Here is a 214,018-nt window from a genome sequence, read left to right on the forward strand (position 1 = left end):
TCCTTGCTCTCTTCCCGGCCCCCCCTCCCCTCCCGGTTTTGGAAACACCTGGTAAGCTGTAAAATGATTTACGAAGTGAAAGTGTTAAATGAGGCCACCAGCTGTAAGACTGACAGAGCTTTATGAGTTTTATTAGGTGCCCTATTATGGAAAATAAACTTTAATCCGTCCATAAAAACAGAATCTGAAAAACATATTTGCCCTTGTAGTCTGGAACACTGAAGGTATTCTTGTGAGAGGCCGGGCTTTAAAGAGATTAATTTTATTGAGACAGACACAAAACACCGGTAGGGCTTTGATACGGAGCCCAGGACCGGCTGCCTGTGCCCTGCGAGGCGATTTCTCACGTCTGGACACACACCTCCGCGCATCCTGGCCCGACGGCGCATGCCGGCCACTTTAATTAGCGGGATTTAATTGGAAATTAATGGCTGAGGCGAGATATTTCTTGGAGGGGTGACCTCAGCTCGCTCTTGGTTATGACGATGATGATTTTTGGGGGGATAACGACGGGGATTGCCTTGTTTCGGCTCTTTTCAGGGGCAGAGAGCGGTGACACCGGGACGCGCCGTCGGCTTTAGGGGCGGGGGAGCCGCAGCCGCCCCCCCCCAAGGCAGATGCAGCCGCAGCCAGCAGCGTGGAAATTCACGAAGCGACCCATACCTCTTCCAATCCTTTTTTTTTTTTTTTTTTGCCCTCCTTTTTCCCCCTTGTCTCTTCAAATTCTCCAAACCCCGCGGCCTGTGAACGAAAGGACACCGCGTTACGGATTTCAACCCGAGCCCGCAACACGATTGTTTCCCTCCAAGAGGGGCAAGCATCGATCAAGCCTAAATCGGGTTTACCCTGATCAGGTTCCCGACACACGGGATCCGGCCAGATTTACGGTTCCCCTGTGCGCGGCTGTGATTTACGGCGTAGTCCCGCGGCGCACTGGGTGTGCCGGGCCGGTAAACCCATAAATAACCGGGTCGTGCCTTAAAGCCCAGCTCCGAGCGGCAGCACCTGAAGCTCTCCGGGATGGGGAGGTGTTTTCCTCCGTGCTATCTCCGGGTCGAAGCCCCCTGCGTGCTCCAGGCTGGGTTTCAAAGCGGGATTTTTAGAGAAGCTGGGGCCGCGCAGCTCTCCTTGGAAAGGTTGGCGCGGGTTTGCAAAACGCTGCCTTAAAAAAATAAAAAATAATCATTAAATAATAATAATTAGATAATAAAAAATAAATAATGATGATTTTTAAAAGTGGGGGAGCGGGAGCAGGCCGCGTTTCGGAGCTCTTTATACCCCGGTACAAGCGGCTGCGCCCTGGCTGCGCGCATCTTGCGCTTCCGTTCAGTTAGCGGGGATAAATTGCGGGATGTGGCCCCGAGCCGGCGGGGCTGAGCCGGTGATGTTATTTAAATTCCCCGTAATTGAGTTGGGGGAGAGCCGCCGTGACAAGGACGGATGGATCCGCCGATTTATTGGCGAGCTAAATGCCGGGGCGGCGGCTGCGGCCGTCTGGGGGGGGCCCTTCCTCGGCGTTGGGGAGAGCCCTGGGGGGGGCCTTCGCCCCCTGCAGCTCGTTTGCAAAACCTTAATTAAGGCCGATCCTGCAAAGGGGAGCTGCTCCCCGCTGGGGGGTGCCCTGCTTTGGGGTCCCCGGGTGCTGCGGGAGGGGGCGAGAGGAGCCCCGACGGCGGGGAGGGGTGGGCAAAGGGGTGCAAAAAGGGGGGGGCGCAGCCGCTTCGCACCCCTCTCATCCGGACGGGAGCGACGGGGAGGTCACAGTGGTCGAAAGAAGAAGCTGGAGCCCCTTCCCCGACGGCGCTGAGCCCTTTGCCCCCCCACACGACCCCGGGGGGAAACGGCAGGGGCACACTGCGCCGGGCCCCCCCCGTCCATGCCACTCGGGGGAAGCTCGGGTTGGAAACCGCGGCCCCGCTCCTTCCCTACCTCCCCCCCCGACCCCCCCAAGACCCCTGACACGTCTCAAGTACAAAACGCCGTTTATTTTCCACCCCACCGCGCGGGTGGGGGGGGTGGGGAGGTAATAATTTAGCATGCATAAGTAGAGGCAATTATTATTATTCTTATTTTTTATAAATACGATATACAAAAATAAAGACGGTATCGAGATTTCCAGCAGTTTTAACGTTCAGGACATAACCAGTTTTCCCGCTATATAGTCAGAACAAAACCATTTCCAAGACTCAGCGAACGGAGGGTTGGGACTTGGGGGGGCGGGGGGGTCAAGTTTTGTCTGCTTTTCAGTCAATAATAACACTGTGGTCACCGCAAATCTTCCTTCCCCCTCCCGGCACACGGGGGATCCTCTTCTCCATCCCCCTCCAAGCGGGGAGAAAACGGAATAAAAGGGGGGGGTCTTGGGGAGGGGGCGGCCCCGACGGGGCGGGCGGGGAGCTGGGGCCGGGGGCTCACTGGGGCTGGGTGGGGGCCAGCGGGGGGGCTCCGTGCCGGCCCCGGGGCTGCGAGTCCTCCTCGTCCGCCTCGGAGCAGTCGGAGGAGTGGTAAGGGCAGCACCTGCCGGCTTCTTCCTCCTCCTCTTCCTCGTCGTCGTCGTCGGGCTCGCTGTCGGGCAGCTCCCGCAGCCGCCGCCCGCCGCTCTTGTCGGGGGCGGGCAGCAGCAGCTCCTCGTCCGCCTTGTCCTCGCCTCCCCCCTTCTGCTTCTCGGCTTCCTGCGCCGCCTGCTCCTTCGCCTTCTTGCTCCGCTTCCACTTCATGCGCCGGTTCTGGAACCAAATCTTCACCTGGGAAGGGAGGGGGGCGAGAAATTTGGGGCAGGGCTTCAGCCCCGGCCCCTCGACGGCGCCCCGACGGCTCCCCTATTTCCCACTGTTCCCCCACCACCACCCCCGGGGTCTCACCTGCGTCTCGGTGAGCATCAGCGACGTGGCCACCTCGAAGCGCTTGGGCCGGGAGAGGTATTTGTTCAGCTTGAACTGGTGCTCCAGCTCCAGCAGCTGCTGGCTGGTGAAAGCCGTGCGGGGCCGGCGGCACTTCCCCAGCAGGTTGGACTGAGCCTGGGCTGCGGGGGGAACCGCGGGGGTGAGAGCAGAGCCGGGGTAGGGAGGGGGAAAAAATGGGGGAGCCGTCGGGGGGATGCTGGGGGACACCGGGGGGGAGCGCATGGAAAGGGGAGAGGGGACCCGACGCGCCACGCGGGGTAGCGAGGTGTCAGGGGATGCCTGCGATGAAATGAATGGAATGAAAAATAAAAAGCCAGAAAGAAAAATAAATAAATAAATAAAAATCTGCCCTTTGATTTCCCCAGAGCCCAAGGGCGAGGTGATAAAAGGCAGCCGGGGGTCGCGGCTCGCTCCGTGGGATGCGCGGCTCCGCTTAAACCCACCGCGCTCGCAGCCCCCTCCCGGCCCCCCCGGCTGTAATTAACGGGATTGCAGCGGGGAAGGGAGCGGCGAGGGGTGGGAAACTGCCTTTGAACGAAAAATGCGTTTTATATATAAATATAAATGGCAAAAAATTGTATATGAATTAATATATGATATATAAATTAATATACAATATATAAATTAAAATATACGGATACGTTGTATATACATACTATATATATGCATATATATGTGCATATATATATATATACATATATATATATCGGTGTGTTTTCCGCGTGAAAAAAATCAAATATGGGATTTTATCCAAAAAAAAAAAATGGGGGGGGGGGGGGTGGATGGATGGACACAGGGCTCCGACACCCGGGGGCGCGCCCCGGCCGTGCCCGCGCTTCCCAGCGCGTTTTGGGGTTTCGTTTGATTTGATTTGGGACCGAAGAAAATGCTCTGGTTGCCCGGCCGCTTTTGGGGCCAGGCTCCCGAAGAGGGCACGGAGAGAAAAGGGCAGTGTCCGGCTCGCAGACGGGAGCGTGGATGGGATTTTGTCACCGCCGTGCGATTTTCCCCGCTTATTTCTTCCCCCTTGCGCCTTGTTTGAGAAGCAGGGCTCTGACAGCTCCCCTAATTATTTTTTTTCTTCCTGAATGTTCCAGCCCAAACAACCTCAATCCGAAAGAAAACAATGGACTTTTTTGTCTGCGAACGTGTGCAGAGTAAGAAAAAAAAACCACATCCCAATTCTTTTTTTTTTTTTTTTTTTTTTTCCTGGCACGATTTTCGTAAAACTACACCTCCGGTATTGTTAAACCGGCCGTCCCCGCTGAGAGCTCACACCTAAGGAAATGATCTGTGCCTAAAACAGATGCACGAAAGGTCCCCGTCGCCGTGAGGCCTAGCTGCTCTGCTGCTGGGGCTGCGATTTGGGGCTGGGGGGATTTCGTGCAGCATTTCCAGAGCCCCCAGCCCCCCGTCCCGAACCGCTCCGACCCCGTTATTCCCCGTCCCTTCGTCTCCCCGGGGACCCTAAGCCCCTGCTGACCCCTAACCCTACACCCGCTCGTAGGGGTGAGCGCCGCGGTTATTTTCAGCCCGTTGCCGGGAAAAGAAAAATAAAATAAAGAGCGGCTGGGGGGTCAGGACCCGCGTTTTGGGGACAGTCAGGGATGGGCTGCTCAGTGGGGATGGGCTGAGAGCCGTCACGTTTGAGCCGCCCTAAAAAAACGGGCTGGAGGGCGACAGGGGATAAGGAGGCGACATGGGCATCCCTTGCGGATGGCTGTTTCCTCCTTTTAATAAAAATTAACAATAATATAACGCAGGTTGAAACTCGCGGTTGAAACCCTAAGAGCCGGGAGCTGGGGGCCGGGGGGATGGATATTAGGGTTGCGGAGGGGTTAGGGCTGCGGAAGGCGATACTCACAGTTAAAATCGGGCATTTTGGGCAGGATCATGCCGGCCGTGGATGCCCGCAGCCACTGGTCCAGCTGGAAGGTGCCCGCGCTCAGCTTGATGGGGTCGGCGGCGGGGTGGGACGGATGCGCCCCTTGCACTTGCGAGTAGGAATAGGACAGAGCCGGGTGCTGCCCGCCCAGCGCCGAGTACCCGTACATGGGGTGCCCGTATAGGGCCGCCTGCGGGGGCATGCCGGGCCCCCCGGGGGCCGCGGGGTGCAGTCCCAGCGCCATCCCGGCGTGGTGCGGGGGGTGGCCGCTGGTGGAAGCCAAAAACCCCCCCTTGGGCACCAGGGCGCAGTGGGCGGCCAGGATGCGGGGCGGCGGCGGCGGCGAGGGGCTGTCGGCGCGGAGGCGGTCGGCGGGGCCGGCGGCGGGCTGCTGCTGCTGCTGCTGCTCGGAGGAAGAAGAGGAGGAGGAGGAGGAGGAGGAGGAAGAGGAGGAAGAAGAGGAAGAGGAGGAAGCCGGGGGGCTGCCGCTGGAGCTGCTGGAGCTGCTGGAGCCGCGCGCCGCGCTGCCACCCAGCGAGGAGGCGACGAGGGCGAGCGGAGCGCTCTGCGCCCCCACCGCCGCCGCCTTGGGGGGGTCGACAGCCAGCAGCGCGTCGATGCGGAAATTTTTGGATTTTTCCATGGGAGCACCGGCAGCGGGCGGCGACGATGCCGGGAGGAGGGGGAGGATTTTTAAAAGGAGGAAAAACGGGGGGGGTGGGGGGGGAAAGGGGGAATTGGGACGGCAGCGGGCGGGCGGCCCCCGGCCGGGCCCGCGTCTCCCGGCGGCGGCGGGCAGCGGGGCGGCTGTGGGGCCGCGCTGGGCGGTGCGACCCTACAAGGGCCTTCAGGAGGCTCCCATTGGGCCGGAGGCTCTGCAGCCTCCATTGGCGGCGCCGGGAGGCCGAGCCCGCTATTGGCCCCGCCGAGCACCTGTCACGGAGCCCCCCCTACCCCCCTTTCCCTCGCCCCCCCGACGGCGCGGCCCCGCAGCCCCCCCACAGGGCCCCCAGAAAGCGCCGTCGGAGGGGACGGGGGAGGCTCTTGGGGGGTTCGCCCCGTGTTTTTTTTTGCCCTCACCGGGGGTCCCGGCGAGGTGTTGAGGAGTTTATTTCCCCCCCCCCCCTCTCCCCTCCCCTTCTGGCACACGGTAAATATTTGCCCTAAACGCGCCGCCAAGCGCTTTTGGAGGAGTTTGGAAAGAATAAACACCTGTGGGTCAGGGAGTCATGCCTGCCACCAGAATGCGCCTCGCTGGAGAGTGTGTGTGTGTGGGGGGGAGCCGATAATCCAGCACAAACAGCCACGGGAAAAGGGAAAGAGAGGGGCCAGGGGGTCTCCCCACACCCCGCATGGGTCCCGTTTCCCCGGGGGGGCGGCCGCGGGGAGCCCCCGGTGCGCCCCGGTTTACTCTCGCCCCCAAAACCTTACAGTGCCCGTGCGACATCCCCGACCCCATGCGACACCCCCAACCCTGTCACCCCACTCCCTCGGGACCGTCCAGGGTCGGCGGGGCTGCCCCCGACAGCAGGGAGCGACCCCCGGTCCCCGCTTCCCTTTGCGAGGGGGAGCAAAAACGGGGAAGGGAAAAAGGGGGAAAAAAAAGGGAAATGAGAAAAAAAAAAAACAAAAAACGAAGGCGACAACGAAATGTCCCACGGCTTTTTTTTTTCCTGCTCCCCTTCTCAAGGCCGATCCGTCGGCAGAGGGCCCGGGGGGGTCCTGAGCCAGGGGGTGCTGGGTCGGGACCCCCCCTAGGACACGGCTGTCACCTCCCGGGACCCCAAGGCGGGTGGCAGCGGGGGGACCGCGCATGGGGGAGCGAGGGGGCTTTGGGGTAATAATAATAATAATAATAATAATAATAATAATAATAATAATAATAATAATAATAATAATAATAATAATAATAATAATAATAATAATAATAATAATAGGGGTGCAGTTCGCGGGGGGGAAGAGGGAAGGGAGCCACAGGACAAGGGCCGGCAGCGTTGCGGTACCCGGGGGGGGGCAGCCCCGGCCCCCGCAGCCCCTGGCCCAGCCCCGGTCCCCGCTGCCCCTCGGCCGCTCCCACCCCGCCGGGGCCGGCCGGCCGCTGCCCCCTGCCCTCCCGCCCGGGGGGGAGCACATCTCGTGCTCAGAGAGGAATTTCGATTTCCATTTTTTTTTTTTTCCTAATTGAACACTTTTCGTTTTTCTTTTTTTTTTTTTTTTTTTTTTTATGTTTTCCCCCCTTTTTCCTTTTTTCTTTTTCATTTTTTTCTTTCCCTCTTTTTCTTTTTTTCCTTTTCGCCTTTTTTCCTGTTCTCCTTTTTTTCCTTTTCTCCCGTTTTCCATTTTCCTTTTTTCTTTTTATTCTTTTTCATTTTTTCCCTTTACATTTTTCCTTTTCCCCCTTTTTCCTTTTTCATTTTTTCTTTTCACCGTTTCCCTTTTTTCCTTCTTTCCTTCTTTCCTTCTTTCCTTCTTTTCTTTTTCCCTTCTTTCCTTTTTCTCTTTTTCCCCTTTTCCTTTCCTTTTTTCTTTTTTCTCTTTTTTTTCTCTTTTTTTCTCTCTTTTCCTTTTTTTTTCATTTTCTCTTTTTTCGTCTTTCATTTTCCCCCTTTTTCCTTTTCATTTTTTCTTTTTTTTCCCTTTTCCCTTTTTTCTTTTTAATTTCTTCTTTTTTTTCCCTTTGTGTTTTTTTTTCTTTTTTCTTTTCCCCTTTTTATTTTTTTTTAAATTTTCTCCCTTTTTCGTTTTCCTTTCTTTTCCTTTTCTGTTTCTTTTCCCTTTTCCTTTTTTCCCTTTTTCGTTTTCCCTTTTTTCCTCCTTTCTTCCTTATTTTTCCCCTTTTCCCCCATTTTTCCCCTCTCTCCCCTTTTCCCCTCGGTGTGCTCTCCCACGCCGCTCCCGCAGCCCGTGGAGGGAGGGCCGCTGTCCCGCACCTGTGTTGATCCAGCCCCAACAATGCGCGGTTATCTCGGCGCAGATAGCGCGCTGCCCGGACACCTCCGGGTGGTCTCCTTTCAGCAGCCCCCCCGGCAAACAGATCCCTATCTCGCCTTTTGAAACAGCCTGACCGGTGCAAGGGGGGGGTCAGCATGCGGCTGTGTCCCCCCTGTGCCCCCCCCGGTCCCTACAAAGCCGATGCGACCCGCGGGCGCGGGGCCAGCCTTATTGCCAAAAGCCCATCTTACGCCGCGACATTGTGTAAATGAGCTAATGATACATAAACCTCCCTGCGAGATGTGACATCCTCGGGATGTCTTCCTCTAAATTAGCTGCTCGCCTTGACTGCTAATAATGGTGAGTTTATGAAAGCAATTTCGGTGCAAAAAGCACGGGGGCTCCTCGCTCTAATCAGCCTGCCTCCCTTAATGGATGAGGGGGTCAGGCGGAGAATTATTGACACTCCGCTGCCCTTAACCCGTTTCCCAATAAAGCTGATTAGTTTTTGTCAATTCATCAGCTAACCGCTCTCGCTGGGACTGCATCAAAGCCGGATTTGCTCGGGGGAAATCAACAAGTCGCGCGGCGGATCCATTAGGATCCCCTTCCCGGCATAGGGCCCCCGCTGGGATGCCCGCAAACTTCGGCATCAGCCCCAAAAGGGAGAAAAGGAGCCCGGGACAGCCCCGTGGTGCTCGTAGGGCCGGAGGGGTCCCCCATGCTCGGGCTCGGCCGTGTCACCCCCCGGCAGCAGGGCCCCGAGCAGCAGCAGGGCACCGAGCATCCTCCGGGGTGGTGACCCTAAAAAGAAAGGATGCTCAGCCAGCACCCTGCCAGATTTCCCATCCTCTTTGCACCTCACCCGTTCATTTTTGGGGGAGAAAGCCGTCCCTGCACTGAGCAGCCAGGCTGTTTTCTTTATGCCGCTTTTTAATTTATATATATTTAATTTCTGCAAGCCGACTTCCAAAGCTTTGGCCGGCTCTCGTTGGACCTTCTCTTCAGATAACTTCGAGCGACAATTTTACGTTTATTTGGGCTGCTCGCATCAGGTTTGCCTGGAGCAGCGTGCGCCTCATCCGCCAAAAGCCAACAAAAAGCCCACCGCATCTGCGCTGCCCCTTTAAGCCCCGACCGCCAGCCTCACAGTCCACCCCCCTCCAATTTAATTTCATTAAAACAGAGCATGAATATTTCTATTAAACCTAAAATGAAATATGAAGCCATTTAGACTCTGCCTGCACCAATCACCCAGATTTATGGCTTTTATTCATCACATCAAGAGCTGGGAAAAATGAATTTTCTTCACCCAGGAAGGAAATAAAACCCCAGCCTTGGTCATTTCCAGAAAGCTGTTAATTTGCCCGTGTGGTAATTACTTTCACAATTAACTAAAATACAAATCAACCTGACAAATCGGCTTAGTTTATATATTAATTAGCCGCCTTAAATTTATTCATTATGAAAAGACAATTTAAGGGGACCCCGGGTGTCTGTTTTATCGCCATAAATTACCCCGGGGAAATGGGGGCTAATAAAATCGCGCAGTGTTTGCGGCCGGGGGGCACCCGCAGCTCCGCGGCTCTGCGCGGGGGCGCACGGCCCCCCCCGACCCCCTCCGGGCTGCGCTGATTTAGCGCCGCGCCGCTGGGATCGCTCGGTGCCTTTTCAGCTCGCGCTCTTTATAAATGCCCCGCTATTAAATTAGAAAATGATTCTCTCCTCGTTTAATTGTATCCCCGCGTTCCTTATTCCCAATTAATTAGTCCTATCGACGTTGCAATATTTTAAACGACTGGAGTCCGTTTACGGGTTTAAAATATATGGGTCAGCGCACGCGATTTTCGACGCGGCGGAGCTGTATAATGCGGGTTTTAACTACTCCTCTCTCCATACGTCTTAAGCATCAGCCCCGAGCACCGCGGGGAGTTTGCGCGCCCCACGCAAGACCGGGAGCCCGTCTGAAAATGGCTCGCAGTGGGGCGCCGTCTGAAAATGGCTCGCACCGCCCCGTGCGCCGGCGCTGCGCCGAATTTCCGCACGGCCCCCGCCAGAAAAAGAAATGAAATAAAACTCCAAAGCCGGGTGGTTTTGAGGAGGAACAGCGCTGTTTGGGGAAAAGCTCGCTCCTACTCTGTGCCAGCGCCCCTGGGTGCTCTTTGCACCCCTCAGGTGGATGGGATTGGGGACGTGTCCCCTCCCCTGAGGGCTGTCCTAAAGGACATGGGGTCTCTTTGCTGCTTCACATACACCTGGGCCATCCAGCCCCTGGTGCAGAGCAGCCGCATGCTCTGCCAGTCCCAATTTTGGGGTCCTGTGGGCAGGGCTGGCCCTGTCCCCGGGGCCTGAGTGGTTGTGGCAGATACCTGGGACATCTCTCATCCCACTGGGCTGTCCTGGTGGCCCATCACAGCTTGCGCTTAAACACCTGGGGTGGAGAAGTCACCTCCCAGCCAGGTCTGGGGTGATGCTGAACCTTCCCCTGGGGCTGCAGGAAAGCTGGGTACAGTTGTGCCTCGCCATCCCCAACCCACCCCATGTCACTCGGCCCATCCAGACAGGAGCATCCTGGTGGGATGCTGGGGCTGCAGCTCTTGGAGGTTCAGGTGGCCCCAGACTCCAGCCCTGCAGAGGCTCCACGTAGACCTGCAACCTCCTCTCCCCTCAGCAATGCTTCTTGCTCTTGATTTTCGAGGGAAATTTTGGTGACGTGACAACTCCATGTGGCTGGAGGGTGCGATACCTGCCACCTCTTTGGGAGGCAGATGAAGACTCCCCTTGCCTTCACGTCACTCAGTTCTGGGAGCATTTGGGCCTCCAACGTGCATGTCAGAGGAACGACATAAATGTCAGGAAGGATAAAAGATGAATCATAAGGGCAGATTAATAATGTGACAAATACTACTGCTTCCTGGCCCGGGCTCCAAAGGTCCCTCCCATCCAAGGCTGGCTCAGAGAAAGCACCTAACATGGTAAAATCTAAATGTGGACCGCTCCCACTATTAATCCTATCAAATGTCGTCGGAGGGACATCAATCACGGCAAGCTGCTCGCGATTTAGGAGATTGCACGATGTGATTCCATAAGACTCTCATTGTGATTTAGCATTGATTAATGTCCGTCCATAAAATGATATAAAACTTACTTCTATTCCATTGCAGAGCCCCAAACCGCATTCCAGCCCATATTTCAAAACCTTGTTAATGTAACTGCTAATTTCAGAGGGCGATGGTGATGATTATGGCGAACACGGGTTTGTGCGGAGGGGTCTGCGGCGGGGGCAGGAAGAGGTTACAGAAATTATTTCCAAAGCAGAAAATTGCTGTCCAGTTTAAATTATTTCAGGTGTTACGGGGTTAGTCCGTGCCTCCCTCCTTCCTTTCTTTGTCGGTGAGGAGAGGCGTGCTGGGATGAGCTCTGCTGTCAGAGGTGCAGAAAACCCCAAAAGCATCATCAAAAGCATCAGAGCAGGGGGCTGCGAGCCCCATGGGGTCCTGCAGCAATCCTGGAGTAATTCTGTTCCTCTTGCACTTCCAGCACAGGGACTCTGCTCCTCACTGAGGGCTTAATCTGACCCAGGGACTTTGAAACACCAGGCTCTGAAGGCTTAAAAAATCCTATTATTTTGGCCGTAAAGCCCACGGGATTGGTACCTGGGGCTCTTCATCCCCACACAGCATTTGGCCACCTTCCACGCCCAGCAAGCTGGCTGCTCGGGAGGCATTCGTGGACATGGTTTGCTTTCACTGTATTTTTCTGGAGGCAAGGAGGCTCTTCTTGGCGCAGGGCCCAGTGCAAAATAGCTCATGCTTTTTATTTCCTTTTTCTTCTTTTTTTTTTTTTTTTTAAGACACATACCAGGGATTGTGATGTGCATGCATAATGCTATGTGGCCCAGGAGCCACGCTCTTGCAGAAAAAGATCCAAGCAGGGAGGAGGCTGCACGACTGGTGAAGTGTTTAGGAAATTAAAATAAAAACAGGCTGAAAGTTGTCATCTGGATACGAAACAATATATAATGGAAAGTTCAACGTTTGGTGCTTTAGTATATATAATTTAGCTATAGATAATAGATAATAAAGAGTTCATGGGATCACTTGATGGGAAATATATTGATAATACAATTTTTCTTCGCAAAATGCATGCAACGATTGCAGTTTTGGTTTAATAATAAATTTAACTTCGAAGAATCATTTGTTTCAAACCTCTGCTTTTTCTAATGGCATTCAGAATTATTAATATCTGTCTAGCCAGCTAAAGAGGTTTTTAAAAGAGTATGCTGGGTGTTCTGCAATTAGAGTAGCCATCTGCCCTTTATTAAAACTCCATTAACCTTTACATTAAAATACATTTAAAATGCAGACACACGGAAAATATAAAATACAAATAAAATAGATAAGTCTGAGTGGATTCTTTGCTTTACTGGCTTATTTGTGCAGAATATGGCAACTTGTTGTGGCACCTCTGATTTTCTGGGGAGAGAAAACATTGTAGCATCAATTTTCCTATGTTAAGGGTAGGAGATAATCACAAGAAGGTAATGGAATTTAGTAACATCTCTGAGGAAAATTCTGTAGAAAGTGGTCTTAATAAATAGAAGGCTATAAAATCATTTAAAGTTCATATTATTCACTCCAGAACTGGTTGCTTCGTTTTAGGCTCAGAACTGATTTGCTTTGGTCATGCAGATCTGCTGATTGCTAGAATGATTCGAGCAAATAAAACGACTGCAAGTTTTGTGACATTCCTCTGATACATGAGGACAAAAATCAAAATATTTCCAGCAGATCCTGCTGCTTCGTTCCCTTCAGCCTTGTGCCACGGCGTCCCTCTGAGGAGGGAGCAGAGGCTGTATTCGCCCTGCCTGAATAACCGCTGCTGCTGGCAGGGCTGCCACTGCTGTTTGCAAACAAATGTGCCTAAAATATCCCTTCTGGCTTTCCTTGCTTCTGATTCCACCAAAAGTGAATGGGGGCTGAAATTCCTGAGCTAAAATATCTTCCTGATTTATTTTATTTTTTATTTTTTTTCCCCAAAGGGCTGAGCCATTTCCAAGCAAGAGGTTAAGAGCTAACCAGCGGCACCGTCTCGCCTGCCGTGAAGCCTTCCCAGGGAGGGTGTTCTCACACCCACTGAGCTGATTTACAGCCGCAGCTGGGGCTGGATCAGGTCCCCCTGGCACGGGGGCACACCTCCTGTCATCGATCCCACAAACCCAGCCTTTGGCCAAATCATAAAACTTTCCAAAGCGGCTCCCCCGTGAGCTCCGCAGCATCCCCAGCTCAATTTCCCCGCGTCCGCCTTTGCTCAGGATCCAAGGATGCTCCTTCCCTCCCTGCGGCTGCTTTTGTGCCTCCCCTGCGGAGAGCAAAGGGATGCTAAAGCCTCAGGGGCTGGGGCTAGGGATGGGGAGGATGAGGATGAGGAAGGGCAGGGGGCAGGTTGGGAAGGGGACATGGGGGCGAGGGGCTTTTTCGGCAGGGAGCGGGCAGCGGCAGAGCCCTGCGAGAATTAACAGCGCTCACTGGGGCTCGCAGGGGAATTTTTGACAGTCCTGGGCTGCAATGCTCTCTTTTCACTGCAAGTGACTTTAGAAAAAAATCACCTTGGTCAAAGATTTCAATCCAAACCGAGAGAAAATGCTTTTGTTTGACTTGGTGAGATATTTCCAAATCCAGAGTTTCTCAGAAAGTTTTATGACATTTTGCTTTTTATTTTTATTCTTTTATTCAGAGCAAACACAAATGCCCAAATCATAGGATTTTCCAAGAACCACAAATTCTTCTTTCTCCTAGGCTCTGCTCTCAGTGATTCTAATGTATCAGAAGCTACAGTTCAAGTCCAGGTCCCAGCAAAGCCCTGCTGATAAGGAAAAGGGTTGGGGACCTAAACAAAATGCTTGCAAAAACCAACCCCTCTTGGTTCCAGGGACCACCGTGCTATTTTCTTAATTGCATTTTTGATAGCAGCATCCACATCTCCTTTAGATTGAAGGGTCATCTTGGGAAAAAAAGAAAAAAAAAAAAAAAAAGAAAGAAAAAAAAAAGAAAGCTTAGCTTTCAAACAGGTTTGTTGTTTTTTAGCTGGGTTTATATATGGTCCTTATATTGACAGTGCTTTTTGATTAATATTGTGTACAACATTCCTTAATGCACCAGGAGAATTAATTATGCAGAAACATTCGGGCCACCTGGATATTCTATCGATGAAATGATGTTTTATTGACAAAATGACAATTTAATACTGAGTTTTCCTAAAGCTCTCTGGTGAATACTTTGTTTGCCTCTGCAAGCAGAACAGCAGCCAGGGACAACTCAGTAAATCCTTTAGTTTTCCCCCAGATTTTTGTGTCAGCTACAAATATGTAAGGTTTGCTACTGGAAGTACTGGGATACATTGGGTCTGCTGTTAATGGGAAATATAGTGGAGCTGTTTCATCCTTAGCTGCTGCTGGCAGAGCCTGAAGGAGCCTTCTCAAGGCAGAGCTTGCTAAGAGACACCTGAGGCACCAGGTGCTGGCCCCAGCTGTGGCTTCGGGCAGTTCATATAGGTTTGGCAAATAAGATGCTCCATGGCTGGGGAAAAAGAGCTGTCTCCACCAGCATGGCTTGCAGAAGGGCCTGGATTTACTTCTTGACCCACACCTTAGCTAGAAGGGCTCAAAACTTTCTCTTCTTATTACTGTTTGGACAGTATGTTCTTGTTGTGTGGTCCTCAACCAGGTTTCATTTAGCTTTTACTGTGTTTTTAACCTCAGGCTTTAAAAATCAGGTTTCAGAATGATGGATTTGGGGTGACGTTTTTGAAAGCTTACACGTGACTTTGGATCACTGGTCCTGTGAAATTCCTGGGGTCTTTAATCACTCAGGAAATACTGAGGAAAAAAAAAAAAAAAAAGTGTACCCTTTATTGGGATCTTAGTTTCTCTTTCTTAAAAAAGTGTAGAGGCGGTCCTAATGATGGAGAATAATATTGACTTTCTGTAGCTGATAGCAGAGATCTGAGTGGGCTGGGAGTTTTCCAACTAGATGCTTTTTTTTTTTTTTTTTCTTGGAAAATGCTGATTTATTGAAACTGAAACTTTTCATGGGAACATATCAGTACTGATTAAATTCTGTTGAGAGAGATTGCTAGGGTCTGAGCCAGAATTTCTGGCTGTAACAAAAATGAGGTCCTTTCATGGGGAATGACCAGCAGGTCAGGGCAGCCATCTGGAGCCTGTCTGGGTCAGGTAGAAGAGAGGACGAACTTGGGGTCTCTCATATAGCTGACATAGCCCTTGGGCTATTGCTTACTCCAAGGATCCTCTGCTAGTTTTTCGTAAAGCGGTCTTGAGAAACCCTCCAGGCTTATTGTGGTATGGAATGGGAAGTTTATTTTTTGTGTAGGTTATTGGGAGACCGAAACATTTGCTTGTAAACATCTTTGAAGATCTAATCTATCAATTTATTGATATTTATTAGTATTGCAGTTTTTGCTACTCATTCAGATAGAGCACTGCATTGCAGGGGGTGCTCAACAAAAAATGCTTCAGAGAGGATGTCTGGATGTCAAGTCCAAAGACTGAATCCTACGGAAACAAATTACTGGTAACTGCATTATGGTGATGTTATTATCAGTAAATGTTATTAGCGCGAGGATTTGTTCCCATGTCAGAATGATGTTAATACAATATTAGTGATGCAGGTCTTCGGTGTCAACACGAGAATATCAAATGCAAGTGGAGGAAAATTGTATTGGATTGTGGAGGTGATGGCAAATCAATGACACGGAAAATCTATGGAGAGCAGTTCATAGTGACACAAGAAAGCAGTGTCCGCATAAATCAGGGGAGACCAATGGACACTGAAAGGGAATTTCCATGCAAGATTAAGTGGACATTGTTATCGTGTCAGGACTGTGTGAAATAAGTGCGAAATGAGGACGATACTGGGATACCAACACTTAGACCAAGCAATGTCAACAGAAATTACTCTCTCATTAAAGGAAAACAAAAGGCTAATGGCCTAGCTCAGTTACAACCTCTGTCAGCAGCAGTAGCAGCTGCTGGGGTAGCTGATGGGTCAGGGCAATGGATCAGGGCCCTGCTGCGTTTGGTACTAAGCAAATACGTGCCTACACCATAGTCCTGGCCTGAAAGCTGACAAGGATGGGCAAGAGATGTCCATAAAGGCGACATGGCAGCATATGAAGAGGTAGAAGGACAGAACGTGGCTTCTGCTTTTCTGAGCCTTCTGTGTGCAGCCGGGAGAGGTGAAGGAAGAGGAGGGTGGCACTCTGGGGACAGTGTGGGGACATGGGGCTGAAGGGGGTGGCTGTTGCTTGTGGTGAGTGGGAGTGGGCAAGGTGATGCTGGTGGGAAGGAGAAGCTGATGGTGAAGTCACCATTGGGTCCAGGCTTGAGGCTGGAAGGGCATCATGGTATGTAAAAAAAGGAAATAAGGATGAGTCCTACCTAATTTTAAGTATCTATGAGGCAGCTTGCATGTACCCTGAGCTCCTGCCCAACAAGTAGGGGTGGAATAAGCCCTGCTGCAAGTGCTGCTGTTCTGGAAACACCTCCCCAGCAAGGCAGGCCTTCAGCCCACCCAGCAGAGCTGGGCCTCAGGGAAGGCTGCGGGAATTTTACCACCAGTTTGGTGGTGAATGGGATCAGGCCTCATGTCCACAAAGCAGTGTGAGTACCCTAATGTGTTTCAAGTGTTTGTAAGATTACTGGAGTCAGACACATTTTTCAGTTGAGCCCATTAGCCTTTCACACGTGTTTGTGAGGAGCACAGTGCCTGGGCAGGCTGGCGGCTTGTAAATGTTAAATCAGCACAAATACCACAGCCTCTGCCACGAGCGGGCATGTGGCGACATACAGCTTGATTAACGTAGTGCGGGGAAAGAAAATATTGGCATTTTCTACATCCATGTCTCGATAATGCTGCATGAAAAGTGATATTGGTAATGCTAATGGATGTGTAATTGATGTTACTACAGTCCTTACCACTCACTGAGAAGCTGGTGAGAGAGCCTGTAAGAGAGATAAGATTAAAGGAGATAACAGCTGCAGTAATTCCAACCACATTTCTGGCAGCAAAGCCGGGTGCTGGAATTGCTTTACCTCCTGGTACAGTCACCACAGGCATTTATCCTTTCGCAGCTCCTGGGGCTGCTCTGGTGAGTGCAGGGGATGCTGAGCACCCTGTGGTACAAGGCAGCAGAGGGAGCTGAGCAGGAACAGACAGATCCAGGCATCAACCAGAGGTGTTGTTGCTCTTTTTCAGGCAGTTTTGGTGGCTGTTGTTCAGAGACATCCTGACAAAACAGGAGGAGATATGGAGAGGAACTACAACATGGAGAGGAACTACATGACAGCGTGTCTGCGACAGGGATGCAGGGAAGAAAAGGCAGAGCTCCTTAATGGAGAAATCCATGGTGGTTGTGAGGTTCACAAGTTTTTGTGGGCTTTGCCCTGGGCTGTTTTCCAGTTGCTTCATACCTGGCTTCCCCAGCCTTGCCACTAACATGGTAAATCTGCTTTAATCACAGTTATGACAAATTTGCTTCGATCAGGGAGAGGAATCCCTGAATAACATGTTAAGAAGCATCCCCATGACTTGGAAACTGGCACCCACCTCTTGAAAACTGGCACCCAGACGTTCCTGAGGTGCTGGGCACAGAGCTGGCACAACTGTCAGACAGATGTGCCATGACAGACAGTCAGCAGGGAGTCCTTCCACCTGCACATACCAAAGGGAGTGCCGCTGTTGGAAGGGACCCTGCCAATATTGCACAAGAACGAAAATAATGCGCAGAACTGCTAGAATTGCACTGTGAACTTAGAAGTATATGCTCAGGCAAAGTTACCAGGAACACACCAGGAGTTCCTGAATGAAGATTTCAGGGTTGATGTGTGATTTGCAGAACACTGACACGCACATGTACATCATGGTCCCTTGCTGCTTGTCTGTCTCCAGCTCCAGTGGTGTTGGTTTTGCTTCCAACATATTTTGCATTTGGGTTCAGTGGACAGAACGTCATTGTTATGCTGAATAACCTAAGCTCTTTAATCCATGATTGTTTGCCCCCAGAGGGTTTTTGATAACCTCCCTAAAAGATGGCAAGCGTCCAGTATTTTGTCTTGAATCGCAGTCTAGTTCCAGAACAATCAACTCTAAGTTGTTTAAGAAGACTGTGTACATTAAAACGGCTGTAAATCAGCGTAATGAAAACAACAGCACATGCAGAAATTCATTACATATCTGATACACTGGGGTGTTATTTTATTATTTGATGCATTTATGCTTTATGCTTGTTTTGCAGCATAAAATTTAGCCGATGAATGTGAAATTACAAACCGCTGCCATTTCTCTCACAGTAAACAGAATGCATTAAAAAAATAAAATAAACACCTAAATGTTTTATTATAATAAAGTTACTTGGGGCCAAGAGTTCAACAAGGAGAATTTATAAACATATCATCTCAGATCTTGGAAGGATTTCAACATAATTTGCTTGTGGTATGGTAAGTGAGGTGAAATCCATCTACAAGTCTCTCCGGAGCAATAAATATATGGAAGTGTCTATTTATATTTGCTATGAATTTACTGTAGCACAAAAATGCTCCTGACTTTCCCAATCAAATGTGTATGACTTTTGGGCAAAGAAGGAATTATTTGCACACGTTATTCTTAAATAACATCGCTTTTGTTTCTTCACCAAACAAAAGTTGTTATCTGTCATTATTTGCTTGACTGAAATGTTGCCCCATGGGAGCAAGAGCTACTGTCACAGTTAAGGCTTTGAAGGATCAGGCCCCAGGGCCCCAGCTTTCAGCAATATTTTTGAATATGCTTTCATCTAAGTTGACAGTGTAAATAAATTATAATAATTGAGACTTCATTTTATGTCCATTTGTAAATGAACATAGATTTTTCAATTTATCTAAGTAATTAACCTTTATCAGAACTCCTGGCTGTAAGACAATGACAATTTTGTATACAAACAGGCACCGGTGGATATCTGGAGATATTTTGGGCTTGCTAACTAAGTCAACTCCCAAGCAAATTCTCTGTTGTGTAGGTGGGTAAGGTGGAACAGTCACCTACCGCTAAATGCCCCATCACATCAGCAGCAGCCACCTCTGTAGGACGGAGAGAGATGGGGCTGCTGATGGGGACAGCTTTGCTGGGGCTGGACAGTTTCCCTTAGTGGCACTGCTGAGATTTTCACCTTTGCTGCCATTCAGCAGTGGAATTGGGTCAACTAAACACAGGACTTTGAAACCTGGCACAAAGAGCAGTAAAAAAAGACTGGCCATCCAAGGCCTCTGATGCAGCATTGTTTAGGGGAGCCAAAGTAAATACAAATTTAAATTTAATTTAAATTATAAAAATAAACACCTTTATAAATAGGTGTTTTTACTAGGTGTTCTTACTCCTTTATAAGTAGGTGTTTTTCACTTTCTAGGGCTGAATCATTCACTCTGAAGCAATTCACTCATTTAGCTGGGACTGACAGCCCTCCTAGGTAAGGCATCTTCACTCTCCGGTATGTTATCTATTTCCTTCCCACTCACAAGAAAAAGGGGTCAAGAAATTGCTAAGGTCAGCCCTTTTCTTAAACCCCTGGTCAGCTTTTGTAGCTGCCCCCTATGAAGGGGATCTGCTTGCAGGTATCCTGTGCAGGAGCAAAGCAAAGCCTGTGTTCAACCTGCAGTTTTACGGTGATGGAGAGGCTTACTGAGCTTTTCAGAAAGCACGTCTTTCAAACTTTCTAACTTCCTGGCCTGTGCAGTCTTTCAGATTCTGCAAAATTGTCTGCTCCAGTTGAAAAAAAAAAAAAAATTTAAAAAAATAGTTAAGAGTAGCCCTATCCGTTCAGAACCCTCTGGTACTGAAACAAAACCATAGGGGAACATGACTATGTAACATTAAATATATATATATATATATATATATATATATACAAGTCTCTTGTTAACACTTTGGTTTCCTTTTGTGAAAATAAAATATACAAATATATATATATATATATATAAATATATATATTTATATATTTATATTATATTTTTATATTATATATATTATATATAATATATATATATATATAAAATATATATATATATTTTATATATTTATATTATATTTTTATATATATTTATATTATATATTTATATATATTTATATATAAATATATAAATATATATATATATATATATATATATATATATTTGTATATTTTATTTTCACAAAAGGAAACCAAAGTGTTAACAAGAGACTTCCTACACCAGGTTTATAGTGAAGTCAGAATTTTGGAAAGTGGTGAACAGAATGGAAATCAGATCAGAGTGTGTTGTGCTGGGGCAGGTCACTGCTCCTGCCTGGGCAGCCTGCAAAGCACGAAGGGATGCCTACAGAAGCAGGAGGGGCTTGAAGTCTAACACAGCAAAATCATTTTTAGTAGATTAGGCTAGTGAAAGATCAATCAGAGATTAAACAGGTATTTTTGATTGCACTTGGGCTGGACCCAAGGGCTTCTCAAGGTCTCTGACTATGCTGCTGCCTACGATCTGACAGCAGTTCCAGGCTGAACTGCTGAAAACCTGCTAAATAATATAATTGATTTTAAAAAGTGCTGTGGGTTATTCTGGCCAATCCAAGAGAGAGAAAACGTCCCTTCTGTCCTCCTGGCATGCAAATATGAGATGGATAATAAAACACAGGTCATGACAGAATTGCTTTTCCCTCCGTTTTGGAGATGAATGACTTTAAAGCTTTGGCAACCTCCTATTGCCTGGGTTTTGAACTCCCAAACCCACTCTTTAACATGCTAGGTTCTTTCCACTGTGAGAGGCAAGGCGAGCATTTAAATGGTTTTGATTTTGGCAAGAAGGGCAAAAAATCATCAAACCCCAAAACTATTAAACTCCTCAGAAAGAAAGCAATAAAGTCAGCAAAAAGTTGGAGTGGGAAGGAGCCTCTCTTACTGGGGAAAAGTCATGGCAGGAGGATCGCTGAACTGACTCTGGGACCACAGGGATCATTGGAAAAAAGCAGAAGCTGAAAGTGGGAACTTTGAACTGGGAATGGCTGAGAAAAGGAGAAAATAGTTGGCAATGAGTGAAAGTATGCACGTAAGAAGTATTTGCAAGAGCTTTGAAATCAAATCCCTATAGAGAAGGATGTTTGCACACTCCTACTCATCAAGTTGAAAGGACGAAGTGGAAAATCTCCAGTTCTGTCTGATTAATAGTGGAAGGTGCTGCTATGGATGAGGAAGGGGAATCAGAGTGTGTCACTGACCTCAATAACCTAAGGAATCTTTTTTTTACTGTATGGAAAAAAAATATTCTTTATGTGTTCAGAAAATTCCTCCTTTTCACAGCCACATCCCTAACTCATCCCCCAGCAAATAAACGACATGTAAGCAACCAAAAAGCTCCTGTTGTTCTTAATGGAAAGTAGTTCTGTATCATGGATGTAGGTTAAATTAAAACTATGGAAGTCTGAAAACAGTCAGGGTTAGAAACACAGCATCCAGAGATAACTTAGGTGTGTTCAGCTTGTCCCGGGCTCCGATCAGAGCTTCTCAACCACCCTGTTTTCTGTGATCTGCAGTCAACCCAGAGGCAGTTTATCAAGAGCTGGCTGATAGTTTTCTAGGCCACTAATGTTGCACTAGCAACCTGCCAGCAACTTTGTGCAAGTGGTAGTGAGGAGCTGATTGGGAGTGCATCTGTGATGAAAAAAAATAAATAAAATAAAATTGATCACAAGTATGTGGCTAGGTTATGGATTAAGCAAGTAATACATAACAAAGTGCCTGATGAGCACCTAACAGAAGGCAGATAATAAAAGGAGAATGTGTGATCCAGTACCCAATATTTGGTAATACCTCAATATATGGGAACCATCATGAAGATCCCCAGAAGCTGCTTGATCCAGGTGTGTCCCTGTCTCCTTTTTATTTTGTCTCAGTTTGTCTCAAACTTTCATTTGAGGGCCATGTCAGTGTATGGTTTGTGTCTGTGGAGTGTGTTCTCTGCCCTTGTTCTGAGTCGCCACATGATAGTGAATCTTTGCTGATGGGAGACCTCATTTTTGTTACTGGGAAAGACCTTCTCTGGGAATCATCATGTTCCTTATGCTCAGCTTTCTGCCTGCCAGTCAATCGGCAGGAAGATCACCATGGCAAGAAGAGCAAATACTCCCTGAAAAATAATTTGAGTATGTGCTGGATCTTGCTCACCCAACTACTTAGTGACTGCTAACAGCTCCCGGGTAATTTGTGAATGATCTTGCGAAAGAATAAAAAAATAAAAGAGCTAAATTTGTTTAGAAAGAAACTGCTTTCAAACTCTTGTTTCCTACCTGCAGGTAAGCAAGGTGAAAGCTATCTGTGACTGGTTCAATAACAGGCAAATCTCATGGCTGCTCCGTATCTTGTTTTTCCTATCTGTGGATTAATGGTAACTTCATGCTTTGAAGCATTTCAGTTAAATATTCTTATGTTTCTATGGGTTTGGGTTGGATCTGATGAAATTAACTCACCTAATGGTCCTAATTCTACCTCAGGTGAAACTGCAATTGCCTTTGCAGCTATTTATGAGTAGCATTTACCTCTGACATAAGATATCAGAAAGCCCAAGTGTGTTTTGGAGCAGGACAAGTGAGAAAATGATGTTTGAGGGCACATGCAATGATGTTTTCCTACGTTCACAGGTTTGGGTCCTTGGGACCTAGGTTCACGTCAAAAGAGCCTTCCCAAAACAAGACAGGGAATGGATGTACCAGGGCTGGGCAGGGTTTAATGAACTGTCAGAAGGTACTCATGCGAGCATAACCAGAAGAGAGCAGGGGAAAGCACTACGTCTTCCCCACAGACCCGTTAAATATCAAAGCTGGCAGCTGTTAACATTTGCCAACACTAACAGTTCTGTTCATCTTTACTTGACACTTCTCAAGCAGCATGAAGAAGAGATCCAAGCAAACAAACAATCCCATAGAGGAACCCATATGCACAAAGTTCCTTACTCAAACATGTCCAGACACCAAGCCAAAGTGCTGCACGATTTAGACATTAGTGTGAGGCATGAGATGCCCAGTCCCTTTCCTCGTGAGGCAGATGAGTCCTGAAATTATTATTAATTTTTTTGTCCCTCTGGCCAAAAATTCCAGCTAGAACTGGAATTCTGGTTCCAGCTAGAACTAGAATCTGTTTCTGGCAAATACTTTGTTAATTGAAAAATGATTTTGTTGAAAAGCTTCTGCTCAGTTCTGGTGAATCCTGAGCTCTCACCAAACTCACCAAGCATGAAGGGATGCAAACAGACCCAAACCAGAAGGTTACAAACTGGTGTAGACCCAACCAGTATAATCAAGACTTCCATATGTTTGTTTTAAACGTTGTATCAGTTTAACTAGGTATAGTTAAATCCTGTTAACTAAGTGTAGTTTAATTAGTGATTAACTAAATGCAGCAATATACACTGTGTTAGAGGCAAGGATTGCCCTTTCCTTCGGTACACGCTGCCTGGAGTGAAGCAGCCCTTTAGGCTCACTCACAGTGTTAGAAATTAATATAAAGTGAAGACATATGCGTTCATTCTTCCCCCAACTATAGTTAAGCAACCTGGGAGCAATTTCATTAAAATCAGTCATTGTGGTCTAAAGGTCAAAAGCGCAGGATTTTTGGAAAATTTGTTCTTGAAAAAAAAAATAATAAAAAAATCCGCTTTTGTTTCTGGCTTCTTCACATTCGCTCAGTTGTCTCTTTGGTGCCTACTTCAGTATCAACAAATGGGTTTCTCTCTAGACATTTTCTCCATAAATTTAAGAATATCCTTTCTGTTTTATATTTTTAAGGTGAGCTGAATGTTTGGTAGCTGGAAAAGAGACAAGTGCAAGTTTTTGCTTCAGAAGAATGGCAAAGGATTGCAGTGGGAACATAAAATTGATACCTCACGATTAAGGAAGTAGCTGTGTTGAATTCTGGGAAATATCATATCCGACTCTGAGTTTTAATAAAAATGAGTCAATCAAAAGTGATGACATCTGCATGTGATTGTTGACTTCCATATCCCTGACACGGTCAGGTTCATTACTTTTCTCTAGCAAAGCAGATGGGGTGACTATTGGGCTTGGGAGAGTAATTGTGGATTGAAGGTTATGGGAGAAGAGACAAATATTCTCAAGTGGATGGTAGGGTGATATGTAACTATGGTCACTGCAGCTTCAGAAGGGAAAAGTGTAGGTTACCCTACTCTTCTAGAACATATAACGTAAATTAGGAAGCATTCAGGAGGTCCTGACTGGAGAGCATAACCAGTTTTCCTGACCCTCCTGCATGAAGAATTTTATTCAACACCCTTTGAGATAGAGTAGGCACATTTCTGTAGACTTCACTGGACTTGGACCAGAGCTCAGAGCAGGGGGACATGTCCCCTTCCTTGAATTACATTTCTGAAGTGCCCCTATTTTGGAACTTCACGGCACTAGGCCTTCACTAGGCCTTTCCAAATGCTATCCATCCCCCCCAGACCTTGGAGTCGGCTCCAAATGGGCATTCCTGTACAGAAGACTTCTGCTGGCTTAGGTGATCAAGCAGGAGATGAAGAGAAGTGACCTGAATGAACATCTGCTGTTGTAACTGTTGTAGGTCCCACTCTTTGTTGCCTATTGCTTCATTTGGGGACCCTTTTGGCATGTTACAACAACCTCTACTCTAAGACATTGCCTCTGTAGTGCTTCTCCTGTCCTGCTAAAGCGCTCACTGGGTGTCTGCAAGAACCATCTGACATTCATTAGCCAACGCTGAGGAGAAATATTTGCACTGGCTGGGCCTTATTCTTGCCTGTTCAAAATGGAGCCCAGGACTCCCTGGAGGTGTGAGTCCAAGCCTGCTTGGTGCCTAAGTGTTGGCCGGGCTGTTTGGCTAGCAAGAGTGAAAAATGTTGCAGTCTGCTTGGCCAGCAGGCTCTTTTTTTTTTTTTCTGAATTAAGTAAAGATGGTCAAAGCCCAAGTCCAGCTGAACTAACAGTCAGCAAGCTGAACAGGAATAATGTTTAACACTCTCAGGCCTGGTCCACAATACAGACACACCTATTCTCTGGGGGCATCGTTCAGCGGAGTCTGGTTCAATCCTAACATTAGGATGCCCCAAAATAAAACCACTGTAGTATTTTGCTCTCCCTCTTCCAGCGTGATTTAGAGAAGCCAGGTGAACCTTGTTTCAACCTTGTTCTTGGGTTCTAAGTGGTTGTTTCATTTAGGACATTTGACTAAAAGCCCTTCTCATGGAACCAACTCCTGTAGGAAAGTTGCCAGCAATTAATGAAAGATGATAAAATAATAAAAGAAGTAATACATTAACTATATTATCCGTGCACATTTGGACAGTCCTTTTCATTATATCCTCTTTATGGACATCCTCCAGCAACATTTGAAAAGCTACTTTATTGCTGTTCTGTGACTGTTTTGGTTTCCAGACATTAACAAGTTATTTAAATGCAAAAGCCCTCTTCTGCTCTTCCATCTCCTACTCGTAGATTTGATTCAAATAACAAAAAATGGGTACATTGCATTTATACAATTCCAGTGGGTGTGTGAATACTGATATCAAAGGGGCCTTTGACTTTCTTTTTCTTTTTTCTCCCTGCAAACATGCACAGATACAAATATACCTTATGTACACTCTTGTAGTTGAGTAGCACAGTGCTAAGTAGCCATAGTAACCACATCACTTTGATTTAGATGATTTATCTCCTGAAACATCATCTCCTGAGTACAGAAGCCAGAATGAGTCCACCAGCACACAACACAAAGGTTTCTCAGCACCCTGGCAACAATAATCTCTCTCCCCCCAGGGTTAGGTGGGAATCACACCAGAAGCTCAAGACAGATTCACATCTCACACAGGTTTCATGGCTGTGAAACTCCTTTGGTGCTACTTGTTTCAGAAGTTGTGCAAACACTGGTCTGGGCGCACTGTTCAAAGCTTGACTCTGCTTTCGTATAAGCCAGAAACAGTTCTCCAGATGATTTTGACCTCCAGCATCCAAACAGGGCATCAGGTGGGAATGGTTATTTTTGGAACCTAGACTTAACATGCAGGTTGGTTGTATTTGAGACGAGAAATGTAGTATGGCCAAGCCCAAGGGAAAAGTTAAAGGCAAATTGCCCTGTTATTTTACTCATTCATTCCGCTTTCCCCAAACGCCTACAGACAACTCATTAACAAATGTAGCAGCGGAAGCAGGGCTGAAATGATGTGATTCCTAGGCTGCCTTTATACAGCAGACCAGGATGTTTGCTTCAGAGTATATTTTATGCAATAATCAAATGCCCTATCTATTTTTTCATTTTGAAATAACTCTGTCGCTACAGAGGTTGATGAAAACTGCCAGGGTTCTCAATGTAATTTTTGTTTTCCCTATACCCTCCCGGCTGCTTTTCTTCTGAAACAGTTGTTGCTCTAGCTTCAGATATACATATACAAGTACATGTACATATACACACACATATACAGATACAATTAAATCCTCAACTACTAAATAGTAGTTTGCCAGCCTGGAAGAAGAATGTCAATGAATTGTCAATTCTTTATACTGAGTAATTGATTAATTGGCACAATGTTAATCTCTAAATTAGCAGCAATAAATTCTTTCATTTTTAAGCTTGACCTGAAAGTACTAAAACACTTCTAATTGCCACTGTTGCTGTTGTAAAATGACTGATTAAACTGCATTCATATCATAATCTTTGTTGCTCCTAGAATCTCTATTTGATAGTCACATCACCGATTCATTGCCAAGAAAGGAAAGGGATCTTGATTTTGGTTTCTCTCAGGAATGCCTTGAATGGAAAAACCTGCTGTTTTTCCCTGGCAGTACTGGACACTGGCCTCTAATTTTAGTTGTTGCAATACTATTTATTGCCTGTGTTGGGTCCCAATGTGCTAAGAGTTATACAAACCCAAGACAAAGCAGTTCTAAGTCTGAGAGGTGAAGGAGAATAGGGACGGGTCAGAAAGGACAGAAAAAAAAGAGCCCCAAGGAAACAGCACAATAGTCATCAGTTTCAGGAATGCAGTTGGAATTATTGACAATTTTTCATCAGGCATCAAAACAAATGGGAGTTTTAAGGAGAGGGGACATTTAAATTTATACTTTATGTAATTATTTTCTAGTAATTCAGCATTGCAAGGATCCTGGAATTGAGCTTTTCCCTGACCCTTGTACCCATTCCTAAGGAAAGGGATATAGCCAAAATCCCACCCTTATGGTGAGCCATAAATCCTGGGGGCCACAGGCAGATGGGACTAATGAAGAACAGCCTCATGGTCCCAGGATTAGGATGGCAGTGTCCTCATGTCTTCTCTAGGCTGAACACCACTCAGCCTGACTAGAGATCCCAACCCTCTTATACTATCATCATGTGCAAACAGAATTTGTAAAGCAGTATTTTAAGCTTGTGAAAAACAGAGTTTTCTGACAGAGAAGCAAAACAGACCATCGGGAGCCAGCCCTGCCTTCTTTGAAGTCAGGGGAATTGGGGATGTTTTCTGGCAGACAAAATGCAGCTCACCCTTCCTGTGTGAGTTATCCAAACTGCTGAGAAACTTGAGTGGCAGCTTCATGTTGTAAAATCCTAAAAAAATGAAGTAAAAATAATAAAAGACCTAAATCCTGCTGGATTAAGCTGAGGCCCAACTTCTAAACTTTTGGGAACTAAGTCAGTATAAAAACTCAGCTAACAAAGTCACAATGCTTTCCATCCCGGATCCTTGGATTCTGTTCTGTTTTATTCATTATCAACCCAAGTTTTGTAGCTGCAACTTTATTATCATTCTCATTCCACATGTAGTTTGCAGATGAAAAAATGTTGAAACTGTACCAGATGTGATCTGGGGGAAACTGAGAAAAAAATAAATCCAGACCACCAGGTCACTGAAGCCACGATTTTAGATATTGTAAAGCTTAACCTGTAAGCATTATTGCATTTGACAGTATTACATTGTAAGTGGTTCTATTGCCTGAAAGTAAGAGTTTGCAAAGCCAAAAACTTGTGTTTTAGCACAAAATTGAGTAAAGGTATCCAAGACATCTAGGAAGACATTGGGAGTATCGGAAACAGCACGAGCAACATCACTCCTTTTGCCTCCTTTTGCCACCTTGCATATTCCCATGGCCCCAGGGACAACACAGCGCAGTTGAGTTCTTCAGGATTTTGGAGGGAAGCACTGGTGAGGCAGGAGATCAGTGGAAGGGCACAGCTCTTAGCACAGGCTTTTCTCAGTAAATAATAGGTAAAATGCCTGTGGGTGTGGATTTAGCCATATGCATTTTTCAGTATATGTGTTGCCATCCTGGGGAGTGAGAATGCAAGTGTTGGGGACACAAACCCTTGAAGGACAGAAGGTTTCTCATTCTATGGATACCCAAGGGGCTGGAGGGCCAGAATGCCTCCTTCCCATGCTAGGAAAAGCCCCACATTGTTCCTTTGTGGTGTACAAGTGCAGGCATTGACTGGAAAGCAAGTGCATTGGAGAGGTGTAAACCTGCTCCTGCAGGTCAGCACCACGGTGGCAGAAGGCAATGGATGAGTATCGGTACTACACTATTGTTCTTCTATGTCTTTGAATTGGTGATGAATGCATTCAATACTTTTAAAAAGTATTTTTATTAAGGGTTTGTTTGTTTATTTGTTTGATTTGGAGGAAAGAGCTTCGTGAGACTTCTCACGTCATTCTTGTTTGCTTTTGTGGGGAATTTCCTAGCTCTAATACTGGCAAATGGAGGCAGTGACTGAGTGATCGGAGCAATGAGCTTAAGAGGAAATAAGGCTGTGAAGCTAGCCAATTTAATCTTCTCCATGTAAAACCTATAGGCGAGGAGGAGGAAACTCCATCTGATGGCCATCTTTCATCAGACATTTGTGTCACATGAAGTTTCCTCTATGAGGATTAGAAAGTCTAACAGTATGGAGTATTAATCACAACTGACTTGGTTGTTAAATTGACCTCTATAATTTCTTCGGGGTTTCTTCTGCTTCCAGACACTCAGGTGCTCCATCTTGTGCTCTAAAGGCAATATGAAATGCCTCTTGTGTCTTTTACTACAGGTCTTTATAAAGAACACCTGAAGACTTTATCTTGTTTCTTAAACGAAGGGCTTCTTCTACTTAATTATTGCCTTAAAATAAGCAGATATTTTGTGCCTTGGCCATTTCTATTTTTCCTAGGTGGGGCTGGATTACTTGGAAGGTGTGTGCTGTGATTTCTCTGATTGCGGCTGTAGGGGTGGGAGTACTGTGCCCCCAAAAGAGAGAGCTGACATCCACCATCCCAAATGTCACTGACTGAAATGAAATGGTTGTCAGAACTAAAACCACCCTGAAGTCCCGTGGAAACCATCTGACTGATAATCCCAATTCACAGCTGTCAGTCTCTTGTCTCTTGTGTTGTCTTCATTCACTAGCTGCAAGGCACCATGGATTTCCAGTCCAGGCAGGAGCTAGCTAAGTCAAAAACAAACAAACAAACAAACAAACAAACAAAAACAAAAACAAAAAAAAACAAAAGTAGCCATGGTAGGTCTTTTGTGAACTTTTGGCACTGGGCTCCCAGTACCATAGAGTCTGTGATCATTCACAGGAAGGTGTGGAATTGCTGTGGGATTGCTGATGGATTTCCTTGGCTTTCGTTATGTGGGGTCAAATTCATTTCTCCTGGTATTCTGGATTTCAAACCTGTGGCTGAGCATCTTTATCACAGCCCCAGCGCTGCTCTACCAGGTCAGTGCACTGAATCTGAAAAGATGGGATTTAAACACTGTGGGAAAATACCCCACACATGGGAATGAAGGAAGACATTGAAATCATAGAATCAGAGAATGGTTTGGGTTGGAAGGGACCTTAAAAATCATCTAATTCCAACCCCCCTGCCATGGGCAGGGACACCTACCCTAATGATGGATGACCCTGCAAAATTGCAAGACCGCGTATGACTTAAAAATGATAACAAAATCCATAAGTAATTGAGTGCTTCTGATTGCTAGCTCACAAATGTTCTTGTTGATATACATTTCAGGCTTTTGTCTAGAGCTGCTTGAGCTGCAACTGAAGGCTGAGATTCCCACAGAAACATTTGCTCTAGGAGCCAGCAGAAAGGCACAGGGAGAGGACAAAAGGCAAGGTGGGGGCTCAGGCTGCGGTGACGGAGCCTTAGCAAGAGGCTTCTTCAGCCAAGAGGCTCTCACCCTGCAGGAGATAAGTTTATAACTCAGTCTGAGAAATGCTGAATCACTCAACTGGCAGAGCTGAAGTTACTCCCCTGATAAAATGTTATCTCTGCTGTTCTCTGGGTGACTTGTCCTGGAGAAATACAGTGCATAGCTTATGCGTCATCAGAAGTAATTAATACAAAATCAATTCTGTGATGCAATATTTGCTGCGAAAAACACTTTATGACAAACTAATTTGAAAAGTAATTTACATTAGATATATTTTGGGAAGAGTGTTATATAGTAAGCTCCGCAATATAAAATTGTAGTAACTCTTCTAAAGCCAACATTTACACATTAGTAAACCTTAAAATAGACCATGTCTTAGATTTTAGAATAATCTACAAATGGCTCATTTTTCAACCTATACATGTAGACTTTAGAAACTCTGCTGTTATACAGATCCAAATAAGAACTTTATTTGCCAATATATTTTTCCAAAGGAACTGCTTTAAAAATGGTTAGAACATAATGTAATGACTTTATCTAACATTTTCAGCTAATGGATTTGGTTTCCTATGAGTAAGAGTTTGGGACAGAGACATCTTATTATTCAAATATTAGAAAATAATTTCATTCCTATTTTAAATGCAAATGTCAGTGAAACCCGAAGTGCTGGGCTGCCTTATAAGTATTTGTCATCAGATCCATTAGTCATCCAAATTTTAAGTCCATTTGTGATTGGATCCATTTGTCACATTAGACAATGTTTCTTTTAAAATAATCATCAGTGGAACATTAAGTGAAAGCATTCACAATGACTTGAAGAATGCAGAGGCAAAGCAAAAAAAAATCAACCTTCAATTTTTTCCCAAATTTAAAAGATTTTTATACTGCCAAGATTTAAAAATAGTATACAGCTATTGCTACAAACCTAATTTAAAAGCAAAAATGAACAAATCCAAGGAATAAGAGATGTTACATTAGCAGATTCATACAATTGGAATGTACTTTCTGTCTTTGTTTTGCTACAGTCTCCTACAGTCTCCTAGTCATATTTCACATCAGTAAGCTTCCAAAATTTTGTATTTTTAACATTTTTCAACACTGCTTTTTATATGGAGGCTTCAGTATGGGACAAATGTGACAAAAAAAAAAAAATTACTAACAATAAAAACAATGAACCTCCAAAAAAAGATTCATACTGATTTTCTTATATTGTATAAGCTACTCAAAAAATGCCTTGTAAATTTTCAGAAAACCTACTGTAGTCAACATTTTTGTAGTACAAAAATACCTAAATTCCTTCTTCAGAGGTATATTCCAATGAAATATTCAATGGAGACATTTGGATGGTTTCATGTTAAACTTTGCCTCCAAAATTGTTTGTCTTCTTGTCATAGAAACTAAATCCATATGATGAATAACATGACGAGTCTTGGATTTTCTTTTTCTGGTGCAAGATGGCTACTAACTGTCCAGCAATGATGCAAAATTTAAATAGCCAAACAATCTCATGCAGTTTTAATGCTCAAATATTAAATATGAACTTTCTAGATGCTGGAAAATACCACATTTGCCAATTATGGTCTGATATTAGGAAAGGTCGATGTCCATTAACTCCTATGAATTAATCTAGCTTTAGCAGTGTCATCACTACAGAGGTAACACAATTTATCTTCCTTTAGATTTCTTCTGTAGAGCTAGCTTCACTTGAATTGAATTACTCTATGAAATAACATTCCAATTGTGTCCATATTGTTCCACATTTATTAATTTGTCTGACAAAGCTTTTCAAGGCCAAGGTTTATAATTCACGGCACTGGTAAAAGTTGACCTGCTCAGCAACTTCATTCCTTGTGAGCATGGGAGAACATTTCTTTTTGGGCTCACAAAGAAAGTGTGAGAAGGCTCTGGTTGAATAGAGCTAGTCCTGGTTCATATTACCTAGATGCTGTGTTAAGAAATGAGCATGGACCAGGCTTAATCAGCATCTCTGGGTAAATTATTCAACTCGAGTTCAATGCATTATCAGGTCAAAATTTTCTGTGTGGACTGGACCGTGACTAGAAATTATATTTCAGTGATAACATCATCTGTCTCTTTCCTTCTAATTGCAGAATTATTTGTCACTTGGTCACTTGAACATCAGTAATCTGAGCAATTTGGGGGGATCGTGGGTTAACAATGAAAAGGAAAATGTTGACAAATAGAATCAGTGTGGGATTCATGAAGACATGCTACTGAATATTGCAATGAGAACAAAAGATAAATCTGCCACAAATGTAACAACAGCATTTTCTGTCATACAGGTCAAATGTCCATGCTAAAGGAAACCTTTGCAGCCCAACTGATTCATAGGAAAGAGGACAGAAGTCATAGAATCATAGAGTCATTTTGGTTGGAAAAGACCTTCAACGTCGTCAGGTACAACCATTAAAAATAATTCACACTGAAGTCTGCCATCTCTGCTACTGCTTTCCCATGTGATCTTGGGTATGCAGTCTCCCTGCCTTATCTCTTCAAGGTAAGAATTACTTTCAGTTGTCATCCTCTCTTTTATCTATTAGACCCAAACTATGAAAAGCATGGTTAAGTTGGCATTAGTGCTTTAAAAATAATGTAGGTACAATCTTGAGAAGACTCTGGATAAACTACCATGATAAAAATAACTTCAGTTCTTGACATTTTCCTGTCTCTTTGGCTTTGTTTTTCCTTCCCTGTTACACTGTATGTTTTTGCAGCCATCTTTCTTGCTTTCATGTTATGGCACCTGATGACGAGTGCTATATGAGCACTAGGTAGTAAAGATTCCCTGATTGTCTCACACGCTTTGTACGGAGATTTGCTCATCATATTTCATTAACAAATGCAAGGTTAAATACATTACATAGACATTTTAAGCATAAGACTTGCAAGGTTAATGCAAGTACAGCAATAATTGCTCTTTGAATATAATTATATTTTCACTATATTCACTCAGCTATATATACATTTTTTTTTCTAGATACCAAGGTTATGCTATGGAAAATCAGGCCTTGTTATTGGACTTCTTGAGGTTAAAATTCTTAAAACTAAAGTATAATCTACAAAAGATGTCATGTCTTGGGAAATTGTTACCAGAGATACTTTATTTAGTAAATTAATGATCAGCAGTGACATATTGCAAGCATATTAAGTACAGCAAGAGATTGCCCTGTAAAACTGTCATTCTAGCAGCAACAGACTGAAACTAAGAAAACAGTTTTTCTTGAGTTCAAAAGTTAAACATATCTGTAAAATTTAGTTCTCCTTTCAGTCTCATGTCCTAGATAGTGGACAGTGTGAGGCCAACAAACACATTTCATATTTTTTTGCATCAGATGGTGTTTTGTTTGCTTGTGTGGCTCCTGAGGATAGGAGCTTTATCTAAGAAATAAGTCAGCTCAGTGAGTCAAGATGAAAAACTGAACTTTATCACTACAGTTTCTAAAAAAACTCTTCACTGCAACTAACAAGAAGCAAATATTCAAGATCTTGTTGTTCTGTCTCTAAAGTCAGATAAATAAATATTCAAAGATAATCTGTGATATACTATCTGGTGACTCCCAGCCATGCTAAACATGTCACAACTTCATAATTTAAAAGTAATTAAAGTGGAGGGAAGGGATAATAAGAAACTTCCTAAAATCCTCTGGTATAGTCACCAGAAAAATGTTATCACCAGCTGCAAACACTAAAGGCATTGGATGCATGAGTCAATCTCTGAAACACTTAAAGTTAGCTTTAAAATATACAGTGTTCAGGAAGACTTCCAAATATAATCCACATTAGAAACAAATCCCATTTAAAAGCTTAATACGAGCAAACAAAAATAACAAGAGGATCATTGAAATCAACAATATTTAGCTTGTATATCTTTTACTTTTTCCTCTTTCAATTTTCTTCTCTTTTAGGTTTAAGTTACTTTGGATGGTGAGGAAAAAAATCCAAGTCAAACTGTCTGGCATAAGCTGGCTGCTTTGCATCATAATTTCCATGAAGTGACTGTAATCCTTCTTTAGTTGATAAAGTGATACTTCTGTCAAGCAGAAACCATTTAAGCTGAAGGGTCACCAGAGATGTTCTCTAGGGCTTGTCCAGCCTTGGACCTGTCCTGTATAATATTACTGTTAATGACTTGGACACACATGGGAATTTGCTGATAGTAAGAAGCTGAAAGGCACTGTCAATATGGAAATTAACCTGAATATCCTTCAGAAAATATCCGATATCTGAAAGTACTGGGGTCCAAGACTAAGAGAAACTTCTTCTGTGAATGGAACTCATCAACTGAATACGTCTGAGGAAAAGGAAGACCAGGATTATTATGAGATCACAACATTATGGAGATATGAGAAAAGTAAATGCAAATTTTGCATTCAAAGAAGAGGAGACAAGACTGCACAGGAAACAAACACATGGGCAGGAGAGGGAGGAGGAGACAGAAATCAGGGCTCACCCCTTGTCCCTTTCGATGGCAGGAGGCAGCTGAATTGACTCAGCCTGTTTCTGGAAATGCCACCTAACCCAGCAGAGCTTGCTCAGCCTAGTGAAACTGGACTGGGCAGAAAGAAGATTTTGTTTGTATATAAACACTCCACCGGATAAGAAAGAGGCCAATGCTGGTGCAAGAGCAAATGGGTATCAACTGGCCAGGAGTTAGGCTAGAAATTAAAAAAAGGGGTTTTAGTCTCTGTATCAGTCAGATTCTGCAACATCTTCTAAAGGGAATAATCAGGAAAAGGGGAAGGTTCTGGATGCTGGGGAACCACCAATAAATACTGAAGTAAAAAATTTAAAGCAAACAGAAGGCAGCATTTTTTTACAGGCATGCAGCACCAGGATTCTGCTCTTGGACAACGTTACAGAGGCCAAAGGGATAAACAGACTCAAAGAGGGATCGGCCAAATTCCTGAAGGATAAACCCATCAGTTTCTATTTCATAAAGCCCAAATTTGTTAGGCTGGGGCTCTATAAATTTGTGCAAAGGATTATACATATGGAGCCTGTGCTAGCAGGGAACTTGTGTGCATGATGCAGGGTGCCTCTTCAAGTCATACATTGAGAGTGTATGGATTACTGCAGAACTGGATCAAATTCCATGTCCTGCATTACACAAGAGGCCAAACCAGTGTTCTTATCTCTCAAAACATTTATTTGTTTAAGACAATTGTACCAGATAATGCAAAGCAAGTGAAACTTGTAGGCAAGTTTCCATGTCTCAGTTAAAAAGTAGTCGATTCTTCACCATTAATCGTTGATACTGGCTTCAGTAGCTGTAACTCATAAGCACAGAAAATGGAACTGATGATAGGTATAATTAATACAAAACATAGTTCATACACTATTTCAGTTCTTCAGTTTTCATTGTCTAATTTTTAAAAGAAAAGCTTGTGTTCCAGTGATGCCCAATACACAAAAATTACCAAATAGTAATACCAGTGAATTACATAGTTCCATAAAATACTGCATTGCCAACCCTAAATATTTTAAAATGATGAATCAGGCCCCAATAATCATGATGCATCCTTAAGAAATACACTTTTGTAAAAGGAATCAAGAAAATTCTGACTGCATTAAAGTCAATGACAAACCTTTCATAAAGTAAATGACAAAATCCATATGAGATTCTTTTTAATTGCCTTTTGTTTTTTATGAGCCTTCAGGACTCACCTATGTCCCATTCCTAGTCTCTGTAACTAGAAAATTAATTTCCCTCTTTAACTGATTGCTGGAGTTTTCCTCCAGTTTAATAACGGCAGAAGTTAAGGCATTAAGAGAATCACTAGTTATCATTAGGTTGGTGCTGTAATTATGAGAGTCATCTAGAGTGCAAATACTTCTTTTAATCTCGTCCTGCAGGGAGATCTGATGCCCTCGGGATGAGGGCAGCATGGTCCAACCAGCTTGGAGAAGAAGGTCACAGATCCCAGCAGACCTGACCTCACTACGTTCCTCTTGGGACACACAGGTTGGGGAAATGCCGCCTTCTTTTGGCATTGTCCACATCCTTCTTTGTTGCTGCCACTTTTTATGCCCCGTGCCCTCCTGCAGAGGCAGGAGCTGCTGCCCTTGTTCTCCAGATGGCACAGGCAAGTGGGCAGTGAGAGCAGAGCTGGTGTCCTGCCAGATCTTGACTGCCTGTCCCTGCTGTCAGCCCCACTTGCCGGGCTGCCTCTGGGATGGTGGGACAAAGAAAATATTTAATTCTCAGGCCACTTATGTCCAGATTAAGCTTGACACCCCAAACGATGCCAGTGGACTCGATGCCATTTAACAGAAGATGGCTTTATCTTTTGCTGATGTTAGCTGGCTTGATTTTTTAAGGCTTGACTCTTCATTGCTGGTCGAACCTCTTGGGAGCTGCTTCTCACAAGAACAGTGATAGTGGAGCAGTGAAGACCTTTCTTGATGTTGGATAAAACATGGAAAATAGCTGGAAATAGCTGTTTGAAAGATAAGACTTCAGCCTGAGGAGGAAAAATAAAAAGGAGAGAGAAATCTGCAAGAAACAGGAATGGCAGAAGGGGGCCAAGAGGGACGGAAATATTTTAAACTAAAAATAAACCTCACTTCTCAAACTTAAATATATAAAGCTGTCCATTAAAAAAATAGTACCAGATTACATCTCTACAGTGCCAAATAATTAATGACTTTTAATAACCCTAATAAATTTGGATTTCATCAAAACCTTGTTGCATATCATTGACTGTTTCAAGCAAGGACTATGAGCTCTTAAGGGAGACTATCACCTGTATTAAAATGTACACTGCTGACATCTTTCCCAGGTACATCAATTATAATTAAAGAGCAATAAGAATGCCAGGATGGACTTCTCAGGCACTTTCATGCAGGAGCCCCGGCGTTTAAAATTAAATCCATTAATTGTAACTACTGCACGCTTGTGATCTCTCAGATAGCGCACAAATTCATTGCTTTTGCAGTCATGCCAGTCTTTGTTAATTAAGGTTTGTGATTTATTTAATTTGAGCAGGGATGTATCAGAGTGCCCCAAACTGGACTGATAAAAGGTCGCTAGTTCATGCTGTTCAAGACAGTTTGGAATCTGATCGTGAAAAATGTTTCGAGGAGCCTGACAAAAATTGATTAGCAAAATGGGCTCTAATTGTTTAAAGGAAAGCTCCATATTTTCTTCAACCCAGCCATCTGAAAGTTCATATGTTAAGAAGCTCTTCTCACTGTGGACTGGCTCTGAAATACATTTGAAGATAAAAAGCTTTTTTTTAATTATTGTTGGCATTGCTTAGGGGAAGAGGCAGCCACAGCGCTGTCATCATCTGGAAACTTTATTTCTTTTTTCTATTTCCATATATAGCAGCCAACATCATGGTCTCCGAGTGATACTCAGATATTCACAAATGTGTTACTACAGAAAAAAATACTGAGGTGGGAGTATCTCTGCTTTACAAATGGGAAAGTGAGGCAAAGAGTGAAGGACTGATATGACTAAGTCCTTGTGGCTTAGAAGACTTCTTTTGTCATCAAAAAGATCTCAGCACTTGAGCAATAATAACTGAGCATGGACTGGTGCAGCTCATCTTAAAGTCAATATTGGATGAGTCACAACACTGATGGCAAAGGGAACCCAGGACAACCAGCTCAGATGTCAATGGCCACGCTGTCACTATCTAGCGAGGTGAACTGAACCACAGACCCAGAAAAAAACTGAGGTCGGAAAGTACCTGTGGGGTTAGTCCAACTTCCCTGCTCAAAGCAGGGGCAATGGATTGCTCAACACCTTGGGCGGTGAAGGTCTGGATGTCAGCAAGGATGGAGGGGTCACAAGGTGTCTATGTCCCGTTCCAGTGATTGACCACCCCTACCAGAAAAATTGCTTCCTAATAGCTAGTGAGGATTTCCCTCCTTGCAAGCCTTGTCCTCAAGCTGTGCAAAACTCCCTGAGAAGTCTGGCTCCACCTTCCCTACCCCCTGCCATTATTTAGAGTTAATATATTTACTTACAAAGAGCAGTAAGGTCTTTCCTTCAGCTCAAGGCTAAACAATCCCAACTCTTTCCGCCTCTCGTTGTATCATATGGTCCAGCCCCTCATCATCCTGTTGCTCCTCTGACATGTTTGCTCCTGTATTTCAATGTCTTCCTTGCACTGAGGAGTCCTGAATAAAGCAGGAATTACTCAGCAGCCTCTGGCTCTTTTCTCAAAACACTTGTGTGACACTAAGAATAATCCCAAACAATTTTATTGCTCATTTGTCAGTTAGGTCTCAAAGTCTGCTTAGAAGTGCCCAATCGTCACAGCTCCTCCTTCTTGGATGAGTATTGTCTTAGTCATGAGGAGGGTGAGTTCATCCTGGCTAACATCAACCCCGCACATGTTTAGCACCTACTCCCATCTCAGCCGGGCAGTCAATGAACACTCCTACCCAGCGAGGGATCAGCTGAACCCAGCCTAAGGAAGGAGTTTGGAAGAGGACAGGAGTGCCTCTGTTGAGAGGCTGAGATGAAGAGGTTAGACTAGAAGCCTGATATTCAGACAGAAAAAAAAATCGATCACACTGATCTCACTCAATGAAATATTTGTGTAGATAAAGGTAAAAGCCAGGAATTTTATTCTAAGGCAGTGTAAACTCAACCTCTGGTAAGCTAAATTTATGGATCACAATGGTGCAAAATCTAAGTTTATAAAGGAGCCTATACACCTCGTTTAGGACTGAGCTAATACACCCTTGCAGAAAATTAATCTGAATAACTTGAATGATGCACAAAGCTAAGTCAGAAGAATATTCTAGAACTGCAGAGGGCAGCTGTACTAAATTTTTCAGAATCGTTTAAAATATCAGAACACTATTGTTTCCTCTTAGTTATCTTAATTGGTTTCTCTTTTCTTTTCTCCCTTGTTTTCTCCCAATTATTTTCCAAAAGATTGTAATTTATGCCCTTTGAATAATTTTTGGATGAGTCTTCACAGTATGACCTTATCAGCTACCTTCAATTTCTATGTTTCGAGTAGGTTCTGAAGTTCACTTCCACCTCATAATTATCTCATCATCTTCTGACTTAGCATGATGTTGGCTCATGTTTTCTTACTTGTTTTCACTCTTACAAGAGCCTGTACCCTGAGCAACCCATCTGAGTGTTTGTTCATACTTAACGAACATAGGTTAGGTTGTACTGAGATCTTCTTTTTTAGACATATATAAAACCATAAAAAAACATTGGTGCTTTATTTGTCATGAAGGACCTCTTGAAATTCTTCTGGAAATCTTTGCGAGAAAATGCTTCCATATATACATACACATACAAATATCCATATATATATGCACATATAAATGTGTATCACAAAGAAGTTCAGGTAAGCTAAACCAAAGAAATAATCTGGTCTGGTTTTCCTCAAACCACAAGAAAGATTTGACTTTGATAAGGCTCTTGTTTACACGGGCACCAAGGGAGGGTGAAAGTACTCCAACCAATTTAAATAGGAAATGAAGTGGAACATGTTTTAACAACAGTTAGAGATGTACTGGCCCATAGCACACATGTTTCTGTCAGCATAAAATCAGCGTGTTGGAATTTGCTTAGAACGGCAATTTTTATAATGCTTATATATAGGGAAAGCTTCCAGGTACATTAAAGGTGAGCCAAAGATAACAAAGGTAAGTATGAAGTTATATTTCTGCTCACTTGATGGTAATTATTCTTGGTAATTGGGCTTTCAAAGACATTTAAGGATCACGGACACTCCATTCCTATTAAAATAAATTGATACTTAAGTTTTTAGGCAGACTTGGGAAAGACCATCCTAATCTTTACTTTATTATTTAGCCGAATATCTTTGCAGTGCTAGTATTGGAATTAAGTATGTTTACAATTTTTAAATCCAGAGAACAAACTAGGATTTATGGTTAACTAACACTTGCCAAGTAACATAATAACAGCTCTCAATTATAGCAATAAAACTATAATAAGCCCTTATCCCTACACTCTTTAGAAGACTGGATACCTAAAATAAATTATCTTGTTCAATCAAAGGCTGTGAATCAAATGTAGGAAGCTCTGGGGGGAAATTTTGTTATGTATATCTTGTAACAGAGCTGAGACCGTAGGGTAATAACTTTTTATTTATTTATTTATTTATTTTTTCATTTTAGAAACTACGGATGTAAGGTTCCTTATTATCTTCAGCTAGACATTCCTGTAGAGGAATAAGGTGTCAGCGTTATGAAAGATACCAATGCTTTGATTGTTTTAGAGCCTTGGGAGCATGAACTGCAGACAACCTAGAGATATTCAGGGATTTCTAATGGAAACCCCCAAATCTTGAATCAAGCCAACGAGACATGAAATGCTCACCCCGGACTGGAATCCAAATGGATCATTGTAGTTCACCGGTCTGATTAGTTTTGTAGTACAGGATGGATCCGGTCCATTTTTCAAAACTGGGCTAAAGCCTTGAACAATTGTTTTGGTAATGTAGATGAGGTTTTAGGTCTTAATAGTTCCTACAATTACTGCTGAATCTGGCCTTGGCTCAGGAATAAACTCCTTGTATCGAAAAGATTTACTACCCTAACTATATCTGTATCTCAATTTAATGAAAATGTTAAGGATAATTTGATGGTCTCTTGCCAGTGTAATTTTAAATAAAATGTCTTCATTCCTTGGCAGTGTCTGTTGGCACTCAGGTTTAACTAAAGGAAGTGCTTAAGTGAAGTGCTTTTTACCTTACAGTCCTGCCAGTATCTTCTCTGATAGAACAGATTTAATTTTCAGTGTTTTACTCAGAGTAAATAAATTAAAAAATAAAATAAAATTACATCCCACCATCAGTCCTTATGAGTATCAAACCTTATTAAAGTATTTCTAGAAATCAGATATTGGCCTATCAAAACATTTGGACTAATCTCAAGACTCATCTCTTGTAAATTAAAGAATTTTTAACTTATTTACTCCTCATTTATTATGCACTCTTGTAAAAAATATTTCTGCATTTTGGAATGTTTCTGCATCTTGGAAAGAAATATAGCACATAACGAGGTGCTGTCAGTGCATCTTAGATTTTCATCTGAGTTCACCAAGTCAGCATAAAAGTTTAGGACACTTTATTATAATTGCACAGGGAATGGAAAGTAATGGTAAGATGGTGACAATTTGGCCATCATATCCCACAATGCTGAGCAACTGCCAAATATACTCTTGATTGCTTACCCTGTCTAAATAAGGATTATACCAACAGGAATAAATACACAGAATGGAGCCAGAAGGACAATGCATCAGAAGTTAAATTGTTTGGGGATTAGTCTGACTGCAAAAAAATATTGTAGATGAAAAATGGTGCTCATTCAAAAGGTACAAACAGCATGTATAACATTTGGTTTTTAATGCTACTTTTTTTTTTTTTTTTTTTTAATAAGTGAAGAGTTTATAAAACCTATAAAATTTCTCCCTGACAGAGATAGAGTGTGCCTCTACTTACAGTAAGTTACCAGTAGCTCTGTAATTTTAAAAGTTCATGCCACTTCAGTAATGCTATCCTTAGCACCCAGCACACCATAAACTGAAGATCTTCATAGCTGTTGGGAAGGAGTTCTCTTTTCTTTTCATTATTGCTGCCCATTAAATCTTAGTTCCTGGTTTTCTTCTGCTCAGTATCAAGGTGTCAACAAACTACTTTTAGAAGATGGCTTTGCTCCAAGTCATGCACAGTGAAAAAGGAAAAAGAAGACCAGGGAGCACAGGAGGCTATGATCTTAGAATAGTTAGATATGTAGCACGAATTTTTTCCTGTCCTATTTGCAGGCCCATGATTCTCTCCAGCCCATGGGAGAATCTATAAACAAATTTCACTCTGATGTGGACTCGATTACACTTTGCCCTTATTGTCTACAAATGTGACTATCTTGTGTGTGTTGCTGTTTTCGTTCCTATGCCGTGCACTTAAAAGAAAAATAAATTATTTTCATAGCCTCTGAAAACTTACCCTCACTCCATGCCAATGACAGAACTAATTTTACTTCTGCTCAGGCACAGAGTTCTTCAATGTCTCTCTCTCTGTCCTCCATTTGCAAACAAAAAGCAATACAGACTACCAAACCTACATGACATCCCAGAGGAGATGTGAAACATGTTGAGATTGGGTCACCGTGTGTATGTTATGATCTGGATTTTAATTGCAAAGCTACAGAAGATTTCTGCCTAGAGAATATCCACCCTCCAGGGACATAAAGGATATGGGAGCTATGGAAATGCTCCTGTTCAGTCAGCTGTTACTGAGCAGTGGTTAACTTCAGCCACAGCAAGGATGGTAGCACACGGCGCAATCCTATTTTTATCATTGCAATAAACTCAGTGGCGCAAGTTTAGAAAACTGCCATGGCGCAAGTTTAGAAAACTGCCATGCAGTTCAGACATCACAGAAGCATGTTGGGTAACCTTAATTAAAAGCCTCATCAGCTGGATTGTGTGCAATAAGCAGTGTCCTTATCTGTGCTGCTATATGCCTCTGTGGAAATAAAGGTAATGAATGTTTTTGCTATTATTAACTTACACTTTGCTTCAAGCTGATAGCAAAAGTAAACAAAAATATTTCACTTTTGGCATGGTCCTTTGGCATCCCAGCTCCAACAAAGTAGTGCTTAGATGTCCAAGCGTGAGATTCACAATTCATACGGTTTCTTGTCAAAACTATGTTTCTGTCATATGTGTTGCAAATTTACTAATAGTTTAGGTAAAATTCTTTGGAAAAAAAATAGGGAAAAGAGGGGCCCTGTTTTGGTCACTACTCCTGAAGAAACATATCAGCCTGGATGGAGTCATAGCAACAGTATCAAAACTAGTCGGTATATTGGGTATATGGACAAATGGTAAAAAATGCAAAGTGATTTTTTAGTCAAGAAAAAAAAAGACCGTGGGAGAATAACTAATAATCTTCATATATATATGAATATATATACTATACATACGTATATGCATGTATATGTATATGTATATGTATATGTATATGTATATGTATATGTATATGTATATGTATATGTATATGTAGCTGCCATAAAAATGAAGTGTGTCAGATGTTACATGTGTTCAATGCAGACAGGGTAGAAAAAATCATTTAGCAGGCAGCAACACATATATAAATTGGATGCTAAAAGAAAGTATATTACTGTTGTAAGAAGCTAGGCATGTTGTTGAACTTGCATTGGTTTACCCAAATGATACTCAATACATATGTGTCAAAGGTGTTCTAGAGCAATATATAGAGATATATGTATTTAGAGAAATTTTGTATGTACATATGTACTTAGAGATATTGATTCTTTTCTTAGAACATGGTGAGGGAGGTAAGTCCTACAACAATGAAAAAAAAAAAAAAGAATTTTCTTGGGAATTGAATACTTGTTATCTGTGATTCTCACATATCCAGATAGAATGGCCTTACATACCTGATATCAAAAAAGGGTAGAAAAGATTGATATTGGCTTAGGGTAGTGAAGAAAATTTTGAGTGCTGAATTGAAAGGTAAAAAGTGGAAGTTCAAAATTGATTCTTTTTAACAGTTTGCAGTCTGGTGAACAACTGTTTTTCTGCATTCCAATTGTAGCTGGCAGCAATGTGAGTATATGCTGGCAAAGGGCAAAAGGAACAATCAAAGGGCAGAGAACTGTGATTAGGAGAAAACAAAAAGCCTCCTGGAATGTGCAATGTGAAAGGAGATGGGAAAGATGGGAAACTGCATATGGAGCTAACTTCATTGCAGCAGGGGAGGCAGGTGGGAGTTAACACAGGCATCCATACAAGAGCAGTATTCCCTGATCCTTAGGCATATGTTTATCAGGGCTCTGAATGCACTAATAGGACTTAATTGTCCTGACCAGCTTCAGGGTAACCCCCACTCACTCATCAGTCCAGGAACAGCTCAGGAGAGCTGTTTCCATTCCTGTCTCTTGGATGAACCTTGGACATACCTTCCATCTCCTGCTGCTTGTGGCTGGACACTCTGGGCTCATCCCTCACCATATCTGGAGCTCTGTAACCATTGCTGGGTTCTGCCCACCATGTTTGAATCTTGTGGGGTTGTGTCCTGGTTGGGGAGTGCACAGCCCTACCTTGGATCACCCTCTGTGCCCACTTGTCTTCTATCATGGAGAAACTCCACTCTTGTTGCTTCCTGAGAATATCAAACCAGCCACCACTCTGACTTCTTGACTACATGACAGTGAGTTTTTTGAATCTTGTATGTCTTCTCCCCTGTGATACAAATGTATATTTTGTACTAAAAATAAAGAGAAAACACATTTACAGTTTCTTCCATGCTTCCATGAATTCACTGTAGTCAAAATACAAACATTCAGTTTATTCTGTTATGTAAGTTATCTTCATTTAATAAAATTATACCTACAGTGGCCTCTAGGGGCACATGCAAATCACTAAGATGTCTCAAAGATGCATCAGTCAGGCCCATGTCATTCACCTATCATCTCTTCAGCAGGGAACAGCCTAGGTCAGCGGGGGATCTTGTGTCTTTCTGACACCGTGACAGACTCCTGCCTAACGTGTATTGGTCCTGTATGAAGACCTGCTTTGTAGAAACCCTGCTCCATGTGTGCAGTTTCACATTTGTTTGGCTACTGACAGGAGGTAATCCCTAAATTGGCTTTGCTACAGATAATACTTTGGCATGAACTTACGACTTTCCAGTTTGCTTCTGCACTAATGAAAATCAGTGAATTAACTGCTACAGACACCTAGATTATTTCTCTGATTTTCTGTATGAGACTTACCAAGTTTACTGGGGCTGAAGTCCACTTGAAAAGAATGCTGTCAGCCATGGAAAAAAATCTTGCTATCCCTCCAATGTAGAGTACTCCGTTTTCTTGGAGCCAAACTGTACACCAATGGTGTGATATTACATCAAAAATGCAACGTGTTGAAATTGTGAACCAACACTGGACGTGGTATTTCACAATGCCCTAAACCTCACCTTCATCCGTAAACAGTACTTATAGGAGTGAGGCTTGCTCATACTGAAACTATGTTATCTCAGGAGATGCAGGGCTAATAGTCAGCCTTGCCAAGCACTTTTCCCTTATAAAAAAATGTAATAATGAAATATTAAAATCTAGATGCTTCTGAATCATATAACTTCAGAGAAATTTCAACAAACATTCCACTTGTCACTCAGCTTGGGAATAGACACGACACTATTTTTGGCACCAACCAGCTCCCACATGCACCGTCTTCTGCCACCTGCTTCTTGTGATACGGTGGTGTGAGAATTCATGAGTACGGGCCCAACCACATCTCCACCAAAGGAAACGAAAGCTGGATTTGAGCACACATCTTTATTTGAGCACATATATTTATTTAGCACCTCATAGCCGCGGAGTGAATAAATGCTTTTGGTTACCGCTTTCAGCCGTGTCACCTCTGTGGCTGAAACGATGCAGTCAGAGTGTTGAAAAACAGTGATCAGGCTAAGAAATGTAAGATTACAGAGCCTCAGGTGCAGTTTCACCCTTCAGCTCTGCTGATGCCACTTTTCAGCCGTTTTCTCTTCCCATTCCTTGCAGTGTGACCCCACAGGGGTGCTCCTCAGGTGGGTTTGAGCGCCGGTACATCGTTCACAACCCCACCTCACGGGCTAACGACTACCATACCCCACAGAAACAAATATACATTCACACTACAAACAAAACATCGATCTTTTAGCCCCCATCCCATGCCCAGGGCAGCCTTTAACCGCGGCGCAGGCCCCGGGCAGCCGGCTGAGGCGCGGCTGAGGCGCGGCCGCGGCGGGGCTGAGGGGCGGCGCGCGCGGCCCCGCGGCGGGAGCGCGCCTGTGAGGCTGCGGGCGGCCGCCATCTTGTCTCCACAGCCGGCTGCTCCCCCAGTGCAAGTGAAGCAGCCCCGCCAGCCCCCTCCTCCTCCTCCGCTCCCTCCTCCTCCTCCTTCTCCTCCTCATCCCTCCCACTCCACTCAGCCGTAGCCGCCGGTCAGAAAGGGGGGCGAGCGGGGAAACGAAGGCCGCGGGGCGGGGAAGGGAAGGAAGGGAGGGAGGGAGGTGGGGGGGGGAGCCGGGGAGCCGTGAGGGGGGCGGGCGGGCGGGCGGGCTGTGGGGTGCCCGGCCGTCCCCGGGGGCTCGGCCCTTTTTGGGGGGCCTGTCCCTGCCTGGGGGGTTTGTGCCAGCCCGGGGGTTGTCCCTTTTTGGGGACTTGTCCCTCCCCGGGGCCGGCAGCCCCTCGGCTCGCCCCCGGTGCCCCCTTGGCGGTGTCAGCTCGGGGGGGGGGCCGGGCTGCGCTCTCGATGGGATAAGCTGTAAACATGTTCAGCTTTGAAGGGGATTTCAAAACAAGGCCCAAGGTGTCCCTCGGAGGAGCGAGTAGGAAGGTAAGAGACGCCGCCTGTCTGTCTCCGTGTTTATGTCTGTGCCTCGGTTTTTCTCGCCCCCCTTTCGGCGTTACCGGGATTTATTTATTTTATTTATTTATTTATTTTTCCTACCGCTGGGCCTTCAAAAAATGGGAGCAGCTATGACTAAGGCTTCCCAGGGAGGAGAAAGCCTCCTCTCCCCACGATGCGTTGATCTTCTATCTCCTCGCCTCTATTTATCTGTCACCATTCTTGCCGAAATCAGGCCCCACGCAGGCTGGGACCTGGGGGACAAGGAAATGTCTCCTGAGGTCGCCCCCTTTCCAAGCCAGCTTCTTTGGCTGGGGGACACCTCCGAGCAGCTTCCCTCGCCAGAGGGCTCCTGGGGTGAGCAGGGGAAGGACCCAGAGACCACTGGAGCGTCCCTACAAGGGGAATTTCCTGGGCCTGACCCCCAGGTTGCTGGTGGGGAATGGCCTCACCCGGCCCTACAGCAACGCGTATCGTTGGGGGGCTTCAAACCCACCGAGGGCAGGTTGGCAGGTCACACACAGCTCTAGTTTTTCTCCTCCAAGTTTACATTCAGGCAGCTTGTGAGCAGCGGTTAATTGCCCGCTCTAGCAGGCAGTTGAATCTACTGGCGTTTACTGATGGAAGCGGTTCTTTTAGGTCTTGCTGGAGTGAAATGGTTTATTTAGGTCTTGCTGATTGGACGGGGTAGTCAGACGCTTAGCCAAGCACAGGAGAGCATGAGGAGCAAGAGAAGGGGCAGAGTGTTTTCAGAAGTGGCCTGATTCATAAGGGACACTTCAATGCACTGCTAAAACACTGCTTCCTTATGTTATTGAACATTATTGCATGTAAAGCCAATTGCTATTTTCATTCTTACCTTTGAATCTTAACAGGAGTAAAAGTACATCTCAGGTTTTTGTTATTGTACACTGTAAGCAAGTTCAGTTCTCTGAAACTTTCAAGGTTTGTCAGTAAGTTTGGAAGGTAACCAAAATACTTCAGTGTTTGATGTTAAAATGACAGTAAACTTTCCTTTTCGGCGTCTTTTATGTATTTTATTAAATAAAGGGTGTAACAGGACTGCATTTAAACCACCTAACTTTTCATCTGAATCATATGCTTATACTAAGATGCTTGTGTTCATAAGACTGCATACAGTGGGATTACGTGGGTCGAAAATATAAATATTGTGCAGTTGAAGGAGGAATTGGCAGAACACCTCCTGGTCCTTGACAATATGCTTTAGGTATTGTAACTTTTGGCATCAACTTGCTAACAGTGGTACTTAGAGAACACGTTTCCTTCTCTAGAAATAAACAACAGACTCAAATCTTCTGTTACACTTACTAAGATCTTAATGAAAATTCAGCAGAATTTTCTGTGGTTATACATTTTTAATGATACGGGACCAATTTATTAACCTTATGCAGGTATAAATTTAGCAGCACAAATATTGTGAGATAAAGGAAGTTGAGACTGATGCACAGGGCTTCACTCTAGCCAATTCAAAGATAGTATTTCACGATCAGATTTGTACTGACTGGCCCACAGGTTTCAGGATTTCCCATTGCTCCACTGAAGTGCTTGTGCTGTATCAATGCAAATAAGTTAGTCACAGTTCTGGCCATTCTGATTATGGACATCGTAAAAAGCCCTTGGAATAGTTGCTAATTCTCAGAAAATCTGCGATACTTGGGATTTAAAAACACAGTTTACCTCAACGTTTATGTAAACGCAGTACCACAGAGTTTGGTGTGGTAGGTGTTTGTGTGGGTTTCGAGACTTCTCACCATCTCCTGTCACGGGCTTCTTGTGATTGCGTTTCGTACTCATTAGGCTTCAGTTTTACTGGAGGCTGAATTGTGAAATGTTTCTTTTCAGCTTTTTGTATGCATGGATTAAGAAACTTCTTTTTTAAACTTTCTCCTTCTCCTCTCACCTCCCCAGGTGGTATCTTTTTACAAAGCTACAGTACTTGGTTGATGCTCCACTCTTCTGCGATGCTCCATTAGTTAGCTGGATGCTGAGTACTGCATGTTTTGATTCCTTTGGTGGAATAAAACAACTCGGAAATAACATTGGAATCTGTTTGCAGGCTGCTTAATGCTAGGAATTGTTTTCTGCCTGATGTGGGGAAGTTTCCCAAATTTTGTTGTACCTGTACAGCTACGTAAGTGACACCTTCTTGGTATAAAAGCGGAGACTCCAGTTTGAGCAGCCAGTCAGCGCTCACCGTGCTAGCGAGGTCATCCTGAAGTGGCTACGACCACATCAGAAACCTTCTGCAAATGTGACCAGTGCAAGAGTGGTTTTGCCAGTGTGACCACAGCCACAAACAAGAACCTCGTCGGTCATGGGTCACACATACTGCTACCCCAAATGATATTGCTGCTTATGTTTGTAGTGGAGATGTGCCTAGATTTCCTTGGGCCTTCTGACTGTTAACTTTATTTAGTAAGTCCTATCAGGGTGGATACAACTACAGAAATACAGGCCTGTCTAAAACGGGACTTGTCATGGCATTAATTGTGGCAGTTAGAAAACTTACAATCCAAACTGACATGTTCATAAATTTATAAAGACTTAAGGCAGATTAGAGTTGATAGATGTATGAGTTTGAAAAGAGGAATTTGTTTAGGTTCTCAGACTTGAAAGAGAACCCACTTCACTATACCCGATGTGTAAAAAAGCAGGCCTTTTAAAAAATGGATGATGAGATGTAATTAAAACAAACATTTCATGTTACCAGTAGCTTTCCTAACTGAAGGTACTGAATCTGACGTACTTTCTCACCACTAAGTTTTAAGGTATTTTTGAATGGTAAGAGCAGACAGCTTCTTCAGGTTGTGTTTACACTGTGGGCATCTTATGTTCATTGTGGTGGTCTGGATTGTGGATGGTGTAGCACTTAAATCCAGCTGAACTTTTTTTGAAAACAAAACAAACAAACAAAAAAAAGTCTTTGTCTAACTTACTAAGTCCTGGATTTCAGAATTAATTTTATCAAAATAACTGTTCCATGGACTATTCTGTTCAAAATACCGTAGCATTTCAATACGAGATTTTAAGTAAGTATAAACGATAGATGGTAATGTCAGCATTTGGACTGCTCCCTGTGTACTTTCACAAATCTGCTGATTCATGTGGATTATTTGCATTAGTTGTGTGTTTGTGTGAGGGTATAGGTACTATTTCTGTGTTTTACTTATTTACCAAGTAGTAAGCTGTTGTTGAAACTACTATTTTTAACTTTGGAGAGTGATTATTGTCACCTTCAAAACATGATTCCCTGCTTTTTGAGGCTCTTGGTAAGTTATTTTCAGGTTTAGTTTTTATTATAACTAGTAAAACCTTTTAAAAATACTTAAGGTGGCCTCCTAAACACTTGCCTCGTATTGGGGTTCTGTATGCAAACATCTTGATTATTGGTGGATGTTTTGTACAGAACATGTATTGTTGGCCAAGAGGCTGTGGTTGCAGAATTCCTGTGGTGTGGCGGGCAAGAAAATAGATGAATTGAGGAGCTGGTTTGGGTGCAGTTCAGACTGAGCTAGCCCAATTCCCTCACTGTACAGCAGACCAAAACTGATGCTTCTGCACCTGGGTGGTGGTTCCCAGCTCGTAGTTCGTTGCCTGTATTGCAAACAGTGACTGATGTTAGCTCACTGATCTAATCCAATCTAGGCTTTTTTAGGGTGCTATAGGGTGAGCTTTCTGCTGGAGCAGAGAGCTGATGCGATTCGGCCTTCAGGCTGAGGCAGGAGAGGGGTGAGTGTGGCACAGCCCTGGCATCATTGTCACCGTCCCTTCTGGTGGCTGCTCATGGGCCTCGCTCATTCTGTCATGACGGTGGGCTCCTGGTGGCATAGTGCAGAAATATCATTAGCCCTTCAGCCTGATTTGGTCAGGTCAGACCTGTTGATCCTTTACTAATTTTGCCAATTATAAGAAAAATACGAGGCACCAGTCCTTGAGGACATAATGTGTAGGGGTACCCCCATGGCTGTGCTGGGGTGTACGAGGGGCTCTGTAGTGCTGCAGCATTCATTTAGGTTGTTAAATGAATTAATGACTTCTTGTAAGCCTTTAACAGGAAAAATGGCTAAAATAATATTAAGTCAAATTTACTGTGCCATCTGAAATCTGTAAAAATATGCTTTTATAAATCCCAGGACAGTTTAAAATACAGTATTTTTAATTACAGTGCAAAATGAGATGGCTTTAGAAATTCCTGGAGAGGAAGACTTTTTAACACAGATGAGTTAACACTGATTAAAGAGAAAGTGAAACCAGTACCAGTGAGTGTCTCCTTGTTTCTTTTGTTTTATCTTGTGGAAACACGTGGAAAATTACTAATGAGCCAGTAATGATGACTCTGTAGATTAAGTCCCCTTAATTTTCCTTAATATGGTTGTCTTTGTAAATTGAAGTTCTTTGATTATTAAAGTGTGTTTGTATTTGATTTCAGTAGTTACTGATGCACTTTCTTAAATTAGTAGCATAACATTAAGCATTACATTCCTCAGTGTTCCTTCCCCCACTTCCAGCTGAAGTGTCAATAGGAAACTATATAATGTGTGCATACTAGATGATCTTTTTTCCTCTCAGTAATACTAAGCATCCTCATTTGAAAGGAAGCTACACATGATAGAGCTGTAGCTAGCTGACAGCAGTGATTACACAGTTGTTTTCAGTTTTGTAGTGTTATCTTGTTATCTCAAAAGCAGAAATATGTTTTGAATTTATAGGTCTATTTTTTCTGCTTCTTTCTGAGACGATTAAAAGTGACTCAAAACTGCAATGTCATATGAAATACACGTCTTAACAACCATCCTACAGACAAAGTGGGTGTAAACTTAAAAAGCAACCTGTTTGCATTTTATTTGCTTTCTTGAGCCTCCACTCAATCCGGGTTCCACTGCATGTGGCTTTGTGGCTGCCGTGGTGGAGGTGGTTCCAGATGCTCCCTGAGTCCTAAGGTAAAATTTGAGCCAAAATGCTGAGATGTTTTCTTGTAAGCACTCTCTCATTGATTTCAGTGAGCTCAGACTTTCCTTGGACAAATGCCACTTCTGTGGGGCATATTTTAAGTATTTTCAAGCATCTCCTTCTGGAAGATGGCTTTCTGTACCATCTTCCTTAATCACGACTTAAATATTCAGAGATGTAAAGAGTCACAAACTGTTTTATAGCAGATTTTTTCAAGCTCCTGGTCGTGTTTTACTCAGGCTAGTAGAGCTGTATGTTTGATGGAATTCAAATTGTCCAGGGTCAGTTAAAGACACCGCGTGTCTTTAAAATGCTAACTTCTTTTAATGCTCAGAAAAGCCAATTGCTGTGGAGTTTATCTTGTCTAAAATAGTACTGGGAATTAGAAAAGCTGCTGAGAACCACTTCAGAGAGGGATGTCTGCCCAGTGTCCACATTTATTTGCTATAAATAGATGCTACAAAATCTTCCTTTTATTAGCTGGACTTATCAATTTACCAAGCACTTGTGTTGAAAGGAATTTTCTTCTCTAAATTGCTTAGGTCACCTTATTTACTTTGGTTATGTGGTTCAAACTAAATTTGACTGAAATGTCACAACCCTTATTTTAAGGAAAGAAGTGCCTGTCTTTTGTAGATTAAAAGATGAAGTGCTTTTTTTTTGCCCATTAAAACTTCTTAGAAGTCTTGCCTTGTATGGTCTATTTTAATGCTAGATAGAATAGCCTTTTTAACTTGCTAAATAATCACCTACATTTTACAAAGCAATCTCAACTGTTTATTAACAGTATTTCAATTGCTAACATTTTTCTTTCTGCTTTCGTAGTGTGTTGTTGTTGTTTTTAAATAATGGGCTCACTGTTTAAACAGTACCTGAAAACAACTGCTTACTTTCATGTTTGCACCTCACAAATTTTCAAATTTACTAGCATGGAGTTAAGATGCCTTGATTAACATGGCTGTCCAGGAGTGTTCAATTTCAGTTTTTAAGACTCAACAAATCCTAGGAATATTTTTTGGGGAAAAAGAGGTTTTTTGTTTTTCTTTTTTCTGACCTGATTTTTGAGCAAAGAGTGCTGAAAGTTTAGAAACAATTGCAATACGATATGTAAAAATGCAGGACAAAAAGGAGCATAATTCATATATTTTCTGTTATTCAGTCTTTTTCTATGTGTTTTAACACTGGAAGTTGTGTAAGCATACTTTTGCAGGAAAACAGTATATTTCGACAAAATTAGGTCAAGAAAGCAGTCCTAATTTCCAATGTGATTTTTCTTATGTATTTAATGTGAATGGAAGTACTGACATTTACATCGTTAGGCTGTCGGATGCTGCTCTTCTCCTCAGCTCATCGTCAGCAGTGGTACAGCTTTGAACTTTGCACTACATACCAGCTTTATCCTGATGTATAATTTAACATTTTAAATATTCCTTTATATTTTTTTGATGACTGTTACAGACTTTGTTTGCTGTCCTCCATCTGCTTCCTTCTTTTCACCTCTTTCCCCTTCTATCTTACTTGTTGAGTCATTATCCATAATGTCATGGTGTATTTTGCTGTTTCTTTGCTTTCTTGTGTCATGCCTCACATACCTGGTGAAGAAAACTTCTCAAAGTGCAGGTTATATCCTTGGGCTTGAGGTTGGTTGTCTTTACTGCAGAAAGACCAGTGGAGGAAGGAGCAGGCAGAAAAGGGTCTGTGAATACAGAAAACATTACATGAAACAAGCAGACGGTGTGTTCTGCACTTTGGAGGCCAAGCTTCTGGAGGAAGGAAGACCAAAAAATAGGAGGTGTTGGGAGTTACGGGTGAATGGCTTTCTCCTTCTTTTGAGCTAGGGTTGGAGGTAGGAAGACAAGCTGATGCTTCTTTCCCTGGCTGCCTACCTTAATGAGTAGGATTGATACCTGCCTTCTGTACACAAAAGGAGATCATCAGCCCCTCTAGCTGGAAAGTGGATAGCTCGATCAGCACAGAGGTGAGGCAAAGAGGGGGGGAGTAGGAGTGAGCTGGGTGTAATCTATGGAAGCTACTGTAACACGGTCTCATGCTGTCCGTAGCTGCGGCAGGGGCTAGGACAAGAGGTGGTGTAAAGCTGTCCCACGGCTGGCAGCAGTTGTCCCCCGTGTAGGTGGGAGCTGTCAGATGTGCAGCACTTCCAGTAGCGGGGCTGCAGATCTGTGGTGTTGACAACCAGCCAGAGACTGGGCATCTTCTGGGTTATGCAGAGCTACTGAGTTCATTTTTTTTTCACCAGTCTGTTTATTGAGAGTCTAGACAGGGAAGATTTCGGAGATGACTCTGCAGTAAGCTGTCTTTAAGAAGTTTGTTAGAATCCCATTTGTAGGTGAAGAAAATAATTTCATAGTTCCTGTCATCTCTTTCCCCCAGCAGGTTTTTTCTTGATTGCATATTTATACTGTTTTTTCTTAGTTTCTGAAATGAGGTACTGAAATTGTGTTGTATACACAAGTAGCTCTCAAGGAGATATCATTGTTTAAAATGTATTCAAATTCAATGCAAGAAATGCAGTCTTTGGCCATACTTACGATTGCATTCCTTTGTTTCTGTTCTGTACGTATGCCACCTTCACAAGAACAGAATTATTTGACCTGTAATCATTTCTTTTACGTTAGGTGATACTTACCTGAATATTTTGTTTGTTGTCTTAAGGGAGTTCCTCTCTTATACCTAATTTAACGAGATGGTGTTTATCTTTCAAATACTCAAAGCAAGTTTGCGACATCGACTAGAATTTGTAGTGTGTTTTTTTTTGAAGTGGATTAATTTAAGAAGTGGTCGCTTCAGTAAGATCCCAGTACACAGCTGGTGATACACTAAGTGAGGAGTGGCTGCCCTCTTATATCTCTCTGTACCCAAATACATTAAGTTATTTGATTCTGGTAAGCTCCCATGCCATTTATCTACCTTTTTTCTATCAATCACTTGCATTTATTGTGTTTGTCTCTTTTTCGTATCATTCCCTTCTCCACTCATGTTGTAAATTGTCTTTTATTTTCTTTGTGTTTTGTTGCTTTTTGTTGTTGTTAATGGGCTTTGAATTGGAAGGAGAAACTTAGCACCATTGCTTCTAATCAGAAATGCTCTCAACTGCCTCTGCCTGCAGGATGAAGGGCTCCAGGACTGATGAAGAAGTGTCACTGAGATAATTACTAAACATTTCTAGCACCGTTTTACTAACTTGTACAATGTATTGGGCATCAGCTGTTGGAAAAGAAGTAATCTATATAAAAAAAAGCCTTGACATTTTAGGTTGTCTCTTGGGCATTTCTTAGTTTAGAACATTATTTAGTCTTCTTTTTGAGTGATGGAAGAATCTTTTTTGTTTCCAGGCAGATCCAACCCCTTTCCTGTTGCTTGAAACGTGTTGTCTTATATATGGATTTTGGTACAATTTGTTTTCACTGTGTTTAACGCCTGGAAAAAAACTTGTATTTAGAGGGCAATAGCTGTATTTAGTGGTCTCTTTGGCTGTAAAGTACTGTTTTTAGAGGAAAAGATGGTTAACCTTCTTGTGGGATTTTTTCCTTTGTGCTTGCTCCAGTAAATGATGTGAAATACAAATCTAGTTTGAAATTGTTTTGTTGCATCTGTGTTCTTTCTTTTCCTTGGTGCTCTGTGCTAAAGTATTTTCTATCCTAAGAAATTTGGAGAATCGTGACCTCCTTACTTCCTTTGTGTCTTGAGAAAAGCAGTGCAGAGCTTTGCCTTCAGTTCTTCTATCTGCCTATAGGCACAGGAAATATTGCAGTGCAGTTGTTTTAGAAGTGGTTAAATATTTTTAAAACGCTTGTTTGCCAAATTTAGCTTTATTTTTATGTATTTAGATGCAATACATCTTCAGCTTGAGGGTATATTATTTCTTAACTTCTCTAGACTAAGAATGCCATAAGAAAATGAGAGTTATTATTTTTGTAGTAGAAGGAAAAAAAGAAGTAGTTTCCTAAAATATATGGTCTTAGACTGGACTTAGGAAGGTGCCAGGGTACTTTCAAATGTTACTGTGTACAGTGGGAGCTGAAAACCCTGCATCGAAAAAGAATTATTTTGTGTATTTCACAGGAAACAGCACAGATCCACCCCATAAGAGATTATTGCAAATAGAAACAATGTTTTATTTTGTAACTTATGTGCACAAATCTAAAGTTGTGGCTTAAAAGCTAATGCACAGGTTTGCTCTTGTACTGGTGGTGTCCTTCAGAGGCTTCGTGAATACTTCACTTGTGTTTTCTTTTCCTTTGTTGGAGAGAGCGTTCTCCTGAAAGTTTCAGCTTGTAGCTTTAACTTCATTTAGAGTTCAACATTGTTAAAGAAAAAAAACACACCACATTTATTATACGAGTCTATTTTGACAAACTTTCTGGACAAGTTGTGAGAAAAGGAGAAGTAAATACGTGTTTAACGCTTTTTGCAGGTTAGACAAAGCGTGGAGCTTTGGAACAGTGTGGGATTACCTCGAGCGTGCCACAACTTGCTGTGCATACCTGGGCCAATAGTTTACACTCTGAGCAGGGAAAATGCTACACATTTAGAAGTACCTGGTGGGATTGGGACCCTAGGATGCTTCAGCTTTCCCATTTGTAAATTAATTTTGTTTGCCTAGGTTATTGGGATGCTGAGAACACAAACCTGGACAGGGAGCAGTCTGTTTGGCTATTGCCTGCCTGTCCCTTTCCTTTTTATGTAACCTCTGTCACCAGGCTTCTGGGAGGCTGTGTGCAGAAAATGGTTAACAGTCAACTTTTGTTCCCCAAATGTGTAGATTAAATATCATGAACAATTTTAAATTGTGTTTGGATGAAGGTGTAATAGTATCTTTCTTTTTGCTTTCTAGGAGGAAAAGGCTTCTCTCCTGCATCGCACTCAGGAAGAAAGGCGAAAACGAGAGGTAAAGTAGACTGTAAGCATTTGCATGCGCACTGGATTTTTCTTTGATGTGATAACATTTGCAGCCCAAAGTACTTTATTCCACTGCAGTTGTACTTAGTTCAGGAATGCTTTGTTTCAGTTTGTGAGTACTATGTAGTCTTCCAATATACTAGAAGTGACAAAACTGGCTGCTTTTACGCTTCTTCCCAGAAGCGATTTTCATCTCAAAAGAAGGTAATTAAGTATGCACTGGGTGCAAAGGGAATTTTTCCTTTTATTATGATGCTCATTTATCTAATCTTTGTTGAGAAAAGCTAGGTGTTTGGTTAGTAAACTGTGTTTCTTTGCCATGCCCATAATCTGTTAGTATGAATTGGTCTTGGCAGACCGCCTTCTACACCTGTTTTGGCTGTGGTTTCCAGGATGACCTTCCGTAAGCCACATCCCCAGTTTGTGTCTCACAGAATCACAGAAAACATAACATCTTAGTGAATTTGAATCTTGAAGCATAACATCTTAGTGAATTTGCCCCTTCCAACCTGGGCTGTTTTGTGATTCAGTGATAAGTGGCAATCTAAAAACAATTTAGTGCTATTGCATGGAAGTGAATACATTCATTTTATCTTTCTTTCCTTTTCTGGTATGAGGAGAAATCATTTCTGGTCTTAAGAAATGATTTTAAAAACATAACTGTCTAGTTTTCATGCTAATCAGGAAAACAGAATGTTTACCCCTTTCAAGGTGTTTGACCCTTGCTAGATTAAAGACAGGTTCTGTGGGGGCTCATCCTTTTCTGCAGACAATTACTGCTTTTTTCTCTCCAACCTAGATGTACAAATATGGATCAAGTTTAAGTATGAAATTGCTAGGATTTTTCCAGTTATTTAAAAATACTGTTACAAATCACACTTATGATCACTGAGACCTTAACAAGTGCAAAAAGATTGTTGTGCTTCAAAACCATTTTGCCAACTATCAGAATAACCCATTCAGTTGTTCAGTTCTGTCTGGTGCAAAGGCAATGCAGTGCCATGTATCTGTATGTGTTACACACGTATGCGTACACATACAGTCATCTTTGGCACGTACCAGTCACTCATAAAATGAATGAAGAGTTTGTGCAGAGAAGAGATTATTATTACTATTACTATTTTTAAAGGATGAATCTTCTGATAATAAAGGCAGTTGTGGCTTTAAAAAAAACGTCTGTAGCAGAACCTTAGTAGTGACCTTAAACACTGGGTCACTAAATCACAGTTCTGTGTGCTAGGATAAAGCCTATGACTAGAGAAAAAGAGAAGGTATCTGCCTTTTAGTCAAGCATTACATTATGGTTATGAAGAGACAGTGCTTGTCTGTAATTGAAACTCTCTCTTGCTTTCCCCCATACTTTGTACTGTCTCTGTTAGAAACTTCAGAGAGGAAGAATATCCTCTGGCGTATCAAATTTTAATCTTTGGTTCAGGCTCTGGAGGTAATGGACTCTTTCAAGCTCTTTCAAGCTTGTTCAGATTAGTTGACTGAGGAACTGAGGTTTCCAGGAAAAGTAAAATAGGCATTGGATGGTAATTCAGAAATGGATCTTGGTGTTTCTCTGGTCAGTTCTATTCAAGTTTTTGTCCATAAAATTTGGATTTTTTTTCCCCAATAAAATGAGGAGTCAAGAGTTTTGAGTTTATAAGTTTAATTAAAGTGTTTTGGAAAGTTCACCAACTGCTTTGTAGTGTTAAGTTTGATGAGCAAGTATTTTATTCGCTTCCCTTTTCATCTTCTAAGAAACTATATGGACATTGTTAGAAACCTAATTACAGTAGCCACTTCCCTTAGATTTTTATTGTGATCGGATACGCTGGGGGTGTTGTCAGGAGATACGTGGTGTGCTCTTTCAACAGTACGTGAAGCAAACTGGCTTTCAGTTCCTCAAAGTGAGTCATCTTAAAGGGATGATTTTAACTACTCTTTCTAGCTAATGAGACTTCATAAAGTTACGTACTTCATATGACTTGTTTGAAGGAGCGAGCAGGAATTCTTATTCATACCATAAAGTGCAGTTAGGCTTGAAGCATTAAGCTTAATTTTCCTTCTGACAGCAATATTTTCTCCAAATAACTTTTTTTCTGTTATTTATTCTGTTATTTTTTTCTTGTTATTTTTTTCCCTACATCTGTACCCTACAAACTGTACCAGGCTCTTAATACAGGTATATTACTTGAATGGAAATGAGTAAGTGGGACTTCAAGGTCAGCTGCTCTGTGCAGAAAGATGAGTAGTAGTATTGAATTTGGTCATTGCTTCAACATTGTAGTATTAAGACTTTGTCTAATAAAAATTAAATGTGTTTTTTGAATAGTATTATGTACTTACTGAGTATTAAAAATTATTTTGTATGACCTAGTGGCAAACTTAAAGCCAGACAAAGCTTTCTCTCCAGTTTGTGTGTTGGCTGCTGAACTTCAGTGCTTAATTTTCATTAAATTTCGTTTTGAATACAAATAAATCTGATAACAGTGTAGAAAACAGAGTTGGTTCTAGTGTTGATTTTTGATTTATTTATTCTTTTTTTTTTTCTTTTCCTTTTTTCAGGAAGAAAGGCGGAGGCTGAAAAATGCAATAATAATCCAGTCATTTGTAAGGGGGTACAGAGACAGAAAACATCAAGTAAGTATTCATTTATTTATTGAGAAAGATGCAAAACAGTTTTGCTGGAAGACAGGCTTTCTAGACAAAAAAAAAATCCATTGAGAGATCTTTGGTTTTTGAGTATTTTGTGACCTAACAGAACACAAGTTTTTTCTCTTCATATCTTCCAATGAACCTCATCTTCTTAGTAGATGAATGCAGAGCACTTCTATGACAGCTGACTTCAGTGGGATTGCATATTTTTGTTTTGTGTTTACAGTGTGTATGAAAACACACACTTGCAGCCTTCACATGCCAGTGAAGCTTTGTGTGTATGCGTGTGTGTGTGAGGCTAAGGTGGTAGCCTGAGTCAAAAGATTCTTTTTGCTGGGTTGATTATTCTGTTTAAATTTGCTAATATTTATTGAGTAAACTAGTTGAAAATATTTGATGTAATATTCTTTACTTGAAAAGCAAAAAATTTGTTGCCAGGTGTACCTTTGAATTACAGAAGGCAAACATGGCTTTGACTGTGCTTCTGTGTGTATGCTTTGATCTGTTAATGAATATGTGCTGCATGCACTTAATTACTTTGTTACCTCTCAGAATGGGAAACTGAAATCAGTTTTTTCAAGTTTTGCATCCCTATATAACTTCATAACCATTATTGATATATTAATGTTATTTTATCTCAAAGTACTCTATCCAAAGAAGTGAATTTGATCGCTGTGCTAACTTGGCCCAGTCTGGAGGAACATTTTCCACTGCTAATGGAGCTGATTTGACCCTTCTAGTTCGTCAGCTACTCTTTTTCTATAGACAGAATGAGGATTCTAAGCGTCTGGTGAGTACTGTTAAAGATTTTGACTGGTAGTAGATTTTTTTCATGTACTTTTAAAATATCCTTTCACTTGGGAGGTTTAGAAGGGATGCAGAAACAGCTTTGACCACTTCAATAAATTCATTTAGAAGTTCTGTACTCCTTTGTTCTTTGTTTAGACAGAATAACTTAAAATTAGATTTTGTATTTGTGTACACATGCACACATACACAGTCTGAGTCATGAAGAATCCTCCTGTGTAATCCACAATTCAATAAATTAGTTACATTTTTTAACAACTTTTTTCTCCTACCTGTCTGGTAATTTCTAAGGTGTTTTTCTTAACAGAGAAACTTGTTGCAAGAGTTAGTTGTAAATGTATTTCAGTGTTGCTCTTGGGAGTTTAATAATAACTTATGTGTTTTATGTTATTTAACAAATCGCTATTTTTTTCTGTAACTGAAAACGTGTGTCTTTTGTAAGTTCTCCAAAAGCATTATTGCATACATTTATGAACAATTTAATATGTTTTGTAATTATAAGGAATGTAGATGTGTGTGTGTGTATATATATATATATATATATATATATACGTATATATGTATATGCTACATACAACTACTGTTTCTTTCTCCTCTAGCTGAGGCAGGGGAAATTTAGGCTTGACATCAGGAGGGTGTTCTTCACAGAGAGGGTGGTTGCACACTGGAACAGGCTCCCCAGGGAAGTGGTCACTGCACCGAGCCTGTCTGAATTTAAGAAGAGATTGGACTGTGCACTTAGTCACATGGTCTGAACTTTTGGGTAGACCTGTGCGGTGTCAAGAGTTGGACTTGATGATCCTTAAGGGTTCCTTCCAACTCAGGATATTCTATGATTCTATGATTCTATGATTCTATGCTTGATACAACAGGACTGAAATACACGTATATGTTGGAATAAAAAACACAGTTAGTTGTAACAGTAAACTTGTGTGTATCTTTTCCCAGATATGGATGTGTCAGAATTTAATTAAACAGAGTTCTCAGTTTGTTAAGCAATTGGATAGTCCAGACAGACTTACGTGCTTATTCCAAATAAAAAGACTGTTGGGGCTGTGTTGCAGGTAACTTTTTTTTTTCTATATGCTACTGTCTAAAAAGTTTTCAGGAATTACACTGGACACTTGTTTCTTCCTTTTTTGCAGCAAGTGAAGTATTACAAGTAAATTTACTTAAGGAGAGGTTTATGTAAACCATATATGAAGACCATTAAAGTGATACTTTTTCCTGTTTAAAAACAATGTTCTTGAAGTCCATCGACTCTCAGGTTCATGTGCAGCATGTGTTTAAGGGCTGCTCTGCCTATTGATGGACTTAAGTGTATTCTCAAGTGTTGTGCGTATTGGTATCATTATAAGTTTTTGTTGGAACCAGAAGGTTTTCTTGTGGACTGACAGTGATTGGAAGTTGCCATCAGAGTTAAATTATTATTCAGGGATATGCTTTGGATGTTCTATTTTAAGACTAATATTATTTAGAGTGCCCTTTCTTTATTTTTAAAAATATTTCATATTTTTAACATTAATGAGAAGTTCTAACTTCTGATGATATGTTAATGAAAAAAGTGAAAATATATAACACCTTAACAAAAAAAAAAAGGTAGCTTGATGGCAGTTATATCTGCCAAAAAGGTCTTCTGGTCAGAGTATCTTTATTCCATTTAGTGAAATGTCTTGGCTGTGGTATCAGAATTATTTTTACTGTTACATCCTGTATTTGTAGATGGCTGGGAAAGAAAGGGCATTGTTAGGGTAAGAATGCCTGTATGTACCTCACTGTAACAAATCATTGTAACTCTAAACAGGCTCTGAATTGTCATCATTTCTGTGGTTACTGGTAGTTGTTCCATAAGCAATTTGCTAAAAGGTTGGGGATGGTTGTATTTTTAATACTTAAGTCTGTAATCAAAGGCATGCTGCTTCAGTTAAACATACGATGTTCCCCTGTGTTGTTTCCCAGCTCATACTGCTCTGGGGCTTTCCTGACTTCATTTTTAATATGGGTAGTAACACATGTTTTTCCAACATGTTTTGTTGGACATGTTCCAACATCTTTGCTTCCAGTCAGTGCAGCAGACTTCCAAACTTTAAAGTCACTGAAATAAAGAATTTTATAGGATTTAAAGAGAGTGCAAGATGCATAGAAACTGTAAAATCAGGAATTATTATTGTAACAATGCAAGGAAAAGATGCAATTATTGAAAAGACTTGGAAACCAAGTAGAAATAAGTTACTTTAAGATGAATTTAAAAAGTTTCTGTAGGTTTATTTGTCAATCAATGTGCAAGTCTCTGGTGAAATAAGAGAAATCTCCTGGTAAATAATTTCAATTTCATTTCATTCATAGGCTGTTGCAAAATTGCAATGATGACAGTCTGAATGTTGCACTTCCTATGAGAATGCTTGAGGTATTTTCATCTGAGAATACGTATTTGCCTGCTTTACAAGATGTCAGCTATGTGACATCACTAATTGAACAAATTTTGCACTACATGATTCAAAAAGGTGAGTAGTTAGGAACTAGAAGTTCTCAGAAATGACCCGAAATTGAACAGAATATGTTGTGGTAAAGGCAAAATGTAATTAAACAATAAATTAAATGCTGCGTATGCTAACACATACATTAAGTGGATATATTGCTTGTAATGTGATCGCTGCTTGAGAAGTTACTGGTTGATTTCTTTGGACTTTCTATTTATAAATTCAATATTCCATTGTTTGAGTTGGAGGATGAATATTACCTAACAAAACTTTATTCTGGTAGCTGCTTGCATGCGTGTATGTTTGGGATTCACACATGCAGACGCTTCCTACCAGCTCTGAGTTTTAGTTATGTAAACCTTGTGTCTTCTTTTTACAGTAGTGTTCTCTGTAACTGCTAATGATAATTATTATAGTACATTGGCATTGATTTTTCATCCTGCTAACACTAGATAGAGACACTTTAGCGAAGAGGTGATGACCCAGCTTTTATTTCCTTTGTGGCATCATCTGCAAAACTGTTTGCTGAGTGGCAATCAGTTACACCTGTGCAAACATAGTCGAAGTTAATGAATTGTGTCGTTATCACCTAAATTATTTTTTGTCTTGAAAAAACTTTATTACTCTGGGGATGTGTGAAAATAGTTACTTGCTTTTCTGATGTTGTTTGCATTTGCAAGACTGGTAGAAATTATGAAACCAGTATAAAATAAGCATATTCACTGGTGTTAAATATAAAAAGTGCACTTTCCAATATGTTAATTAATTTCTGTAATAATTCTGTATTTGTAGGCTTTAAAATATATTCAGTAGGACAAGGCTATCTTATCCTGTTACTAAGGGTGTGTACAACTATTACACATTGAAGTTACTATGGACAAAAAGTGACTTTGACTGTAGCACTTTTATTTTACTTGTGTAGGCATAATTAATACTACAGAAGTACTTGTGTTTATCTTATTGTTTACTGTATTAACAGTATCTTTCCAAATACTTTTATATTTGTTCTTTTAGTATAATATTCCATTCTTACAACTGATATGAGGGTTTACCAATATATTAAATGATAAATTTTAGTAAAAAAAAAATCAGCTTTTTAATCGTTTATGACTAAGAAAGAATCATTTGTGTGCAAATGCCAATGTACAGTCTTTTTTATCATTATCATAAGTCGTTATTTAGGATGGTTAAGTTGCAAAGAATCAGGTAGATAGCTTTTATTAATATATGATTTTGCATATAATTTGTCTTCCATGTGCACTTTACCAGCATTGCTAAGTCATTCCTTACGGGACTTCCATTTGTTGCATTATATGTCAAGGTAGACAGTCCCAGACAAAGGGAACTCAGTCTCTGAATTAGAAAGAGAAATACTACTTATGTATGGTGTTTCCTGTAGTAGTGGAACTTGTCTTAATTTAGGAGTTCATTGAACAAGAGGAAGTTGGATTAAGAAGAATGAAGTCACGTGATTCCATTTGTACTGTAGTGAGACAAAAACAGATTTCTGACAGCAAGACAGATTACCCTCTGTATAAATCTTTATAGCTTGGGTGGTAATACATTTTATTACTGTCTGAGAGACTCCTGTTTTGGAATGGTAATTGTTTCCTTCAGTCTCCTAAAGCAAGATGTTTGCAGAATTGAGATATTCTGGCAACAAGATTCTTAGCAGTAAGATGCCATGCTTTGGTCATTGTTTTAAAATAAAAAATAAATCAATCACTTTAAACTTTATCAGCAGAATTGGTTGGTTTTTGAAAGTCAAACTGACTCTGAATGTGGTTATCTATGATTTTATTCAGAGATGTTTTCAAAGATACTGCTGATACCTCCTTTTAGTTATGTGAATGTGACTTTTGGACTCTTGAAAAATGTCTTATAACACTCTTAATAGCAATGAATTCCTTAAAGTTATAAATGCTAAGTATATGTTGTTTCATAAAGAAAAGAAGTAATACCATATTTTAAAAACATTACTTTTTTTTTTTTTTTTTTTTTGCAGGCTACTACAGGTCGCTTTATTTGTTAATTAACAATAAGCTTCCATCGAGTATTGAGTATTCGGATGTTTCTCGAGTCCCTATTGCAAAAATACTTCTGGAGAATGTTCTGAAACCATTGCACTTTACATATAGCTCCTGTCCAGAAGGTGCAAGGTAAGTAAGAATAATACCAGCTATTCGCATACTTCTTACTGTCAAAGTTTCACAGTTTATAAGTGTCTAGCTTTTCTTGCAACGTGATTTGATTTATTTGCACTAGTAATGATTTATGTAGGAAGGCAAATGTGCAAAATGTATTTGAGAATAAAGATACAGCCAAAGACAAGTGAAAAAAATGAGTCAGGTATATGGAAAGACAGAACTAAAACGAAACTGTCTGTATTGCGTGTGATGTTTTTTGTTAGAGTATTTTTTATTTTATATTTTTAGGGAAAAAAAACAGGAATTTTTTGTTAATTTTTTATTTCAAGGTAAGTGACAAATTTAATTCTAGAGTAGTTTTCCATGAGTTCATCGAAAGTTTAAAGGCTAAAATTACATATAAGATCATCAGGAAAGGATGTAATCGAAGTGCCTTTTTGAGAAACCTGAGAAATTCAGTTTACTGTACAGAATTTATGGAATGTCTCTTTGCAGTCTTCTTGATGAATGTGTTCAAACTTGCAAAATTGATCAGTCATTCCATGGACGTACTTGTAAGACATACTGCAATGTACTTGTAAGACATACTGCCTATGCTTTCTATGAAGACATCTTTTCTTCATTTTAGGCAACAGATTTTTGCAGCCTTCACAGAGGAGTTTGTGGCAGCACCTTTTACAGATCAGATATTCCACTTCATCATTCCAGCGCTTGCTGATGTGCAGACCGTTTTCCCTTACGAACTGTTTCTGAATGCACTATTATTAGCAGAAAATGGATGCTTGAGAAAAAGTGATCGAGCCCCGTGGCTTTTTTACTTTGTATTAACAGTCGGAGAAACTTATTTGGGTGAGAAAGCTAAATGTTCGTTGTTTTTTCATATTTGAGTTAGTGTGTTATGTATTTCCATAACATAGTTTGTTGCTTAGCAAAAAAAAGACAGTGTTTGGATACAAGCGTTTGAGACATCTGCTTTATTTATTAGCCATTTTTACCTTTTTCAGCAAAATATGCCATTAATTGTTAGGCTTTAGCATAATGTGGTTTTGGTCAGGTATTCGAGTAAATTATAATATAGCATGGTCTGGCTAACTATATTTTATTTCAATATATTTGGTATAGGATCCCTTTCAGAGGAAGGACTACTTGTATATTTGAGGGTACTCCAGACTTTTCTCTCTCAACTGCCTGTGTCTAGTGCTGGTACAAATTGCCAGGATGCAACCAGTGATTCTGAAGATGAGGATGAAGAGATCAGTAAAATGACAACTACACCAGTAAGCAGTACCGAATTTCCTTGAATGAGATTGTTTTATAGTAGTAGTAACTACAGGCAAAAACATGATCACTGTAAGTCCAGTATTCTTCTAGTTACCTGTAGCAGGAAGCATGTTTATTTCTTAAAATTAGATGGTTGCTCACAGTAATCAAACAAAATTAATAATAATTAATAAGGATTTTTGCATTTTTTTTTAATATAATAAGAAAATAATAAGAAATCTAGTACAGGCAGTGTGGCTTCTGAAGGATAGAGCTTGTTGTTGTTTTTTTTTTTTTTTAAAGTTTCAGATAACCTGTCTTAATTTTGTGTTTTGTGGAGACTGTATTCCTCTCCTCATTCTTTATCCTAGTGGTGACACTAAGATATCATGAAACGTGCCAATCTGACCTTTGAACTTTTGCATTCTCATTTTTTTCTTATGGAAATGAGAAAATTATGTTCAGCCATGGTATTTACCCTGTAGAATTAGCTCTGCTTTGAAATATATGCATTTGTTTCAAAGCCCGAATACCTACTTTTCTATAATAATGATAGAGAGTAGCATAAATATGACTCTTCACTGTAGTTTAAAAATATTGTAAAATGTTCATTAGTAAAACAAATCCATGCTAACTCTAATTTCCTAATGGTCAGATCAAGGCTTTGAACAACCGGAGTTGGAGAGATCTAAATTCACCAATTGATGGCCTTTATATAATTTCCCAATATATACTGCCATTCAGAGGAATAATGCAGTGTGAAGTCTTTTCTTGTGGAGTGTGTGAAATACACCATGTTTAGGGTTCATCAAAACAAAATAAGGAAAAACAAACAGCTGTGTGGATGACGTTGTTTGCTCTGAGGAGACTTCAATATGTAATACTATTTGTTGTAGTGAATTTTTTCTCTTTTCTGTGTTTTTTTTTGTGGGTCTTTAATTTTTTGCCATATTTTCATGAATATGGCAAAAAATTACTTACTTGAAACAAAGAGAGAACCAAACAAAAAACAGAAACAACAAAAGAACTTGGATAACTTTTATACTTCATTGAGCCAGAGTATGGTTTGCTGCATTGGACTGGATAGAGAAAGGAAGTTAAAAAACAAAACAAACACACAAAGAAGAAAAAAAAAAAAAGAGACAGGATTTCTCTTTGCATACTTCTTTTTACTGGCTTAGTGTGTGTATTAGTCAGCCAGAAGTTTGTTAACCCATGGTTTTTGTGAAAATACTGTTTGTAAAGGAACTTACTGTAGCCATCCTTTTCTGTATTTCATGTCCAATGCTGGCTGATATCAGTGGGGAAGAGATGACTATTTGAATATTTTATGCCAGTAAAGTATGCTTTATTGTATCTGAGTGTTGAAGAGCATGCTTACATTAAAGGGAATCTTTTCCACTGGTTTGAGTGAAAAGATTGATACTCCAATCCAACACTTGCCTCCTAGGGATTTAAATTGGCTCGTAGGTATGATACTTTCAAGAACACTACTAGGATATACAGATATGCTCGTGTTGTGTTATCATACAATAAATCTTCATATTCTAGTAAAATTCTGAAGTGTATATACATATTTTAAAGGGGGGTACTTAATCTTTAAAAATACTTCACATTTTTCTCTGATATGTTTGTAGGGTGATGGGAGAATATCAATTCAGTACATAACTGAGGAATGTCTAAAGAAATTGGACACAAAGCAGCAGACAAACACCCTGTTGAATATGGTTTGGAGAGATTCAGCTAGTGAAGAGGTCTTTACCTTGATGGCATCAATCTGCCACACGCTAATGGTGCAACACCGAATGATGGTGCCAAAAGTCAGGCAAGTATAAATAAGTGATGTTGAACTGTAGTACAGATGTAAAATTGTTTTTACTTGATAAACTTGACTCATTTAGATACACTATTTTTTTTCCCCTGAGTTCTTTAATGATCAGCTGAAATAAAGAAGAATTTCAGAATTTAAGTAAGAATTCCAGATAAACCAAAGAGTGAATTCATTCTTGGATTCATTCTCTGATTTATTTTTCTTTCTGTTCATTGTACTCCTTATGGACTGATCACTGAATTTGAAAGTGTAAACCCCTGGTTTGCTTGGTGAGTTGCCAATAAGTTAGTCCCCAACACGATGATAAAATATTACTGAATGGATAGTGATTGTGATCAGAAAATCACATGCAAATAGGATTGGAAAGATTCTCGAGCAGTAGTTTTTCCATCTTCTTGCTCAGAGGCAGTGTTAATGTCACTCTAGCAGAAGTTTGTCTAGCTTGTTTTTAAAACTTCGAGCAATGCAGATTAGACAGTCCAATCTAGCTAGCTGAGCACAAAAAAATGCTTTATTCTCTACACCATCCAGTATATAACCAGCATTTCCCTTGCTATTCCTACCTATTGAAAATTGTTGTTGGGAAGGGCTCTGGAACCTAAAGTGGAAGTAAACAGCTTGTTCTTTTATAAAGGCTGTTACTAACAGTGGAAGATTTTTGACCCTTTTATCATCAAAGACCCATAAGTATTAAAACTATTGTGGTACGAGTAGTTCTGTGTAAGTACGTAGTTGCTGGTAGTAAACTAAGTATTTAGGGAATGTTGTAAACATAATCAACTCAAACTGCATTGTAAACAGTGATACAGAAAACTAATTTGGTGCTATCTTCACCCAGTGGTGTTTATAGCTGTTAGAGGAAGTAAGATGTCAGTGAAACTGTGATTGCTCGATTAGGGTAATTAGTTCTTTGTAGACTAATTGCGTTAGAGCAGGATGTGAGACCTGAAGATCATAGCAGCAGTTGAATTAGTATGGCCGCTTTATTGTTGCAAGACGTACATTGCCTTGGATAGTAATTACTGCATTTAAATGCATTGCTGCTTTGACTAGAGGTTTGCTGCTGAACTGTGTGGATAGGATCCTCAATGAGTAAAGAAGTCACCCAGAAGTTTACTTATATGAGTATGGCATCTGTTTCCTCTGAAAAGCTGTATTAGATCTTTGCAATTATTTGTGATAACGAGCTAGTTACATGCTGGATAAATTCAGAAATTATGAAGACTCTATTTAACATCTTAAAATAATGTAAACTACTTTCCATTATAGCTTTTGAGTAGCTCCAAAATAGTTGAATTTACCAATTTCAAAATAACTAAGAAATACCAAAATTTTTATCAGTAATACCAATGGGATTATTTTCACAGTCAAAGTTAAATTAATTCATACTAATATGTGGTAAATTAAAGTAGACGTTTATTTAATAGTTCTTACTTCCAAGCCTATCATAAATATTGGTTTTGTCAGGCATAACCATGTCAGTAGACGTCAATCTTTTATCCTGTTTGGTGCATTTTTAGACTTGGATGAATTTTCCAAGTTGCTATTCTAAATGTTTTTTCAGTGTTTTTCAAAGGATATTTGATGATACTGTAGTGTATCTAGCTAATAAACCCCATGCAGAAATAGTTTAGTTAAGCAAAAATAATTTATTTAAAGTTACTGTATTCTGAGTATTCTAAGAGCTCAAAAATTCCAAGTCTAATATTCTGTTTTTAAACATACTGGGTCAAATGATTTAAAAGATAGAAAAGGTTGTTACAGAGACTTTGTTTCCTTAGCAGTTTACATCTTCATATTTTTCAATTATCAGCTTTTTATTAAGGACTACAAATTTGTGAAGTGAAATACTAAATAAAAAGTGTAATCACTGAAAGTAACTTCTCAATAACTGAGAATTGTGCTAGAGTTGACAAACTTTGGAAGGGAAGAAACAACAAGCAAATCTTTTCTTTTTTTTTTTTTTAGTAGTTTTTGAGAATTTTTACCTGCTTCAAAAAAGATGAGAAACTCAGAGTTTCTTCATGAAGGCTGAATGCTTTTTCTTCTTGCGGCTCCTCAGTATATCTGAGTGATTTTTAGGGATGATGCTGATGTTAATTGCTGTCAGGAACATTGGTGTCACTGCATTAGTTCAGGTGGTTTCTTGGGTTTTAGAACAGACACCAAGAAAGACCAGAACAAGACACCCAAGAGTACAGTATAGTTTGAATTGAAAAAGCAAGTCTCTGAAGTTCCTTACTCTGGAGACCGTGTGTGTGTTCAAGTCAGACTGTCAGTCCTTTTTTTCTCCCCACTCTAAAATTACTCTGTGTATTTGAGTTTATCAGAGGATTTCTCTGCTCTTTTGATATTTACTTAAATGATAACAGCTTCTATTAATTATGTTGCTTTAGGTAAGGCAAAATAGTTCCTTGATCTTGGGTCTTTCAGTAACTCTGAATGTTCTTTTTGGTTCATCTTGCAGAAATGGTAAATGAAGCTTTTCTGTTTGTTTTTCTTTTTTTTTTTTTTGGTGGTGCTTTGTGCTGTGCTCTGTGCCATCTACTTTAAGACTTCTTTAAACACTGCTTTTTTGTCTTTTTCAGTATATTCTCTATGCAGGTGTCTTGTGTCATCTATGAATTTTTGTCTGTGGTGTCCTCCTTTTTTTTGTGTGTGAAAAAATGTCCCCAAACTGAACTGAAACTTATACTACAGCCACCTCAAAAATAAATAGTATTTACTGCTCATGTTTTCCTTCTGAATGATATGTAGATGCAAGAGAGTGCTCAAATTTACGAGAGTTAGCAAGTTGTTTGTGTTTAACCTGGTACCTTTATACCTGCTCCAGTGGGACTGATGATAAGTAGAATATTTATTTCAGACTGAAATTATTATTATTTTTTCCATAAGCTAGTGCTGTATTAAAATAGTGTTACTAAAAACTTTTAATTTAGCATTCTTAAGTTGCTGTGCATCAACGAAGTTGGATTATGAAAAAAACATTGCTTGGAGTCCTTGTTAGGAGATTATCAGTAAATTCTGAATGTGTTCTGGAAAGAAGCAAGCAAGCTCAATTTAAAAAAAAAAAAAAAAAAAAAAAAGGCCACAAAGCTAGAGAAACCGAGCAGAAGCTGCTGTTCAGGAATCCAGATGGGAGGTGTAATTGTATTCCTCTTCAGAGGGGCAGGGCTTTCATCTCTATAAAGTTTAAAGCTGATACATGTTACTGAATAAAATGTTTTCTTAAATCTTGAATTTTACAGTATAGCTCTCATCACCATTTTGAAGAGATTTCCAAGACTTCTATTCATTAAAGCTGCACTTGAAATAACTAGTAAATTCTGATTCTGCAAAATATTTGGGGAAGATAATTTAATTCCATAGACTTTTGGTTATCATTAGGGCTTAATAGTAACCAGCAACATGAACTGTGCTCGCTTTGGCACTTGGTAGCTATCGGCCATCTGCTTGGTGGCTCACGGTGATCGTTAATCTTAGTTTAGCTGTTTAATAGTGACCGTACATTAGCACGGTTTAATTTACGTAACACAGCTAATCTTAACCTGTGGTTTAACCTGTGGTTGGCAATTATTTAGCAAACTGCTGTTCTAGTGTAACACGAGCAGCCTGTCTTCACGTGTGTGCTGAAGAAGGCTGTTTATAAGGCCATTGCAATAATTCTTTAGGGAAATTTCTTAGGCTTGCATTTTTCTTAAACCATGATCATAGCATATGAAGCTTTTACATTTTCTAAGCTTTCCTCAGTGTTCTTGGTCTGACACGCAGAGAGGCAGAAGCATAAAGCAGCTTGCAGAGCGGTGAAGGTGCAGCTCACCGAAGGGTGGCTGTGCATGCCATGCCTCACCTGCGACGCCTTGCAGCCCTGAGGTGTCAAAAGCCCCTGCCCCTGCCACAGTGACCTTTATCAGCCCGCCAAGCTCCTCTCGATCTGTTGTATCCTCTTCATTAACTTAAATGGTCTCAGTGGGAAACTGGGCCCAATTTATGGCCTCCACTGAAAATCTTGCCGTTAACTAATTAACTTGTAGTGGTGCCTCAGCTAAATTAAGCTTAATGGGTCATTTAATCTGTCCCATTGCACAGGAGGAATTTGACACTTTTTTAAAAAAACAGAGGTGCCCAAAATACCTTTCTGGCAAGTACACATAAATCATGTGGCCTTTGTGAACAATGAGATACCTATGGAGAGAAACAAGGTTCTAAGTAAATGGCTGTTCATACTTTTGGGAGCATATAATTTAATTTAGTATGTTTAAAACAGATACTTAACAGAAATCTCTACAGTGAATTTAACAGTCTTGTAGCCTGAGCTGACAGTGTTCATTTTTCCACTTCCATAAGAAGAATTTATCCTTTTTGTTAGTTGAAAAATTATTCTTCTTCCAAACTCCAGTGACAAGTAAGATTTTCAAGGAAACGCAGAACAAGAAGATGGGAGGAGTAAAAACTCAGGATTTAAACTTTATCTGCTTGCTTTGTTTTTAGGATAGTACAAATTAATGAAAATGAACCCCTGAGTTAAAGAGTATAAAAATGTAAACAAAAAGATAAATATTATTTTCCCTTCTGTTGATAGTACTTTTTGTTCCTTTAAAGAAAAAAGTGATCAAGACTGTATGGACACTCAAGCTTTACATTAAGTTCAGATGATCTCTAAAAGTTGTGGATTATTTTTTTTCACTTGAAGTCAAAAGTATTGTAACTTTTTTTTTTTGGCACAGCTGCAATTTCTCCAGCCTTTGCAAAGATACGACTTCTCAGAGCCATCCTTGCATTGTTTATTCATTTAGTTTCATTCAGTTGTTACCTTTGATTTTGAAAGCCAATTTCTATGCTTGGGGCAGGAAGATAAGAGGTTGTTCCTTTGTTCCTGCTGTCACTCCTTTGACAGTGGATAATATTTCAGGTGATTGTTATTATTTTTTAATGATTTTTTAAAATATTTAATTTACAGTTTCGTGTTTATTTTCTGGTAACAGTATGGAAACTTTAGATTTGATGAATTCATCTGCCTCATACTTCATAGGTATTTTGTATTGACTAAATAGAAGATGTTATAATACAGCCTCCCATCTTTGCATGGTGTATTTAACCTGATATTCAGGGAGGGGAAACATGGAAGTTGAATGCAGTCAGTATTTCTGGAATTACGCCACAAAATGTAGCAGCTACTACAGTTGGCTGCCTGAATCACCAGTATGGAATAAAAATGGGTAAAACTTAGTCAAAGGTTATTATTATAAGCTCTTAAGGTTTATCCTTTTTTCCCTTCATTATTGCTGAATATTGCTAGAATGAAAAAATGAATTACATTATTATGGGTTCAGTGTCCATAATGTTTGTTCATTTCTGCTGAAACTATTACATAATTTCCAGGGATGATTGTAAAATTAACAAGTTTTTACTTGGAAGCCCTCTGAGACTTAATGGCAATGTGCCAAATTACTTTTTATTTCAAATATGAAGCTGAAAACTGAAGGTCAGTGAAGAAATTTTTCATCGCAGAAACCAAGATATCTAAGCTATTATTCAGATATTTAAATGTTAGGATATAAATCTGTTCTTTTCTAAATTATCTTGATATAACCAGCCCTTCCTTACGTGATAATGTACAATTTCTACCCAAATGTCAAAATAATGTGAATCTAGAAGGAAGTTAAATTCTCACTGGTCAAATTCAGTTGACTTTTTTCAAAAAAAAAAAAACTTCTGCATACTTAGAGTAGGACTTAATTAAAGGTAATGTTTTATTGTAAAATTAATGTTAGCTGCAGTTGTGTAAAATTAGACTCGGGTTTAGTAATGTTCATTGGCATGCAACTTCTGTAGCGTGAGGCTCCCAGTCCCTTTTTAAAGGTACTGTTCTATATATTACATGCAAGGAATTAAAATCTGAAGGTTTTGAAACAAGAGGAGTGGTATGTCAGCAAAAATGCACTACAAAGCTTGTTCCTTGTCTTCCATTTTTCCTTCTGCATGCTCCTGTCCTATGTGGGACTCCCTGTACTTTTCTGTTGGGTGGAGAGTTCTGCCTTTTACCAGTGCTCCTTTATTCTAGCACAGCTGGCTTGGTGGATGCGTATGGAATGAGAGCCTGAAGAAGGGACTAGCTGTGAGGATGCATGAGGGAGGCTGTACTTTAGAGAAGGCAGCAAAAAGAGCCTACAGGGCTTAAATGAGTCCACGAAGTGGGGACCTAGAGGCATATGACACTACGCAATATTTGTGTGTGGGTGTGTAGGTTTTTTGTTTTAATGTCTTTAAATGAATTGTTGCTTAAACTTTTTTTCAAATGTTTACATGTTTGCTGAGTATTTTACTTTTTCCATAATGAAACGTGAATTTTAATGAAAATTCCTTTCCTTTTGCCATCTGGTGATAGTTAATTTATCCATGTGGTCTGTAATAAATCATGTTTTCTCAGACAACCCTTCTTGTCCATCCTCCCTGCTCCCGTTTCCTAGCCTCCTACCTCCTGTGTGCCTGATCATGAGAAATTTTGATATTATGGAGCTGTTGACCTCTGAGAGACAGCATGGATCTGAATATCTATTTAGTCTAATAGTGATTAGGAGACCTTGGAAAGTAGCACTTAGGATAGATAACTGAATATGGTTCTTCAATATCAGGAAAATGATAGTTTAGTAGGTCACGTCCTGTTTGGTTCTCTAGAAGACAGTAAATGTTTGAAATGATGTTTGTTATCAATCTTGCTTCCAACAGGGGATAAAACAGACATATTTTGATTCTAAGAAGCTCTTTATTGTCTATTTCTATAAAAAGTTTGTCATCCCAAATCATGTCTGAAACAGGATGGTTAAAGTCAATCCTGTATGAACTGATTTGTGCATATGCACATTTATTTTTATGTAGTTACTTCTATAATTACTTCTAGTATCAATTTTAAGGTGTTTTAATCTACTTTTAGCAATTTTTCTGTGTATCTTAATATCAGATAAACCACAGAAGTGACCTCTTTATTAGGTAATGTAGTTCTCCATAGTAGCATTTCAAAAATTCCCAGAAAAATAACTGTGTTGTATTTATTTAATGTGTGTTTAATTCTGTGGTACACTGCGAATTTGGGTCTGTATCATACGGTTTGTTGCTGAGTTAATGAAAACTGTGTGTTAGGTACAAGGATTATATGCTTGTTTATCAGCTTTGGGGCTTTCATCAGATTTGATTAGAATAAGAACTCCCTCTTAAAAATGCGAATTGTTAATGTTTGAGAAATGCTTGACAGAAAAGTCCTTATAGAAGCATTGTGTTTTGTGAATATGCTATTTTGGCAGACACGATTTATTTGAACTTCCTCTTTCAGGCTTCTTTATAGTTTAGCCTTTAATGCCAGATTCCTGAGGCATCTTTGGTATTTGATATCTTCAATGACTACACGAATGATTACAGGGTATGTATTATCCCACTTCTGAAACTGAGTGTTTGTTAAAACAGAATATCTAGTAGAGAGAGAATGAAATGATTCGTGGTATGATGGCACTCTGCAAAATGATTGAAAACAAAGCTGTAATGTTTACTTAGCTCCTACTTCATTGACCTCAGAGGTTCTATGATTTTGTAAAACTAAGCAAAATCTTAGGAATTGGACACTTGTAAAAAAAATTAAAGGTAAATAAATCTTGATTTAAAGTAAGACAGATATTTTGTAGATCTTGGAGTGCTTACTAGCATCAGTATAATATATGCTTAGCTCCTAAGTATGTCAGTTTTATCACATATACTTAACTAGTCCAGAAAGTGATGGTGGCAGAATCATGTTCCCATGAACTGAGGCATTAAACCTACAGATTTCTTCCATGTGAAGATGTAGGTTACTTAACCTGGTTTTGCTTTGTTTCTGTTCTAAACCAGAAAGTATCTGCAGTCTATGTTAACACCAAAATTGATGAATTTCAAGACACTGAAATACTATAGTGACATGAGCCTTATTTTGCAGGAAAGGTCTATAGTAATTATTAAACTGAGACAGCAGCCCTTACTTTGTTTTAGGAACTGCTACTGAATATTTTTACTAGAATGCTGAAGCTAATGTGTATTTTTAAAGTATTTAATTAACAGTCTCTTAATTTTGCATTTTATGTTTTAAGGTCTATGGTGCCACTACTTCAAGTGATTTCAAGAGGCTCTCCAATGTCTTTAGAAGACTCTAGTCGAATTATCCCTCTCTTCTACCTTTTTAGTTCTTTATTTAGTCATTCACTAATTTCTATTCATGATAATGAATTTTTTGGTGATCCGATAGAAGGTAAGAGTTTCAAGCATACTAGATAGCAGTGCTTTGTGAAATGTTTTTTACTGTGTGTGTGTAAGGTTATTTAAAACGAGGAACCATCAGACTTTGAGAACTAAATCCATGCAATCCAGTTTGTTCTTGGTGATCCTCTGCTAAGAAGCGAGGCTGTTAGTCCACTTCTGCTTTTCATACAAGATAGAGGTTCGCCATGTGCCAGTAACACAGCAATTCTAGAACAAATGTGCTGCTGCCATATCAATTTGCTGGGAACTGCTTAGCATCTGGAATTTACAGCTTTAGGGTTCCCTGGGCAATGATTTGCTGACATCTGTGGGGAAGGCTTTTCTGGGCTGACTTGCTGATAGTCCCCTGAGCACTCAGCTGTCATCTGGTTCTTTCATGATGATTGCTTTTAGGAAAAAAAGTGAAAAAATGGTCTGCACCATGGGAACCATAGCTTTGCAGGGTCTGATATGGAAGTTCTTAATCATGATCACTTTTAATGAGATAGTGAAGAATGAAGATCTTGTGGGCTGAATATATAGACTAATTCAAATGTTTAACATAGCAGGAGTCACAAAAGAGAGTAAGAAAATATTGTCAATAAAATCACCATGTCTGTAAACAGTTACAAGGCTTGATTGCCTTTATAAATGTGTGCTCGTTCTGTGTGATGTTTTTCCTCTGCTTTAGATTTTGTGTGAATATGAGTTCCAGTGAAATCAGTCTTTTTTTAATAACAAAATTAAGAATTAGTTATTGAAAGAGACTTAAATTTGTACTTTATGTAGTTGTAGGTCAAAGACAATCATCAATGATGCCTTTTACACTAGAAGAGCTTGTAATATTATCACGCTGCCTTCGAGATGCATGCTTAGGAATCATAAAGTTGGCTTATCCAGAAACAAAACCAGAAGTTCGCGAGGAATATATTGCAGCATTTAGAAGTGTTGGAGTAACAAAAAATACAGAAATGCAGCAATGTATACAGACGGAACAAAAAAGGTGGATTCAGTTATTCAAGGTAAGTTGAGTTAATTTTCAAAACAGATGAAATTTTCAGATTTACACTGTATATATGAGACTGGGTACAGTTTAGTTTTCCTGATTACACTCTTATGACAGTTGCTATCAGGAATGTGGATTTGAGAAGGTTGATTTTTAGCATATACGCTAAACTTTGAGTAATTCTGATAACTGTAACAAATTATTTTATTTAATTTTTAATGTCTTAATTTAATTTTCCTGTTCAGTGTGTTTATTTAAAAAAAAAAGTTACTATATAGAATATATTTAAACTTCAAATCCTGTTCAGCAAGATACTTAAGTATGTGCCTATAAAACACTACATAGGTGTGCAATTCTAATTGAATTATATGATGACTCTGGTACTTCAGTGTTAGAGGCTTCATGAAATTGTTACTAGCCTGCACTGATTTTGTTGGTTTTAATAGAATACGATGGTGGTACTCCTTTTGAGCTTGCTGGAACACTAAGGAGACAGAGAATTTGGCTTAGCAAATTGAAACTTAATGTACATCATTTCTGGATATCTACCAATGTATTTCTGCTAGTTTGTCCGTGGCATCCTAAGACATGAGTTAAGAGAAGCTGAAAATGTTGGCAGGAAAAAGCCCTAATATAACTGTTGCCGAAAAAAAGGAGTGCTTGACTTGTCATGAAAATTCTGCAGCAAACATATCTAGTCAGCTAAAATTGCTCATTAAAGAAGTGGGAGCAGAAGAAATGCATTTTCCAAATTGAATGGTAGATTTACAGTCCGTTTAATACTGGCGACCTCTCGCACACTAATGTTCAGTTCGAGTCATCAGCTGTCCCTTCAGGTCTTTTATCACTGCTTTTGTCAAGCTATCTATTTAATTGAAAGAAGTTAATTGAATGAAAATGATCAACTAAGCTTGTATTAATATTGCTAATGGAACTTTCTTCTTGGCCATGTTTGGAGAAAGATGTCATGCTAGACTTTAGGAAAGGCCCATTAAGGCTTGCACTTAACCTGATGGGCTAATTAAGGAATGCTTATTCATTCTACAAGTCTAAGATAGCCTCTATCCAGCCTATTCTGTCTGATTTTACAACACATTTCACTTATGAGCATAAGCATTAATAGCAGTGAGAGTAACTGATAATGTTTTGATTGCATTGAATACAGTCCTAATGCACCACTGAATCTGTAATTTGCACAGATTGATCTAATATATGTTTGCACGATTTAATTTAATTACTTGTCTTTAAATTGCCAAATAAACTTTCAATTTAAAGGTCACAAGTGAAAACCCCAATATGTCTATTTCTGTGAGAAGAACAGCATACTAGGGGTGTTTCTATGTATTCAATTTATAACATGCCATCTTCTATTTATTCTTCTATTTATTCTACATAGTTTGTCTTATTTAATCGTTTTGTTACTTTCTTATATTTCCCATGAATTTGATCATATTGCTCTTTCAGCAAGCTGTAAAATCCCAAGTTATTCTGGCCCACTTTAGCAGGTATTAAACTCGTCTAAACTTGGACTACACAAGTTTCCAAGTAATTTTTATATTATATTCTTACATTTCCACTACACATATTTCCAAGTAAGAAAGCTTCTCTTTACTTCTTCAGAAAGGTATCATTTCAAATACAAGTTCAATACAACGAAAGTTTACTTTATTTTGAAGACTTCCGCTCTGAAGGGTAACTTCCAAATAGCTTCTTGTCAGGGAGCAGGCAGCAATATCTTCTTTAAAAAAAAATATTAAAAACAAAACTGTAGTAGTTCATCATAAATTTAAGTTGTTGAAGTAGGAAATATTTTTTTCTTACATTACATTACATCAGGTGTTTGAGACGTCCTTCCCAAAGCTTTTGCAAAACGCCTACGGAGTAAAAAAAGCACATTCCTTTTCTATCATCTGTGCTTTAATTTCTCACACTTGTTTTGCATGTTTTCCATGCTCCTGAGTCTAATGAAATGCATTCCTGCCGTAGTGTAAGGGCAAACCTGAGAAGAGTGACTGCTGACAGTTACATGCTATTTGCTCACAGCTTGGCTGTCTTTGAAATGGTAGGATATACATATGAAGAGTGTTCAGCAGAATGGCTGGTGTAATATGACTTGTAGTCAACTGTCACAAATTCTGCAGAAGGACTCAATTTCTGAGGACATGAAAACAGGTTTTGTCAAAGAAGATTTACATCAGAATCTTGTATTAATCCTATTAAATTAAATTGTCATTTTTTCTTGGAATTTTGAGGGCTAATTGCACTTGGGGCTTTATTTGAGAGAAATTACCATTGTAATGTTACTTATTTGTGTTTTTTTTTACATATATACTTTTAAAATTCTGCAAACAAATCCCGAGTTTAGATTGGAGTTACATCTACAGAATAAATGTGCACTCAGAACACTCACAATCTCACCTAATTTGATTCATCTTCATTAAGGATTCTTTCTCTGCTTGTAAAACACTTTGTTAGCAGGCTCTTCATCCAGATAATTCCACCTCCCCACCCCCTTCTTTTTACTAGTACAGTTGCAATAGGACTATAGAGCTTCAGTGACTCATCTCGCCTGCATTGGATTTTATATGGGCAAGGTGATGAAAATTCCTGTGTAATCAGACAGTTCTCTTAATAGCATTCTTCTGTGTTCTTTCATTCACAACTAACTGGTTCTTAAAAGGTGTTTTGTATAGTATCTAGACACAGATTCCTTCAGAAAACCCATTAAACTCTTTGTTACTCTTGACACCTGCCTATTAAGGCTGGTTTTTAGCAAGGTTACTACAGAGTAGGCTTTGCTTCTATTCATTTTTCAAGTGCTCTAGTTCTAAGTTAGTAAACAGATTGCTGTTCTTCGTAGCAGAGATAATTTCTTTAAGGCTGTTGATTTAAAGTAGTATTGATCCTACTTAATTTTGTTTTATTTACTGTTGGACTAAGTTGATTCAGTATTGAATATATATTGAACCTGTTTCGGGGAGAAGGCACGCAACCAAGTGTGACAGTTGTGTTTGTGATAGAGTAGTTGTTAGTTTGATAGTTCTGTGTTTTTTTTCTGGATTGGAGGTAATTACCAAGAAAAATACTAAAATTGCCAAGTCACCCCAGTGGCCATGATAAGCACTTTCCCTGGAGCTTAATTTTGTTACGCACATGTATGTAAGCTAAATTCCTATTGTTTTCTCATTTTCTGACTCTGTGATTATTATAATGACAGAATTCTTTCATCATTAGAGCTCCTCATGAATAAAAAATGACTTAAACATAGTGGTTTAATAGTGACTTAAGCTAATGTACTTGTTTGTGGTTGGGTGGTACAAGGGTGTAAACATCATATACTATGCTGATAAGCAAAAATTTGTTAAACCCCTTCAGTAGATGGCTTTTGGGTAAACGCTTACACTTGCTGTTGGAAAGGGGCTTTTACTGACTTCAACACCATAAAGGACTTTACTTTTATACACAGTATATACGTTAAATGAAAATTACAACCAGCCACACCACATGTCTATTTTTAACACTGTAGAAACTTTTTATGGTTCTTATGCTGACTACTGGAAGAATATCTACTTTTTTTTTTTTTCCTGGAAGTGGTCATTTTGTAATCTGTTCTCCAGCAGGCTTGGCATAGGTGCTTCTCAGGAGCATCTTTAATTATGAATCTGGTACATTGGATCCCTTAAGATTGGATCCCTAAAGAATCTTAGGGTAGGTTTTAGCTGAATACAGATCTGTACGGTATAAACAGCTGAGCTAGTCAAGCTAGGAGCTGTTCTAATTGAGACAATCTTGAAGGGATGTTTCACTTGATAAATTGGTGTCTCCTTCAAGATGAGATGATTTTTCCTTTACTCAGCTTGAAAATGGGGTCAGTACAAAGGATTCAACAATGTAGAGCCTTGCCTTTAAAACCATCGGCATTTGTTTGCTGGCTAGTTATTTAAGTTTAACTATAGGCAGAATAACCTTGCATGTCTAAAGGGTACCTACCGTTGTTTATTGGTTGATCTGTAAGATTTGTCTTGTGTGCTGTGGTTTATCTTTGTTGTCTTGTGGTATAGGATCTTCATTGTCTTGAGATGGTAAGCAGAAGTTCTGTTCTTCTGTGGATCATTTTCCTTGAAAAATGGTGCACAGAAATGCAAGAATCCTTTTCAGTGTGGACAAAGAAAACTTACAAATTGGTCATACTTTGCAGAATATATTTTGGAATGAGATATAGTAAAGAATAGGTACATACCTGTCTCTTCTAAATATACATTTATTCACGTGTTTAAGTTTCCGAAACAAAAACCTATATAAGCAAAAAAAAAAAAAAAGTGTTAAATAACTTGGTCTCATGCTACTTTCTTTAAAGATGGAATTTAATGTTGATAATGATGTGTTAAACTTCCCTAAAATGGCAATGGCATATAATTTTGAAGGGTAGTCCTAGGATTACCAAGTCCTAGGTCTTAAAATTTATAATGAGATTTTAATGAGCCATTTTTTTTGGATGGCTTACTAGTGAACCACAATTACTTACTCATATTCTAAGGTATTCTGAAGTATTTAAGTATAAAAGCAAGCTCTTACAACTTAGTGAAGAATAAGTACTGATTTCATACATTACTGAAAGATTTTCGGTTAGTTTCTGTTTTATAGAATTTCGTTCACTAAATGTTTACTGGATGTGTTTCTTACACCTAGGTCATCACAAACTTGGTGAAAATGTTGAAAGCTAGAGATACAAGGCGAAATTTCTGTCCACCAAACCACTGGCTCTCAGAGCAAGAAAACATCAAAGCAGATAAAGTAAGTGTATTAATACTGTTTTTCATGTAGCCTTACTGGTGCTGAAGTTCAAATGGTAAAGCTCTTGATTCCTAACAATATCAGTGGCATTGAAGTTGCACAGATTTCATGTGGTTTCAAACATGGGGTAATGCTGCATTTGTCTGGAATGCAGAAGTCTCAAATCTGTTAAGAAACTTCTACATTAAATCAGGTTGTTATTCCATGAAATAGAACATGCTCTACAGTGCATCATTGTAATTAATCTCCATTTATAACAAAGGAGAATTGAAAATAATGTAGCATTTTGATTCATTTTATTTTCCAGTTATTTTAAGCATTTCTCAAAGTAGAAATAAAATAATTATTTTCTAGAGGACAGCATACCTCAAAATTGTCTTCTAAAATAAAATTCAATAGCATTGTTGTACTTAATTCGCATAGAAATTACTTTATTTTCCTAAAAGTTTTTGAACAAAATGTCATTGTTTGACCTTAAAAAAAAGAGGTTCTTATGCATGCGAAAGAAAATGCTAATGTGAACGTGTAAGGACTCACTTTGAATCATTGAAAACTTGTATCTTAAGATGGTTATACCTCAGGTAAACTACCTTGAAATATTAGATGTCTTAACTGTTAGAAGTTTTGCATGGGAACAGTTAGCAATAGACTCTTCTGTTCCATGTTGATGACAGCTTATTTTCTTGCCTTGTGTTCAAGATTGCCATTTCTCTGTGTGACAGTTCTTTGTAGCTTTTAGGCTTAGGAAACAGCAATGCTATTCTAATTCTCAGTTTAAAGTAAAGAGAATTTATTTCAAATATCAAGATGTGAAACTTGGTTTCTGTAGTATTATCTTAACTAGCAGAATTTCAAGTGACATTTCATGGTATTTTAAAATGATACATGGATGTTGCATTAGGTTGTCATTAATTTTACAGCTCAGCTTTAAGGTACATGTATAAGGAGGAAGGATTAGAATTGAAGATAGTTAAGGATTCAGATACACTCCTGGACGTGACAATTCATGTATATACTTAAAATATAATTAGATAATGTTTAACTGTAAAATAACGTTACTGTTAGGTTACGCAGCTCTATGTGCCATCTGCTAGACATGTATGGAGAGTCAGAAGAATGGGAAGAATAGGACCATTGCAATCGACTTTGGATGGTAAGATGCAACCAGTCTGTTTGCTTCGCTAAGTTAAAATAAGCTTGTCTTACACAAAGAAAATGTACCTTTGATAGAGTTCAGCTGAATGTTTTGTATTAAAGTGTTAGCCAGAAGCAAAGCAATCTTTCATAACTTTATTTGTATATATTTATGTCTTCAGAATTTTTATTGTATAACAGCTTTCCTGGAGTTTCCACTTTTTTTTCCTGGAGTTTCCAGTTCTTTGCTTGCATTTATGCATATATTAGTAAGGTGTGCAAATGATAGGTGATTAAAAATATATGTATGAATATGTATAAAAGGCAGTTGCATAAGATATAAATGCATAAGGTTGTGTAATACATAAAATGTTTGTTTTTCTTGTAAACTATGAAGAAACTTATTTATTGAGCTATAACAAACAGACTGTTGGTACCATAAGTATTAAGGACATTAATTACTGTTTAAAAGCATTGCCTCTAATTGGATAAGGCAGAAAATTATTCCCTTGAATAACTCAAAATATCTAGACTATGGAACTTCTAAAGAAACATGAGAGAGCTGGACCAAGTTAGCTATAAGGGAAAACAGACTGGTTTAACTGCATCAGTGTGTGTTCTCATGTGGATGGCCTGTTACTGCTTTTCAGACCATTGTATCTTCACTATTTTAGAATTTTACCTTGCTATGCTCCGGTAAAATAACCATTAAATCACTAATACTTGTGAAGATTTTAGAAAGAGTTAAAAATGGGGCCTTTGAGCAGCAAAATGGTTCGTCTGTGAGAGTCCGTACATACTGTGCTTCAAGATGATGTCATCTGCCTGAGCATTGCAGCTAGATATGGTGGATCATTTACAGAAGACTGTAGCCTTTGAGTGCTGCTGTAGAGCTCTGCAGGATTGTTAACAGCTTTGTCCAAGGCTGAAACCCAGTGACTTTTGTTAATGATAAATGTTAATGCGAATGGTTAGAATGGCTTAAGTTTATTTTGATAATCCAGTAACTAGACTAATGTGGTAACAACGGGTTTGTCAAGATTTTTCAGCTTAGTTTTCTCTTTGGAAATATCCTGTTGTAAACGACTGAAAATCTAAAATTTTAAAAGCAAGTGTTTTAGAAAAAAATTCTGGAAACCTGTACTTTTTTTTTTTTTTAAGCATTGCCTAGCTTCTATAGGCTTGTATCCTCTATCTCATGCAGAACCTATAGCAGTAGCACCAGCTTCTTGCATTGACCTACATGCCTCTGAACAGCTCTACTCTTTGCATCCTCCGTCTGCAGCTCCCCAGTGTCAGACCTGTTCCACGTTTATTGCTCCCAGAGTCTGTCCATGCTATTAGTCTGCTTGTCTCCTTCCCTTCAAACATACAGTATCCCAAGCCTCTCCCTCATCTCCCTTCCCATAATAGCATCAGTTCTCTCCATTCCATTATTGGTTTGGGCAATTGGTGGATGAGGAGCACATGGGCTGTGGCTTTATGTGGAGCTACGTATGCCAATTTTCCTGGCTGTCAAGCAGACAAATTGACATATTGAGCAGAGATGATTAAAAACTGATCTTTCCTTGCTGTTTCTGTAATCTGGTCACTAAAGGAATTTCTATTCTCCACCCAGTTGCAAACTACTGCAAAAGGGAATATTTTTGAATCCTCTATTCCTCTGTCAAACTAAAAATTCAGCTGTTAGTTCAGAAGGTGTGCTGGAAGGAAGATGGTGAGAAAAGATGACACCACTTTCATATAAACCTTCTTTGATAAGAAATCAGGCTAAAAAAAAAAAAGTGGAGCCAACATGAATGTGTGAAAACAAGCAGGTAACAACATGCAAGTGACTTGTGTGAGCCCTCTTGACTCCATCTGGGTTAAAGCCAATTAGCGTGAAAGTACTGCTGAATCACATATGGCCATGTTTATTTGTGCTTTTTCATTTACTTAAATGGCAGACTGAGTTCTAAATGCCCTCTGTTGATGGCTCCATCCCATATTTCTTTTCAAAGAAAGAAGCTGTGATGGAGAAATGCAGATAAAATTGACTAATTGACTGGAATAATTGAACTGTCAAAGTCATGTAGTAGTTTACCTTTGCTGTACATGCACTTTTTATTTAAAATGCTTTTAACCCTTAGCTTAATAGGCAGAATACATTGACTTTAATTAAAAATGTTTACTAAGTAAACTCAGGGTAATCACAGATAAGCATTTTATCAGAGATTCCAAAGGCTTGCAATGTTGGAACCTGCCCCAAATGAATATACATCAACTATAGTGGTGTGCTTGGGTCATGTCATGTTAAATTGGTGCTTAAAATATCCCTGCTTAAAGTGCTTTGAGGAGTGTAAGGAAAAAAAAAAAAAAAGACAAACAAGAAAACAAGCAGAATAAAACAAAACCCCAACAAAACATGTAATTAATGAATAGTGAAACGCCCAATAGCAGAAGGGCAGCAAGAAGCCGGGCACCACAGGTATAGGAGCCAAAGGAAAAACTGAAACTGTGAGTATAACCTTTACAAAGGAGTAGTGACAGGAAGCAGTTACCTCAGTTTTGTGATATAGTCTGTAAATAGTCCAGGCTCTGAGAGTTTTTGTTTTTTTTTTTTTTTAAGTTTTAAAAGAGGTGGTTACTAAAGATGAAAGTGAAACAAGCTAGACTTATCTCCCCTGTCCCTCTGTAGGACTGAAGTTAGGTAGATATTAATCACAATATCTAGTTGGTAAGCAATACCATTTTTTGGGCTGCAATTAATTTACACTCACAGGTGCTCAGCAACTGAGGTTCTTCCCATGAGGTTAGAGCAGGATTGTTACCTCTGCTGTGCATCACTCTAAGGTGTATGGGTGTATAAGGAGGTTCAGAGTAGCTGCATGGTGGCAGTTGTATCTGTGTGTAGCTGGGGCTTCTTGAGTTCTTTTCTAATCTTTTCTTCTTCAGCAAATTATAGAATTTCTTGATGTTCTCTTCAGTATTTCAGTAGTCACAAGGACTTAATGTGATTACTGTAGCCTTGCTGTTAAGAGAAAAAACCCATTGAAATAAATGCTGTTTTTCTGTTGGTTCCGCTAGATTTGATTTAATTCTTAATTTTTAAAAGATTGGAAGTAGACGCTGTAGTTGAAAGAGCTGTACTTTTAAACTTTTTTGATCATTGAGATGGGAATATTACGTATTCCTGTGATTAAAATCATAATGACTTCTTAATTCGGTGATGTATTTTTTCTTAATTGAAAAATTAAAATGTCAGTAATAAGAAAATACCTTCTTTCTTTTGAAGAAACTTAAAAAGTGCAGGAGTACTTAATTTTAAACGCATTTTGTTTTCAATGTGTTTAGACTGCTTATTTCAGGTTGTCTGTAGAAACTAACATTTAAAGAAAGGTAAGGCTTTGGGTTACTGTTTAGTAAATAAACTATTTAATGTCTGTATTTTTACGCAAGATAAATCAAGTCACTTGAATTTAAAAAATAAATGTTGTTTCCAAAATTTTAAAAATTTTCATTTCTATTTTAAGTGGGTTTGGAACCAGCACCTCTTTCTGTATCTGAAGAACGACAACTTGCAATTCTGACAGAGCTACCTTTTGTAGTTCCCTTTGAAGAAAGAGTAAAGGTACCTAATTTCTAATTTTATGTTCAATTGTATTTTTAATTTTTTTCCCCCCAATAAGTGTAATAAGTAGAAACTGGATTATTTCCCCACAAAAGGATATGATATGCTGTAGTGTTTTTCTACAGTGTTTGTGTAGCGACTGAATACGTGAAGTTAGGTTATTTTCCTTTTTTACTACTTTTATCGCCATTTATAAAAAATTCATTAAAATTAGAAACACAAATTCCAAGGTAGGAGAGCAGTACTGTGTTTATAATAAACTTCAGTCCCGACTGATCTACGTGATTGCACCCTCTTGTGGTAAGCAGAGCTCTAACTAGTTTAGCTGTAGGAAACAGATTGCAAGGTCAAGACTGGAGATTTCTGTGCAGTGGGTGAATTTACTCAGAATGAGGTGATGGATGTTCATTTTAGGAAAATAATGCCTAGAGATTAAATTCTTGTGTTCATAGCTGACTAGCTGAACTTAAGGGGGTATGTAGTTTAAAACTTGTGAGATTCATGTACCATATGTACTTGGTTTTGAATATGTAATTGCTAATTCTATCAGCTATTTCAATTTGCATTATATATTTTTAAAAACCTATAGCATTTTTGAACTGTTTTTGTTGTTAAAAGTATTACTTAAAAATCACTCAGTGAACTGTCCTGGAAACATTAAATTACAAGACACCATCAAGGGAATGAAGAACAGCTCTGTAGGGAAAGTACATCAGTATCTGTCAAAAAGGCAATGGTAGGTTTGATAGAAAAGGACTGTTTTTTTCAGGTTACTATGAAACAGCTGTTCCCACAAAAATCTTAACACCATATGGCAACACTGCACAAGGATTACAGCAAAACAATTGGAAGAGACCTGAAGCAGGGGCCTGTATATCAACTGGCTACAACCTCTGGGCATCTTAAAGCTGTGTTAAGATGTACATATTTTAAATTTCTGGAATTCATAAAACCTGTTTTGCTTTATCACAAAAGCGGAAACTTGGCTTTTCATTTTGAAGGTTAACATCCTTTTAATCATAAAAACTAGATGAGAGTTTGCAGAGAAGAACAAAGCTACAGACTGAGCTTTTATATTCCTGGTCTACGTCAAAGACGAGATCATCTTAAACTGCTTTTTGGAATAAGTAGTCCTTCTTGTGTAGTAGTGTGAGACAACATGGCTTTGGAGTCCCACACTGCTCTTAAAAACAACTTGCAGTAAAGGAGGGAGATAATTTCCCTCTCTCCAGTTGTTATCACTTCTAACAGGCCTGGTGATGCAGCTCAGTGCTGTTTCAGTGTCAGTTGCTCCATGTCACCTTTCTTTTTTTTTTTTTTTTTTAAACTTCTTTGTAGGATTTTTACTTCAAATTGCCAAATATTAGATACTCTCAAAGGCAATTACTTTGTCCAGTGTCATGGTAGGCTCTCCACCCTACTCACCCCAGGCGATGTTTTTCCCTTTGGCCTTTCAGCCCGTTGGTGTGCAGCTCTCAGTTGGATCCTTACCTGTATATAGTGATGAATGCAAACTACATCAAATATCTTGATTCTGCGTGGGAAGCAGTAACTTGAATTTTATCATGGGTTACACCACTTATGGGGATATACCACTAGGGAATTGCCTCCAGCTAGACTTTGTGCTACTGATTGTAACCCTTTAGGTGCAGTTGTTCAGACAGTTTTCAGTGTACTTCACTGTCAGTTCCATAACCCATCCTGTTGTCAGCTTGAAAATGATGCTGTTATGGTGTGTACTTCAGTCAGCATTGCTTACTTTCCATCTGTTATTCTTAAGGCATTGTGAATGCTTCAGTTATGCATCAGGGTTCTTACTTTCAGGACTTGTATATGCGTGAACACTGGATCATTTAGGAGTCCAGACTCTGTCAAGACAAATTTTGCTCTGAGATCCCCCAAACACTTTCCATCTAGTATTACGTAGCAGTAGTTAATAAACCATATCCAGCCGTGCTTCAGGAAAGAGAATGGTGGTGAGCATATTTTCATGCCTTGTTTGTAAAAGGACTGTGTCGGTGGTTATGTCTTGATGTGATAAAACTGTAGAAAAATTTAGGTCAGGACCTGTGGAGGTGCTCCAGTCCACCTCCATCCTCAGATAGGAATAGCTTCAAAGTTTGATCAGGACGCTCAGAATCAAAGATTGTGATTTCATAGTCTGTGTAACCTTTTCTGGTGCTTAACCACTCTCATTCTGATTTTGTTTTTTTCTTCGCATCTATTCAGTGTTTCTTTCCCTGCAGCTTATGGCTGTTTTCTCTTGGCTTTTTGCTGCACACCTTAGGGAAGTCTGGCATTGTCTACACTAATCCTTCTGGTTGGAGTCACTCTCCTACTAGGAAAGTATCTTTTACAGTAGCTACTGTTGTCCATGCAAATAAGAGATTGGAGGCTCTATGCTAGCTTTGTCTGCTGTTGTCAGATTTTCCTCTTTCATGATTTGTGTGTGTATGCACAGAAACATCTGTGGAGAATCTTAATAAAGTAAATCTATTTATTTCTTAACTAGAAAGATTCTTATATTATTGGGAAATTACATCTTTTAGAAAATGTACTAAAGTATTTATTGAATATGGGAAGGATGTAGGAGAGGACATAGTAAACATACACTTACTATAACGGGGGTGTGTTGAACATTATTTATTACTTATAGGGGAAAAAAGCCATGCTACATCTTGGTATAGAAACAAAGTTACAGTTACTCTTCAGGTGAGTTCTTAAAAGGTTACTGTTGTGAGGCTTGCAAAGGGGCAGTGTGAAATTCAATTTGTACTTCAGCCGGCATTATTTTTCTTTAGTAGATGTGATGCTGAGGCAGTGCTACCTGCTATATTGCTTTATACTGACACCTCTGTCTTACTACTGGGAATGTTCCAATACAAAATGAACAATTGCTTGCTAGTACTGAGAATTGCCTCTGTGTGTTCAAAATACTCTTGTGACTTTTTTTTTGAATACTTTGCGTTTCAGAACTCTGAAAGTTAGGGACAGGAAACTGGAATGACACAATGTCTGTAGATGGGCCTCTATGTAGAAAGAAGTAAGAATGGTATCCTAGAATGAAAGAGTTTTTGCATGTCTGTCCCCTCTCCTCCCCTCCACTGGGACATGGCTCTGTGTCATGTTTCTGGAGCTCAGTGACAAAGCGTAAAAATCACTTTAAAGTGAGCGCCCAAAAGCAACTCAAAGGACACTAACAGTAGTCAGTAACCGTGTTTTATTGAATATTTACATCTGTACAGTGACTTGATTTCTCTCTTTGCTCTTTTTAACAGATTTTTCAAAGACTGATCTATGCTGATAAGCAAGAGGTTCAAGGAGATGGGCCATTTTTGGATGGAATTAACGTCACCATCAGGAGAAATTATATTTATGAAGATGCTTATGATAAACTTTCTCCTGAAAATGGTAGGTTCAAACTGAAGTTATCAGAACTTTTAACACATTTAATCATTCTCACCGTATATTAACATCCAATGAAAGTAAGCAAATATGTAACAAGCATGTCAGCTCTTGGGTATGAAAGTCCTTATGAAGCTAAAACAAACAAAAAAACCCACCTCCTTGTTTTCACAAAGTAATTCTAATCCACATTCTTTTTGACTATCAGTCCTGTTATCTTTAAGACACCTTTCCTTAGTTCAGGCCTACTTTTGTGGGGCTTTTCTTTTTCACTTATCTTCAGCTGTAAATTAATCTATATAGTTAAATTAGATATTATCTAATACGCTTTTTTTTGTTGGTGTCAGCAAAACGTCTGTGCTGCACAGGATTTGCTAGGTATGCTGTGGCTGATACAAGGACTATGCAGCCCACTTAATAGTAGTAATACGTGGCAGTATATATTTTACCATGTTGATTTAAATCATACCTGGTTGTGAATTTGTGTGAGAATGGCCACACTGGAAGCCAAAATTCCATTGTATATAGAGCCATCCAAAATACAGTCATTGTTAATTACATGGTATTTTTGCATGTGAAAGATTATTCCTCACATACTTGAGGTTTACTGTCTGAATCTCACCTGCTATGCCACATAAGTTCCTCCTGGAGAACTACATAGTTTAGAGAAGAGGAAGAAAAGGAATTGGCTTTCTGGGTTTGTATAAAATTGTGTTTTATTCTTAGTTTCCTTTGTTCTGGTACAGTTAAAGGTACTATTTTATTTCTAAATAGAATTTTGTATTTAAATACCTCAGTTTAAAGCTATAACTACACAAAAGAGATATTTTTAGACTAATCTGTCAAAGATTTAAATTAAATTTAAATTGAATTCTTCTGTTTTTGGAAAATTTTAAAGGCTAATCAGGAAGATGGCACTGGATAATCATCCGGAAATTACATGTGCAATTCATTCAGTTCAGTCTCTTGGTTCTGAAAAGTTTCATCATAATGAGTTTAGTATGATTCAATAAATGGTCTCTTCAAAACAGAGAGATTAATTGTAATTAAAAACAGAAGAAATCGAGCCTGCTCTGCTATGTTGTCCCACACCATCCCCGCATCCACCTAGTAAGTGTATAAAAATACAATTCAGAAGCTGCAGTCGAAGCTTTTGAATGATACAAGGTCAAGTGACAGGCAAGCCAAGCTATTGTTTATAAGATATTGTTTATAAAGGTAGCTTTAATTGAGAAACATGTTTTCTATGAAGTAATCATCATATTTAATGTGGTCTTACTAAACTATGAAAAGTTTTAGAATGCATGTTTCCTTGATTTAATCTGCAGTCAGACAGCCTAGATGCTTGGATGTATTGCATGGTCACAGGTAATGTAGGTCAGGGAGAATAGTCAGAATTCTGGAAGGTCAGACAGCCCTTGAGAGACTGAAAAAATAGAGAAAAAATGTACTTCTAGAAACCTGGTGAGTTCAGGAAAGACAAAACCAGAATCCAGTACCTGGGGTGTATTTTTACTGTTTACAGGTACAAAGAAGCCATAGTGGTAGTTTGCCACTGAAGTCTGAAGACTTCTGTATTAGTGCATGTGTGTATGTATGCACATACATATTTATATGTAGTATTCCCTAGTGCTGTTTAGTATCAATCAAAACTTCATTAGAAGGCTAGACTACTTTTAAAAAGCTGGCGTTCTGGGACTATATTTTTTTTCAAATAATACTAGTTCTGGAATAGGTCAGGCACCATGTGGGAGACAGAAAATAAATTCTTGAAAATTGCAAGGGATGCAATTTTAAGACTATGTAGAATGAGTTGATTAAAATCAATCTGGGAGATGGATCACGCAATAGGTGAGGTTCTAGAATTGATTAGGAGGGAGCACAGGACATTGTTCGAAGAGGCATCCAGTTTCTCTGTTGGCACCGAGAAAAGAGCTGTTCGAAATTTGTTCCTCTATAATACTTTAACTGAGATCATGAAGAAAACTATTTTGCAGTAGCAGAAATACACTGGTCTGTTTCTTGTGGGTTTGTGTTCTCATTTGGTTGGTTGTCATATGCTTAATAATGTGCAAGCATTTCTTTTTTCTTCCTTTTTTTTCCTTTTCTGTACTGGAATTTTCAGGACATTCCATAATAGCCCCTAGTGGACCACAGATAATGGTTCAGTTGCATTGTGGCTGTATGGGTTATAAAACTAAAATCTTCTGTTCTGAGATTGCACTAACTTGGGGGGGGGTGTCTTTCTCTAGCTTTTCACCTGTTTTGGTATGTGAATTTGTTTTAGGGCTAATTTTCTTGGTATAAATCTGGTCCTCAGTACATGGAGGAGCAGCCAATTGATTTTTTTCATCAGGCTCCAAAACCTACAATATTTAAACGTATAAAACACTTCGATATAAAAGAGCTTTAACATCAGTGGCTAATCTCATAGGTCTCCAGGTAGGGAATGCCTGTTTACTTGAGACTCTCTTGCCAGTGCAGTCATATTCTGTTGTCTTGCTGTGAATGGTGATGAGATTCCGAACCTTTTGCAATGCCTATATCTAAAAATGGCTATCCTGTATTTCCAGCCAGCAGAATTTCTGTGCAGCAGAGCAGTTCACTTCAGCAAAGAACTAGTAGGTAATTTTTAAAATCCAGCTCAGTTTGTAACCTGTGGAAAGACTGGAAAATTCCTGGTAGATCCAGAGGCAATCACTAGTGGGAGAGTGCAGGCAAGACACTAGGTGGTTCTGGGGAGATGCTGTTGCTACAAGGTGCTGCAGATTTTTGTGGACATCAGCTGTCCATCCATAGCGCATGCATTTGTTGTATGTGGAATCAAGCAGTAGAAGGCTTTATTGATCCTCCTTTGGTATTGGTTGCTTTGCCAGGAAGTAAGTGTAGTCAATGGAAAGTTTGAGATAAAAGCTGTGTTTTTGGTCTTTGGAAGCCTTCAGTGACGTGAGCAAAAAGGACCATTTTCCCAGGTCTGTGTGTAATTCAAGGACTGAACATTGCTTGTTCTGGGACTTGTGTGAGAATAATTCTGAGAGAATTTTCAGTGACTTAGGAGGGAAAAAAAACACCACAGAACACATCTTTTGCCTGTCTTGCTGACACCTCCCCATCCTCAAATAACTTCACAATCAGAGAAATTATAGATGTCAGCTGCAATTTAAAACGAGATTTTCACAAGAGAAGTGAGTGGAGCTAACATCTTGATGCTTGCTGGCTAAGGACCATGAGCTCCCCAGCGTGGCCATTGGTGCTCATGTTGCTCCTTCCAGGGGCAAGCAGTTATTTCAGAGAGCAGGCAGGACAGTAACCCAAAGAAAGGGCTGAATATTTATCTGAATGTCAAAGAGAATTATTTAAGGTGTTGCTCAAGAGTCAGCCCCTTTAAGAGAATGTAGTGCTTACTGATGGACCTTCAGGCAGAAGAAAGGTGAACCTTGCATTAATGTTTTATAAATAGAATTTTCAAATAAATCTTGGGCTTATTAACATATTTTGTAAGATTTTTCTTCCCTCTACTAGCATCTTTCCAATCGTATCCTTTGAGGTCTCTCACAACAGGGACCCCTTGTGCAAAATGAGCTTTACATGCTGAATATCCCAAAATTCAAGCCAGTAATAGATTTTTTCCAACAGTGCTATTTACTAGTTCAATTTTTTTATATACAATTAGTGTAGGTATGTTTTGAGTCCATAGTTGCATATGCTTTTATCCAAGTTAAATTCAAGCAGACAGTTACATTTGAGTCTCTCTTTCTCCTTCCTCTGCAGAACCTGACCTAAAAAAGCGCATTCGTGTTCACTTGCTTAATGCACATGGTCTTGATGAAGCTGGTATTGATGGTGGTGGAATTTTCAGAGAATTTTTGAATGAACTGCTTAAATCGGGATTTAACCCTAACCAGGGATTTTTTAAAACCACCAATGAGGGACTTCTTTATCCCAACCCTGCTGCACAGATGCTTGTTGGAGACTCTTACGCCCGACATTACTACTTTCTTGGAAGAATGCTTGGAAAGGTAAAAAAAAAAAAAAAAAAAAAAGTGTTGTATAATATAAAGCTATTATACTACTGAAATTATTCAGTAAATGTTTTTAGATGGGGGTAGATGGCATACATAGTGATTTTTCTAGACTTGAGGAAAAATAACCATCAGACGTTGGATCTGAATTATTTCTAGATCTTACCCAAACTTCTCATTCATTTCAGTAGGTTTGGAGTGTAGAGGAATTGACATACCCTAACTACCATTTGAGTGAAGTGTGTGTATGTCTGTCTCTGTTTATCCTCTTACTTACAGTTAAGTTCCTTGGAGCCTATAGAACTGCTCTGTTTATGGTGTTTTTAATATGGGACTTTCTGGATTTTGATTAGAGTTAGATTTTCATAATTTGTGATCTCTGAAATTGATTACAGAACCAAACAGTTTCTTGTTGTATGAGGTACAGTTCTTGCAGCATTTAAAATTTGCTATGAGCATTTACATTATTTATGAGCCTTTCAAAAATTGCTCTGCTAATTCTGCTTGTTTTTTCATACGTATTGCATCTTTCTGAAGTTTTAGTGCTTGCTGTTTAGCTGTTATGGACATTCAATTACTAATAGTCCCCTCTTGAATAAGATTTTTTTTTTTAATAAACCGTTAAACATTCATTACATTCTGTTTGTTTGTTTACGGTCAGATTAAGGATGTTTCTTCTCAAGTCCTTGAAACTATTTTTTAAACCTAATAATTTCGAAGCAAAGTTTGGAATACAAGTTCCACTTCAGGAAAAAAAAAGTATTGATGGCTATTCAGCTATCTAAAATGGAGCACATTTAAAACATAGTCTTATTTAGCTGCATTAAGTATTCTGGAACATAATGTTTTGTTGACTTGCTGAGGGATTTAACATACAGTCGGATGTCCTTATTTTAAACTAGCTGGAAGCAGTTTAAGAGGATGTTGACAAATCTGAGACAGATCCCTGTTTTTTATGGCTGCCAGATTTAGATTGAACTGCTACTTTGTAGGCAAATTCTGTGTTAATGCATTCTGTTACAACAGCCAGTCTTGTAAAATAATGAAAATTCCAAATCAGTCATTTCTACAAATTTATCTTTGAAGAATATTCCTGCTCTTAATGGAAAACATATTCAGTACTAATATAATAGAAGTTTGTGCTTATAATCAATTTTACATATTTAAGGTTTCATTTTTTTCTGTATTTATAGGTTTTCGGAGTAGGAAAGTGACTGCTGCTGTGTGGTATCATAGAGAAGTTGCATCACTCCAAAAATGTTTGGGGTTTATTTAGGAATGGGAGGGCTGAGTTCTGAGTCTTTAGTTTCCTCTGGCAAAGTAACAATTTTCTTCTGTAATTGATTTTTCAAATCTTAGCATAAAGACAGAAGTTGCAAAATGTATTTTATCTCTTGTAGAGTGCTTCAAGTACAGTTTTGGTTTTGTCTTTTTAAAATCAGAGGATCTATTATTTAACATTTTGAAGGCATAAATTGTTTTTGTATTTGCAGAATGTTTACATAAGGTAAGAACTGACAGCGTTATTTAATAATTACCCTTGCCCAGGTGCACAGACACCTTTTTAGTGGTGTATGTAGAAGCTTGATGAATTAAACAGAAAGATAAGGCACGACCATACGATTCAAAACCTGTCAGTATTGTGGTCTTGGTTAAGTTATTGAATACTCACTCACCCGTTTTCAAAAATGTGCCCATTTTGTGCTTTGCACAGGGTTATTTGAGAGCAGTATAGGTTATTAAAAGCCCCTTTGTAAACAAAATAGATAAAATGCAAAGGAAGCAATCAGGCATCCACAGCAATTTCTTATTTGTGGAAACCAGTGTGTAAAGAGTGCTGCCACCAAAAATTCAAGAAGTTTCAATGTTACCAGAAGACAAATACATTAAAATACAATAATTTCTCTGTCTCTTGGTAACCACTTCATACTAATATCCAAGTGCATTTAATTTTCAGTACCATAGACTTGCAGGTAATTTGGCATTTCTTCTCACGGGGAAGTTTCTAACAGCTTGGCATCTTCTACATGAGTTGACCAGCATTGGAATATTTAAAAATTGTGCATGTGAAAATGGTGCATCTAAAAATTACTTTAACCCTTGCTGAATTACTAACTGCTTAGGTTGTATTTTTGTAATTAGAGAAGAAATGGAAAGTAATACATTACAAACTGTGAGCCTGTCCATGCAACTTTTACTGATCGCTGAATGAGCAAAAGGTCTCGTAAAGATAATGCCACGTGATCGTGTAATCACCTATGTTGTCTGAAGCCATTCTTAAAAAATCGAAAGAAATGAGTTTGCTTAAACAACAGCTAATCAAACAATTGCAAAGTTTACATTTCTCAACTTTGAATGACTTTGCTCTGTAATGTAAATATTATTTTAACATCGGTGCCTTTTAAGCTATTTCCTCTTTCTTAAATGTAAAAGCTCAGCTTACCACGCACACCTCACGTAGCAGTCCTCCTCCACCGGAGGGGTTTGAAATTTTAGTTTCCCTTGCTGAAAGGACAGGAGTGACTTTATGAACCCTAAAAGGTGTCATAGGCAGTCAGGGATGTTCAGGCAGAGGTGTTCTGGGCCCAAATTCTGCTTGTCCTTTCTGGAAAGCAAGGACTTGTCCCATGTAGAGTCCCAGGGGTGTGGATGGGACATGGCAGTTCTTTTGTTTGTACCCTAGGTAGCACTGGGCTGTGGTCAGCACCTGGTCTGGCTCGCTGCCTTTCCACAGGCAGTAGTTATGTCAGCACCAAAAACCTTTCCTCATGCAGAATTTGCTGCTGCAGCTCTGGCAGTGCAATGGGCTTGGCTCACTAGAAGGCTGAAGTTTTGTTGGCCTGCAGCCCAAGCTTGTAGCAGCACGGCTGGAGAAGGGAAGTTTGGAAACAATACCTGAGAATCTGAAGGAAGGATTTCCTCCTGGCTGATCTTTGAATATCTGCTGCAAATCCAGAAAGAGGGAAGCACTGGTCAACCATTTCAATAGAAGCAGTGATCAGTAAAACAGTGGCAGAAGCAGAATTGCAGCCTGAACTTCAGTGTGTTCAGACCTACGCTCAGTCTGATATACAGTATTGTCTTTCTCCTGTCCCAGCTTACAGTTTGCATCGTAAGAATTGTCTGTGTTTCATGATGTATTAGCATTATATATGAATAGCATTACATAAGAATAAGTAAGGAAGTCGGGAGAAAGATCAGAATGATCACTTCTATGGTTTCCTCTTCTTCATTTTGCACATAATGGCTGCAAGAACCAGCAAGTACATGTTTTCCAAGGAATGTCTTTGCTCCTTTAGGAAAGTATCTTTCTGACACTAGAGATTTTTGTTTAACACACTCGATGCCATCGGTTATGTGAATCCAGCCATCTCCAGTTTTCCTCTCTGATGAAGAGCACTAGTGAGTGATGCATTCATGCTGCTGACGAATATACGCACTACCTTTGAAATATAATATTAAATCTCTTTTCCAAAGCAATACAACCCGTAGTCCTTGAAAGACAATGGACTTCTGAAAAGGTTTAGAACTATATTGTCGAAATTTAGCCTTTGCCTTAAATGTTTGGGAAGGTAGCATAAAGAACAAAATGTGGTGGTGGGTTGTTGCTGTTGTGTTGAGCACAGTCCTTACTTTGTGGAACTGAATAAAGAACTGTGATAGCACAAGAAGCATGAAGGACTAAAAACAATGAATTTTTAAGTTTTAGCATGTTATATGGAAGGTCAATAAGTTGTGTGGCCTGATGGATATTATACTGATGAAGGGTAGAGTTGTTTATTTCTGACTTTTTGTAGCTTGCTATACTGATTTAAGATATATTGGACTGTTCTGTGCATATACCTATGTGTTGCTACAATCACACAATTGAAAATGCTATAAAATGTATCTTAGTAAAATTAATTACTTAAAAACTTAGGGTAAAATTAGTTCAAACAAATTATTTAACGTCGGAACCTGAATGTGGAATGTTAATCATTTGTTAGATTATTTTTCTGTATGTGTGTGCCAGGGGTTACAGTTCTCAACTTTGAATAGATCTGTGATTATTTCATTTGTTGTGCAAAATATTCTTCCTGGCTAGAATGTACAGTTTGAAGATTACTGGTGTCTACAGTATCCATTTTGCAGAAAAACTAAAGTAGTTTTTAATCATCCTGAGCCCTTGTCTAAAATAGATTGAATCAATGGGAGCCTTTTCACTGCCAGATCTAGATCAGATCCTAAACTCTTAAATCTATGTTCAGAGCTGAAACATCCAGGCAAATGTTTCCAATAACATATCTGTGTCCTTTTTGAACTAAAAGTACATGGAGAAACAGAATCGAGAAAACTACAGTGAGAACTGGGTATCATAGATTGAAATACTTAGTAGGATGGTGCGTCAGGCATTGCAGTTACTCTTCCTTATTTTCTAGCTGTTTTGTTTGTTTTTGTTTGCCTGTTCTTTTTTTTTTCTGATTTTTAGTCTACGCCTTCCCTTTGCTTATTGTCCATTTAATTAAGATCTGCTTTGGCTTGGCTTAAATCAGTCTACTCTAATTGATTTGTGCTGCAGCCACAATTTATACTACTAGTATCTAGGAATGTAGGTATGGAATTAGTGATAATGATATAAAGAAGGAAGTAATTTGTACAGAACTTTTTGTTTGATTCATTTCAGTCACCCTGCAAATGATTTTGTGGACTCAGCATTTTGCTTAAAAGCAAGCTGATCATTAGGCTCCAAAAATTCTGAATCGTCTCAAATGCTCAAAACAGGAGTTTACCATGGGAAGCTGCTTGCTCTTTTAAGTATGCATTTATAGTGCAGAAATAAAATTGCAAGAGTAAAGTTAATACATTCTGGAAGTTATTTCCTTACAAATGTCAATTTAAGCTATTCTGAGTGTGTTTTCTGCACTGTTGTCAGTGTACTTTGTGTACTTGTTAATTTAACATAACGATTATCTTTTGATTACAGATAGCTATGTTAGTACTAACCTTGTAAATATATGTCTAGCACTAAAAGACTACCGAAATGCAGTATTTAACTCTAAATCTTCAGGAAGGAAAAGTGTGTATTGATTGATTGTGATATTTATTGGGTCATAATGTATTTAAATTTTCTTTAATGCATATGTTAGTGATTGTTTACTGTGATAAAGTGCATAGAGGTCTCTGCAAGGAGTTCTGCATGGAAAGAATTACCTCATGTCAGTGGTCACTCCTCAATTAAAAGTTCCATTAGCAGATGATTCCTGCTTCTGGTTTGTGTACTGATTGCATTTTATTGCCTCTAAATCAGGTTCCTAGACAGGGAATAAATAAACAGCTAGAGTGTGTGGTAATGGTATCCTGATCTTTTTTCACAGTTGGGAACACCTACGTCCATTTAAATCAATTAGGCTTGGAATACTTACTGAAATTATTGTATTTGAGCTCTCTTTGAAAATGACGAGTTCCGCTGCTGTTACAGTACAGATTTATCCTAGAGACATATCCAGAGGTTAGTTGCATTGTAGCAAGTGTTTCAGGAGATTAGAATTTAAATATGGAGGATTTGGCTTCCTCCTACGTTCAATTCTTATTAAATTGTGTTTAAAATTGAGACACAGAACTTCAGTAGTGTATGATAATTGTCAGTTACCCAGGTACCTATAACCATAACCCTTCCTTCTTGCACCACTTAGAAACTCCCAAATGATACTGATAGCAGTTTGTATCATGTACATGGTATAAACTTTTTTACAGGTAACTGGTCCTGTAAAAAACAGTCTGATGCAGTGATGGTTTTGTGCAAGTACCAACATTTCCAAGGCATGCTGTTTTGGGTGCTTTTATATGCATCTGTTGGAGCATACTTGATATGCTCCAGTAGTGTTTCTGGAAATATGTCCCTACTTCTTTATGGTAGTATGTTCATGAGTCAGTCATGAGTTTGCTGTCTGTTTCTCACATGCCTGTAATCAATTTTGAGTGTTTATACTGACTACAGCAAATTTGACAGGCTGACTTGCATCTGAATCCTTGTTACCCCAAATCTCGGGCTTCTATGAATTTGTACTTACCCAACCTCAGATTCCCAGTGAGTGAGAAATCAAAAGTAATAGCAATTTACACATGGCTTTAGTTGCTTTCGAAAAAATGCTTTAAAAGGTGACGGTGTTAGCACTGCTGCAAGGGATGTGAACAGAGCTCTCTTAGAAGCCTAGCTATATGCATCTAGCTGTAGAATTTTGGTCTCCTACCTTTTTAAAAACAGAAAAGGCATTTGAGTAAGAACTGCAATATGTGTTTTCAGAGTCATGTAGGGGAGATACTGTGCCAGATTATCCATTACTAATAGGGTACAAATGGTTCAATTGTAGAGCTCAGAGAACAGAGAAAATGACTTAAAGCTACCCTGTAGTAACCATATTGCTCTGTGACATGCATTTGATATAATTAATTTTATTTCCCATATTGCTGTTAGGAACGATATCAATTTGATTTTGCTCAATTTAAAGCACATTATCCATAAGAAGTTACTTTATCTTCAAACTACTATACGCAGGCTTTGAAAGTGCTTCTAAACTGCAGGTGTATGTTCATTTTCATGTAACATATTTTTAGTTTTATCTTTCTCATTAGGGTAGAAAAGGCCCTGGTGGCCTCAAAGGGTTTGTGAGTAAGGTGAAATATATCTAGAATATAAATAATGTGGTAGAAGGAAGTTCTAATGGTTTTGCTATTTTTCTATCATTTTTATTAATGGTTCTGTATAGCTTTGAAGATCTATTGCACTCAGTAAGTGCTAAGTATTATTTAATAGTAACTGTTGAAAATGACTGAAATAGAAGGGGTTACGGTCTTGGGGGCTGATTAGGGAAATAACTGAATTTAAGCCCAGTCATTTACTGCCTCAACCTGTTACCCCTATATCTTTCTAATGATATGACTTTAGCATTGTTTAGGTTTTAATATACGGTTCTGAGCTGTGAAAGATTAATGGAAGGTAGGAACAATGACTAATTAGTTTTCTTAAGAAAGAATGTAGTTGAAATAATAAATGAGAGAACTAAATATAGATCTGAAAGCGTAAGTAAAGGCAATAAAGCTGCCTCTCACGTGGGAAGATTTAGTTGGTTTGTCTGTGAAGTTGTTTACACAATAACAACCTTATTAAGCATCATGTAATGCTTGTGTAACCTCTGCTGTATAATGCTAATTTGTCTTCACATCTGTCTGAAATGACTAGTTAAAATTTGTCCACTTCTAAAACAAGAGGCAAGTTCTTTTCCTATTGAAGAGCCCTTTCTTAAACCTTTGAGACATACCTGAACAGCACCTTGTGACCACGCAGTGCTTAGACCATAACTGCTGGGAGCCACCATCCCAGTCAGATGTTATTCCTGTTGAAAACAAGACGAAGTCCTACTTGCCCCAAGGACTGCACGTTTCATTTTTCTCCCTGTCTTACCAGGTAGTGCGTGCAGCTGTACTTCCAGCTGAGATCTTTCTTCCATAACATAAAGCTACTAACTGCACGTTTGTGTTCTCAAAGCTGCTTGCCTTAACCATCCTTGTTCCCCTACACCGCAGATGGTTAACGAATGCATTCAGGATATGTTTAGGTATCTTGAATGGAGTATTTTTCAGTTTAGATTACCGAGTTCTGATCTGTGTTGCTGAATGGCATCAAGGGTTTTGTAGCTGGCCCATGCTGCAGTCAGTTTTAATTGAGCGAGGCACTATTTAGATGCTTTATTGTAACGAGCTATTATTATTTAAAATTGAACCAACAGCCTGCAGAATGTGGGGTTTGTGTATGAAGTCAAAACCTACTGACCACAGCAGGCTTTGTTATTTTGTTTGGTTTTTAATCTGGTGTCTTGTATTGGACTCCACACAGAGAGGAAGGAGAGCACATGAAGTTCCTTTAACTAAAAAGTACTTCTTCCATTTAACCAGGAGAAACCTTCTTTAAACTATTTAGTTTAAACAAAAACAGGCAAACAAAACCAGTGAGGCATCTCGAGAAAGTGGGGAAAATATGGGGTGAAGAGTATATAAATATAAAATACAAGTTTTATAGAATTTTATAAAAAAAAAAAAAAAAAAAAAAAATCATATAAAAATAATTTGTTGCTAAAAACAGGCAGATTTGAAAACCTTTTGTTTCGGAAGCTTTTAAGTTATTTTAATGGCTATCTAGAGATGTCATAACTTTGCCTAAAAAGCATCCCTAGCCTCTGTGAATAAAAATGAGTGCTGGGAAATACAGGTTGGCCCTTTCAGCAGACACAGCCTTTTAGCAGCGGGGAATGTGTCACCTAGGAGCACGGTGTTGCTTGTGCAATTGCTCTTGTTATGGATGTAGAATCATGTAGTGTGTTGGGGGTTGGCTGGGACCTTAAAGCCTGCCTAATCCCACCCCCTGCCATGGGCAGGGCCCCCTCCCACCAGCCCAGGCTGCCCCCAGCCCCATCCAGCCTGGCCTTGGGCACTGCCAGGGACGGGGCAGCCACAGCTCCTCTGGGCAGCCTGGGCCAGGGCCTCACCACCCTCAGTAAAGAGTTTCTTCCAAATATCTAGTTTAAACCTACCCTCTTTTAGTTTAAAGTCATTCCCTCTTGTTCTGTCACCACACTCCGTGACACAGAGTCCTTCCCCAGTTCTCGTGTAGCCGCCTTTTGATATCGGAAGGCTTCTGTAAGGTCTCCCCGAAGCCGCCTTCTCTCCAGGCTGAACAACCTCAACTCTCTCAGTCTGTCTTCACAGCAGAGCTGCTCCAGCCCTTTGAGCATCCTCATGGCTTCCTCTGGACCCACTCCAACCGGTACACGTCCTTCCGGTGCTGGGGGCCCCAGAGCTGAGCACAGGGCTCCAGGTGGGGTCTCATAGGAGCAGAGCAGAGCGGGGACAATCCCCTCCCTGCCCTGATATTTGCGCTTCTTTTGGTGCGGCCCAGAATACAGCTTTGTCTCTGCTTCTTACCACAAGCTCCCATGTGCGAGTTTCACCTTTATGAAAGTGGAATGCGAATATTCCAGGCCCTTAGAAACAAAATCTGCTGTCGCATTCGACCAGTAGTTGTTCCCTTTATGGCTTCCTGTCTGGATTTTTCCCTTTATGTAGTCAGCTGCAGTTTATGGGATGGCAAGGTAGAGAAAATGAAATCAAAAAAAAGGGCTAGTTAGAGAGGAAAGCTGGGAATAAGAATGCACAGAATCCATCATAGAATGGCACTGGTCCCATAGGTGATGACCGTAAGAGTTAAAAAAAAAAAAAAAAAAAAAAAAAAAAAAAAACAACTTTTTCAAGGGGTGAGAGCACTTGAAATTTGCTAAAAGATTAGCTTCAAAATAGATGTTGGTTAAACTCGCTGGCTTTGATCTCTTAAAGCAGTGTATGAACAGGAACTTACAGTCAAACAAAGTCACCTCCCTCCATGAGTAAGCCAGTTTCTTCCATCAGCTGTGTCATTTGTTGGCTGCTGGGGAAAAAAAGGAGTGCTTCTGTGGGGAGAGCAGTGCTGGGTAAGTATGTTATAAGGGCGCAGCTTTATGCTGGAGCTAAGTCAGTCCGGCAGCTGGCTACCTCCGTAAGAGGTGGTCGTGTTTCCCCGCCTGCCTCTCACACTGGGCTCGTGCCTCTGGGATGGTGATGTTGCAGAAGGGTCAGTTGAGAGAGCTGAATGGGTTGGAAACTCATAATTGGGCAGCTTAGAGCTCCCCAGAACAGGTCACTAAAGGAAAAGAGGGAAGGGGGCAATCTCCCCTTTAGGGGCATGGGGCTCGCTGCAGTGACAGAAGTACCCAGCAGGGTGGTAGAGCCCGTAGGCATCTGGCTGCTGTGTGGTTGTGCTGCCATCGAAACAGATGCTCTGCTATTTGGTCTGGTTTCACCCACTTCTGTGAGCTGGATCTAGCTCTGAGCTGACAGGAAGCAAGCTTTCACATCATGCCCACTTGCAGAAGGACCAGGAAAGGTGCAGTCAAACCCAGGTGAATCAGCTGATTCCTGATGGCAGGAATGTGAGGAATCACATCTTGTGGCAGCAGCAAGTAGGTAGATCACTTCATGCTGACTGGGAAGTTAGATTCCAGCTGACAGATAACGTTTCAGTTCATTCAGTCACTCAGTTGTACAGGGCACATCTCAGCAGCTCTGCACAGTGCTGGGGCTGTGATGGTGTAAGTTACCTCTTTGGGGAGAGGAAAAAAAAAGTTTGTCATAATTCCATTTACCACAGTTTTAGTGATTTTTTTTTTATTAAACTTCATTAGATTAGCCTGACTCCTATAGTAATTAAAACACTGCTCTTTGTCCTGTTTCCAAAAATGATTTGTTTCCAATATTGCACTCCCTTAGCTAAGAGGGGTGGTAGTAATTAAAGATATTTTCAAGTTGCCCAATTTAGTTTATTTAAAAATGCTTTATATAGTTTTTAGATGAAGTTATAAATGTTCTCTTTGGAACCACCTGAAGATTAATAGTGATGCATTTGAAAAGCATTATTTTTTTATTGATTCTTAATGTAGTAAATTACTGAAGTTATTTGGCAGCAAACAGAAATAGCCAGTGATGTTGTTCGCATTTATTTTCCTGATAGCGTCACAATTTGCATTAATTGCATTGCAGCTGCACTCACTTATATTAAAAAGCTTCTACTATAATTAATCCTTTTTATTTCAAATCATTTTGGCACAATTTCTAGCAATAAACACTCATAAAAGACAGACACTTGAAAAATAACATACAAGTTTCTTCAATATACCTATTGCTGTTTTTTCCTGACAAGGGATTATTGATAGGCTTCTAGGATCAAGTGTTGCAAGTGGCTGAGACTTAAGACCAGTTTGAAAAATGCTAAGTGGATTATTTTGCATAAAAAACAGACAGGTTTTGAATTTGTGTAATTAACCTGTGTTTAGAAAATACCTTGATTTATGTCCACATTTGTATTTCAGTTGCATACATTATGGAAATTTAATTTATAATCCATTTAGCTGATGCGATCATAGTTTTTAGTGCTATCATTTATTAGTCCTTGTATATTAAATGCTCTAAAGGCTTAAACCTGCCTTGTGTAAAAAATTACACCTCTGCATTTACATTTTATGAGTCATAGATGGAATTCCATTTTAAATTCGGGTAGCTTTGATATATTTAAGGAATTACAATAGCTTTATTGTTACTAATGCAGGAACAGCAAACACTGACCTTATACATTGCAAATTAATGATTTATCCCTCTAGTTTGCTTTTAAAGTCAACTATACAAATGAGGATTTCGACTTCTACACCTTGAATAAATCATATAGCTCTAAATATAATGCACCCTTTGGCTTTGAACTCGTTATTCTCAATTCTTTCTGCAAGGTCTAACTCACCTCATAGAAATGTTCTTTCAGAAGTTTAAGGAATTGTGTATATTTTTCTTGAAGCCTTTGTTGGAATATCATTGAGTGATTACAGCTACGTTTATTCTTTTTTTTTCTTTTTTGGTCATTGTGTTGCACTTTTTCTTTGAGTTTGCAGCAGATTATGGAGGAATTAAGTAATGCCAAAACAGCTCATAAAGAGAACAAACAGCGATGTTGTGTTGATGATGCTTTTTGTGATTAGCCTGGCAGTGATATTAATGGTACTGTGAAGATTTGATTGTCATTGTCAGAGGTGCTGATGCAGCAAACAGATTGGACAATAGCAAAGGCTGTGAGTAGACAGCATATTTCAGGGATTTTTTTTGAAGGGGAAGGTCTCTTATTTTTCCTTTATACACATTAACTTTCTCTAAGTGTTGTCATGCTTCCTCTCTGTAGCTTTAAAGTTTTCATCTCTACCTCTTTGAGAGCTTTCCTAAATATCTTTTTCTTCTAATCAACAAGAAGTTGTTAATGAATATGTGAAAAATATGGCAACTTGTTTGTGTTACATTGAAATGTAATGCATTGCATACATTAAATCAGCTGAAAGTGGTATTGCTCAGGGTTTCTGCATTTTTGACAACTCTTGAGGAAGTTTTAAGTTTATAGTAAAAAACAAAACAAAGAAAAACAAAAAAAACAACACATGGTTTTCTTTTATGAATACTGGAAATTCAGGCTCATTTTTGATGTCAGCAGTAATTTGACAGGCATAGGAAGAATTGGACGTATGATGCAGCCCTAAGTGATAAGCTCTCGGCTTGGAAATCAGGATGTTCTTTTGATGATGCCACTAAGCAGAATTTAGCTGTCTTTTTCATTTACTTAATTAGTTTTGATTAATTTTAGAAGTAAACAAGAGTAATGTACCATGCACCAAAATACAGGGCAATGATTCTGTATAACATGCAAGACAAATAGCTTGGATTAATTTAAAATGTCCTGGTTTTACGTAGTTATATTTCAGGGTTAGACTGTATTTGTTTTACATGTAGCAATTGACGTAAATCAAAAAATACTGCTTGTGAAGAACCAAATAGTTGAATGTAATGGAGATGATAACTCTTAAGATATTTTTGATGCACTGAATTGTTGTTGGTGTTTTTTTTTTTTTTAACTTTATTTTTCTTGTGAATGATCTATATACTTGATGTTCTTCCTGTTTGGTGTGATACTTTGGACAAGAAGATTAATGATACAACAGGCTGTGACCTTACCTTTTAAATCACCACATGATTAATTTGTAAAATTTTGGAGCTTGGTATTTCGTAAAAGTATCCCAACTCCAAAATTCAGCTGAAGCTTTTTTGAATGCAATATCTGGGCTGTTGCCATACCAGAAGATCCTATTCAGGCACCAAATAAAGGAGTGGTTATAAAAAAAAATTTGGGAAATACACAATAACTTTGAGTTCTTGCAAATACCACAATAAAATCTAATGTGCTTTTAATTGCTTTGTTTTTCAGGCTCTTTATGAAAATATGCTGGTGGAATTGCCGTTTGCTAGTTTTTTCCTCTCAAAGTTACTGGGGACAAGTGCTGATGTTGACATTCATCATTTAGCTTCATTAGATCCAGAAATGTACAAGAACTTGCTTTTTCTCAAGAGCTACGAAGGGGATGTGGAAGAACTTGGATTAAATTTCACTGTGGTAAACAATGATCTCGGGGAAGCCCAGGTACGAATAGCTTCAGCTTTTTTTTTTTTTTACTTTTATGTATGGCTGACGAATCATTAATATCCCTACTACTTTATTTTTGAATTTGAAATTGATAAGAAACAATTGCTGAAAGTGCTGTGTGTTGTGAGGCATCCATGGGGATTCTGACTCATTATTTGAAATAAAAAATAACTAATCTTGTAGTTAAAAACTGTACTTTTGAAGATGTCATAAAGGCCTGGTAATTTAACTAATACATTGTTGTGATGATTTTCTAACATTGATACATAAAAATTGATGTTGACTGAGATTACTTCTTGAACAAAATATTTCATATTATTTCTTTGATTCCATTTCAAATAATTGCAGAAATGAAATAATGCATAAACTATAGAAGATCTGCCTGAGTTTGGAGTCAGAAATCTGAATGGTTTTGAATAATAGTGACCCATTGTTGTGAGATAAGGGCTGTTGCCTTTAGCTGTTACTACTCTATTCAAATAAGAGGGCCTGAAATTATGATATTAAAAAAAATAATCCCATTTTCATTTTTCTGAGGGCTGAACCACCTGGTGAGTCAGATGGGAAAAAATGGGTGTTCAGTAATTGTAAAGATGGCTTATTTAGGTCCTTAAGTATGAGTTTTTAGCGCAGTTGCATTATGCAGTTTGATTAATGCTTTTATTTGCTCTGTTGTGAAAGCTAAAGCTCACTTATGCTCATAGTAAAAAATTAATGTCATCAGCGCTTGAAAAATATGCCTCTGTGGTAATAGAGATAATGTCTTCAGTCTTTTGTCAGGCTTCATCTTTCATTTTTTAGGAGTTAAAATTGTGTACTCATGACCTGCCTGTACTTGCTAATGGTGTTTAATTAATAATTGGGTCAAAAAGTACACCTGACCACACCATGACATGCAGCAGCATCCTGATTCAGGCCTTATTTCTCGTGGAAGAAATCAAGACTAACAGTGGGTATCCAGTCCCGTTCAGGTGGTGTGTTGGCCAGGGTGGGTTGGCTCAGGCACACCTGCACAGAAGCAGCAGCACCACCGAGATGCAGCATCTAGCCCTGCAAATTGTTCCCTGAGTTCTTCTTCTGCTACTTAAATCAGAGCGAGTTTGCTGTCCAAGACTTATAACTGTATGAAGCTCAGAATTTCTTTTCTCTTCTGTCACTCGTTTCCTGTCATTTTGGAAGATCTGAAACATGGCTTGCATTGTAATTTTAAAATAGTTTCCTTAGATTCTGGATTCCTGAATCATACTGTAGAGGAGAGTCAGCAGTTGCTGGATATAAGTAATGTTTCATGTTAAACTTACAACATATGCCTTTTTTTTTTTTCCCTGGGTTACAATCACTACGTGAGAAATTGTGAATTGGACTTCAGAACAGCAGTCAAAAACTTGAAACAAAGGCATGTGAAATGGATGTGTCAGAAAGTACATTCTTAGTTACAGAGCCGGTGCTTTATCATAGCGTGTGCTCTAAGTGACTGACTCTGGAATCAGTTTCTGTGCTATAGGTGCGTTTGGTTACTGGGTTGCAAAGCACACGAGATGGTAGTTGGCCATATAAACTAGGACTTGCTGGGGCAGAGAAAAGTCTTGTTGCTCACAGTTAACACAAATATGATTTAGTTTCTAATTAAAAATGAGAATTAGTAAATATTTTCTGGAGAGGTTGTAGTTTCCATTCTACATGTCTACTCAAAAAATCAGCCATGCAAGCAAGTTAGAACCATCCTTAGCAAGTAAGGCAGAAGCAGACAGAAAAGAGAAATATCTCAGAAATAACATGCAAAGAGATCCAAGACAGAGATGTTGCCTGCACTACCTGCTACTACATAAACATAAGAAGTGTGTTCGTGCCAAGAGGTCTGGTGTGTTCGTTAAAATTCTCTGAGGGCTATGTATTACGAAGACTTGATTTTTAATTATCTGGCTTAGCTGTAAAAGGAAGGTTAAATATAATTGTGAACTTCTGAGTAACTAAATGAAATGTGGGATAAATTAAATATTTTGATGCTATGTTGATGTTTATACTTTGTGAGAGAGCACTGTTCTCTTGGAGTATAAACTGTCTTTTAATGAGACTGCATTGTAGTGTAGTTCAATGCGGCTAATTGGTTCTTTTCACTGTCTTCTGTGTGTTAATGCAACAAGTAACTTATATTTAATTTAAATACCTTAATAAACCTCATATGGATAAATACAGTTAATCTGATATTTGGCTCCTGTAACCATTGCATACTAATTAATTGTGTCAAGGTAAGGCTAATTCACTTTGGGAAAAGAGCTTAATTTGCACTCCTTACGGTGAGTATACATTATCTCTAGTTTTCAGCTAAACAACCACTTTAGTGTCTAATAAATTAGTGCCCAATAAATGCATCATAAATCTATCATTGTAAATAGCTATCCTCCTGACAGTGTCCATCGAGCAGTTGTGGCACAGAAGCATTATCTTCAATGAAAGACACATTCAGAAGGGGCTCTATTGCCTCTGTCACTAGTAGGAGGTAGAAATTCTATTATCAGCGTATTGATTCCAATCCTGTAATGTGCTTTTAGATCCCATTAAACTATTGTCAAAGTGCATTCACCAGAAGTTGAAAAAGGTACTTAATAATTTGCACATTAGACCTGCTAATTAGGGGAGCTCTGCCATCAACCTTACCTTCCAAACCCAAATAGCTTTAGCTTTTGATGAAGAACCATCTAATGCCACGATACCAGCCTAGATTACAGCTGTTAGATCTACTGCATAAAATGGCAGCTAGTAAAAAGTCTCAAAAAGAATTTAAGCCGATGGTTGCCTTCAAGTAGCCGTGTATATTGATTTTAATTTTTCTTTCTATCTTGTAGATTAGATAATGATAAAATCGTTATAAAATGCTTATAGTAAGGTTAATAACAAGAAAATACCTCTATTTCGGGCCTCCTTCCACCCCTGCCCCTTCATTTTTTCAAATGAGGAAGGTGAGTTTGGTGCTGGTCCAAGGGAAGACAGGAAGTTTCAAATCTGTTACTCTTCCTTCAAAAACATTAGATTCTGTGGTTCAGAAAGTTTCTCAGGCACTGATTCTAGAGGTTGCATGGATCAAAACAGCCTTGATATGATTAGAAGACCCTATGCATAAAGGGCTTAAATACAAATGTACAGAGCAACACTTAGTATACAAAGCAGCGGTTTCTTTGAAATCCAAATAATACAGAAATAGGTGTCAGGACATTTATTTTTTTTTTTTTAAACAGATGCAAATTCTATTTGTTACTGAAGATACATTGACTAGTTAAAGGAGAGCTCTTTGGCTTTTAATTTCCTTGAGATAAAATTTTGATGTCTTCTGAAATAATTCTGAAAGTTTCATTACTCAGATACGGTGGCTTAGGTGAGTGATTTTGGAGGTCTTTCAAAAGCAAAATATTTAAGATGAGGCTGATGCTTCTCAGGCAGATTTATAACACTTATGGCAAATGCATTTGTAGGCATTCAAATGCAATCTCCTACCTGGAACTCCTGCCCCAACATCTGGAAGGCAGATGCCAGAAAGAAAGAAAACCTTCATCTGTATATTTTCAGAATGGGGAAAAAATACAGGGGAGATACTTAAAAGACTGGAGTCAAAAAGAACAGAGAAATTTCATTCTCAAAAAAAAAAAAAAAAGGCTAGTAAGAGTTAACTTTGCCTAAAAGAATGCTCTTTGAAATTGCAAGGGATATTTGTCTTAATATTCAGGTACAAAAATACTTCATACTCCAGAATGCCTGGCTGACAGGTCCCTTATTCTTTCCTGAAGTATTTCCCACTTCACCCTCTAAGAGTTCCCTTTTTCTTCATTAGCTTGGGAAGCCAGTCACCGCCAGGTCTGTGTAAGCATTAAGTTTGTCTGCCAGGAGAGAGTTGCTATTTTCTGCTTCTGATCACATTACAAAGCAATTTTGTGTAACAGAGAATTATCAATAAGCCAGAAGATGAATCTCCTGAATCCATTCTTCTTCAGTAACGTTTTTCTACCATTTTCTCTTTTTTTATTTATTTCTGTATTACTGTAATGCTCTAAGTAGTGGATGTAACTTGTCTGAACTATTCATGCAAACTGTGACCATGCAGAAACCAGAGACATATTTTATTATCTTTATATAAGCTGTGTGCAGTTTCTAGGACTATGTGCTTGCAGATGCATGTAACTGAATTTGTACCCAGGAAAATTTTAAGTGCTTAAGAATTGTGTTCAATAGTGCTTAAAGGTGTATCTATGCTTCAGTCAGAGATCTGATGCAATTCCTTTACCCGTGCTTCTTAAAAAAAAAAAAAAAAAAAAAAAAAAAAAAAAAAAAAAAAAAAAAAAGTAGAAGATATGAAGATATGGAAAGCACCTTTTCTTGTAGACTTTTTGTTTTAAATGGTATCTCGTTTTGATACTTTTCCTTCATTCTAAGACATGCTGCATGAGTTTGGAATAGAATTCAGCCATCTGTGGTATTGTCTGAATGATCTGGGTACAGATCTAAATAACACGTATCATTTAATTAATTTTAAAATACATGATTTTGATAATGAAACAAATTAAAAAGAAATCTACTCTTTTTCTTAACTAAGCTCTACAGAAGAGAACATACATGTAAGGTGATGACACAAGTATTCCTGCTTTGGGAAGTTTCTCTCCCATCCTGTACCACCTGTGTTACTGTTTTGCACCATCTAGTGGCAGAAGTTGGATGTATAGAAACAAAATGCAAGCTGATCTTAAAAGCTAGTCTTTTAAGACAGAGTATGTTGTGTTGTGCCCTTTCTGAACATGAAATCTTATGACGGATGTGCCTGACTTAAAATTGAATGGTAATTCTACCACAGACTCTCTAAACCATTATGGACATAATAAGTGAGTGAAAAGTGAATTGCATCTTCATTTGCTGTAGTTTTATTGCTAACCCTACCTTTACCATTTTCTGTCCCCTGTATAATACCCTTCTTAGCTTTGTGCCATAGTACAGTAGTTACTGCAGCTACACAAATCCTTTTTGTCTTTGACTGTGATGGTACTTTGACAAACAATGGTATGGTGGTAGAATAAACCTCATATTGATAGACTCTGGAAATGGATGGTTAGATCCCAGGCAAACCCCAGGAAATGCGGTTAACTGAATCCTGCGGTCTTACTTGTGGCAGTACAGGGCTGAGAGTAGGAAGGGGAGATGCAGAAGTGTTGCTGGATCAGGATCAGAAAACAAGGTTGGTTTGCTACTTAAAATGCAGTTTTTGTTTCCATGTTTATATTTTCTTCTGTTTTCTAAAAACAGTGGTCAAAAAGAGTACATACTTTGTCTCAGATATCCGGCATGAACATTGTAGAGAGAGAAAGCAGCTTTTCTTAGACGTTGAATACAGCTTTTCCTTAATCCATTGTGAAGATGCTGCTATTGTAACATGAGCATACATGTAAGTTTATCTGTGGTATCTCTCTATTTGCTGACCTGTGAAGAAAGTTGCAAGTTACACTTGTGTTGGTGTCAGCAGCGATTGCTTCACCTGGTATAGCATTGGTAGCGCTCATCCTGTAACATTGAGGAGAGGAATTTAAATAGTAAGAGAGAACTTTCTGATCTTATTTAGGGTACGTAAAAGGGTATTTTATAAGAGATTACAGGAGCCTGGCTGACCTCAGATTAGCAAAGAAGATTCTTGGAAGCTCAGTGAAGTTGCTGCCCTTAGGTAACACGTCCTGGGTGTGACTGAGGAAGGTAAGGAGCTGCATGAGCTACAGGCCAATACTGAACTCAGAACAATGGGTGTGAGCAAGCTTTACCTACTGGACTCAAAATGGAAATGAGAAAGTTTCTAATGATTAGATGAATGAAATCTTGACTGATTTTCCAGTGACAGTGGTAAAAACTATGACAGTAGAGCTGCAGGGTGAGACATGGCAGATTTCTGTACAGGTTGGCTATCTGCAGTAGCAGAAGAGAAAGCGTAGCAACACAGAAGTCTCATCTCATCAGACAGCTTCAGTCCCATGATTTATTAATACTCCTTGTGGACTTCACCAGGAAGAACATACCCTCAGGTCAGGCAGGGGCTTTGGGTCCTGCCCTGTACTCCCTAGGGTGGCTGTGGTTCTTGTTGAAGGACCTCACTCAAAGGGAAGCAAAGTAATGTGTGCCTTGTGGGGTGCCAGGGCATGAAACTGTCAGCCAGAGTGACACCTTTGTTTGACTTGACCCTTCAGGGAGTAGGACATAAACACGGCCGGTACTACCCATGCACAGAGATGGTGTAGTATAGTTGAGGGCTTTTTTATGTGTAGGCTTAACAAAATCACAAAGCTTACCGTTGAAGGATTACGGTGGGAAGATATTTTTTTAATACCCATTGTAATTCTGGTCGTTCTAGCTTACCAAGGAGAGTGGTAAATACTTCATCACATGGAGTTTTCACACCAGGATTGCCTGTCTCTCTTAAAAAAAAAAAAAAAAAAAAAAAAAAAAAAGTGCTGTAACTCATCTCTGGATTTATTGAGTTAAATACAGGAATCTCTGGATAGAATTCACTGGCCTGTGTTGGCTGGGAGGTCATATTCACAGATCTTAATGTTCTCTTTCGGCCTAAAAAAACTATGAATCAGTAAAAGCCTGAATGCTCAAAAGCGTAGCCATTTTTTATCATCTTAACAATTTGTATGTTTCTTACTACTGAAAAAGCTCATGTTGGGTAGCCTATTGCAAAAGAAGCTATTCATGCGTTTAACTGCTCTAAAGACAGATTGTTACCCCAGTCTGAAGTGCTCAGTTGTAAAAAAATAAAAATCGCAGTGTCCAGAGGGTAGAAAACTAACTTTTTTTTTCTGAAGGATTCAAAAGGTGGCCGCATCTCAGCTTTTCAGATTTTTAATCGTTTTAGTTCTACACTGATTCACTTAGATTGGGCTACTATTCAGCAAAACTATCCTCCTGTGGTAAAGAGTAGAATACGCAAAGGTCATTAGTATTTTAATAAAATTTACCATCGATCCTGGCTTATATCTTAATGCAATTACAGTATGTTTATGCTTTTTTCATAAAAAAATTCTTCCATGCTAAGGTATCTTCAAATCTTTCAGCAGAAAAGCAAGGTTTGGGGTTGGTTGGTTTTTGTTGGAAGTACTGAACATGTACAACTTGGCTTTTCAGCAATAGGAACTGCGAATTCTTATCCATTCTGTAAATTAGGCTTGTATCAAACCCTAATTTTAGTTCAGCAGACATTGCTTGTGCCATAACATGGCTCTGCAGAATTCACTATCGCCAAAAGTTAAATGGAAAAGCCCAGCCAGTGGAGCAATTTCCCTATTTCAGATGGGAGGAGGCTGCCCTGTATGGGCGCTGTGCTTGCTCAGGACCCTTGGTACCATCAATGCAGCTGGTGGTCGGCTGGATTGCAGCTGCAGACCTAGTTCTGACAACTGAATGCCACACAAAGTGCTCTTATAAATAAAGAGAAAATAACTGCCTTTGTAACTTGTAGTAACTTCTCAGGTGAATATTCTGGAGTATATTCCAGCAAACTTCAGATATTTAAATAACTTCCCAGAATGTTTTGCAGTTCAGTTTTTCCAGTTACACGGAATTAAAGTTTTCCAAGAAGATGAAGCCTTGTTATCTTTACAGGTGGTTGAGCTGAAGCCGGGTGGAAAAGATATTCCCGTTACCAGCGCTAACCGAATAGCGTACATCCACCTGGTGGCAGACTACAGACTGAACAAACAAATCCGACAGCATTGCCTCGCTTTCCGTCAGGGACTGGCCAACGTTGTGAACCTTGAATGGCTTCGAATGTTTGATCAACAGGAAATACAGGTACTTATGCTTAAAACTGCAGAAAACATTTGTTTCAAGCAGCATTTTTTCCCCTCTAATACATTTGTTTAATTTCCTTCACTATTAGGTTCTGATTTCTGGTGCCCAGGTTCCTATTAGTTTGGATGACCTTAAATCTTTCACAAATTATTCAGGTGAGTATATTGTAATTATATTTTAAAAAGCTAGGATAATAAGCAAATTTATTTATTCCTGCACCAGTCATATAGGCTTTTCTTTTATATAAGTTGTAGGATCTGTTCTTATGAATACTGGGAGCCATAGATATGCAATTTATTTTATTTGCAAGCTTATATCTATGTTTCGAGCCAGGTAATTAGAGGGCATGTAATTCCTTTACTAACTCATAGAATCGTAGAACAGTTTGGGTTGGCAGGGACCTTAAATAAAGCCCATCTAATTCCACCTCCCCTGCCGCAGGCAGGGCCCCCTCCCAGCAGCCCAGGCTGCCCCCAGCCCCATCCAGCCTGGCCTTGGGCACTGCCAGGGATGGGGCAGCCACAGCTCCTCTGGGCAGCCTGGGCCAGGGCCTCACTGCCCTAAACATGAAGAATTTCTTCCTGATATCTAATGTAAATCTACCCTATTTTAGTTTAAAGCTTTGTTCTATCTCTACACCCCTGACACAGAGTCCCTCCCCAGCCCTGGCAGGCTGCTGTGAGGTCTGCCTGGAGCCTTCTCCTCTCCAGGCTAAACAATCCCTTGGCCTGTCTCCATAGCAGAGGTGCTCCAGATATCTGAGCATCTTGGTACAAAATCGGTGTCAGTCAGTGATTGTGTCTGGTTGCCCTGTCTATAAAGCCATCCCAAATGGCTTTGGGATGGTTGCCTCTGTTAACACATCCAGACCATTTCTAAGGCAGCCTGAACTCATACTTTTTCCTTGTGAGACATGCAATGTATCTTCATTCTTCTCTGCATTTATCATAAAATGCTAAATTTTAAAAATACTAAAAAGTAGCTACTGTTATCCTGAGTCCACATCCTAGCTTACTTCAAGGTAAGGTAGGTCAGTTGATGCATTAAATAACATCCTGAATCTTGCAGATTTTGAAAATTACTTTAGTTAATGACAGCAACCCAAACTTACTAGTGAAATGCTAAACTAAAGAAAATTAATTAAAAATAAGTAGAAAAATTAATTAAAAATAAGTAGAATAAGTAAAAATAAGTAAAATTTTTAATTAATTAAAAATAAGGTTTCAGTGAAGGAAACCACAGTTAAGAAGCTGAGAGACTTAATAGCCATGGGTATACAACAAATGAGAAACTCAAAGTGCAGTGATCAAAGAGATCTGTAAATGAGAGGGGTTAGCAATGTAAACCTTTTGGCGTCAATATTTTCCCCAAGCTTTCAAAATTGTATGCTAGGTTTTCTGAGGAGTTTATTTCTTGCATAAAACTGTTCAATCTATAAATGTTTCTAATTTTATTACAGGTGGCTACACAGCAGACCATCCTGTAATTAAAATATTTTGGAGAGTTGTAGAAAGCTTCACTGACGAAGAGAAACGCAAACTTCTCAAGTTTGTAACAAGCTGCTCTCGGCCACCTCTGCTGGGGTTTAAGGTATGTTCTGACTTCTTGGCAAGTTTCTATCTATGTTACAGCTTATGATACAAGCCCTTTTTTTCGGTAGGAATTTAAAATTAGAGAATAATGTCACTTCCTGACTACAGATACAGTTTAAATGCTTGCACTTGGATATAATGAATAAAAATATTTCATTGCATTGTTTTGTTGTTTTGTATTCTAACTGTAAAATTTAGTGGGCCTAAAAAAGCAATGGCTAAAGCTCTTACTCTTTGTTGTGGAAGGTCCTTTCTCTCATTTCGTATTCCTGTACAGGAGCAGTATTGCCACCAGTTTTGAGGAACAGGTTGAGTTAAGAATAATGTTGTCAAAATCAGGCAAAAGATGTTTTAGGTTATAAAAAAATATTAAATTCAACCACTGAAATCAAGCATTTGAGGCTGGCAATTTATTGTGCATCCTTCTAATTACCATTTACCTCCTTATAAGATCATGGCTCGTTACCCTTTGTATTTAAATATTTTGCTGCTATCTTTATAGTTTTTTGTTTACAGGGAAGCTGAATTGTGAAGAAAACCTGTCCATTTTTGATAAAACTAAAGAGAGGATGAGGCACAGTGAAGATACATTTTGAAATTAAAATAAGTAAAGAAAATAAAAGGAAATAAAAGAATAAATGGCTTAGTACCATCACCTTTAGTGCAGTGGTCAACAGTGTATTTACTGTTGTGCTATTTAATAAATCTAATATTAAGCTGGGTTTACCGAGAACATAAATACAGACATGCTTCACATAATTGTTTCGAAGTAAGGATATGCTGAGCTGTTTTGTTTTGCTGCCGTCTTACAGTTGCTAAATAAAGTTGGAATACATGTACTTAGTAACTTTTGACGTGGTGAGGTACTGTGATATGATATTTAATTAGCAGTAGATGGTGGTAATTGTCTACACTTATTAGGTGAAATAAGTAGATGAACCCATAAGAAACCAATGCAAGTTTTGTGTAAGTGCTAAAGCTGTTCTGTAGAATACCACGCTTACTCTATTACCTAGTGGTGTGAATGAGCATTTGCTCAGGGAGACGGATACTAACGCTTTATAGAGGAACAAGGATTTCAGATGTGCACAATAGTCTGGAAGTGGAAACAATATATTTGTAATATTCCAAACAATATGTTTGGAATATATTTGGAGTTCATTCTGATTTTTTCTTCTCTTAAAATCAGAATTTTAAAAATACTTGAAAGGCAACTGCCAGAAGATTTTCCAGATCTGTGAATCAGGCCCTTCCTATGCTGGAGGTGCCATGTGATAAAAGATGTCAGGTGTGAAAAACAAAACACATGTATCTGAGATGTTTGTAGTACTTACCTCCATTTTTCTCTTACTGAATTAAACAAAATTCATTCTAGGATTTTCAGACTCTTAATGATTTGTCTTTTTTCATCAGCACAGTTTTCCTCTGGAAAACAGACAAGATGTTCCAATATTGAAAATCAATGGTCTCCATTGCAGACACTCTGCTGCTTGAATGATCTGAAATAGATAAAAACCTACGTGTGTTATCGTACAGGAGCATGTGGAACAGTTGCTAGGGGTAACCAAAGAGTACTTGTGGTGGCTTAAATAGCTGGTTTTAGGCTGCAGGGTGATTTCAAAGTGGAGGCGTTTTCAGTGCCACATTGGGCAAGGAGGCAAGGCCCTTTGCCCTTGACTTCCCTCTATCCCTTTGTGCATTGCACTTGACATTCTCCTCCTCCTTCAGGCCTTTCATTTGTTTTGCTGTGTCTTTATGAGCTGGTACAGGTGTGCAGAACTGTTGTGGTGTGATCATTTCAGCCTTGTTTGGGTACAGTCTGTAACCCTCTGTGCAGTCTCACCTTCTGCTTAATCCGTTCGGCTGCTGCAGTGAGTTCTGTGCGGTGCTGTCAGCATGTGGATAGGCAGCACACCCTGCAGCTTCAGCACCTGCACTCTTCAGCTCTTTCACAGGCACCTAGGAGAGGAGTGAGTGCTTTCAGATGGTGATTTGTCAGAAGCAATGGATCTAGGTTATTCGTTGGATCATTTGTGTGACTAGTTACTTAAAATCCTACACGTACATGTATTTCTCTTCCTCACATGTGCCTGGAGAGTTTATCACTGCACGGTCTCATTACTCTAGCAACAAACAGGATTCTACAGGGCAGTGGGAAGGAAAATGAGAAAACTGTGAGGTGCGACCAAGATGGATAGAACAGAGCACATCAGTCGTGTAGTGAAGGGAGAACTGGGAAACGGTTGTGTGGGAACAAAGTAAAGACAAATCTAGCAATGTTGTCACCCTACTTGGAAGGGAGGAGCAGGAGAGGCAGATGTAGCTACCCAGCTCTGAGGTGGTGAATGTGACATTTGAAGAGATGTAGGAAGAAAAATATTAAGAATGACAGTGACACATTGAAAACAGGATGCAACAAAAGCAAGCGTGGAGAGTTGTAAGTTTGTGTACTTGGGAGAGAGGCAACAGACTGACTTCAATATATTTGGCTAGGAAAAAATGGAAGTGCAATAGTTACTGCTATAATGCTGGAAAATCGGTAAGTTTTTTTTTTTTTTTTTAAGCAACCGTAAAAGGGGCTTGCAAGTGTAGTCACATGCAAGTCTTGGTAACAGAAAACAGAGTGAAGAGGCATTACTGCTGTTTTGCTGGGCAGCACTGAGCAGGAGTTAGGTCAATTACTTCCACAGTGCTTGCCACGCAGGTTGTCTTGTAATTAGTGAATGTGGATTACCGAAGTATTTTTATTCAAATGGGTTTACCTATAAACCAGGGGGTTGCCAGGAAATGCTGGCCAATATTTGCCTGAAAAGGAAAGTGGTAATTGGTATTGTCATGAGCAGTAATCTCTTGGTAGCCTATAACAATGTGATGCTTAGAGCTTTGCATGCTGTACTTTGTGGAACCTTCACCTGTTCTTAATATTAGTGTATGTTGATTTAAGACAGAACAGAATGGTTCTGTTGGAATGGGCCTTCACAGATCTTCAAGTACAACTGCCTGGCCTCTTCAGGGCTAACCAAAAGGTAAAGCTTAATAAAGATTTATTAAGGCCATTATCCAGGTGCCTCTTGATCACTGACAGGCTTGGGGCACCAACCACCTCTCTAGGAAGCCTGGAGGACTCTGGGGCTCTTTTTCTCCAGACTGGAAAACCCAGAGAAGGGAATATCCTGACTTTCCTACCTTACAGGTAGCACAGTCTAGCTTTACATCCTTTAAAAATTTGGAACTCTTACTGCCAGTTTCAGACTCAAAATAACATTTGCTAAAGCTAATTAAAGTTTAATAAGTTTAATAAATGTGATTATTACAGAAAAAATCATTAAAGCACGGTTGAAAATTGTTAAGCTCCAATCAGGTCAGATAACAAATGGATGATACTTTTCACTTCCAAACTATTGCAGCTTCCCGCTGTACGGTATTTAATTATGCAACAACTGGTGCCCTTGGCATGACATTTCAATTCAGAACTTAATTTTTCCATTTTTAAAGCTAAAGTAGAGGAATTCAATTAGCATTTTGAAAGGTACACTAAAAATGCAGCATTTTAGCCATGAAATACTTTTTAAGGCCTCCATTTGAACAATAATTTAACTTAGAATTTCATTGACCTTCTGCCTTTGGAGCTGGGATTTTTTTTTCCAGTCTCTGAAATCAGAACTGCTTTACCTCAAGTGAGCCTTTGATAAAATGAATACTTCGTTGCCAGCAGAAGCAGTGCCTAGAAGTGACAAATTATATATGTTTTTTTTTTTTGCTATGGACTTTTCCAGAAAAAAAAAATCCCATTTATTGAAACAAAATGTTACATATGAAATTACATACAACAGACAAAAGCCTGTTCCTCAGATCCGTGGTTATCGCATCATGAGAATAATCAGGGTTTGACAAGATTCTGTTATTAGAGTCATTGTGCACATCTGAATCATCCCAGTGACACCTGGATGGTTTTGTAATTATGAAGAAGCAGCAGAATTGCTTTAAATACAGGTAGTTCTTTATTCGGAGAACATGAAGTACCTCTTGATTGAGAGTTCTAGACCACCCTAGTGTAAATAATTCCATAATCTAACACATAAACAGATCTGCTGATGTCATTAGTACTGCTTGCCTTAAAATTTATAAATTTTAGGCTTCTTGAAAGATCAGTTTAGATAGAAATCTCTGTAGGGCAAAAAGAACCTTTAACTTGAGTCATGGCTAGTATCAGACATTTGAATTTAACAAAGAAAATGATAATATATTGTGGTGTGTAATAAGGTGTGAAGTAAAATGAAGGCCTGATACTTACCTGCATGAAGAATTTATACATCTGTGAACAAACTGAAGTTCTAGAAGGAAAATGCTGAAAGGGCATGTGTGGTCATGTTTTGTTTAGGATTTTTTTATTTTTTTTGGATGTCAGAGAAAGGAACTTACGTGGTGATGTAACTTCATTAAATTTCTGCTTACAGTCTGGTCAGTCAGTCATCCTTTTTCTCCTCAGAATATCACTCCAACAGGACGAGTAAATGCTCGTGTAGTATTTGTTCATAAAATTGGAATACTTTTAATCGTCACTAGAAGAACGTAACTGGCATGGCACGTCACTTCATTAGCTAGAGCAAAAATCGGTTTGTTGGGATTTTTGTGTGTATGGAAACAGTCTCTTCCCTGCTGGTGGGGGGCGGTACAATTCTCAGAAGAAATCATGTCGTTCCACACTAAAAAAAAAGTCATACGGTACTCAAACATGACAGAATATCCTCTTCTGTTGCTGCTAGTGGTCTTAGTTCCCTGCGTTCAGCATCTACTTCACTGGTACAAAACTTCAGTGTAACAGGAACTCCTCATTCTCCTGTTCCTACAGAAGGAACGGGATCCACGTGCATTTGGGAGGCTTTGGAAGAAGAGCCTATGGTTGGGAATCCTTTGTTTCTTTCTCACAAATACAACTAGGATTTTCTGCATGCCGCAGTTCTACTCTTTGCATTTTGTATTTCACTTTTTTGTAGCATCCTATATTTGGAGAATAGAGTGCACAAAGAATAACAAATGATTTCTTTTTCCTTAGAACCAGATAGATGGCTTCATGTTTAGCAAGGATTTTGATGAGGATGGGATAGAGAGGGAAGTTCTACCTCATTCAAAAGGGCTTTTGGGATCACCAGGAATGAAAGGAAAAGAGGGGGAAAAAATGTCATCTATTAGGGGTTAGATTTGGGCCTTGTATTTCTGTTTTTTGACGTGTTTTTTTCCTCTTGCTTTTTTCAGGAGTTATATCCTGCGTTTTGTATTCACAATGGAGGATCTGATCTAGACCGGCTACCGACTGCCAGTACCTGCATGAACTTGCTGAAGCTTCCCGAGTTTTACGATGAAAATCTGATGCGAAGCAAGCTCCTCTATGCCATTGAATGTGCTGCTGGATTTGAACTAAGCTGAGTCAAACTGATGCTTACTTGGATGGTCTGCAGAGGAACGAACCAGTGCCTACTCGATAAGCAGCACCCATACCCAAGCAGTTTTAAGGGAATTCTGTCCGAATTTCTGCAGCTCTTATGTCTTATCAAATGCCCTCAAATAGGTTTCATTTTTAAACACAGTTTGTTAGTTAGCTTTCATTAATATTACATTGACACTGCTTTATGATTCAAAATACTGAATGCTGTTTGCAGTGTGGTTGTTCTGTGTTTATGCGAAGAAGGAGCACGTTGAAGAAACAGTGACATCTCAGTGAAATTAACCAAAGATGAAGCTTTGGCTTTGTGCTGTTCAAGTATAAATAATTTCCCAAACTGGCAATAAAGTTGTGTACCGTGCAGCACATTGGGATGAGACAGGGCTAACATCCTGTAATTAATCTTTCAGATGAAAGCAAAGCAGATGTTTGCAGATAGCCCACAACTGAGAGGATAAAAATGCTCATTACTGGTAACCTAACATCTTGACTTGCATTATAGAATTGTTTACAAACCAGAGTTGTTGCAATTAAGGTATGACTGATTTTGTTCCATACTACCTTCCCTCGAGATGGTAGGCACTGAGATAAACGCTTAGGATATTTTGTGCTTTCCGGAGAAATCAGATGCACAGGCTTATTTTAAGTTCAACCTTTGGCTGCATCATTATCACTTGAACACTGTCGTAAATGGATCTGACTATCCATGTTTTGTCTGCTCCATTTCTGTCTTTTGTGCCTGTACAGATTTTTTTTTAATGTATCGGACTCCTGTTGCATAGATAGCACATGCAAAAGTCATCACTTTGGAACATGTAACAGCGATTAAAATTATTTGAACCAAAGTTATCAGGCTTTATCTTTTATATTTGAAGCCTGTGGTATTCACATTCCTTTTCCCTATCATTTCTTTCCATCCTAAATGCCATACCTGTGTTGTAGACACTAGTCAAATTCATGATTTTTTGTGATTAAACAGCTTTTATATCCACCTGCCTGCAGAATTTCTGCTAAGACAAGTAGGTGGGAATATGCTGCTTAATGGAATTGGATGATTGGATATCTGGGGAAAAAAGTGGTTTCGTATGGAAGGAAATGATCCCCTAGTGGTAGGCACATCGCTGGGTATTCATGCACAAACTGCAGTCAATTCAAATATGGGATTATAATTCAGACTGTAAAGTTCATAACGGCATCCCTCTGAACTTTAGTTTTATATTTTAAATCACCAACATTTACAATCAGATTTGTATTCATCACTTATGCAAAAAAAAAAAAAGTGCTGTTACTGAAAACTGTTGGATTTCATATTTAAGAAGCAGTAACCAGCAATATCCTTTAAATGTGGGGAAACGGAGTGATTTTAAGATGTTTACTAGTAACCATATAAATGTATAATTTCTTAATTTGGGTAATAAATGAAGTGTTAAAATGCTATTTGTAGTCTTGATGTACAGAAATAAAATGATTGGTTTTCTTTTTGGTTTTGCTTTAGGCTTTTTATTTATGTTAAATATTACATACCCAACCTCTTCTTTATCCCCAAATTCTTTTCTTGTATATTTTTCTACATAAATTATGGAACTTGTAAAGAGGTTGAAAATGAGACCAGTAATAGTGGAACTGCCTCCTCTTAATTAGGAAATCTGGAATCTTCTCTTAGAAAGCATTATTTATTTTATAACCTAATGGTTTAAATATTTTGAAATTATTTTTCAATTTCATTCTTTGCTATATTGGTAGTGTTGTATTTGTATTTTGTATAATTAAATTAAAATTTATTAAATACTCATATTCAGAGATTGTTCTGGGGTCAAGCCACGTATGCATGACTGGTAAGGTATGCTTTCTGCTTTTGTAAAGGAGACAGTGCACACTATTCCTGTCTGTCACTGTGAATACAAGCTCCAGACAGAGGGTAGGCTGGAGGAAGAGTGGTTTGCAGGTAGCAGTAGTCATCTATTTGCAAGAATCGCACACACAGTGGAAGAAAACTTCATTAGAGAATTTGAGTTCACTGAAAATACTGTTTATTTCTTCAGAAACTGGTACTCATTGATCTTGTTTTGTATATTCTGTACATTAAGTACGAAATTCTGACACAGGTCAGTGGAGCTGTAGCCTGGAGATTTCATTCTGCATTTAGTCAGTTGGAAATCTGTGCTGTGACAACTTATAATATCACTTCCAGTATTCAGACTGCAAGAAGAAGAGGGTAGGACTTTCCTTTGGCAACAAGTGTTCTCCATTCTGCCTGTCAGCTGTTTTTGCATTGTCAGGGTGAAGTATGGGCCCCTGCTTTCCAGTGATTTATTGCTGGATATTTTAATAAGGAGCAAGAGTATGAGAAATAATAGAGGTGTAGATGGTCGTGTCCTGAGGAGCTAAGTGGTCTAAACGATCTCTCATAGCTCTCACAGAGGAGGAATTGTTTATATGTGGAAACTCATTTTCTGTTTTTTAAAAACAAGAGCAAACTCCTTCCTGGTTGTGATGCTCACAGAGTTTAGGTGGGCAGAGACAGGAAGCACTTTGCGTGCAACTAACCTGAAACATCGCTGATGATCAGAATTATGGCAGTACTCAGTATTGGTCTTGGAGTTACTTCCTGTGCAAGACAACCCTTCCTTATGGGCAATTTCCATACTTAACTGCTTTGTCCTCCTAGATCAGTACTCTTTGAAAAACGGCAGCATTTTCTGTTTGGTTTTTCAAAGAAAAGGAAATTTGCAAACTTAAACTTTTTGTTCTCAAGGTTTATCTTTATAATGGAAGAGTACACGTCCTTCGTCTCTCCACAGTTAAAAGGCATAGAAGAGGAATAAAAGAATGGAAAAGTTTAGCATTTGGTTTATTTATCTCATCAATAATTTTTCTGGATGCTCATTTAGTCCTGCTAGCTGGATATTAAAACCAAAACAAAAACACAGGAATAGTTTGCCTTGTTAGTTAATCCCCTTTTCCATCGTGGCCCTAGGAGCCATGCCTGTATACATTTCACAAAACTTGCTTTTTATTTCTAGGGAGAACTTACATCAACAAAAGAGAGATTTGGCTGTAGCTTCCTGAGTGAACACTGAGGTGGGAAAAGGTTGAGTTGAACAAGAATATCTTCAGTTCATTTTCGTGGGGGGTGCTCCATAATTAATATAAAATGAGCTTCCTGATGCTATTAGTAGTAGCGTTTGGAATCACTTGAGTAATCTAGCAGAAACATCCTACTTTGATCTACAAAGGAGATTGGAATTCAATAAAACAAAACCAACAACTTTAAGCAGTGCAGCGAGCTCATGCTAAATTTGAGTTAAAACCAAAAGCTATTTGTTAAATGCCAATGAGACAGCACAGACTCTTTCTGCCACTGAAAACAGTACAGCACAGAAGCAAAGGAAGAAAAGAGAGCTGTTTTTCTTGGATTGTTTTGTTGGATCTGTAAATTTTTTTTGTATTTATAATTATATGCAAAAAATTAAAACCTTTGCTCATATACATGAATCTGTGTTAATGATGGTTTGTGATGTAAATGCTTGTTACTATTTTTTTCCACGTTGCTTTGCCTGTCAGTAAAGGAGAGAAGAAATGAACATGGTCTGTAAAACTGATCAGGATATCTATATTTTTATTGACTTATGCTTTTGTGAATAAAATAATTTGAGTTTTCTTGAAACTTTGCAGAAATGCTTTTTTCTTTCATTTTGCAGTAAATTTGGTGTTCTGTGGCTGAAGCTTGGTAGTATTGAACTGGTTTTAAAAGGGAAGCTAATGTAAACTCTTCAGTGGTCTTGAAGCTAACACTACTATGTGACAAGTTGTAGCTTCAGTTTTCGAGCTCTGAAGTTCCCACTCCGTCCAGCTGGAGCTACAAGGTCTAGCTTTGGTTCATAGCATCTTTCAAACAAGGTACTGAAGAACATTGACACGCTCTGAAATCCTTCTTTAGAACATTTGGGAAGAACAAAACTTGTTCCATGGTTGAAAACAAGAGAAGCTGTAATTCAGTGATGAATTGTACTCTGTCAGCAAGTGTGTATGAAAACATTTCTTGTAGAATCCTCTGGAATTTCTTTTGCAGCACATACGTGATACCCTCTGAAGATGTAATTTCTTTTTTTCTTTGATAATTAGGATTATTTTCCTTTGCTTTTCTAGTTTTCTCATTGCTAAATACACCTCTAGTTCCATAATTGTGCTTAAGAAGTTAGTGTTGTGCATGTTTATCTTGGAATACTTTGAAACAGCATCACATATTCTTCAGCTTACCTGGTACTGAAAGTTTGATCAACAGAAAATGATTTAAAAAATCACCTTGTAGGCCACTTCATCATTTAGGTAAAAGAATTAATAAAACACAACTGCCCAGATTCCTTGCCTGTTTTTCTGTATGTGTCTGTCAGTCTTGAAAGCCAATACAACTTCTGATGTGTGTTGAGAAACAGCACAAGGCGAAGAGTGGTTGTGAAGTTCCACCAATTGAACGCATTTCAGAGAACGCAGAATGGCTGAGGTTGGCAGGAGTGTCTGGGAATCGCCTCTTCTGCCCCCTGCTCACAGCAGGGTCACCTGGAGCGGGTTGCTCAGGGCCTTGCCTTGTCAGGTTTTGAGTATCTCCATGGGTGGAGACTCCATGACTCTGGGCAACCTGTTCCAGTGGTCAGTCACCTTCACAATGAAATGTTTTCAGCTAGGTTTAAACATGATTTCCTGTATTTCAGCATGTGCCCATTGCCTTTAGTTACAGAACTGTAGGGTGGTTGAGGTTGAAAGGGGATCTCTGGAGGTCATCTGGTCCAACCCTCCTGTTCAAGCTGGACCACCTCAAGCAAGTTGCCCAGGACCATGTCCAGGCACCTCTTTTAAGTGCTCCGTTCTGCCACTGTGCACTGCCAAGAGTCTAAGCCCTCTCCAGGCTGGATGACCCCAGCTCTCAGCCTCTCCTCATACTATAGATGCTCCAAAACCTTAGTCATCTCTGTGACCCTGCACTGGAGTCATTCCAGTATGTCCATTTCTCTCCCGTACTGGATGACCCAGAACTGGACCCAGCACTCCAATGTACCTCGGCAGTGCTGAGCAAAAAGGGAGCAGCATCTCCCTGGACCTGCTGGCAATAATCCACATTGTGCAGCCCAGGATGCTGTTGGCATTCTTTGCTGTACAGGCGTCCTGCTGGCTCGTATTCATCTTGCCTACCAGGAACCCCAGGTCATTTTCTTTCTGCTGCTTCTCAGTCAGTTGGCCCCCAGGCTGTAACGATGCATGGGTTTACTCCTTGCCAGGCACAGGACTTTGGACAGAATTGGATGAGTACTGAAGTCTCAAGGTATTTCTTCGTTTCAAAGCTCTCTTCTTTACTGGGCTGTAAAAGACATGACCTTCCATTTTTGCCATGTTGCATCAGGATTTTTTTGCAAATGAAGCTCTCAGCTCAGCCTTACTCTGCGTCACAGTCAGGGCCAGTGATTCAGCTATGCGTTTTGCAAGAGGTGTGGATTTTGAAATACAGGTAGTTCTGTCATGTCTTTAGAGTAAAGAATACAAGTAGTGAGTTTCCATAAGAAAAAAATAGAAAACATTCAACTCTGTGTGGACAAAGCTTTGCTACCTCACAACAGGAAGCTTGGTAAGACCCAACTAAAGAATTCACAGAACCTAAAATAGTTTCTACGTGTTTTATTTATTTATTTATATATTTCCTGTATTTCGTTCAGTTATCAAGTATGATCTTTGTTTTGTGCAGATCATAGCCAGAATCTGCTGCCTACAGTGAAATTTGATGTGCCTTGTAAGCATATCCTACAATACAGGCGGATGATGACTATTATAGCATGATAGGGAAAATACTGGTAATAAAATACATGTATGTACAGGTATGCAGAGAAAAATGTGCAGGTCTGTTTCTAGACAGCACAAAAGCTCTTAGGAATTTAATTTTAATTTGGTAAAAGTACATTTTGAAGATATTCTGACAATAAAGTAATTTGACTTAGGTATTTGCAGACTCAAAATGAAGTTGTTTTTCTTTTTTTTTCTTTTTTTTTTTTTTTCTCTTGGGTGCTGACTTGTAGTGTTATTTTACCTTTGACTCCTATTGGATGTAACCTCATGCAAAATTCATTTCTCTCTGACTTGTTCAGTGAACAGAATAGCATCTTCAAAATACTTTTTGTGGACTCTTCCAGACTTACGTGATTGGAGATGAGGCAAACGCTACTTCTCTTCCTTGCCTGTAGATGTCTGTAGTTGTTAAAAGATTACACTTATCCTGCAAGGCTGGATTTAAGATTTTTGTGGCTTTGCTTTTTCATTTCTAGTGTTGCTTTGTCTTTTCAATCATTTTGGAAATCTTTTATTAACTGCAAAGTAACAGAGATTCAGTAAAAAATGGAGGTCTGTTGTTTTCACAGTTTTATAGATATGATGCTAAACAACAGTAGAGAACTGTAGGACTAACGTTAAATCACCTAAATGCTTATTCACTTCTTCCTCCACCAACGCTATCAAACATCTAGTTTGAAGCTGCAATTTCCTGGACAGACTTCTGTAATTTTGCTGACCTCAACAAAAGTTGGTAGCGCAATTCTAGGTGCAACCCAGCAAAGCGCATCGGACAGTCAACAGCAGAAATGTGGGAGTTCTCACTGGCACCAGTGAGATTGCTTAAGCATAACACGTAGAGATGTCCTGCTGGCTTCATTTCATGCTGCCAAGGGATGAACTTTTCTTGTGCAATGGTTAAATCATTGCCGCTCGTCATTGCCAGAATTGTTGCTCTCCAGTCTGGGACTAAGTTTACCTGCTCTGCATTCTGTTTGCAGGATTTGTTAATGTATTCATAGAAACAGTTTGCTCAAATATCCTGCTATTTTCAAGATTATTCTTTTCCGCATTCCCAGAGCAAGTGTTAGTAACATTTGTGTAAAGTTTGACTGGAAAGAGGTGTTGCATTATTTCTATCTTACCCTGTGTTTATAGTTACACATAGCTCTCGGCTGCTGAAGAAGGAAACAGGCATCGCCAGATGGTGTTATTGCAGATCATCTTGCTACTTCTGCCTACCCAAATGTTACATCTAGGAAAAACATCTCTCATCAGCTGCTATGTAGTTTTGCTGTATGTTGTCAAACACACCTTCTGAAGAAATGAATTCCGTCTAGCCTTCATATCTTTAATTAAGAATATATATTTTTTTCATTACTGCTGTAATGTTTTTCTTTTTCTCCTCTCTGCTTTCAGACAAACAGAACTTTCAAAGTTCTGTACAGATGTTTGAGACCTCCTTATCTATTAGATCTATCCAGCTATTGGTGAAAAATGACATGCTATTAACTAATATTTGTCTTCGTTATACGGATAAGAAAGCATATCCCTGATCAAATGAATGAACAGAAACGCTGATCGAGCTCTCCTTGTAAGGAATAAACACTTGCCATAAGCTTTGAGATCCTCTGGCTGCCCACAGCTGTTCTTAGATTGTTGTCTGTGCATCCCAAATAATCACTAGAATGCATCCGATACTTTATGAGGAATTGGGAGAAACTTCAGCTACCCTGAAGTGTTTCAAGCTCTTATCAAAAGCATCCACTCTGCTCAGGCTTTTGGTTACAAAGAGGAGTGCAGATAAACTTGTAACCTCTTGATTACCTAGCTCCATACTGATGAAAACGGAGGTTGTGCTCAGCAGAAAAACTCTGGAGAATTCTAATGAAAATTGGTTATTTTGTGCTTTTAATGCTCCTACTTAAAGTTTTAAACATTAGGTGTATTGCCCATATTTCAAGTCTAATTGTTTCTGATAAGCTATCAGCAAAAAGTTAATGCTTATATTTAATTAAGTGGCACTTTCCAGAATTACTTTGCCAGTACTACTATAATTAAATGATGTGAGAACAGTCCTTGATAAATACACTCATATTCTTTGCTAACACCAAAAATAGATTCTGTAAATCTGTAAATAGAAAAACTGGATGCATTAAGCAGCAGATGAGAGCAGCAGGCCAGGAAGGCTGCAGCCATTACCACATGAAAGAAACTAATATTAATCTCGCTCTAATGCAGCATTTTCAAGCATTTCTTGTGTTCTGATGGGCTTTTCATAATTGACCTCCATAAGTCATAAAAAATGATTAAAAAAAAGAATCTGGGAACTCTGCGAATTGCTAATACCTCCTGGAATGAGGCCACATAATTTCCATCATTAGGTTATAGCTACCAGTTAGGCCTGAATTCATCTCACTTACCTCCAGCCGTCTGTAAGGTGGCTGTCTGGGCACTTCCAAGGAGGGAGGCAACCCAGATCCAGAGCTCTGGGTTCTTTCTTTACTAAGACACCCTGGAGGTGCCCCCTCCTTCTCCCTTTCTTGAAGTCTAAAGGGCTTAAAGTGGATGCTTGACTACTGGCAGCTCAAGTTACATGAAAGTGAAAGCTGATCTTTGCCTCTTGTTCCCAGGTGAGAGAGGAAAATCCTTGAGCAGTGAGGATCCTTTGGTACCAGTTTATTCTGATTTATAGCTCAGCACTTCGATGCCAGCCTTGATCTGCCTGAGTGTTTGCTAGCACCTTCTACAGACCCACCACGCTTCGTTTGATTTTGCTATTGGGATGTTGATCCCAGCCCTTCTGTCAGGAATATCAGATTTATTGCTCGTTAGCACAACATTCAAGGCTTTTGCTGCAAGCAGCAAACCATAGAAATAGTGAAGACTTTTGCTTTCAGTTTTGTAAATAACTTTGTAAAGTTGCAGATGGTTTTCTGAATCAAAAAGCTTTTCTGTTTTTTTTTTTTTTTTTTTTTTATGCCTATCAGTCTATCAGTAGATCTAATGTTTCCTCTACCTACAATCCTGCCTCTAAAATCTACTGTTACCTCAAATGAGAGTGAAAGTGCTTTTGGCTCTTTACCTGATGTAGTTCCTCCTTCTTTTCTTTATGCATGTCAACTTTTCATGCAGAGGTTGTTATGGGCCCTTCTGTTGTGTGGAAAGCACTGATGTGGCCAGTTCTCTTTTGAGGACTTTCATCCTATTGTAAGACACAACTATGATTAATCTTAAAGCTTAAACATACTTCTGAGAACTTTTAACTGAAACGAGTGTGACTAAATATTACATCAAACAGTGGGGCAGAAGAATTTTAATGAATTCTTTGGGAACTGGTTGGCCCTGCCCTGTGGTACCTGAGCTATGCAACTTGAGGTAAAAAGGTGGTTCAGCAGCAGCTGACTCCAGTTATGACTCATGGAATTGTATCATAGGACATTGTTTTATCAGAATGTTACTCTTCAAAGCAAAATAATCATAGCCATGATATCTCTTTTGAACTTTGGATGATCTGGGAGAAGCAGAGACTTTGCCTGGACACATAATGGGTAGATTATGATAGATGGTGAATCCCATTAGCTTGCAAAGTCATGGGGGCTGAGCTGTCCAGCTGAAGACCCAAGAGGTGGGCACACTGCCACACCGGGTTAAGGCAACCAGGGCACTGGGCAGGGTGGTATGAAAACAGCATTTCCATCACTGCTTATCAATGAGCAACGTTGTTCTGATCAGAAAACAAACAGAAACTAGGAGAACAAGACCATGAGAGTGTATGTACACTCTTAATGTATGTTTCTCTGTTAACCTCTACAGGAAGCTGGTCAAAAGGGAGAGAGCTGTCACTTAATTTTTTATCGTTTTGTCCTGTTAGTCTTGCGCTTGCAAAGTTACTGTTAATGTGTAACGAACCTCTGCGCATGAAAGAATGTCTCTGTAAGGTTACGCCTTGTAAAGATGGCTTCAGATGGAATGATTGGTTATTTACCAACAGGGGGAGCTCGACACCTCGGCAGAGGCTGAGCAAGCCAATGGATGCTGCGTTAGAGGCAACATCAGCCTGGAGCCTCTGGAGTTATTTCTTCGTGCTCACAGGCCCATGGGATACAAATAGAAATCCCTTAATTGCTGCCTCTCATGTTTCCGAATTTTCCCAAGTCCATCGAGGTCCAGTAGCACTCGGTGCCAGCCCCCCAGACTTTGAGCTGCGTGCTGCAGAATTGTTTAGATGTTCCTGCTCCGGGTTCCAGTCTGGGTACAGTGCCAGAGCTGACCACACCTGGTGCTTACAAGGAACAAGGCCCAGAAATCCATCAGCTGGGGACAATCACAGGAGGGGCTCAGGTCTGGTGGGGACAGGCTGGGTGGGGTCACGTTGTTTTATGACTGCACTTTTAGAATTTAGAATAGTTCAGCTGAGGACACTGACTCTGCACACTCACCCAGACCTCTGCAGTATGCCCCGCAGTACCCCTTCCAGCTGGCTTTGTCATGTGCTGTATTTATGGCAATCCCCTGCCTTTCCCGGTAACCTAGAGAATGGAAAATTGAATGTCAGACACACAATATAAACAAACTAAATATATATACACACACACATAATTATTTCTTGTGTTAGAAGAAGTGCAATATTTCCAGTATTAGATAATCTGAACTGTTACAGATAATGATAATAAGTTAAAAAGTTGCCCCAATAAATGATATTTTTAATTGGTGGCTGTACAAATCACCCCTTCTGCAAAGTCTCAGGAAACATACTCACACCCTACTTCTAAGACAGAGAACTGTTAACCAACTAAAATATATTTACGCATTTTTTCTAATTACTTAATCTTTTGTGTCTTGGTCCTTGTTTGCAAATATCTATGTGTGTTTTCCGTGTTTTGCTGCAGAAAATGCCAAACTGGATCTCATACAGCAAGCCCTGCCCTCAGCTGTGAGCAAGGCATTGCACTTTCTCATACCTTGCTTTCTTCAGCAGCAAAGTTGGTCTCTAAGCCTTCCCAAATATTATTTCTATATCTGAACAGTGTTACTGGAGGCCTATGCAGTCTAGAGTTAGGCCAACAGTGTTCCAAAAACCTATGGACAAACACATTTAATTGTGTCGGGCTTATGACAAATGTAGTAAAGCAGGAACGGTCCCAAGCGGATTGATGTAGTGTTGCGATCTCAACCTGGTGGTTCCACCCAGAAGCATGCTTCCTTGCCATTGTTCAACCTGATAAACAGAAGGTTTTACAGTCTGGATCCATCGTGACGTAACTTTCTTATAAAACTGACTCTGTAAAGAATTAAAGTTAGCGCTTTGTGTGCTATCTCTAGAGTCATTACCACAGGAGAGATTTTTAAAAGGCTGAATAAAATATAAACGTTTTTCTCACCTGTCATTGGTCATGAAAGGTTGAGAGAAAAACTCTATTTCCACATCGTGTAATATTTGAAGGTCTAGATCAAAATTTTATATAATTTCCTCCCAAACTACACGGTGCTGACCTGCCACTTGCCTTTGCACTTTGCTGGAATGTGAATCTTCAGAGGTTTGCAACAGGACCTTTGGAAAGATCTGGTCTAACCTCCTGTTCTTTGTAGTTTTTAAGTGGACAAAAAATTTCTTGTACTTCACAGCTAATTGCTGCTGAGACACTAATAAAGATGCTAGCTGTCACTCTGATCTAAATTTAGAGGCTTGTTTCCATGACCACAATTTAGCACTAAATCTCATGGAACAAAATTTCTTTTGAAGGCAGCATTTACCCCAGAGCACCAAGCCTGTGATTTCCTCGGGGCTGTCCTGAGCCTTGCTCAGTTGTAGGTTTCCTCTGTCTTACTCCAAATTTTGCTTTCTTCTTTTTGAATTCATCTCGTTCCCTCACAGACACCCCAAATTTGTGAGCAGTCTTCCAAGTGACTTTCGTTTGTGAGTGCACGTTTTTGGTTTGGAAACTTTAATTTCTCCTTGGTGATCTCTAAATCAATGCCTCATTCAGCTTTTTATGTAAGGGCCAAGAAAATTACAGCACTTTAAAGCACAGATAAAGTGTATTTTTTAAAAAAAATAAGAGAATAATCTCTCAGCCATGACACCAGCAAACCAACTGCTGAAGGACGACCCACATGGCCCACAAAGCAACATGACCAGCTGCAAAATGACAAAATTGGCCCTAAAACACCTGATGGCGTGAGGGTAATGATTTTTGAGTTTATAAGAAGGTGCGTGAGGGGGAAGAGGCTTTAATTCAGCATCTCAACGTCTGAATTTATCCTTATAAAGTGTGGGTAAAACGTCTGGTTTTCACCTCATTTTGCCCCAGAAGCACACCTGGAAAACTGTTTATTGATTTATTGACTTATTTGGTTTCTTTATTTACTTATTTATTTGTATTTTCTCCTCAGGAGGACGGAGGGAGCCCGCCCGCCTGCCGTGAGGGGAGGGGGCAGAGGGGCGCGACCGTTACGACCGTTGGAAGCCGCCCGCGCCCCCTCCCCCAGCCCCCCCCAGAGGCCCCGCCCCCCAGAGGCCCCGCCCCCTCGAGCCGCGCCGCCGCCGGCCGGCAGGGGGCGCGCTGAGCCCGCGCTGAGCGCGCGCCCTCCCCCTTCCCCCCCCCTCCCCCGGGGGCCATCCCGCGAGAGCTGGCGGCGCCATTCGAGAAACTTCCGGAAACGGGCCCGGGGCGGAAGTGACGGCGCGGCGTGACGCCACTTCCGGTGTGTGCGGCTGAAGCGAGCAGCCGCCGTCGCGGGCTGCCGGCGGGGGAGGTCGCGGCCGCGCTGCGAGGAGGCCTCGGGCCCGGTGAGTCGCGGGGTCCGGGCCGGGCTAGGCCAGACCGCGGCGGGGCGGCCTGCTTGGGGAGCCGGGGAGCTGAGCGGCACCGGGAGCCGTTGCGTGGGCCCGCCCGCGGCTCTTAGCAACAGCGCGGCGCTGAAGGGGGCCGAGCCGCGGGGCCGCCGGTGTAGGCGCCTCCTCCCGAGCGGCCCCCGGGAGGTCGCTGAGCGCCGGGGGGGTGGGGCTCGGAAGCAGTCCCCCGGTCGCAGGGGCTGCCCCGGGCTCGTCCCTGAGATCGCCACGGGTTGAGGTCACCTGGCGGCGCGATCCCGGCTCGGCTTTGCCTCCTCGGGGAATAAATCCGCCGTGGTGTTGGTGGCGGTGGTGGTTTCGGGTACGAAGAGACGAGGGGAGCCGCTGTTCGCACGTGGCTTGGGCGCGCTGAGCAGTCCTGTGGCTTAAAGCCCCTCACGGAGCGCTTTTTGGCATGCTTCTAAACGAAATCTGCCTTTTTTTTTTCTTTTCTTTCTTTATTATTTTTAAAGCAGTTAAATTCCATTTTGTGTTGAGTAATTCAGAGTAGAGTCGTGGCGAAGTTTTGTTGTGGGGGAAGGCAGGGCGTTGCTAAGCTCTAATGCTAAGTTCTAAGTTCTGAAAGCTCCCTAAAAGTAAAGCAGTTTTTGCCAGCGTTTGCTGGGGCAGCGAGGTGTGAAGTTACTGATGGCCAGTACGTATTTCTGTTTGTAGCAAGATTTTATGTGTTACTATAGTTTATCAGAGCTCTTAGGGGCTGCTGAAAACCCGTGCTGTGTACTTGAGCTGGTAGAAGACATGAGAAAAGATTCTCCGAATTATTGGGCAATTTTCTTTTGAATTTTGTTGATGATAGGTTGGACTTGCTTGGTTCCAGTGGGAGTGAGATAACATCACTAAAATTATATTTATAATAATGTATAAATAGTGAAGCTGATGATGTTGCATCGGTGGTCAGGCCCTGAGACTTTTTCTGATGTCAGGAGTCAAAAAGTGCCGGGAACAAGGTGTTGACATAGTTTCAGTCCAGCTGTTCACACCAGGCAAAGCCTCCATGGCTCTCTGAGGTTGCAGTTACAGCTGCTGGCTGGCCTTCATTTTCATTTCTCCTTCAGAGAGCCTTGTGCTCTAGTTAGGATGGATTTTATGTTCAGCCGGTGGTTGAGAGCCTGGTGGTTACCATTTCGCATGCTGGATTACACTGTCAAAGGAGATTTGTTTGGATGAGTGAAGAAATGTATTTACAAATCTTGTCTCTGGATACTTCTCAGCATGTTTGTTTTTTTAAACAACCCAGATGCTACTTAGTGCCCAGTGTGGGTCCAACTTGGTTTCCCCCTCTTGGCTGTCATGCTGTGTTTTCAGTCAACGATAAGGGACTGTTGGAAATGCAAGTGAATTTAGGACTAAAATTTAATATTAAATATTGGAGTAGAAATTTAAATTGCCACTTCTACTGGTAATGCTATTTAAATTGCAATGCTAATAATACTTTCTGTATTAGGAAAGCGCTCAGTTCTCTGTGCTCTCTGTCCTATTGGTTGTCTTCACCACTCGTGCTTTCCAGCTTTACCACGTTCTTACCAAAACAGCTTTTTATCTGTTGTTTCCTGCTGTCTTCCCTAGATTTACATGGTTTGCTAATAAAACTTGGCTGCACTTTGTGAGAAAGCTTGTAAGGCTTCGCTTCTGTGAAGCACACAACTTTTAGTTGGCAGGGAATTAGGAAATAATATAAATCCTCACTTCAATATGAAGGAAGTTTCTAATAGCATTTGGGCTGTACTGAGGAAAGAAATAGGATTTTTGTTCCCTGTAAAACTTTCGGGACTGCCATATCTGTGTTTGACACGCAGGAGGTGGGGTTGTGCTGGGGGAGGGTGATTGTGTCTGTGTCTGCCTGCGGGTCCAGGGGCACTGAAGTGGAGCTTGGCATCGACCGAAATGTCACACCACGTTGGGTGCAGCCGCCCGTGTGTTGTGCTGCTGCTGGAGGAGGTGGATGCTGTGGCTCGGTCATGTCAGTGCTCTGCTCCTCACCTTAGGGAGTGGTGATGGTCTGAATTCAGCGGCTTCCCTTAATTTTTGGCGCTGGCTGAGTGAGGTTTAATGCGCTTATAATTGCTCCTCATACAGGAATTGCTCCGTTTCTATGATAGCATTTACGAGGGGCTTTGTCCGCTGTCCCCTGAAAACATTGTTGCCAGCTCTACCTGTATCTAAAATGTTATTTGTTCTTCTAATGGAATGGAAGGATTAGGGAGAAGTTACTTACCTTTGTCAGAAATTCTTGGATCTTCCATATGGTTGTATATTTCAACATAGGTTTACATTGAAGCTACGGTAGTTGATGATATTAGTAGGTTTAAGTTCTGCTGACTTCTGAAAGAAACACTGCATTGGAACAGAGGTCGGATTTCTCTAAAGTTCAGACTTAGGGAAAGCAGTGTTCTGCTTCTGTTTCACTGGGTAAAGGAGAAATCACATGTATGAACTTCATTCCTGAAGTAGTCGTAGGTTTCATTTTTGTTTTCTGTGTCTTCTGAACAAGTACTGAAATCCTGCTGATACTGGGGAAGACCCAGTCTTCAGGTTGGACATAAGAATATCCAAAACAAAGGCTCTTTTTGGTGGCTTTCCAGGCTATTTCTTCATTCACAAACTTGGTTTTAAATAGTCAGTTCTTTTTTTGGTCTCTCAGTTTGGAACTCTTATAAACCTAACACCAAATACAAATTGTTCATACTGATTTTCTGCATCATAGATATTTTTTTTAGGCTTATTAATTGTACGGAGCTCTGTATTTGTGAAGAATTTTGAAATTTTGGCTAATCTTTTAAAAAAGAAAAGACTTGTTCTTAAGAGAAAATATTTTTCTTTATGCCCAACTTACGTTTAATATTTTTATTTTTTAAATTCTAATATTTTAAATTGGACATATTAATTACATGGACTTTGGTTACTGTGGAAATTTTAAATTCAGGCTAATGTTACTAAGAAATTAGACTTGATTTTGATAGAAAATCTTTTTCTGTATATCAATTTACTTCTAATATTTTGTTTAGCTTTGTACTAACCTATAGGCCCTAAACTTTGCTTCTTCATCTATAGATAGTCCCGTACTAAAGGCTCTTGGAGCCTTTAGTCAATCATAGACATGTTGCAGAACAGCCTTTATTAAATCTTGCATGTAAAAAAGTTCTTTTGATTAGGAGAAATTGTTTTCTGTTTTTAAAATATAATCTGAATCTATGAAGTCTTTCTTTGTTGCTCTGAAAAATAAATTGGTGTTTACTTTAACTTAAAATTGTTTCTCTGGTTGACTTAAGTAGAATTTACTATGACTCAAAGAACTACTTTGGGGATGCGTGTAGAAACTTTCAACTATTTTCTTTTCCCTGAAGGATCATCTGGTTGCATGTGATTCTTTGGCTGAAACTTCCTGGACCCGATCTTTGCCAGATCAGGCTTTCAGTGTTTTTAAAAGCTTCATCAAACACTGCCCAGGCACTTTAAAAAATGAGTTAAGAGTGTTTTTATTTCATATAAAATAGCTTTTTAGGGTTAGTTTTAGGAAGGAGCGGAGCCAGAGTTCTAATATTTATACTACACAATTCCAGAGTTGGACGCCTGAGTTGTGCTCTGGAACAATGCCCTTTTGCTTTAAGGAGTGCTCCTGAGTAATTCCCTCATCATGGTGACAGGAGGTGTGATGGCAGACCAGATGGAGAAGCAGCAGGTATCAGCCAGGAGTGTGAGGGCAGCCTTCATCGATCTCCTTCCCTTCCCAGTTTCAGTTAGCTAGCTTACATTTCTTTCACAGGTGAATATTTTTGATTTCTCCTGTTTCCATTTTTGATAGCTTATTTTTTTCATGGTTTCATACTTGTTGGCCTTTGCAGGCTTTCTGTGTACCTGCCAGTAACGTTAATGTGAAGGTCCTGTAGTTCTTGTAGTTCTTGCCCCTTTTTGGGGAGGAGAACAGACAGGGTTGTTTCTAACTTCTTGCCTGGAGGGGGCGAGCCCTGTGCAAGTGGCTTTTTTTTTTTTTTTTTTAAGAAACTGAACTACAAGGTAAAGCAGTGGGCCTGGCTGCCTTTTCTCTTGTATGAATGGCATCCTCTACTCCAATACTCACTGTACTCAAATCCACTCTGCCCTCTAACATTGGGACAGGATGTTTGCTGTAAACATGAGATTAATAAACTCAGCTGTCTGGAATGCTGATTTTTATTAGATTCATCTCTTGGGGATGCTGTGGTAGTATGAATGTAATGAGTTTAAACATTGCTATTTAAGTACATTTTGTTAAGTTAATTATTGTAAATTTACATTTTTCCTGAAACATATTTCAGGAGCCTGTGAAATTAAACTTTATGATAACTTTCCCGTGCTTGAGTAAGTGGAAGTTAAAAATACTGAGGATTTTCATGTACCTTAGTCAGCACTGCACTGGGAAGAAAACTTTGTTAATGCATGCGTTTGTCAGATCAGTTGTGTTAACCACAGACTTCATACAGATCTTCTAGCTTTGCATTGCTGCGGCCATCAGAATCAAGGTAACCTGTGGTTCAGTAGTGATCATAAATCTCACTTTACAAGGATTTTGTGGGGTGGGGTGCAGGGTTTATGTTTATACCTGTACAGCTCTAGCACAGTGTGCCACAAGAGCCTGGGGACTGCTCGTGGTCTCAGCTCAGTTACATCTGGCACATCCCAGACGTTGTTGCTGGAACTAACAAAGATCTTTTTTTCATTTTTATTAGGATTTAGGACAGGTATAGCTTTCTGTGTTGTTGAGTTGGACTAGATACATTTTATCTGGTTGTTGTATGTGTGGTGTTCTCTGCTGAAGGGTTGAGATGCAGTGTTTTCTGTGGCAAACAGGACTTTCAGGTTGACCTCTATACTCTTGGAGAGACACAGTGGGCAAGTCCATACAATTCAGGGATCCCATTTGGAAGCTGTAGCCTGTGAGCAAATCAAGTGGCTGAATTCCATGTGAGGCTTGTTTGTTAAAGACTGAAAATATTAAGGTATGTCTCTGAATTTCCTGGACTGTAAGTAATAAAAAGCTCAGCAAAAGTATCCTAGCTACATAAAAATCAGATGAAAAAATAGTAGAAAACTTTGGGAGTGCGTGTTGCATGCCATTCTTTTTATGGTCCTGGATCTGCATCAGTACTACTCGTAGTAGTCTTGCTTATTCTCTGAAGGAGGACAAAAATCCCATCAGGTCTGACTGACCTACTGCTTTCTCATAAAAACTCTCAGAATGTGAAAAGCCATATTTTTCGAATCACAGGGTGTAATTCTCTGAGAGCCTCGTGCGTGCATCACCTGTGAACACAGCAGAGGCATCTCTCAATGGCTCGGTGGCTGCTGGGTTGGTCAGAGTAAGGCTGACTTCCAGCGGTGCCGGCGGGGCGTGATCCTTCAGCTGTGTTCAGAGAAAGCAGGCAAGTGGCAGGGACTGGAGGGCTGAGCACGGGGTGTTGCTGACTTCTGTGACTTTAATGAATCATGGAATTGGGATCTCCCTCTGCCCAGGTGGCTGAGCTTGATCTGTTGGGGCATCTTTCAAGCCTCTCCTTGCGGCCCCACTGCTTCGTGGCCAGAAATAGCTACCTGTCTGGCCAGGCTGACAGCACGGGTCACACCCCCTTGTTGTCCTAATTCACTCCTGACTGATTTAAGACCTTCACACTTAGGTGTTTTCCTCTTCTTTGTATTTAGCTTAAGCTGCTGCTTTGCTGTAGCAGGAGGTTGTGTATCTGATAAATTATCTCTTTTCTCTGTCATGTGGTCTTATAAAAGTTTATAGCTCTGTCTTCTGTAAATCTGAGGGCTTCACAGTAAAGAGAGACTATGAGACAGGTTTCAAGGTAGCTCCAAACTGGTCTAGCTTGGAGCTTCACCCTAGGAGGACAGTCTCAGGCCTCGCTAGGTAGTCCTGTTGGTTGTCCTGTGAGATTATGGCTCCTGCTTGGTAAGGCAGAACAGAGCTGACTGCTGTGAGGACTGAGAAGTCCATAATATATGAAAACTTGTAGGTTACGTGAATGTTTGGCTGTTTGAATTGTTCAGGCTCAAGAGGAGGAGTGTGAATAGCTGATAGCATCGTATAAACATAGCAACCATAGATTCTTGCAAACAAAAAACAAAGCCATGAAGCAGTTTCTTTCACCTGGAGTTTGATTTTTCTTCTGAGGCCTTGCAGATTTTCTGTGGTTGGAGGAGGGGGCTTAGCTGATGTGGGCTGGATTCCTCACGGCTTGGGAAAAAGGCTCGAGTGCCTCGTTAATGAGCCTTGCTTGTGTGTTTGGAGACGAATCGTTTGACGATCTGGGGTAGGGATTTTCTTCGTGTCATTTTGGTTAGGGCAGTTGAGTATTTTTGGTTCCTGCTTTGCAGGAAGGTGTCTGGTTTGTTTCGTGGAGTCATCTGGGTGTCTGTACACCATGCGTGTCACTACTACCCTTAAAGCTGTTGATCTTAGCTGCTTTCTGTTCTGTTATATGTTGTTGGTGGTTGTTTTCCAGAGCAAATATTTGTTTTTCTGGAAAAGGTTGTAGGCAGGTGCCTTTTGTAGTTTGTGTGATTTCCACCCCCCTCTCCCCCTTACTGAATGCTGAACAAAAATCCAGGTAGTCAAGGGACTAAATATTAGGTGATGCTATCTGTTTGTCTCTTCTGTGATTTTCTATGTTTTGCCTAAGCTGGACAGCGGGGGGGAAGAAGAGGGGGAGCTTCAGATAACTTTTCTTTGTGTAAATATTGTTAAAGCTCTTGGGAACAAGAAGATGTTCTTATGGTGACTGCGATTGTAGCAGTTTGGTTTATACTTTATTGTAACTAGCAGATAGAAGTGATGATTAATTGTAGATAGACTCTTTCTGTTGCCTGAATGGTTGAGCAAGAGTTGGAGAACACAGAGACATTTCATTCTCTTTAGAGAGTTGCTGGTCTTAATTCCCCACAGCATATTGGTGACAAGTAAAAGCTGAGCAATACCGCACCCACAGAAGAATAAGCAAACCCTAGACTATTGTTTAAAACAAATAATTCTCCTGTTCTTAGGGTGGCTGCTTTTTAGAGTTGGAGTAATCCACACCAGAGTAAGTGCTCTAGTGAGAACAACTCATGCAGCCTTGGTGCTCCTATTTGGTCCCAGCGTTGGGCTTCTGTTATTTAGGATCCTGGTGTCTATATATAGACCGGTGTGTTGGGTCTGTTCCTCCTTGCTTACTCCAGCTACAAGGTTGAATTTGGATTTTACCTCTAAGATACCTGGCAAAATCGTGAGGAGTGCTAGCGTAAGCCTTGGGAGGGAGCAAAAAATTGTAAGAGGAGGGGGGAAAAAAATAAGGAAGATCCCCATAGCAGTATGGTGTGTGTTCTTCTGTGTTGTGGCTTCCTGCTGTTAGCACTCTGATTTTAGGGTAGTACCTCTTGTTAGGCGGGGCTCTGACATCCAGGCCTGGGCTTGGCTCGTCCTGGCTTCTTTTTTTTTTTTTGGGTTCTTTTCTGTAAGCAGTCTGTTCTGTGCATGCTGTGACCCATAACGATCGGCTGCAGGGCTGATAACACGCTTAACCCCTGCTAGCCGTGTTCCTACCTGTTCTAATCACTCTTTTGGGAAACAAAAAATGTTGCTAGGCCAGTAGATAGGAAATATTCTGGGATATTTTTGGTAACCTGTACGTTTACGTTTTGGAGCCTGCTGTTACTCTGTGGGTATTGGCAGTCTTGATGTTCCTTTTAATGTATGTCTTCCAACTTCCCTTCTTGGCGTTGCTTACAATATTAACCATACCCTTACTGTTTGTTTCATCAAAGGGCAGAGTCAATTAGAGGTCTCCCTACCTGCTGCATTTCTAAATGCTTGTGGGACTGTAGGGTTAACTACACAGCTAAAAGCACGTAGCTACTCCTGTACGTTTATTTCTGTAAGTAGTGGGGTGGGGGGGGTTGGCAGGATGGCAGGCTATCTCTTAAATTGGCTTTGCCAGTTGAGGAAATGTCTGTGTAACCACATCCCCAATTAAATTTAATGAGGCTTTAAGCTACAACAGCAATGCATTTTGAAGATCTACCAATTTATTTTAAAAGGAAGTCTCCCTTTAATGTTTGTGGCCCAGGATGTTGAAAGATGCATGTAATATCAGTAGAGTGAATTAATTTCAGAATATTTTAGTGGGCTGTATCATGCTTGATTCTTTCAGCACTTACGCGAAAGAATGTGAAAATGAGGCTTTGCCTGGGCTGAAATGAAAAACTGAATGACTTGAGGGAAGAAAAACTGGTTTCAATTAATTTTTCTTCCTGTTGCATGGATAAGAAAATGTGAATAATTGCTGTATTGTTATGCTCTGAGTATATTTGCGTGACTTTGCATGCAACGAGTCAATAAGTGATTGAGAAGGTCATTGCTTTGTTTGTGCAGCTAACCAGCAGAGGAGGTAAGGTGGGAAGGTGGTTGAAATTTGTGGTGGGATGGAAACTAGTTGCACTGAGAGGAGGCCGCTGCAGGAAGAGAGGAAATGCTCTTTATGTTTTGAGGAAGGTTCTGTTCTTTAATCTCTGTAGCAATCTGGATTCATGGTTGTCTTCCCTGTAACTATCCTCTGATATCGACAAAAAAAACCTTTATTTAAACTATAGCCAGTGTTTTTTCTTTTAACTTGTATGTTTTTTAGGAGTCCTCAGACAACTTGATTCTCTCATTCTAAGACACACAGAGTGCTCCCTTACTGGACTTTGTTGGCTAACTTTAGTTTGAGTGATGGTGCCTAGGTGTGTACTTGGTATTGGCAAGCATAGAAGTAAATGGCATTCACTAGCTCCTAAGTGATTATGCTGTCAAGATCTGAGTACAGGAAAGGCTTACTGGAAACAATAGGGGGAATTTAAAATTTTTGAGACCTGCATGTGGCTTTTTTTGACAGGAACAAAGTGGAAGTAGTATTCCAAAAAGTGGATGTGAAAGAATGTGGCCCTTTGTGTTCATGTGTGCTTAAGATGTGTCATAGATGCCAGATAACAAAGTGAACATGATCCGTGGTGGCTTTTGCATTCAGAGGTCATTAATTTGTATATCAAAATGATGATATACTATACAAATTCTTCTAATATTGTGATTAAAGCTATCAGTCACATTTGTTTCAGGACCTGAATTTACTTGCATTTCTTTACATTTCTAGTGAAATTAACATAAATCCAAGCTAGAATCAAAATGACTGTGTCAATCTAAAATTAGTGTATGTATTTGGAACATCTGAATTTCTAAAAGCAAGCAACTCTGTTGGGTTGGGTAGTAGAAGATACTAAATTCCTCCCTGTTTTGTTATGAAGTAGTGTGACTGTACAAACTTCATTTACAAGTTCTTCTTGTTGCAGGATTTGAAAGACCCATCTGTTGTGGACAAGACAACTGCTGAAACATGGTGGATTACTATGAAGTCCTGGGAGTGCAGAAGCATGCCTCACCAGAAGATATTAAAAAAGCGTAAGTGTCACTTTGGTATACACGAGATGTTTTCGGATCAAATATAATCACATGGTTTCCAGTTCCTCACTGTATTTTCAATGCTTGGATGAGTAGTAGTCATCAGAGGTGATACCTTTGCTAACTGAGAAATAAGCAGTGAGCTGAGGAAAAGCATTTGCTTCATTTTAAGAAAATGGGGAAATAATCCTGGGTACTGCTGAAGTGAAAATGCTGTCAGTCACTGGGTTGTGATTGGTGTTACATGCTTTTCTGTTCGAATTTATCTCTAAGCTTGATACAGTACAGGTAGTGACAGCCCCTTCTGTGGCTGAACTGCATCTAATCTTCCTCTCCCTTTGCAGAGGTGCTTTTTCTAAGTTATTAACAAATACCTGGCACACTGTTTTTTTGGTTGTTTGATACTAGTACTTTCTTAATGTGAAGTCTGGTTTCTGTGCTTTGGTTTTGATGGAATGGATGTCTGTTATTATGTAAAATCTAAAAAAAAAAATAATAAAAAAAGCACTTCAAGTTAGGAATACTGAAAGGAACTAAATACAGTTCTTTGTTTGGACTTACTGTCTATGTATTGTTTTAGGTTGTGTGTTTGTAACATTTTAAAAAATACTGTTTACCTTTCAGGGAACTGTTGGAAAGAAATGTTCTGGTAGCACACATTTTTAGTACACCAAAAAGTTTGACTTTAAGTTGCAGTTTCAAGTGACAGAGAAAAGTTGTTTGTCTTGCCTTCTCCTAGGTGCTTGGGTTTAAAATGAATCAAACTGTGCTAGTGCATGGTAGGTGTTTTTCTCCCTTGTTCTTGTGCAAATTCCTGCACATACTTCTATGCCAACTGAACTGTTTGAACTGTAATCTTTTATGACTATGTAAAACACTCCAAACCAACATAAGCCAAAGTTCAGTTTTGTCCCTTCAAGTGGTTATGGACGCTTTGCCTAAAATACTTCTTTTGAGGATAGGGACTGTATGCAGGTACAGCTGTCAAGCCACTGATGTTAGATGCTGCCACAGTTTGGTATCAGGGTAGTCTTGGAGCTTTATCATCTTTGTCAGCAGAGTACCCTTGGTGCTTGCCATAGTTGATTGTAGTACAGAGCTTCTAAGGAGAAGCATGGAGAAATGTTATGGGATGTTTTGCCACATCTGCTATAACTTCAGAGATACACAGGAATAACAATTCTCAAAATAGCTAAATAACTGTTTATATATGTGTGTGTATATATATATATAAAGCAAATCTGGTTAGACAATTCTTTGTTTATCTGCAAAATCTGTTGATACCAGTCTAGATGTGAGATACAAAGCACTGGGGAAGTTCCATATACTTTAGTTCCCAGCATTTTGTTTTAAACACTTGTTTGTATCAGTATATTTCTTCATTTCAAATAACGTTTAATTTCTTTCCACTTAGGTACCGTAAGTTGGCATTAAAATGGCACCCTGACAAAAATCCGGACAACAAAGAAGAGGCAGAGCGGCAATTTAAACAAGTGGCTGAGGCCTATGAAGTTCTGTCAGACGGTAGGTATTTTAAAAGGGGTGCTGAACTGCAGGTCTCCGTGTACTAGGTGTGAGACCAATAATGCTGAGGAGAAAATTCATGATGTTTTAAAGGGTTGTTTTAAACTTGGTTCATCATCCAGCTAAGCTACTTTGCAAAGAAACAGAAGATTTCAGATAAGACAGAATAAGCAGAAATCTTGAAACTGAAAATTCAGGGTCTCACTAGATGAGTAACTAAGCCAATTTCCTTCTTGAAACTGAAATCCCATGCGTGCTAGGCTCTCTGCATGAATTTCCGAAGTGGTATCAGTGACTACTGAGATTCACCATATCTAAGGAGGTTGAGCAATGTTACCGTAAATACGGGGGAAGTGTTAAGTGAAATGCCTCAAGTTTATGGTGCGTGTGGATGTGTGATAGTGTTTTTTGGGGAATTTAGTTTAGTAATGCCAATAATGCCTTACAGATTCTGTTGTTTTAATGAAACTTTTTGTGGGGGAGGTGAAAAGATTTTTAGCTTGTGCTTCGAGGTCTACCATTACAAAAGAGGCTAGGCAACCTCTGAGGTATTTACTGTTTCTAGTTCTTTTAATAGTAAACTAGTTTTGACAAAGCCTGAGATTTTTTCATACTTGCTTGAAAACTTGGCTTGTATTCAGGTGAATTCCGTAAATGCAGTCTACTGTGATACTGAGGAGAGCGTGTATATTTTGAATTGTTACGAAACGGTTGCTCAGCCTGACCCATGTGGTGCAGGAATTCAGCTTTTAGTTCACCCGTATCTTTCTGTTTGAAAAGCAGCATTCATTTTGGTGAGTGTTCTGGCAAAAGCAGTCTGAATCATAAAAAAAAAAAAGTGATTTAAGGACTTTGATTATTTTCCTCTGTAATTGACTGCAGCTGTCTATATGCTATTTCTGAAGTGTCCTTGATTTCACCTGAGACCAGTGAGCTTGGGAAAGCTATATTTAAAGTAGCAGCAGCATGTAGATTGCCCTTCAGAATTTGGCCTGGTTTATCGAGCTGCTGTCTCGTACACCGTGTTTCTTTGGTTTTGATTCCTAATTGGCATGGGAGAAGTAGAACTGGTTGGTGCATGGAGCTTTGAATTCTTCGGAAGCAGTATGTTGCTAGAATTTCAGAATATTTTATGGAAATGTGGCGTGTTTTTGGATGTAGACCAAATTGGGAGTTATTGATGTCTTACCAATCACTTATGCATAAGTGTAACTGAATCCTGAGCCCAGTAGTTGAGAGGCAATCAGCAGTCCTGCAGACTTCATAAAGTTTCCTGACACCATTATTGGCTTGAATAAAGACAGACTTCTGCAAGATGAATAGTTATGTAAGGGGTTACATTCCCAAATGTTGAAATTGGGTGATCATAGGACATGCTTCCCTTGAGGTTTCAAGAACATTATATTTTTCAAGATGAACACTGGGCCCTCTAGTCTTCCTTGGTGTTTCCTGCCCCTTTTGACAGTTTGTTCACCTTGCTGCTTTGGCCATTTTTTGCTGATGGGCAGGTTAACCTCTTGTGTTTAAAAATTGTCTTCTAGAAAGGTGTTATGGGTAAAGTACCTGGCTTTGCTCTGTGTATTTGTTGCAAGTTTCCATTCTTTGTGAGTGATAGCCAGTACATAAAACTGAATTTCTTGTTAGTCAGAAGGAAGTGTTTTACTCTTCAGCAGCTGCTTGAGGTAACTGTGTTCTTTCAGTGATACTATTTCAATTTCAAAAATGTCTTTCCCTGAAAAGATTCCTGTGGGAATAGCATGTTAAGTTTAATATTATCTGAAATCAGATATCCTGACTAAATCTTGGCTGGTGTTTTCACAGAAGTGCAAGCAAAATAAGTTGATTGTCTGCATGGTACTCTTGGGTTCCTCTCCAGTACCAACAGTGCAGTCTGTTCTTATGCAGTGACGTGGAATTAACTTTTCTCCCCCTTTCTCATGGATACTGGAATGCTGATCTGCAGTGGAATTAAGAGCCTTTCCCTGTCTTCTAAAATAACAACAAGCATTTTGAGATAAATGCTCCCATGGCATTTCATTTAACATCTCTTTGGTACCCATGTTTAACTAGCAATGGTTATAATTAACTTGAGTTTGTAGTCTCTCATATAAAAGTGTTCTTCCTTTCTTATAACTTTGTCATGATTAATTTGGTCTTGGAATCTTCCTTTTTGGAGATTGATGATCAGGGCTTTATTTCATCAAATTTTGACCAACTTTGAGATTACACTTATATGGAGGAGAGTACTGAGTACCAGAGCTTTGCAACCTAAAGCTTTGATTGGTAGCTATGTAAAGATGAAGACTGCAGTATTCTTTTTTAATGACAAACCTCCTTCTGAGGTTTGTTCTTATGCTGGAACTTTCCATATTTTTTTTCCTGATAAAAGGGAACCTAAGCTGCTACAACTAAATGGTAAGTCCAAAGGTTAATGCCTACTCTTTCTGAACCCAAGCTGCTTTGGTAGTCTTTAACAAAAATTATCGGTTTCATTTTTGAACTTTCTTAAATAAGCCTGCTTTGAGATGTTTAGCTGAGAATACTGTTTAAATGTTGTTTTTTTCCCCAAATTCAATCTGCTCATTTACTGATACAATGTACAACTTCTCCTTGTAGCTAAAAAACGCGACATCTATGACAGATATGGAAAAGAAGGCTTAATAAATGGAGGCGGAGGTATGTTGATAACTGCCAGTCTGTTTTCTTTGTTCTGGTGGAAAGCCATTTTCTGCAGCTTTCTAAGATAGGAATCTGGAAATGCCAGATCATTAAGGCCTAAAATGTAATATTTTAAAAATTGAATTTAGAATTTGTCTACAGTTTTTCTAGTTATAAAGGATATTGTTGATATCTGGAAACAGAATTAATTATTAAAAAGTATTGTGTAATTAACTTGAGGGATACCTGATAGAGGAATTTTAGAAAACTTAGTGTGTATTTTTAGAATAATTCAATAACCATATCAGCCTGAACTTTCTTGTTAATATGAGTTTGTAAGGGTAATTGATTTTTTTTTTGCAGGTGGAAGTCATGTAGATAATCCATTTGAATTTGGATTTACATTCCGTAACCCAGAGGATGTCTTCAGGGAGTTTTTTGGTGGAAGGGACCCTTTTTCATTTGACTTCTTTGGTAAGTAATTTACTGGTTTTAGTTATGTTTGTCTGAAGTGTGGCTAAAACTTCACTCTTAGAAAACAAACAAACATAGCTAATACAGCTTTATGAGAAGTAGCTCTGCAAATTGGTGGTAAACAATTGCTATTTTATATAATAATGAAATGTTTGTTACCGTCTACTTTCTTTCTTAGCTGGTTTGGTAGTATAGAATAGGTTTGGATTGCCAGTTTATCTTTTGTCAGAAGGTGTGGTTTAAAAAAAACCCACACATGAAATCGTGGCATCTGTCTCTCTATAAATTAGAAGGAAATAACATCAGGCAGAAAAAGTATACACTGGAATTCTCTCTGACTTAGTCTGGTGAATTTGACCTCTCTTGGTCTGTAAATACTTAATGTAGTTTTGAGAGCTGCTGGACTGGGTAGGTTAACACTGAGAGCTATGTTGTAACAGTTAATGTGAAATGGTATACCACGAATCGTTTTCTGGTATCAAAATAAAAACAGCTGCATACGTAACCTAGATAGTCTTCCAAATTTTATGTCACATGTCTGTTTGGGAGACGGAGCACCTAAAGGTACAGATAACTTAAATAGCTCTTGAAGTCAACATGCTTCATTTGGTTAAAGGAAGCAATATGTGATAAAGTAGTCAGTGATGTTTTTACCATATTGCTGACGTTCTTTTGGCTTTGTGCTTTTGCTTGCTCAAGTGTGTGAAGGCTTTTTCACAAGTGGCGGAGTTCTCATTCAATATCCCAGTGCATGTTTATAGGTCAGCATTTTGTGCAGCAAAAGAGGAATACATCCTGTGTTCAGTATTTACTTAAAAGTTAAAATGGTGAATTCAACTCAAAGTTTAATTATATATTTCTTTAGGTTACTCCTCAGCGATAGTCATTTCTTTTTTTTGCCTACAATAAAAGACTAGAGAAGGGTTTGAGAGGCTAGAGGTTTAATCCAGTAGAAGGTTAGTTGATGAATTAGATGGATAGCTAGAAGGAGAGTGACTAGGGATAAGCAGCAGATCTGAAGTGATTAGAGGAAGAACCCAGTGGGAAATCAGCAGAAGTAAAGGATGGATTTGAAGAAGCATTTAGTAAAAAAAAAAAAAAAAATAAAAAAAAATACTGATGAGCGAGGTGGGGGTTTAAATGGGGAAGATACAACTCCTTCACTGTCCCCACAGTAGAATAGTAAAAGAGGATTTTCATTTAAGGTGAGATGAATGATCTCAGTGCTGGTTAACCCACCCTTGGAGTACTGTCTAGTTCTGGGCTCCCCAGTACAAGAGGGATGAAGCTACTGGAAAGAGTCCAGTGGAAGGCCATGAAGACGGTTAAGGACTTGAGCATGTCTTATATGAGGAAAAGTCTGAGAGATCTGGCATTGTTCATCATAAAAAGGCTTGGAGTTGGGTCTCATCCTTGTCTCTAAATGTCTGTATAAAGAAGATGGAACCAGATTGGTGGCCACTGATGGGCCAAGAGGCAATGGGCACAGGCTCAGGAGACTCCTTTTGAAGATCTGCAAATGAGTGTGATCATCAGTGTGCTGGAGCACCAGCACGGATTGCTCAGGGAGGTGGTGGAATTTCCTCCTCGGAGATCTTTAGAATGATTTCTGATTAACTTCTGAGTAATTCTGTGAACTGAGGGGTCCTTTCAGACTTGCTTCAAGTGTAAATATGTAATACTCTGAAGGCAGCTTTAAACACTTTGAAATGGAGCAAAGCTAAGTTACAACTTTGCTATGTGGTGCTCTGGAATTAGCTCAGCCAAAGTTTCTCTTCCCTGCTTTGCAGGTGAATACTTCTACAAAGTGTGCCTGAAGGCTAGTGCTCTTCTGAACCTGAGCCGATAATTTGACAGCAGGTCAGCTCTCAGCTCAGGCATGTGGGCTTGCTTGCTGTGACAGTGTTACAGCAGAGTCTGCTTTTTCCTACTGAGCTATTTCAGTGATAGTTTTCACTCTCTTTGACGAATGGATGTGTTGTAATCCATGTAATTGGAAGAACAGAAAAGGTGCCGGTTCCTCTGTGGTGGTACTATTTCTGTGGCAAAGTACTGCCTTGGAACATGTCTGGTTAATTAGTGTTCAATCTTCCATACCATATAGCTGTTCTATTCTTGAACTGTCCTTTGACATTAGAACTGTTGACACGTAATTACAGGGATTCATTTCTCATTTTAGTACATTTTGTACTTAAAATGTACCCTATTTAATTTGTATGTGGTGCTTGTTTGCTTTGATTTGTTTTATTGATGTTCCACATGCTGTTTCATTTGTGTTTTGGTTGTAAACTTTTCAAGAAGATTCTCCTGCTTTATTTTTACAGTTCACAGTGAGGCAAGGTTCCCAATGTTACCGCTGACAGTGGAGGTGTATTCATTAATTTAAAGATGGCTTCTCCAAGCTTTCTGAAGAACAATAATGAATATGTTTGGGTGCAGGCAAAAACACTTGACTGTGATTCTGGGCTACTAAAGAACTGATTTAATTTGGGTTTAGAGGCTTCTCAGATTCTCACTTGAAGAACAGATTATGTATTGGAAGGAATTTTCAGTGAGGAATTTACTGGAAGGAAGAATGGCATTCATGGAGCACAGAAGTGACCTAAGAACCTGTGTAACGGTTCAAACAACTGAAGTAGTTAGGTCATCTTTTGTATACAGTGAGCTTCATATGGGCATGTGGTAACACTTCAGATAGTCTAGAGTATCTGAGATGCCTGAGTAAGTTCCGTATGTCCAGGAAAATACAGCTCAGGACCTACAGAACGTCACTGTCCTTCAGCGAGCAGTAGCTAGGCAGGATATTTCAGGGCATGTCAAATGGCATTAGATGCCTGTGTGTCTTATCAACTGAATTCAACAAGGAACCATGTTTTGTTCTTTTTTTTTGCCATGGTCAAATGTGTTAAGCTGCTCCAGATGGATGTCCAGTTTGGACTTTGGCTGAGAGAAGTCTGTCTGTCTCTCTCGATGTAGATAATAATCTTAACGGCTGTAGTGTGCTTAAACACTCTAGTTTTCTCGGTATACTTTTCTAGAGGGTACTTAATAAATGTTCTGCATTTGTTTGGAAAGAATTCATGATGTGTTTTAGTACAAATTTAATACCAGATGACGCATATAGACCTATATGTAGTCTGTGGAGTTTTATGTTGAGTGTTATACTTACTTGGTAAAGTGATATCAAAACTCTAATTGTAGAATCATAAAATATTCTGAGTTGGAAGGGACCCACAAGGACGTTGTCACCCAGTCCAACTCCTGGCTCAAGGCAGCAACACCCAAAAGTCAGACACTTGGAGAGTGTTTTCCAAATGCTTCTTTAACTCTGGCAGGCTCATGACCACTGCCCTGGGGAGCCTGGGGAATAAGGTTGGAAACCAAAGGTAGAATTGAACTTCTATATATGGCTAACTAGGTATTTATATTTGTTATGGAGGAACTCAAGGAGCTAGCTATATGGTATGTGGTTTGGTTCCATCAAACAACAGAATTGTTGCAGGGTGACAACTGTAATACTGTGTACAGAAAGCAGTACATGAGTTCTGGAAAAATATAGAGTTACCTTAAGTGTATAGGCTAAAGACTTCACCTGACAGGAAAGTCTATTTGCAGTAATCACTGTAAAGTGTATTTTATGTGATCTGTGTTTCAGGACATGGTTTCAGAAGCAGGATAGGGTAGCTTCATGAACCTTTTCATCTCCAGGACTGAAAATGAGTGTTCAGTAGTCAGAGGCAGGGGAGGGTAGACGTTTCAGCTTCAGTTATTTCCAAATGGCAAGTTCAAATGATGAATGTGAAAACCTCTTTTTGACATTTAGATACCATCTTGCTAGGGCAAGGGTTGTATTTACCAGTCACGTTGTGGTTTTAATCCATACGTAATCCCATTTTATGATAATTATGATGATTAGATGTTCTAATGCAAAATACATTTGTTAGTCAAATTGATTCCTAAAACTGAACAAGGCGGAGGTTTCAAACTAAAGCTAGCTTGCACAATGTTTTCCTCTTTATAATTATGTTGACAGAAATGTGCGACTTTTGGTATTTAGAGATTCTCAAAGATCTGCATGTGCATTCAGTGCTTTGGTATGCAAGCACACAATTGTATTTAAGCACCAGTCTTAGATCATAGTTATTCATGGAATGGTCCAGATCTTAGAACCATTAATTTTTCTGCAATAATTTGATAGCTTCAAAGGAAATGCTTACATTGTAGGAGTCACCTCAACCAGGAATAGATGGAACCAGCACGGTGGCTCCTTGAGTAGTGAAACTACCATTCAATTTCTTCTGCTGCAGGGAAGGAAGACTTGCTCCAAATTCTTCTGTGCATCTTAAAACTTGAATCTTTGACTAATGTCCCAGTAGATGCGTTGAGGAGCTGGTTGATAGCTTGCTGGCTGTCCCAGGCATGCCTTCTTTCTTCTACCTCTTGTTAATTGCATTCATTGTGTGCACCTCTGAGCCAGTTCAATCTGGTAGTCCCCAAAATTGATTTCTTTTCTTCTTGGATGGCTAGCAGGTTAAATGTGTCTTTGGAGGAGGACAAATGCTGGACATGACACAAGGTGAGCAGGTCATACAGTGGTAGTGGAAGATTCCCCCACTTCTAAGATATCCCTGAACATTTGGGCAGGGGGCTGATAAATGTGAAATGCTGTGTAGGGCTGAACTTACCATCCTCCAACATCTATTTAATTGCAGTATAGATGGAATTAAAAGGTAATGTTTTGATCTCTGCTATATATCATTAGAAAGACTTTCAAATGCTATGACATTTCTACTAAGTAAAGTTTCTTAAATAACTGGGGCAACCATCTGTTTAACATCTAATTTATGGAAGTGAGCAATTATGAAAGTCTGTATTTAAACACTATACAGATGAATCAACAGTGTTTGCAACATCTCCATGTCTCTTCTGAGTAAGTGGCATCAACACAGCAGCTATAGCATCCTTTGTAGTTAAAGAAGAAAATATTTCCATGCAAAGTGCCTCTGGGTTTCTGCTGCTTGTGATGTATTTCACTGGGTCTTGGGTATGCTTCAGAGCCGTAGTGCCAGGTCCTGTGTGTATTCTGCAAATCTGTGTCCTTGAAACTTTTTTCAAACAGGAGATGAGATAGGAACACCTACTCCAAGAATTTTCTTTAGCACATCGTGTAGCTGTAGCCCTTTGCGTAAGGGTGTTATTCAGACCCGCATTTATTACACTCAGTTCTGCTATGGTCCATCAAGTCACTCGCAGGGTGCCTTTGATAAAGAATTTGTGGCAGGCGGGCAGCCTGTTCTGTCTTGCTTGCTGGAACACTGCGGGCTGTAATAGCGAGTGCAGTTCAGATTGACTGCTCCCTTACGTGGGGCCGAGCAGCCTTTCAGTATGACTCTGTTCATTGTGCTGCAGTTAGGGTGTCCTCCACCTGCATCTGCAATACAAGCTTTTCCTCAGTGTCACGCTTCGGTGGAGGCAATAGCAAGGCTTTTATTGCAGAGAATAAAGGAAGGAGGGTTTGGTTGGGCAAGTCGTCCAGTGAGTGGTGACTGAGCACTGAGCTTGTCTTTACAGGGCAGTGTTCATTTGCATGCTGTACCTGTCAGATTATCGACATCTCTGGCTGTGTGTACATGTGAGAACTGTTGCTGACAGTGCACAATTTATCTTGACTCCTGAGTCTTCTGGAGGTGAATGATGGCACTGCACTGGGATGTGCTTAACCCTTTCATGAGGGACACAGCATGGCAGCAGTAGCACTGAGAGCATGTCCCTGTGCTCCTTTTGACCATTGGGCACTTGCTCGTGCTGTTTTCCTTGAACCAGAGCAGTTGATTTGCCAGTGGCACTGGAAACCATTGCAGAGAAGTGATTTGGCTGAACTTGCTTTCATCAGGCTCTGTTCAGCTGGTGGGAACCCTCTGGTTGCCCAGGCAGCTGCCATGGTAGAAGAGGGAAGTGTGGTAGAACTGACAGTCATAGGAAATGTGGCACGTTTAGTTTACAGTGACTTTTGGTGGTTTGAGCAAATGCCTTAGATTGATTTAACAAAATTGGTTAAATCAAACTGAATTGTGGGCTGCCTCAGGTGTAGATTCTCAGGCTTTGCCATCTTTAGTCCTTTTCCTCTACCCTGTGGTGCTTTTCCTGGCCGCATTCTTTCAGATACAGCAGTCTCACCAGTACTGAGTCAGATTAGCTCATGGATGCAACAGAAAGCTAGCAATACAAACGTGTAGTGTTTTCTTTTGCATCAATGAATTAATGCAGCCAGTCATGTGGTTCTGTGATCACAAGGCAGGGAAGAAAGACAAACAGGACCACATCTTGTGTTAGTATTCTGCAAGTGGATCATGCTGCTGGGAGTGAGAAAATCCTGTTTCTGTTACAGCTGAGAGCTGAGGGTGGGAGGATCATGACCTACTTCATTTTGAGCTGCAGTGAGATATTTGGTGATGGTGTTTTTATTTGATTTTTGAGGTTAAATTCTTTCCCATGACTACAGAAAACTAAGGTAGGATTCCGTTGAACACAGTGAGCTGATGTAATCTTTTACCCAGAGGAATAAGATGGTTGCTGTGTTTGAATTAACACAAAGATATTTCTGATGAAAGCAGATTCCTTTTTAGGAACACGTTACCTGTAACAAACCCACCTGAAAATTCTGACACTAATGTACAGCCTTGTGTTGCTGGGGTTTTTGTGCTCCTAGCTTCATGTTAACTTGCCTTCTGTAACTGCCCACTGGTAGATCTTCCTACCAAATGACAAAGAGTCCTGAAGTCCTTCATTGTGTCTCATTTTTTCATATTTTTTTTGTGAGTTCTTTGCTTAAGCATTTGCTTTTTCCCCCCAAATCTGTGCCCTCTCATGTTGTTGATCCAGTACAAGCCTGTCTTGCTGGCTTCCTCAAAATCTCTTACCTTTTGGTCTCTCTTGATCCTTGTTGTAGCATCAACTTGGTGGTGTCGCAAGTTTCATGTCAGAAGTGTGCTGCAACATTTCTTCTGAAATGGAATCTGATATTCTGGCCTCTCATAAGCTCCTGGTAATACCCAGATTAAAATAAACTGTGGATTATCTCCAGACAGTGTTTAGTTAGACTCTAAGGTGACAGTGGCACAGTGTTTTGCTTTTATGATGCTTTTTATGTTGTGTAGTATTTATATAGTAATTTCCATTTTAAGAAAGGCCTTATTTTTTCTGCTTAGTTCTGTTGATTTTTATATGCATGTAAACATCCAATAAGAAAATTGTATGGATTGTAAATAGCAGCAGAATAACTACTATAAGAGAAGTCTTTTTTTTTTTTTTTTTTAATAAAAAAAGGGGAGGGGGTGATATTGTGGTATTTACTTCATTTGAACCATAGTAGAAAAGCTAGCTATGCACAAAGGTTGTTGTGCATGGAAAGGTTCTGTTAAATCACAAAAATAGACCTACCAGGCTGAAATGTTGTTCTTTTCCTGAGTGGTACTATTTGTCATCTTGATTTATTGTATAAAAACATAAACAGTGCCTGCATGATTGAAGCTGCTATATTTACATGTGTTTGGTAGTGGTTACAACAAATGATGCTGCATTTTGAATGGAGAAGCCTCCTGCTGCTCTCTCTCCAGTGTTTTTACTATTTTTTTCTTCATGCTGTACCTGAATGGCTGGCAACATGCATGTAGTCTTGGGGGGGAATATTCCCCCAGGAAAGCTACCTCCTTGTCTCCAAATAATCCCTCTTGCTGAGGATTCAGCAGTCAGTTGCAGGGGAGTGGTTTAACTATCTTATTTATTAGGGAGAATTACTGGAAGAGCATTGGAGGATCGTGGTCCGGACTGGAAACAGAAATCACCAGAGGCTAGAAGCAGAGTACTGATTTTTCTTTCTTCGGTACGTAGGGTTGCCAAAGGCTAATTGGCATGCCCAAGTCTAGGTTAGGTTTTTGTGTAGCTAGGAGTAGGCAGTAATCCGTTTAGAGCTGGGCTGACAGCAGGGATTTCAGGGGAGGTTCTGTGATCTCCTGTAAAAACCTGCATTTTTGCTGCTCTTGTGCAGAAGAGGAGTTTCACATGCAGAACAGGCTGCTATGCTGTGGGAGATCAGAAACTCCAAGTTTACATGGCAGGTTGTTTTGTTTTTATTCAAACTCCAGGTAACAAGAAAAATTAGACTATAAATAGGAAGCCTAACAGTGGGAGTAATATAATATAGATCGTTCGTGCACGTGAGTGAATGACCTTCATAACTAGCTTCTGAGTCACTCTAGCGAAAATAAATTGGACTACAAAACAATTAACTGCAGTGTTTTTACGTGCTAACTGATAAACTAGTCTGAAAAATACCACAATTTTTTCCCAAACTAGTATCATGACAATTCAAAGAAAATTATGTTTTTTGGTTATAAACTCCCTCATGTCCAAGAGTCTTGTTTAATTTCTAATCCTTTAAATATAATAATGGGTCATATTTGTATTGAAGAAAACTTATTCTAAAATAAAAAAAAATAGTATAACAAAGCATGAGGAACAAAACGGAAAAACAACTTACCATTTGCTTGTCTGCTCTGTGTAAGATAAAAATTTGGTCCTGCCTTGTCGATAACTGTGGCAGCTAGGGGAAAGATAGGGTTATTTTGGTTGTTCTGGCATTTTATATCTTTGCTGGTGGGAGGATGTGTTTGGACTTCAGGGGCTGTATTTGTTCAGCACGAATACATCGTGACACTTCACTTCTGTTAAGTAATCACATTTAAACCAGATGGTAACTGATATCTTTTTATTATCAGATTGATTGCTTTAGTAATGTCACTGCTGCGTTGACTGGGTGACTTAGCATAAACGAGCTTAGATTTTTGAAGTGATACCAGAGCTGGATTAAGTATTGAGTTTCTGAACTTTTCTTTCACAATTTAAAAATATCAGAACAGTCATACAGTTACAAGAATCTTGCGTTGCTTTCATACTTCTGTCGCTGCTGTCACCAGTTTCTGCATTTCCCAGGAAGAGCTTAGTCTGAGCAGTATTTAAAACTTTTTACCTTCCAATATAGAGTGCCCACTTGTAGAACTTGGTAAAATTGTTGGTAGTGTACAGTACTCGTCCTGGTAGAGCTCTGATTCTGACTGAGAGGGTGGTTGAAGTAGTTGTACTCTTCTGAATTTAACATAACAGGTACTTGATTTAAAATAATACCTGATTAAAATTGTATGTTCCTCTTTGTTTTAAGAGCTTTAGTAAAAAGCATTTTTCAGACAGTCCTGGTAATATATATTTCTTTAGGAAAATTTGATTACTTTTAAGTAAATAGGTAAGTTCTTGTATAGGTGTCTGTTTTTTATATATAAATATAAAAACAAACATATGTGTATATATATGGAAGTATATATAAAGAAAGATATGGAGCCTACAGCTTGGTAGGGCCTGAATGGTTCTTTTGTAGGTTTATGAACGGTGTCCCATAATTTACTACCTAAATGTGCCTCGGAATAAGTGTTTAAAGTGCCTAATGTGGCAAGTGCTAAAATAAACACGTAAAATAGTTGCAGATTATGAGTCATCAGTCAGTCCCTGGCTGTTCTTTTTATATTTCGCTTATTGATAGAACCTAGCTGGAAGTTACTTTTTAGGGACACTGTCGGGGTGGTCTGCAATAAATCTTGTAGGGCAGTAAACTAGGAAGTGCATATAAGTGTGTGCAATATTCTAGGAATTGTTAAATTTTAAATTTTGCTGTGTAGTAGGGGTCATTCTGCATCTGAAAAGTTCTAAATCTGTCAAATGTTAACTCAGTGGACGTATTTATCTTCAAATAAATACTGATTTGATTTCTTCTGTCATACTTTGTTATGCTATGTGAGCATCTGAAGCATACTATTTTCTTAACTCTTATCAACTGCATTTGTGCTGAAAAATGAAAGCCTTTTTGTTAGGTTTACTGGTTTTTAATTCTAAATAGTTAAAATGATTAACCACTTATCATTTGTAAACATAAAAATGAGTTAGAATTCAGTCCAAAACGAGCCTCTTTTAGAGGATTGTTCGGCTCAGTAGAATCAAATATTTCAAAGGAAGAATCTCAACTATAACAGGATTTTTTTTAATTGAAACTGTTTAAATACGGGATTGCTCAGTGAGATTAACCTATTTAATTGTCTTGTGTTTTGTAGAAGATCCTTTTGAGGACTTTTTCGGGAACAGACGGGGTCCAAGGGGAAGCAGAAACAGAGGCGGCGGATCATTTTTCTCTGCTTTTGGTGGATTCCCTGGTTTTGGAAGTGCTTTCCCTTCATTTGACACAGGTAAATATCACAAATAACATGGAATTTCTGTTTTGGTTCACAAAACATCTTGATGTAAAGTTGCCTTCATTTAATCAACTGTGAGGCCATTTTTTTGAATTTAGGATGCTCTCTGAAAAGTCTGAATGTAAATAAAACCTTAGGTCTACCTGAAAGCTCAGGAAAAGTAAACAGACCTCAAAGAGGTAGAATTGTTTGCATTTAAAGCCATAAAGGAACTGTAGCACCAGAATTTAGAACTGGTTTTGAACTGTTTCAGTATTGGTGTGATGGCTTTTGGGTGAGGTCCTGAAAATTCACTGGGGGGAAAAAAAACACAGTAGTACTAAGTATGAGTTAGGGGTAGTTAACTTGAATGTTGAAGTCTGTGTCTCAGAGGTTGCTGAGACTTGCTGCTACTCAGTGTTGTTAAAGGATCATGGGTCTTAGTTGGCACGTTAGTGATACAAAACTTATTTTGTCTGCTAACCCAAGGCATCCAGTCTTCTATGATAAAATGAAAAATAAGACTCTGAAGTTATTATCTTTACCTTGAGTGGAAAGAATGGTGTAATGGTTGAGTTCAGCTGACAGGCTTGAATGGCTTTCCTTTAAAGGAAGGGACAAACAGTTTTTGGACAGTGCTCAGCATTTGGAACTGTGGGTCCGTATGGGAAAAGGTGATAGTGCTGGAGTCAGGTGTTTATTTTCATATCAGTGTTCAATGCCATCAGTCACTGACGTTGTGTTGATGCAGCCATCAAAGTGTGTTGTGAAGCTAGGATGTAGTCCCGGTGGCTGATAAATTCAAAGCTCACAGTCATGCAGAAATATGGTTTTGGTCAAATACTTTTCCTGTGAACTTCTTCCCCAATAGGTTTTACTTCGTTTGGTTCACTGGGACATGGAGGTCTTACTTCTTTCTCCTCCACATCGTTTGGTGGCAGTGGGATGGGTAACTTCAAATCAGTATCAACCTCAACTAAAATAGTCAACGGCAAAAAAATTACTACAAAGAGGTAAGAGTGATACATTTCTATGAAACTATATAGAAATGCATAGCTGAACATACATGCATATAAATATACGTATACATAAAAACACATACAAATGTGTGTATAATTATTTCCTTTTAAATTATGTGGTCATAACAGTTTGAATTTGTGAGGTTTGTTTTAAGGCAGAAAAGTTGTTTTGGGTTTTGTAACTCTTCTTGGCATTGCTGAGTTGCTTGCAGCTGTGGCATGGGAAAATAGAGAAGATAGGGTTTTTGTCTAAACTCTTAAGGAGGGTTTAACTGCATAAGGCCGGCAGTGAGAACTGTCCTGATGAAAAATGATGGCAGTAACTTGTTTGCTGTTTGAAAGGGACTCTGCAGTGGAGGTCCTTGTGGGCTTTAGGAACCTCCCATCTTTTATCACGGTCTTTGACTGCTGCCTACCAAGTCAGCTTGAGAAGAGCAAAGTATGCTTGGCTTTTGTTGATATTGAAGCTATTGACTGGAATTGGGAAAATTGAGATAACACGAAATAACTTTCCCTAACATTTGTTCTAGTGTGCTTTCCCAAACAGTTTTTGAGTGAAGTTGAATTTCTGTGTAAAAATTAATTTTGTTTCATTTGTTGAGTGAACTAAGCAACTGAACCCACTTTGGAGAAAACTTTTTTCTATTTATTCGAAAGGGAATTTTCAGGTACTGTACATAGCCTACCCATATGTGATGGAGAAATGACTGCATTTGGGAATTTATGGAGTAAACTTTGAGTAACGCTTTGCTTCGGACAGGAAGCCTTTCTCCCTCTTTTTGATATGGGTGTGTTCTCTTTACTAAGTCTGATTATCAGAGAAGTTTGTATCCATCCATGTGGCTTCTTTTAATTATGAGGGGAGAATGCCAAGACAATGAAAATTTCTGGCATGAGTTACTTTTTTAATTTAAATATTGCTCATCTTTCCGTTTTTAAAACAACCTAAAACCACATAGCTTATTAATAATATCCCATTCTATTCAAGGATACTTAACTTCTGCCTAGTACATGCTAGTCCTAACTCATCATACAGTTGGTCTCCAATTCAATTGCTTTGATCAAGTTAAAAGTGGATTGAAGACTGTCTTGCATGTCTTATATTAAGCAAAATTGTGATTGGCTCTAGAATATTATGCATGTAACAAATGATACAAAATGCAATGTTAAGACAGCACAGTTCTATCTATAAAAAAGACATTTAGTCCTAGGTAATTCTAAGTAGTGTCAGTACAGCTGTGACAATTCGAGGTGACAGCTCTACCTGTGAACTGCACAAACTGTAGGATTCAAACTTCCACAAAGCAATTTTCCTGCTATAAATAAGCAATATCAGTGGGGGAATGCAGATGGTTGCTAGTTACAGCTGCACTGTTAAATGTGAAAGCTTGCCAATTACAGTTGTATTAAGCAGGCAGTGCTCCGTTGTGCTTTATCTAAAAGCCTAGGTCTGGTGTATATTTTCAAACCAGTTACAGTGCTCTGAAATGACAAACTGTTATTTGTCCTACAGAATTTTTGAGAACGGACAAGAGAGAGTAGAAGTTGAAGAAGATGGCCAGTTAAGGTCGCTAACAATAAATGGTAAGGAGCAGCTGCTACGCTTGGATAACAAGTAATTCAACGCACGCATTTAACAGAAATTTTAAGCTATAACAACCACCATTTGAGGATTGACAGGAACATTTTTTGAAGATTTCAAATGAACTCAACTTTCTGTATATCCGTACTTAAGTAGTATAAATAGCTCACGGGAGCTTGTATTTGTCATAGACTTTTGAGTTTATTGTTGGGACCACATCGATAGGACCATTTTTTTTGTCCTTAAAATTGTTGTAAATTTCTGTATGCACTTTTCTTTTTATTATCTATGATCCAAGGTGAACCATGATTCTTCAGTAGTGCTAGGGCAAGATGTACACTAACACTAGCATGAATCTTGCTTTTTCCAATTTGTTTGAAATGTGAGCCAACTAGTAGTTTAAGTCTGCTGTGAAGTTAACATTTCCAGGATAAACTTTTTAATAATTTCAACTTTTTTTTAATATTTACTAGTGAATGATGTTAATACATTTCTGGTAATGCATTTCTGGTTTAAATAAATTAAGGATGTTTTCTAGTTGTGCATGAATGCAGACAACTTAGTAAGTTTTGACAAATGTTAAACGTGTAATGTAAGCAAAAGGTAAACAAAAGTGAAGCCAGTAAGCTGGGTCTTTTGTCATTTGCTAAAAAAAAAAAATCAAAATGAATAAATGCTGATGTTTGTGGTGCATTCTTTCATGAATGGCATTTGTAACCTTCTTGTGTCTGTGTGTGATTTGGGCAACTTGGGAAATCGGTGCTTTTTTTCCCACCACCTTCTTCTTCCATCTGAAGGATGAGGGCCTTTTTTTCCTTTACAGATGTTTTCTTCAGTGTGACTGAAAACATATTTAATTTCTTTTCTAAACCTGTATTTGAAACACCTATTTTTAAGAAGCGTTCAGAGGCTGACTCTCTAACTCCATCTTTTGCCCTATTTTTTTTTTGGCCTGGGCAGAAAATAAATCACACTGTTTAAAACCAACCAACCAAAAAAAAAAAACACAAACTAAGGCTTTAAGCTCTGAGACTGTGAGACTGCTTCAAAAAATAATCTGTAGCGAACACAAATATACAGGAAAATCAGTATTTTTTTTAAAAGCTTTCTGAAAATTTTTCACACATTTTGAGAACAAACATGGTGACTTTAGAGCAAATTTGCACAAAATTAATAGGGACAAATGAAAGCTAAATATGGTTAAAATATCTTAACTGGTTAAAATATCTCACATTACTCGTCAACCAGAAACAAAAAGATGGATGCCTTTTTTTAATTAATGGAGTGAAACAAAGTGTTAATTTGTAGCTAAGACCAGATTTTCAAAGTTTAGTGAAAGATGATGTCATAGGGGAAGCATGCAAATAAGTATTGGCATTTGTTAATACCTGCCAGCCTCTGGGTAATTTCATAAGTTACAGATGTACAATTTTGTCTGTGCACCAGCTTTGAACATCTGGCCTTCACCAAATTCTTTAGTCTTGCTTAATGTTTAAAAAAAAAATAGCATGGTGTTTTTAAATAGTCACTTCATGCCTTTTTACTGAACACCATCTGCTTTGTACTAACAAACGCATCGATTATTAAATATATCGAAAAGATTTGCTTATGTGTATCGTGCAGGATAACTGACTCAATTTAACCCAAACCCAGCAATCTAAAAAACTGCTAGATTAGGATTCAAATTTACAGCAGAGTTGGCATATCTGGAATTTGTCCCTCTACTTCAGCGTTAATTTAGTACAACCAAAGTAAGAGTTAGAAGGCGTTAATATATACTTTGGTTTTGGGACCACAGATGTTACATCCCTTTTCAAGTTCTTTGCAGAGTTGTTACTTCAGTGTTATGTTTTTGGTGTAGAAGCACAAACTCAGTCTAGAACTTAAGCATTTTCTTATTGATGCTGTTTTTCCTTCCCCATGTATGTTCCCTCCTGATCCAGATAACTAAACAATCTATTTATTTCAAAATCTGGCTTTGTTGTGATGTCTTGAGTTATGAAAAATGTTAATTTACATTTCTAGGACACTTAGTGTTCCTTTAAGTTATGTAAACTGTAAAAAGTGCTTCAAAATTGGTTAACCAACTCAAATAAAATCAGGACAATCCGGAGTTGAGTTTGGATTCCTTCCTGTGGTTACCCATAGCTTTTATGTTAAGCTTCCAATCTTTACCTTCTATTTTAATCCCAGTTTTTATCCTTTATAGGTTAACTTTTAAGTTAACTAGTTCAAGTTAAGAAGGTAATTATGGTAGCATAGTTGCTAGTGGCAGTTTTCTACCCACATGCTTGTGTTAGACCTTAACCAGAAAAGTGTGATACTATAGAGCTATAGACCATTCACTCAAATGTTCCCTAATGAAATCCCTTAACAGTGTAAATTTGATGAAGATCCAGTGTTTTGGATGGTTTCTCTTCTGCCTTGAGATCCCTGAAGCTGGTTTTTGTCAGAGCTAGAGGAAGATGCAGTCTTAAACGGCAGCACTGCACTTTCTTGGCAGAAAGAAGCTGGCAAAGCACAAAAACAGATAAGAAACAAGTTCCATCAGTAAATCCATGAGTAAAGATCTGTACTGTAGTAAGCAGATACCCAAACACCAGCATCTGAGCAGGCTGACAATTGAACTGGGTGGATACTTATTCCAAATGTATTACTGGCAGTTCCAGGTCTGGATGTAAAAACTGGCACACTCTCATACTTGACTGAGGTGTGATAGTCTCCACCTGCTTCAATATGTAGAATTAATTGAAATAGCACAGCTCCTTTTTCTTGCATCCAGCTTAATTTGTAATGCACAAAACGAATCCTCATTCAGTGTTTTCTGTGGATCCATTTTAAATTCCTAATATGTATTATATATTCAAACTTTCTTCGTAATTTTGCTGCTGAAATGAGTTTCCTTGTTCTGTAAAACACATTTATTAGGTTGCTTTGAAAACTTCTGTATAATTTCTTACTAATATGTACTTTGCATGTATGTACAAAACTGACTCACTTGGTAATGATTCATCCAGGGCAACAAATTTCCTTGAACTTCAGCTTTGGCCAAAGTAGCACAAAATGCTTAATAACAGCAAAGGTTCCTAATTTTATGAAAGGATTTGCATCAAACATGCAGTGGGAGGAGATAACTGTCAAAAATGGGTACTGTATGATTAAAAGTACAATTTCTTCATGTATGAGGGATTGATTTTTGAATGTTTGGGGACACCACCCACTTCAAAACAAACCACCTCCAGTGGTTTGAAAAAAACAATAAGATGGAGTTCTTGAACCTGCTGTGTCACTTACTCTCTCCTGCTCTGCTTCAAAGTTCATTGGTAGAATACAATAACTTTGTAATGCTTTTCCTTGCTGCAACCTCTTTTGTGTCTCTGTGCATGGCAGTAATTTCAGTGCAATACACTAACATGATTCTCTTCAGATTGCATGACAGCTACTGTTTTACTTTGCTTTACTGAAAAAAATTAGATTTTTGCCTTAGAATGCTACACATTTTTAAAATTGTTGCAGCTATTGTAGTTCTCAGTTCTTAAAAGACTCCTTAAAAGACCCTCTATGTTGAATCTCAGACGTTTTGTGGTATAAGGAAGAAAGCTCTGCTAAGTGTACCTAGCATTTGTAAGACATCCTGTATCAGCTTGTGATTAGTGGACTGGGTATTCAAATGCTGAAGACAAGACTTGGAAAAGACTTGAAAAAACAAAACAGCCTCTAAACAAGCCTAAGGTTTTTATTCTTCTCTGTCAGTATTTGTGTCTGGCTGTTTTGTTTGCTTGCCTCTATGTTTTAGCTCTAGGTGAAAGTGGAAGCTTGTCTGTGTTGTATTTAGGTGTGTGTCTGCTTTAGACCATCTGTGGGATTGCCCAGTGATAAGGGAAGTTTTTTTTTTTTTTAAACCCGAACTCTCTTCTTGAATGTGCTTCTGTTTGGAAGGTGAGCTTGTTTCCTACTTTGCCTTAGTTTAATCTGTGTTGTAAAAAGATTGTGTCTACCTTGAAGATGGTTGTTGGCATTTCACATGGTGTTACAGTTGAATGCTGCTTATGACCAGGGAACTTTTCAAAAGCACTCTACAGGAATACAATCCCTTACTTTAACTTAGAATTCTTGTTAGCCTTTTGGGGGAAGCATTTCAAAAGTGTTTTTGGAAAACCTTTCTCTTCGATCCTGATGTCTTAGAACTTAGGCTTATTTTAAGTCAGTGTTCTCACAGCGTGGTTGCAATACAGACATCAGTGACCTGCTAGTGAACTGTAACCTTGACTTGGAAACTGCTTTTTTTGACATAAGATTAGAAAGCTTTTTATATACTATCTGTTCTCCCTGGTCTTGTTTACTTTGGGACTGAATTGTGACTTCAAACTTGTTTTACATAGTTCTAAACAGAGATAGTTTGGGTTTTCTTCTTGTTATTGCTTGTCTTCAAGTGGTGGCTAAGTAAAAAGCTTTTTATCTTCCACCCAGGATGCTGAAATGGTCCTTATGCTGCAGTAATGTTGGAACCAAGCAAATTCACTTCGCTAGTGTTGCAAACTGTACCTTTGGAATTCTTAATTGTAGTGGATCTGCTGCTTGATCAGACTTGATGGTTCAGTGTGGTGCGATACTGAAAAGTTAGAGCAGAAAAGGGCTCTTTTATACAATTTTGAGATGTTGCTGTCAGGAAAAAAGAAAAGAAAATGAAAGCAAGAAAAAAAATGCTGTGACCACGTGATCTCTACCTCTGAACCCACGTGAGCCGACTGCTGATTCAAAGTCATTGAAACTTCTCTGAAAACTAACCTTGCTCTGGCAGGCTTCCTGCTGGATTAGGTATTATCTTACCTACAGCAGCTGGTAGGAAGTTAATTGAAAACCCACGAGTACTATATCCCCTGTCACGCTTACCGTGTCTGAAATCCAGGTGGTAGTCTGGATGTGGTAGTATCCGAATCTGAAGTATCCAAATAGGACGTCTTGGGGTGAGGCAGATTGCACTGCTGGCCCAAGTGCTAATTATCTTCTGCATAAAGGGAGCTGAAGTCTTCTACCTGAGCAGATGTCAGCTTCAAAATGTAATGGCGGGGATTAAACCATGTTTAATTCAGAAGGTAAATAAGTTTTAATAAAAGGATGTCATTTAATGGAACTGTCTCTTCAGTGTTCTGGCATTTTAAATAATGCTGGCATTTGCAGTATTACGGGTTCATTTTAAAAATCAGTAGAAATAGATAACTTCTGAGCTTTACTTAAAATTGACAATCAGGAGAATGTATTTTGGAGGCTTAGAGTAGTAACTCTTAATGCTTTAGTTTGCTCTGTAGCTTATCCTTTCTACTGAATCACAGATGAGAGCTCTTTCAGCTATTCCTTTCAATGCAGCCAACTTTGAAAGAAACTTGGTAGAAAAAAGGGAAAAAGAAATGTAGTTGCAAGCTCACCGGCACTGAGAATAAAGATGAATGCTTTCAAAAAACTTGAATGTGAATTCTGACAGATTACATATTAATGCTTAGATTGTAAAAACTGCAGTAAGGATGCTTGTCTTTTATCTGGTAGTAACAAATGACGTGGTATGTTCAGAAGGCTTCAGTTCCTCCTTTTATTGAATATTAAACATCAAATGTGAAATCTGTGTTATTTCTCACTTGTAAATTTTGAATGAGTTAATAGTATGGGTGAGGAATGCAGCTTGTGTGACTCGTTAGAAAGCTCAAATTTTGGGACACGCGGTTCTGATGGCCAGGAGAGAGTTATAGAGAGAGATAATATGGTTCTGTCTGTAACCCCGTTGCCTGAAGCTGTTACTGAAATAGCTAAAGATGCAGAGCAGCAGATTTGGAATAAAGTTTTTCTATCTCAGCTGTAGTCACAGCCGTGATTGAAATTTGAGGGGAGTTTACCTGGAGAAAAAAAAATAAATCATATGTCTGCAGAAACTTTAACGCATCTGGTAGAGAAGCTGAGCAGATCAGTGGTCTTTTATTTTTTTTTTCCTAGAAATATATATCGTGTCTGTGTTGATCATTGTAAATGATGCATGGATTAAGGTGAAATTGCTTATTTATCAGACATCCGTGTAACTCACCAGGGTTGCCACCTCTGGCAAACTTTTTTCACGTAGGTGGAGGCTGCTCTTTACTCTGAGCAGAACAAAAGCCAGTACAGAAACTGCCAGCACTTGCCATGCAGTTGTGATAGTTGTCTTACTCAGCAGGGGACTTCTGCTTCTTGCCTGTGTGAGTACATATTCTGCAGCAATGGTCTCTGTCCAAAGCAAGCCAGACTATGGATGGTTTACAATTGTTTTGGACTCATCTATGAAACCATTTCATAGGAGGAAAATGGAGAAAAACTACATGAACTACATGCCAAAGCTCAGCATTTCCTCCAGTATTTCTTCCCATTTCTCTTACAGGACTGTAGGACTAAGCATTTTTTATTGAAAAGACTTTGGCCAGGCTTTCCTTAATAATACTCAGCAGATTACACTTCATTATCTTCATTTATTTGGGCATGCCCTGTTAAGTACTCAGACACCTCCCAGAATTAATCTGCTAATCTGGATGTACATTTCTTAATACTGCTTGCCATCAGTACCTTGATGGTAAGGATCTGACCGTAGACTGAGTTTCAGTAAAAGAGATTCTTAAATTCTTCCATACAAACTGGGAGGTGAATGTTCAGGGGAGTAGCTGGGAGCTGGAAATTCACTGGAAGTTGTTTTGCTTTCATCTGGTATTGCTTGCAAGCAAGGGTAATGCTCATGAACTTCTGGGCTTCCGTCTTAGACATAGCTACTGAACGGGCCTAAAAATGTAGATTTTTCTTTCAGGAAGATTCACCTTCAGACTTTGAAAACAGAGCAGCCATCAAATCTTCCTTTCATTAAACACCTCCAGTGCTGCTTCCATCTTTGCTGGGCTTGTACAGGTTAGCTCCAAGAAGAAACATGCTTGTTATGGGTGATGCTGCTTCACGATGCAGCTTGCAGGGCGTGAAACCAGTAAGGGAGAAGCACGAAACCAACCCAGCCTGTTCTGTGCTGTTGGTGTAAATTCCAAGGACTTTTTCCTTCATTTGCCTGTTGCCTTACCTCTTAGAAACCCTGATCACAAGTTAACCACAGCTGATCCAGAATCTGTGGGCATTTACTCGACCCCTTCTCTGCTGGCTAATGCTGGGTGCTGCTCCAGGGCAGGACCAGGAGGTGCTTCTGCAGCCTGAGGATGATGTGCCAAACCCTAGTTTGCTTAAAAAAATAAAGTACAACAGTAAGAATAAACTGCTATTAAAGTTTGCCTTGTTTGGAAGAAGAGTATAAACATTTGTGTAAGGCTAGACAAATTCAAATGAGAAGATAAACATGCATTTTTTAACACATGAGTGATTAACTGTTGAAAGAACCTGCCAAGAGGAGTGGTTTCTCCAGCTTTTGGTGTCTTAAAGACCATCTTTCTGAAAAATATGATTTAGTAAGAAGCAAGTGTTTGGGTCTACATGGAAGTAACAGAAAACTCAGCAGGTTGGAGAACAGATGAGATATGAAAGGTGCAATGTCCTTCAGACCTTTCTTTGTAGGGTCTGCCTTACCATGATTGTCTCTTTTTTTTTTTTTTCTCTCCCCCTACGTTAATGCTCATAACATTTTTATTGTGGTTTTGAGACCAGGGAATGCTTTAGTGATGAAGGAGTTGAAGGGATGGCTGGGGCTGTGTGTGGAGATCCCTGTCGGGAGCTGCTATAGAGGCAGGGAGCTGGGAAGATAGGCAACATGTGCATCCAGGGCACAGACACTGTGTGACCGTTGCCCTAAAGCATCCAGTTTGGGATGTGACAAGAGAGGAATTCGAGTGGGAGAAGGTGTTGTGAACCTATTAAGGTAAGTAGTTGCTTTATTGTAGTGGACAAATTGGGTGTTCAGTGACAAAGAGGAAACCAGAGCGAGGGCCTTGATGACTGTCCCAGGGAACTGGGTTTGGAATCGCCATGAGTCCTTGCATGTCTCCTCTCTCTTCTCACCAAAAACAGACTGCAGAGCTTCAGAGCGCCTCGTTTTGGGTCCTGAGATGAAAGCTAAGAGGTTAATGTCATGTTATGGCAAAGATTCATTTGGCACACTGGATTGTTTGTTTGAAAAATGTGGGCAAAGTATTTACAATTCCAAGTTTTTATTTTTAGTGTGTGTTAAATCCTAAGTGGACAGCAATATGTGTGTTTTGAAGCTTAAGTTAATATGATGGAAAAAAAGCTGGCTTTTGGTTAATTAGATTGGTTTTGGTAGCATGCTAAATACCTAAGGGAACATTATGTCAGAAAAACATATTTCAACAGGAAACTGCCAGAGAAGCGTCTCCTACAGGGCTTGTATGTGTGGTAAAAAAACCTGTCCGTAGACACTTGGCTTTTGAATATACTCGGAGCTGCATTTGTTAATAATCATTTTTAATCACGTTTATTTCTGAGAGGTGCTGCTGGACAGGCAAGCTCCTGGAATTTGAACTCAGCAGCACTTGTATGGCAATATCATGTGGTTTCTGTAGGTGCTTCCTAATTTTCTTGGGAGGGTACCTTGCTTGGAGAGTGCTGGAATTAACTCCTGAACTGAATCTTAATTCTTTTACAGTCAAATTAACCCTATTTTGAGATCTAAATATTCAGTACTTAAGACAGCTTTTGTGAAGCCTCCTTTCTGTACAAACTGTAGAAACTATAAGGGTTTCCCCTTGCTGATTAAAAACCCGAGTCAGAGCAGTGCAGCTTCACCAATGTAGACATAGCTGTAGTAACCTGGAAACTTGTTAACTGAAAAGCAAAGCTTTAGTAACCTGGAAACTTGTTAATGGAAAAGCAAATAATTGTACATGCCATACTGCTGGCCCTTTTCTGGCTTAAGAGTAGACCTGGAAAGAAATGTTTCTAACCTTGAGGCATACAGCCAGTGCGCACCTTGGGTTTGCGGACTGCTTGTTAGCAGAAAACCACTTCAAAACAACTTACTGTTTAAAAGTGCCAAGCTGTAATTTGTTAAAGCAAAGTAATTGTATCCGTATTTTCAAAGGAACCTCAGAATTTTTGAGTTATGTCCCATAGAGAACCTATTTCAAAGTTAGGAAATGCAATTCTGTTCTCTGTGCAGCTCAAGAAGACTTGAGTTGGGTGTTCAGGTGTTCTTATGCAAAATAAACAATTCATCCAGGGAATGGGGCTGAATATGACAAAGTGCATTATAAGTTTTTTTTTTCTTTTTTTTTTTTTACCACTGCTAAGGAAAAAGAAAATTAGGTATACTTCACAATGCATATTCTTATATTTTAGGGGTGTTACGGCAGCTAATACTACAGGGTATGTAACTTACAATATCTATTGCAAGGAGGACAATAAACAGACGTGAATCATTTCCAAGTATTTCTAAAACACTGGTATTGACTGATTTTTTTTGATCCATTCTGAAAGTGTTATCCTAGAAGAACTGAAAGATAGCTCTCTGTTTGAAAGGTTAAAAGAAAGTTGAGTAATTTGTCCTGAACCCTACTCATAGTATTTTTGTAGTGTTTTGTAATTTTAACTACTCAAATTCAATGGTTGCAAGACAGAGTTATAAGTGTCATACAATAGGAAGTAAATGTAGTGCTTTCTCATGCAGTGAATAATCTAGAAGATAATTCCTATATTAAGGAATGATTACAAGAAGCTAAATTGAGGGAAATAAAACGTTTCTTAGAGGAGGCACAGGTGTTTGAGCCTTCCTATTCCTGATGAACAAAATGAAGAGCAAAAGATTCTTTGAGTATTCAGCTGTAGTTTCCACTCTTCCCTCTCCTTCACCAGTTGCTCTGAGATCATGTGTGTGCTTTGCTCCTTGAAATGTTTGTATAAAAAGATGACTAGATCCCTGGTAACTGCTTTCATAGAATAAATCACGAAGCTGAGTGCCTAAATATGCTATTTATTCTGTTGCAGAGGAGGTTCCTCCTGCCCTGGACAGAATAGTTTCCAACTGCAGAAAATTTCTTTTTCTTTTTTTAAACAGGAGGTGGGGGTGGGTGCGTTTCTGCCTTACACCTCCCAGCCTCTTCTGTACCAACAACTAGCCATTCATTCACGTTTGGCTCCAGATTCAGCTAACTCCTGTGTTTTTTGGGTGTGGTGGTAAAATTCCCCAAATTATTGGCGTCTCAGGTGCTGTGTATGGGCCTGTAAATGGTGTGTAGCCGTGTCAGCACTTGAAGTGCAGCCTTACTGTAGATTAGATGGTATATTACTAATAGAGGTCAGAGTTTCTTCAGTTTTTGTTGTTTTTTTTTTTTTTTGGTGACATCTTTGCTTAAAGCATACAAATTTTCACTTGAGATTGAGATGCATATAGACACTGAGGTGTAGCAGTGCTTTCTTTTAAACTGTAATCAGGGATTTGTCAAGTGTCTTTGTGGTACAGGCGTGGGTTTATTTATCAGTTCATCTCACTGGAAATTCAGTGTCTGAAGGCTTCCCTGAACAGATCCGTCTCACAGCAGGTGCTGGCTCTATTGGTGAAGTTACAGCATTGTGCTTCGTAGGGGTTTTTTCAGCTTAGTATTCTTGTGTTGGCAGTTTTTTCTTTGGAAAAAGTCGTTAAAACAGTCATTAATTCTTTTCTTTAGTATTTTTTAAAATTACTGTAAAAGGAAATTTGTTTCTGTAGAATTACTACACTGTGTCCAATGCCCAGAGTTCAGGCAAGGTCAGAATTTTAATTGGAAAGTGATGAAATGTTCTCAAAAGTGCAAAATCTGGGGCTTTTTCTGTCAGTTGCCAACTTGCATGCATGTAAATCTGTGTAAATGTCAGCTTTCTGTTGTGCATCTGTTTTGGGTTTCCTTTTGACACAACAGTGTGACTGCAGTATGCTCGCAGCTCTGCAAAGTGAACAGCACTGACTTTACAGAGCCGAGGAGAAATGCTGTGGCATAAATGAAGTTTGGCATCTTACATCTTAGTAAAACTTGGCAAGTGTTTCTGAGAAGGTTTCGAGTTTGCTGATGTTCAAGAGGGAAGGGGATTAAGTTTGCTGGATGCTGTGCTTTGGTTTGCTAGTTCTACTGAAGCGCCTTTGTAGTTGAAACAGTTTTGATGATGTTGTTTTTTTTTCTTCTCAAATATTTATTCCACTGGTATATAGTGAGTCAGCTGTCGAAGTGACTTAAATATTTGGAAAAGCTTTCGTTGCCATTGCAGAACCGCAGGAGGTGCATCCATAAGCTAGGTGATGCTGAGCAGCAACTAGTCCCGACAGCTGAAGGTGGTGAGTTGTTCCCCTGGTGTGTGGCCTCAGCGTGGGTACATGGCTTCCACGGGAACACCCACCTCTGTGCTGAGAGCTCATGGTCATCCTGTGCTCCCCCCTGGAACTTGGCATTCTCCAGTGTCCCAGATTTTATGGTGCTTCTTCAGCACAGCCCTGCCCCTTTTTTGCTTTGGCCTCAGGGACTGTGGTCAGCAATGGTTGTCATTGCGCTTTGTGCTTCATCCCATGGATCCCAAAGGTTTGATGAGAAGGTAGAGAAAGGACAGGTGGGATGGCGTTGGACCATGAGCAGCCATCGCTCCGTGCTGGGGTTGCTGTGGCACCTCTACCTCTCCACTGCGATGGCCTTGCCAGGATCTGCATGGCTGCATTGCATGTGCTGCACAGATGCCAACATCGGTGTTTGAACCCTGCTTCTGCTTCAAAAGCTCACAGAGCCCTCTCGGTAAAACATCCTCTCTTCTCCCTGGATCTCTTCAGAAGCAGTGTATAAAATGACTGATGATACTGTTTCCAGGCACAAAAGAATTGTAAGTATTGTTATTGTTGGATTATAGTCATGGTTCTGGTTTGGTGTTTGTTACTTTTAGCTGAAAACTAATTTCTGTGCTTTCCACTCAAGGGTTAATTTGGTCAGGACTTCAGTTTGAGCAGTATGCACAGAGCAGTTCCTTCTTTCTGTGCATATAAATAATTGTTTCTAATTTTGTGTATATTTGTTTGCATGTAGAAGTTGATGTGTATCAGTATTTATTATTGATAGGCCTTTGAAAAAATTATTGTATTAAGCTATGGTGATTTTAAGGCACAGGTTGAACAGCTTAACTTTGGGGTTAAAAGAAGATAGCTTGGAAACTGAGATTTCCTTGACGAATTGGAGATGTTGAACAGCAAAAGGTGGTGCAACTTGGGAGTGAAGGCACCTGTGAGGTCTGGGTGCTGGTTCCTAGTTAAATATTTCGCTAAAATTAGTATTGAAAGTCAACTTGCAGCAAGATGCTTTATTTCAGATTCAGACCTCTCATTAGCGTGTCATTATCGAGCAGGAATGCCAGCTAATTGCTTGGTGTTCTTTGTTGTCAGGAAGATGTCAAAAATAGGATTGGGTTTTGTGGTGAAGGTTCATAAAATATTTTTGAAACCTATTGAGCTGTCAGACTTCCTGTTGCCAGGAGCATGTGACATTTTCAGTGTCAATTAAAAGGTTCTGGTATTTTTTTGTATGTGTGCCTCTGTTAAATCAGGGATGTGTGCAGGCACTGGGAGCTGGAATTTCCTTGCCCCTGTCCTAGTAATGGATGAGCAATGAATTACACTTTGATGGATATAACGTTTTTTTTTTTTTATAAGTGTATGTGAAACCCTTGGTGTCATAGTTAAGGCTCAAGGTGTGAGGGAGAATATTTTTCAAATGAATAACCTGAAAAGATGGGAGCCTATAAACTGACCAAGGGCAATGCAATATAAGACAGGGAAGCTGCCTCATGTCTGCAAGGCTTCAGCAGCGCTAATAGCCACTTGATCAGAATACAAACTTGGCGGTCTTGTGCGCTTGCCAAATTACTATGGAAGTGTTGACAAAACAGCCGTGGAAGTCGTTCATCACATTTTTGTGAAGTCACTTGCAAGATTCTTTCTTTCGTTTAATTGCACGGGTTTGCTTTTTATATAAAATCTATCTCTTACAGCAATCTGGGTTTGCTGTGCATTAGGTCTTTGAAGATTGATTTAAATCAGATAATCAGTAGGAAATAAAACGTAACCAAACTGACTTAGAAACTATGGCTTGTTCTGAACTGCCCCGGAGATGCTCCTTGTAGTGCAGGCTGCTAGCAGAGATACAGGACCTCATCTTGAGGCCTTATTAAAACCAAACGTGTTAAAGATCGGTCTGTTGCAAAAATAGAAGAGCAGTTTTTCCCTGTTTGCTGTCTGAAGAGTTGTGTAATCAGCTAGAAGCTGATTTTACGACTCACCTAGCAGCGGTCCCTCCTAGGAGGGCTGAAGGCAAGGTTGTCCTCAGGGGAGCGGAGCGGCCTTTCCACCCGGGAGGGTCTCCAGCCCAAGCGAGAGGTGTCAGCACTGCGTCCTGAAGCCTGTGCCCTCTGTCAGGGCACTGAGGGGGATGCCGGGCCCGTGACAGGATGGTGCCTGCAGACACTGGGCCGTGTGGCATGGGCGCCAGAGAACGGCGCAGGCCTCGTGTTTCTGCCATGCCGGTGGAAGGCCCTGTGTGCCCAGCGAGCTCTGTTTGTGCTTTGTTGCCTCCAGCAGCAAGCTTTGCCTCACACTGCTAGGGTGTTGGTTTTGTTTGTTTTTCCTGATAGGCCTTTGTGTTGTGCTTCAAAATCCAGTTTCAAAGGGAAACCCGAGTTGTGGAGGTGAAGCCTGCCAGGGTTTTGGCCTGAGGCTGACTTCTGAGGGGCTGTGAGAGAGGGAGATGGTGGCTGTGGTCCGCATCGCGTCTTTGTGTTGTGTAGGGACAGTGCTGGGGAGAGCTGCCCTGGGAGCAGCAGCCCCTAGTGCCACTTTTGAAGACAACACTGAAACTTAATAAAAATGCAGCATGATTTGAAGGAAAATGTGGTGGAGAAATGAGGTGACCCAGCAGCGAAGGGGGAATAGACTAAGTCCTTGAAGTCACCTACATTGTCTCTGGGTTTATTTGGCCTGAGAAGTATAGAAAGCATCTTCTTTTCAGTAATCTCTCTTTTTTTTTTTTAATCAAGTCCCTTTGTTCAAACTCTGAGGCTTGAATCTTAATTTGTGTTTACACATGTCAAGCTGAGAAACTCATTCCTCACTCTGCTTCCTTTCAAAATCTGTGCCATGATGAATAAGGCTCTTTTGTGATGAAGTCTCTTACCTTTAATAAAATTCACTTTAAGCAGCAGCATACAAATGGGCTCATCTCTGCCTACTGGAAGCGTGAGGATTCGTGTCACCTGCTGCTGTTTGCCTTTCCCACATCAGGATTTTAAGATGAGAGCAGTTGTATAAGGCATACAGGGCACAGAGCAAAACAGCTCTGCAGAGGCCTGGGTGTGCTATGGCCGCAGTTTTCTCTGTCTTCAAACTTCATGTAGGACCACTGGGCTCTAAAAGATCATCTGAGGGGTACATTTTGGCAGTGAGGATGTAAATCTGGGCTCTTGCATGTTTGTCAGGCTGCAGCATTTGGTGTAATCAAACAGGAGTGGCTGTAGCAATGGATGGCACCTCAGCCTGTCAGAGGACATTTCCTTTCAAAATACCTCCTTGCAATGCTGCTGCAATTAGCATATGGCGTACACTTACTTAATTTTACCAATTTGTTGCAGATTGATGTATTGTTGTGGTGAATCATCCCTTCTGAAATAGTTTGATGTGCTGGGAGTGCTGGATTCGTGTTGGGGCAGGGCTGAGGTACGGGACATAGCTGGGCGAGGGGGGTGTGTGAAGTGCTTAGGGGTGTGAGAAGTCCTCCCATTGCCTCTGGTTGCTGGTGGCAGCAGCAGGAAAGGGGCAGCTGGGTGCTGCGGGTACAGAACCGCAGTGGGGATTCCCCTTGCCCTCGCCTGTACCAGGAGCACGGGTGGTGCAGGAACAGGCTGAGCTGGCGCAGGAGGAGCAGAAACACAAGCAGCAAGTCCACTGCCAGCTTTTAAAGCCAGAAGGGCAGAGGATTGTGGTGTGCGTTAAGCAGAAAGCATGGAGCCCTGCCCTTTCCCAGATCCTAGGCGTGCTGCAGGCATGGCTCTGCCGGGACAGAAATAGAAGTGCAATGTTGGCTTCATCAGTCTGTCCTTCTCCCCATCTCCCATCCCCTATTTTTCCATCACTTCCAGTGACTTCACCACCACCTCCCCTGCTTTCTCCTCTCACTGAAAACTTTTTTTTTTTTTTTTAACCTCTCTCGGGAAATGGGCATGAGCCTGGCACCCACAGCAGAGGAAACAGCAACAACCCTGGGAAACCCTGCACAAAATCCCCAAAGTTACAAAGTGAGCACGGGCAGGTGTAGGAGCAGGTATGTGCTTGAGTCCGGTGATGCTGCAGGCAGGGCTTTACAGCTGTTAGCCTGGCGCAGGCTGCGAGATGGGAAAAGGACGAGGTGGGACATCCCAGCCAGTGCCTGGAGAGGGCATTGATGGAGAGCCCACATGTTTAGTTCATAACCAGCTGAGCACTCTGGCACCGCTTCAGCTAAATATTTCCCAGCGCTTTGCATGGAGGATGTCCGTCACCACAGCAAACCATTAACCTCTGGGTGCTTTCTGAATATAACAGCGGTACTGAGAGGTGGACGGTTACTCCGGAGGGAAAATGATTATCGGTAACTGGGGAAAGCCACCAGTTTGTGCGAGATGACTCAATGTTGTCCTCCATCTGGTACTTCAGCTGGTAAACTCCAGGGCTGAAGTAAGCTCCCTTTATGGTTTTTAGAAACTTTGCCCCAGCAGTGATGGTGCAGCTTCTGCAGCTGTTGCGGCATTCCCCGGATAGTTTCGGAATGATTTCAGGCTCTTTTGGCTTCGCAGACTAATTGCATTTTTTTTTTTAATCAGTAGATTTTAAAATGGCTGCTTTTCCTCATAAGCACCATAGGAAGTTGCAGGAGGGAGATCTTTAAAGGCTTTCACTGTCAAACCGAGATGGTGACATTTGCTGGAGACAACTCGGTGAAAATTTCAGTTTCTCTCGAGTCCAACAAACCTGATGAAGCATGTGCTGAGGTGGATTTTATAACTTGTGCTGTTAAGTGCTGCAATATCAGTGTTTCCTGGCATTTAGCAACAAGTTCAAGAACAATGAATCAAAAGAACTTGCCCAACATAGCCTCGGGTACCGCAGAGGGAGCGTTTTTATGGCTGAGAGCGTTGCCCAGGATTTCGGGAGGGTGTGTGTGGGTGTGCACACGCGGTGTTGGAAAACACCTGATTTCTTGTAGCGAGCATCCCCTGCTCCCAACAGAAACGAAAGAAACTGAAAGTAAGCTGCAAGTTCGGTCCCACAAATTGGACTGCTTGCTTTGCTGTAGTTGCTCGTTCTCCTGGTGTTTTGTCTGTGCTGTACGATATTAGATGTGGAGCTTCTATGAGAAGGAATGAAAGAAGCAGGTAATCCCCAGGAGAACTTCAGGTTCCTCCAAAGCACCAGGTTTCCCAGAAAGTGTCTGACCTCAGTCTCAGAAGAAGCCTGCTATCATCCGCTGAGGTAAATATTAATACCGGAACTGTTGTAACAGTGGAAAAAGTTATCAGGGCGAAGATCTTATCCGCAGGTTGTAGTGCTAGCGACAGATAAAGGTATGTAAGTGGTGACTTTTTGTTCTTTGGGTGGCTCCTGGAGCCCAGGAGCTGAGTCAGGAGCAGCTCCGGTGCCCTCCACAGGTGAGGGTGGACTCCAGGTCCTTGTCCCAGGAGGAAGGACCAGGCAAGCCCAGCTTTTTTGTTCACCCTCCTTATTGCTGCTAGTCTGAAGCAGTAGCAGCACACGCTAAAACCATCCCAAACACTTTCAGTAAATGTTGAGCCCTCTCTGAAAGCAGAGGTACGGTGCCATGCCCTGCAAGCACGTGGCTTCACATCAGCAGCCCTAGAGAATTAAGTGTAGGTGAATCACCTCATGTCTGGAGGTGTTAGAAAGGCACTCAAACACTCTGAAGGCCATCATTCAAGAAAGATTTGAACAGAGGAAGTTTCTTCTAAGTCACAGTACTGTCTGGAGCTTTCCTTCAGAGAAGATGCGAACCAGTTTGTCTGCTTTTTGTTTCCTAACACAGGAAAATATCCTTTTTTTTTTTTTTTTTTTTTTCTTCATTAGGCATGTAAGAAAATGCCATGCAAATAGTAGGCCTCCTGTACAGGAACCACTAAGGCCCGGCTTCCTTTTGCACAGGAAGTGATGGTAAATTTTAATACGTGGTTCAGGATCCTCAGGATGTTTACCCCGGTTTGTTCTGTATGTTTCTGTTAATTACTATCTTGCCGTTAATTACTGCTGATTCCTGGTATAATTCAGTTCGATTCCAGATAGCCAGGATACGTGCTAATATTAATTAACACCATGTGATGATGCTGTCATCATAAAAAGTGGGTTTCGTACAAACATTACCTATTTGGTGGGTATTTGGTGACCCATTTTAGAACATTTTATAGAGGTTATGGCATCATCAGACTTTTTGGCATAGTTCATTAGACATGTTTAAAAGGTAACACAGTCACCAATTAAAAAGGTTTTAATTGCTGTGGTACCCCACCACCGAGGGCACCAGCTGCTCCCATTTCACAGATGAAAACAACAAGTACTCCATCATGTGCTTTGAAGGACATGCAAATTCTGGGGTTGAGCCACCAAAACCCACCCCAAATTGTTAGTTACAACCCGTATTTTAAGCACTCGAAAGCAGCCCATGTTGGAAACTTCTGGGGCTCAGGTGTGCAAGCCAAATGGGTGTGGAAGCACGCTCCCGCCCTTGCAGGGCTGCTTTTTTATGAAGTGCTCGATGTCTTACCTGTCCCACCTCAGCCGGACCATCGTCTGTCTCTCTTCTCACTCCTGTGCTACTCCTGTGTGCCATTTCCATGTTCCTGGAGTGAATACAGGTCCTTCGGCTGTGTCTGGTGGCTCCCCAAAAGTGTCCACCCGACCCAGGAATCGTGCTCCCACTTCGCATTAAACACGAAATCCACACGTTACTGGATAAGTAGGAGTTGGCAGTGACTTTTCTGATAACGTTTCCCCTCGTGATAGGCAATGTTGCCCTCTGCTGGTTAATGACAGGTTAAAGGATCCCTGCCTTCCCCTCTCCAGCAGCAGCATTTTGCTGCCACAAGCTGTTTTTCACCCTCGGGGTCCTGTTTGATGTCCTACAGCTGTGGAGAGCATCACAGCTTGCCTTTGATTTCTTTTTCCCTAGAAGCTCCTTTTCATTTGGGAGCACCTGGCACACCTGAAAACCAAACTTTAATTGCTGGGTTTAGAGCAGTAATTCAGAAACCCTCCTTTTCAGAATTAACCCTTAGAAGTACAACTTCCCCGAGCCAGTTTAGCAAGTGAACTAACTGCAAGGCTTTTAATTAATATTGGCAGCAGTGAATCAGGCCTTCTGCTTGTGGCCAGAAGGAGCTGCCCCCTGCCCTTGTGTGGCACACGGGAGCAGGCTCCAGGGGCTGGGCCGGGTTAAAAATAAGCTGTGGAAAGAGCATTATTTTTAACTCAGGTCAATCCCTGCTGCAGGGCTGCACATGAGGGTGAGCTGGGCAGGGGGATGGGATGGGAGGGCTGTTTGGGGCAGCCCCATCCCCTAAATTTGCTTTTCAAGCAGGTATTCTGCTTCTGAGCTCAGCTGTGGAGATCACAACGTGACATGACATGACCTGTCCTCCTCAGAGCCTTTCCCAGTACATCAGCTCTGGCAAAGCTCTAGCAATGGTCCTGCACCTCTGGGGGTGATGTCCTGTATGGCAGCACTTTCCCAGGGTAAATGCCTTTCAAGTAAGGCTCAGCACCAGTTCATACAGCTGTCTTTATCCCCCGTCTGCTCTGAATCCTTTAAGCATGAATATTTAGATATGCAGAGCAGGAGAAAATAGTTACTGCAAATTACAGCTTACCTGGCAAGGGGTGCTGCAGGCACGATGAGAGAGAGGTGGGGGCTGGTGCTGTGCACAGCACCCGGCCTGATTCAGCTCCTGGGCCATGGCCAGCGTGACGTTACTACACATGTCTACACTGTGGTGCCATCCTGCTGTCCTGCACCAAAAACAGGGAGAAACTTCAGGAGAATTTTTTTTGGGAGGGTCTGTTGAGCTGAAGCTTGTCCCAGCATTAAGGGGAGATGGAAAATGGCCGTGTGGTGGGACTGAGGGGGATTGAGCCATGTGGGCTGTGCTGTGGGTGATGGGGACAGGCAGAGAGCATGATTTACTCTTGTGGAGGAGAACTGGGTGACATTGTAGTGTCACCCAAGTTCATGAAGTGTTTGTCTCCAGCTGCCGCTCTGCAGGTTTTGTGGCACGTGCGGTGAGGCTAATGCTGAGGCCTACTGGTTGGTGTAATACTGGTTGGCATAACACGGGTCAGCTCAGCGTAGGAAAATGCTAATTGCAAATTTGTGGTGACAGAAGGTTAGGGAGCTCACGAGGAAAGGTTCAAGACAAACACTGGTTCCTCCCCAGTCCATGGTGTGAGGTGGGGATCAGCTCTCGTGGGGTGAGACAGAAGCCAGGCAAGCTCCCCTGGCTCTTTGCTAAGCAGCAGTTGAATTAACCGGGGAGTTGGGAGCACCGAGTGTCTTTCACTTCTATATATTTCATTGTAACTTCACTCCAGCATTGAATGCTTGCTGGGGGATCCTTTCACCACTTCCACAGGCTCAGCTCGGGGAGCAGCTGGGTTCTGTGGGGGCACCCGATGGAGGTGGTGCAGGGCTGCAAGGGGCACGGCACGCGGCGATGCTCTCAGCCCGGCACTGGGGTGAAGGATGAGATGGTTATGATTTCTTCCATTTTAAACTGTTCCTTTCACGCCATCTGGATGAGACTAAAGCTGTTGAGGTTGATCTTTAACACAGTTAGGAGTAATTTATCGGGGTGTGTGCAGAGCATCTGGTTTAATAGTCAGTCATGTTAAGTATTTATGGGTTTAATCAGAGCCACTTTGTGATGTGCACGCAGAGCTCCAAGGCCTGCAATGGGTTTCTCATTCCTGCACCTGCTCACCTGTACTAAACTTCAGGCATGTGTTGAGCAAGACTTTTGTACATCAGCAGGAAAACAATGAAGTTTGGGTTTCTATGGGAAGGGAGGGGTCTCTTGTTTCTGGTGCATTGCAGTTTTTCAGGACGTAAATGCTGTTGTCTGGGTTCTGTATGTGGTTTTCCTATTTATTTATTTATTTATGGCACTTTACAGGCTTTATCTTCATCGGTATCATCAGACTGATACGTGCTGTTTGTGTAGTGTATTGGTGGGAAACCCTATAACCTCTTAAGTGAGACTGGAAATGGCTGTGAATTCGGCACCTGGCATCCTCTGAGCTTTTTCCTACCCACTGCCTTTCCTAGCTGGAGCTCTGTGCCCCATGCGAGGCAAAAACAAAACGCAGCCAGCCAGTCCCTGGCCTCTTCCCCAAGGCCTCACATTGTGCTGTGAAATGACTTTTTTAAAAATACTTTACCTCCTCTTCCTCATGCCCTCAGAAGCATCTCCCAGGGTACGCTTGCAAGGTAAAGGCGATGCAACCTATTTTCTTTGGACGTCTCGGTGGTTCAGTGCGCGCTGTGAGGACGGTATTCCTGCTCTTGTTACTGTGTTACGTGGTGCTTTTTCCATCTTCAAAGCGTTTTCCAGCCATGAACTAAGAGCACATGCATTCACCCAGAGCACACACCCCTGCTGAAGTGGCTGATGCCCGGCACATCCCAGGAAAAACTTCCTGAATGTGACACATCACTTTTGATGCAAACAAAATGACGCCGTGTTTCATCAGCTCTATTAAAAGTACTTAAGTAATTGAATTAATGAAATTTTAAAAAGTCTCTAAGAGACAAATCTGACACACTTTTTTATTCCTTAGTGTTTTTTTTTTTTTTTCTTATTTTGCCCATTGAATGTCATTGGTTGACTTTTTTTATTTGTGATCTTACCATTTGCTTCTCGATGTGTGGTTTTGCTTGGTTTGGTTTTGTGTTATGGTAGCTGATTTCCTTATTTTGCGGCATTAGTAGGTACTGTTACAGTTTCTGCAGCTAAGGAAAGTGTCTTCATACTCATGCTGTTTTGCAGAGTACCTCATCTCTCAATTTTTTTCCAGGCATTGGGGTTTTATTTGCATTGTGTCCATTCTCCTTTGCTGTGTGTGTCTGTCTTGTGCCCCGGACTGTGCTTACATTTGGCACCTTCAGACTGGTTTCCCATCTTCATTTGATCTTCCATGCTTCTTTACCACCCTTCCAGCTGCAGATGTCCAACACCCAGCCCCTTTGAGCCCACTTTTGCTGTTTTCCCCTCCCTGTCCCCGCAGCCAGCTTAGCATGGGTATTTCTCCTTCCATTCCCTATCTCTTTGCCTTGAGCAGGGCCAACCCTTCCTACACTGGGCAATGTGCTCAGCTTGCTCACCCTTCCTTTGGGAAAATGGGAACAGCAGCCCTAGTGCTGTCGCATGTAGCTGACTTGTTTTGTGACCCCAGTGTGGTGCGAGGCAGCTGATGGAGCCTTCTGCTCCCAGCACTCCCCCATCTCCAGATGTTCCAGGAGATAGGAACCAGGCACAGGATAGCCAGGGATGTGCAGCTGAAGCCCTCTTTATGTGGGCAGACAGCAAAGACAGGAGTTCAGTGATGCCCTGTTTCCACCCCAAATCTCTCTCGTTTCATGCTAACCTGTGGCATTTTAGACGCAGCTCACTTTTTCTCGCCTTCTTTGCTTTTTCAGGTGAGGCAGACGAAGAAGCCTTTGCCGAGGAGTGCAGACGGAGGGGACAGCACGCCCTGCCTTTCCAGCCCACCAACACTCGCCTGCTGAAGCCTCACAAGCCTGCCAGCTCCCCCAAATATGCCTATCATTATAATAGCGATGAGGTGGAAGAGCAAGATAGAAGCCGCGTTACAAGCAGCTTGGAGACCCCTTTTTATTTATCAGGTGTGCAAAAACATGTTGATGAGAAATGCGCAGAAAAGGCTCCAGCAGCTAGTCAAAAGGAAAAAAACAAAAGCCAAGCAAGGAGATGGTGCTGTGTGCTGACCTAATGCTGGCACCCTGGTAGATAATAGATGGCCGCTTGTGTGCCTTCATCCGCATTAGCTCTGCTCTTCAACGTAGCCTAGATTCACAACTGCCCTGGGATACTCAGGGCCTGATCCAGGGAAAATATTGTTTTGTTATGCTGCTGAGGTGCCCACGCTCTTTGTTCTTAAAAGTGAAGGCCTTTTAGAGAATCACTAATGGCAGTACTTTGCACGTTCATTTATTTAAATTGTGCTTAGCTTCCTTGCCAAAGGAGAAGTTCAGCAACTTCACGTATTAATTCTGGAAGCTGCAATTTTGGGCATCTAAACCTTAATAGAGAGGGTTGAGACTGTTCAGGCAAACAAGGAAGCACAGCAATAGTCCTGGTTATTTTTGGAAGTAATTAGTCCTTTGATGTATTTCCAGTCTGTAATTTTTGGCAGTGTAGTCCAGAGGCTATCTTGGACAGCAGAACCCTCGTAACCACTTGATTTAATTTGAACGTGTGGTCAGTGCTCACCCAGGAGTGCCAGGACAGGTTGCTGTGCAGGTGACAAAGCCCTGGCCCAGGCTGCCCAGAGGCTGTGGAGTCTCCTCCTTGGGGAGCTCCTAAAGTTGCCTGGCTGTGGGCCTGGGCACCCTGCTCTGGGTGGCCCTGCCTGGGCAGGGGCTGGGCCCGAGGGACCCCGAGGTGCTGCCAACCCAACCCAGGCTGTGCTTCCGAAACATGAAGGTGCCTTTCCACGTGGATGCCCGCACTCAGGGCCATTCTCAGCAGTGTTGAATTAGCCGATCTGCTGGGAAGCACAAATGTATTGGGCTCCTCAGGGCAAACACAGCACATGGGAAATGTGCTGCAAAAAATGAAGGAAAAAACCAAACAACTGTCCCCCAAAGCACAGGTGCGCACACACACTCCCAATGCTATACCAGCTTCTGCTGTGTTTGAGCCTTTGAATCTAACACTGAATTCTGTACAAAAAAAAAAAAAAACAAAAACAACTAAATTTATTGCATGGGGTGCCAACTTGCAAAAATAATCAGAGAAATTCAAATAAACGTCTTCCTGATCAGTTGCTGGAAGTTTAGACTCTTAAGGCATGGCTCAATTAAATCTTCTTAAAGTAAATAACTAAATTCTTTACAGAAGCCTGAATCTAACACCTGGGCTGATGTGCAGGAGCTTTCAGTACAGGCGTTACAGGATTTGTTTCCTATGTCTGTAGCGAGCAAAACAAAACTTTTGCCCTGCATTCAGGTTCTGTGTGACCGTAACAGCATTTGTAATGGCTTCCAAAGAGCATCTGAGTTTGACACACACCTTGCAATTTTTGGAGCCATTTTAACATTGCTTAGGACTTCTAGCTGTGAATCTATTTATGCTCCGAGGCACACAAGTTTTCAGATAAAACAAATTTCCAGAGCTATTTGCACAATCCCCAAATCTATTCTACCGGTAGATTGTCAGTTGCCATACAACAGGTATACAAGATTCAGGGCTGAAAACTTGATTGCAGTCAAGACTATGATTTTTTTTTTTTACTGTTGCTTTAAATATTTTGCCTGCTGTTCCTCCGATAGAGAGACAGTGGCTGCTGAAGGACTGGTCGAGTTAGTCATAAAACCCTACGTGAGTGTCTTAATCCCTCCCTGGGAAGTTTGTGCGCGAGCCCTGGCCAGCAATGCCGTTCTCCATGGGTGTTCACCTCCGCCGGCTGCCTCGCTCCGCCAGCCGGCTCCACCAGCTCTGTAATTACGTAGACCACTCGCTTGCTCCCGCTTGGCTTCTCATTTATCACCGCGACAGCTGCCGTGCGCTCGCGGGCCGGCCTGGGGAAAGCAGCATCTTGCTCTGCCTTGATCCCAGGCCCGCTCGCCGCAGTGGAAAATAGCGAAGCTCGACGGCCTCAGCCCTGGCGCGGCTCCACCTGGGATGGGATCGTTTCTGCCACCGTTGGCACGCAGCCCTTTGGCAGCGATTGTTTCAGAGGTTGTCCCAGCTCTAGCACCTAAAGCAAATTCTCAGTTGTTACTGATTCACCTGCGGTGAAGTGGTTTTCTTTTCCCTGCTTGAGGAGTGGGAATGCTTGAGTTGTAATTTGTAAGTCCTTAGGAAATTTAAGTGGAGGAACATGGGGTAGGTTTCATCTTGACTATGTGATGTAGCCCCTCTCTCTCCAGTGCTGGCTCATTCAGACTAGTGAACAGTACTCAGGGGTGAGATGAATCCTCTCCATAGACAGGACTTCCAGTCGTTGCAGTGGGTTTTGACTATAAAACTGATGGAGTTAAATCTGGTTCTCCATCTATCTTTGAGACTTTATTTTAGTAGAACTTGCTCTGGGTTTCGTGGTGTTACTGGTTTCGGAATGGCCTTTTAGAATAAAACTTGACCTTGTGTTCTGAAGTCACTGTGTATCAAACAGTATCAAACCTCAAACAGGTGCCTAGCTCCAAACAAATGTATTTTTTTTGGTAAGAATTCAGATCCTGCTAATAGTGCACTCTCAGACAGCATGGTGTCTGGCTGACTCAAGGTATCCGAGCTGTAACAAAGTGGTGGTAATGCCAGCGCAGACCTGGGGGCTGCAGCTGTTAATGAAACTGCTCTGGATTTGAGAGCTTTGACCTTTATCTAGCAAGAATGGCTGAAATGTTTAATTGTAAAAATATTGACAAATATTTGATGCTAGAGATCATTATTTGCAAGGTAATACTGCAAAGTTTGCTCTTCCTTTTGAATGAAATAGCTTGCATTAACCTAGAACTTACAGCATTAATAATTCATTTTTGATTCATTTTCATCTGCTGGCATCACTGAAGAGGAAACCACTTTAAAAGAACTAGCTTAACTAATTCTGATCTTTTTCTGGCATGGGTTCCTCTGCTGGAAAGTTGAGCTGTTAAAACTTCATTACATCTTTAATGCAGTCTCCATTCTTCTCACCAACACACGATTTCCTGAATTACGCAGTACTGACTAGTAAAATCAATGTGCTGGTTATCCAGGCTAATTACCTTTTAATTCCCTCACATACTTGTGTTTGGGTATGTAATGGAAAGCAAAGCTGCTTTGTTTTCTGCGGAAACCTAATACGCGAGGAATGCTGGAAGCACGGGGCGGGATGGGAACGAACTCTCTCCCTTGCTCCACATCCCACAGCGCGGCTCCCTGCCCGCAGCTGTGCGAGTGGGATGTGGCAGCAGCCCCCTTCTTCCACGGGCACAGAGTGGAAAGATGCCTGCTGGATTTGGGGATGGGCTCGTTGGCCCTTTGGCTTAACCAGAGCTGCCTTCATGGGCGTTTTTTTTGGTTGCTGCTGGGAGATCACCCCATTACCCGTTTGCTTCCCATAAAAAGTGGCTGGGTTGCGCATGGATGGAAGGGCTTCCAAGGCTGCAGAGCCTTGCAAGCTTTTGCTTGCCATGTGGGAGTAAAACCTTGGACTCTGTTCAGCAGTAGTGTTACCTTAATTAAGAGCAGGCAAGCAGGTCGTATCTGGCTCGGTATGTTCTTGTAGCAATTTTAGGCAGAATTGGTAATGAAAATAGTACGGTGAGCAAGCGTGAAGGAAGGCCCCAGAAAGTTGCTACGGCTTTTTAGTCCCCTAAAAGATCAAAGGTGGCATTACATCACAGGGTTGGACAGTGAAACTGGAGAACTCGCCCCTTGGATTTAACAGCAAAGATAATTAAACAGTGGAGCAGCATACCGAGACGGGGTGGGATGTTTTGTCACCGCTGCCCTGTACGTAAAGGCAGGTTCTCCTTCCACGATGCTCTGTGGCACAGGCAGAGACCGTGGATGCGGGGAGAGGATTAGTAGGTCAAGTTGTGGTGGTTGTTGGGCCGTGGCTTGGGCTGAAAGGAGGCAGTGTGAAAGTGTGGTGTAGGGCTGTAATTGTAAATCGAGTCACATGCCTGGAATCATACTGAAGCTGTGATTTGGGGTGATTTTTTGTAATGGCATATGCAAATCTGGCCAGGCTAAAATAACAGATGGTGGCTCCAGCTCAGGTAAGCTGGCTAACTTTGAAATCCCAATTGGTTTTATGAGTAGAGAAATACCTCTAAGAGCAGAAAATTAAATAGCATGCTCTGCAGAACCCGACTTGCATGTAATCTGTTGGCCAATTAAAGCTCTGTGTGCTTGTTGGAGCCTCCTGGTTTGAAAGAGGTTGAAAGGATTGCCACAAGCTTAGCAAAGAATTAGTAGGTCTTGAAAACAATTTTTGTTACTGGGACTTGAGCAGAAGATGTGAGTCCCTCCCATCCCCAGCCTCAGGGCTTCGGAGCCTGGAAGTGGAAGGAGGCTCCATTTCTGCCTGCCCCTTTGTAGATCTTCCATAAAAACCAGGCCATGGCCTTTGTTGTTGACCCATGTGAGTCAAGAAGTGGAGGAGGTGGAGGTGCCGCGTTAATCGTTGGTCACAACTGAAGTCCTTGCTTCCTTCTGCTGACTCCTACGCTCTCCTGTGTCGGCAGAAGGAAGGTGGAGCAGAGCCGTGACCGCTCCTGGCAAAGCAGAAAAAAGTAGGATACTACAAACAGGGTGGGTAGGAGTGTTTTCCATAGGACTCTTGTCCCTTTGGGTCCATCGCTCAATGTGTGCTCCTCCCTTGCTGTTGCCTCCCAAGAATGTGATGAGTTTCAAAGTCAGTGACTGAACAAAGTTATGCCTTTGGGAGCTGTGGATGGCAGAGAAGTGGAAAGCCAGGAGAAAAGTCGATCTGGGACCCAGCAGAGAGGCTTCCCAGTTTGTTTGGGTCCTTACAGTGTGGTTGAGGGAGTTGCTACTGAGCATTGGAAGCAGCTTCCTGAGAGCTGGAATAGCTTCTGTGCTCTCTGTGGTTCTTTTGGATGTAGAAGAGAGGGGGATGAAATGGAGAGTGGGTCAGCAGATGCTGTTTATTGTAGACAGGGATTGTGCAGGTTGTAAAACAGGTGTAATTCCAAATGGCGTGGATTCTTGCTTCATCCATCCCTGCTCCTGGCAGCTGACAAAAGCAAGAGCATACCGAGCTAGGCTGATGTCTATCTGCATTTGAGCGAATCTGTTTCCAAATATCAAAGCCTCGCGAAGCTCTCAGAAACCTATTCTCCCTCCACCCTTCTCCGAGACTCTTCAAGTCATGCAGTTCTAGAGTTTAGGTGGCTAACAATCACTTCCAAGGGTGGGAATTTACAAAGCCCCTCTCCAAGACCAAAACTGCTCGGCTGAAGCCAGCTCAGCTGGGCACTGGCTATGGCAGCTTTCCATGACCACTTCGTGATGCTGGCAACCCACCAGGACTCGTTTACTACAAATTAATCAAATAGCATTGGGGCTGCTGCTTTTCTAATTCAGATTTTATTCTCTCATGACTTTGGGGCTACCCTTCTAACCAAGGCAACTAAATATGCTTTTAAATAGTGCCTGTTGAAGTATTCCAAAGAAATGAGCACTGAAGGGTTACTTAAATCTTCTGTGTGCGATTTTTATTTTTGTTAGGAGTTGCTCCAATTGTTTGGATGAGGTTTGTGGCTGTTATCACCCAGCGTAGCATCACTGGAGCTAACAGAGTGACAAAGTTCGACCTATCCTTTCTTCTTAGGTGGGGGTAGCAAGGGAAATGGCCGAGAGTGAAATTATTTATCACAGCAGGCTAGAAACAGAAAGGACCTGGCAGTTTTCTCCTGAGGAATGCTCCGTATTTGTGCATTATCTCCTACTCCGGCCAATCTGTTTCTGTGTGTCAGTGATAACACTTGAAAGATTTCTACTTTTTACCCTTATCGTTCCAGAGCTGGTAGGAGACCATGTTGTCAAATACCTAAATATCTTCATACCGCATTATTTTAACATCTGAATTGTTTCATTTAGAAGACAATGAATTATGTGGCATTCATTTCAAGCCCTAATTTACATTTGACTCACAGCATTCTTAGGGAAAAGTTGCTAGAATTGCTTTCAACAGCTCAACCGTTTGAAGAAACTTGAGTGGTTCAAAAAAAAAAAAAAAAAGTTTTATGATATAAAACAGCATCAGAAAAAAAAAATCATGCCTGTATGTGGAAGCCTTTTGGAAAAGCTGACAGTGTTTTGAGAATGAAAAATGAGAAAATAATGAAGGTAATAACCTGTTAGGTTTCAATGGTCCTTTCCCAAATATCTGTGTTAATGGCTCATCGGTATGACGTGAACTAGCTCTGATCAGCCGATATGATGCTGTTTTTCCCTTCCACCGAAGGGAAGATCCCTTTGAATAACACCCTTTGGATGAGTGATCCTCGGGAGTCAGCACGTCTCTTCCGCCTCCGTTGGCCTCTGTGGGAAAGCCGAGAGATGCTTGAGCCCTTCTGGGACGCATCTCACTGCACCTTTTAATGCAGCAAATCAAAAGCCAGGGGATCCCGGATCTGGCAGCGTGTAGGTGACCGAAAGGCTGACATTGACCTTCGTGGGTGGGGTTTTTATTGAGATGTTCAGGCAGTGTCCCCCAGTATGGGGCTGTATCTCAGGAGGGTGGCAGGGCATGGGGAAAACACCGCGTCATTTGCAATTCCACAAAGCACTGGCAGCTTTTCTCTTCCTTAAACAATAAAACTGGTTTCCACTCTAACTTTGCACAGGCTAATCACTCATGGCAGAATTTCTAAACAAATATCCTGGCGCTTGACTCAGACGATTGCAGGAGATGAAGTAATGCTGTTGGTACAGCGTAGGAGCTGGAGTGATAACCTAGGCGCAGTTTTCCTTTGCTGCAAGGGAGTGTGTTTCCTCTCATGCTCAAGCTTTTACTAATGTCTGAAGTGATTTTAGCCCAAACAAGTGTGGCTCTCCCGAAGTCTTAAATTGCAGAACTGCAGCTCTGCCGTGGCACAGCTGTAATTGCACTTGGGAGGAGCTCTGACTCGAGGCACCTGAAGCCACAGCCTGACTTCAAAGCCTTCTGGTTACCGTAACCCTCTGACCTCACACCATTTCCTTTTCCCTCCTTAATTTTGCTGTCGGTGCTAAATGGCTGCAGCACCGGGCGCTGCGGTGAGGTGACTTCTTTTCAGGGTCATGTCCCACTGCCTGCAGGCCAAATGGGGGACAGAAACATTTCCAGATAGGCAGAGCTGGGCCCTTCCTGGTCACTCCTCTGACTCACAGCCTGGATCTGAGGTGTCTCACCGAGGGGCTCATCCTCTTGGTGCAGCCCCGGTCCCTGGACCATGCTGGTTCCCAGTGGCAGAGCATTGCTGAGCTATGGGGTCCCTCCTGCCACCTCACGGCATGGTTTGCTTTTGGTTATTTGAAGGAAATGCGTGCTACCTTTGAGTTTAGGTTTGTAAGTGCGCTGGGTAGATGTGGTGCTGGTTCTGCACTGTACAGGCAAGTTGTGTTGTGTGGCAAGCCTGGAGGAGAGGAGGTGATGCAGAGCAGGAACTGGTTTCCATGCATCTCTGTGGGGAAAAAGAACACATTGGGATGACGATCACGTGGCTGAAAGCTTGTGCCTGTTGAACCCATAGCAAGTGGTTATTGCTTGAACGTGATGCTTCCATGTACCATAGGAGCTGCAGTAGCACGCAGCCTATGGTGCATTGTTAAGCATGAGCAGACCGATGACCTGCATACGAAGTGCGTTTTGGTAAACACCGAGCACCTTCTTATTTACTCAGGATTCTCAGCATTCCCTGTTTTTAAAATGGAAATGCAAATATCATGGTAACTCTAAATACTGCGGGCAGGAAATGCCAGTACTTAAGTAGCTCCTGCTGTGTAAGTCTTATTGCTTCCATTTTGAAAATTATTCTGGTTTTGCATGTGCTCTAATTTTGAAGCTTTTCCTGAATGGCTTTGAAGTCTTCTGAAAGTTCTTAGATCTTTTCAGACTTCAAAGATAGATGCAGTGTTTTCTTTCTGTCCTATGTAAGGGATATATTAGAACTGATGATTTAAAATGATAATAAAAAAAAATAAAAAATTGGAAAGCCAGATCTTTTCTTTAAGACTCCTTAAACCATTCAGTGAATGCGTGCATTTGGTAGAGGGGAAAAGTCCATGAATACTGTGAATAGTGTTTCATGAGCCATGTTTCCTCAGGATACAAAGAAGGCAGCAAGAGGAGGAAGCAGAAGCAGAGAGAGGAACAGAAGAAGAAGAAGTCAACCAAAGGGAGTTACTAAAACGGACTTCTCTGCTATGCCAAAACCTTTACAATAACAGCAACTTACAATACATTTGAGCACAACTCTTCTGAGTATATATTTTTTTTTTGATTGTTCACACTGCTAGTAAGGAAGTGACTCATGTTTAAAACTGTACTAAAATTGCACTATATTATTCTTTTTAGTTTCACGGAGTGGCTTTCTTGCCAGTCAGGTTAAGGAATTTGGACGAGGCTGATCTTGGTTAGAAGTGTGTTATGTTTGACGATTGGAAAACATTACGGAATCTCTTACCTCTTCCTTCCCTGGGACTAAAACTACTCTAGTCTAACGTTTATTTGTTTTGTAGGATATAGACAGTTGTGCAAATGCCTGCTTGTCCAGTCACTCTAGCATCAACATCAGGCTTGTTGAAAGAGTTAAACATCAATCCCGTTCCTTCATGTCACTGGGAGTCGGACTGAGACGTGCTCTCATGTGGTAATTTATGCAGACTTAATAAATGACTTCTGTGTCTTTCTTCTCCCAAGCTGGGTAGTAAAGGTTTGTCCCTATTATTAAAATGTTCCTTCTTTTTAAAGTGTATCATGAAGTTATATCCTCTGATTTTAAAAAACTTAGTGTAATGACCGTCTTCTGTAACACTTGTGCTGATTTCTTTAAGCATAGTTGACTCCCGGTGAATCATTTAGTGAAATCATTCCTTATTTTAAAATTTTCTTTTCAGAAGCTAGAGACAAATGATCTAAGTGCTACTTTAAAACTGCTCTCTGTTTCTGTTGAGTAGCTTTTAAATAATGAAAATATTTCAGGATCTGTGTAAGATTTTTTTTTTTTTCTGCAGAGAACTTGCATCTTTACGTATGAAAGCATTTTGCATCTGTTTTATTGCAGGACTAATTTTTTTTTGGAAAACATGTCTTCAGTCCTAAATAAATCTACATTTTCTGGCTAGATTACTTCCTTGCTTCCCGTAATCGTCTCATGTGCATGATCCATTGCTTCTCCTAACCTTTTAGTTTGTCCAGAGCCATTCTGTTGCCTTAAGCATTTACCTGCATGTTTCTTGTCAGTACGTTGCCTCCTCTTTTTAACCTTCAGGTAGGAGTTATCAGCTCATGGTTTTGTTTCTCATGTCTTCCTCTTGCCAATATGTTGTAGATGTAACAGACTTAAACCTAGCAATACTGAAAGTCCACAGTTCCTGGAGAAACTCACTCCCTCGTGTATGTAGCGATACACATAATGGTGTAAGGAAGAAGCTAAACAAACAAACAAACAAAAAATCAAGTCTGCATTTTAGCATGGTTTGATATAACAAATTCTGGTGTCTGTGGTATCTGAATGGTTTAGCTTCTAATGCTTACATTACAGAACGTAACCTTACGCAAACATATAACCATACATGAACTCTGTTAGGGTATTTAAATTAAGGTTAATATGAAATAAGCCTGAGTACCATTTTTTCTGTCACTTAAGTACCACTTTTTCATTTTGTGCAGTGTTACTAATATTTAAAAATAAAGAAAATTTTCCTTTATACTTTGTCCTCTTGCACTGTCCTGTAGACTAGAGCTGGCACCAGCTGTTCCTGTTTGGTTTGTGTTAGAGCTGAGGCTGTAAGCACAAGAGGAGAGCCCACGTTCACCGAACACCCCCAAGCTCACCACGCGATGCCTTCTGCTACATCCTTGGGCAAGTCGATAGAGTCCCCATGCCAAATGGCTGATACTGGAACGCCAGGGTTCCTTCTGGCTGGAGACATCACCGTAGGAGCTCATACACATCAAACGGAGCCTGCACATTACATACAAGGATCATACAGGGAAATGCACAGCTCTTTGAATTGTATCCCATTTAAAGCCCTTCCCCCTTTGGGGAGAAGTCCCCATTAATACGTATGCTAATTTTAAGCTATTAGAGCTCCTTGTTGTGGGGAAAATGGTGCCCTCCTTGGAAAAGGAGGAGAGGTGGAGGAAGGGAGAGGTGACGCCAGCCTAGGGCTGGTTTCCCTGGGCCGTCCCTGTGCTGTGAGCAGCCTCACGTCACAGGACAGCGTGGCTGCAGATCAGGAATGTGCCTTGGAGAGTTAGAGCAGATCGTCATTTGGTTACGTAAATATATTCCTGAGTCCCATCCCTACATTAGGCCTGAAGAAGGAGGACAGAGCCTTAATTAGGAGGCCTGCAGGTGGGCTCATGGTTGGTTATGAAGCCTGAGCACTTTAAGTGAAGCCTGCCTGTAGGCACTGCCACGTCATGTGGGATCTGGGCATGCATTTGTTGGGGGCCATACCCAAGAAGAACCTAGGTGAACCGTATGTACCCCTGCCCCAGAGTACAAAACTTTGTACAGCTTTGGGAAAAAACTCTGTAAACTCTGTACAGCTTTGTACAGCCCTTAATGGCTGCCCAACTAACTCCTGGAGATGCCCATCTCACTGAGGGCATCCCCCTCAAAAAAGCTGCGTGCCTCCTTGCAGCTGTGCTCCCTTGGGAGAAGCTCCTGGGAAACAAAGTCCTCCGAGGAAGGAATCACGGGCGTCATCTTTCCTGTAACTACCTAGAATCTGCCCAAGCTTGCCCAGAAATTAAGAAATGTGGGCCCATGGCCATTGAGCACGATTCCTTCCTTCAGCCTGGTTATTTCTGGGCAACTGCTTCAAGGAGTACCATGGAGCAGGGTTGTCAGCTGGGATATCGTAACATGCTGGGTGATGCAGGACAGCCTGTGTCGTGTCTGCCGCGTGTGTATGAGCAGGCACACATCTCGTGAGGTCTTTGTATCCCTTTGCATCCATCTGCCAAGGGTGAAGGCTGCGTGATGATACGGGGCAGGAAAAATGCAGGTGGGCGTGAGACACCACAACCGATAAAAGATAGCGCTGGCCCATGAGTGGCTGTGAATAAATGTATTATGAAAGGTAGAAAATGGTTTCTGACTATCCTACAACACTTGTATGGGAGAGCTGAGGACGGAAACAGAGCTAGTCTAAATACAGACCTGGCGTCATGTATAAAATGTGTTGCAAAACGATTTGTTACAGAGCAGCCACCTGGGCTCTCAGATCCGAAGTGTTTTCAATCCCTTTTAGAATCCCACGAGAAAGTTAAATTATTAGGGCAAAGAACATGCAGCGAGTTGAGAAACAGCATAATTAAAATGTTACACTGAAAACAAAACAGTTTTATCTTCAGATAGGAGGACACAATCGCAAACAAGCGAAACGGGGAGAGATAAGGGTTCCTGCTCCTCACTTGGAAGATGCCACTGTGAAAATGGTTTGAATTCAGTTGTTTTTTTCACACCTTTTAGAGGTGTGCAGCCTGCTCTTTGAACTGAGGTTTGGAAAGACTTTGATGTTAAATAAATTATCTCAGAGAATGTTGGTGTCAAAGTGATAAAAATGTATTTTTCGAGTTTTTGCCCAGTCTCTGATTAGTGCTGGTGCCCACCTCTCTGGGCAGCTTCCCAACCCGTAAGCATCACTCCTAAAGGTAAGACAAAGCTCTGTTTTTCTTTCTTAGCTTGGCTGCTTTCTTCCCGAATTTCATAACGATCTCATGATCCTTTGTGTGCATTCTTTGAAGTAACACATCCTTCTGAAAAGACTTGTATGCCTATAAGATGTATGATAATCGTTAGGGAAGCACAAAACTGCCTGTTTTTCCAACGATGCCTGAAATGTGTGACACGTGCCCACATCTTCGTGAACATTTCCAGCTATGTGCCACCAAAGCAATGCCTATGGAGTGGTGGGATCAGCTTGTAACTGTACTGAATGTCATTGTGTTAGTCTATATACTTAGAAATGCATTCATTTCCCTTCCTCTCCCTTTTCTTTTGTACTTGCCAGTTGCACAGGACCGTTCATTCCTGGGATGCTCAGGTTAGTCCTCGCTGTGTTTCAGACCTCAGTTGTGCAGTCTTGGTCCCTTATGTCCAACTGAGCTCATATTTTAGTGCTCTCGTCTCCTCCTCACTTTAGCTTTCCTTGGAAGCATCTTACTCCCTTCCTTTCATGTTGACAAGGGAATGGTACAATCACCCATGATTGAGTATGTTTAATTCTCCTTTTCCCAGTGAGCAGGCTGGAATCTGGTCTGAAGGGATTTTTTATCATTAGTTGCAAAACTCTGCTCATTGCTACCTGTGGCGCTGAAAATTGCAAGCAGGGCAAGGAATTTTTCTTCTCCACCGATTAAAATTAAAACAGGGCACTTAAAGTGATCCTCCAATTAAATAAATGCTCATATTTGAAACTGTAATGGATTCAGCTGCCTCGTGTCAGCACACTTGGACTTCTCACAGGTTTTTCTAGCAGAAAAGGCTCAGGTGGGGTGTTGGGAAGTGTCAGGTGTGTTGAGTACTTTGCTGGTGCCCTCTGACACTGGCTGTTAACTCCAGACAGCAGGAGAAGCATGGCCAAAGAGGCTGAGCTGCTCCGAGGTGCCATTTCCAAGTGTGGGGTTAGGTTACCTCGCTGCTCTCCTCACAGGTAGAGACTGCTCACCTCATTTTAAATATCTTGACCTGCAGCATCAAGCATCCCAAACGTTCCTTCTTCCAGGAAGCCCCATGTTGCCAAAAACAAACCCAAAAGCCAGAAGTGAAGGTGAGAGGAAAACCAGAACACCTGCTCTCATAACTAGTCTGAATGCTTTGGTTTCAGGACAACGCCTCCATGTCTGGCTGGAAGTGGTCACCGATTTTCTAGAATGTCCCCAAGGATGGAACAAGACCTCGCTGCACTACCTGGGTGTTTGATTGCTTCTCTTCAATGCCTGTTTCCATTGGCATGCACATACACCTTTCTACTTACATAGCACACATCATTTTTTCCATCCCTTGTTTGGGAAGTGCTCATCCTTCGGTTAATGCAGAACGGCTCGCTTGTTCCTTAGGCTGCCAGTGGCTGCAATACAATGAAATCTCGTGGTAGGGGAAGTGTTATTTTTACATTACCTCAATATTAAAGGTTTAGGCTTGGGAGAATTTCCTTACTTTGACAGCAAAATTTGGTTCCAGGTTTTTAAGATGAAAGGTAAGAGTAGAACGCAGTAGATTGCTCCAAACCCATTAAGCAAACACACCTCAGAAAAGTATTAAGCTAAAATTCATGAAACTCGTGTTTCTGTCTGAATTCTGGAGGTGCGATGTGTGACAGCTCTGGATGTTTGAGTGTCCTCAGTGGAGCAGTGCTGGCTGCATGCTGCTACGTGAGACCAAGGGATAATAAAAGCTCCTTTAATAGCCTGAGCACTCAGAGCATGACCGAGCTTTAAGAAGTCATTAAGGAGCACCAGGCAGACTCTTCCCACGGCACCTGGAGGGGACACGCACCAGAGGTGCACGACGTGCTCCTGGCAGCAGAGGCAAGCCACAACCTGCCATGCTGGTGGTGATGTGACAACCTGGGCTTAACGCTTCGGGATGCAAGACAAGGAGGTAACCAGCACCAGATCCTTCCTGCTGCTGTGAGTCATGTTTTATACCCAGAAAAGTGATTTGTCAGCTCTGTCCCACTGGCCTGTCTTTGATAGTGACTAATGGTGGATGCCTAGGGGAGAGCACAGAAACAAGCTGAGTGTGTAATTATGCTTCACCCTAATGTTTTCCCTGCTCTGGCACTCTCTGGGTCAGAGGTTCCTGGATCCAGAAATGGAGTTTTACTGTTGCCCAATTTTTGTGTCCATTGATATTCTCAGTTAACCTGGGCATCTGCATAATACCCACGAAGTCCTACAGCAAGGAATCTCTTGGGTGAAGAGATGTCCCCTTCATTTTCAACCTTTCCATTTGTTTTCCTCCACCCTTGAACTGAAATACTCTGGGAACATCACAGCCTCATTCACCTTTTCCATGGCTTCCAGGTTTCACTCCTGTCAGGCTTTGGTTAACTCTTTTATGACCCAAGAGGCCCGGCGTGCTTAATCACTCCTCGCAGGAAAGCCGTTCACTAGCTTTGATCGTCCTCTCAGGCTAGGAGAGCTTGTTAAACTCAGCTCTATAAATTGTGATGACCGCCCAGACGAGCATGACTAGCATTTTAGCAACTCGCTACCACCCTGTGTCGGGCTGATAGATGGAGGAAAACGCCACTGAGTAAAGCCTGGGATGCGGGAAGAGCAGAGCGACCCCTGAGAGCCGCCTCTGATGCCTCCAGCCTCACCAGACTCCCAGGCTCCACAACGAGGATGTGTGAGCTCATCGTAGGGTTGGTGTCTGCAGAGCGTGGTCCCACACACCTTCACCTTCCTTCACCCCGCCTTGGATGAAGATGTGTCATGGGGCACTGGCAGCAGACGGGACACACTGCTCCTGACCCTGCACAACTCCTGCATCCACTTGTTCCTCCTTGGGCTGCAGGTGCTGGCTGTCCCCAACTCCACATGCCACCACCAGTTTGCGACCTCCTATGGAAGCCCAGCGCTGGCTGTACAACCACTGCCAAGCAGAGAGATGGGTCAGGTCCCCTTGGGAAGACACCTTGTCTTGGTGTGACATGTCCCTGGAGGCACAGCCTGTGCAACTCCACGCGTCCCCAATTTCCACAGCACTGCACATGGCACTGAAATTGCTTTTCCACTTCCTGACCCGTTTTGTCCACTGTGCAGAGGGTTTTTTCCCAGCTGTAGAAATCAGGGCTGTGGTTTTCCGTATGCCCTTCAGCACATTTTGCACAGGGAAGGCAAAATTCCTTCCATCTTGCACAGGGAAGGCAAAATAAGAGTTCACTTACAGGGTTCCAGGGTCACTGACTTCATCTGGGAAATCATAAACAGCTGGGGTTTTAGTCATCAGAGGTATCAGCCACAGGTAGGGAGGACCTGCAGAGATGGGAGGGTGCAGGACATCAAACAATGATTCTTAAAGTGCAAAGTCAATATTGGCCCATTGCCTAGCTGGGTCCAAACCCACAAATGTTGTGTCTGGATCTGTAGTTCTGATTCAGATCCATCTCCACATTAGATGCAATTTCACCCAACTGGGTCTCCATCCCAGTGCAAACAGTAGGTGATCTCTGCTTGCTGTGCTCCTGAGGTAGCCCTGCTGTGGTTTGCAGGGAGATTTTTGTGTGCACCTGAGCCCCAGGCCTCCTCTTTCTCGGCAGGATTCAGGTTTGGTGGTGGTGGTTATTCAACAAAATGACTTCCCTTGGAACCACAGATTTTTCTATCATGACTGCTTAGGAAAATATTATTCAGCTAACTTGCAGTGCAGGTCCCAGGTTGCATTAGGAGCTGGGATGTGATAGAACACGATGGCAATGAATCACCAGCTCCTATCATGTTTTATTGTGATGTGTCAGCTGAGAGAGCCGGAGAGCTTTAGGTGTTTCTACCAGCACAATTATGAAACAGCTGCTGGTTCATGCAGAGATTACTAAGTTTTTCCTGGGCTAGTTAGCTGATAGGTTCAGGTCTGTGGTTTAGCAATGTTTTGCTAAAGTTGCTAACAAGGAGTTGCCTCAATTTTCCACCCAGGAAAGTCATCAGCCTCTTGTTACCATGGGTTAACCTTGCTCAGGAACTGGAGCCGTCGGGAGGAGGCTGCCTCTCCAAGCAGGGAGGATGGTTTGCTTTTATTTTAGGGCTACTTTCTGCTGACATTGACTAGAAAAGGGTGACGAGACCATCACCTGTCATTGCTGTAGAACTAAGAGTATGAAGGCTTGACTTGGAAATTCAGGGGGTTAGAGACTGGCTCTGTGCTTTTTGACTTAATCCAGAGAGTGACAGATGCCTGGAGACGGGCAGAAAAGCTCACAGGACATTTTAGGTCAGCTTTTTGTTCCATTTACTGCTGGCTGCATTGCTGGCATGGTGCTAACCCTCCCCACAGCCACTGAGCAGCCACGGACAGGATCCTTCAGGATGCTGCACTTACACGGGGCATGGAACTGTGTCTATGGGATGTAGCAGGTGATGGGTCACAGTGGGTGATGGAACTGGTGCTACTGGAGGCCAGGCTCCTCGGGACATGGGTCTCAGTCTCCTCCACCTCTGCTGAGACCTTCAGCCACCTGCTTTGCCTCCTGCTGAAATGCTCCTGGCCAGGGTGGTGCAAGCAAACTTCCTGGCTGGCCAGTTTGCAAGTATCTGATCTATGTGATCTGCTCTGGAGATGGTGTTTTGTTTTGTTTGTTTTGTTTGATTGTTTGTTTTAATTATTATTATTATTTTTAAATGTTTAGGTGAATTTTGATAGTAAGGACAGCGGAGACAGATGTGGGGCAGGTAGAAGTAGACCTGTCCCCTCTGCCACCACTCTGTGACCTCCCCTGATGGTGACCGTTCTGCAGCCCTCGCTCCCTTAGCCCTAAGTCTCTCTGCAGCAGAAAAACTCAATTTAGTCAAATGTTCTGGGGCTTTTTTGTTGAGTGTCAATAAACAGTGACCATGCAAGGGTTCGGCCTCCCCTTTGCTGACACCTCAGTGTCCCACCAAGAACCCCTTGCAGCCCTGCTTTGAGGAGAGGGTTTGCTAACAGGGCTATAAATGTTTCACAGCAGGCCTCTGGGGAGGGATGCTGAATAATGGAAATGTTAACAGACCTTTCATTACAGACCCTATACATCATTACTTAATTTCTTTGCTTTCGTCTCCTGTTTTTCTTTCCCCTCCCTCCCCGATCGATAGCGCTCATCCTGCTCAGTGAACAGACTTGATACTGTTTTTATGGTGTGAAAATTACTGTTGCTTTGACTGGCTTCTATTACAAGGTGACAACGCTTGGCAGAAAACAATGAATCTTCCTATTATTTGGAAAATAAATGTGATTTATGGGACCGGCAATCAATAGTGGTCTGCGTCTTGCAGTCAGAGTGCTCGCTTTCTTGAAATAAGGCTTTGGAGTGTGAAAGCTGTTTGTCTGGTGCCGCTGAGCTATTTATAATATATATGTATTAATCTCAGCTTTTATTAAGAATTTTTCCAGAGGTGATGATAAAGAAAACATCTATTATCTTTTTAAAGGTGTGAGGCCCATTTGGAAAGCAGCCGAGCAGGTGTGAAGCTGAGCGTGCTGCCAGGGCAGGACACGGCACCGCGCTCTGCGATGCTGGAGGGAGGAAGAGGAGGAAGAGGAGGAAGAAGGGGAAAGCCAAGCACCAAGCACCTGCCGTCGCCTCCCTTCACTCGAAGGTGGTCAGCACTGAGGATTTGGTATTAAAGCTCCACAGTGCTGATGGCAAAAAGCGGACCAATTTAACTGCAGGGAAGCAGAGCTGCTTTGCCTGTCAGCTGTGTAAGACTCTACTTAGAGATGTTTGGGGACACCTGTGAGGCTCTTCCTCCTATTTTTTTTTTTCTGCTTGCTCTTGCTTTTTTTTTTTTTTTTTTTTAATTTATGTGGGCAACCTCTGCTCCCAGATCTCACAAATGTGGGTCCTCTTCCTCTGCTGCCTGTGCTGAAAATGTCTCATGTTTCTTGAAGAACTGGTGAATAAACAGCTTACCTACCTGGTGTGTCCTCTCTTCTTTTGTGTCTCTTTTAAGCAAAGGGACTTAGGGACCTCCTCATCTTCTTTCTTTGTTTTCTTTCTTTTCTTTGTTTTCTTTCTTTTCTTTGTTTTCTTTCTTTTCTTTCTTGAGATGTGGTCTCTACGTCCCCTCAACTCTTGGTTTACTCCAGGTAAGCACTGCATTAGTGGTCATTTAAACTACAGTTTTGGTGTGTTTATACAGAGGGTGTTGTGTGGCTGCGTACATACATCAGCACCACCTGCAATTAACTACACTTTAAGCTCAACCCTGAGCTTTTCCCCATAACTGGGCTTCCTGAGCCAAGGAAGAGCCCATGGCAGCAAGGCTGACATCTCAGCTGGGCACGGGGACCCCAGGCCCCTACTGGAAGATGCCCTGGGAGAGCTGCAATGCCCAAGCCCTGTGACACTGGAGCTGCTCAAGTGATCCCAGCCCTGAGGTGGAAGCTTTCAGCCCCTGGAGATCCACTGACAGCCCAGGAGATTCACCTGATCCCCAGGCTGTGCTGGGCGGGTGGTGAAGCCCTGGCCCAGGCTGCCCAGAGGCTGTGGGGTCTCCTCCTTGGAGAGCTCCTAAAGCCGCCTGGCCATGGGCCTGGGCACCCTGCTTGGGGTGGCCCTGCTGGGGCAGGGGCTGGGCCCGAGGGACCCCGAGGTGCTGCCAACCCAACCCAGCTGTGATTCTCTGACCTATTACTGGTGCACAAAGGACCAAAGACACAGGAGACCCACCTCTGAGTTACTTCCCTGTATAGAACTGACCTTTTCAGGAAAACAGCAAGCTTAGAGATTTTTGTTGAGGTGTTTTGGCAGAGATGAATGTTCCCAGAGAAAGCAGGTACATCAGATGGAAAGAGGGTGATCATTAATTTTAAGAAGTCAATTTTCTGTCAAGTCAAGTTTCATTTTGGAGATGTTTTGCTGTCTGTTCCTGCTAGCTTTCTTGCTCTGCTTTGGGGCTGATTTCTGGTCAAGCTGAAAGTTACGTTGTTCTCCACAGAAATAAGTATTCGTGCCTCCATATACACATGTAAACGTACCTTAAACATCCTTCTGAACATTTTCAACTACTTTTCTTAGGCCAAGAGGATGGATTCTGTCCTAGCAGCTCAGAGGATGAAACAAACAGCATCTGCCTTTATCAGATAGTCTTAAAACACTGGAATCAGCAGTTTTCTGAACACTTCAGTGCAGAGCCTTTATTTTTTAGGCCTTTGAATTTACATTCAGGTAGTGCCAAACACTGGGGTGATCTAACCCTGATTTGTGCCTCCTTAATAGAGGTCCTTTGTTTCATGGGCGAGGGGGGAATATTATGAAAATCTGATCTGCTGCATTATGTGGGGCCATATAATTTCGTTTAATAATGCTTGCAAGGAGGTTATGATCTCATGGCAAACCCACAGAGTATCTCACAGAGAAACACCCAGCCACAACCAGGATGGTTATCTGGCTTAGGCATCACCTCTTACAGAATGTGCTCCCATTCGCTCAGCTCCTCCAGCAGCAGCATAGTCCTGCCTGCCTGTCTGTCTGTCTGCAATGCCCTTACATCAGGCTCCCATTCAGGGAGACAGAAGCAGGTAGGACCATCTCTGGCCAGGACTAAGCATAGGATTTGTGATGAGTTTTCCGTAAGTAATGGGTTTCAGTGGGAAAAATACCATAGGTACAACTGCCAGGGTAGCTGTAATTACACACACTTTGATAAATATTAAACTATGGACTATTGCCAAATGGTCTTGAGCTGGTGTGGCTTATTTCTTAGACTTGTAAGAGGCAGCATATAGAAGAGAGCTGTCAAAGTCAGTTCACAGCTGTGTTTCCTTATCTAAAATTAGAGCCCCAGGACACAGCTGTATTCTTGTACTCCAAAGATTAATTTAAAACAGATATGATATGTTTTATATCAGGCTCTTCCCTTCTGTCTAGGATTTTTGTCATGTGTGGATGTACTTATTGCAGGTGTAGCTTTTCCTGCTGTCCCGCTTCAGAGCTGTCACTGACGTATTTGTGTATGCTCACCTGGCTCTTGGTGCAGGATTCAGCATTGCATGTTTTAGTGTTGTATTTCTAGTGACAAGTACCATTACTGGGATTATACAGCGATCATACCAACAGAGGCAGTCTGAGGTAAAATTCTGGAACTATTTAAGGCTTCATATGTAACATAAATAAACTAGTATTATGTATGTCACCACACTGAATCTCACTTTTAAAGGACATTTTATAGTGATCAGGAAACAGAATAGCCAAGTAAGAGAAGTAACATGTTGCTGCCTCAGAATCCAGCCAAAATTTTTGATACCTTTATCAGGATGTATCCTGAAATGGTTTCCCTATTTGAATTATACCTTGTGGAGTGCAAAGTACTTTTCTGAATGGAAAACAAACCTTAATTTAGCCCTAGCAGTTACTGTGTTATTTGCACTGGAATGTATAGATATTCAGTGAGTTAAATCATGATGTATCCTTCCAAGTGCAATGGTTAAGAAATTCCATCAACCCACATTACCTTAAAGCAGCCTTACCCAACTAATTTGTACTACTGGAAATGTGGCACACTTTACTGTGATTAGTTAATTTGGATACTTACATAGTAAACCTTCAAATCCTACTATCAGTTATGAGCCTAGAAGGTGCTTAGCGCCACTGAGCTTAATGTACTCCTGTCAGGTTCCCAACTTCATCAATAAAGCAGTGCTCTGCTTTTCCCTTAGGAAGAAGGTGGCGTGTTCCTGACTCTTTAGGTCAAGTTGAAGCTGTTACTAAAACACTTTTCTTGGCATCAGCCAAGAGCTTTCTCTGTTGTAAGCTACCTCGTTCCCATTTTTGATACACCTGAACTTCCCAGCACATTAGCCTAAGATTTACCAGCTTTCTAAAAAGTCTGTCATGATTTCTTCTTTAGAATCTTTCTGGTCTTCTGCAATTCCTGGGCATCTGGGGCTGCAATGTATTAATCTGGAAGCACGGGTTTTACTGGAGGAATCAGCCCTTGCAGATACGGAGTTCAAAGGTGGAAATTTGCTGGAGTGAGGGTAGGCTGGAGGCAGAAGGTGGTTTGATGTATGATACATGGCCATATTACAAGCCTAGCTCTGTACTTCAGAAGAAGGCTTTCATGGTTATGAGAGTAGCCTGGGACTTAGGGAATCTGCATGCAGGTCTTGACTCTGCACCTACCTTCCTGAGCCAATCTTACAATGGTTACCAGCCAGCCTCTCTCTGATCCCTGCGTATAAAATAAGGTAATTTAATCCCTCTCTCTTTCACTTCGTTCAGATCATTTAGCTTGTTAATTCTTCAGAGCAACACCTCAGTCATGCCATTTCATAAGATGAGCACACAGAGAAATAATGGCGGGCAGTGCAGATTAAACAGTCCTGTAGCTTATAAAAATGGAATTCAACCTATACTCCACTGTACTCGCAATATAAAGACAACACATTTATCTCTCTCCCTGAAATCTGAGGGCACCAGAAACGGAGGTGGGGACATCAGCTGAGTGCTGTGCTCCACCCTTCTGCCGGTGGCTCTGGTTGCTTACCCTCCCATTCTGCCTAATGGTATTTGCAGTGCAAGTATTTGTACAGTGACAGCCATAGCTGAGGGCTTTCCCAGAGATAAGGTGCTTTATTTCACTTCCTATCTGCAAAATAATGTAATTAGTTTATCCCGTGTTTGTCAAGAGAAAACAAAACTGAATAGTTTAAATGGTATTTGGAAGAACTGCTATGGCAACACTTCTGCCCTTTGGCACAATTCAGCCTGTAAGTCTTTATCCAGCTGCTCCTGTGCTATGTCCGCCACTCCAGGATGTGACACAGAGCAGGGCTATAGGAAGAAATCTTCCTGATTTAGAGAAAAAATTCAGCACATCCATCACGGGAATGTTATTCTACTCCTTTATTCTACTCCTTCCATTATTTATCTCCTGCATTTTTAACCTGCCCTCTTGGAGGTACTCACATTTTTGGGGTGTGGGTTGGTGCAGAAGCAATGTATCCCATTCTGTCCTGACTGTCCTTCAGCTCTGCCCCCAGCATGCTGGATGTGAGTCCCACTGGACTGGAACAGACCTGTGACTGTCCTCTGTGAAGGCCTCAAGTATATTTTCCCACTTGTTAGACAAGCCTAATGTAACCCTGACTGTCAAAGCCAACTAGTTTTGTAAAAAGATGTTGTAAGATCTCAAGAATCCAGAGCAAAAGGAAGAATGTTTAAAAAGGCCCCCAAAACAGCTACCTTTAATGGAATTAGATAGCTTATCTAAATAAATAAGGAGCAGCTATTTCTTGTGGAAAAAAAATCTCAGTGATTTCCCCTGAGGTAAAATCAGTAGAGCAAAAAAAAAGTCGTCGTCTAAAAAAAATCCCTCACCATAAACCCAAGGGGACTTGTCAGCTCCACGGCAGAAATTGGAGAGACCACTCAAGCAAGAAGAGGATTAGGCTGTCTCCTATCAAAGCATGCATGGACTGGATTTTTACAGCAACTTAAACAGAAAGTGTTTTTTTTTTTTTTTTCTTTTCTTCTGTTTACTTTTTTTTTCTTTCTTCTTTTTCTTTTCTTTTTCATTTCCAGCTGTGGTAAATATTGGAAGAAAAAATATATTCAGTACAGACCCTAAGGTAAGTACAGACCCTAGGTACATCAGCTTTAACAATCATAAATCTGCTCTTCATGGTGCAGTGACCCTGAAGGCAGTCTGAAACACTTCCTCCTTTGGTTAAACCTTTGAAGTTTGGTTAAACCTGTGAACCATGTGCCATGCTGCTGAATTTGGAAATGAGCTGGCATGGCTGGAAGAAGGGAAGGATGTAGCTGGAGATGAAGGGGCTGCTATGAAGGACCTCTGAAGGACCACTTAGCAAAATGGAAAACTGAGCTGGAATAACTAGGCCTCCCACAGAAACTTAAGCCTGGCTGTTTTGCCTCACAGAGCCTGTATTTTGCGTCTGGCTTAGTTTCTGGGGCTACCAAGCAGATTATCCAGGCTGACGGTGGGGCATGGGTAAAACACCCAGAACAACTACTTGGGATTGTGCGGCCTGCTACCACGAGTCCAGCCTCCTAATCCCCTCTGACCTGGGCTTCTGATTCCAGACACATCACCGCTCAGCTATTTTGAATCTGCTTAGGCTTCCAAAAATACCAGGCACGCTCTGAGAGCACTCACATTAGCACAGCCTCCGCCGGGAGAGCGCGGCACCGAACCGCCTGCCTGCCGCTGTAGGACAAGGCCGCTCTGTTTACAAGTGCCAGAAATTGGGGAAATTGTTAATGAACTATGAATAAATGAATCCTTATTAAAACTCCATTTTTTTTTCTTCTCAGTGAACCTTCAGCTTTTCAAACTGGGTCTTTCCTGAAGTGTGTAGGTGGCTCTAAGCATCATGACGAATGGATTAGTTGTACTGTTCCTGTATGGCCCTCAGCTCTGTCACAAGCTGCCTTGTTGCTCTGCTCCTCTTCTTCTATGATAAGATCGTTCCAGGCACCATCTCCTCTAGGCTCCATCCAAATCCAGCCCTCTTCTTTATTCCTACAGCTTTTCAGCTTGGGCTGACGACATCTTTCGGAACCTCACCTCCATTTGGAGCATCCCTTGCTTTACCTACTATGAGGCTCCTGCTGTCATTTTATAGTAAACGAGGCCAGGGCAGCATAACTGGGCACCTTCACCTGGCTGTCTTCAGACCTGCTGGTGCACTGTGCGTTTGGTGCCTGGTCCTTCATCGTCACACCGTGACTCAGCTCAGCTCCTACTCTCTGCTTTTATTCTTTAAATAATTTTCCCCTGAAGAAAGAGAAAAACAAATATGGTTTTAATTTGGTGTCTGTTTCTAGGTTTTCTATTCACTCTTCTCAAAGCCATTCATTCCAGGACAGACACAATTTTCCTTCTCTTTTTCAGACTCAAATTTGGGAACTGTTGAGGTAATGTGTCTTTGCCTCACTTTTAGCTATAAAACCCTTGCCACTGTACAAGTGTCTCCCTTTCATTTTCTAGACAATTTTTTCCTTGCCACTCTATCACCAGCAGGAGGAGAAGCGTTATCTCCTTCCTACGGGTAGGGCATGAAGAGATAAAAAAGCAATTCCAATGCCAAAGCTCAAAGTCCACCTGCCCAGCCTTCAGCCACCGCTGTTCCTTGACTAAACTTGACAGTGTCCTAAACCCATAGCCTCCTCTCTTTCTCCGTGGAGATTTCCCTCAACATCTGCGGTGTTTTCACAGCAGCTCAGCACCAGCATGCCACTCTCTCACTCCCCCTCCTCAAAGGAAAAGGGGGAGAAGATGTGATGAAATAAAAAAATCATGGGTTGAGATGAGGACAGGGAGATCATTCACCAATTACTGTCACAGGCAAAGCAGACTCAGCATATGGAGATTAATGTAATTTACTGCCAATTAATAACAGATGAGAGCAGCAAGAACCAAAGACAAACAAAAAACACCTTCCCCCCATCCACCCTCTTCTGCATCTTCCCACCAAATGGCATGGGGGAATGGGGACTGGCGGCTGTGGTCAGTCCTTCACGCTTCATCCCCACTGCTCCCTCACAGTCCCTCTCTGCCCCTGCTCCATGCGGGGTCCCTCCCATGGGATGTTGTCCTTCCCAAACTGATCCGTCAAGCACTGCTCCCACATGTCTCCGTCCCACGGGGTCCATCCCCCAGGAGCAAACTGCTCCAGCACGGGTCCCCCACGGGCAGCAGCTCCCCCCAGCCCCCTGCTCCTGCGTGGGCTCCTCTCCACGGGCTGCAGCTCCAGCCCGGGGCCTGTTCCTGCGGGGGCTCTCCATGGGCCGCAGCCTCCTCCAGGCCACATCCACCTGCTCCACCGGGGGCTCCTCCAGGGGATACAACATCCTTCAGGCCATATCCACGCTTCAGTCAAGTGGCCATAATTCCCACCTTGCCTAGTTTTCCTGTTTAAAAAATTCTTGACTGGGATTTTGTAGACCAGTAAAACCTTACTTGATTTTATTGCTGGCGAATAATTCTGATGCCTGGGAAATATTTTACTGGTACCTCTCTTTCCCCTGGAAAATCCATCCATATTTTACAAACTTAAGAGAAAACCAGAAATTTGCCAGTTCCCAACTGTGGGTTGCTCTTTGTATCTCACTTTTGGAGCATTGCCAGAAGCTCTCATAGGTTCTGAAATAGCCATTAGTGATGTATACACGGCTATTTCAGCGTAACGTATGGCTGGGGACAAAACATAGGTGCATCAAAATAATGGCTGCTGATTTTGCTATCAAAATGCTCTTTGACCTTGACCCTTGGCTGGAAACCACTCTATTCAAGTCCCTTGTCATCTCTTCTTTTTACTTGTAATATGTGTTTTGTGTAGCCCTTATTACTGACGGGCTACAGATTTCAAAAATGGGGAGTAAAATCACACAACTAGCATGACACCCCCAAACACCAATCTGTCAGCTAGGTTTCTTATGGGAGCTACCCACTCTTCACATGATCTCAGCACCTTCCTACTGACAGAGCATAGGAGTAGAACTAATATTAGAAAGCATCAAACTTGCTTTTACTATAGGATAATCATATTTAAAACCACCAGCCTAATCCCAATTGCATTTATTTGATGAAACATGAGCCTTTGGTGTAGCACAGATACCATTTTTTTGTGTGAAAGCATAGATTCTTGCTTAAAAAGATTTATATGATATTAATGACATAGCTGTATTTAGATTGAACGAATCAGTATGTGTCATAAACTGCTTGAACACTCGTTAAAACTGATAAATTAAATAACCCTCCTGGGCTGGAGAGAGATGTTGCTGTTATATTTTATGATATATCATATATCACATCTGTTTGCTATTGTTCTACCCATGTTATTTTATGTGTAAAAGGGATAATGCCAGCAGGAGCAAGTCCCACTTATTTTGGAAGAAACAGCTGCTCTGCAAATAGGAGACAGTGCAAAAAATCTGGAAATCTGCTGGAGGTCTCTCTGATAGCCTGGGGGAACTACTGGAAGACTTGTCTACATGGAGAGAGACCCTGAAGAATGTTATTATGCTATTATTAGTTATTACACTTTTTTTTTCTTTTCTTTTCTTCCAGTGGAACAACTTGGGTTCCTATTATAATTGTTGGACTGGCCTTTTGTTTCAAGTGTTGTCCCTTGAAAAGCATTACCACAGGGGCTGCTTAGTCTTCGGTTGGGTCGCTTAGGTTGGAGCCTGGTCCCCAGTGATACTGGTGTGTGTCTCCTCTTCTCTTCCCAGGGAATACTGGACTGGGGCCCAGATCTGCATTTCAGCACTGCTCTAAACCGTTTACGGCTGGAGCGAAGGTAAATCCTCTTAAAATTGCAGGCCAAACATCGTTTTTTTTTGTCTGTTATCTATACAAGCTCATTTTGTTATTAGCCGCTAGAACAATTCCTCCAGTTTTCAGGTTTACCCTTTCGGTCACTCATGAACATGTTGGCAGGCTCCGGGCAGCTCATATCAGCCCGAGCCAATTCCCGATGGAGTCAGTGGGTTCTGAGCCAGGCCAGCTGCCCTTGGCTGCGAACTGTAAAATAAATATTTCTCTTAAACACGGAGCATCTCGAGCATCTCAAGAATGTCTCAAAAGCCGATCTAGGATATGTCACATCTTCTTCATATGCAAAGGGGAAAAATCCTTTCAGAACCGAAGCATGGGAAGTATGTAACACTGAGATGTGTCATTGTCTAAACTCTAGGCTGGGTGGGATGTTAGGGAAGGTTTCCAGGGAACCAGAAAAACTTTCACAAACTTACTGGCTGACATCCATGGCAAATGTCATTCCAGATATGGCAGAGAATTAAGCAGCTCTATAGCAAAGTAAACCACATCCAAAAATAAAGATCACGGCACTTATATTTTAATGTTAAATGGTAAAAATTTAAGTGCTGTGAAAGTCAGTGAGGCTAGGGAAGAGATGCTTTGATTCCTGTCAGTACTTAAATGAGTAATTTTCTGTGATTCCAGTTAAAAATGAATTGTTTACATGAATTTAAGCATGGGAATTGTTTCCTGGCTTTAGGAGGGACTAATCTTTAAGTTACTCACAATGTGCTTTGCTAAACTGTGGATGAAATTTCTCTCCCCAGTCAGTGATGGGCCATTCTAGAATGAGAACACAGTGTCTCTGGTTTACATTGTCTGTTTTAGATCTAGCCCATAGATGAAATAAAAAAGAAAAAGAAAGTACCTTTCAGGGAATTCTACCTAGAGCTCCAAAAAACTTCACTCAGGCTACACAAAATTATAAAAATAAACAAATGTTCAATGCCTCTCATAGCCAATGTTCTGCTGAACCAGGACCAAATGTTTAAATCTGAATTGGTCCCGCTCCATGCAAAGCATCGTCCCTTACAGATTCCCTCCTATATGTCCATTTGCTCTCTTCTCAGGTCTCTTTCCAGCCCTGTCAGGGGCATCACTGGCCTTGATCCCCATATTTCTGCAAAATCAGGTATCAGTGCTGATGCCTCTCTGTATTCCTTGGGTGGCAAGCACATGCAGGGAGGTGTCCCTGTGGGAACCTGATGTCTCTTCATCTCTTGAAGCCAGTGGAGCTTTAGTCAACATAGTCTGTTGAATCCCAGGAATGTCTGAGCTCATCCTATGGTACTGACCTACCTTGGCAGCTGATTTGCCCTCCACTCTGATGACAGGAGCCTCATTTAAATAGCCGTTAAACACCAGCCACCCTGGCAGAAACGTGGACTAAGCACTAACCTAGGCTAACCAAACGTAAGACCAACCTAGACAATGCTGAACCCTGTCTTTGGTGTCCAGACTAAAACTCCGGCTTGTCTTCTTGGGTATCCAGTCTTGGGTAACCATTGCTTTTGGTGTGTTTTTTAACCTTTCCTCCCAGTGACCACTTCTTTCTGCTTCCTTTGCTAACTGTGGTAGGTGACAACCCTACCACCTGACTCCCAGCTTGGCCATCGTATTAGCTGGCATTTAGCTGAGCTGTGATTCCTGAAATCCCCGTGGTTCTTGCCTGCAGACTTATCTAACAGGTAGCCCCACCTCTTGCCTTCCTTTTTCCAGGCCATCACTGACCTTTTCCTCAACAACATTGAACATAGGTTTCCTGCCTTACATCTCAGGGCCCAACTTGGCTGACTCCCTACCTAATACCTCAGCTTGCGGTGCCTGTCCAGGCGGTTACTCCCTGCCAGGCTGCCATCATCCACTCGTTAAATTTTCCAACAAGCACCCTTATACTTTCTTCCATCAGGCCCTCGGGCCTGGGAGAGACAGGCTGCAAACAGCCGCAAAGCTACATCATTACCTGCCTTCAAAGCTCCTATTTAAATTCTCCTTTGCCATAAGGCTTAAGAAAAAAGCCACCTTTGATATTACACAGACTACAAGAGTGTATTATGCTAAATAATATATATTTTTCATGATTCCCTACATTTCCTGTCTATTTTTTCTTACACTTTGATTATAAACTCTTTGGGGTAAGACATGTATTTAGGGGCTTGTTATTAAGACTCCAAGAACTGAGAAGATATAAATATATAATAGGGTAAATAAAGAAGGCTAGTAATGCTTTTCATTAAAGAAAAAAACATGCCTAAATTTCTTGTCATTTGGATATTCTGAACTCCATTAGGAGATGTGAGTGTTGACATCTTCACCTAATTCTCCAGCTGATCTTGACATTTTTCCTGAGGTAGTAAGGAGTGTCCTTAGCTTTGCGAGACGTGAGAACACCTTTTTCTTCACAGATTAAACACCAGTTTCCCTATCGCTGCATTTTTTTGAGGAGCCACTGGAGGGACACCTCCACTACAAAACTAAAACCAGCCGTAACCTGCGTGAGGGCTTCCAGCGCCCATTCACTGCTGCTCCCTCCCAAATGGAAGGCTCCAACCGGAGGCGTTATTCTGCTGGTTCAAAAGGATTTCTGTTTAAAAACGAAAAATCTTAACTTCACCTGAAGTTATTATTTCTACAGACACGGGAGGAAAAGAAATAAAAGAAAAATGCTTTTTATATCACTTTGGACTACAATTAAAGCTCAAAACTTCACACAGTGGACTTCATGAAGTTCCCGCAGAGTCCAATTTGCAGCTGCAGAATTTCCTTTTTCCATACCAGGTCTACTCCTGTTATTATGAGCCAAATCTTGCCAAATCACAATTTCTTCCAGGCTGGGTAAACTAATATTTACAGCCCATCCACTATTTCCCTGTAAAAATAAAAATCACCCAGAAAAAGTGGCAACCTGGAGATGACATGCCAAACGTGTCTAAAGCATATCTCTGTGCAAAGCTGATTCAATTTTTGTCTGAAATAGAAGGTGGGAAACATTTATGCTCCTCAGTACCTAAATTCATCTTCTAAAGAATATTTATGAAAATCACTATAGAAACAGCAATTTAAAACTATTAGACTATTAGATTTTTTTTTTTTAATTTTTTATTTTTTTAAATTGCTATTTCCTCTACAGCATGATCTATAGCATATAATAGTGAATAATGAACAGCTCAAGATCTGTTATAATCTTATTCTGGAGATTTTTGCTCATTGATAAAAACAAAAACAACAATATAAAAACAAAACCAACAATAAAACCCACACATCTGTGGTATATAAAACCTTCCTTGTTTAATTTTCCTGAACGCAAAGCAAAAAAATATGTAATATTTACATGGAGGTAAAAAGGGGAGGAAGAAGTTTGACGCTGCACTGCATAATTTTAGGGCAGTATCCAGAAGTGTTTGCCAGGTTTAAAGATGCTTCTTTATCCGGTTAGTAAGTGAGCTCCACAGCTAAGAGGGCACAGTTAACAAAGCCTATGCTCTACTTGGTAGCCCTGTGGCTATCAATGGTTGTCACCCCGGCTACTTTTAAAGCCCCTGGAAGATTTACCCATTGCTGATTTGCAGCCAAACGTCTCTGTATGGTGACTTTTTTAACCACAGCATGCCCTGGTTAGCCCAGCGATGTGACACAGCCCTTGCGCCTTCCTTTCCTGAGATGTTAACTCTGTGTAATGGAGGGGATTACACTCACTGCTCTCCTGCCAAATCTCCTCACGTTGACCGCTCCTGTGTTAATGTGTTCAATACGAGAACTACTTCAGGCAGTGAGCTTTCTGTAAACAAGCATCCTGCAAATGCCTCGCTCAGAAATAACCATTTCTGTGCAACTTCTACCATTAAAAATGTTTGGTGAAGAAGTAAACAGGCTGTATTTCCACCTTCATCTGGCGTAGCATTTCACACTAGCTATTTAGCTGTTTCAGATTAACAAGAAGAGTTTCATCGTTTATGATATGGCTGATATGAATGTCCTATCATGGAAGCGTCACCTTTCTTATGGGATGTATTTTCTAAAGACAACAATGTAATCCTGTATGCACAGGTTATATTTATCACAGCTGGCTTAGGCAGAGACAGAATTAATTAGGAAGTGTCTCAAATGTCAGATCATTAAATGAAATTGTAAAAAGGTAAATTGTAGTCTTCGGTGAACAGTTATCGCACAAAATGAATACAGATCCTTGAAACAAATTGCAGCCGCCGTAAAATATTCATTTCTTTTTTACTATTGCTTATAGGGACAATGTGCACGGTTCCACATAAACACCAAAAATTTCTAATTTGATGTGAAGGTCAGCACAGAGGTCATGACAAAGAATTTCTTTTGGTCTCTGAGGAATAACTAAACACTGAACAAATATTTAATTTGCATTTTACATTACTATTGAATAGACTTTCTTCTTCAAAAAATCCCTCTGGAGTTTATTGCAGTTCTTCCTTTCCTTGTCAAAAAATTATAGGAATAAAATGGAAAAAAACAAGGTATACATTTAATAAAAACTTCCCTTTTACTATTTTAACGCCAAGAACAGTAACGTAATAGTAAAGGAAAGGAAAATACAGCATATTTTTCATGCGTTCTGTCCTGAAGGGCCAACTTTTCTACCCTGAAATCAATATTCAGGCTCAGCAGTAGAAATGGAATTTAATTGAGAAACTCTTGTAATAAACATACTTTTAAAGTCATGACTGTGAGGCCTGCTATTTTAGTGCACTGTTTGATTCCAGGGGCTGGCAGCAGATTTCTGCATCAAGATGCGGTTACTTGCATTACAAAAGGTAACAAGTTAAGACCAAAAGCAACACGCTATGTTTCTCCTTTCTCCCTCTTTCCTCCCCAGATCAATCTGCCT

General features: G+C 40.8%; 3 protein-coding genes and 2 long non-coding RNA genes across 8 annotated transcripts; 3 read left to right on the top strand and 2 right to left on the bottom strand.

The window, feature by feature from the left end:
* Nucleotides 1-1,984: 1,984 nt before the first annotated feature.
* Nucleotides 1,985-5,675, bottom strand: MNX1 (motor neuron and pancreas homeobox 1). Its single transcript, XM_068673448.1, has 3 exons — nt 4,768-5,675; nt 2,862-3,022; nt 1,985-2,744 (listed from the first exon to the last, which is right to left on the bottom strand). Exons 1-3 carry the CDS (start codon nt 5,429-5,431, stop codon nt 2,412-2,414), a joined length of 1,158 nt encoding a protein of 385 aa, XP_068529549.1. The 5' UTR covers nt 5,432-5,675; the 3' UTR covers nt 1,985-2,411.
* An 8,539-nt stretch (nt 5,676-14,214) lies between these two features.
* LOC137852119 (uncharacterized) lies at nt 14,215-18,268 on the top strand. Its single transcript, XR_011093663.1, has 2 exons — nt 14,215-16,399; nt 16,995-18,268. It is a non-coding gene; the product is annotated as an uncharacterized lncRNA (long non-coding RNA).
* A 27,486-nt stretch (nt 18,269-45,754) lies between these two features.
* Nucleotides 45,755-123,029, top strand: UBE3C (ubiquitin protein ligase E3C). The gene is made up of 23 exons (XM_068673449.1): nt 45,755-46,314; nt 56,153-56,206; nt 58,771-58,845; nt 59,504-59,650; nt 60,616-60,731; nt 62,014-62,171; nt 64,153-64,306; nt 64,923-65,143; nt 65,417-65,571; nt 67,192-67,379; nt 74,716-74,802; nt 75,500-75,657; nt 76,437-76,669; nt 81,343-81,447; nt 82,513-82,600; nt 86,094-86,191; nt 89,470-89,602; nt 93,368-93,615; nt 106,478-106,690; nt 114,323-114,511; nt 114,600-114,666; nt 115,971-116,101; nt 121,360-123,029. Exons 1-23 carry the CDS (start codon nt 46,249-46,251, stop codon nt 121,528-121,530), a joined length of 3,255 nt encoding a protein of 1,084 aa, XP_068529550.1. The 5' UTR covers nt 45,755-46,248; the 3' UTR covers nt 121,531-123,029.
* A 10,968-nt stretch (nt 123,030-133,997) lies between these two features.
* On the top strand, nt 133,998-200,791 carry DNAJB6 (DnaJ heat shock protein family (Hsp40) member B6). 4 transcript variants are annotated; one of them, XM_068673454.1, is made up of 10 exons: nt 133,998-134,153; nt 143,559-143,667; nt 145,082-145,191; nt 147,808-147,867; nt 148,213-148,323; nt 158,481-158,612; nt 159,469-159,610; nt 161,130-161,200; nt 182,891-183,097; nt 200,302-200,791. In XM_068673454.1, the coding sequence occupies exons 2-10, from the start codon at nt 143,603-143,605 to the stop codon at nt 200,337-200,339; spliced, it is 936 nt and encodes a 311-aa protein (XP_068529555.1). In that variant the 5' UTR covers nt 133,998-134,153; nt 143,559-143,602; the 3' UTR covers nt 200,340-200,791. The 4 variants fall into 4 exon arrangements, with proteins under 4 accessions (XP_068529555.1, XP_068529553.1, XP_068529551.1 ...); XM_068673452.1 differs by lacking the exon at nt 200,302-200,791 and adding an exon at nt 191,259-192,863; XM_068673450.1 differs by lacking the exon at nt 200,302-200,791 and having other exon boundaries at nt 182,891-184,191.
* On the bottom strand, nt 158,480-179,889 carry LOC137852122 (uncharacterized). Its single transcript, XR_011093664.1, has 2 exons — nt 178,967-179,889; nt 158,480-177,685 (listed from the first exon to the last, which is right to left on the bottom strand). It is a non-coding gene; the product is annotated as an uncharacterized lncRNA (long non-coding RNA).
* Nucleotides 200,792-214,018: the final 13,227 nt, after the last annotated feature.

The sequence above is a fragment of the Anas acuta genome, chromosome 2 (assembly GCF_963932015.1).
Source record: "Anas acuta chromosome 2, bAnaAcu1.1, whole genome shotgun sequence".
Taxonomy (NCBI): Eukaryota; Metazoa; Chordata; class Aves; order Anseriformes; family Anatidae; genus Anas; species Anas acuta.

Excerpts from the sequence above, each read along its gene's own strand:
- MNX1 (XM_068673448.1), bottom strand. The coding sequence starts at position 5,431 with ATGGAAAAATCCAAAAATTTCCGCATCGACGCGCTGCTGGCTGTCGAC. Across the intron at positions 3,023-4,767 it reads CAAAATGCCCGATTTTAACT|CCCAGGCTCAGTCCAACCTG; the intron begins GTGAGTATCGCC and ends TTCCCCCCGCAG. Across the intron at positions 2,745-2,861 it reads TGATGCTCACCGAGACGCAG|GTGAAGATTTGGTTCCAGAA; the intron begins GTGAGACCCCGG and ends CTCCCTTCCCAG.
- UBE3C (XM_068673449.1), top strand. The coding sequence starts at position 46,249 with ATGTTCAGCTTTGAAGGGGATTTCAAAACAAGGCCCAAGGTGTCCCTC. Across the intron at positions 58,846-59,503 it reads ACAGAGACAGAAAACATCAA|TACTCTATCCAAAGAAGTGA; the intron begins GTAAGTATTCAT and ends TTTATCTCAAAG. Across the intron at positions 65,144-65,416 it reads AGTCGGAGAAACTTATTTGG|GATCCCTTTCAGAGGAAGGA; the intron begins GTGAGAAAGCTA and ends TATTTGGTATAG.
- DNAJB6 (XM_068673450.1), top strand. The coding sequence starts at position 143,603 with ATGGTGGATTACTATGAAGTCCTGGGAGTGCAGAAGCATGCCTCACCA. Across the intron at positions 158,613-159,468 it reads TTTCCCTTCATTTGACACAG|GTTTTACTTCGTTTGGTTCA; the intron begins GTAAATATCACA and ends CTTCCCCAATAG. Across the intron at positions 159,611-161,129 it reads AAAAAAATTACTACAAAGAG|AATTTTTGAGAACGGACAAG; the intron begins GTAAGAGTGATA and ends TTTGTCCTACAG.